Source organism: Diplotaxodon limnothrissa, linkage group LG6, assembly GCF_057381915.1.
Source record: "Diplotaxodon limnothrissa isolate DT_005_m linkage group LG6, D_limnothrissa_male_GT1.1, whole genome shotgun sequence".
Taxonomy (NCBI): Eukaryota; Metazoa; Chordata; class Actinopteri; order Cichliformes; family Cichlidae; genus Diplotaxodon; species Diplotaxodon limnothrissa.
The window spans coordinates 33,428,227-33,661,218 of NC_140601.1; the positions used below are offsets into that span (position 1 = coordinate 33,428,227).

The 232,992-nt window shown below is 39.0% G+C and overlaps 15 protein-coding genes across 17 annotated transcripts; 8 read left to right on the plus strand and 7 right to left on the minus strand.

The window, feature by feature from the left end:
* Positions 1-26,641: 26,641 nt before the first annotated feature.
* Positions 26,642-82,136, minus strand: gcgrb (glucagon receptor b). Its single transcript, XM_085356216.1, has 14 exons — positions 81,917-82,136; positions 37,777-37,920; positions 37,563-37,659; positions 37,374-37,481; positions 34,871-34,959; positions 34,483-34,589; positions 34,216-34,372; positions 32,126-32,285; positions 30,264-30,324; positions 30,003-30,072; positions 28,850-28,938; positions 28,501-28,645; positions 27,400-27,441; positions 26,642-27,106 (listed from the first exon to the last, which is right to left on the minus strand). The coding sequence occupies exons 2-14, from the start codon at positions 37,828-37,830 to the stop codon at positions 26,705-26,707; spliced, it is 1,581 nt and encodes a 526-aa protein (XP_085212342.1). The 5' UTR covers positions 37,831-37,920; positions 81,917-82,136; the 3' UTR covers positions 26,642-26,704.
* Positions 82,137-97,076: 14,940 nt separating this feature from the next.
* On the minus strand, positions 97,077-110,421 carry slc25a10b (solute carrier family 25 member 10b). The gene is made up of 11 exons (XM_085355074.1): positions 109,975-110,421; positions 106,463-106,582; positions 104,659-104,773; positions 104,320-104,368; positions 104,193-104,234; positions 104,062-104,105; positions 103,904-103,974; positions 102,601-102,693; positions 101,683-101,760; positions 101,525-101,581; positions 97,077-100,729 (listed from the first exon to the last, which is right to left on the minus strand). Exons 1-11 carry the CDS (start codon positions 110,062-110,064, stop codon positions 100,628-100,630), a joined length of 861 nt encoding a protein of 286 aa, XP_085211200.1. The 5' UTR covers positions 110,065-110,421; the 3' UTR covers positions 97,077-100,627.
* A 3,762-nt stretch (positions 110,422-114,183) lies between these two features.
* On the minus strand, positions 114,184-115,348 carry LOC146630957 (claudin-4-like). Its single transcript, XM_085356217.1, has 2 exons — positions 115,253-115,348; positions 114,184-115,105 (listed from the first exon to the last, which is right to left on the minus strand). Exon 2 carries the CDS (start codon positions 114,854-114,856, stop codon positions 114,188-114,190), a length of 669 nt encoding a protein of 222 aa, XP_085212343.1. The 5' UTR covers positions 114,857-115,105; positions 115,253-115,348; the 3' UTR covers positions 114,184-114,187.
* A 2,058-nt stretch (positions 115,349-117,406) lies between these two features.
* LOC146630958 (uncharacterized) lies at positions 117,407-120,755 on the plus strand. Its single transcript, XM_085356632.1, has 2 exons — positions 117,407-118,681; positions 119,178-120,755. Exons 1-2 carry the CDS (start codon positions 117,407-117,409, stop codon positions 120,753-120,755), a joined length of 2,853 nt encoding a protein of 950 aa, XP_085212758.1.
* A 396-nt stretch (positions 120,756-121,151) lies between these two features.
* Positions 121,152-122,414, plus strand: LOC146630959 (GTPase IMAP family member 9-like). The gene is made up of 2 exons (XM_085356218.1): positions 121,152-121,300; positions 121,404-122,414. The coding sequence occupies exons 1-2, from the start codon at positions 121,189-121,191 to the stop codon at positions 122,249-122,251; spliced, it is 960 nt and encodes a 319-aa protein (XP_085212344.1). The 5' UTR covers positions 121,152-121,188; the 3' UTR covers positions 122,252-122,414.
* Positions 122,415-125,982: 3,568 nt separating this feature from the next.
* On the minus strand, positions 125,983-127,940 carry LOC146630960 (GTPase IMAP family member 9-like). The gene is made up of 3 exons (XM_085356219.1): positions 127,649-127,940; positions 127,400-127,471; positions 125,983-127,001 (listed from the first exon to the last, which is right to left on the minus strand). Exons 1-3 carry the CDS (start codon positions 127,656-127,658, stop codon positions 126,070-126,072), a joined length of 1,014 nt encoding a protein of 337 aa, XP_085212345.1. The 5' UTR covers positions 127,659-127,940; the 3' UTR covers positions 125,983-126,069.
* A 3,509-nt stretch (positions 127,941-131,449) lies between these two features.
* LOC146630961 (GTPase IMAP family member 9-like) lies at positions 131,450-133,481 on the minus strand. The gene is made up of 3 exons (XM_085356220.1): positions 133,444-133,481; positions 133,131-133,244; positions 131,450-132,686 (listed from the first exon to the last, which is right to left on the minus strand). The coding sequence occupies exons 2-3, from the start codon at positions 133,222-133,224 to the stop codon at positions 131,848-131,850; spliced, it is 933 nt and encodes a 310-aa protein (XP_085212346.1). The 5' UTR covers positions 133,225-133,244; positions 133,444-133,481; the 3' UTR covers positions 131,450-131,847.
* A 5,753-nt stretch (positions 133,482-139,234) lies between these two features.
* On the minus strand, positions 139,235-141,146 carry LOC146630962 (GTPase IMAP family member 7-like). Its single transcript, XM_085356222.1, has 3 exons — positions 141,099-141,146; positions 140,772-140,884; positions 139,235-140,323 (listed from the first exon to the last, which is right to left on the minus strand). Exons 2-3 carry the CDS (start codon positions 140,863-140,865, stop codon positions 139,434-139,436), a joined length of 984 nt encoding a protein of 327 aa, XP_085212348.1. The 5' UTR covers positions 140,866-140,884; positions 141,099-141,146; the 3' UTR covers positions 139,235-139,433.
* Positions 141,147-149,807: 8,661 nt separating this feature from the next.
* On the minus strand, positions 149,808-151,146 carry rasd2b (RASD family member 2b). Its single transcript, XM_085356223.1, has 2 exons — positions 150,519-151,146; positions 149,808-150,352 (listed from the first exon to the last, which is right to left on the minus strand). Exons 1-2 carry the CDS (start codon positions 151,144-151,146, stop codon positions 149,808-149,810), a joined length of 1,173 nt encoding a protein of 390 aa, XP_085212349.1.
* Positions 151,147-153,110: 1,964 nt separating this feature from the next.
* mycbpap (mycbp associated protein) lies at positions 153,111-166,512 on the plus strand. The gene is made up of 17 exons (XM_085356224.1): positions 153,111-153,133; positions 153,250-153,389; positions 153,514-153,620; positions 153,715-153,892; positions 154,044-154,159; positions 154,304-154,454; positions 154,758-154,876; positions 157,161-157,255; positions 158,824-158,923; positions 159,411-159,603; positions 159,726-159,913; positions 160,037-160,186; positions 163,007-163,105; positions 163,263-163,402; positions 163,541-163,703; positions 165,885-166,067; positions 166,423-166,512. The coding sequence occupies exons 1-17, from the start codon at positions 153,111-153,113 to the stop codon at positions 166,510-166,512; spliced, it is 2,235 nt and encodes a 744-aa protein (XP_085212350.1).
* Positions 166,513-167,133: 621 nt separating this feature from the next.
* Positions 167,134-180,044, plus strand: epn3b (epsin 3b). Of its 2 annotated transcripts, XM_085356226.1 has the most exons (12): positions 167,134-167,149; positions 172,636-172,691; positions 172,863-173,021; positions 173,247-173,330; positions 173,470-173,767; positions 174,099-174,217; positions 175,490-175,576; positions 178,062-178,185; positions 178,285-178,455; positions 178,850-178,945; positions 179,369-179,662; positions 179,752-180,044. In XM_085356226.1, exons 1-12 carry the CDS (start codon positions 167,134-167,136, stop codon positions 180,042-180,044), a joined length of 1,797 nt encoding a protein of 598 aa, XP_085212352.1. The 2 variants fall into 2 exon arrangements, with proteins under 2 accessions (XP_085212352.1, XP_085212351.1); XM_085356225.1 differs by lacking the exon at positions 167,134-167,149 and having other exon boundaries at positions 172,623-172,691; positions 178,062-178,206; positions 178,276-178,455.
* Positions 180,045-185,116: 5,072 nt separating this feature from the next.
* Positions 185,117-198,634, plus strand: qtgal (queuosine-tRNA galactosyltransferase). The gene is made up of 12 exons (XM_085356227.1): positions 185,117-185,251; positions 186,288-186,404; positions 186,499-186,598; positions 187,794-187,858; positions 188,661-188,726; positions 189,559-189,654; positions 193,018-193,113; positions 194,158-194,282; positions 196,486-196,621; positions 196,745-196,813; positions 196,912-196,986; positions 198,494-198,634. Exons 1-12 carry the CDS (start codon positions 185,117-185,119, stop codon positions 198,572-198,574), a joined length of 1,161 nt encoding a protein of 386 aa, XP_085212353.1. The 3' UTR covers positions 198,575-198,634.
* A 6,928-nt stretch (positions 198,635-205,562) lies between these two features.
* Positions 205,563-210,696, plus strand: metrnlb (meteorin like, glial cell differentiation regulator b). The gene is made up of 5 exons (XM_085356228.1): positions 205,563-205,901; positions 207,162-207,345; positions 207,431-207,656; positions 208,976-209,035; positions 209,867-210,696. Exons 1-5 carry the CDS (start codon positions 205,807-205,809, stop codon positions 210,181-210,183), a joined length of 882 nt encoding a protein of 293 aa, XP_085212354.1. The 5' UTR covers positions 205,563-205,806; the 3' UTR covers positions 210,184-210,696.
* A 5,163-nt stretch (positions 210,697-215,859) lies between these two features.
* On the plus strand, positions 215,860-220,560 carry LOC146630968 (polymeric immunoglobulin receptor-like). 2 transcript variants are annotated; one of them, XM_085356229.1, is made up of 8 exons: positions 215,860-215,896; positions 216,103-216,429; positions 216,943-217,263; positions 217,391-217,690; positions 218,244-218,303; positions 218,559-218,660; positions 218,749-218,825; positions 220,396-220,560. In XM_085356229.1, the coding sequence occupies exons 1-8, from the start codon at positions 215,860-215,862 to the stop codon at positions 220,558-220,560; spliced, it is 1,389 nt and encodes a 462-aa protein (XP_085212355.1). The 2 variants fall into 2 exon arrangements, with proteins under 2 accessions (XP_085212355.1, XP_085212356.1); XM_085356230.1 differs by lacking the exons at positions 217,391-217,690; positions 218,244-218,303.
* A 2,313-nt stretch (positions 220,561-222,873) lies between these two features.
* On the plus strand, positions 222,874-227,391 carry LOC146630969 (polymeric immunoglobulin receptor-like). The gene is made up of 6 exons (XM_085356231.1): positions 222,874-222,910; positions 223,032-223,358; positions 223,648-223,968; positions 226,074-226,169; positions 226,264-226,331; positions 227,239-227,391. The coding sequence occupies exons 1-6, from the start codon at positions 222,874-222,876 to the stop codon at positions 227,389-227,391; spliced, it is 1,002 nt and encodes a 333-aa protein (XP_085212357.1).
* The last annotated feature ends 5,601 nt before the right edge of the window (positions 227,392-232,992 follow it).

Here is a 232,992-nt window from a genome sequence, read left to right on the forward strand (position 1 = left end):
CTCGCCTGCACGCTCTGTTTATCTCTTAATTAATTCATGTTGGTTTGGCTCATTGGTGTTTTTTATTTCTCTACAGATTTTTGTTCTCTTTATTAGTCGCTGCTAACCTTGGAGCTGTACACTTACAGAAATCTTAATTTTCACACTTACATCTTTCTAAAGGGCTACACAAACACAGACAAAGCATGTACAACAAATAATCAGAATAAATGATAATAAACCACTGATTTTTGGTTTGGTTTTATTCAGCTGTGAAGCGCTTTGTAACTGTGTGTTTTAAAAAAGTGGCATACAAATAAAGCTAAAAGAAAATACTAATAATTAAAGTCCAGTCAGTCTCACTGTACGGAAGTGCGGAAGAGTCCTGTGGACACTGAAGACCCCTAAAAGATTGTTTACTGCAGTAACACTGCTTAATTAGTGTTTACACATGATGAGGACCCTCATTTTTCTCTGCACATACACATGGTGAGAAGCTCCCACTCCTACACTACTGTGATTAACAACACTAAGTCCTTCTTATTGCATAGTTACAGTAATGAACTTTAAATCTTTGCCGTCTCAGGTGCAGGTGTTATACTCGGGTGGATGGGTATATATTAATTATTCATGCTTTCTCATATACCTGAGATTCGAATGGAAACTGCATTAACATTAGCATTTTGTGCAGGTGTTCAAATGCATGCCATCCACAGGCAAAGACCAAAGCACACAAATACACTATGGATCTCACTTGAATGAACAGCAAAACGTTTTGGTAAAATTCTTTTTATTTCGATGCCGAACACAGGAATACTCATATTTCAGTTGTCCAAGGTATATAGAAAATCAAGGAAAATCTGAATAGATGGATTCCAAGCATTCATTGTTGTGTCAGGATTGAGATTAACTTGTGTTATGTGTCATGCTCTGGCTCATGTTATACTAGGAACAGTGACTAAAGTTAAAATTCCATTTAGAATTATGAAAAATGCATCAACAAATACAGTCAAAGAATGTATATCACATGTATAGTAATTCAATATATGACTCAAACAGAAAGAGTAACTCTTCCTCTCTTAAATTGAGCTTTTTGGAGTCAGCAAGAACAATCCATTAACAGTTATAAAAAACAATATTAGTGTAGACCTGCAGTGCATTCACTCCCCACTACAAAGATAAATGCACATTTGAGAGCTTACTGGTGTGAAACCATAGAAACTAGTCTAAAGAGAAATAAAGAGATATGGTCAAATGAGTCATCTCCTACTTTTGGCAACTGGCCATGTGCATTTGTAGTGTACACTAGAAGAAGAGTACAGGTCTGAATGCACTGAGAGGTTCCACTGGCTCTGGATAGTTAGATACCCTTGTTTACATTGCTGCCGATCAATACAAAATGTATTGCCCTCATCCATAGGGCACAAGGGGTCACTAAGTAGTTTAATAATAATGGGAGTGATATCCTAGCAAACATTTCGGCATAGATTTACTGTTGGCTCACGGTCCATTTTAGATTTCAATATTGGATGGATAAAAAGTCCTAAAATGCAACTTGTGCTTACATCCTTGGCTTCATCTTACCCTCTCAACATTTTTATGTTTTACTTCCAAAAAGCAGTACACAGAGATGTCAGGCATAGAGCAAATGTTGCAGGTTGCAAGCAAGGGAGTATGCAAGCACAAGGCAAGTGTTGAACAATAAGCGTGCTAGTCAAAGACCCGGTGGCTGCACCTCTGGAAGGGGTCACATCCACAGACTCAGATTTAGAACGCTGACAGAAGAAGAAAGGAAGGTGGCGGGCCAATATCAAAGGCATGCAACAAACCACTTTCTCAGTTTAGTAAGTTTATGTATCACCAAATATTAACTGCACTAATTAACACATTATGCATATCTTCCAATAACAGTGTGTGTTTAAATAAAAGTCTGGTTGCAATCTAATGTTTGAGCAGGAGAAAATCTTTTGTTTATAGGCCTGTGTCACGACGAGTTGCACCCGTGTGTTTTTTGAAACAGGACCCAAAAGCAGTTGTGGACAAAGAGTTGCAGGTTTAAACAAAAGCAATCCTTTACTTGGATGATGGCAGGAGTTAAACATGTAACCCTAAGCAAACTAAAAAACACTAAACAAACGCTATGAAGCTCTATGACTGTGAGTATAACAATGACTAAGACAATGGTGGGGATAACAGACTAGACTTGTAGTCAAGACCGCCTAATCCGAGACCAAGACAAGACCGAGACCAGAGGGTATCGAGACCAAGACAAGACCAAGACCAAGTTGAGACGAGACCGAGTCGAGACGAGACCAAGACCAAGACCAAGACCAAGACCGAGACAAAAAAAGTCTTTAAACTGCAGCCAGATGCTGCTTCGTTTACGGGTGTCAGGCATATTTATGTGTTTTTGCTTTCGCACAGCCCTCCTCACCGCTGTCTACTGTCTCACTCACTTACTGAGAGTACAGACGGATGCTCCACTTGACTGTCGCGTCTCTCACCCTCTCTGTTTTTCACATAATGATATTATCCTATATCCTCGCATGTGATTGGCCACAATATAGAGTGATTGGAGCAGAACTGAGCCACTTTGTGAGAGCTGAGCAGCGAAAGGAAATTAAGTGAGGGTAGAAATGACTGAAAGATTATTATGGTCTGTTTTGAGTTTTGTTCAAAAAAGAATGACTTCATATATATACATATATATATATATATATATATATATATATATATATATATATATATATATATATATATACATATATATATATATACATATATATATATATTAGGGGTGCAACGATACACAAAATTCACGGTTCGGTTCGGTTCGATACTTTGGTGTCACGGTTCGATATTTTTTCGATACAAAAAAATGTTCATGCATTTTTAATTTGTCATTTATTAAAATTATAAATATATATTTTAACTCAAAAGTACAGTTTTTAAATTTAACCCTAACCCTTGTGCGTGTTTTTTATTGTGACAGCGAATGCGCACCTGCGGACCACTTATGTGCAGCCCTGGTTATTTAGCTCGTCATATTGCAGCCACAGAAATTCTTTTGTCCATGAAACCATAAAGCTGCACTTTCTTTTTGCCTTATAGTCTGATTTGTCATAACTTCTCCGTTTTGTGGTAAGCTTTTCTTTGGCTGTCACTTCTTCACCCTGACCTGTCTTATTTGGCTCAGCAGAACTGAAATGCTTTTACACGCTCACTCACATAAGCTCAGCGATTCTCTGCGCGATCAACCTCTCACATGTTTAAGCTTGCTGCGGGAGATTTCACTTGTCATGTTTGCATAGTAAGCTAACGATTAATAAGACGATGTCAGAGGAATTGGTGCACAAATTATCATCACTCACAGATCAGTGCTGTCGCTCTCTATACACAGTTCGCACGATTGCAAAGTGAAAGCAAAAAAACAAGCGCAAATTCAAACGCGACTTCAATATGTCACATATTGACAGTGGCTCACCGATGCCAATGACATAATTACCCAGCTACATTTCTGAAAGAATGCAAAAGCATTGACATATATTTTTCCTACAATAGCCCGACGGGCAGGGAAGAGAAAGATTTTGGTAGCCCGACTGAAAAAAATCGCTAGCTCCAGGACGTCGGGCTAGCGATATTGCGAGCCCTGTATCTGATTGAGGAATCACTCATCTTTTGAAAAGAGAGTTTATTACAGAGAAATGTCTCTTTCCAAAATAAAAGCTATACTATCCGCTTCTTCTGGGCTATATTCTCAGCAGCATAAGGAGAATCATGTGCTAACAGCTGTCTAAATGACTCGGCTAAAGTTAGTAGCATGCTTGCTTTTTTTTGTCTGCTTCCACTTGTCTTTGCACTAGGATGATGTCGGCGTAAATGTGCAGTCATATTCGTTGTGTTCCCACTAGTGCTTTCAGGTTAATCTCGTTGAAATGACCTTAACGCCACAACACGGCAAATCTCCGTTAACGAGCTACCGCCGATCGCTCCGTGCATGGGGCTAGACGGCCAACACGTTAACGAGCTAACTGCGCTAACACACTAGTTCACACCAATGTAATTGAGCATTGCATGGCACATCCAACATACTGTTTTACTTTAGTCCATGACTCGCTTACCTTCAGGGTCATACGTCACATGAAAACCAAAATAATTCCAAACGCCAGATCTGAATGAGGTTCAATTTGCCTGTTGCAAGTAGAGCTTAACTTCTGTCTCGCTAGCTTGCCCTGCGCTCTTCCTTCTGACTATGCTGTCTGTGTTGAGCGCTCAGTGGATCTGCGCTCGACAGTGCAGCCTAGGCGGAGTAGTCGAACACAGATTCACTGAGCGCTCAACACAGACAGCATCGTCAGAAGGAAAATTGATAAAATAAATTACAAATGTTGTATTGTTCGATACAGATGCGTACCGAACCGAATATCGTTGCACCCCTAATTTTATATTTTTATATATATATATATATATATATATATATATATATGTAGTTTTTTAATTAAGCAGCAAGGCAGAACAAAGTCGGGCCTGTATCAAGACACAGGGACTGAACCCCAATTCAACCAGACCCAGAACTGATCCGGAATTAAAACAGGACTACAACAGTAACCAAGAGAGAACCAGAATCAGAACTAGATGATAGTAGCACTAAAAAAATCATCATAGACCTGCACTACACTTATTTAATTCTACCAAAGTACAATATTTAGATTGAGAAAAGTTTATATAATTATTTAGCCTTGTTGTGCAAACAAGCCTGCACAACTTAATAAATATGAATTTGAAAAGTAACAAATGGTATCTAAAAAGAAACACTAGGTACGAGATACATGTTCTGATGAGTTTTGGCAAACAACCATTTACATATTTACATTATTAGTTCAGTACGAATGATTTGCTTTGGTACCTGGTCAAACTTAAGCTCTCCTCTGTCTGCAGCAAACTCGCAGGCAGCAGCTTCTCCCCCCTCGCTCACATGGGTGCTGTGCTCAGTCGCCTAGTGCCTGAGCTCGGATCATACCAAAATTAGGGGGAATTTACGACGGTGCGCTCTGTGCTTCGTGTGTTGTTTTTGTTTTATACAGTTGTCAGTCAGGCATCTAACTAACAAATTACACTCCAAAAGACCCCACACTGAAAAAAGTGATATTGTCTCCTTTTAAATATAGCATATTATATTTTGGTATATCTTTTCAATTCAAATGAGTAATTCCTGTCTACATATATAATTCGAGTAACTCCAGAATACATTCCCTGCGTTTTAATCCAATTAATTTTAGTTAATTAAATGTAGCTCAAAATGCTTAAGTATGTTTTTCATAGCCTCCTGCTGGGCCATTTTGCGCATGCGTTAGGACAGGCCACCATTTTGCGCGCGGACTGAAGAAGCGGACTCTTTGTGTGCTGCAAGCGGGCTCAAGTTAATCGCACAACTTCATATAAAGGTGGTCTAGCTTCGGTAAGTAAACCTTTTACGGTCGTTTTTGTTTTATTTTTTTACCTCAGTCAAAGCATGTTGACTCTTTAAGACGTGTGCACATGGAGAAAGAAGTCTAAGTAGTTGTACACCTCTGAACTTTGTCATGAATTTGACTTAAGCTAGCTATGTGCTCTATTAGCTACTGCTCTAGGATTGCCAGGCTTCTACCGTTCTACCTTTAAAAGCCGGAGAGCAGTCAAATGCTGGAAGTGGAAGCTAAATCATAGTCATTCATATGTATATTAGGTTGTTAAATAGGAATTCTGGAGGGAGGGGAGTGGGGGTGTGTGATTGAGGGGGTGGGGGAGTGGAGTGTTTCAGTTTGCCATCTTAGGGAGAAATCAACACACATGGGTGTCACCTAAAACGGCTTATTGGACTCACCAGTGACCTGCCACTTAAGACAAAAGAAATCCAAATAGAATTTGCAATATTCAGATTTACCTCTTGCATGATCTGCAAGTGGTGGGCAAGTTTCTGCCCAGAAACACCGCCCTTCTTCTGGAAAACTGTCATCAACTGAGGTGTAATTCTGTCTAACTGTGCCGCGAAGGTCATCTCCAGTTGAAGTGTGGTTGGTTTTTGTACTGTTTTTATCAATAAATGTCAGCAACAAAGGACCTACACCCATGTGTGTTGATTTCTCCCAAAGATGGCAAACTGAAACACTCCACTCCCCCACCCCCTCAATCACACACCCCCACTCCCCTCCCTCCTGAATTCCTATTTAACAACCTTATATACATATGAATGACTAGCCAATTTAGCTTCCACTTCCAGCATTTGACTGCTCTCCGGCTTTTAAAGGTAGAAACACAAAATGATGGCTCCGCGGGGGTTTAAGAGTAATTGTATTGATGCGTTAAAATGTCATATGTTTTTAGCTTAGTTCTTGTGGCACACTTTGTACTAACAAATTATGGAACGAGGCAATTTCTCTGTAGTTAGCTGTAAAGTTCACTGTACAGTCGCCTGCAGTTTTAAGTGGAGAAATCGTCCCTCCCGCCACAACATTGGCATTAAGGAATAGTCGGGCGGGGGAGGGGGCTTCTGAACGCACCTGCACAGTCAGGGGTGCAGTAGGAAATAAGTAGGATTGGCGTTGCACAACGTCTTTTGTGCAGAAAAAAATAATGGTTGTAAACTGTGGAGGAGAATAACTCAGTGGTTGCCAAAAATGTGAGATCAAAAGGCACTGAGAGTGATGTTTGTCAGAACTGAAATTAACTCAGAAAAGAAGTTGCTTCACTTGATAGAGCTGTTGAGTGCAAGACCTGTCAGCGGTCTGGTTTAGCATTTAAAGCCTCGCTACGTGCTTCCAAACCGCTGCATTTAATCTCAGAGAAAACTAACACAGAGAAGTAAAGCAAGTGTGTAAGTTCATCTCTTTATGTTTGCATAGTATTTCCATGTTGAGCTTAACAACCGATGTATGGAGCCACAGCTGGACTGGCTGTCGGAGTTTTGTATTGAGGGGGAAAGGAAGCGATTTGTTTTATACTTCAGCTAGAATGAAAAAAGACACAAAGCTGGAGTTATTCGGTGTCTTCATGCTGAACAGCTAAAACTTCTTCCCTCATTCTCCCCCCTCCCTCTCCTGTTGCTACTTCAATCATGAAACTGATCGATTATCAGGTGATCGGCTTTTCTGTCGCTAGTCTCTCTCATTTGTTAATCACCCAGTTTGCGCTAGAAAGAGGAAAACGGCAGATAAACAACAGCAGCACGTTTAAGCTTGATAAGCTGTTGCTAGAATTTTTTTAATATTACTTCTAGTATCCGCTTATGTTTTCTGGAGCCACAGCCGTAATAGCTGCTGGTCATGATAGTTTGGATATGTGGTGAGAAGGAAACATGAAGGTGAAACCAGGAGAAGTTTTTACTGAATCATTAGAGCTGAACAGGTAATGAAGAAACAGGTTTACATTTTAGGTCACATGAATGAGTTGAAGGGAAGTTATGAACTGTTTCTGAGAGACAAATAACTCCAGGATCCTTTTTTAGGTAGCTGACAGCTGGTAACTGTGCAGGGGCGGATCTAGCAAAGTTTTGCCAGGGGCCAGGTAGGGCATTAACAGGGAAAGGGAGACACAAAGACATAATTTCTTTCTTATTCTCATTTAAAATGTCTAGCTTTTAATAAATAATTATTCTAAATCTTACTACCAAAGTGGTGATCTGGTTAAATGTATAGAGATCCATTATTGTATGTAGTAAATATTAAGTCTAATATATGCCCTAGTAATAGTAGTACATATAGCACTTTTTCCTTTGGGAAGGTACGCTGTCTGCGCTGTCTGCAACTGTATTGAAGAAAAATGTTGAATCAAATTATTATAGAAAAATAATTGATTTCTGTGCATTAAAGTAGATTACGTCAATTAAGCATTATCAGGCGGAGGGTGCGGGGTGGTTTCCTAATATTTTTGCTGGGAGTTGGCAGTCCTATTAGTTAGTTTAATATTTCTATGTACTGTTTAGAATACCTGAATAAGGAGGATGGTGTAAGTTTTTTAGGTTGATCAGTATTGCTGAAGTATAAAATATTTTGGGTGCAGTGTATTTTTTGCATACAGGTATAACAGAATAGCTTTAATGTTTTGTTTTTAAAACTGAGTATGAACTTATACAAAATGCAGCAAAATATTTATAAAAACAGTTTTATTTATTATAAAATACACTATATCAGATTCATATCGGCATCGGCAGATAATCAAATTTATGATATCGGTATCGGACATAAAAAAGTGGTATCGTGCCATCTGTAGTTTGCACAGAGGCACAAGTAAGATTTGTTTTGTTACAAGGGAGTATCATGAAGTAATGCACTAATGGCTTGGAAACGGTAATTGTTTGTCTTTCTAAAGTTTTTTTTTTTTTTTATTTGTCTTCCTTTTCTGGCAGATTTTCTTCCCCTTATGTGTTACTGTTTATTCAAGAAGATGGTGTTATTTTGGTAAGTACATGCAAATTCCTTACATATTTATCACAACAGTATTTGTCACAGTATTGCAGGGACAAGTTTATCTATCTCATCTTAAGGGTTCTTGTGATTATTAATATTGATATTAATTAATATCAATTAATATATATGATTAAATTTCTTTTATCCAGGACAAAAGAAAAAAAAAACTTGCGAAAGTGAAATGAAAAACAGGAATTTAGTTCTTGTGAGTTAAGAGGATGCAGAGCATAGGGTTAGATGGAGGTGGATCATTCACTGTGGTGATCCCTGAAGGAAACAGCCAAGAGAAAAAGGATCAGATTGCAAAAAAAAATGTGGTTTGTTTGCATACATGAGTCTTTACGGTACCCACAGGACTCCTGAAGTATAAGTACTCTGAAGTTTGCAGAGCAATTTCAGAGATGTTTGGGGCTTACATGGCAAGCATGTTTTTAGTTGCACATCTAAATTTTCTCTGCTCTCTGGTGCTGATGGCAGAGTTCTGCCCCGCTGACCTCACAGGTGAGACACTCCCACCAGTGGACAAAGAGCACAGGAAAATGTGTTGCCAACCACCTGAAACAGACAAATATCTGCTTTTTAAAACCCTTTAAACCCGTTAAATGGACTGATGCCATTCATTTCTTCTTTGATTAACAGTAGTAACATCCTTCATGCACTGTATACTAACCCATATGATAATCATGCTTTATGAAGTGATGGCAATTGCATTGTAGCATTTAATGAAGAAATAACAAAATAATCATACCAATGATTAAGCACCAGTCTTCTTTTTTTCTGTGTGTGCGCGCGCGTGTGTGTGTGTGTGTGTGTGTGTGTGTGTGTGTGTGTGTGTGTGTGTGTGTGAGATACAGGTAAATGCTGAATTCCAGTGTATTACAACACTTCAACTGGAGATGACCTTCGCGGCACAGTTAGACAGAATTACACCTCAGTTGATGACAGTTTTCCAGAAGAAGGGCGGTGTTTCTGGGCAGAAACTTGCCCACCACTTGCAGATCATGCAAGAGGTAAATCTGAATATTGCAAATTCTATTTGGATTTCTTTTGTCTTAAGTGGCAGGTCACTGGTGAGTCCAATAAGCCGTTTTAGGTGACCAGCCAAGCAATCTAAATTTTGAAATTTCATATATAAATTTTATTTACTATGTTTGAACTGACATATGATAAAATTTACTTATTGCGAATGTCAGACATTGTTCTTTTTTCCAAATTGGTTTAATCAGCAACTCTCTTTAAACAGGCTGAAAGTGATGTTAAAGTGAAAAGGGAAGCAGTTCTCAGGGCACTTTGCCTCTACCTTGGTGAAGAGGACGGAAGCCTTATTCGGGAGTTCTTTGTAAGTCATTTAAGTCATTGTAAGCAAGTCATCTATACACACACTTTTTAGATAGATATCTGTGTGTGTGTGTATTACACACACACACACACACACACACAAACGACTAGATTGGAATTTAATTGTAGAGTTAATTGTTTTTTCTTTTACCTTTTTATTAAATGTTTAGGACATTGAAGGAGATGATATCCAGAGAGACCTGAAGAAGCACACCATGGGCATTTATGTCATCAACAGGGAGGATGGACAAAATGGACATTATGATGACTTTGGAATATTTGTTGAAGGGGAGATAGTCATGGACAACATTGGATCTCTGGCCCAAGCTTGTGCATTGATGCTTGGAGTAATCTATGCACTAAACCTAGCCTTCCCCAAGGAATTGAAGGACTATTATGAATTCATTTAGAAAGTGTTGATGGGATTCGATGGTGAAAAGCTCTCCCCCAAAGTCTTTGGGCTGAAGAACAAAATTGCTACTGGATAGGAAGATTTCTAAAATAACACATCAAGAGAATGCTGTTATGTAAATTACCAATGACTGGTGCTCTTGTGAATAGGAGTGAAACTCTTGTACAACCATCATTTGTTCTGTGTTATGTTTCGATTGAACATTTTAACTTTCAATAATGAATGTTTCACGTGTGGTACATTTGAGTAGCTTGAAGAGCAACTTTGTAATTATTCAGTTATAGCTGCTGCCCTGCGTATAATCAGTGTTAACTCAACCGGATTAAAAAAAAACAAAAAACATTCATGATTACCACACTGCAGCACACTGGTAACACTTTAAAGACTATTAATTGTTTTGAAGCGAGTATGTTAGGTCAGAAAATATGTAAAACATTCAGAATCTTCAAGGAAGGACTAGAATGGAAAGACAGTGGTCAATAAGCAGTAAGGAAAACACAAGTTTAATTTTAAGTCTAATTACCTTATTAAAATGCAATTTCTAAATATGGATCGCAGAACAGCAAGTCTGAAACTGGTTAGTTTGTGGATGCATCAGTTTCTAATTGTGATACATTATACTGCTGGTAGTGTTTTATTCTTTTATGTAAGGAGTTTTTTTTTTTTTCTTTTTTAGAGGAAGAGAAACATTGGTTAACATTTCTCTTGTCTGTTGTTTCTGTTTTGTTTGAATACAGCTTTTTAAAGCTACTAGTTCATAGGCAAAAGTTTTGTAATTTGTATTATACAAATTGCAGCAATTTCCCTTAGAGATGTGGATTCTTATTCTGTTTGCAACAAATTTTGCATTAATAAATGATGTGAAAGAATGTTGTAGTTTTCATTATTGACGTTTTTAAAAACTACAAATCAGGGTAAGCAATATTTTTTAAGTAAACTTAACTTAATTGAAATAGAGAGAAATTAACAATTTGATTGATTTGAATATAAGTTTGGGACATAAGTGTAAAGGAAACAAATTATTCTGGTACATTTAACACGACCTTAGTTGGGCTTACTAATAATATTTGACTAAGACGTATCCACAACAGTTAAGTTAAAGTAGCTTAAAAATATATGTTGGTTTTACTCGCTTAAATTAAATTCAGTGTACTTAAAAAATATTTCTGGATTCAAACAAATTTATTTCGTGCAACCACTTGTCATAAAAAAATTGAGTAAATTGAACAAAACATTTTTTTCAGTGCATGCTTCTGAAAAAATGACCCGGGCTTAAGCCCAGTAAGCCACCCCCCTGCTCCGCTGATGGTTGACTCCAAATCTCCCGAACACTATGTCGATTTGAGAACGCAAGACCGAAACAGCGAGACCAAGACCGAGACCAAGACAAGACAAAAGTCTGTCGAGACCAAGACCACTTAAAAGTGGTCTCGAGACATCCAACTCTATAACAGATGACCTGACAATGACATTCAGAAAACTGAGGACTTAAATACACACATGAGGCGATCAGGGGAAGTGGAGACACATGAGGAAACGGCTGATTTGGATATACATAATGATGCACAGGAAAGAGTAAATCACATGCAGTGAACAAAGAACAGACTCTTTCAAAATAAAACAGGAAACACAGAGACATAGACATGAAACGAACTAGACAACAAGAGCCACACAGACATGACACATAACGGGTAGGTGCACGAACCAGGGAGACCGAGTACAGGGGAAGATGACAGAAACGACAACATGAACTTGACAACATAAGACACACAGACATAAACACATGAAGGGCAAGGGAGACTTAACACAAGGGTAATATAATAACAAATGAGCTAGAATAACTTAATGAACCTAAACAAACAATAAACATCAAAATAGACTAAAACTCAAAACACTGGGTCGCACGACCCAGGACCATGACAGGCCTGAATATAAGGAGAGAAAACTACTCACTATTTAATTATCACGGGAAAAACGTTTCAGTAAGAAAAAATATTTACATTTTCTGCAAGTTATGCAGCACATATTAACTCCTTATATATTTAATAACAAAAATATATGATATTTTGTGCATATCTCCCTTTGAACTGCTACTATGCACTTCTTTTATGTATAAATATAAAAACATATATAGATTTGTTTTCTGAAAACGGTGTCACTGTCTGTTTATATGATAGACCTGTTCATGCAGGTTTCACTCCAGCAGAGATATTGCTGTTGGAGTGTTTGTAGTCCGAATGCAAACATTCAATACGTCTCAGCTGTAGGGATGGGTATTGATAAGATTTTCACGATTCCGATTCCATTTTTGATTCTGTTTAACGATTCGATTCTTTATAGATTCTCTTATCGATTCTTTTTTTTTTTTTTTTTTTTTTAAAAAGGAGAACACTAAGGTCGATTAGCTTAGAACTTGTTTTATATCTTCTCTTTGAACAAGGTAGACATTTAGGAGTAACATGGCCTTACAAACCCAACAGTGAGATCTTAAGAGATCCAGCCTACGGCTCTTCAATGGGGTTACATTTACAAAAAAAAATTGTAAATGTAAAATAATAAAATAAATATTCGTCTGTAGCAATAACAAAGTATAACATAAATTGTTCTGTGGCAATTACACAAGAATCTCCAGTAATGTCCCTGCCTACAATTAAACACATTCACTTACCGAAAATCGGGGGCAACTGCTGTGGCAAATGGGTTCAAGCCTTTGACCACAAACTCAGTCACTGCTCGGTGACATTCGTCTATCCTGGCCTGAAAGGATAGACGAATGTAGACTGCAGCGAGAACTGGCAGCATCTGAGCCAGACTCTGTCTGTCTCTCTCATCACGGTCACCTAAATGCACAGTAATGGCAGGTTTTGTAATAAGGCAGATCGCGCTAACATAATATGCACTGTTAGTTGATTATTTACCTGCCGCATTAACGGGAGAGGACGTGCAAACGTTACCGCTGCTGCTGGGTTGAGATTCACGAGTCCGGAGCAGAATTAAAAACACGACATTCATTTAAGTTCATCGCGTGTTTTGTGAGGAAATGCTTTTGCATATTCGTAGTGTTTCCTCCCTTAAACGAAGTAACTACTTTGCAAGTATTGCAAGTTGCCCTGTTGTCATCCGTTCTCGTAAAGTATAATCAAACTTTTGAGCGTTTGAGCCGCTTAGGTGCTGTTTCCTGCCAGGTAAATGACGCTCCGCAACGTGGTGACGTCATTCGGGGCGACTGGAATCGATAAGGGAATCGTTTGCAAAAATGGCAAACAACTCCAAGGAATTGAAACAGTGGGAACCGGTTCTCAACAAGAACCAGTTTTCGATACCCATCCCTACTCAGCTGGAGGCACAAAGTCAAGGGGCAGCACAAAAGCAGTTAATGCTAGAAGAAAATATAGGATATAACGGACTATAAAGCACCAACAACCGGTATGACGAACGCGGCCGTGACTCTGGCAGACGAGCTGAACACTTTCTATGCTCGCTTCGAGGCTGCAGCTAAGGTCTCCAACAATGCTAGTGTTAGCGGCGCTAACGGCTGCAGACAGGAAGATACTGCCAGCACCGGAAACGTGCTCGTCATCTCCGAGCATGAAGTAAGGAGAGCCTTCAAGAGAGTGAACACCAGGAAAGCAGCAGGACCAGACGGCATCCCAGGTCGTATCCTAAGAGACTGCGCATACCAGCTAGCTCCTGTGTTCACTGAGATATTCAACATCTCTTTATCTCAGTCGGTGATCCCCACATGCTTCAAAGAGTCCATCATTGTTCCTGTCCCGAAGAAACCCCACCCTGCTTCTCTCAATGACTATCGCCCTGTAGCCCTCACCTCAGTAGTGATGAAGTGCTTTGAACGCCTGGTCAGAGACTTCATCATTTCTTCACTACCAGACACACTGGACCCACTACAGTTCGCTTACCGTCCAAATCGTTCCACAGACGATGCCATCTCTCATCTCCTCCACACATCACTCACTCACTTGGACACTAGAAGGGGGAATTATGTTAAAATGCTCTTCATAGACTACAGCTCTGCATTTAACACCACAATTCCCTCCACACTCACCACCAAGCTGGAGCATCTGGGACTCAGCTCATCTATGTGTCAGTGGATCTCCAACTTCCTAACTGGCAGACCACAGGCAGTAAGGATGGGCGGACATGTCTCAGCCTCCACCACTCTCAGCACTGGAGCCCCCCAGGGGTGTGTTCTGAGCCCCCTGCTGTACTCTTTGTACACATATGACTGTGTGGCCACTACCAGCTCCACCACCATCATCAAGTTTGCTGACGACACCGTCGTGGTGGGCCTGATCTCTGATAACAACGAGACGGCCTACCTGAAGGAGATTAGGAATCTGGAGAACTGGTGCCAGAGGAACAACCTCCTTCTAAACGTCAGTAAGACAAAGGAGCTGATAGTGGACTTCAGCACTAAGCAGGAGAGGAACTACCAGACCCCCGTCATCAACGAGTGCCCAGTGGAGAGAGTGGACAGCTTCAAATACCTCGGAGTTCACATCACGCAGGACCTGTCATGGTCCTGTCACATCAACACTGTGGTGAAAAAGGCCCGTCAGCGTCTCTACCACCTCAGACGCTTGAGAGACTTCCAACTGCCCTCCAAGGTGCTCAGGAACTTTTACTCGTGCACCATAGAGAGCATCCTGGCGGGAAACATCTTAACCTGGTTCGGGAACAGCACCATGCAGGACAGACGAGCTCTAGAGAGGGTTGTGCGGTCAGCTGAGCGCACCATCCGCTCCGAGCTCCCTGACCTGCACTCAATCTACAGCAGGCGGTGCTGGACCAAGGCCAGGAAGATCGTGAAGGACCTCAGCCATCCCAACAACAGACTGTTCTCTCTGTTGAGGTCAGGAAAGCGATTCCGCTCCCTGAAGACCAACACAGAGAGACTGAGGAGGAGCTTCTTCCCGCAGGTGATACGGTCTCTCAATCACACCACCACACAGTACTGACCCACACATACAGTTCTTACACACACACTGGACTTTCTGGACTTTGGTTTTGCACAACACTGGTCACTATATTCTTCATTTCCGGTTAATACTTGTACAGCTGCTGTTATTGTGTATATATTTATTTATATTTAGATTTCTTCATACATTCTTATATAGTTCTATATTGTGTATTTTGTTGTACAGTTATTTTATTTTCAACTTTAATTTATATATTTTATCTTATTCTTCCCAGTTAAATTTACCCTTCATTCTAATTTGTGTTGTACAGTTATTTCATTTTTAACCTTAATTTATATTTTATTCCTTCCTAGTTAAATTTACCCTTTTTAATTTTTCATATTTATTTCCTATCTTATTCATAGCCTTTTCCTTTTTTGTTTTCTTTAGGTCACGAGCAGTTGTCCAAGCATTTCACTACATATCGTACTGTGTATGACTGTGTACGTGACAAATAAAATTTGAATTTGAATTTGAATTTAAATAACACACACACACACACACACACACACACACACACACGCATTATTTTACTTATCAAATATGTTGATAACTTGTCTTAGAAAAGCACAGGGATTTGTGCTACTTCTAAAGCTAATTTTGTACCCTCAAGGCAGAGCCAAGCTAGCTCTTTTTCCATATTTTAAACATCATACTAAGTATAGTAATTTCTGAGTACAGCATTTTGCATGTTGTTCTGCATATTGTTGAAATAATTATTAGATTTTTATATTTATTTGATCCAGCAGAATCCAGATATTTCTTCAAACTCAGTTCTGTTCATGGACTGTGATTCTGTTTCTTGCTGTTACTCTTCAAAATTCAAATCATAATTGTGCAGAATTTGACTTTGCATCACAAATTATAGAATTTGCTTAATCCACAAAATATGCTGCGATGATAAACCATGAAACAGGAAGCAAAAATTCTGAACAAACATATAAAGTTTACTAGACTTGTTGGGAGTTTCCACTGTTTACAATAAGCCCCCAAACTGAACTTTAACTACATCATGTCTTAGCTTAACCCTGACCCTTGACATGCACAGATGCACACATAAACAGACTAATGGGGTAATTGATAATAGGGCTAAACTGCTTGTCATTAATAAGACATTGAACAAACACTGCACAGTCTCTGTGGAGAGATTGTTCCTAAAATGTGCCACTGTTTATACAGACCACAGCATGAGAGAGGAGATAAGCATGCTGAGGATCTTGGCCGACATACCGACATCCGTGAACTTTAGTATGGTGTTTTCCCTACTGGAGGCAACACAGTCGTGGGTATCTACTTAGATACTTAAATTCAGAGTCTATTCAAGTACACAGTTAACAGGAAGATGTTCAGCTCTTTTACTCAGACAGTGTAACACATGAAAACAAGAGTTAGTTTGACAGAAGAGTACAGCATCAGGATGAGGAAAATTCATTTTACTGGTGAAAAGTGAAGCAATGGCTCTTTTTTGGCAGATGAGCCGACAAGTTATGAGTGGTTATCAAAGTCTGAGCCAAGAGTGGAACGAATCAGCATCTACCCTTGTCTTCTCCATTTTGCTATTATATATATTAAGAGCTGTGAGGCGGCACGGTGGTTAGCACTGTTGCCGCACAGCAAGAAGGTCCTGAGTTCAATTCCACCATTAGGCCGGGGTCTTTCTGTGTGGAGTTTGCATGTTCTCCCCGTGTTTGCGTGAGTTCCCTCCGGGTACTCCGGCTTCCTCCCACCGTCCAAAGACATGCAACTTGTGGAGATAGGTTAATTGGATAATCCAAATTGTCACTAGGTGTGAATGTGCGAGTGAATGTGAGTGTGAATGGTTGTCTGTCCCTGTGTGTTAGCCCTGCGACAGACTGGCGACCTGTCCAGGGTGTACCCTGCCTCTCGCCCTATGACAGCTGGGATAGGCTCCAGCGCCCCCCGCGACCCTGAAAAGGATAAGCGGAAGCGAATGGATGGATGGATGGAAGAGCTGTGAGGCATCGACAGAGCAGTTTATTCAAGGTCAGTCTCACTTCTTATTTAAGGGCCCTGGAAGAGGGGTAATAACCACATAGAAAACTCTCCATTTCAAAATTCAAGCTGCAAAATACTCTCTGAAATGATAAAACTGGATATATTTTCAGGAAAAAGTGTTGAGAGGGTAAAACCTCTATGAGATAAAACTATTTTTCTGCAAAAGAAACACATTTATTTGGTGTTCATGGTTGGACTGTCACATTTCTTAAACCTTTACTGCATGACTCAGTTGAAACCTATCAAACTTAAGAAATGTTCTATGAGTTGGACGTATTCAAAAAGAAAACAGCACAACATTAATTTAGAAGAGATCACAGGTTTTCTGTATTAGATACACCCACATACAATATAATACAATACAGTTTTATTTATATAGCACGTTTAAAAATCCGGAGGCACACCAAAGTGCTTCACAGTAATAAGGAGAAACAACATAAGTCAATAACAGGGTACAGATCAGCACTAGCACAGACAGAATGGAGGCACTAATAGACCAGAAGAGTTAAATAAAACAGGTATCAAACCTCAATACAGAAGGAAGGTCAGGTCATGAATACAAAACATCTAGTAAGAAGATAAAAACAGCAGTAAGATTAATAATAAAATAATACATTTAATAAAATGTTTTTATTGCACTTCTTTACATCCTCACACATCTATGCGTGGCATCTGTTTTTGAAAACTATTTGTAAGCTAAAGCTGTTTGGGTCCTTGACAAAAAGAGAAAACGATCAGATCATTTGTTTCCTATAAAACGAAAATGTCCTATCTTTAATTACACCTACATACTATATATCTGCATTTTGTATTACTGTAAAAAGTGAGAAAAGGAAGAGTGAGGTCCAATTGAGAGCAGGATAAAAAACAGAAAGGGATGCCAAGGAATACTACAACTCTGTAGTAGTTAAGAACACATTTACAATAACAACAAGCCCAGGGCCTCAAAAAATAACAAAAACTAGCAGTCCAACTGCATGGGTGTAACATTATTAAGGCAAACACTACACAAGCAGCCAGTACAGCAATCAGTCTTTTTATTGGTTGTCTCTCACTGGTAAAAGTCTTTTACTGGGTCCAAGTCCTACACATCCAATTGTCTACCAACAATTCCAATCTCAGGTCTCTTTGGCATCAACCTGTACTGCCCATGTTGTTGCTCTGCTGTTACCTGCTCTCTGACCCCCCACAATCCTTTTGTGTAGTGAGCAGGTGTTCATAATTTCTTGGATTAGAAAAACATGGGTAGGAAGTAAAAACATTTCAAAATAAAAGCATGCAAACTTCTAAAAACATGCAACTACAAAACCAAGCTAATAAAATACATGATAAAACATTAACACTGCCATTATCCTATTATTGTAATAGAGCACCATGCCAGACTACAGGTTTATGTGCGGTTCCAAGAGTGTCTAAAAATAGAGTTGGCAGGGTCTTCAGCTGTAAGGTCCCTCGCCTGTGGAACCAACTCCCAGTTTGAATTTGACCCATAGACACCCTCCATACCTTGATTAGGCTTCAAACTTGCCTTTTTGGTAAAGCTTATAGTTTAGGTTGGACAGTCAACCATCCCTTAGCTACCTTGCTGCTATAGGCTCAGACTGCTGCAGGACTTCACTGTGATCCACTTAGCACTTCTTTGCCTTTCACCTCTTTCCACTGCTCACATGCAGCATGTCATTAAATATTTTCCCCTCGCTCCCTTATTCTCTGTTTCACCTTGTCTCCCCAGGCTCTTTTTTTCTTTTTTTTGTGTCATCTTTGCTTTTTCCTCTCACCCCACATCCATTCTCAGCAGATGGCTCCCCCTCCCTCATCCTGGCTCTGCTGGAGCTTTCTTCAAAATTCTGTATAGTCCTTACAGTAAATGAGTGCCCTGAGTTGACTGTTATAATTTGACACTATAGAAATAAACCTGAATTGAACCTGAATTGAATTGTACTGGTGAGTAAGCCTGCAGTACCAACACTGTCAAACCACTTCATGCAATGACATTTCAGGATCTCAGTACTCAGGAGAACAGAAAAAATGGTGGATAAAGTAAATAAAGTTCACCTACACCAGCCAAACCTCTGTACAAACGATATAAATAAAGCCATTAAAACACAATTTTGAGCCCACAGTTTAAAACTGCTTTATGCAGCACACAACAATTACAAAAACACATTAATCTCTCTTTATCTCTGAAAGGCTTTAGCTTTGTTCAACATCTGTTGAGTCACAGGTTAACTGTAAAAATATCAGATCTTTTGTACAATAGCAGGAACAAGGATAACTCTATGGCAGTGGTTTCATTTTGCTATCATACTGTAACTGATTACAGCTACAGTATGACGCTTCCTTTAAAAACAAGGATAGCTCTCAGAAAGACCAAATCTGGCTGCGTAGCTATTAAACACAAGAAGAATGATGACAGTAATTACAGTGGGAAAACAGTTTGATCCACATGAGACCTAAATGCTTTGTGCTCAAGAGGCAGATAATTATTTTTCTGCAATATCTACACCCCTCCCATTATAGTACACACAAACATATGGTCTTTTATTCTGTACACATGTGAGCAGTGTTTTTTCCTCTTACTGCACTTTTGTGGGACTGTAACCCAGCCTGTGCCTGTTTTTGGACTCAAGTACTTTTCACAATAGATCTGTCACGGCTGATTGATTCCCGCGCCACGTAGCTCCTCAAGCTGTTTTTGTCCTGATCTCAAAATAACGTCTCATAACTTTGTGTACTGCATGTACACTACTTCTTGTCCAGTGTAAACTCGGAGACTTCAACAGCACAAAAAACAGATAAAAATTAGATTATAAAAACCAGTTTCGCAGATTCTAACACCCCCCCCACACACACAACGCAGACACACAGCACAGATATAACGAAGACTGTGATTTCAAATCTAATACCAACCACAAAAGGTCAGTGAACCCAGAGGAAAACTGATTTTAGCCTTTGGATATTTATTCCTTCAGTATTAGATATAACTTTATTTCCTATTTTATTAAATAATTACTGCAGCCTTGTCTGAGATTCTTTCTGCTTTAAGGATTTTCATAAGATTTTTATTTTGAGGGTTAAAAAATGATACTGAACTAGAACGCAGACTAACTGTAGTTAAAAAAAAGAAGGTAGATAACAGTTACTGCGCTTATTTGAATTATATCCTTTTTGAGTTGCAGCAATTTTATTAGTTCCAGAAATTGTTTTGTACCATCTACAATCCATTTGCTATCATGGGTTTGTGGTTTGGGAGTGAAATTCAGATTATTGCTGTAAGATTTTTTCACAGTCAGCTGAAATTACACACAGATGGTTTCAGCATCCTGTGGGGAAGCTTTGGGGAGGATGTATGGAAGAAGTTTGACCACAGTAATATGTTGTCACGGTCTGGGGGGCAGACCGTGGGGGATGTTGGAGAAAGGACCCAAACGCTGGACTTAATGAAATGAACAGTGGGTTTATTTACAGTGAGGTAAATGTACACCACACATTGAATCTCCAAAAGTGCTCCCTCGACTCCCGTGACGTGTCTTCTCCCAAGTGCTGGTATCCCGTGCTCTCTGCCCCTGTGCCTTCACACACCCCGTGTGTCTTGCAGTCCTGTGTTCCACTCTCCTGAGGAAAAAACACAGACACAGCCGTTATGGCACCAACTCCAGCAGGCATACACTGACCAGCACTACAAACACTGACATGGAGTCTAACTCAACGATCCTGCGCCGGAGGAAGCTCCATCGCTCTGTTAAGTAGCTCCCCCGACGATCCTGATCAGAAGCAGGTGTGTGGTAAGCTAGGCGTGACCAGCAGCTGGCAGGGCCACACCCATCAGGCCTGCAGGTGGCTGTCCTTCATCCTCCAGCCTCACACACATACACACACCAGCATTGAACACAAGAACACAGTGCAGCAAACATACATCCAATACACTAATAACAATAAAGGTCCACACTGTTCACGAACCCCGAGTCCCCGGAACCGGGTCCGTGACATATGTTTTCAGTGACCCCAAAGATATAATGTGTTTTCAGACATCCTCCCTGTAGACTCGCAACATCACAAATGCCCATCTGGGATATTATTGGGTCCCACTAGTTAAAATATTATAGGAGTTCTTAAAACAGACATTTTAAGAACTGTGGGCCGATCCGAGAAAGCGTGAGTATTTGTTCTGTTTTTGTAATACATTTGGTCTCGCTTTATTTTTGCATCAATTAACGAGATTATGGTTGCAATTTAAACACCAATTAGAGACAAAAGCTTCTTTATCAGAATTTGAAAGCACATTTTGGGCTTCAAAATCCAATTAACGAAATCAATTTTGTGATCAGTCCCTGTTTGCCCCTATTTCCTCTGTTTTTCTTATCTTTTCCCTTCACCTCCACCCAGTCATGACAGATGGGTGCCTCTCTCTGAGCCTGCTTCTGCAGAGTGTTGCTTCCTGTTAAAAGGGATTTTGTCCTTCCTTTGCCAGGTGCATGCTCTCAGGGAATTGTCTGATCATTGGGGAACATTCTCTACATTCTTCACCTTGGATTATAAAGCTCCCTGATGATGAGGGTTGTGAATCGGTGCTGCTTAGATAAAACTAATTCTATTCTATTCTACAAACTGTTTGCCAAATCCAGGCCTCAAGTGCCGGTGTCCTGCGGGTTGCAGATGTGTTGTTTATCAAGCACAGTTGATTTAAATGGCTAAATTACCTCCTCAACATGTCTCGAAGGTCTCCAGAGGCCTGGTAATGAACTAATCATTTGATTCAGGTGTGTTGACCCAGGGTGATATCTAAAACCTGCTGGACACCGGCCCTTGAGGCCTGGATTTGAACACCCCTGCTCTAAGTAGCTCTTCATTTGAGTGTGTTATGCTCCCTCCACTTCCTTTATACTTTGCAGGGTTTTCTCTTTCTGAGGCCGTATGTTGGAGAAGATGGTTAAACTGACTGGGGTTTACCTGTGTAAGGCTCACAACAGGTACAGCCTAGTAGTATATGCAAAAAAAGGGAAATAACTGTGTTATTCTCCAACAAACACATAAATAACAGTAAAACTGTGTTTTGCTTATAGATTTTGTTTGATCAGGTTCCAAGGCTGGTAGTAGCTGTGACAGCTTTTTACTAGTTGCTGCTGGTGCTACTGTTGAGAATGCAGCAGCAGCCCTGACAGCTGATATGTTGGTCATTTTCTACACTTATTTCTAGTTTCTTTTCCTCTTTTAGCTTTTCAGCTCCAACTTTTCACTTGTTTGTCCATCTTTATAGATCACTTTTTCCACACTAACCTGTTGATTGGGCAATCCAGTGTCAGCTATGAAAAAGGGCTGCTGGAAATGCTTGTAGGGCTGGTGTGCAACTGCCATTCAAGCCACCCAGTAGCCTGTATAATTATATTGACAAAGAAAAAAAAATCATATTGACCATCAGCCCACAAGTGTTTTGGCCCACTGGGCAAATGCCAAGGAATGAAACCACTGGGTTTTAGATTTTTTTTCTTGTTTTGCCGACACACTGCACTAATATGTCAGTTGTCCGTTCATGCATACCATGACTGATTCTTCATACCTCATGTTTATTATTTTGACATCGTAGTCTGTCTTGTCTCCCCTCTTTCTCAGTGGCTATGAGCTGGCTTGGGACAAATTCTGACATTCAGTTTTCAAGTAAAACTGCACAAGAAAAACAATTAAATTAAATAGACGGATTGAAATTGGATTTGTAAGCTAGCTCTAATGGCAGGGTCTCAGTGCATCCTTGTGTCTCTCACGGTGTTGACGTCACACCAGATTTTCTGCTTTAAACAAAAAGAAAAAACTGTGTTTTTTATTGGACATGTTGTAATCAGTAATTATACCTTTCCTACTAAGTGAGGTAAGAAAGTCAGTAGCCAATGTCAGATGGCTTGCACATGAACCAAAGGGTAAATTTTCCTATTATACTTGATGTAGTACAGTTTGCTTGCCAACAGTACACAATTAAATAATTCATGGTAAACTCTGCTCCAGAGTTGTGGACAAACCTTCAGTCACACACTCACTTCCTGAAGCTGATAATCCAAGTGGGACAAAATCCAGATTTTTTTCCTGGAAATGAAATGTTAGGTTGTTGTGAGCCTGTCCAACCCTGTAATTTCCCCTGTATCCCTTTTTTCTATAATCAGAATTGCACTTACAATATTCGATGCTGGAATGCAGCGTTCTGCCTTTGGTGGTTTATGTTCTCTCTTATATGTAAATGCACACACAGGCACAGCAATATTTTCAGAGAGACTTCGAGATCAATTACACACATGAGCACACATTCCCAGACATGTATAACTAACTAATACATAATTCATCAACTCATTACCTTCTGCACAACAATACACAGATATATGAGTAACCATTTCACATTGCAGTAATCTCCATTGGAAACATGGTTAACAATAAGGCCGCTAATCTGCTATGTCACATGTAATTAGCAATAACTGAGAGTGTTATTCCTGCATGTGTGCACATAGACCATTTCAGTAGCTTATTGTGTGCTTTTTTAAACTAAGGTTAGAACTTGGATATTGAACAGGAGCAGTTCTACAGAAAGTCACTGCAAAATATCAGCTAAATCCAAGTATTTCTTTTTAAATGTCACAAAACCGAGACAGGTGTATTACTTACCTTTCAGTCAGAGTTGCATCAATGACTCTGTTTGACACAACATACACTGAGACTCTTTTTGCTGACAGAATCAAATTTAATTGGATCCACAGAGGCATATGAAACACAATGATGTGGCTTTTATACAAAACCTCTTCCTTTTCTTAATGACAATGTTTGCTTTAGGGCTGTTTTGACAACTACAATACTTTAAGCAAAGAGACACAATCTGATACTTACAAACATGCTTTGTGAAAGAAAAGTCTTTTCTCATAATAATTCTTACTGCTTTCATTTTTGAGTCACCTGCACTGTAACCATTAGCATAACAATACACCCAATCACCCACCTGCTTTTGTCTATTTAGCTTTATTGATATGTATAGTTAACTCTTTAAAGAGTGTCTATTTTCTGTTCTGAATTTAAAGAGAAAAAAAAGGTCATTTAGGTATATATGCTGCTCAATAAAACAAAGGAACCTTCATCACAGTATAACACATAATCAGGTAAACTGTCAATTTGACCAGCTGACACACATAAACCGCTATGATCGCATTTCACCTGCTCTGGTGCAAATGAGAGTGACAAAACATCTGGAGATGCCAGAGTATCCAGAAGCTTTCACGCCTGTCACAGATAGATCAAGAAATTGGAGATCCATTGTTTGACCTGCCATCGCTGGTGTTCTCAGGTGAATTCCTACACAGCTGCACAATGCTGGGCTGTAAGCACAGGTCCTGCTAAAGACTGACTTCACGCCTTCCTCAGTCTCGTTCTAACATTTTAGTCAGAGACATGTACATGAGTAGCCTGTTGGAGGTAATTTTGTAGGGCTCCTATAGCTCTTTGCGTAATAGAAAACATGCTGGTTTTGCTGCTGGGTTGTTGCTCCTATATAGCCCCCTCCAGTTCTCCTTATGTAGCATCCTGCCTCCTGGTATGTCCTTCACTCTCTTATGACAGGATATGGATGTACCATCCTAGAGAAGCTGCTTTTTCAACCAGAATGGGCTGCAGTTACCATCTAATGCCAATGGTCCACGGACATCAGCTATTACTACTTCCTTTTTGAGAGGTGTCTTGGTGTTACCACTCCAGTGCAAGTGTTAGCACTGATGCACTGGAGAGAAATCAGCTGAAAATGATTCACAATGGTTTCTTCAATTCAAGTCAATTTTATTTACACCAAAACAGTCACTTCAAGGTGCTATTTCTTGTTTATATGGTTTCCTATATATCTACATATAATATATAAACGTATTAATAAAAATATCTGTAATAAATGTCCACATTTATTCTAAAAAAAAAACACAGTGTCAGGTTCTGCTTTCTTTGCACGAACTACAATGAAACAAGAATTAATTTTGGAAATACCTTTGCTACAATAGAGGTACTGATAGCTTTCAAATTCATGTGTACATCATGCCTGTTAGCAATAGTTCACACTTAGTGAACACACATTTTAGAGGAGTTTAATATTGTTTTTATTTAATAATTTTGGATAAATTAGGATGACCATCATTGCTACAGCCCTATAAAACGTATGCTTCCCAACTAGACAAATTGATATTGCACAAGTTTCACTGGTTTTGTATTATACTGTGAAGATTGTATCTTCTCTTAATTTTTTTAAGCAGTGTTTCATTGCTGGCTTCATTTATTTACGGTATCAAAAAAACCCAGCAACAAATAAATATGGTGGGTGGGGCACAATTTTTGTTCTGCGTTACTAAGTTTGACATAGAAAGCATAACAACAATCTAACTTTCATTGTCAATGTGGTGCATTAACAAAAAATCTTAGTCATACATTGTGTTTTTAAATGCAAAACCTTTTTCTTTAAAAACCGTCCTGGAATATAAAACAATCTTTGGACATCTGTACAAGCTGTAGATTTTGTGCAAAAATTATATTTCTAAAAATTAAAGTACGCCTGAAAAATTGTGCAGCTGACGGTGACTGTAACCGTGTAAGCATGAATCTTACAATGAGGCAATGAAGGCAAATGAGGAATTTGAGTTAGGTGTCAGACAAATCCAAGAGGCTCTGGATAGAGCGTGTACATCTAATTATATATATACAGTTAAATATTCAATTAAAATTCAGTTCAACCAAATTACTCCTCTGTCCATATACATTCAATCAAAATTTGTTTAAAAATGGAGTAGATGAATAAAAATATGGATTTCGTGCTTTATGCAGTCAATAACAAACCTGTGATATATTATTATTTTCTTGTTTGGCTTTGGCTTGTTAAAACCAGAATAAGTTAAACTTTGTATCATGTTCCTTCTAAAGGTGAAAGAGTCCATATTCTGTGTGCCTGCCTCAGCATAGCAAACACTGACTCCTATCACAGCATGATAAGATAGAGAGGTCTCCAGTAAATTGCAATTCCTGACCACTCAGACATTAAGAGTCTCTCATGGTGCAATTCACATTCATTTCCATCGAACCAAAAGTTTAAATAAAATCATACTTTGACACCAAGAGGTTCTTCTGTACCACAGATTAGTGCACACTGCTGCAAACACACACGACACAAGCATGTCCCACAATGGTTACACCGGATAAGATGTGAGAAGGGTTGAAATAGCTGTCCTCCATATGTGCACAGGCAGACACACGTACGCACACTGAACGCCAGTAAAGTTTTGATTTATTTGATCATTCCTAATGTCTGAAGTCAATAAGTGTTTTTTCCTCCATCTCCCAGAAGCAATAAATACTCATATGCAGCTGGGCAGGACTCAGTGGCATTTCCTGCAATGTTCTGAATCGGTGAACATCATGATCCCTGTTTGTTACTTCCTCATCCTCTTCCTGCTCAAGCTATACAACTGCCACATGATAAGCACGGATCCAAAGCAAGAAGCGCAATCAGTGAGAGTTTTTGCGATGAGGTCCCAGGGAAGTCAGACATTAGTTTCCTCTCCTTCCAGAGTATATGAGCGGTACTTCACGCGCTCTTCCAGACACACATCCTCTGTGGCAGTGCTGCTGGTGGCGCCTCTGTGCGATTGCAAAGAGAAGTGCAGGGTGTGCCTGCTTTTGGCAGGTCTGCATTTCCCTGTCCCGTTGCTAAAGGAGACAACGAGTTTGCGGTTCTCCTCAGCTGCAGTGGAGCAAACCGGGCCGCTGTTGGCTTTGTTGAAGTGAGGCCAGTCAACATTTGGGTCACCGGTGTTGGGCACATTGCCAGTGGCGATACTGCCGCTTTTAACGTGTGGCGTTTGGCTGTGTGTGTGGCGGTACTCCTCATCAATGTCCTTACCCAGTTTCCACCTCTTCCACTTTTTCAGCATCTCCGACTGCACCTGAGAGAGGAAGTGATGGGAGAGACAGGAGAGATAGTGGTGATGAAGATTGAACAAGACACAGAGGACATCAATAGATGGATGTTCTTTGCCAAAAACTGCATTTAAAAGCAGATGGATCCTGTCGTGTCTGCTGGTCTTTGCAGACAAAAGAAACAAAAGTGGAACTTGAAGATGTTTTTAGAGATACAAAAGAACAAATAAAGGAAGAGACAGAGACAATAAAAAATGTATCCTCACAAAGAAGATACATTTAAAATTAAAGTGGCTTTTGACAAATGAATCAGTCTCACCTCTTTATTGACAAAGCAGTACAGGATGGCAACCAGCAGGCCCTGAAATGGAAGAACATTTAATATGCTTATTGTACTTAAAATACATTTTTTCATTATTAGAAACAAATACCCAGAAAATCACTATTTTTGCCTCATTACTCTCATCTAGTTCCCACAATAAAAGAGTAAAAACACTTTTTTTCAACAAGAGGAAAACAAACAAACAAAAAAAAGAGTCATTTTATTGCACTGGACAGCTAAAACACTTGATCACTGAACTGCCAAAGGCAGAGGCATAGTATGAATGATGGAGAATATAATTAATGCAGCCCAATCTCATTCCTAGGGTGTCAAAATCTCTATTACTATTTTGTCAGAGCCGCTGGGATCTCACAGGTGCACCGAAACCTGTCTTATAGAAATAGAGAGACGCTCTCTCACTCCCAGCTTGTCACATATGGATGCTTGCAAACAAGCACGTGAAGCCACATTTAAATGCACCGCCATTTTTTAATGTGTAGAGTTATTGTTATGAGGGGGCGCATTGTACCACAAAGTAATTTTTCACTAAAACTAATCAGGTAAGTTTATGGTGCAAAGACCTAAATTACAAGCAACAGCACAAGAGCATTCAAAATTAATGTGCCTTCTTGTGACTTACTCCACCTTTCATCTCCACCGTAATAAATGCACTTCCTAGTCTTTCCAAAAAAAGAATTTTATCTCTCAGCCATGAATGCTGCCATATCTGGTTCATCAAGTCACGGTGCCAGGACAGCTTGTTCACATTTCCTGCAACACCAGCAGTATCTGACAGAAGGGTAGGATTTGTGTGCTGCCTGAGTAAGAAATAGTCTAAAAAAATAAAATTTGAGGATTAAGAAGGAGTTTGCTGGGCAAAAGAAATGTCGAACCCAAGCTCTTCACCTATGTTTGCCTTTATATGCAAATGTACAACATATAAAAGTGCCAATTTCTTTGTTCTCTGTGACATCTTTGAGTTATACAGATAATTTATTACTTTAGCGTGCAGTTTATGTCTTCCTGGGTATTAATCCTCTGAGGTCCCTCTGTTATATTTATGGGCACATGTGGAACAAGTGAAAGTTGAACTTATACCTGGAAGGAGTTGAACAGGAGATCACAGAAGAGGCGAACGAGGCGCAGAACAGAGCCTTTAGGAACAGATTCATCAATGACAAAGGTGAAGAGGATGGCATGAATCCCAAGCAAGGGAATGAGAGTCAGGGTAGATTTTGCCAGTCTGGAAGAACGGAGAAAGGGGAAGCAAATGGTATTAGAGATTACAAGAAAACTCTGAAAACAGGGGACTATATATAAAAATGGCTATAATACCAAAAAAGTTAATTCCCAAGCGAAAAAGCTACTAAGACTAAGTAAATGCTTCCTGTCTGCATTTTCTTTAAAAAAACAAAAAAGAAAAGAAATAAAGGAACACATTTCTCACCTGAACTTGTAGTCAGTGTATCTCATCTGGTGAGCTCTAAGTTTAGACATTAAGATTTTAATAATACGGATAAATATGAAGAAGTTAATCTGAAAGAAAGAGGATAAAGAAAGTCACTTTGAAGCAAACACAATGCAATATTTTAGCATATGGTGCTAGAGAGAAGATTACTGCCGCTTTGGAACGCGTTAGTAGTTAACACAAAGTCTGACTTTAAACGAAGTCCTCACAGTGGGACTGGGCAGACGGATTAACGTCCCCACAACACGAGCAATTCAAGTGCTTGCGCACAGAACAAGCATGTGCACGTGCGCACACACTGTGATCTAGTGCAGGACACTTACTGATGGCAGGTCATTTATTATCACAGCACTCAAGATTTTGGCGCTCCAAGTTTGGTAAAGTGCGTGTGCTGTCTCAACACAAGTATTTGTGTAAATATATATAGTGGAGTGTACACAAACGCAGTTTATTTAGGTGTGAATCAGGTTGTTTGCGCAATAGTAGAACTGCAGAACAGCTCTGGGGTTGTTGCACAATGATGAAAGACTTTACAACAACTTTACATTTTTACCAACTTTTTCTGCAACTGCATTAAAAAGTAATGCTCCCACACAGTGCAGCACTGCGCATGTTTAAGTGCACTGGTCATAAGTGTGTCCATCCATAATGCTATTTGGGAACAAGAATCAGGAAACACACAAAAGGAAAGCGTCAGCTGGTTTTGGTATGTGATGTTGTTAAGAGGGAGTGTAAACACAATGATGTTGTCCTATATGAAATTTTAAATACTGATATTTTGTGAATATTGCACATGTGGTTGTATAAAGTTATATTTTGTCATCAGACTGAGCAAAGTGAAATAGCACAGCACTGAATGTAGGAACTGATAAAATATCAACTGCAGAAAATAAAAGTCACTATTTTTACACGACTTACATTTTTCCTGCAGTCCTATTTTCAACAGCTGCCTCATCTACACACATTCAAATACAAGCAGGCAGACAAAAGCATTTGGTATCTTTATGAGCACTCCTAAGCATCTGCCAAGACATAGATTGTTTTGAATTGTCTTTAAAACATTATCCAAATGTAAACTGACAAAGTTAAACACAAAGGTGAGAGAGAGAGAAAGAGATACAGAGAGTCTTACCAGATAAGCAAAAAGTATAGGAGATCGGATAATCCACCAATATCCCATGTTAATATTCCTCTCCCAGCACCTAGATACAGAAACAAACTTATGGGCATAACACATTTTATCAACATTTCCTCTGCAATATAAATTCTTTAAAGGAAACCAGGAGAAAAAAGACCCGCACTGATCTGTCTCCTCAGGGGTCACGGATAAAAGCGGCAATAATTAAACTGTCTTCCATTTGATGTGAGAATTCCATGAATTGATTAAACTTACTCTTCATTCTCATACAGGTATTTCACTGTGATCCATGGCAACACAAATATGAGCGGAGCACCTGAGAATGACAGAAAGCAAAGAATAAGGATCCCAAATCATTTCCTCCAAAGCACACGCAGTAGTCCTAGCTAATATTTATACTTTAGTCCAGTAATCAGTATCAAGTTATATTATTATATCACTGCCCATGATACAACATTTTTTATATTTTTTTCTGTCCTTGTGAATTTAATATCTCATTACCATTTCAAATATTTCCGCTCTCGTCTTATCCTAAGCAGACTTTAAAGGTCTCTAAATATTAAAATCATCTCTGTCATGTCTGCCTTTATCTAAGCTTCAATGAGCTCAATCCCTATGTGTTTATGAATGTGGTCTCAGAATTGTATCAGGCCTGTCAGGCTATAACACATCAAGGTGAGCTGGACAGTTGTTATTTTAGACATGGATGAGTAGTTTTCTTCAGTGAGTATTTTTAAAAGCTATACAAGAACTTAACTATGGACAGCTGTATAATTAAGTTCTTATTACAGAACAGGAGGCTGAAAATCATACATTCAATATTCATTTGAAAATGTAAAAATGGTGGAATCTAGGAAGTCTGAACTGGAGAAGCACATCTGCTCTTGAATGCTTGTTGTTACGGAATCTGAGGACTTGTTAAGTAGTAGTAGCAGCTGGACTCATTACATTTTTGTGTGTTTCAAAACAATACTTGACAGAGTTCCACGCCGTTAGGTGTTTACAGTGATATGAAAAAACAAAAACAAAACATATTTTCTTTCAGTGTCTCGTGGGTATGAATTAGATATCTCACAGTCTTAAAGACTACTGGGTGTTATACATCAAAGTCAATTTGCAGGTCTTGCAGAGTGCTACTGTCTAAGGAAATGTAAAAACAAAACCTGTATAAATCTTTCTTTGTCTCCAGAGAGAGACACACTAATGCAGGCTTTAGGTTTTAAAAAAGAATGAAGAATACATTATTTGGTTAGTCAGAGAAGTTTGAATTCAGGGCTTTTTTGAAAACCTTCTATTTTCAGTCACAGCTTAGTTTTAAGGTCTAAAAAACATTTGTAACCGTCAGTGGTATCTCTCAGCCTCCTAGCAGAAACACCTGTGGTGTCAATTTGAAAATCCTATGTCACCTTGTTTTCAAGTTATTGCATTCACAAGATTTTTAGAAAACACTTTGAAGTCGAGGTCACTGAGATTCAAAGCCGCCTAAGACTCTTCGAAGGCGCACCTATTGTATCAATTTGAAAACTCTATAGTGCCTTGTTCTCAGGTTATTGCATTCACAGGATTTTCAGACTACCTGGCTTCTGACCTTTGACCTTTAGGTTAAGGTCACTGAGATTCAAACTTATCCGCCTGCCTGGTGGGGAGACGTGAACTCCCCATCAGCCTTTAACAGTTATGGTCTGGGGTAAAATACACCCTTCTGATAAGTTAGTTCTGCTGTGTGCTACACAATATTTATATATACAAGAACGTTGTTACACCTAGCAGCTGGGAGACAGACAGACAAAACATATTGGTAGCAAGAGAAAACCTCTAAGGATACATTCCCACTTCAAACATGAAAAGAAGGTAAGGTGTAGTGTTTTTAGTAGTCTCGAGTGTTTATGGGATACAATAGCTAGAGACCGCAGATTTTCTTGTACCTCCTCCTTGCTCTCAGAGCTATTAACATAACTGTTGGCTGACTTGTTGTTGCTAATTTCTGTCGTCTGACTAAATCACCCATCAAAAGACTGGCTGAAAGTCAGAGCGCTGTTCACTGTTGGACCTTTTGCATTACGTTGATAAGCACAAAGCCAAGTGTTCAGCTGCTGTTTAGCAGATTATGCTCTTACCCCAACCAATGGCCAGGTAAATGTAGAAGTACTTCCTCTCGCTGAATACAGTGATGACTAAGAGGCTATGAAGATAGATGCCTTCCACCAGAAGCCAATAGTTGTTGGCCATTACACTGTACTGCATCATCACCATGGCACCACGACACCACATCACAGCCTGACACGAGACAGATACCATGGGAACACAAACAATAAGCCAAGTTGTCCGTGCTTGCACAAATGTAGCAAATGCACAGGGTAAAAGCTGACAAATGTTTCAGTTCAGATGAATTAGTTTAACATTGTTCCAGTTCAGGGACAACAGCTACAGTACAGCACAGTGGGAGTTTTATTGTGGAATACACGGGTAGTTCCCCCTTTGCTAGACACCACAAAAATGAAAGTAAAAAAAAATGTAATATTTTTAAGTGATTTTTACTTCTTAATGATTGAGCTAAATGTGGATTATCTGACATCTTCCTCGACAAATGTGGAGTGTTTCATGTAAAAAGAAGCAAGGGGAACTTGAATATATCCATAGTTGAGTTTGCACTGTCCACTCTATACATTGAGTCACTATCTTTTTGTACTAATGTTAAATTTCTTAACTGTAGTTTTTATTCCACTTATAACGTAGTAGAAAATCATCCCAAACTGTAGTGTGTAAAAGGTATATGCTACTTTGCTCTTCAGCTGTAAAGTTAATGTTATTTTATTACCCATTAAGAGTGGCTACAGAACATCCAAACAGTGGTTCATTTAATTTATTGCCAGTGATGCAAATAAAACTAATTCATGTTACATATATTTTACTTCTATGTTGTAGAGAGATGTATAAAATGAAATGTAAAGTATTTATCCAGAAATACAAGAAATGTTGATCTGCCCATAGCCTCTAATATGGTGCAAGTATTCTGCTGTGTGTTTTAGCAACAGAGATAATTAGATGGGCAATAGCAGTATACATTTGAGTGGTATCAGATATCAACAGGTGTCTGCCCTCGCTCATCTTCTGTGTAATAAATCCTAGATAGTGATCAGTCCTTTATGTTTCTTGATATTCTCTTGCAACCGCATTTCAGAACTTTAAATTAAATTCTTATGGACCTTTATGAACTCATGACAGGTTAGAATAGCATGTGAATTTCAAACATATATAAACTATATACTATATGGACAAAAGTACTGGGCCACCCACACATTACACCTACTGGAACTGCTCGGCTATGGAAACACATGATGTTAATGCCAGAGGATGTTTGGAACTCTGCAGTTACTGAGTCAGCACTGCGTTGGCGACTTTTACGCACTATACGCCTCAGCACTTGGCGACCCCACTGTTCAACTTTACGTGGTGTGTCACTTTGTGGCTGACATGCTGTAGTTTCTTTTCCCTTCTTTTGCAGTAACACTACTTATAAAGGTTGTTGGAAGAAAGTCTATAATCTATACATCCTATAAAGTGCCATGTTAGGGCTGGTGTGCTCTTTAGAAGAACAGGTCGCATGGTCAGGTGTTTGATTTTATGCACCTTTTGCAATGCGACTGAAAACACCTCATTTTGAATATTAAGAGGTGTGACCCATTACTTTTGTCAACATGGGGTATATTCGTTTACTGAAGCTTTATTTACAGGAAATGACATGAAAAACAACACCAACAACATCAATAATGTTTTGTAGAATATGTCTTTCTTATCACAGATTTGTTGGTCTAGACATACCCAATCAATATCTAGTCAGCAGTTTATTGAAATATATGTGTGGTGGTTGTTAAAACCTACATGGAATTTATGTTCAGGACGAGCTATGCAAGTCACACTGTTGAATATAAAAATTATATCGTGGTAGAATATTCTCTGTATGTGTTTGTGGCACATACTGCACTACATTACATTTGCGATCGACCTTTAATAGCAACATCCAGTGAACACTGATGTTTAAAGTGAGGGATTAAAAGTAAGTTATCTATATGTTTGTCTCCTCCAATCACTAATCACCTTAATATTATTATTTAACAGCCTCTACACTCTATATCTACTGTAATATGGTGGCTATGGCTAAGGTTTTACAACTGCAGGTGAACTGGATGTGTGTTTGTTCGCTGACCGGTATGTTGACCCAGCTTCGTGCCTGTGAGTCACTGTTGCTTCTGGGATCCAGTGTGAGGGTCAGTAAAGCATCTTTAACCAGAATGGACACAGCTCTCAGGATGAATGAGGCAAACAGGTTCATGTGGATGTTGTTTCTCATACAGTGGAGCTTCCTAAGAGGTAAGAAGTGAGAGTAAGAAGGTAGAAGATGTAAACAAGATCCCGTAATTCAAACCAGGTCTGCTCCTTAACCCCCTTAACACGTCCTCTTTACATGATGTACCTGAAGAAGATGAGAATTCCCAGTGCCAGCAGCAAAGCCCCCAGTGAGAGAGAGTAACCCACTGTGTACATGATCCGCAACTGAGTGAGGATGCGGCCATACTGCTGCTGAAAGAGATAAAGCCATTTACAGACATGGACTACATTCAAACATAGATACAAACACACAATTTATATTCAGCTTTATTTAAACAATACAAAAAGATCCTAATAATTTACTGAACAGATGGAGGATTTTCACATGCGGCAGTAAGTTCAGATCATAATGAGTTAATGTTTTAAGTACCAGTACCGTGTAACAATCTGCCACTGCAGGCAGCTTCAAAAATGGCCACTAATTAACAAGAAAGCCACACACAAAAACAAAGTACTGCACTGTGTACACACACCTCACCAGGGTCGTCCTCACATTCACTGGTATTCTTCTGTGCCCATTTGCCATCTTCACTGCAGAATCTGTAAACCAGACCATCCTGAACTATACACACAAAGAAACAACGATTGTAAGATTTTATTTTAGAGTGGCATATGCAAACTATGCAAATAGTGCTGTCGCCTAAACACAGTGACACTTTTGGATTTAAATGGTAAATGGCCTGCATTTGTATAGCGCTTTACTAGTTCCTAAGGACCCCAAAGCACTTTACACATTCAGTCATCCACACACAGGTGATGGCAAGCTACATTGTAGCCACAGCCACCCTGGGGCGCACTGACAGAGGCGAGGCTGCCGGACACTGGCGCCACCGGGCCCTCTGACCACCACCAGTAGGCAACAGGTGAAGTGTCTTGCCCAAGGACACAATGACCGAGACTGTCCAAGCCGGGGCTCGAACCAGCAACCTTCCGATTACAAGGCGAACTCCCAAATCTTGAGCCACGTTCGCCCCATTAAATTAAATTAAAGCTTTATTTCAGTTTTACTTTAATTTTAGTTTTACCAATTCACAACACTGACTATTTTATATTGTGAGGCAACTCTTAGCAGATTCGCTTATGGTATCAATTTCAAAATCCTACGTTACCCCATGAAGCTTTTCCAGCTGAGGGTAAAAAGATCAATTTCATCCCAAGGTTTAACTGATAGCTACGATAAACATAGCCATTATTTCAGAAATGCAGATGACTGTGTCTTTCTTTTTTATTTATTATGATATTTGATTGACACTTTTTACCACTCAGCTGTAAAAAGCTGATGGGGTATTGTCATCACCCTGCTGGGCAAGCGGATGGGGAGTTTGTGAATGTGATAAATCAAGAAGGACCAATTCATTACATAGGTGCAGCTACTAACAATCTCGGCTGTGTTCAAAGCTCAGTAACCTTGACCTCAAGGTATAGGGCAGAGGTCATTTTTTGGGGGGGACTGTGCTCACACAGCCACACAACCTCCACTTCAGATACACTGACTAGTATTTAAAAAATGTATTGAAAAGCATGTTATTACCTTTCAGATATGCAAATTATGTTTTCCATGGGGTTTTATCTCAGAGTATTCCCTGAACATATATGTACGGCCCTCTTAAAAATTAGAAGGAATTCATTAAGCATTGTGGTGGGATAGTGGTGTAGTGGTTTGCATTGCTTCGTCATAGCATGAAGCTTCCAGGTTTGAATCCACTGCTTATTTTAGGACTTGGCAGAGAAGGAAAATGTGCAGTTTTTAACCAAATCTAAACATAAACAGACATCATTTTCTATGAGTCTTTTCAACAAGTCGAAAAGATGAATTTTCACATTTTTAACATACTCTCACTTTGTAGCTTTCTTGCAGCAGAATAATATATTTTCAAACAAAAGTTAGTGAAACACAGGTTGGGTCTAAAGTAGTGCTGCACATCAGATGTTTACACACACCCCTGCAAGGCTACGAGTCCTCCGGAGATAGCAAAGATAAACCCCCCTTCACACCTATTCAGAGGCCCAAAACAACCTGGAGGAAGCCTGTGCATGGAAACAAAGATAGTAGACAGACAGCTGCAGTCAAAATCCAGGCTTTTCATGCTATGAACCAAAACTGTTAAGTGTTTGAAGCAAAAGCCCGCACACCACAGGTAAATGACTGAGAAAGCTCCACAGGACAGGTGTGCTGCCACCGGTGACACAGTGTGAAGTCTTTACACCACTCATAGGTTGAGAGTAAAGTCAGGGCTGAGTAATATTTGGCCTTCACACTCATTTAAGCACTCCCTGAAACCTCAGTGCACCTCAGTACATTGTATTCAGTACATCATTCTGCCAACCGATTGCTGTACATGAAGACCAGAAACCAATCTGTCAAGTGTTTGTATACATTATATGTTTTGTTAGAAAACTGGTCGTGTTACCCTGAAATGCATGAGTAATTTTTGAAACATGTTTTCTTACAGTGGGTCATTCACACATGTAACGCAGATTGACCGCTTAATTATTAAAAACCTTGAAAACCTAGAAATATAATAGAAAATGCAGCACTAAACCCTGACACACAGATGCAGCGTCAGGCTGCTGTGGTCATAAGCTTTTATTAACTCCCTTTTTTTTCCACTGTTTCACTGTTTGTACTTATTCACATTAATAGTTAAAAAAAGCAACACAGTGAGCACATGGATGTCTTTGTTTTGGTGAGCAAGCTATCAAACACAATAATTACATATTATCACCTTATATCCTTGTTAAGTAAACCTTTCAATTAGCAGTCAAACTGTGCAGTGAGTTAGGTATAAGCATTTTATCCATGTAAATGAGAAAAAAAAACAGGTTAAAATTATGGCATATAATGAAATGCTACAGATAAGAGTGATAAGACTAGATTTAAATCGTACATTTGCAAACTGTAGCAACAGTACATTGTGACGCAGCAGTTGCTCTTTTGTTATTTTTTGTCTACCTCACACATATATTCACACTGACCTTTATGGTACCATGGCAGGAACCATGGGCAGGAGACATTTACAGTGGTTCCTGGAAGTCCATCGGGCCAGCACGCATACAAATCAAAGGTTCTGTTACACACCAGCCCTACAAGGGAAAGCAAATCTTTAGTCTGTGCTGGTGCAGATGCATTTTATGGACTTGCGTGCTGGGAGGAAAACAAATCACCTGTTGAAGGGGGCGTGGCACCGAGGTGGTCAAGGCACTGGTTCTTGTAGCTGCTCCACTGCTCCTTCACAAGCTCAAGAGAGTTAGCAGAGGAGACCTGAAGGGAGAGAGGAAATTTCTTTTGATGACTCTCAGAAGTAGACGGTGTGAATCAAGAAAAAGGAAACATATTTGAAAATTGGCATGTGAAAGTGAATAATGCTGGGAGTCATACCTTTTTGCAGCTGCAGAGCATGAGCAAGGCCAAGAGGAGACACACCTGGGACATCCCACTGATGCTGGGAGGATGGGGGTGGGGACCAAAACACAGAAGAGGCCCAACTCATGAGGCAGTCTCAGCCCTGTTTCACCACTTGGCCTGCAAACAACACGGAGAAGCTTGTTATAGGCGTGTGTTTGTGTAGATAACTTGAAATAACGAAGGGACTGTGAAACAGGTAACAGAAAAAACAGGCAATAATCAGTGACGCGCTTCTCCGTCACAATCACAACATAAATAATTTATATGCACCTGCGAGATACCTGGTTAAAAACAAACACCTAAAAGTCTTTGTTTTATTTTATTTTTTACACATCCTTTGCCATTAATGTGCTTTATTGACCTCAATATTAGGATATAAAATCTGTAACACAATCAGTAAGATGGGCTAATGAGTTGCTGACTATCACTTTGTTAGCACAATAATAATATTAATAATAAGAGGAAGAAGAAGAAGATTTGTTATTAATAAAGCAGTTTTCTGAATCTGATTCTGATTCACACTCCTGGTACGTTTGTGTATTTGTTCATGCCAACCCTCACATCTAGAATTCCACACTACAACTATATATACTTCTGAATGAAACCCATCCTTTGTCTATGTCTTAAATTCGACGAGCAGTGGCTTTCCTGTGGCATCAGTTGACGAGCTTCACCAACGCAGTTGGAGAACAAAACGAAATCTGAAACGTTTCTGCAAAAAACACCTTGAGCATGGAAACATTTTTAGCTAAAACGTTTCAAATTCCATTCTATTCCAGTCTCTTTGCTTCTGCTGAAGTGCTTCGTCGGGCTGTGGGTGTGTGTTTCTGTGTGTGGTTACCCCATGGCGCTAAAATGCTGTGACAGTGATCTAAAGTGAACTAAACTCGGCATAAATAGCCTTTCATTATCAGCGCACAAAGATTATCACCTTCATTTTAAGAGCTAAGAGCTGAGGAAAAAACAACAATACAGCAAAATACTGCTGTGCTTTGTTGCTGCAACAGATCTTTTATCTTCTGGCGCTGGAACAATATTTTTCCTTAGAACCACATGCAGTTTTTATTGACTGAGCAACAAAGTCAAGCAGACAGACAGAAGAAGGGCAGACAGTTCATAAGCTCTTATACAGGACACAATCTGAGAGATTAGACTATACTACTGCTTACGGTGAAATATCGGAATGAATCTATGAATATTAAAAATATGAGTGAGCCACTGATTTGCACTGTCACCTCACAACATGAAGGATCAGGGTTTTAACTTCCTTGTTAGAGGAGGCCTCTCTGGGTTGAAAGAAAAAAAATGGAACAGCAGCCAAGTGCCTGAGATGACCATACTGTGGATATTTACTCTAACAAACTCGGTAAAGAGCCAAGAGTATATAAAACAAGTGAAACAAAGTGTTAAGAACCAGCAATAATTGGATCCTGTGTTCAAAGCCTGATATATCTTCCTTCCATGTGCTTCACAACACAGCTGTTGTCCAAAAAGTGTACATTACCTTGAACTACACAATTGCATAAGTTTGCATTTCACTTGGAATTATCATGCGACTCATTTGAATTCACCTAATTTAAACATGTTCCTTAAATACTCCATAGAGATCTAATATCAATAACAGTGTTTTTAAGTTCTTGTTTTATTTTTTAAAGTTTGGTGGGATTATTACTAAAGATGGGTTTCAAAATAAGAAAATATTGACACAAGCTACAACATTACTGGATTTATCGATTTAATGTTCACTTGTTTTCCACTACTGAGTGAAACTAGAAAATTTTGTTAATGTTTCCAGTTCTCTAATCACATAGTATTAAATCTGAAATGCAGTTTTATGACACTTTTGGGAACCTTGGGCACAAAGCAGTAACTAAACCTTCTGTTGCAAATGCACAATGAGTCGTTCATATGCACAGTTAGATTCAATTTTTAAAGTACTCAGCACAAATTGCAAACATTGTTTTACCTTTACAGCAAATGATTTTTTTAGACTTTTCTTGCTCACACAGAATGTTTATGCTCTACAGACCTCTGAGAGCCACAACGAGTGGTCTGTTTGGATCACTCTTAATTGTAGGAGAAGCTTATTTTCAGATTCTTGGCTGAATGGAGGATATTGTGCCCAGTATTTGCTGGCAATCGCTCTATTCTGTTTTCCCTGCTTAAGTTGGTGTGTGTCAAGTGTGCATATAAGCGTATGTCTGTGCATGCAAACCCCACTGGGCTACTTGCATCTGTGTATCTCTTTTTAGATATTAGCAGTGAGGAGAGGACAATGCAAATTACAAGACTGCTTCAAACTGATAGCCTTGTCGACCACACAGGGAGATTTTACATTACACATACATAAAACACATGTGCATAAAACACTTGCACATGCATACGCCTACACAAACACATTAACATGCTGTGGACTGCTGATATTTGAATGTATTTCAGCATTTATAAAACATAGTTTCAGGCAGCACTGTAGGTATACCCTAATTTCCAACCCTGCAAACACTTTACCTGCCTTTCACTGGGTGTAGATAGAATATTTAGTGGCAGTAAATTTAATGTTGGTATCCACAGGCTACAGGATGTATTTAAAGCAGTGAGCACCACACTGTGTAATGCTGTCTAATGCTGCTTTTACTTGATTTCCTTTTATTTATATGATACATTTACTCGAAAAAACAAAACAAAAAACTTTCTATGTACTTCTATTGTATGTGAACCAATGCTTGCATTCTTTTAAGTATCCAGCTTGGGCCCATTTTACACGGTAGTTAAATGGAAAGGGCTCAGCGCTCTTGTCCAATGATGATATGATGAATACAGGAGTCTGTGTGTGTTATTAAGCAGAGAGAAAAAGCCAGAGATGGAAAGTGAAAAAGATATTTGCCCAGCTTCTAATCTGTATTACAAAAGCCTGTATGACTCAACATTTCCCATTAAATTATTCCTGAAAAATATCCTTTTCATATGAATGCGCATGTAAATCAAAACAAATGACAGACCACAAACAATGTGAATGTGCATGTGTATGGTGAGTACTACTGTTACTCCCTAGGGTTATATACTTGAAGAAACTGAGTGTCAGCCTTCACCTGCATTATGCATTTGTCTTTATCGCTCTTACACACTCTCTTCCTCTGCTTTCTAGGGAAGAAAGAGGTGTAAGTGTAACATCTCTCTAATAGTAATGACTGTGTTGTTAGCTCATAACAGAAATTATTGACAGTTGACTACAGGAACCTCCCATGTACTTCGTATGGACTTATGCCTTGCAGCAATTCTTTATAATTTTGTTTAATCTGTTAACTATAAAATGAATGAAGAAAGTCAAATGGTCAATCTGATTCTTCCATTAAAAAATTTCATCTTTCATTTTCCTCTTCTGTCAGTATCAGTGTACCAGATACAGGCTAAGGCCGTGCTTGTCACTCTCTTCCTCCCACACATCTCTATTTAACTGCACAATGTGTAAAACGCACAACAGACAAACAAAAACAACAACGACAACAAAAACATACAGAAACTGCAGGATGAGAAAGTGAGGGAAAGAAATATAGCCTTGTGATTACTGCTTCTCGGGCATCATGGACTTTAAGTTTAATTGATCAAAGTAATGACCAGTGATGAAAATTAGCTGTTAAACACATGGTTCCCCATCACCATTAATTCAAACTGTACATTTGTATTCAGGCCATAGTTTCTATGGATAAGTGCATTATCTGCTGTGAGTGCCAACCAATTATATTGTTTAAATCAATAATCATTCCCTATGTGAGGAGGAGCAGGCAATTAGTATGGAGAGTATGTAGGTGGTAGCAGAGACAGGAGTGCAGTGGCTGTAACGCAGAGCTGTAATTATGTTGTTTCTGCCTTGGTGAACCCTCCAGCCCCATATGGTGACTGACAGCCAAATGGTCTTTAACTCCAATAACATTCTTTGCAGGACTTTAAGTAGTTCTCATTTTAGTTTGTTTTGTGTTTGCTTGGTGTTTTTAATGCTTTCTATCAGTACCTCCCAAGAATGCAAAAAAACATTGCAGTCAGGATGAAACTATTAAAAAAAGATTTCTTCTGTCTGCACTGATTTATCTTTGAAGGTATGACTCTGTTCTGGGCTCTCCCCGCTTTTCCATGCGCATTTGCAAAGCCTGTGGCAGGCAGAATAAGAATCCTGCACTGAACAGGCGCCGGTGACACCGCATATGACGCTGATTCATTCAGACACAGCATGAAAAGGAGGCACTGGAGTGGTTTTGGTTTGCTAAGCTGCTTGCATTTAAATACGTGAGCCTACATAAGATTAATAAACTAGATGCATAAAAGGTTATCACTTGAGTTAAAGAAGTTGGCTTTTTAAATTAATAGTGGTCATTTCTTTTCAGTGTTTTTCAAATGTTAAGTTCTTCATTAGAATTTAATTTAACCTGCAATCAAAGAGCTACAGCACCATTTTCTGTGCTATAAAAACCTTTGAAATAAATTTAGACCATTATGCATACAGTAATTCTACATCTAGCCTTATAGTAGTTAGACTTATAGTAGGATCTGTTTATGTTTTTATAATATTTGGAGCACTTCTGTCTGCACCTCAGTATATTGGAAGTGATTGGGATTTGGGTTTGAGCTGCACAAAACGTTGTGCAATAACAGTGTTTTTCCATACAAAACGTTCCTGCTCCTCTCACAGACCTCACTATGAACATTTGGAAGTATTTTCTGGCAAATAAATAGTCCGAGTGAAAACCACTGTGCAGATTAACTTATTTAAAAGGGTGTTTATGGAAATAAGTACTAATCTTAAGTTTTCAATCAATTTTAAGCCAAAACGAGACTTTTATCTAATGTGTTGGGTTGGCATCTCAAAACCTGAGCTAATACGATTCCAGTGTCTGCATGCTGTCCATTCGACTCTTATACAGAGAAGGTGAAGTCACATAGAAGAGCTTGAATTATGGTCTTGAGGGGATCACTGTTATCTTCATCAGATTAGGTGCACTTGGCATAAGATTGTGTTTGAGTGTGTTTTGTGTGTGTGCATGTAAGGGAGTGAGCCTGTATTTTATGAGTACCTGAAGTGTGTGATGGAAGTGATCCAGAATCTGCTCCTTCAGCAGATGTTACGCTTCACAAACAGAACAAGTGCCATATTTCTTTTCATCTCTCACCTTCTCTCATATGTTCACCTTTTGCTTCCTCCATCCTTCTACTTTATGATCCTTGAACCACTTAGAGGCAAAATGGCTTGTCAGATGCAAGGAGACAAATGCCTGTGGACAAGTTTTCAGAAAATCTCCCTCTGTTCCCTGCCTTATCGTTCCTTCTGCCTCCTCGGGGGAGAATTCTTGCCCATCTTGTTTTCTGTCTGATTTGGCTTATGTGGAAAATCTTTGCAGCAGGAAACACAGAGGTGACCAACAGGCACAGGCTTGTATCTTTTGCATGGACCTCAGACATATAGTTGGCATACTATTAAAAGTAGTTAGTCATTTGCATTTTCATAACCTGCTTACCCAAGAGGACTTAGTTTCCTATTATAACTCTAGTCTCAATAGTATTCTAAACTGTTGCCCCACTCAAAACCAAATCTGTATCATTCTCTCAGTCAGCACCCTGGTTTACAGCTGAACTCAGGCTCCTGAAAGCAAAAGGACGACGACTTGAACGCCTTTATAAGAAAACTGGTCTGAATATCCACAAGGAAATGTTTAATAATCATATTATGTATTATAAGGAGTGTATTAATCAAACAAAATCTGCTTACTACTCCACCATTATCTGTTCAAAAGATGACTCAAGCAAGATACTGTTTTCACTGTTCAACTCTTCTTTCAGGCCACCAGATTCTTAACCTGCTCATCTTTACTCGTCCTCCTTTTGTGATTCTTTAATATTATTTTTCATTGAGAAAATTCACAAAATACACCAAGAACTGGTTTCCGAGGTTCCATTTAGCTCTTCCTGTGTAATTCATCTCTCATCACACTTTTTTTTTTGCTTTCCAGCGCCCCTCGGTTACTGATATTTCAGATTTCATCTGTAAGTCAAAACCTTCTACTTGTCAGCTAGACCCCATTCCTACAGTTTTGGTTAAGGCATGTCTACCTTCTTTGCTTCCCGTCATATCTGCTATCATCTGCTCTTCACTTACCACTGGAACTGTTCCTGCTTCCCTCAAAATTGCCGGCATCACCCCAATATTGAAAAAAAAACTGGTCTTCTCAAACTCAATAGTAATAAATCCGAGCTCCTCTTGGTAGGCACTAAATCAACATTATCCAGAACCAAGAGTTTCTCTATTACTATCGATAACTCACCGGTCTTCATTTCTTCCTCTGTGAAAAGTTTGGGTGTCATCCTCGACAGTACTTTATCTTTCAATTCACACATTAATAATGTTACTCGGTCTGCATATTTTCAATTGCGCAACATTAATCATCTCCGTCCTTTTCTCACCCCACTGCCATTCTTGTCCATAGCCTTGTTACTTCCTGGATTGATTATTGTAATTCACTTCTTTTTGGTCTTACTCCAAAATCCATCCACAAGCTCCAACGCGTCCAGAACTCTGCTGCCCGTATCATCACCAGGACCCCTTCTGTCCACCACATCACTCCTGCCTTGCAGCAGCTTCATTGGCTCCCGGTCAAATATCGCATCAATTTTCAAAATACTCTTGTACACATTTAAGGCTATTCATCATCTCTCTTCGCCCCATAAGATCACCGCCCCATCTCGTTGTCTCAGATCTTCTTCCTCCCTTTCACTCTCCGTCCCACGACTCTGGAATTCCCTACCTCCTAATTTAAGAAATATCTCTTCCTTCTCCCTCTTTAAGTCCAAACTCAAAATCTACTTGTACAAAATAGCTTATCCCACATAACCTCTCCACTCTGCTATTTTATTTGTTTATGTCTTATGCTTTTATGATTCTGTAAACTGCTTGCTTTTATTCTACTGTGTACAGTGACCTTGAGTGTTTTGAAAGGCGCTTTCAAATAAAATGTATTATTATTATTATTATTATTATTATGTAATTGTGAGGCTTACAGTTCTTTGCTATCCAGATTCATCAGCTACTTTCACACCGTGTGTTTACAATTTTCAGTATTGGCTTAAGAAAACTAGACAGTCAACTTTCTTTTTCCATTATTCATATATTAAAATAGTCCTGTTTTGGGATTCATGTGAAATATCAGGACTTCAACTTTGGGTTGGAAAGAAATCTGGGTACCACTGAGCCAATGGCAGATGGGCTGAGCAGCTTTTAGCTGATTGCTACATTCACAATAAGGTAGCATTTCTGTCTTATGTCATCAAATCATGGCAATACTGCGCCACAGGGCAGGTGTCCAACTAGGGGATGACGCATAACGCAGTGTCCAGATGAGCATCATAAAAGTTGTGTGAAGGAAAAGACAGAGAGAGGGAGAGAGCACATGGGGGAAAGGCTTGGCCAGTACATACCATTCTTAGTGTCCAGTGGAGCATGCCAGAACTATGCTCTCTGGGCTTCATAAAATTATTCTTTACAATACAATGCACATGTCTTCCACACTAGGACTGCTTATATAATAAAATGGAAGAATGAAATAATAAAAACATAAAAATAATAAAGTGGAAATGAAACAGCCAAAGTGACCTGGTTGAATTGTCAAATAAATCTGCTCCCAATTGCTCAATACAGTTGCTCCGTATCTTATGTCTCGTTTAGTAGATTTCTATGTCAAAGAAGGACCCACACGCTCCCCTACATCCAAAAGTATAAAGTACTAGATATAGAACTGAAGAGCTGACCTTATTGCAAAAAATAAACTGCAAAAATGACAGTTTGTGATTTTATGAGGGTTTTGTGATGAACCACTTCTTGGCTCTGAAGTCTCTGCAGACAGCCAGAAAATAATCCAGCACATAACTTAGAAGTTACCGTTAGAAACATATTTTCTTACTTTTGCACAGAGGTTGGCAAGCTACTACATATTTATCATATATTTTCCTCATTACATTAGTTTCATTGCCAGGTGTACGAAGAGTGACTTCTTATCAAAGCTGTCTTGATTTAGTGTTTGGGTTTTTACGTGAGGGTCACAGTGTTGTTTTTTGGGAGTGAAGCCAGAATGGGAGTGAAGCAACAGTCCAATAACGTGTCTTGGCTCTTATTCAGTTACACAAGCTGGTGCATTCTTTTGCTCACATATCTCTCTGGGCATATGGTCTGTTGTGTGGGTTTTCTCTAGTATTAATTTCCTTTGCACGTTACACTTCCCTGTCTAATCATTCACGCGATGAAGACATAGTAATATTAGCGATCTTTGTCTTTACTCTTTTGAACAGGGTATAACAAACTGGAGGAATATAAGTCATGTGAATCCAACAGCTTACGTGTATTATTTGGCTTCATTTTTTTTTTATGTGGCTAAAGATGGAGATGTTTTAAACTGTTCAAGAATGTTGCACAGCGCTTTAAACTCTTTAACAATCGCTGCAAAACCCGGAAGCAATTTAAATAGTTTAAATTATTATTCCTTACCCCATTAAACAATTACTGCAATTATGTTCCAGTAATGGATCCAATAATGAATTCTAGTTATTGATTACAGCTCAACTTTGTGGGCTGATACATACACATTCGAGTACAAACAGCAGGTTCATGTGCAAAAGGACAAAAACCCTGATGAAGGCCACAAGCCGAAACGCGTTGGTCAGTCAATAAAGTTGTTCATCTTCCCTTAAGTGTTGCTGGAGTTCCTGCATTGTGTATTCTTTCATCCTCTCCATGCACCTTGGAAGTAGGTGAAGTTGTGCCAGATATTTTTGCTGTGATTTATCTTCAAAAGGACAGAAAGCCAGACAAAGTGGCTTTGACTTATTGTGTTTCCCACAACATGAGGGTAACGTAAAGTGATGACATAGGATGATACACCACAGTGACCAGCAGTGACAAAGCCTTTTGTCCTGTCTTCCTCCCCCTCACCCCCAATTAGCTGCAGCAGAGCCTGGTTCTCCTGTAGATTTCTTCCTGTTAATAGGGAGTTTTTTCCTTTCCACTGTCACCAAATGCTTACTTGTTGTCTCGCTGTCTGTGCCTTGATGCGACTGTTGTTGTGACATTTTACTGTATAAGCACAACTGAACTGAACTGAATTGAAATTAAACATATTATGTTATACCAGAAATGTAGTAATTGGAACCAATATCAGTAGTATTACATGATTCTGGCTAACTAATTCAATACCAAAACAATATGCTTATCTCATGTACTTTAACGTAGACCCCTTTATTAGAAGGTTTTCAAATGACTGGTATGATTTGAATATAACTGTATATTTTTGATGACAGGACACTCTATCAAAGTAAAACATTAGTTGGGTTACATTAGCTTAGCACTTATATGATATTAGCCACTGTAAACATTTTAGTTTGTGGAACTAATGAGGTAACATGTCACGAGATCTGGACATTACTATTTTTTTTCCAAAACAACACTGTAAAAGTGCTACTGATTGGGTTGTGTTTAAGGTGTTAATCTGACACATGACATAATTGGTTAGTTTGGGCACAATAATTAATCAGAGACACAGCAGAGCCATTGCCAATGAGTTATTCTTCTCATTGAAAAGCAATGAATAATTATGTATTTTTGATTGCTATTTTGTTCTATTTAATTGTTTTGTACATACAACACTCATCTTCAATATCTTTTTATACACAGTTGTTCCTCAGAAGAGGAAAGATGTATAAAATGAAAGCCCTTTCCAGTGTTTCAGATTTTCAGGTTTTGATTGCATTGTAACTCTGCATTGTAGACCCGGTCTCTTCAGAAGTGTAGAAGATACATAAAATATGCAATAAAGATATATGATTTTAAAAAAATCATAGCAATATTAAACCTCTTAAGCCCCAAAGAGGTTTCTGAGCTTCCTGCTCGAAAATGAAATGCCCCAAACTAACTGATTATTTCTCTGCAATTACAAACTCCGTGCTTACAATTGTGGTATCAAAATAAAGCTAACACTTGTGAAATTTCATCAGAGGTATACATATTGAAGCAGATATTACTGTGTCAAAATTACTGAGACTGGAACACAGAAAAAGTAAGTAGATTTTATCCTCGCCTAATTTTTTAATTTGTTTTTAGCATATAACCCTTTTAAAAATATCCCTCAGTTCACATTTCATTCCAGAAATTCAGTAACCAACATATAAACATCATCTGTGCAAAGATTTATGTTTCTAAAGTGAAACAGTGGAAAATTACAGTTTCACTCTTAAGCCCCGGTACCGGGAGCGTGGGGCTTAAGAGGTCAAGGACTGTCAATTTAATATTTTATGTTTGCTCATTGTGCATGACTCTGCATTTGTGCACCTGCACAGATACTGTCAGTGCATTAATGTGTATTAAAATAAAGGCATATAGGACTATCATGGCACCCGCACTGTCTCCAAGGTACACTGAAACACAAAAGACGTGAGTGAAGGGTAAAAACACAGGTGTCTGATTCTTGTGACCAACACAAAAAAAGACATAGAAGCGCTGAGGAAGCACAATTGAACCAGTGTCACAACAGATAAGACTCAAGGAAAGAAAGAAAATTTTAAATTACACAATGTCATTAGACCTCTACATTACACATGTAGCACAGGACAACAATTAGAAAAAAAACCTGTCTATTGTGAACTTAACTCTCCAAATTAGCCTTAAACTAGAACTGTTTGACACTGATGTGAATTTCTTCATTATAGTTACCATGGCAGCAGTGAATCAGATCCCCTGACATAAGTGAATATCTATAAAGGATTACAACAATCAAAAACCAAACAATTACCCCCCAAAAATCTCAATGTTTCAAGATATGAGACATTTAAACATGGTATTTTGAGCTAGCTGTTAACATCAAGTTCTTTATCGAGTTATGGCTCTGATTTCTCTTATCATTTTATATCACATACTGTCATGGTCCCCGTGTCTGCCTGGCCAGCTCCAAAAGGCCACATGTGTTTGGTGTACATTCTCCTCTCTCCTCCCCGCCAGGGCGGAGCTCACTGCAGGCTTCCGCCCTTGGCACACACCTGCATCTCGTCAGGCTCTGATTACGGGTTGGACTCACTGCTGGATGATTATGCTAGACACGTTAGTGAACCTCTTCCTCGAATCCTTAAGCTTTGTAAACTTGCTGCGATCTCTGTGTAACCTTATTTTCTCCTGTGCACAGTTTTCCCCGGACCCGTGACTAACCTGTTGTTTCAACCACTGTAAAGAAGAAGAGCTAGTATGTGTGTGACTCCAATCCCGGACTTCCCTTTCGGACCTAGGACCCCCGTTCCCCTCACTGTATATATCTGCACCTGGTGATTGTGTAAATAAACGTTGTTTTCCCCTGAACTCTGCTCTGCGCCTGAGTCCTACTACACCGCATGACACATACTAATTTTGTACAGAACTTTGTTTTCCTGGCTTCATGTTTCCTTTTTTAAATTCTTTTTCTTTAAACTTGAATAGATTCCTACCTTTTTTGAAGTACAAAATAAAGAAAAGAGAGCAACAGTTTTGTGTATTGGTGGAACGAATACATAAATTATATATTTTATATATTTTTCTTTAATCTTCTTTCTTTAATTTAACTGACAATGATGCTGAGAGGGTGGGGGTCCTGTACATTATTGGACTCCGCCCTGTTGCTTCATTGCAGTCTAATTACCAAATAGTTTATAACTCAAATGCTATATTGATAAATCATGTTCAGTATCAATGATCTCTCCCTTTTAAACTGACTGTGGAAAAATGTTCAGGTTCTCTCTCCTCTGAAGCAGAGGCATCCTCTGAATAGCTCTTGATTAGGAGAAGAGATCCACTATCAGGCATAAAGACTATCTGCACACAGACTGCGACCTGGTCAATCAGAACTTGGCAGCATGCTCTTTTTCTACTTCCACTCAGTCTCATTAAGCTTTACTGTACAGACTCTTTTCAAGGCAAAGTCAAAATGTGCCCCACAGTTTTGAAGTACAGGCTGCCAGTATGCTTTCTGTGTCCTCCTGGTGAGGTTGTCTTCTGCAGAAGCTCACACCATCACCTGCTAGATGACCCCATTGGATAAATGCCTGATGATGTGTTTAAGTATTTGAGAATTTCTTTCACAGATCTGTGTTTTGTTTCTTGGTACTTCAAAACGTGCAGTATTAAAAATGTTTTCCCTAAAAGTTTCTGTTGTCGATCCCTTTTTTCGTATCAGTAGGAAACAGTCAGTATATCACTGGTTTTGAGTTGAGTTGTTGTTTCTGAGCCTAAACTCAATAAATTTTTACTTCTTCACACAAACAAGCTGTTCTACTCGCATCCAGACACAAACAAAGAGATGAGTGTCTTTCATGTTTCACTTTCCCACAAGCGTATCCCACTGAGTCTGACATCTTTAAAATTTAAATGATCACATTTTTGGTTAGGTTCAGGCAAGAACAACTTGGTCAGATTCCAAGTTTAAATTGCCACCCGACTGATGGTAAGCAACTTTGTTACCACATGGTTGTTGTTTTTTTTAAAGTAAATGGAAAAATAGAGTCTGCCCATCTTAAAATCCTTGATTTTGTTCATGGCTCCTTAAGAATGTATCCCAAATTCATCTTTTTCTTGAATACAGGTTATAATTTTGACAGATGCTCTTCAGTTTACACCAGAAAAAGAACAGAAGAGTTGTTGAAATGCTTCAGTCTCTGTTTTTCTATATTTATACAACCAAATCACAAAAATCAAAGATTTTATATTATAAAATATGTCATCCTACTTAGGAGGAATGCTCTGGTTTACACAGTGTTAGATACTGATTGTGGCAGTTTAGTAGTAAAAGTAATATAACAAAACAGGAAAATCACCACATCTGATACACAGGAGGTCCTGAAACAGTTTTCTTTTCCCCCCTCAATTAATTCAGCTGACATTTCTTTATTATATTTGTTAGTAGAAAAATAGCTTAGTCTGGTCTGGTTATCTTTAAATCCTTCAATCTTTGCTGCCAGATCCAGATCCAGGGACAGGGGACTGTTTACTGTCAGTGTTGGATGTTGCATTTTGTTGTACTGCTTCAATTATTCATTTCTCCTTCAAAGTCTATAAAATGCACTCTGCTAAGTCTAAGCTTTTACGAGTCTCATTAAATATCAAAGAGAGTTCTTTTCAATAAAATACTCACATTCACATATTGTAATATTTCTAACCGAGTTAGCATAAGACCAAGTTTTCAGTTGCTACAGAAAAAAAAACATCTTTAGATTGAGTGATTTCATGGTATAAATTCTGCTCTATAGCTGCATCAGCGACTTAAGCTGTTGAGATACAAATTACAAAGTAGCGAAGAATGATGCATACATAATGTCTTAATCCGCTCTTAGGGAAAAAAAATACTGATTTACATGCTGCATGTTGGTCCTTGAAAGTATTCATTCAGCATGCCCGTTTCTGATCACAGTAAATAAGACTGTCCTTCAATTAAATATGTTTAAAGTATTACTATAATTAATGGTAAACCCACGAAAAAAACATCACTAAATGTTCTCAGTGCTCTCTGATGGGCTCAACCAGTAACTGTGAAAAGTAAGCGAAGTAAGTGGCTCCATTCATCTCTGTCAGATTAGATACATTTTGGATTTAACGAGGAAACATAATTATGCTAAAATTAAACAGACCCATAAGCGCCCCATGCATCACAAGACACAAAATGCAGTTTAACTGTTGACGTGCAAGCCAGAAAGATACAAAGAGTGTGTTTATACTGTATGTGCATGAATTTGCATCCTGAGGGGCCAGCCCATAACTCAACCTAGTTTGTTTGGAGCAGTCCCATTCCTCTTAAATTACATTACAGGGAATCTGATTCAATGAACTGGCTTGAGAAAAGCTCAAAGGGGTAAAAAAAAAAATAAAGTGCATTAAAAACTCAGCGACAAATTCTGCTAAATTAAAGATAATAAAGGCACAAATCAGTTTTCTGCAAAGGAATTTTATTTGAGAAAAGAGATCAATCTGTGTCAGCCATGTAATTTTTACCGCTGCACATTTATCTAAATGAATGAACTATGCCATCAAATTCTAATGATAAATACATCTTCTCCTGGCAACTCTACATGAATATAGTAATCTTTTCTTCATCCATCCATCCATTCGCTTCCGCTTATCCTTTTCAGGGTAGCGGGGGGCGCTGGAGCCTATCCCAGCTGTCATAGGGCGAGAGGCGGGGTACACCCTGGACAGGTCGCCAGTCTGTCGCAGGGCCAACACACAGAGACAGACAACCATTCGCACTCACATTCACACCTAGTGGCAATTTTGGATTTATCAATTAACCTATCCCCACAAGCTGCATGTCTTTGGACGGTGGGAGGAAGCCGGAGTACCCGGAGGGAACCCACGCAAACACGGGGAGAACATGCAAACTCCACACAGAAAGACCCCGGCCTGATGTTGGAATTGAACTCAGGACCTTCTTGCTGTGCGGCAACAGTGCTAACCACCGTGCCACCGTGCTGCCTAGTAATCTTTTCTTTTCCTTTCCAGTATATTTTCAAAACTACATTATTGCTTCAATTAAATTATGTGTTTCCTAAATAAGAGTGTGGGGTACTTACAGAAGCAACACCTTAACCAGACTCCCTTCAAAAATGAGTATTAATGTGACAAAAAACACCAGCTTTGACTTTTTCTTTTACAAGTAGCAGCAAAAAGCGGCAATACTGATAACACAAGGTGAAACAGTTGAAACATGTTGGCTGTAAGAAAGCAACAAGTGTACCTGACTTAAAGTTTGTTACCTATAGCTTTAAAGCAGTTGCCTTATCCAGAGCTCCTCCCAAACTTGGAATGCTACTTAGTAGTCCCATTGTCTCAGTGCTTGAAGCACCACGTGCATCACATGATGCTTCACTGGAAGCTTCACGGTGTCAAATGTATTTTTACAAAGAGTGCAAAATGAATAATGATGATTTTGTTAGTGCAGCCAAAAACAAGCATGTTTTCAACGTGTGATAAAGGGGTGCATTGACACAACAAAATCTCAACAGGTCATTTGTTAATGCTCTCCCTCAAACGCCCTACAACAAAAACTTGGTGCAAAACTTGGTGAACATTGAAGAAATCTCCGAGCCTTCCTGTAATGACACAAGTGACTTGCACCCTTCTTTGGGCTATTCTACTGCCAAGGACTGTGTGACGTCCTAACTCTTGTCACCAAGGATGATAGCCAAATGAGTCAGCGCTGTGTCAGTGCTGACACAATGAGATATTTTGTGGTGCTGTTTTGTGATGCAAATCACAAATAAAAATCTGCAGAAAATCACAAAAACAAGTTTAACAGGTCCTGATTTTGTTCAAACAAGAACATCCTGGCTCAGAAAATTACCTCTAGCACGTGTTTGACAACCATGACTGTGCTATCCTCAAATCTGAATGCAGTAGGAACAGTCTCTGATCTAGCTGATCATCCTCATCCTTTAAGGCATTTAAATAATTTAGATTTGTGTATGATAACACATAATGCAATAGAAAAGTACTATTATTTCAAATGCAGTTAAATGTTCCATTGAAGGCCATTATGCTATGCATAATCATGCAGAATCTAGGGAAGGCATAAAAAAAAGTTTCGGTCAACCAGATAGCTCTTCTGAATCTGATAATTGCCTTTCAAATATAGAAATTAAATCTAAAAACAATTAAAGACAGCACATGGTGATATCAAAGCTGACACATACTGGCTATAAGAAAGCAACAAGTGTATCTATACAGTTGTTGGTCTGATTAGAGCTAAGGATAGGGATGGGTATTGATAAGATTTTCACGATTCCGATTCCATTTCCGATTCTGTTTAACGATTCGATTCTTTATCGATTCTCTTTAAAAAAGGAGAACACTAAGGTCGATTAGCTTAGAACTTTGTTTTATATCTTCTCTTTGAACAAGATAGAAATTTAGGAGTAACATGGCCTTACAAACCCAACAGTGAGATCTTAAGAGATCCACAGCCTACGGCTCTTCAATGGGGTGTCACAGGGTCCCCAGGAAAAAAAATTGTAAATGTAAAATAATAAAATAAATATTCTTCTGTAGCAATAACAAAGTATAACATAAATTGTTCTGTGGCAATTACACAAGAATATCCAGTAATGTCCCTGCCTACAATTAAACACATTCACTTACTGAAAATCATCTGCTGTGGCAAATGGGTGCAAGCCTTTTACCACAAACTTAGTCACTGCTTGGTGTCATTCATCTATCCTGCCTGAAAGGAGACGCTACCGGTAGACTGCAGCGAGAGCTGGCAGCATCTGAGCCAGACTCTGTCTGTCTCTCTCATCATGGTCACCTAAACGCACAGTAATGGCAGGTTTTGTAATAAAGCAGATCGCGCTAACATAATATGCACTGTTAGTTGATTATTTACCTGCCGCATTAACGGGAGAGGACGTGCAAACGTTACCGCTGCTGCTGGGTTGAGATTCACGAGTCCGGAGCGGAATTAAAAACACGACATTCATTTAAGGTCATTGCGTGTTTTGTGAGCAAATGCTTTTGCATATTCGTAGTGTTTCCTCCCTTAAATTAAATATCTACTTTGCAAGTATTGCAAGTTGCCCTGTTGTCATCCGTTCTCGTAAAGTATAACCAAACTTTTGAGCGTTTGAGCCGCTTACTTAGGTTATCTCTGGAAGGAAAAAGTCTCCATGGAGAAACTCCACACTGGTGAAAAATGAAAAAAGAGAGTGTAGGAAAGCTGAGCGCAGATGGAGAAAAACAAACCTCCAGGTTCATTATGACATTTATAAAGAGAAACTTCACAATTATAATTTACAACTGAGGAATGCAAGGAGGTCCTACTTCTCTGACATCATCACTAAAAACAGCCATAATGCTCGGGTCTTATTTTCTACAGTTGACAGGCTAACAAACCCTCCTGTGTCAGTGGCAGCTGAACTTCATTCGACCATGGCCTGCAATGACTTTGCCAAATTCTTCACTGAAAAAATCCAAAAAATTAGACAAGCAATTGGTACATCAACAGCAGATCCAGGATATGTACTGTGTCCACCAAAAAACTGTTTAAACACCATGAAACAGTTTCAACCTATTAACAGCAAAGACCTGGAGGACATCTTAGGTCAACTGAACTCCTCCTCCTGCTGTTTAGATGTCCTGCCAACAAGTTTTTTCAAAAAGGTCTCAAAGACTTTAGAGTCAGACCTGTTACAGATCGTCAACTTTTCTTTATTATCAGGTGTGTTTCCAGAATCACTAAAAACTGCTGTAATCAAACCTATACTGAAAAAGGACAATCTTGACAAGACACAAATGAACAACTACAGGCCGATCTCAAATCTCCCGTTTTTAAGTAAGATCATTGAAAAAGCAGTTTCTCAACAGCTCAGTTACTTCTTAAAACAGAATAATTGCTACGATGCCTTCCAGTCAGGTTTTAGACAGAACCACAGCACTGAAACCGCTCTGACCAAAGTGTTTAATGACATATGTCTGAATACAGACAGTGGAAAAATGTCAGTCCTAGTTTTACTGGATCTCAGTGCAGCATTTGATACAGTTGACCACAACATATTACTCAAACGACTGGAGAACTGGACAGGTCTTTCAGGAACTGTACTAAACTGGTTCAAAACATACTTAGAAAACAGGAAATACTTTGTATCAATAGGTAACTTCACATCTGAGCAGACAAGTATCACGTGTGGAGTTCCCCAAGGTTCCATCTTGGGACCCCTTCTGTTTAACATCTACATGCTCCCACTGGCACAGATTATAAACAACAACAAAATAAACTATCACAGCTATGCAGATGACACACAAATATATATCACAATGTCACCAGGAGACCGAGGCCCTGTACAGGCTCTTGGTAAATGCATTGAGGAAATCAATGACTGGTTGTGCCACAATTTTCTCCAGCTAAACAAAAACAAAACTGAGGTAATAGTCTTTGGCGCCAAAGAAAAACGATTACAGGTCACCAGAGAACTTCAATCTATACATCTAAAAACCACAAACCAGGCGAGAAATTTGGGTGTAGTGATGGATGCAGACCTAAACTTAGAAAAACACATTAAGACAATAACAAAGTCAGCTTACTATCACCTCAAGAATATATCAAGGATAAAAGATCTGATGTCTCAACAGGACCTGGAAAAACTAGTCCATGCATTCATCTTTAGTAGGCTTGATTACTGTAACAGCATCTTTACAGGTCTACCTAAAAAATCAGTCAGACAACTACAGCTCATTCAGAACTCTGCTGCTCGAGTCCTCACTAAGACCAAAAAAGTGGACCACATCAGTCCAGCTCTGAGGTCCTTACACTGGCTGCCTGTCCGTCAGAGGATAGACTTTAAAGTTCTGATGCTGGCCTATAAAGCTCTGAATGGTTTAGGACCAAAATACATCAATGACCTCCTGACCCAGTATGAACCTTCCAGATCCCTCAGGTCATCTGGATCCGGTCTTTTATCAGTTCCCAGAGTCAGAACCAGACACGGAGAAGCTGCATTCAGCTTTTATGCTCCTTATATCTGGAACAAACTCCCAGAAAGCCTCAGATCAGCTGAAACACTCAGTTTATTTAAATCCAGGTTGAAGACTCACCTGTTCTCAGCTGCATTTGAATAAAGCACCAAATCCACACTTTAAGCTTAAATTTCAAAACTTACATTTAACTACTGATTTTATCTACTGTTCTGATTTTATCTGTTTTGATTTTATATACTGTTTTGTTTGTTTGTTTGTTAATTAGTTAGTTAGTTTATTTGCTTGTTTTAATCAATTTTAAATCATGCTTTTTATTTGTTCTTGTTTCTAATGTCTCTGTAAAGCACTTTGAATCACCTTGTTGTTGAATTGTGCTATACAAATAAACTTGCCTTGCCTTGCCTTGCCTTACGCGCCGTGTTTCCTGCCAGGTAAATGACGCTCCGCAACGTGATGACGTCATTCGGGGCGACTGGAATCGATAAGGGAATCGTTTGCAAAAATGGCAAACAATTCCAAGGAATTGAAACAGTGGGAACTGGTTCTCAACAAGAACCAGTTTTCGATACCCATCGCTAGCTAAGGATGAAGCTGGCTCATTTTTTCACAGTTTACATGTCAGGTGATCGCATTTCAAGAGCTCAGGTGTCCTAGTCCACACCATTAGCAATACCAGGACCTTGCCGCTGGCACAACTAAATGGAATGCAGTTATAATTAATGTCATCATCTACAGTTAAAATGCCTTCAGCGAAGACAAGGTCTGTAAGGTATTAAGTTATTATCACATTTCACCCGCACCCTGGAAGTATTTGCTTCATCTGCAGTTCACTTAACATGAAGCTTCTAACTGACTGCAGTTACAAAGCACAAGCTAAAAATCTTTGTCAGACTCTCACATGAATGTTTGGATTTACAAATATGAGAAGTATACGAGACAGATATGAGCACAGACTGACAGTAAAATGAAAGCTAAAAATAATGTTGTACATATCCAGGTTTATTGCTTAAAATCTGTTCTGTGTTTGGAGCACACTGTAAAAAAAATTGTAATATAAAAGTATTTTTACTGTGTATTTTACAGTTTTTTTTCTGCTTTTTTAGAATATCATAAAATTTACATAAATAGACTGATTTTACATGTCAAATGTAAAATAACATAAAATCCCTGTAAATGTTTGCTTTGAAGCAGTAAAGCAGCAGAACCCACAAAGAAACGGGCATATTTTCAATGTCAAGAAAGCTGTAATTAATATGTAAAATAAGGTATTTTATAATGTCATTCTAAGAGCTTAACTAACCAATTCTTTGTGGTACTTGAGAGCACATCACAGCACATAACATACACAATTGTGTATTTTAGAGTTATGGGTGGTTTTCAGCTGCATGCCACACAACACTGTTTAATAATGACACAGTAAAAAGAAAACGATCCTGTACAACCTGAGAATGACAGCTGTTATTATGGCCAAAACAAGGAAACAGGAGTGGAACTCCAGCCATGATTAGTAGGTATTTTCACGCACCAGAGCGGACGTCACGTTACAAAGTGAGTTGACATGCTGCAAAGTCATAAAAAATGCCAAATAATAACCAAATACTGAAATTTTGTGACTGCAGTTGGAATTAGAGGACACTGAACTTGGCTCTTGGAGAAAAGTATTAAAAAGCAGTATATAAATTGCATCTAAAACTTTAAAACTGTATGTACTTCTATTTTAACCTTTGATCCATGTCTCTACATTGCCATTTTTTCATTTATCAACAGTGTTTCAACCGCTGTTGGTTTTCTATTTGCATTTAAATAGTGACCTTAAGTAAATATGATCTGCTTTCTTCTGCTAATATTCTCATTTTCATTTTGAACATGGCAGCTCATCAGACTAACACGCACAGTAACAGATGCACACATGCCTTCTGCAGTATTACCAACTGTTATTTCTTTCTGAGTTCTATAAAAGTGAAAACAACTGAATAAATTAGAAAATCAAACTAGCAGCTTTCCAAACACTGGCCACATTAGCCAACGTATGTTGGGCTCTCGAAGCTGGTAACATGAGGTGTTTGGTGATACAGTGTCAAAGAGAGGAGGTTCAGCTGTTGTAGATAACTGTTCACATTTGCTCATGTAATATTCAGTTTTACTCCTCGTCAACTTTAATAAAGTGTAAACCCACAGAGTTTGGCCACATACATGAAAAACCCTTATATTTACTATTGATATAATTTTTATATTATTAATATTTATTGTTGTAGGGTCTTTACCTTACAATAGAAAGCATCTTGTGGCGACTGTTCTTGTGATTTGGTGCTATATAAATAAAACTGATTTGAAATTAACTGAATTGAATATTTGGCACACACCAGTCTTTTCTGCCCATTTCCCTTCCTTAAGAATGTGTTCTTAACAGCTACTTTTCTGCTGTGACCTGATGAAGCTTTAGGGAACCGTAGATTAACCAGCTGAAGGGCCAGATGTGACTTTCAGTTCCTGTGTCAGGTCTTTATTAGATTTTTTCTTATTTCTTAAGGTCATAACTTTCAGGTACTGTTTATCTGCCTTGTAGGCCTGCCCCTACCTTCTTTGGTCCATCTTTTGTCCTGAGATATGGCAAGTTTTCTTGTGGAATTAACTTGTTGTCGCAAAATGCTACTGCTAATGTACCCATATATTTTGTGGCAAGCTGCTAGTAACAGGAGATAAAATTTTAAATTGGGTGTTAAGCTGTCTGTTATGTGCCGACACAACACAGGTTCATACCTTGAGTTGGCTGCCTTTATATGCAGGTCAGTGTTAAGTGACTCCACGAGATGAGGGATTATCAAGATAAATAAAACAACGACAAGAATAAAAAACAGGAAGTAACTACGACAAAGACCAGGGGCCCGTTCTTCGTACGTCGCTTACTACATCCAAGATCAAATGAAACATCCAAGATCAAATCATCGCGCTAACTCTGAGCTCGCTATTCCGGTTCCCCGAACACACCTGTTGTTGACGATTAGTATAGCTGGATGAAGTAATGTGAGATCACTGGGTGGCCCAACAGGGGCTACGCATCGATAGTAGAAACATTGATCGGCAACCCTTTGATTGGTCGGCGAAAATGTCGAAGGAGCGCGCTCGGTATTTTTCGGCAGCAGAGCAAGAACTCTTGAGTGAGGGATTTCAGGAGTTTCAGAGTTTAATTAAAACGCAAGGGAACACTGCAAAGGCTGCAGAAGCAAGGAGAGAGGGCTGGCAGAAAGTTGCTGACAAATCAAACTCGTAAGTAATTCAATAATAATAATAATAATGGAGTGGATTGATATAGCGCTCTTCAAGGCACCCAAAGCGTTTTACAATGCCACTATTCATTCACTCCCACATTCACACACTGGTAGCTGTCACAGCTGCCCTGGGACAGAAGCCAGGCTGCCATATCGCGCCATCGGCCCCTCTGGCCAACACCAGTAGGTGGTAGGGTAGATTTATCATATCACACCATATTATCCAATATTATATTACATTATATTATATTATAATATGTTATATTATATCCCCTTTCACATTAGAGCCACAACAGGACCCACTAGAACATGGGAACAAGTAAAAGTGAAATATAAGAATGTTCTACAGAATGGTAATATCTATCACTTATATTGCTTTTCGTCTCTTGGACAGAGACCCTGAAATAATCTGTTTGTTTGTTCATAACAGCAACCAAGAAAAGGGGCAGAGCAAAAAAAAAGACAGGTGGTGGTCCTGCACCCCCTCGTCAACAAGTTGGTTAAGTAAATAATACCCTCATGGGAAAATCGATATCTCTCTATGAGCACACTGTCGCGCTGAGCTAAAGGATCCTGTCTGTCCCGCAATATACGCTGAATTCTGAGGACTCTCCTTATCAATCTTGCACCTTCCGCAATGGGTGGCTCGCGTATACGGACAGGACATGGCTGCAACAGGCTTCCCAAATCCACCTTCGCTTTTATAGCCGTGGTCTCCCACCTTGATTACACGAAGTAAATTGCAATTACTACTCTGAAATCTGAATTACATCTGTAATAATCACATACATGTAATAGAATGTTAATAGTACATTTCCCTTTTTTAGGAAATGACCTGTATGTATCTGTGTGAAATCAATAAAAGGATCAAGTGCTGCATTATCTTTAGTTACATTGATGTTATTTATTTATGGTACAACAGTGGTAAAATATCGCTGTTGCTTTCGTATACATGAAGCGGAAATACCTGAGTGGCCGCGATCTAATCCTGTTTACATAAAGTAAACCTGCTCCCGAGCAGGTTTACGCTTACGGCTCTGTTGCTATGACAGCAAGTCCCGGATGGGCTTCGAAGAACCGAACGATCCAGGATCACGCGAAATCGTCAACAGTCAAATCCGGCTAACTTACTTAGCGAGGTACGAAGAACAGGCCCCAGGACTACAATGCACACGTCTGACCCAGACAAAAAGGTAAACAAGCATGAAGACATGACTAACTGGCACAAAGAGAAAAGACAGTTATCTGAACAGTGAATGGAGGTAATTCAGCATAGAGGAGAACAAGATGACTAGACAGGGGAACATGGGAAGATAAAAGGACAAGAGCAGATGAGACTGGGACACGAAGGAACACAGAATGAAACAAATTAAGAATGATAAGACAACAGGCTTTAAATTATATACAAACACAGCAGAAAATAACCACTAACATGAAGTAACTAAACCTGGAATCACATGCAGACAATTACAAGTTAAAGACAAAACACAGGGGAAACATGATAATGAAAACTATGAATGGAGCACAACCTAACAACCCAGAATAGAACCCAAATGAGTGAAACTAGAAACACTAAACACTGAGAAATTACCAATAAACTGACACAAAATGGTAAATGGCCTGCATTTGTATAGCGCTTTACACTACATTCAGTCATTCACACACACTGGTGATACAAGCTACATTGTAGCCACAGCTGCCCTGGGGCACACTGACAGAGGCGGGCCCTCTGACCACCACCAGTAGGCAAACATGGGGTTAGTATCTTGCCCAAGGATATTTGGCATGCAGCCAGGAGGCAGCCTGGGATCGAACCACCGACCTCCTGATTAGTGGCTGACCTGCTCTGCCACCTGAACTACAGCCACCCCAAAAGGACAAGAGACAAAATTCAGAGATGGGACTAAACCTGACACAGGAACACAAAGGAGGCAGAAATACATAAAAGACTCAAGGGATACAATATAAACATAAAACCCAGAACAAAACTTCATGAGAAACAAAAGTTTTGAATATCAAAATGCAGTAAAGCCAGCAAATATACAAGGTAGATAAAAACTCAAAACACTGGGATCCTAAAAAGAGCGAAAAAGCAGCCAATGTTCAAAGGACATTTTTTGAAAGACATTCAGAAAGCCTGGAGAACTACTGCTCAAAACTCCAGGCGGGGGTTTAAGTGACTTAAACCCCCGCGGAGCCATCATTTTGCGTTTCTACCTTTAAAAGCCGGAGAGCAGTCAAATGCTGGAAGTGGAAGCTAAATTGGCTAGTCATTCATATGTATATTAGGTTGTTACCTAGGAATTCTGGAGGGAGGGGAGTGGGGGTGTGTGAGCTAAAAGCTGTGAACTTCCCTTTTGTGTTTCATCTTGATGCATTCTCAATCATCCAGGGAAATAAATCTCCAAAAGTCACCAACTTGGAGTGTTACAGTTTGCCATCTTAGGGAGAAATCAACACACATGGGTGTATGTCCTTTGTTGCTGAGATTTATTGATAAAAACAGTACAAAAAACCAACCATTTGTACACATATTTACAAATAATAATAAAAAGCACAGCGTGGTTCAGACTGATAACACTACCAAAAGGAAGCCAAACACTGTCACCCTTTACAACAAAACAAAGTGTGGCGTGGATGTGATGGATGCCAGGATTGTGAGTGATTGCTGAAAATGTTGTAATGTACTCACTCGCTTTTTATTATTTAAATTACAAGTCTGACTCTTTGGAAACGAAACATAGAGAAATGAGGGGTGAATCAAAACCTTTGTCCAATACAAAAGTCCCATTAAATATACAACTTGGCTCCCTGTGTTTTTATATTGCATATATTCTACTATCTGATTTAATGCAGGGAAAACTATAGGGGAAAATAAATAAACCTCAACCCAGCTCTTACAGAGCTGTTGGTGTTCTCCATCATTGGGATTTTATAAATTACTGTTGCCCTATTAACTAACAAAATGGCCCAAAATCCAGTATCCACTATTTTTGCAATATGTGAGAAACAGTCTTGTACATGATTACCATCACACTAGTGTAAAAATAGGATGGCAACCTCCAACTGGTCACCTAGAGGTTGAGCATGCAGCACTCTCACCCTCTTGGAAACCACTTTTGGTCACAAGACAATTGCACAGGTCACTTGGTGGGAGGAATCCTACCTCAGACTGACTGCACTCGCCCTCCAACAGATTGCTAACACGTTATAATCAGTCAGAATTTGTGCTGCTGAGCAACTCATCTGCTCCTTCATTTATTTCTCCAAGTAAGGATACAATGTAATGAATCACACAAACCTGAGTAACTAAGATTTGTGGCAAGCAGTTTATTGTAAATTGCACTCTAAATTTAACACAGAAAAGCGTGTCTTATTTTGCATCTGATATGTGTGTGATTGTTGCCACTAGGAGTGTTTAATTATTTGGAACAAGAAGGGAAAATGTTATCAGAATCAGTGTATTCTGATAAAATCTCTCCCTGGATGCCTCAAAGCTGTGAGCACAATGACAAAACCTTGGCTCTGTCCTATTGCTCTCTACTAAGTTCTCAGTGTTTTGATGCGAGTCCCACAGTTTCCTGCACTGCAAAAACACTGAGATTGATTCAAATAGAACTGAACTGAACTTCATGCAATGTCAAAGTGACAGAAAAGGAAATCCTGATGCAAGATGCATACAAGGATACACTTTATGCTTAATCTGTTGTCATCCTCCATAATCACTCTGCATGGATTACTTTCTCTTATCCAGGGTTCATCATACTGTCCATTATCAAAAGGCACTAAAAGTGCTCTGCAGAGAATTAACCACACACGAATATTTACACACAACAGCCTTAAGGATGTACCTGCTGGAGTTCATAGTGTGTTCTGTGTATCAGAGTAAAGAAAGCTGTGTGAATTACCAACACAGACCTGCCTCAAACACATGAGGTGAAAACAGCAAGACTTTGTGAGAGTGTTGTTCGTGTATATGTTTGTGTGTGCAGGGCACTGATACCTGTAGACTAACTCAGCAGGAGTTTTGCTTTGACAACAAAACCAATCATCTGATGTCTTTCTGCTTCAGATGAAAAATAACAGATAAGAAAGTAAGTAAAAAAAAACAAAGTGGAGAGCTCCTGTGACTGTGATGGTTGTCATTCATAACATTAGACCATCAGTGTCAAAACAGAGGAGCTTAGATGAGTGGCTTCATTAAGATATCAACATGATGCCTCACCCATTTTTTTCAACCAGCCTCTTGGTCTTTTCATTGCCAGATTAAGAAGAAAGAATAAGAAGGAAATCCGCACAGACACAAAAAGAAATATAAAACAGGAGATGGTAAAGTTCTGTGCTTACATGCTTTTTTGCTCTTTTTACCTTAAAAAAATATTTAATTTTGGTTTAAAACCACTGCTGTTTTTTTTTTTAAAAAGGTAGATTATGACATCTGAAAATTAATTCTTAAATTAAATTAAATATTTTTTCTAAATCAGCGGCCTTCTAAGTTAAGGACTTTTTGAGCTGTGGCTGACAACCAATTTTCAGATGTAAGGTCGTTAATTCTCTGACATAAATATATATATATAAAAAAATATATATATATATATTTTTATATATATATATATATATATATTTTTATTTTTTATTTTTTTTTTTAAACAAAAAAAAAACCTTTTACCACTGAATTGAACAATGGTCATCAATTTAATAGACACTGTTAGATCGTAAAAAGCAGAAGCATCACTGAAAGTAAGTCCTTCATCATTTCTATGGGCTCAACAGACAACCTTGTGCATACTACAAACAAGCATACTTGGCTTCAAGGAAACTTCAAATAAGAAGTCAATGCAGACAACCGATCCGAAGTCATATTTTTCACCCATCCACATACTGGTAAGAAGTTTCCGGTCCAACATTTCATAAATTGAAGTACAACATCAGCACTCTAGGTATGTTGCACAGCCAAACACTTTCATGAAGCTAAACATGGCTCTCTTGCCAATCTGGATTTCTTTGAACTTGAACATGAAGCTCACCCAGCCAGAGGCAGCAGTCTATCAAAGTTCCTGTCCCAGAGATCAGTTAGATGCTTCAAATATCTTTACTGAACAAGTTCTATAATGGAGATATATGCTCCAATGAAGCCCAAAAGACAGAAATTAATAAACAAGTGAAACTGAAATTTCTTGACTTTTTCCTTAAGTTTTTCCTTCAAGTGTTACCTGTTTACCTTTGGGTACTCAGCACAGAAAAAACATGAATATCAGAGTTTCATTGTAGTAAATGAAGGATAACGTCCTTCAAAAAAAATGCAGACGGCAAGCGTGTGTTTGTTCATCAAATGTATTTTTAAGAGTTAAAGACTCACATGATTGTATGAGTAAATATCACACTGACATCATGTTTCCATTGTAGTAAAAACTCTGTTCTTGTGATACAGTAACCATGTCCACAATTCATTCAGACAACCCAAAATTATTTATTACAGGAGCAAAATACAGAAATGCAAAGAAAGCCTACTTCTATTTGTCTAGGGCCAGAGCTCATCAGCTTCCCCAAAAGCTAACCCAAATATGTTCAATTGAGAAATTGGGACATGATGAGTAAATAGCTCACCAGGGGCTGAAGCGGCTGAAATGACATCCAGTCATGCATGTTAGAAGGAGAGATGGGAAACTCTGAGCTCAAATAGAGTGCCAAAATGTGAGAGTGAGCTTCCTATAGCTTGAAAGTGTATATGAAGCAGTACAAGTTGGATTTCCAATATTAATTCTGCTTTCTTATGACACAAAAGATGTACAGAAGTAGGAATTGCTTTTCCTGCAAACTGTGGCAAATACCAGAATTAATGCCATCACTGCTGGAATTGAGTAAACTTTGGTACTGTTTAGGCTGACAATGCACCCTGCAATGTAATTTTTGCGACCTGGCGTCTAACACGGCTACAGAAAATCAGTCTCTTTATTTTCTTCTTTCACCTGCTCCCTTTAGGGGTGACCACAGTGGATCATCTTGCTCAAAACATTACAACATCAGTCTCTCTGATGGATAAAATGAAAGTATGGGCAAGACAGCATAGTGGGTGGTGGCTACAGACGTCTGGGAGAAAACCATGGAAAAACCTTTGTGACTTTATGAATTTGTTTTCTGTTTTAACATCTTCTATTCCTATTCTGACTGTGAAGTAATTTTTCATTTATTTATCTTGTGCAGCAACATCTGTAGTTTAGAACAGCTCGGTGAGTCAAGTGTGCCTCAGGAGTGGGCACAAATGGTTATGGCACTCTCCTGACGTCATAGTTTGTGAAAGCACCGTGACAGCCGCTTTAAAAGAAGCATCAGTCAAGTGACATGCTTCTTACAGACAACTCACACTATCTTTTGGGTGCATTCAATATTGCTTTCTCGTTTTGTTTGAGGCTCGTCAGAAACTATTGCATGTTTCTTGGACAGTGATATCCTGAAAGTATTTGGTTAAAAGCTCGGTTCAGACGGCAGAACAGCTTGTTTTTGACATTTTTCTAGTTTATTTTCTCAATCGTTTTCTTAATTGGGTGATTTTAGCAGTAATCTGGACTGAATGTCATGGAACATTGTGTACTCATTTTACTGAGTGTCTCTTTGTTCGCTGTGGTTGCAGTGACAGGAGGTGGCTGTACACCAGTGTGAATCAGCCTCTTAAACTGGCATGCTTCAGCTCCGCAGCATAATGACATGAGCTGGACAGGTGTTCCACACAGTGATTGAGAAGATAGTCAGTTGTGAACGTGTCGGCTGATTACATGTTTGGAATTGGGAGAAATTGTGTTTTAAGAGCGCAATAAAGTGAAATATCAGTGATTCACAAAAGACCTCAAGTGTGATTCAAGGTTGGAATTAGAGGACTTGTTGTTATTCAAGATCAATGCAGTTGCTGCTCTGTGTGTTGCTGTCCTTGAATACTTATTCAAGCATCTGTGAGTTTAGTCATACATAAAGACAGCCAAACCTGCGCACACAGCAGCTATTGTGGGAATGAAAGCTTAATCTTACCATTTCTGTCAGACTTTTTGTAGAAAGGACATTAAATTGAAATTTTAAATATTCACTTTAACACTAGCACTTCTAAAATGGGTACTTAATGTTTAAGAGCCTCTTTGGTTTAATTCAGAAAGATTTAGATAAATCTTTTCAATTTTTGTCAGATAGTGTTCCACTCCATCATTCACGCCTCAATGCGCTGCTCTAATCCCCAGATACAACAGATGCTAAATATAATCCAGTTCCTTTAACTATTATTGTAACTTCCTTTTTCCATTTTACAGTTCTGGTGTGGATACAGTTTAATCAGGAAAGCCATAAGCATCCTGTTAGATAACTTGAAGCTAGGGATTGTGTGTACAGTGTCTCTCTATGTCTGTCTCCACGTTGGTTGAGTGTTGAGTAATTGCGTATGAGAGCATGAGGGTGGGAATGGATGTTTGTATCTGTGTGTGCCTGTTTGTCTGTGTCTATATGTCAGGTTGGGTATCAGACGCCACCTCTCTGGGGACATCTCGGGCCCTCCAAGGTATGGAGGCCTATCTCCCTGCCCTTTTAAAAACAAGCGCGTTCATGCTGACAGGTGTACACACGGGTGCTCACACACACAAACGACACCCTTTTTGGCTCCTACCTCAAAGTACACTGTGCGCTGTCGATCTTACGTGCTGCACAATAATGTTTAATATTTAGTATTTACTGTTATATTCAGTCAAACAGATGTTCAAACCTCTCAAGTCTGATACTGAGATATCATTCATAAATTTCTATTGACCTGACAGCGTTCTCCCTGCCACTACTCTGTCTTCCCTCCTAGATGAATCACAAACAGGCTGCGTGAAATAACGCCCATTTTGTTTAACCGAATTATCAGAAAAAATTTTTGTTGAAATGATTCCGCTTATCTGACAGTATGATTGCATCTGATCAAGTACCCACATCAGCCAAAATGACACAGAATACAAAAAGCTGTAATTATTTCATCAAAAGATTTGAGCTTGGTGAAAATTGTCATGACAAATGATCATTTGTATAACAAAACTGTAATATTTTCTCTTACTTTCATAAATTTTACCAAAAGAAAACGATTTTTCTGAACTACTGCGAAAAAAGTTACATCTCTAAGTTAAGCTCTCAAACTATACAACAAGAGGGATTGTGGGAATTCAATCAAAGGGAATGCAGAAACACACTGTGCAGTCCTTCAACAAGGCAACAAAATACGTGGTCAATTATGGCTTGTTGACTGACTGTGAATACATACACTTTATTAGCCAAAGTATTCACTCGTCTTCTTCACATGCATGTGAACTTGATTGATATCCCATTTTTGATCCAAAGGTTTAATATGATGTTGGCCCAACTTTTGCAGTTATAACAGCTTCAACTGTTCTGGGAAGACTTTCCAAGAGGCTTTTTAATTCCTTTTCACAGTCTCTGCTCTTATTCATCCCAAAGGTGATGCCACATTGAGCTCAGGACTCTCTGCAGGGCAGTCAAGTTCTTCTGCCTAAACTTGCTCATTCAGGATTTTAGGCCCTTGCTTTGTGCACTGGTGGGCAGCCATGTTGGAACACGAAGGGACCTTCCACCACTGTTCCATCAAAGGTGGGAGTATGAAATTGTCCAAAATGTCTTGGTATGCTGAGAACACCAGACCAAGCCAACTCTTGAAAAATAGCTCCAGACCATAATCCACCAAACTTTACACTTGGCACAATGCAGTCAAACATGTACCGTTTGCCTCACAACCACCAAATCCAGATTTGACCTTTGATTACCACATGGTGAAGAGTGATTTGTCACTTTAGAGAACGCTGCTGTAGAGTCCAGTGGTGTATTTTACACCACTGCATCCAATGCCTTGCATTGTGCTTGGATATGACTGATTGATCATGGAAACCCATTGCATGAAACTCTCTACACACTCTTTTTGAGCTAATCTGAAGGCCACACAAACTTTTCCACTCTGCAAACTGACGTCAAAGTGACGTCTTTGACATGTCAGTTATGTATGTTCAATTTTGGTACACTGGCGACGTCTTTTTGTTTAACATCTACCGAACGTTTAGTGTTGTCGTACAGCCTCCGTGTACACGCTAAAATGTGCTTATTGTGGACATCTTTTCAATGTCAAACTCATTATAGACACTGTTTTTATATTGCTTCTGCAGTGCCATGTTTATAGAGGGTAGAGGGCATGTTTTCTGTACAGAAACAGTTATGTGTAAAGGAATGCAGGGTCAGAGGACATTTCCAAGATGGTGCGGACTCTTTAGCTAAAACAGAAAGCTAACTTTCATGTTACAGAGTAACATGAAAGTTCTGTAACAAGTTGGATAACAAATTACTTTCCTCTGGAAGTAACTGGGTAATCCACTAAAATGTGCAATAATATAGTACATATTCATTACATTCATGCATGTAATGTCTTTGATATGCTGCTCCTCCTATTAGACATGAATGTAGTTTTAGAGATGGGAATTTAGGTCATATTATTGTTGTGGTTTCTATATGTATCTATAATTATCAGTTTATTCTTACAAAAAAGAACTTGCAACTTAATATTGTTGGCTGTTCATCAGCATTAAAGTAATTTAGCAATTTATTTAACCTAACATCACTTTCCATGTACCAGAGTAGATGGCTTAAACTTTAGCTGCCCTGTGTGTCCTGTAGAGAGCTGGAATATTGGTTGTCCCAACAACAGGAGTCATGACGACAGACATGGAGCATGACTAAAACATTAGGTGTCTGTGAAAGACGCGGAGGGGTAAGTGATATCCTGGAGGATAAATGGTCGCCCATCTGAGTCTAAATACTGTTTCCACGAGCACTACTATCTTTTACATAACTGCGCAGAGACAATGCAGAGAATGCACGGGTGAGTGCACGAGCCAAATAAAACCTCATTCAGTAAAGCTCAGAGGGACAGAACCAGAACACCTGCGCGATCTCAGCACCGATAAACCTGGACGCATCACAGTTCATTTTTTGACTTGCAGGCATGTGTGCATATCTTAGAGATAGAGTTACATAAAAATGTTTATGTGCCCACACTGGTTTGGAAAAGCATCTGGCAGTGAATTAATTCATCAGCCTTTGTTTACTGCCTATTTATATACAGTAATTAATGAGTAAGTGGCACTGGGGGATTGTCTATTGGGATTCATTCCTGACAGGAAACAGCAGTGACAGCAGATCTGTGTTGATTGTGTCAAAATGTCCGACTTGACTCAGCCAAGTGCCGGAGAGCACAGGCAAACCTCATCGATTTTTCTCTACAATTTCCTGTCTATCTTTCTCTTCCCCATCTTCTTCTGTCTTTCCCCCTTAGCTATGTATGATAGATCACATTATGATGTATATTAGCGCTTCATGTAAAATGGATAAGTTCTGAAGCGATGAATTCTCTATATCTTTATTCCACTTTTTCTCCAGCATATTTCTGGTCCAGTTGCTGCACAACTAAAAAACTACAGAGTGATACATCGCTGCAGGAAAAACTGTCTGCACTGAGGATTTAGTTAACACAGACTTAGAATAAGAAACTCTTTCCTCTATATTTCTGCTCAAAGGATATCTTAATGGTTTCTTGACAAAGATAAGTAAACAGACTCTGCTACACTGAAACGTTTGACAATGAGTATCAATGAAAACATACAGTAAACAATACAGTAAACATACAATAAACATTAAAATATGCCAATCTTTTGATAATGTTTGGCTGTAGCTTTGACTCTCTCTCAGTTTAAACATGGTTTCCTATTTATATCTAAGATATAAGATAAAACAAGTCATAAAATAGGCTTTTTCAAACTAGAAGACTAAATTCAGTTACGGCAGGATGTGGTACATTTGTTCCAATACAGCAGTGTAACTCCATTCTATCCTTCCTTCCAATTACTTCCATTTCATCCTGTCCCTAGCATGCCCCTTGGTCACACCAAACCTCTGCATGTCCTCCTTCACTACATCCATGAATTTTCTCTGTGGTTTTCCTCTTTTCCTCCTGCCTAGCAACTCCATCGTCACCATCCTATCACTATACTACATTAGTAAGTGAATCATATACACCAGCGGTCTCCAACCTTTTTTGCGCCATGGACCGTTTTATGCCCGACAATATTTTCACAGACCGGCCTTTAAAGTGTCATGGATAAATACAACAAAATAAAACTAGTACCGGTACCGAAAAAAAGAATATTTATTCATAACACACTTGAAAAGACCCAGGAAAACCGAGTTAACAATAAAAACGATAACAAAATAACGCTAAAAACCGATAAAAACCCTGAAAACCATACATTTCACACCCGAGCCTCAACTCTCGCGGCCTGGTACCATGGCCCGGGGGTTGGGGACCGCTGATATACACAGTGTACCTGATAAAAGTGTACTAACAAGTATCTAACAGAGACATAATGGAAGAGGAACTTGTGTATTATATTATATTATCCACCAGCTGATAGGCTTCCTGTGTGGCTTCTGGATTTGAAGCAATATTAAAAACAATATTGTAACAAATAATTGCAACCAAATAAATGTAGCATTAAAATCTGCAGTGAAATCCAAAAATGCATCTTTTTTGAACACTAACATGAGTTATTACTACATAAAAAACAAATACAATGTAGTTTTTAGAAACAAACACATTTACATTTTAAGTTTTAAAAGCTGATTTTCTTGCTCATTTCTCTTTATGAAGTTGTTGTTGATAATTACTTCTGTCAATCAGCTTAGACACGAGAGAGAGAACGCTATATATAATTTTTACAGTCATGTAGAAAAGAAGATTTCCACAGAATGCTATGCAATCCTGTGAAAGATTAAGTGCACATTTACAAATCCACTTGATTAAGAGATCATCAACAAACTCTGGTATAGTTTGGCTGTTTGCTGGTCTGGTTTACTCAGGTCTGTGTTAATGCAGTCTCACAATCCTGGAGTGGATGTTCCAGCAAATTCACTGCATGCAAAGCTCAGAAAAAAACAAGACTAGAACTCACACTCAGTTTGTTAAACATTAAAGTTCATTTAAATAGACTGAACAACAATGGTTTGTTTGGAAGGATTGTCAGAAGAAAGCTTCATCTCTCTACAAAGTTTAACAAGCTATTAAATCATGAGGCATACTGAGTTTTTCACAAGGCTGAATAGAGTCTTGTGAAAATGTTCTTGTGCTCTGTATGATTGTATACACATTCTCCCACTGCAAAACTTCCAGTTGTGGGGTCAAATGAAAGTCAAGGGCAAGGATTTAGGTACCACCCACTCACATACAATTCCGTTTGTGGGATGGCTAGAGACAGAAGAAGTTCAATTTTACGCACCAAGAAAGTGAATGAAAAAAAATATTGGAAGAATACTAGTGGTGTAATTTGAAAGCAAGACTTGCGGGAGGTGTGGGAGAGCATAATGGAGGCTACAGAGATGGTTATTGTAGAGTGTGAAGAGATAACGGAAATAGGGGGAAACTGAAAAAGGAAGAAATCCAGCCGAACAACAACGGGAGTGTGTTTAACCCAATCCTTTAGATTTAAAAAGGGAGGGTTATTACCACCGATGGGTGAACAGGGTAATAGATGCAGTCCAGAAACAGTAAGAGTAAGATTGACACAATAGAGCAGGGGATGACGCAGGTAGTGATAAATGTGAAGGTCCTATTCTTTTCAATTTTGCTGCCAGTTAGAAAAACTTCCAGAATGGACAGAGAGTCATTAATGAATGCAGCCACAGTGGCATCACAGGCACATGCATGAATGTCACAGTTAGCTGCACAGAATAAAATAAATAAAGAAATAAAACTAAATATAGCTAATAGCCGCCATCAAAAATTACTGTTGTTAATTGCTGTGAGTTAACAAGCTGTTAGCTATATTTATAATGAGTGTAACAAGCATGAAATGATGACCCTGTCTTAATTTTATCATGTATGTGCTATATTAAGCACCACATTTCTAAAAATGACATTCATAGAGAAAAGGGAGTGTAATGTACTGTTGATGACAATACTGTATATACACATCTCTCTTTTTTGACATGTGTTTATAACATTGTACAGTGGTGGAAACATGAGGTTTTACAGAGTTTTTAACGTTTCCACTTTTGTCATTATGAATTCACTGCAAAGATAAAACCTTTATGAATGAATGAATGAATCAAGGCTTTATTGGCCACATGCAGGTTGCCCCGCAGTTGCCCCCCCCCGACTTACACGCACAACATAGACATCACATGGGAATACAAGTCGGAGATCGGCAGCGTTACAGAAAAACACTGAAAAAGTACACAACAATGGGAAAGTAGAAGAGGAAAAAGAGACCTCCACTCATACTGGGCTCCTAGGAGGACAGCATGAGAACAGGAAACAAAAAAACTCCTCTGCATGGAGAGCTCATAAATGTCCACAGTACAACATTATGGAGCACGTGACAAGCCACAGGGTTGGGTAGGGGGTGAGGAGTAATCCGAAGGAAACACAGCAGTCATCCTGCCCTGCGCTATTATTCTAGCGTGGGCCCAGACCCGCCGTGGTCTCCAGGAGGGGATATAATGAGGATATGCAAATAGGTTGGAAATGGAAAATCCTTTACTGTTCTTTGTTGTGTTTAAGCTATAGTAATGTTAAAGTCTGGGTCTGTGCCCACATATTAGACTAGTCAGATAATTGTTTGTTCAGCATGTGCAGCACAGTGGCGCAGTAGTTAGTACTGTTGCCTCACAGCAGACTAAATAGGTGAAACAGCTAAGAAAATTCAGAAAGGAATTTCTTTAGTGTACATTTTCAATTCAGTGCTTTTCAATTTGGAAAAAATACTGTTGCAACAACTTTACATTTTCAGCCTATTCACATAACATTACTTCTTCAGAGATATTCTGCTGTTTCTGACTTGTTATCGCAGGGATCATTTTAGATGTGACTCTAGTCCAAATCACAGCACATCCATGATCTTTAACTCATATGTGGCAATTTTCTTAGAAAATGACACAATTTCAAAATTAGATATGAGGCCATCTGCCAAGTTTGATGTAATTACAGGCTGAGCGTTTATTATTATTGTCATTTCAGCTTGTCTGCCTGACATCCCTCTCACTCACAGAAATGATAGCCATGCTTCATTACACATAACACAAACTTTGTAGCAAGAGTTAGTAACTTTTCATAATTCTTTAATGGCTTTTTTTTTTTTAAATAAAAAAAATGCACTAAACACTCCCAAACATCCCATGGGTACTCTTGCACACTTCCCTCTGTACCATTCAGCAATTAGCAACTCAGAGACAGCGTTCACACACCGTGTGTTACTTAGAATAGAGTAGAATAGCCTTTTATTGTCATTGCATATGTTCAACAAAATTGTATCAATTCCATTTTTTTTCTTTTATACCCCCATTCCCAACACATTCCCATTAATTTATTTTTGACAGTCACAAGGACGTATATCCCTGTAAGCAAACTGTGTTTGTGAAACACACTAAAAGTTCAGCAATTTAAGACATCTGTAAGGCCTCATGCCGCATTGCCCTGCAGCCAGTTAAATAGCCACAAGGGTGTCTCATGATGATGACATCAGATTGAGGAGTTAAATTATTGTGATTTTAGCTGACGTACACCAACTTTGTTTCAGCAAGCTGGGGCAATCTGCGCTTATAGTGTGTGTGTGTGTGTGCGTGTGTGTGTGTGTGTGTACAGAATGCGTCACGAGCCACTCTAGGTCAGTGTTGATGAATTAAACAACTGTGTTTATATAGCAGGCCTTCTTTCAACACGCATGCATAAAAAGAATACCCGCAGATCAACAAAGTTTCACCCTTCAGCATGTTCTGCTATCCTGTCTTTATTTCATAACTAATGAAAACAAAGCAAATGTTCCCTCTTAAAACAGAATAAATGTTAATGGGTATCAGCTTAGTACAATTTTCCACTCAGAAATAAATGGAAATTCACAAGAATCTCAGATTAGTACATTTCTTTCAAGCTCATTGCTGAAATTGACATTTTGCACGGTTCATACTGAGTTCTACCATAACAGAGGGAAGAAAACAAAAAGGCAGGACCCTTGATGTAATGAGAAAACTCAAGGAGGGAAAGCAATGCCTGTAACACCATTGTCACCCTGTAAACTGTGCCAGAGTCTTGCTGGTGTTTTTGTTTTTTGTGCACCTCTCACTTTTTTGTAACCTGCCATGTGCAGTGCTGAGAGCAGCGGGGAGGCTGGCGTGGGCAACTTAAAGACATAATTGTACTTCTGTGTCCGTCATTGTCACCAGTTTAATGGAGCCCAGAGATTTTTAGATTTCACAGAGGGAGATGCTGGAACAGTCTGAAAAGATGAAAGGTTCTGGAGACAACTGTGAAAAAAGTTGTTTGCTTTTTGAATTGATTTCTTCTACTGAGTGGTGACACCTTTCATTCAGCCGAGTACTGCATCAGGTTTGGAGCTCCAGTATTAACGGTGACAGGATTGTGGTGACACAGCTGGCACACAAAGTATCAGTATTAGTTCAGGCAAGTCACAAAGTCCAAGTCAGCCAGCAACCCCAGTACATTAGCTGACACAACCCATCTCAGTGCCAGCCTGTATCTCCTGATGGCTCAACTAACTACCCTTCACAAATCCAATTGGCAAATATTATAGTGGGCACACCATTTAAGTTTGTTGAACAATGTACCACCAGGTTCGGTAATCCAACTTCACCTTAGCGTATCCATTTCATGCTGTCTAACGTAATCGATGTCCTGGATGAGGGTTCTGTGCTCTTATTTCCAAGAACAGAGTCATGCCGCCAAATATAAATTACTGCAGAAGGAACTGGAACAGTCTTCTCTTGACCAAACTGCTCCTGACTGAAATGTACATGTGCACATTTGTATGCAGGAGAGAATGACTAATAAGAGATTCTGAGTGTAATCACTCTCTCTGTTCTTTAACTCATTGTAATGAAATAATAACAAATGCAGGATCAAATACAGGACTCTACAAAAGAAAAGAAAAATGAAATACGCAAGGCTGGCTTTAACATAAACCTTCTCTTTCTCAGCATGTTAACAACAGTCAGGGACTTTGAAGTTCGACACAAGAAAAACAAACCATCCAATCAGCATTAAGCAGTTGGTTATTTTGTTTTGAACGTGTAATGTAATGCAGAAAATAATGCACTCCTGTGCATGTGTGTATTTATGCTTTCTGATGTGAGGTAACCTATGATGTTTAATTTAATCTTGGTAATTAGGTCTCGTGGAGTTCAGAAAAGAGTGCAAGTCTAGCCTGTGGTTTAATTGCATCATTGAATATGTTGTAATTTGGGCTTCCATTCACTTCTTATAATGCTATCGTGAGCCTCTGTTTTTCTTGCGTGATGCCACAGATAAAAAAGACAGTGAGAATAATAACTGGCTGTTCAACTAAGCGGCAAATGTCAGTGTGTGTTTATATCATCCTTTCTGCTTAAACCAGAAGTCAAACACAGCTCCTTGTAGTTTACCTGCTAGACTTTACAGTTGCTGAAAAGACTGGAGTTCATCCTTGCACAAGCAAACAGGAGAACATCTTATCGCCTTCAGTGGAGCTACTATTTATTTATTTATAGCTGTTTCTAGAGTGGAGTAATTTAAGTACTAATTAAGCCTTCCAGTTCATCAACAGCCATAACACATCTCAGCTGTTCCTCGTGGACTTTGGTGTTTTATGCATTTAATAAATATTCTCTGTGCATAATGTCAGCAATCCCATAACAGATATTTTTTTAAATCTATACATTAAAAAAAACCTTAAATGCAGTTTGTTTGTTTTGCCTCAGCTGTAAATTCATGGAAAACCAAGTGGCAGGTTTTGAACTTTACGGCCCCCATGCTTTTGTGTGCACCAAGTAATGCAAGTATTGCATTACTTTCATCAAATTACATTTTTCAGTAACAGAGTAATGTAATGTCCTACTGTGTTAAATTCAGTAATCACAACACAACTGCAATTATGTCGTTACTTGCATTACAGAGGTTCTGAATTTACTGTATCTGCATGGCAAGTGGATAGAAAAAAAAAACTTCAAACATGGCCTTTATCTTGCGCTACAGTAATCTTATTTTAGTTCAAGAGCAGGAGAAGGAAAATAATGGAGCAGTCTACACCTTTTGAGGAGTGAAAAACTTGTAGACTGCTCCCCCTACATGTTTTGAGGAGTGGAGTGAACAGTCGAATGAACAGGAGCACAATGGTAAAGTGAAAACTGGATCCAGGACAGAAATAAGTGGATTTTACTGCAAAAACAACTCCGGCTTTTTGCAAGAATCTGCACAGAAAGCTAGTAAAGAACCCAGAGTAAACATTTCAGATCACCATATGAAGTAATGTGAAAGCAATGTAAAGAGTAGTGTAATATTATGTCTCCAGGTCCATATTCAATTCAAAATCTTAGTATAATGGCAAATAAAGCATGGTCATAAAAAGCAATTGCTATTAGTACGGCTGGGCCATATCATACCGTTCACGGTAATACCGGTATAATGTTAGGCAATGAAAATGAGAAAAAATTAGAAAATGAGATATCGCGATAGAATATGGGTAAAACGCACGCGCAGTGCCTTTGTGTTCATACGCACATGGCGGAAAAAGCACGGCAGCGACAGAGAATGAGAAGGGCGAAAGCGTATCGTTGAATGAAACAGATGAACCATGTTTACAATTGGTTTGTAAACATGATGTAACTTCAGTGGTGTGGAACTGGTTTGGCTTTTGTCTGGCAGATGCACACCAAAGCACATTTTTGGTAGAGCATGGAAGCGGGCCGTCGTTATTACGAACCAATTTTATGTGGTACGCGGCGCTAAAAAATCGCTCAAAAAATGTTTTAGTACGACTTTGCTAAGCTACGAAGCCGTACCGCACGATGGATTGTTGGAGCATTACTGCTACTGTAGTCAGGAGCCTCGCAGAGTGATACGTACTGTGCTTTAACATAATATTACCGCATTGTGTGTATATAACCAACTTTTAAGTTTTGTGGGTATTATGCATGGTTACGCTCAGAATATGTCGGCCAATTTCCACTGGAAATGCCTTTTTGTTAAACTGTCAGCAAGGAATTTGCATTTGCACTGTTACATTTTTATATAGCTTTAATGCACATAAAAAACAGCTGCTTGTTTAAGTGAAAATACATTGATGGGTTTTTTTCCACAAATAAAGTTAATGAGTTATTAAGTATTTTGTCTCGCATCAATTATATTGTCAGTAATATCGTTATCGCAAATTTTCAAATATATATCATGATAAATATTTCTGGCCATATTGCCCTGCCCTAGCTATTAGTTTCAGCTGCATTTTATATTTAGCCAACAAAAGCTAACTAATATCTTGTGAACGCTTTCATGACAGCATGAAAATGTTAGCATTCAGCTTAAGTACAACTATAATAGCATACAGTGTCATAGAGGACAGTAACATTCAGGGTCCTTCCACAGTCTTTTGCTTTACTCTAATACAGCAGTTTAAAACCTTTTTACACCTGACATGCCTCATTTTCAAAAGTCCAACAAGAAAAGTTCAAGCTTCACACTCCATCATTTTTTATCAAATTTTAACAATAAAACACTGCATCCCACAACCGCACAAAGTAAACCGATGCATGTCTAAATCTGTTAAGAAGACGCAGACTGTCCCACCTGTATGCATATGGATCACACCTCCCAAACCAATAAGATTTGAAAAGAAAGCAAAATCACACAAGTAGGAGCTGAATGTATGTCTGGGCAGGTAACATGGCCAGTATGTGCAGGTGGTGGTGTGATTATACTGAAAGTGAACGAACCTTAAGTCTTATTTAGCTCCATTGATACTGACTCAGAGTTGCATGTTTAGAATGGCTAAAAACCTTAATCGGCTTTGTATGTAGCCCTAGCTTCATTCTTGGAGTACTTCCCGGGAAAATATCAAGTATCATATCAGCCATCACTCACTGGATGCAGTCCCTAAGCATGAAATCACTTGAGTTGCAACACTGACACCCACACACTGTTCCTGCCACGCAGACAGAAAAAGCAATCAAGGTATGACGGTTAGGATATGACATTCCAGGGAGTAAGCGCTGATTTTCTACACAATTGGCATGCTGTGACATGGGGTGATAGTGGCAAATCCTAACAAGTCACTCTGTCAAACCACAACTGCACAATTTACATCTGTGGTTTACAACCTTCACAGCCTTTATATCTTGGGGTAGTTAGTTGGGTTTGGGAGTAAAGTGGTCTCTGTCACTTAGTATGGATATCATACTAAAGAGAAACAGAGCACAGGGTTGCATAGTTTAAGAAGAAGGAAGAATAGAGGAACAAATGTTAAGCCTGTTAAAAGTCCAGGAATCCATAGAAATCTCCAAGCATGGAAAAAAACATAAATATAATTGACTTGTAGATACAAGTAAATGCCTAACATATGTCATTATCTGAAAGAATTGTGAGACTACTTGAGTATCATAGGTGTAGTTTGTGAAGAGTTTTTATAACAATCATTTCACAGCCTCACAGTCACATTCACTGTTTTCATAGTAAAAATGTCCTTGAGATGTGTTGTTTTGTACAAGAGAGTGTGTTTGTACAACTTCAGGGCTAGACCTCTAAATATCACACACCGAAAATATGTTTAACTTGACTTCCACTGAGAAAGATGAAGAGGTCCATACACTGACAAGATTTGGACAACTGTGCAGTGGATTTTAAACTAAGCATTTAAGATGTGACTGTAGGGCAGCCTTTCAGAGTTTAGCAAACATAATGTATTAACAAACGCCAATGCTGCCAGTGGAAACAATGAACTAGTGTTTTTTGATGATGTACAGAGCTGCTGTCTCTGGTCTGATTCCGACAAATGCTGTGAAAATGAATAATGAACCAAAGCATACTGTGGAAGCAAACCACACCCAGACTTGCTCAAGGCAAAGAAAAGGAATGGGATAGATGATCAGGTGACCATCTATAGCTAAACTAGTCACCTGATCGCAACCCAAAAAAACATACTTTTCAGATATTGAAGAGAAAACTGAAGGTAGATACCCACAAACATAAATTATTAATGCAATGCTTTTTAAAAAAAACAACAACTTTGATCTGAAGCTGAAAGACTGCACTTCGATCACATCTTGATTGTCTGAATTAAAATCCACTGCTGTGTTGTACAGAGGCATAATTACACAAAGTTTGCCATGCTTATGGACCTAACTGTACCTTCTAGCAGTACAGAAGGGTTTATTAAATAAAATAAAATCAGTCTTATATCATAAATGACTCGAAAGGTTCCATGTAAAATCCAACTGATGAGATTTCCCCGGTCTTGGGTTGCAAACCCTTTCTGTCTTTGACTATTGATTGAAAACGTTCTGCCAGTGAAGCCCTAAGACTTTAACATCGATGATTGCCGCAGGTGGAAATGGTTAATGGATAAATATCCTTAGCTTACTTCACCTGCTTTCATGTTTGTAGATCAGTGTCTGTGAATCAATATCTGTCCTTTATAAATCTTCCCTGCATACAGTTGGCCCATCCTGACCAGGCAAATCAAATCTCTGGCCATCATACCATTACAAAAGAGTGGTCTGATGTCTGGGTGAAAGCACCGAGCCCTCAGCCAAGACATTTCTTTTTTATTGAAAAGAGAAAAAAAACATATAAGAGGGCAAGAAGACACAAGAGGAGAGAAAAGGTTCCATTTTTAAGAAATTGGATGCAAGCATCAGAACAAACATGGGGTATTTTGTGTTCAGAAGACTACAATTCAGAGCAGGTCTATCTGTGCATAGTATATATGGTGTTAAGGATGGATGAAATGAATACAGTGTTCTTGTGACTGAAAGTAGCCAGTCATAACCTAATCTAAAATGCCCCCGGGACAAGAGTCCAAGTTGGCTTCTCTAAGGGCAAACCAATCGGTGTGCAGAGCGTTCAGGCGCAAACACAAATAAAAAATACATCAAATACAATAACCATGAAAAGCATCTATGTAACTATTTTCTTTTCTTTCTTTCTTTCTATTTTCTTTCTAAATAGGATCAGACAATTACAATACATAACCATACTAAAATGTATCCTATTACAGCTATAAAAAGCTTTGACTGTTTTGTGAGGTCATTATATAATTTAAATTGCAGTCACAGTTTTCTATTTAGTTGTAATGCTCTTCTTTTTTTAATATCACAGTCAAGGAAATGATCACAAAAAGCACAACATTAGACCCTTACAGAACTACAACACTGACTGGTTTATCTGTATAGGGGCACTCTTAGCCTCCACTGACATATTGCACTATGAGCTCTGTCTGAAGCTGCATTAGACAGCTGCGATGAAAGCTGTAAATTACCTGGCAGATATTGGCTAAGGTCTGACGATTTTTACTGTCACTTTTTTCTTTTTTAATCAAGTGATTACATAAGAACAATAAATTTACAGTTAAAGAGAAGACACCTTACTTGTTGATGTTACATGGTCCTTAGCTGCAGATGAAAAATGTTAGGAAACTGGAACTTTTTAGGCACATACAGCAATAACATTGCCGTAAAGCAAAAGGAAATATAAATACGTCTCATATACAACTTACATCTTTGCAGTTTTGTGTTAATGCAAAACACTAAAACTTGCTTTGCTGGAAGAGCTTGTCTACTTCATGGCTTTGCTAGAGATATTTATCACAACTCAACTTTTCCACAATCCGATTTAAGTGATCACGGACCTTTCGTTCCACATTAACAAACCACACGAGATAAACTAACACTGGCATTTCATATTATTTAGTTATCTGATGTCCCATCCCTTTAGAACAGCCCAAATTAACTGGTCCGAATTTATATTAAAGGCTATCTGTGCTTCCGATGATAACTGACGGAAGAAGAGGCACATTTAACAAGGTTTGCCAGTCCCTTCATGTGCCCGGCGCACTCACATATCCTTGAGAATCAGTCATACAAGAGCACAGAGGCGTGGAAGACAAGAAGGACTTTGTGAATGACAAGAAGGATTGCAACTGTGTAAATGCATTCAATAAGAACAGTCCTAACACTTTAAAAGCAAAAAGGAAACAATCACCTAAAGCCTCAGCTTGTAGAACACTTCTAAAAGCTGAGCTTCACATTTCAGTCAATGATGCCGGAGAAAAATTATGCCGGCTCCAAAAAAATAAATGAATAACACTTAAACAATGTCCCTCAACAGAGAAACTCGCATGTGACAACCAGAATTTTCAGTCATCACTTTTTGTGATGACAGAAACCAGAAAATCAGATAAACAGTGCGAACTCCAACCAGTTTGTTTTCTTTTCTTTTTTTCTTTTTTTTTACCTATGCTTCCAGACCTCCTCTTGCGCTCTTGGCACCCCCACACTGCCCGCTGTTCATCCGGCCCATCACAGCAGGTAGGTCCACAGCAGACAGACTATGTATTACAGTGTCCAGAGGCAGATTTATAAAGTAAGAACGAAAAAACAACCTGTGAGTTCTCAAATTAGCTCTAGTCCAGTTAAGCAGCACTGGGTCTTTTTGTTTGTTTCACTCTTGATGTCTGTAAATCACTTTTTAAAGTAAATGTCGCTCTCTTTGCAGTGCGGTCCGCTGTGCGCCGTACTCAACGCTGCGCTCTTAATGGCGCTCCGCGCTCCTGTATTTCACAGAAAGCGATGTAGAACAAGGACTCCAACTTCCGGTGTCAAGTTTCAAAATACAACTCCACATGATGAACGGCAGGAACAATGTATGTGTGTTTCTATACCTGAGTCAGTCTGTATAAGCACAAGCACTATCAGAATTGTAATAATTTCGGTGGTGACATTTATTTACCCATATAAATAAAAATGATTAGACTTTAACAAATGAATGTGGCAATAGAAGGTGATTTAACATTAGGTGCACGAATAAAATGAGCAGGAAAAAAGATGCTGGAGAAAAAAAGGCCTGCGGGGAAACTATAATGAATCAAAGTTATTAAGTAACAGGTCAAAATGCTACACTAATATATCACAACTCCAAAAAGTTAAATATGCTCCTTCCTTATGTGAGAGGTTTACTTGAGTTATCATGTAGGACTGTGTATGTTGTGTCTAAGCAGACTTCACAAAATCAGGGCACATCTATTGTATATTAAGTTTGATTTCAGCTTTAATTTATAGATAGATAGATAGATAGATAGATAGATAGATAGATAGATAGATAGATAGATATGATATGATAAAATGAATAAAAATGCAAAATATATTATATATATTATAAAATATTATAAAATATTGTTCAAGTAAAGTTAGAAAAAACAATTAGGAAAAAAATAACAGGTATAACAAATAAAATGACTGGACAAAACCAGGAAATAACTGTCCATCAATCCATTTCTTACCAGTTATTCAGTTCATGGTCGGTGGGAACGTAGCCTATCCCAGCTACTATAGGCCAGTCTGTGCAGGGCTAACACAGAGAGACACAAAATATTCACAACTATGGATAATTCAGAATCACCAGTTGCTGGAGAACCCAGAGAAAGTCACGCAGATAAATGGAGAACATGCAAAATGCGTACAGAAAGCCTTCACCGAACAGTGGATTTGAACCCACTGCTTGTTATGAGGCAGCATTGCTAACTACACCGTGCCATCGTGCTGTTCTCCAAAAAAAAAAGAAAAAGAAAAAAAGGTCAGAAATATAAAACCCAGTGACACCCAGGGTCTAGGTAAAGCCGACGATATAACGTGTCATACATTTATTTCAAAGGTGTTTAATTTTCCTCATTTTTCTTTTTCCAAATGTCGCAACATGTTGTGATACCTGTAAAACTGGTATTCGCTTCGATTGCAGATACTTTCTTAGTACAACTGTATGATGGATATTTTATTTAGGCTATAAATTTTACACCTTTCCCTCGTAAATCCATATACAAAAGTTAATTTGGCATGATTTGATTTATTATGAAACGAAATTCGCTTAACTTCCGGGAGGCTTATTCCTAAACATGGTTAGCTTTATGTAGGTCCGTTCCCACCGGTACTTTTAACTGAATGTGATTGAATGTTTTTCCTTTCTAACTCAAGTGTTGGCCCTGAAGAGGCGATCACAGCAGAGTTTTCCATCTGGAATATATATAATAAAAATAAAATACTAAATAAGTAATCACTTGATGGTTACCAGTGACACACAGTGATTGGAGTGGGGAGTGGGTGGGAAGAAGTGAAAATAGACATCATTAAATAAATGCAATACATAAATAAATAAATAAAATAAAATAAAACTATCCAGCAGACTCAAGAGGTAACACGAATAAATGACTCCAAAGTCAGCACATCTTAAGAGATTCGTTGTGTGCACTTTTTAATGTTTGGTAACATTGAAGCTCCAGTGGTTTGCTGGCAGTAAGGAATCCATCACGATTCCGCCCCCAGTATCCTAAAAGGGAAACAAAAAACAGAAAACGTCAGTAAGAGGCGGCATTTAGCTGATAAATAAATAAATAAATAATTAAGTAAGTAAATCTTGTCCACTCTTAGCCATGGATGCAATTAAAAACATGATTACATGCAACATTGCAATAAAAAATACACTGCAAAATGAGGAAGTCATTTTCATAGTCATACTGGTCAGAAAATAACCGAGTTTTATTGTTTTAAAGTGTGTTTGTGTGAGGTATACTACCTCCCTCTAATCCTAGATGTTTGTAGGCAACTCAACTCAGAAATACCTGCACAGAAATACTTTGAATGGGACAAAGCATAATTTACCCATCAACACGGATCAAAGAGAACAAAAAAGAAAAGAAAAAGAAAATAGCAAGTATATGGTATATAGAATACCACAGGAAGCCCTTTCCAATGGGTGCCAGCAGGAATAGGATATTAAGAAATTAGGGGTGTGAATTCAAAAGATTTCTGATAGCTCATCTGATTTCTCTATTAAGAACAATGCATTCATAAGAGCAGCTGAGAAACTGCTCAGACTTTTCTACTCCCAGGAGTTGATCACAGCTTGAGGAAGTAAAAAAGAGTGGAAAAAAGTCAAATATCAAAAGCAACCAAAATGACATTTGATTTGTGTTTTGTTGCATGATATATGAAAGAGTAAATGAACTTAGACAACAACCTAAACATCTGCACTACATTAGAATTCTGACAGAAGTTTATATGTAAGAAATATTAAATGTCAGTTTGCATTTTGAATTAAGCATTTACTTTTACGTGGCATTTACCAATCAAAGGACAGCGCTGTCCTGCTTGGTTCTGTGGCAAACAATGGCACGTGTGATATGAGCAAGGTTTTCGTTTCTCTTTTTGACCTTTGTTTCTTTACACAGAAGACGTTACATGGGGTTTTTTTTTTTGTGTACAATAAAACAAGACTTCAAAGACTTTGTTCATGATATTGAGCTCATCATTGATAACTATAGCAAACAAAAGTAATCTATTTAGGTATTCCAGAGCCTAATATAATAATGAACATGTTTTCTTATTATTTTATTACAGACAGTATGTCTGCAGCTATTCCTTTGACTTCCCTGCCTTCCTGAATGTCCATGAGGCAGTTTTGGTTTGGCAGTGTAGAGAATAGGTAATGACACAATATCAGTTTTCATATTTTATATCATACAGAAGTTTTTTAAATAAGCTGTTTCAAAAAACAATTTCACCATGTGGTAATACAGAAACAAGTTAGATAACATGCTTGTAGGCGACTGAGACCGCTGAAGCATGAAAGTGGGGGTCATGTAGAAAACCCACATGCTGATAAAGCAACAAGATTCATGAGGGAAATGATACTGGAAACCATGTTTATTATCCCGTCTCTTCAATTTCAGCTCTGTAAACTGGCTATACGCCTGCAGTAACACAGGGTCCTCAACCATCAGGAAAATGAAAATATGGTTAAATGGAAGTTCAGTTCATTTTAAAAGAAAATTTGCCTCTTCTGTGTCAAAAAGGACATACAGTTTCAACTGCTGACATTTTTGTCACAGACGATGCTCATAAAAATGACAAATTAGCATTAAATTTTACTCATTTCTCTTGAACATTTGCAGCCTTTATTTTTTTTTACAGACAGTGATAAACAGAAAGTAAAGAGAGGAGGTGAGTGCTGTACGTTGGCATCGGTGATGCTGGTCAGGAGAGAGCCGCCATGTGAATTTTAAACTGATAACACGATGATTCAGGGGGAAAATGAATGGGCCATGAGGCACGGATAGACTGGAGTAATGAATGAAGCAATATGGTACAGAGAATGAAGCAGTAAGAAGTAAAATGTGCCAAAACTTAGCTGACCAGCGAGGGGTCTGCTGTAGAAGGCTTGAGCGCTACCAATCAATTTTCAAGAGAAACAGACAAACAGCAGCGAAAACATTGCTTGGCAGAGTAATAAGTACGTCAGAAGGAAGACATATCGAACCGAAATGTTGTTGTGCATACAAAAGCATTTACAGTGCACTGAAGCGCATTTATTCTTCCAAATGAGTGGTTTAAACACAGAGATTTTAAAAATGTCTGACTATCTGCCAGTTTAATTTACTCCCTGAATTTTCTTTTCCACATTATGCCATTAAAATCGTTTGTTTTCTGATGATTGTCACTTTAATTCCTCGTGGTAATTAATTAACCATGATAAGAGTTGAGGAATGAAATCCAGCCCAGTCACATCACGATTCATCATTCTGGAATGGATTTGAGCGATGAGGCTTATTTTTTAAATCACATGGCAGGACCTTGAGCTGAGAAGCCTGCCGTCAGCTGCCACAGCCTTTGCATGAAAGTCACAAAAAAGCTTCATAAATCTGTCAGATATGTCTGAATATTTTTTTTTTCTGAGTTAGCCTCTTATTTCATGTTAGACATTATTGTCTTTCTCCTCTTCCTCAGTCTGCCTCCTCTTTCCTCGTATTGTAGGTGGTGCAAATCAGTAAGTGTTGCCTCTGACCTTGAGCTGCTAAAGCTTCATCTTAAAGCACGATTCTCAAACGTATGCTGGGCAAGGACGAATACTAGCAACAGTGTTTTACGTTTTATTTTTTGCAATACGAATGATAAAAAAAACTGTTATTCAAGCTGTGAAATTGAATTGAATGTTTAGGTTCACAGAGTTGGAAGCTGAATGATTAACGTTTCCAGTCAGCTGAGAGCAGTTTAATCAATGAACAAAGAATCATTTATTTATGACATCGGTCCCTCTCTGCCCCCCCCCCCCCCCCCCCTTCCAGACATGCTCTGTTTTGAATCAAAATTTGTCTCATACATTTTTTCCACAAAAAAAGGTGTTATGTATTTAGTAAAATCAGTTTATAGTTTTGTGGTACTACTTTCTGTGTAAAGTAGAGAACACCAAGTGTGGTGCATGTGCGCATTGATATGCCTGTGCGTTCCCACAACATGGTTATTAAAGTAAGTTACTAACAACCAAAACGGTGTTGTTACTTTACCAGTTAAGTTATAAGAGAGAACATAACAAAAGGATAACTCCCCCCCCCCCCCCCCCCCCCCCCCCCCCCCTTCCTTATTCAGTTACTAGACAAATATTGTGACTTTCAAAAGTTTAACCAATTCGTGGAAACCACTATTTGAGGTCACTTAGATGATCCATTCTCCATGTATGTGGTGCGGAAAAGTCAAATTTCCACTTGACTATTAGTAACTAATTGGCTTCCAAACCAGTGTTAGGACCACAAGGCGCTGAAAAACTCTGAAAGCGCTTGGATTAAGGATGACAGAAAATTTAATTGCAATTTAATTGCAATACTTAAAAAGTGTGAAAATATATATTTTATTGGAGAGACCTTAAAAGTTTGGGCCTTTGCAGAAAATGAAGACCACTTTACTCCAAACTCACTTGTAACTATTATCCTGCTCACATCAGGCTATACTGCATCAGTATATGACCTGTGGGCTGTTATGGAATAGTGATGGAGCATGAGACTGCTGTTTGACTCGGCATTGGTTTTCAAATAAAAGCTACAAAGCGGTGTGATGGACCGAGCAGTGAAGGAAACTTAGGCACAGGTTAAAGTCCAAAAAATGATTTTTTATTTAACCCAAAAAACATAATTGGTTAACTCATGCAAAAAGAATCAAAATCTTGGGCCCATAAAAGAGGTCAAACTAACAAAACTCTACTCAAAGTTAACAACACAACTGATAACTCAGACAAACTGACCCAACTGAACGAGACAAAGGGGAAACTTAAATAGTGGCTGATCAGCCCACAAAAACAGGAAAAGGGGTAAAACACACAAAACCTAACTAAACCAAACATAATGAACTCCAATTCCCCACCCAGCTGCCTTAGGTAAGAGGCAGGGTACACCCTGAAGAGGTCTCCAGGCTGTCACAGGGCTCAACACAGAGAAACTGACAATCATTCATACTTAATTTCACACCTATGGTCAATTTAAAATCACAGATTAACCACACTAACTGCTTGTCTTTGGACTGTGGGAGGAAGCCAGAGCACCCTGAGAGAACCCACACAAACACTAACTCCACACAGAAAAGCCAAGGAAGATGGTGGAGTTGAACCCAGGTTCGTCTTACTGTAAGGGAGTTACACTACCTACCAGACCATCATGCTGCCCCTTAAGTCTATGTGTTTGTAGCAATGAAAACATTTTCTTCTGAAAAGATAAAGAAGATATAAATTAATAATGTCTGTGATATATTACAGCTTATCTAATAGCATCCTACTAAAACACATCCTCAGTATGGGATTGCTGTTATGGATTATGGATTATGGGTTTGTGCTTTTTATGAGCACCTAATGTCAAATTTAAAAAAGAAAAGAAAAGAAAGACTTTGGGTCTTCATGACTTTAATGTCATACAGTACTACATCAATTAACATAAACTGGGACAGCCAGAGGTGTCGAGTCAGCTGGTTTTTGCTGTATTTTGAGGTGTTGATAAAACTTTCCTTCAGTCGTAGGCAGTGAGGATCTTGTGACTGGCACAGTTATTTTCTTGTGTTTGGCACATGACTTTAAGTTGTATTCTGCCCTTCTACGCTTTGCCCCATTTGTAATGTCTGTAGCTACTGCAGTTGATGCAGTGACTCTCTAGCATCTTTGTGTTAACACTTTATCATGCTCTATTTTCACCTCTGCAAGTAATCAATACTTACTTGCAGATGAAAAGATGTATGTGGTAAAACCTGCATTAAATCATTTTAAGGCACTTTGAGGTTATAGCACATTTTCCTTTTGTATTTGGTGTGTAAGTGTAAGTGGTTTATCAAAGAAATTATACTGATGAAATATATCAAAGTGTTAAAGCCAATATAAGCATATAAAATGCTCCATATATCTTTTGCATTTTCATTTTAAGTGATTCTATTCAATTTTGTTTCAAACTTCCAAGGCATCAATGAACCATATTTCCCACCAAGATGGCTGCTTGATTTCATGTTTTTAAAGTCCTGCAACTAATTTTTTTTTGGGCTTCAACCCTCCTGCAAGTTGAGCCCAACTTCCAGCTCTCCTGGAAGTTTCTTGAAATACATTAAAAACTAATTGAGTTGCTAAAGGTATTATTATTACTATGGAGTTCCAATTAAATTTGCTTGTGATGAATATAACCCAAACAAACTCATCATATGCATATATGGAAATTGTCTGTGCTCTCTTTTCTTGCCTGTGCATATTTTTCTGCATGAATGAGGAATCCGGTTTATTGAATTAATGCCCTAGAATGTTATGATATTCCGCAAGCCCACATTTCCTTTACCACAGCTCACTTTACAGCCACACTGACTACATGAAAGTAAAATCCTGAACTCTGAGTAGGAAATGTAGAGATAAAGGAAATGTGCTGTGGAAGAAGCAAAGCACAGATCCAAAATCAAAAAGTTAACGATTGACTTTTGACAGATACAAATTGTTTCAGCTACCTTTAATTCTAATAGCATAGTCAGAAATATGCATCGATGAATCCTCAGTATTCTTTTAAACAACCAGCAGACATGCACATATATAGCACACCCACAAGAGATGGATTCCCTTTTTGTCTTTTCTCACAATCCCTCTAATCCTTCCTGAGGCTCTCACTCACCCCCACCACCACCAATATGATTCACCACCAGTTCCTCCTTATGCACACACACAGTCAGAGTTAAATGTGTCACGTAAGAGAAGACGAATAGTAACACCAAACTCAGACAATTTGTCTTGAAACCCTTGACGCTGTTTTTGATCTGTGGCAGGAATGCAGAGTGAGTCTGGGTCAACATTACAGAGGAGGTGTGGTGGAGAGCGACTCTGTGCAGCATGATCATGTTTTTTCAATTCAGGCAGAACCATGAAAGATGTCATTTTCCAAATGAACCCGTGGAGCTGGATAGCTAGGTAAAAAAAATCATCTGGATCCAAACAAATGAATAGCTGCATAGATATACCTGATGATTATACACTAAGTTGTGTTACTGAATGTTATTTCTCTTTTAGCTCAGTTGATGTCTAATAAGACCTGGGGAAGTATCTGTTCAGTGCTTAAATTCTGTTTAGCAGTGCAGATATTGCATACTGGGTTTTTTGAGCTTTTCATTTAAAAGCAGGTGTCTGCTACAACTGCTGAAAACCAAGTTATAGGACAGAGAGAGAAAATAAACCTAGTAAACTGCTAAAAGCCAGGAGAAGGTCACATTCATCATTCAAAAAAACTGTCAACCTGCATGATCAACTATGTACATTTAACATCATGTGATACATAACATACTAAATGAACCTTAAAGAATGAGTGTTTGGCCATCTGCCTTCACCAAGGTCAGTAGCATCATTTTCAATCACAGAGAGGTTTTAAGTACGTGTCATCCAAGATTTGTGTTCTTCACAGGAATATTCTGTATTTCTAATGATTTAATATTATTTCTTTTTACTATATGATGAAGTACTTTACACGTCCTAAGGCATTAAAATAGAGCTGAAGTAATGTAAGACCTTTTACTTACTGATGTTACAGTTAATACATGCTATCTCCTTGACTGGAGAGCATGAGTTTTAGCATGCAGTTTAAAGTGTAGGAAGCTCTTGGGGTAGTGCTGTTTCCTTCTCTAAAAATATTACTAACGCAATAGCGTGTGCTATCTATTTTAATTGGTGTGTGATCTTAGCTGCTGCTGAGCTGCAAGGACCTCATTGTATCCAACGGCCAGTGGCAGAAGTCTTGAGATGAATGTTGTTAGAGCCTGACGGCTCGTATGTGCAAAGCACCTCATTCCATCTTGCTAATGTAAAAGGAAATATGACCAAAGAACTGAAACATCTGTCATCCAATCTATTGATCAGGTCCTACAGAGTGTTTGTGGTGAAGATGTTATGGCCTTGCAACTTAAATAATGTGAACTGAGTGGATATATTTTCAAATGGCAAACGGCCATTAAAAATGGTAGACATTTGGAGCTGTGCTAAACCACTGAACTTCAGAAATAAAGCAATAAAGTTATGCTTTGCGTAATTCATTATAATTTCAAACCTGAAATGGAAGAATAAATAAAACAGAGTAAGAAAAAAATTAACAAGAAAAATAAAATGAACACAATTCTTACTGTAAGCAGAACAGCACTGTGCTTTGAAGACAACTTTAATCTGCTTTTCACCATTGGTTTTTGGCTTGCCTTTCTCTTTAGTAACAAAATCTAAAAAGCCTTTTGTGGATGTGCTCACAAAAAGACAAATCCACTGTATCTACAGCTAAACAGACTGGACTTACTGAACGCTAATCCTGATGTTGGTATGTCTAATCAGAACATCTTAAAGCAACACATCACTGACTGTGACTGAGGGAAAAAAAAGGTTCATTATTATCTCAGAGTTATTATACAGTCGGCATCACTGGTTTATGGATTTCTTGTTCATACGAGTAGTCTTAAATGACTTAAATGAACTTTCTTGATTGCGATGGGAATTAAAGTTATTACATAACTATGGGGAGGGTCACAGTGTGTTAGTGAAAGGACTTGTGAGGATGAAAGTTATCAGGAGGGACATATCCCTTACTGCCATTTATTTAGCTGTGACCTGTAATTATTAATCTATAGTTACTGCCTCTTGTTTCTGCTTATTTATTTAATTATTTGTTTTGTTATCTTTCAATAAAGCAAAAACTTGGGCATTAAAGACCTATTGGGTATCTGTACCTGATGCTGAATGTAAGCATTCATGTTTCCTTGTGAATGACACTGAGGGAAAAAGAAAAAAAAATCATTAATGCAATGCAGATGAATGAAAGGTTACATGAAGGCCAAGGTGTTGAAAATAACAAAAACCAGAGAGAAAGCAGTAGAGTTGTGGAACAAAGTCCTGTGGATTGAACCAAAATTGTAAATCTCTATCAAAATGACAGAAAGAAGAAAGAGTAAGAAAAAAGGATCAACTCATGACCCGAAGCAACACCTCATCTGTCAAATATGGTGGTGCTTCTGTTACTGAGTGTGTATGGTTTGCTGGTGGAACCAGTACGCTGACAGTTATTGATGATTTCAGTGCCGGTGGAAGAAACACGAATGCAGTGGTGCAGGAGACTTCTGTGTGCTCAGACTGAACCAAATGCAACAAAACTCAGTGCATGATATCATCAGTAATGGCTGCAAATATAAGCCCAGTGTAACCAAAGAGGTTTTTTTAGGATGAAGACAAGCAATATCATCAAGTGATCTAGTCAGAAAACATGATTAAATTTATAACAATCAGTAGATAACCATCATTTTACAATCTACTTTTACTGAACCGCTAACCCTGTAGAGCCACAAAGGTTGAGGGATGAATATTTGTGGTGTGGACTGTGTTACCAGATGAGTTACCGAGTGCCAAGTAACATGGAAGAAAAACTTTAATTCTTAGATCGCTTTCATTGTCGCCAGAGTTTCACCGTGACCTTTGAGTTAATATCATTTCCTGCTGTTCCTCCATCTAGACTCAGCCCAGAACCCGCAATCACTTTTCACTGAGCTCTTGACCATGCTGAGATCAAACTGAACCGCAGCTGGCCTTTAAAGCAACATAGTGGTCAGCAAAGTGGGTAATTGTTGTCTCATCCATCCTCAGAGTTCTAAAACTATCATAACGGTCTATAAGCCAAATCACTGCTGAATGAAATCAGGTGATGCATGTGATAAACAGAGGCGAGTAAATAAAAGCAGCACTGGATTTTTATTCCTTTGACAGTTGCATTTAACTTTGTATTAGCTAAAGTTAAAATTTTGCTATGTGTGTTGCCCTCGTTTGTTAGTGAAGTCTCGTTAAGACTCAAGCTTTGCTTTTTAATCTCATGGAGAAAACCAGCGGGTGCTTCATAATGATATGGAGGAAACTTCTCAGTCACAAGGTAGGCCTGCTCAAAAACATCCCCTATTTTATCCTCTTTTGTTTACTCTAATGTTGGACACAACAAAATTAAAATGACTTCTACGGCGTATTCAATAAAATTTCAAATTATGAAATCATATCAGGAAAGTATTTACTGAGGTCATACAGCAAAAGATTCTATATAGATTGACCTCTATTTGAACCAGAGGAGTCAACCTCTCCAGGCCATTAGAAAGAATGCAAGTTTAAGGCAGTCCTGCATTGGCTTCATTTTTCAGTCCCAGAAGCTATGTCCATCTTTTTTCATACTGCCTATGGTTGAATGGAATGTATTTAATGTGTTTGTTGAAAACTGCTGTTCACTAAGTTTCTGCAGCTCTTAAATTAGTGACAATCCTCTGTAGCTTTGTCACCTCTTTCAAAGTCTTTTGCATATGAATAATTTTACTTACTGGTCCAAAGTGAATTGAAATCTTATGAAAACAAAATTCAAAACTGTTCTTCAAATTTTCATTTTTAAAAAAGTGATGCGTTTACTGTCACAGAATCTAAATCAGTCCTTTATCCTTAGCTTATTTTCTTTTATGGAAATGAAAGGGAATAGTTACTTTATTCAAGAGCTTTCAGAGCATTTATCTTGGATGATTTCTCACTCAGTCTTTTAATTTTAGTGGATTTTAATATTTGCTAATACTGTGGTTCACAGTATGTTTAGTAGATCTGTCCCATCTATCAGCAGAGCCACACAGCAGATCTTGTTTTATTGGCATTTCTGTTAACTTTGAAACTGTTGATATCTGTATCTCAGGCTATTGCATGTGAGTCTACGCTTCGTGCCACATTCCAGCCACAATCCCTTTCTTGTTTCATTATTCCAGCTGCTTTTACTCTTAAGTTTCTGTGCCTTCAAAAATCTAGCATAGATGCCTCTTACACAATCAGGCAGTATCTCATGACTCTCTTTAACATGTCTTGCTCCATTATAATCAACAACATAGCTCCACTTAAATTCCAGAAAACCAACCCTCCTAGCTGAATGAATCTATCTGTGCACTGTTGATTCTGACTCTTGTACTGTTGATGGATACGCTCGACACCAATTTCCAACTTAGCTTAAAGATAGAACCTTTATTGTCCAAATAGGAAACTGCTCATCATCCTCAGCTTCCAATAACTGTGGCGACCCTCAAGGATCCATTTTAGATGCTTTTTTAATTTTCATTTTATATGCTCCATCTATGTACTCCAGCTTCCTCTTCCTCCCACAGTGCAAAGACATGTAGTTACTGAGATTTGGGTTAATTGGTGGTTCTAAAATGCCCGTAGTTGTGAATGTGAGTGTAAATGTCAGCCTGTTTCTCTGTTAATTCAATTCAATTTTATTTATATAGCGCCAAATCACAACAAAAGTCGCCTCAAGGCGCTTCATAGATACAGAGAAAAACCCAACAATCATATGACCCCCTATGAGCAAGCACTTTGGCGACAGTGGGAAGGAAAAACTCCCTTTTAACAGGAAGAAACCTCCGGCAGAACCAGGCTCAGGGAGGGGCGGCCATCTGCTGCGACCGGTTGGGGTGAGAGAAGGAAGACAGGATAAAGACATGCTGTGGAAGAGAGACAGAGGTTAATAACAGATATGATTCAATGCAGAGAGGTCTGTTAATACATAGTGAGTGAGAAAGGTGACTGGAAAGGAAAAACTCAATGCATCATGGGAATCCCCCGGCAGCCTACATCTATTGCAGCATAACTAAGGGAGGATTCAGGGTCACCTGGTCCAGCCCTAACTATATGCTTTAGCAAAAAGGAAAGTTTTAAGCCTAATCTTAAAAGTAGAGATAGTGTCTGTCTCCCGAATCCAAACTGGAAGCTGGTTCCACAGAAGAGGGGCCTGAAAACTGAAGGCTCTCCCTCCCATTCTACTTTTAAATACTCTAGGAACAACAAGTAGGCCTGCAGAGCGAGAGCGAAGCGCTCTAATAGGGTGATATGGTACTACAAGGTCATTAAGATAAGATGGGGCCTGATTATTTAAGACCTTGTATGTGAGGAGCAGGATTTTGAATTCAATTCTGGATTTAACAGGAAGCCAATGAAGGGAAGCCAAAACAGGAGAAATAGGCTCTCTCTTTCTAGTCCCTGTCAGGACTCTTGCTGCAGCATTTTGGATTAGTTGAAGGCTTTTCAGCGAGTTTTTTGGACATCCTGATAATAATGAATTACAGTAGTCCAGCCTGGAAGTAATAAATGCATGAACTAGTTTTTCAGCGTCACTCTGAGACAGGATATTTCTAATTTTAGAGATGTTGCGCAAATGGAAGAAAGCAGTCTTACATATTTGTTTAATATGTGCGTTGAAGGACATGTCCTGGTCAAAAATGACTCCAAGGTTCCTCACCGCGTTACTGGAGGCCAAGGTAATGCCATCCAGAGTAAGAATCTGGTTAGATACCATATTTCTAAGATTTTCAGGGCCGAGTACAATAACCTCAGTTTTATCTGAATTAAGAAGCAGAAAGTTAGCGGCCATCCAGGTCTTTATGTCTTTAAGACATTCCTGCAGTTTAACTAATTGGTGTGTGTCATCTGGCTTCATGGACAGAGCTGGGTGTCATCAGCATAGCAGTGAAAATGTATGCTATGTCTTCTAATGATACTGCCTAAGGGAAGCATGTATAATGTAAACAGAATTGGTCCTAGCACTGAACCCTGTGGAACTCCATAATTAACCTCAGTGTGTGAAGAGGACTCTCCATTTACATGCACAAACTGGAGTCTATTAGATAGATATGATACAAACCACTGCAGCGCAGTACCTGTAATACCTGCAGCATGTTCTAATTGCTCTAATAGGATATTATGGTCGACAGTATCGAATGCTGCACTAAGGTCTAGCAGGACAAGCACAGAGATGAGTCCACTGTCAGAGGCCATAAGAAGATCATTTGTAACCTTCACTAAAGCTGTTTCTGTGCTGTGCTGAGCTCTGAAACCTGACTGAAACTCTTCAAATAAACCATTCCTCTGCAGATGATCTGTTAGCTGTTTGACAACTACTCTTTCAAGGATTTTTGATATGAAAGGAAGGTTGGAGATTGGCCTATAATTAGCTAAGACTGCTGGGTCTAGAGATGGCTTTTTGAGTAAAGGTTTAACTACAGCCAGCTTGTTAGTCCCGTGTCAGGTTGACGACCTGTTCACGGTGTACCCTGCCTCTCGCCCTGTGTAGCTTCCATCAAGTTTCATTGTTGCTAGAAAAATAGATGCTGTACTTTATGTCCTCCAATTGGGGAAATGTTCCTAGAAGGTACATAACACAACAGTATAATAAATTGGACACGAATGAAAAGCCAGAAATACAGAATACAAATGAGTGAATTGCTAAAAAAATATAAATTGACTGTTTAGAAAGACTCATTTATCATAAGTACCTGCTGTTCCCCAAAGAGAAAAATAAATAATATGACAACAGTTGGACACAGAACAAACCTCGAATCCCTGGATGATGCTGGAAGTACTGAATGCCCTGTACAAAATGTACTTTAGTCAAAATGTTGAATCTTTTTTTTGAACAAATACATTTGTGAGGAACAGTGTTTATTGACTGAGAGCTAATGAAGTGATGGGCCTCCTGAAAATAAATAAGGATTTTTGTCACCACTGTACACACAGATGGCTTACATAGCTATGGAAAAGTAACACTCTTGAATATGTACGTGAGCAGGTTAAAGATCATAATCACTACTGTGAAGGATGGTATTATTAATGTAAAGGGCACCTAGATTAATTCGTTCGTTAATGATTATGTCCGAATATAATAACTTAACCACATAATTGTGCAAAGGAAGTAGTGATCTAAAGCCTCGGGGTGGGGGTGTTGAGAGGCATTAAACTATGTCCTTGTTCTATTGAGGCCAAATCCCTGAAGATGAAGTTATTTCACAATCACAGCCACTGTTATTTCACAGTGTGAGCCTATGGCACAAGAAAAAGCATCAACACAAAGACTACCCTGTTTGTTTTATGACATAGACTTAATATAGCCCAGTGGGTCTGCAGCTAATTTATTAAATGTCAAAAATAATCATCACAAAAAATACAGCATGACTAACAGCACCTTAATTTTGTTCCAAAATAAAGCTTTACTATAATGTAATAAATACAAAACACCAATTTTAAATTAGTACTTTAATTCCAAAAAACATTTGTTAAAATCTAAATCAGAACTCATCACACTGATCCTCCAGTTTCATTTTTTCACAGTTCATCCTAGGATGAAGATGCAGGGTTACTTGGATGCACACTTGGATGACGCTTCACACGTTTCTATGCTGCCCTCTGCAGGACAGACACTTTAAGGCAACATGACTTTACAAGTTCTGTTAACAGAGCAGGCAAAGCACTTCAGATGCATCATTTCTCTGAACCGAAGTGAAAGTTGTCACAGAACAGTAACTGGGATAAGACATTAACGTTGCTAACCAGAACTTTACTTTTAGAACATGCTTTAACATACAGCATGTGTTTCTAAGCAGCAGGTCAATCATAATGATTTCAAGGGTCATCTCATAAAACAGAGAAGCATCCTGAGACAAACTCTGACATGCATCTAATTAGAGAAAACACTAGGATTAAAGAATGCTACAGCAGTTCTTCACAGGCATCTTTATAGATTTAAAAAGAATTGTAAGATATCAAGTGGTTATTGAAAATTTTACTACAGAAGCTCTGAGAAGCCAGTCAGACAGAAATAAAGAAAAAATCCAGTGATTTTTAAAAGGGTGGTCTATTTCTTTTTTGTCACTCCTGTGTTAAAGCAACTCATTCTCCTTCCCAAGGCTTCAAATGCAGTCATTTTACACAATACGCACAAAGTGTCCGTTGGCATTGATGTACTGACACACTGATTATGGCATTAGTTGGTGGCTGTCGTTCCCAGCTTGTCACATAAGGATGAACAAACTACTCCTTTCACATCTGAATGTACGTGGTAAGTTTTATTCTTGAATGTAGAGTGTTAATGATGTGAAGGGTCATCTTGTAAAAAGTGTGATCATTCCATAGCAAGTAGTTTTTGATGGTTAGATGTAACCAGTGGGTGATAGCATTTAGAAAAAAAGCAAAAGCTTAGAAATGTATTTTCTTTTGAAATGTGAAGAAGGAAGTGGAAGACACCGAGCTCTGAAATGTGGCGCGAACTGCAGTCTCCTGGGTGACAAACTCGTGACTTCTTTCACATCCCCTTTAACCTCAGAAAGCGTATTTTGTCGCCCTTTAAAAGAGGACCCATTATGTCTCAGCACCTAATATTGCCTCAGCCAGTGCATCAAGGGACAGATGCCAAAAGGACACTTTATGGGTATCTCTGCAGCACTAGCAGTAGTGCTTTATCTGACACCTGTGAATGAGAATGTATTGATTTATGACTTAAGAACAGGCAGGAAAAAGAAAAAAAAATGATATTCTATATTTAATATTATTCATATGGGAGAAGAGATGAAAGAAAACAGACTGTGTTAGAAGGTAAAACTGTTTTGGGGTTTTTGGGTTGTTTTTTTTGTTTTTTTTTTTAATCTGCCCCAAATTCACAATGTGTTTGTACAGTACGATTTTTGGTCAAGAGGTTGTCCCTGTGTTTTGAATGGAATATAAACTCTTATGTGAGAATGAGTGCAAAGAACAGTAACACTGATGACTGTATCAGATAAGAAAAGGTGGTGATTTAGACCCATTTTACTTCAAGTTAAACCCAACACACCCCCTAACGAGCTATGATCCATTTCTATCCAAAGGAAATTCATAAAAGTAATGTTAGAAATGTGCCAACACACAATGTAAGTGCCTCGTGTTTATACTAAATGCTGAAATTAACATGAGGGCCTTTAGTTTTATTTATAACATGGAATAGAGATACCTCTAGTGGCCAAAATTAGTACTGCAAAACACTTTTCCCCCAGTAAAATAACAAATTAAGAAAGATTACTCTGGCAAAAGAAATTCCAATTAGTCAAATACAGGAGAGTTAAGACTTTAGATAATGTGCAAAGCCCTCAATTTGCCACGAGGGCTTCTGCACAAAACAGCCTCTATCTTCATTAGGATTTTAACAGCCTCCTCCTCTGGTTCACACTTTCTCCACTAATTTCCTTCTCACTTAGAAAATGCAGCATTAGCAAGACTGGTCCTTATCTTCTCTTGATCTGAGAGTGAAATGCTAACAGAGGAACCAAGTAAAATACAAAATATCTGGTAAACGATAATGTAACTGAGTGATTGAGGGGGTGGGGGAGCTGCTAAAAGCGGTGAGCTTCCTTTTGTGTTTCATCTTGATGCATTCTCAATCATCCAGGGAAACAAATCTCCAAAAGTCACCAACTTGGAGTGTTTCAGTTTGCCATCTTAGGGAGAAATCAACACATGTCCTTTGTATGTCCTTTGTTGCTGACATTTATTGATAAAAACAGTACAAAAAACCAACCATTTGTACACATATTTACAAATGGCCTGCTGAGTGGTGCATGGAGCAAGTTTTGGGTGGCTTGCGACCTAAAATCCAAGTACACAGATGCAAAAAAAATCAGGCCACTGTGCGATGTGTTCACTGCTACAGGTACACATGTGGTAAATGCAGACGACAGATACCGTGGCAGTGCCAGGATTGTGAGTGATTGCTGAAAATGTTGAAATGTACTCACTCACTTTTTATCATTATTTGTAAATATGTGTACAAATGGTTGGTTTTTTGTACTGTTTTCATCAATAAATGTCAGCAACAAAGGACATACAAAGGACATGTGTTGATTTCTCCCTAAGATGGCAAACTGAAACACTCCACTCCCAAACCCCCTCAATCACTCACCCCCACTCCCCTCCCTCCAGAATTCCTAGGTAACGACCTAATATACATATGAACGACTCCAGCATTTGACTGACTGCTCTCCGGCTTTTAAAGGTAGAAACGCAAAATGATGACTCCGCAGGGGTCTAAGGTAGAAAACCAAAATGACTGCTCTCCGGGGGTCTAAGTGTTAACCTGCGAAAAGTCGATTTCCAGTTCTAAAATATAAATTAATCAACAAGGAAGATAACAAATAAATCAGTACCAAGAGTACAGCCCACATGGTTAACGTTGGTTGGAATGGTTATTATGGAATTACGTAACAGCTTGTTTAGTCATGCTTCAGTAATGGCTTTGGTATTTACTGTTACTGTCTATCAGAGTCACACTGAGGACAAGGCCGTGCTGGGTTTGTTTTTAAGCTTCATAAGTAGATTTTACAATTCTATAAATCCTAAACATGTCTTGGTATAATATGATAACAATCAACGGTTAGAAAAGGACTTATTTAAGCAACAATTCTTAATTCAATTATTACAATCACGTACCCATCTGTAGCTAAAATGATCATGGATATCCATTAATTTTATTATCTGTCATTCTAATAACCCATTACAGACCTTTTTGATTAAATCATTTCTAACTAATATCATATCATTAGTATTTATGGATAATCAGAAGAGGATTAGCTCCTTACTGGAAGTTGGTGCTCCAAATAAAAAAAACAATTTAACTACTAGCTGTAATGTAGAGGTAGAACTAAAGGAGAGGGAAAGCATACACAAGCCATAACAAACTGTGTGTGTCTTCCTTCCTTCCCTTCTTTCCTTTGATGAACAGCAGAGTGACTGTGGGTGTAGTGATAGGCAGTAAGGGTGGCTTAAGAGCGGCTGGTCAGAGGGCAATCAGGAGATGATACGAATGCCAAAGTGTTTCTTGAGCTGCTCAAGGAAGATGAAGGTGAGCACTGTGTGGGGAATCAAGCGGATTCCTGCAGGAACAAGTCCCTGTAAACAAAAGTTACCAAGAGATTACTATTTGCAAGTTTCCTCTAACAAATCTATTCAATTAGAGCTCCTACATGAGATTAGGCAATAAACTAAACAATGCTTTTAATATTTTATTTATTATTTTTGTAAGGGTATTTCTTTTTTCTTATTTTAATTTCATGGAGGTCACAGGTACAGATGAGGCTGTAGATGAAAAATAGCTTCTTGGTGATCTCAGTCATTTGCAGCAATCTTTATTCATCTTTGCTGCCCTGTTGAATAAACTAATACATAAAAATGTTGCAGTTTGTGTTTATGCACAATGCCAACGTCATCAACAATTATCTCCAGCAACAACAAGAATAAGCAGTACTGTAAAAGATTATCTGCCCCCGCATCCACCAGATCTCAGCAACATAATCAATACAAGGCCCTGAAATGATGAAATCCATGGAAGTACAGCAAGTAGAAACCTGAAAGTCTGTCATGTCTCTATATCCTCTGGTAGCAGCCATTGTTAACCTCAGCTGCTGTAGGTCAGTGGTTCCCAAACTGTGGCATGCGTACCACCGGTTGTACATGGGCTCCCTCTAGTGGTACGCGGGAAGTATCCCCCCAAAAAATAAGATTAAATAATATGCCATGTTCTGGCTGAGGGATTTCTGAAAAATTTAAAACGTAGACATTTCTGAGGTTGATAAAGTTTATTTCAGGTCATACAACCACCTCTAAAATGTTTGTTTTAAAAGAGAGTAAAATAACTGAAGTGATACATTTAGGTTTTAAATGTATTTTGTTTTGTGTGTCTTTTACCTTGTAAAATGCGAGTGGACCCAGTTTGGCTGTTTCTCGTAAGCAATGCATCACCCCCTGAAGACAGAGACATTAATTAAAACTGAACACCAGCAAATACCAGGATTAAGGGATGAAAGTATGAGAAATGAAAAAGTGATAATGAATGATCCACTCACTGTATACTCTCCTTTTGAATTCATCAGCCTCGTCTTCAGTACGTCTAGAGGCTGACACAGGAATGTAGCACAGCCTCCCTGCAAATGATGTAGATGCAGTTCATATGAGTGAAGATCAATCAACAAAAATGTGAGTGCAAAATGTCTGTGTGATCAGTTATCAAGATCGTGGTAGTCTTGAGAGCTTGGAAAAGGAAGCCACTGAACTCTAACTTGGTGAAGACACTTCACTTCTTGGATGAAGACATTTTGCATCTTAAGATAAAGGTTCGTTCAGTTTTAAAAACTGACAAAGTCCACTTACTTATTAAAGCTCTCAAGACTTTATACCAGGGGTGCTCACACTTTTTCCGCATGTGAGCTACTTATAAAATGACCAAGTCAAAATGATCTACCCACTACAAAAATCCAAAACATATACTTATTTATAAATATATTGAGGATTCTTTATATCTACAATGTATATACATGCATAACCGCAATATCCAATATTTCACAACACAATTAACTATGTAAATTTTTTGTCATTACCTGAGTTTACTCTGATGACTTGCACTGAATTGAATCAGCCAGGGATGCATAGTCCGGACAGTAGCTGCTGACGGCCAGGTTTAAGAGAAAAAACCGAGAGCTAAAAATTGGAGTTAACTCGCTGACTAGCTTGTCAGTTTTACTACACTTCGCGCCGCTGTTTGCGCATGCGCAGCGACCTAAGCGTCAGAAAAAATCTGCTGTCATCTGACTGGCTTCCCTGTATCAATCAAGTGACGGGATGGATGATAGGCTGGCATCTATTTTTTTAATGCCATGCGATCTACCAATACTACCTTTGCGATCGACTGGTCGATCGCGATCGACGTATTGAGCACCCCTGCTTTATACCAACTGAATTAGATTAAAATAAAACCAGATACTTACCGCAATGAAGCTGGAAAGAAAGTGTGTGAATATGTTATCTCCCATCATGCCTGTTCCTAACACCAGCTGCTTGGCTTGGTCATAACATGCCAACTACAGAAGAAGAAAATAAGAGGAAGAAAATGAGTGTTAGTGTAAAAAGAAATAATGTGCCCTTTCTGAATTTCCTACCACTTTCGAATTAAATAGTTGGCTGCAATTTGGATTATTTAAAACACTGTTTGCCCAAAAGATAGTGACATCCTAGAATTTAGTTTTACAAAAAACAAACAAACAAGTCCAAAATACAGTCAAAAATGTACATTTTGAGTTTGGCTCCTCCTAGTGGTAGTACAAGAAAAAAAGACGATGTCAACAGGTGGGAGTGTTGAGTAAAAATATTAAGACAGCTGGCTGTAACAGTTACACAGCGATCAGTCATGCTTGGAGAATGCAATGTAACAAGCACTGCATGTTGTCAAAATATTCTTGCTTTCTTCTTACACTCTATACAACAGAAATGCTGCTTGATGTTTTGCTGCTGCAGACCTTCAATGATCTGTCTCGAACATAAAATGTACTTTATACTCATTTTCTGACTTACAGTTTACATTTTTCTGATTACACTTTTAGAATAATTAGACGTGAGCAGTTAGAACAGCGCTACATTGCTTTTTGAATGTTATTTAAGTGAGAGTTACAAACCTTTTCAGCCAGAAAAGAACAAATGGGGTCCACTGTATGACGAAATATCCTTTTTACCTTGTTACTTTTAATTAAAATCATTCAGAAATGTTTATGGTTGTGCTACTCTGACATTAGAATGCATGCAAATTGCTGGACAAAATTATTTCAAGTATCTAAACAACTATCAAACTTTTCATAGTTACCGATTTTGATTATTCCAACAATTTAAGTCATGTCTGAATAATTCATTTAAAATTTTTGATCAATTAAGCACCAATCTTAACAGTTTTTTTAGTCCCTTGACTGTGAAAGAATATTAATTAAATGCAGTGAAAATACATTTAAACTGAATTTTACATAATAGACTCTTCAGATCACGAATTGACTGAATGATTTTAAATACAAATAATGTCCTCTATCAGGAAATAAGAATATCACATCAATAACCCAACAATATTAAAATAAAAAATAAAATAGATGCAAATCGCCCATCATTGACCTGAGAACTATTAAGGTCTCTAACATTTTCAGACATTGTGATAATTGTTTAAAATTGGTATTGTTAAAAAAAAATACAGACAATGTTTCCTGATAGGAAATTGTAGCCTGCGAGCACATTTGTACTACCGTAACTTGCCTGTCCCACAGTAACCATTGCTCCTCTGCTGGAGGCCATGGAGGCTCCTGAAAAGAGTTTCCTGATGCCCTCTGCATGACAGGATAGAAATCAGAAGTCACACGTGATACCCGTGAGAGCTAAACATGAAGCTATAGTATATCCTATTTGGTATTTACCTTCTCTGAAGACTCTAAAAAGTCCATCAATGGCATGTTTGTAGCTGGAGGAAAAAAAAAAAAAAAAGCATTAAATTAATAAAAAAAAACATTCAAGCCGAACTTTTTAGACTATGAATTACAACACTCACTTTCTCCTCAGTTCTGGTGGTAGTTTCATGTCATTCTGCATCCTAGGGACAAGCACATTTCATATATTCTGATTTCAATAACTAGTGATTGCAGTAATTTGGATACAGAACTGTAACTGTATGTTACCTGACATTCACCATGTCTGCAGGGGTCCCAACAAACCCACCAGTGAAACCTGTTGGCAGAGAAACCTTGTTGGAATGCGTGTTTGTGAAAGCCCGAGTTATAGAAAAAAAGTAACAAAATATTTATGTGTGTGTGTGTGTGTGTGTGTGTGTGTGTGTGTGTGTGTGTGTGTGTGTGTGTGTGTGTGTGTGTGTGTGTGTGTGTGTTTTAACTCCATTAAACTTATAAACAGTTGGGTCCTTAGGTAACTGACCACTGACCCAAACTGTAAAAGCAGTTTTCTTCTGTTTCTCAGCGATTTCAAACAATAAAAGCTTTTCTCCTAATACATGTTCCAACCTCCAAAGGCTCCCAGCAGGACCTTCTGGTAAAAAGGCATGGGGCCCTGGTTCGTGCTGCCCATCATGTCCCTCACTGTTTCATAGATGGCAAATCTGGTGAGGGAATATGACATCTGACAAGAGAAAGAAAACAAAGAAAAAGACAAGAAGAGAAAGAATTCTTTATTTAATTATTGAAAATTTTGTATTCTGGTTCTTTCCCCCCTTTTTCTTTTCTGTTTTCTTTTGTAAATCGACTAGTACGTACGGACGGACGGACAGACCTACCTACCTAAAGCAAAGCAGTTTTAAAAGCAGCCTTTACATTAGTGAACTTTCATAAATTCTTCATTTATTATGTCCCAAGTAAAATAGTTCAAACCTTTAGTTTGTTTTGTTTTTTTCATTTTCAGGATTCACATAGGACTGATATCAGGCGAGTCAATCAGTAATCACATGGTCAGACCACCATTTAAGAGTTTTGACAGTACAGAGAGGTGCTAAGACCTGTGGGAAAATGATACTGACATCTCCATGAAGTTTGGCAACAGAAGGAAGCATGAAGTCCTCTAAAGTCCTTCTGCTGATAAAACCACGAGCAACACCAGCAGATGACATGGCACCCCAAACCACCACAGACTGCAGAAACTACACACTGGACTTCAAACACTTTAGATTCTGTCCCTCTGCACTTTCTCCAGACTGTATGACCTTGACATAAAACAAGGAAATAAAATGAAAATCACTTTCATCTAAAGAGGACTTTGGACCGTTAAACCGAAATCCAGCTCTTTTTTCTTTATCCCAAGTAAGATGTTTTTGACACTGTCTCTGGTTCAGGATGAACTGTAGCTCCATTCCTGAAGATGTTTGTTCGTGGTGGCCCTTGATGCATTGACACCAGACTCAGTCCACTCCTTCTGAAGCTTTTCCAAGTTCCTGAAATTACTTTTCCTGGCAATCCTCTCACGGTTGTGGTCATTCAGGCTGCTTGTTGACGTTTTGATACCACACTTTCCCCTTCTAGTCAACTTTCTATTGATCAATGCATCGACACAGCATTCTGCAGCCAGGCTTTGTCACCTTTGTCAACTGAACAACTCTCAAGTCAGCAGGTTTCCCATGACTGTGGCTGAATGTGATAGAGTGCACAGTACTACTACTGTTTAAATTTACACAAACTCTAAATAAAATACGCTAATAATTTGAGATAATTTGGATTTCTGATTTTTATGAGCCTCTAGCCATAATAATTAAAGTTAAAACAAAAATATTTGAAATATTTCTCTTTATTTGTAATGGATACAGATATTATAGTTTATTTTACTTACATAAAACATTTTCAAAATTGTCTTGAACTTCATAATTACTAATTCATTTAAACATTTGGGTGTATTTGGTATGGCTTAGGTGCGTGCGCCTTTAATTACAGGGTGGTTGAGAGGAGAGTTTAGTTCACTTACGGTCTGACAGGATCAAACTTGAACAACCCTTTATTGACAACTCTTCGTTCTCACCGCGGTCACACCTCTGCAACATTTATAGACTTGCAATTCACCAGTGACGTATTTGATCATATCCTGCTGCAATAAACCAGTTATTTTATTCATCAACCACAGTTAACTTCACATAATAGTCAGCACTACAGTGTAGTAAGTTCAAATAGTAACATTTTTAATCTCAGTACTATGCATGTGCTACAGGTACCAAATTACATGCTTAAAGTAAATGTCTCACTCTGTTTTAGTGAGAGAAACAACCAATGAAGAAAACAACACACACAAACACACAGAATCCTATGGTATGCACACAGGCACCCATACCTGTCTACATAGTGAAGCAGATAGACCACTGTATAGAGCCAGGACTCCGTCGTTCTTCACCACATGAACAGCCATTCCAATCATCCTCTTCTTTACCTCCTGCTGCGTCTGTAAGTGTACCTGGACAGACAGTCATGAAGATCACACAGTAAATACACAGCAAATAATGAAGAAACTGATATAATGTGTGTCTATTGTGGCTGATACAGCAACCTCACGAACTTTTAGTTTTACAGAACAACTTGTACCACAAGGGGTGACTGTATAATCTGAATTCTCTGGTATTAGTAAAGCTCTAAAACACTCACCAAGCTCTGATGAGACAGTCGTAAGAGGAGGATAAGTCATGATAATACGTGCAATTTAGGCAATCATAAAGAAGTTTTCCAAATGTGTTACCAAGATATACTTGTTTTATTTTTCTTATCAGAGAAGGTCAATGGTCCAAAATGTGGCTTTAATCCTATGTTATTACCAAGATTACACCATGAAGGTCACTGAGCCTTCAAATGAAACTGTTGTCAGTGTCTACTGCAGTAAAATAGATGTATAAATAGTTATGATTCCTTGAGTCGCTTTTTTGTTTAATCACCATCCTGACTAGGTGCTTGATTTTATACACCTGTGACCATGGAAGTGATTGGAACACCTGAATTCAATGACTTGTAAGTGAAAACTTTTGGTGTAGTATTGGGGTGTTAACTGCACAAGCACTACCCCGGCTTAAGCTGAGTTAAACTGGACTCGACAACATTTTGCATGTTTCTGGAATCTTATTTTTATTATTTTAAGCATGGCTGCACTTGAGGAACTTTTCCATTCTGTTCCTTGTTTATGCCAACACTGCTGTACGTGCTTTGTCCTCAGTGGTTACTATACTTAAGCTATCAGTGAACCAACACGCATTCACAAGCCAAGAAACACTTGTGCACACTCATCGTGTTGAAATATTACACCAGGATGAGGTGATAAGAGTCTGGCTAAATTATTGTCTTTTTAGGTGAGGTCAGAAAAATCTTGTTTAGCAACTCTCCAGTACAGGTTCAGAAAACAAAAAACAGTTTATCTGATGGTGTAATAGATCTCCTGATTAACACACATACAAAAAAAGTATGCTGATAGGGCATGACCAGGCAGTTTTCTTATTTGACGTGGGTTTGGTGATACACGTCATTCCTAAATGCAGATGTCCTGCTGTTAACGTTTATGGAAATGTGGTTTGTTGGTATGCGTTGGCTTTGTAAGTTGCAAAGTCGCAAACTGCCTTAATGTTGGGTTACAAACTACAGAATAAACCCCCAGTTCTTTTGTGTATGATATGCACTAATTATAAGCGTATCCTTTCTTTTCTTTATCCAATGACAGCTCCCTACAAAACCTATAAAGTTGTTATTATGGTATTTAACTCGTGGGGGAATGAAGGTTATTACAGAGGAGTAAAGATGACATATTTAGGCTGCAGTGGAACACCGCTCAATGCTCTGAACAACAGACTGAATACTTTAAATCTGTTTTTATGCTAAAAGATAGCAAGACAAGCAGTGACAAGCAAACATGGAATGCGACTCACTTCAACCGTATATCAAAAGTAAACAGATTCAGTGAAATTCACTTTTGTTAAGTAAACAAACAATTCTCCCACATGGGATCCAATTCACTCTGACACAAAGAATAACAATGGAGCAAAACAGCATCACCATTAGCTTTCAGAACACACCCTTTCATTTCCACAACAAGGAAATAAGCTGCAATTACGTGCCCTCAGTTTATGGAAATAACCACAGTACTGTATACAACACAATAAAAACTTGCACAGTCACTCTATTGTCTCACAGTGAAATCACTTTGTTGTTCACTAATGTAGACTATCATGTTAGACAAGAATAGCTTGTCAGTAATAAATCTCAAAATCACCTTAAACTAACTAAAATCAGGTTACTAACAAAAACCCCACGGGGGACAAATGTTGACTACTTTTTTATCATTTCCCGAAAACTAGTCCTTGAGGCAACTTTTGTTTTGGTTTAGCACTATATAAATACAATTGAACTGAACTGAACAGAAGCATCTATAATTTATGTTTTAAATAATACTTTTAGAGGTCAAAGGTTCATCACTGTCATGAAAGGTGCCTTGATTTTTCCTCTGCCATAAACTTGTATTTTAATCTTTCCCATAATTTGTGTGCCAACTACGAAGATGAAGCTACACTTCAAAAACATCTCCAACCAGTTCACAAGCTAACACACATAGAGCACTTCATGGCATTTTTTGCAGTGGGGTAATTGCAAGCCTTAACTACATAATTACACACCACAGGACTTCCTGAGGACCAGTTGGCCTTATTAGGCTCACATGCTGCTTTTTTCTGTGCAATCAAAAGGGAGTAACATAAGAAAGAATTTGAGTAATCTGTTAGAGATGTACAAATTTACTTCTCCATGCAGCAATGTGACGAAATCAACAAGAGTGAACAAGCATGTCCCTGCAAACACTCACAGATCTGCATTCTCCACCAAGGAGAGTATGTGGCAAAAGTTTTTTTATTTTTTTATTTCTCAGTGTGATTTAAATTGCACTTAATCTATTGATATCCGAACATACATTCTCTTCCATTTATCCATTTCACACTTGGGGCAGCTGGAGCCTAACTCAGCTACCATAAAGCGAGAGGCGGGAGTATCCCCTGGACTTAATGCCACCCTGTCGTAACACCACTTTTTTATATTTTTACTCAAGTAATCAACATGTTTTGCTAATTAGACCTGTATATCCTAGACTGGAAGTCTAGTCCCAACTTATCTTAATTCATAAGTCATATATGTGTCATGAGTGGGCCTGAACAATAACGCCACTCTTCTAAAATTTGTCATAAAAATAAAAAGTATAATTTATCCATTTACAAAACAATTAGCAGCCTGAGATAAATACAATTTCCAAAATATATTTCAGTTTTCCACATTTAATGAGACTACTGTCACTGCACAATGCTTACAGTTTACAGATGACAGGAACAAAAATCTTCACATGTAGTTTTTGTAGCTAATCAATAGTACGTTTTTATTTTATTTTAATCAAGCTTTTTAAATATTGTAATACTTGAATTTTCATCCCATTTTTACTCCTGTAATTAAGCCCAACATCTCCGCCGAAGGGTTAGCAGTACATTTAAATGAAACATTGGGGTAATCGATGCCTTCACTGCAGGTTTCACACTTTAAAGACTCGTTCGATGGGGCAAGCAATCCGACGGCCCAGTTCGGGCTCCCAGACCGGATGTTTAACACATCTGTCTTCGACCATGGTACCTCGAAGTCTGTCTGTCTTTAATAAAGGCTGAAGGTGTGCAGCTTTTGAAAGCACAGAATGATATCTGAAAACCACTCTGTGATGAGCTATTCGCGAATAGCTAATATGTCATGTTCCCCAGTACTGCCTCTGGGAACAGCTGTACCCATGTGTCAAGGCCTGCACACGCGGCGGAAGGTTACTGTGCCCCTTACGCCGCTCACCTTAAGGAGATCCAGAGGATGCGTGCAGCAGGCGGCTCCACATGATGCCAGCCCACCGAAATACCACCGCGACATTCGTTTTTCAGTCATGCTACCAGGCTCTGCTTGTCCCGTGCAGATACAGCGGTTACTTCCTTCCTGTCAGTCCGACTCGACACGCTGTCCGGCTGCTAGGGTGGCTTCGTGGCCTGCTGGGAACAGCTGCTGTATCTCTGGTGGTCTAGAGGACACGGATAACCTCGTTAATCTTCAAACATTGCGATAAGGGCCTGCGCTAAGGACCGGGGACTTTGGCAGCATCGCGCACACTCGCGCCACATCTCTTCTGTGTTTTGGTCTCGAGCTGAAGCGTAATAGGAATCAGTAGTTCTCAAGAGAAGAGGAGCACAGCCAATTGTCAGTGAGGACGGCGGATCTGCCTACTGTCCCCGAGGATCGAGATCCAAAGGTCGACAGCGGTATGAGAACGCTACAGCCCCCGACACAGCAAAAACTCACATAGCCCACTTTTGCATCTATGAACTGTCACGCTTTTTAAAGCGACAGGCGTCCTCTGCGCAGCTGCAAACAAGACGAAGTGTCGCACTGTCCCTTTAAGAAGACAACTGTCGACATTCTCACTCAAGCGGTAACGAGCCATGAAAAAAAAAAGAGTTTGGTGATGGATACTGTTCATATAAGACAACGTTTTATCACGCGAGACCACTTCAGGTGATTAAAAAGTGTAATTTAGTCATGCAGGAGGGGGTAGCATGTCCAAACACGTGTCTCTGAATGGTTGTTTGGTGTTTGTTTGTTTTTCAGACAATTAAATATTAATATTTAGAGAAAGAATACGCTTAAAGGACTGTAAAATAAACGAAATATAAGTGAGGCGTAGTGTGGGTAATAGCAGGCCTTAACATAAATATTTAATCCCTAGACAGATAAATATTACCTTTGGTTACTTCACCCGTTGCCTACTGATGGTGGTCAGAGGGCTCGGTGGCGCCAGTGTCCGGCAGCCTCACCTCTGTCAGTGCGCCCCAGGGTGGCTGTGGCTACAATGTAGCTGCCATCACCAGTGTGTGAATGTGTGTGTGAATGGGTGGATGACTGGATATGTAAAGCGCTTTGGGGTCCTTAGGGACTAGTAAAGCGCTATATAAATACAGGCCATTTGGTTTTGTTAATTATTCCCATATATTCATATATTGAACATGAACATGATTTTTTAAAACATAATCTCCATTTCAGAATATATTTGTTTGTACAGGCACAGGAAAGAGCTTTGACAGTATGACAGTGACAGGGGATTTCTTTAAATCACCCTGTAATTCTTCAGCTAAGACACCTGAGTTAGAAAACACAGAGACTGCAGTCATTTTTACACGCGTGGGCAGCAGCAAACGCACCCTGCAACTGCACACTGCTGCCTGCGTTCCTTTATTTTATACATGTCTGTGTGTGTGTGTGTGTGTGTGTGTGTGTGTGTGTGTGTGTGTGTGTGTGTGTGTACAAAAATAACAACGTCACTCAGAATCAGCACACACTTAAGATTATAGTTTCACTTCTATAAAAAACATGCTCTGCAGACCTGTAGTTTCCTGTCTACACTTACCTACACTGTACAGAGTGTACTAAAAGCAACGGGTTATTTCCCTTTTCTACATCTGTTCTCAAAAAGAGGAAATGGTTCAGTAACTGAAAGAGTTCATCAAAAATTATTAGGTGAAAAAGTCACATAGACATTTAGATTGCTTAAACAACAGAAAAACACATTTCATGAAGCTGATCAAATTATATAAAAACAAAAATCTCTTGACAGACAGGGTTGTACATGCTTTGAGTCCATAACAGTCCATAACATAGAAAGACAACCACACATGCTACATGCTATTTAATGACTAATTGTAAAGATTTCCTTGCATTTAGCGTGTTGTTGTCAAATTCACTGGTGAGAACACTCTTAATGAATTACCTGTGGAGAGGTAATCATGACTGAGGCCACTCTAGCTTTGCAGCTTGATGTTTAACTTTTTATGCTGAGGCTCCAGAGCTGACCCCGAGTTCAGCAGAGAACTTATTCTTCTAGTCTCAAGAGAAAAGACGCTTAAGAAAGGTGTGAAAAAAGTTGACTAGAATTCAGGTAGTTTTCAGTTTTAAAATGACATTTTTTATGTTTACATTTCACCTTAACTGAATTTGACATGTAGATTGCTTAGTGATCAATAAAAAGAGCACATCTCATGAAGCTGATCACATTATATACAATTTTTCCTCTGACAAATTGTACCATATTGCAGCTGAGGGTGCTTGGAAATAATTAGACTGTGAATTATGTTGTGTCAAAACAAAAGCGATAAGGGTGACTGAAAATAAACTCACTGTTTGTTCCATTCCAAAAAGAAGAACTCCTCATCAATATATTGCCCAATTGCACAAAAGAGGCCTACCTTTAAAAAAAACTTTTTAACAAAAGTTCAATATGTTGCTGTGAGGGCAGCATAAAGGAAACACTACATAGAGACACATCTTCTCAGGTGATGTGTGCTTTGTTTCTTTCTGATGTAAAACTAAACAATGATCACATAACACATAATGACACCTGAACCGGTCCCAAAAGTAATATATAAAGGTTGTTGTTGGAATAGTGCATTGTTTCCTTACAGTTTACTTGTGCCCCCTTGTGTTTTCTGGGTGCTATTACTACTCAAAGTGCTTTAAGATCCAGCAGCATTTCATTCTTCTCTTACTCATACTCTGTATGGTTAAAACACACACACACACACACACACACACACGGTAGAACAAACATGCAGTAAATGGGAAATGGTTAACAAGAACAATGTGAGCCGAATGCTTAAATGATAATCTAGATTCTGCATAACGTTCAAGTTCAGACTGAAAAGACCTCAAAGGACAAATTTTGTTCTGTGTTCATAATCGGTGACATGTGAGGTAATCATTAACATATCATTGCAGCTGTCCTTCAGCGAGAATGTGTGTTGCTCTTGAGGCCATTTTTTTAAAGCAAACCCAGCTTGGATTTTTTTTTTATTAGATTAGGAAATGTTCAATGTGTGGTAAAGTCTTGACAATAAAGAGCACTGGGAATAGAATTTTGTGAACATCTTTTTCTGGGATGGTTACATTCAATACATGTTTACTCAGTTTCATTAGACATCAAATATGAACAGGACAACCAGCTGTTGTGATGGCAAACACATTTATTGTTGTGCATAGGTCATTACAATCCAAATAAAATAATTAATTAAAAACAATAGGAATAAAACAATTCTTAGTAAAGTATATTGTATTATATTCATTGCATTTGCTGACTTGACAGAAAAAAAATGCAGTATTAAAACACAATCAGAAAAAACACAAGTAAAAATGTATTTGTTTTATTACACTAAAATAGAAAAACTGTGTTTACTGGAAATAACATTTAGATCAATAATTATTACTAGTGGAAAAAGTCCCAACTGTCATCAAGCTATAAAATGTATATCTAATAATAGCAGACTAAAATGAAATTTAACAATTTCTTTGTGTGTGTTAAAAGTAAATGGCATTGCTCCAACTGCCCACACATATTTTCAGTGCAAACACCAGCTCACACAGCTACAATATGCACACTGGTCTTCTGTACACAGACAGCCCCCACACACACGCACAAACACAAGCAGAGGCTGATTGGAATCTGACAAATGTAAGTCACATGCATTAGTAAACATCTGCAATCCACCCACAACTCATTTCACTTTCTACTCTTTTAAAAAGCCCTTCTATCCATTTCCTTAGCAGCTTGTTCAAATTAGGATTAATTAGTTCTTTAAAACCTGAATCATGAAATAACTGCCAGAAATCTTTTTTTTTTTTTTGATAATGGAGTGTTTGTTGAACTTTTAGACAAAATATATATAACATTATTTCAAATTTTAATCTGCATATATGAGTTTTAATTTGTATCACATTTGTTACATAAGCCATATTTTTGCAATTTAGTCATTAAATATTTGTCATGCAATTTATATCATTTTTGAGAGTAAAAAAGTCATAAGCCTTCCACCTTATTAAATAAACTTAATTTAACAAACCAAACTTAACTTTATAATACTATGAAACCTATTATGTTCTGAATATCCCCTTGTAGATAATGACCTTGCAGTTTCCAGAAACTTAAATAATGAAGTTGTGACCTCTGTATCTGTTCAAATACCCACTGGTTTCATACAAAGGATTTCTCTTGTTGCTTTACCTCTCCTGTTGCTACTGTTTGTTGGTCGTCTTTTGCTGGTCTTCCGATAATGGGCAGAGCTCTTGCTCCTGGTGGAGGAGAGCCGATGTGCAGCAGAGCTCCCCCCACCAGGAGCAGTATGCTGGCCCCCCAACCCAGGTACAATGCCGGCCCCAGTTCTCTTTTCAAAGGCGCAGCAACATTTGGATCATAGAAGTCCCTGATGATTGCATAGGCAGTTCCACAGATGGGTATCAAGTAGGCAAGCCCAGCCACAATGAAGAGCACCCCTGCTATCCTTTCCAGTCTTGCCTTGGAGTCCTGGTTATTGTCTCCCATGCAGTGAGTACACTTGGCTCCTGACACCCCGAGGATGATGGCCAGAAGACAGAGAAGTAAAGACAGAACTGCGAGGCTCCGGGCTGCTTGGGTAAACATAGGCAGTGCCAGGGTGGAGTCATAGGTCTTGCACTGGATCTGTCCTGTGGTCTGAGACAGACAGTTCATCCACAGTCCTTCCCACAACACCTGGGCAATGACTATCTCTCCACCTACGAATGCAGATACACGCCACAGAGGAGCAGCACACACCAGCGCCCCACAAACCCAACCCAGCAGAGCCAGCACCAAACCCATCAGCTGAAGACCTGTTGATGCCATTGTTGCTTATGAAACTTTAAAAAAAATACCCAAAAGTGATCTTTTCTTTGAAATACCCTGGTTCAGTTTTTTTCTTTTCTTCTCCACTATATTCCAGTCATTTAAAGGGATTTTAAGCTGTTTGTATGGGTCCCTTCAATTCAGTTCAGTTCAACTGAATTTTATTTATATAGCTCCAAATCACAACAGCAGTTGCCTCAAAGGCACTTCTTCTCCTCAGTGTGCTTTCTTTTTCTTCCAATAGGTATGCTGCAAAGATGAAATCAACTTCAGGAAATTAATTTCATAGAGACACATTTCAAATTTGCTAAGACATAAAGTAGTATCAGAAAATTTACACAGCAGTCAAAATGTAGTCCTTTCAATAACATATCTTACACAAATTTCAACACTTACTTTAATCTGTTATCCACAGACGATGTGATGGTTTGTTAATCATTTGTGTGTTTCTAGTGATGGAGAGTAGCCATATGATGCAAGTAGTTGATGTCTTTCTTCTGTTGTGACTGACCAGTTTGTCTCACACACAGAGATGTAGGAGGGCAGCAGTGTAATAGTGCATACTAAATACACACCACATACACAGAGCTGGTTATGCAAAAAATGAAATAACAGCACAAGGACACTAGGACACTTTGTTACAGACATTGTTGCTTGCTACTATGTTCTCATCTCTTTGAGCTTGAGTGGGCAGAATGAGGCGGAGGATGAAGTCAGGGAGTAGTTTGAAGCTCATTAGCATATGCCAAACTGACTATAGTGGGATACTACAGAATTGGAAAAACTCTAATAAGAACTAAAAGTAACATATTAAATTATATATAATATATAATAAATTATATAATATATTGCTTTATATATTATATAATGTTTTAAGTTTTAAGCTGACAAAAAATTTGTTTGGTTTTTGTAAGTTGTTCTGTGATCAGACAGCCACTAGATGACATTAGAGACACTGCTAACACTACCACACTGGCATAAGGTCCATTTGAGGCCTATGTTTTCATTATTTCCGTGCTACACAGGCTTTCCTGATGGTGATATCCTGTTAACATAGCATCCACTTATACTTTTGAATAGCATCCACTTATACTCCTTCTGACACAGCTGGTTTCATTGTTTCAACATGAGGTCCCTTGTTTGTTGTCACTGCTTCTCCAGCTCAAAATAAACCTACTAAATAACGCCAGACTTTCTGAGAGTAAAAACACTGTCTCTGAATAAATTACCTAAAAGTCGAGTCGGCTTCTAAACCTTTGGTCCATTTATAACTCTACATAAATTAGTGTGAAAGTGACAAAATGAACGATAATGAAGGCAATTTAATAATCCATATAACAGGTAATTTAATGGAGTTGTATTTGTTTAATTTTAATTTTAGTATGCACTTTTAAGAGTAATGCTGTGTCTGGTAATGTGTTGTTTGTTTATGAGCTGACGATGTGCAGTGGGAGTTATGAGGGTAAAAACTAAGCAAAATCCATATTTGACATGTCTCACAGCATTAAAGAAACATACAAATAAAACGTGTTAACAGAGAAATGTTTGCTAACACTGTTGAAAAAGACCATTTAAGATGTGAAAATCTGACTCCATATTCAGAATGGATTTCCACCTTACAATATACAGAAATTACTTATAAGAATTACCCATTCCCGCAGTTAATAATCACTGTTGGTGTAAAGGTTTTACAGGACACAATTATCTTTTTTTATTATTTGAGCTATTATTTACTTATGAAAGTGGCCCTTTTGCATTTGGTTGGTTCATACTTAATTCCCACAATATCAGAAAAATGGTAAAAGGGGCCACATTTAAGAGCAAATTGTTGACACCTAGACATAAAAGTCCGAGTTTTTATAGCATTTACTTTGTTATGCTTCTTGTGTTTAGTACAGAACTGAAAGCCTTTGTGATCACTGCATTCAGAATACAATGGGATTAGGTGTGTTCCTCCTGCTTGTTGCAGTTGTAAAGATATAACATTAAATTATAATTCAAATATACTAAGAACACCATAAAACCACTTGCACACATTAAAAAAGAAGTAGCTTTACCATGATGTGAAATGTAATGAAATAGCATAAAATTTAATATGTAAAGTCTATTTTTAAGCAAATTAAAATGCTATTTTGAGCCTACTTATCAACATCTTACCTAAAGTGTGTTTGCCAATTCAGGGTGAGACCCTGTTCTATGGGGGGGAAGTGTGACGGCCAGTGGGCTGGCCTTGTGTTTTGCTTTTTCTTTTACCTGTTTCTTGCAGGTAGGTGGAGCTGACCCAATTACTGATGCAGCACACCTGAGGGGCCAGTCCCAGTGTATATAAAGACACCTTGACTGAACCAGGGTGGCTGGCTTTTGGCTTCCTCTGACGTGTTATGTTTATTTGGAAGTTTCAGTTATGGCTGTTATGTCCTTTAACTTGTGTTTAAGTTGCTTTACCTTATTTTCATTAAATATGTCTTACAGTCTTTAAAAGCCTGTGTGTGGTCTCCCATTTGTTTGTCACTTCCTATGAGCCGGGTTGTGACAGTGTTGCCTTGCAAGATGGCACCGGTGTACGTGGCTTGCCGTCCTCGGCTACATCTGCTTCGCTGCTTCTTACCCTCTCTACGCTCTTTATGGACCTTGGCATTGTATTTTTTTATCCTTTTAGTTGTATGCGCATCTAATGGCTGTGCACTGATTACATACGACAGGCAAACACTTTTAAATCTAAGACTCTCTCATTCCTCTCGGCCTGATCCTTGCTGGAACCTGAGTGACGCCACCGCGCCCCGACCGGACCCTCCGACCGGCTTCCTCCACCTACCTATTCCGAATCTACACAAGAAACGCTATAGGAAACGCGGTAGAAGGAGCAGCCATCGCGTTCGCTTCAGGCTCTACTTTAAAGCCAGAGCCACAGGCTACCCACATGCCAGCCTGGATATTTTATCTTCTTTCCCTCCTTCCCAGGAGCGCTCTGATGCTAAGTTGCTCACCCACCGTTGGATCTGCTTGGCTGACCACGAAGTCTACCCTGCGATTCCAGTGGCATGTTCTCCTGCTTGGGTTTGGATAACATCGCTCCGACGTGGCGTTTGCCGAAGCAACCTAAGTGTCCTACGACGCACCACCCGTGGCGACTTAGCCCCTAGGATACGGATGGCATTGCTTAATGTCAGGTCGCTGGTCAATAAGACCTTTCTTTTAAATGACTTCATCTCCACTAATGGGATTGATGCCTTATTCCTGACTGAAACCTGGATTCGTCCTGGTGAGTTCATCCCTTTTACTGAACTTCTTCCGTCGGACTGTGTTGCTTTTAGCTCACCAAGGCTTACTGGTAGGGGTGGCGGCGTAGCCTCGGTTTTTAAGAATTTGTATGCAGTTCGGCAGCTACCCTCACCTACCTACTCTAGCTTTGAAGTCCAATTATTGGAGATGACTGCATCCACGACCACACTCTGCGTGGTGGTTTATCGACCGCCTAAATATAGCAAATATTTTATCACGGACTTTGCTGATCTCCTAGGCTCCGTTCTTTTTAAGTATGGTTGTGTTTTCATTGTCGGTGATTTTAACATACACACTTGCTGTAAGGATGACTCATTTGCTAAAGACTTCCTTGCCTTAACGGACTCTTTTAACCTGGCTCAGTGGGTTAATGACCCAACGCATGTTAAAGGACATACTTTGGACTTGTTTTTCTCATATGGTCTGGACATTTGTATCAAGGATATAAGTGACGCTGGGATCTCGGATCATTTCCCAGTTATATTTGATACTGGCTTATGCACTAATGAACTACATCCTGCGGCTCCCCTTCGCCCGCTACGTGTAATTAATGCTGAAGCGATGTCAAACTTCTCTATGTCTTTCTTGGATTCTGCATCTGTCACTCTCGACTGTTGTTCTTTTCACTCGGTTGATGACTGTGCTAATTCCTTCCTATCGCTGATTTCTTCAATCCTTGATACTGTTGCCCCCATTAAGATGAAGCGCCCTAGAACCTACTCTCAGTGTTGGCTTAATGACACTACGCGCGCCTTACGTCGCGAGTGTCGGCGCGCTGAGAGAAGGTGGAAAAAAGATAAACTTCAGGTTTCCCATGACATGCTACGGACTAGCCGCTTAAAATTCCAAAGTGCTGCTAAAACGGCCAAAGCGTCCTTCTTGTCCAAAATCATCCTGGCCAATGACCATAACCCCCATACCTTATTTAAAATTTTTAAACTCTGTGGTTAACCCTTCCCCGGACATGCCTTTAATTCATTCTCAGGGTCTTTGTGAGCGATTTCAAACTCACTTTTTAAAAAAGGTCTCATCTCTTTAGTCCTCCCTTCCCCCTGCTTTATATCCTCTCCCCATTCCTGAGTGCATTTCAACTTTCCACCAGTTTGAGCCTGTGTCACTTTTGACTCTTAAGCGGCTAGTTGCTCAAATGAATAACACCAATACTGTGCTTGACATTCTTCCATCTCGTTTAGCTAAGGACTGTTTTGATGTAATCGGACCTAGTATCCTATTTCTTATGAACTTTTCCTTGCTCTCAGGCTGTGTTCCTTTGTCCTTTAAGCATGCTGTAGTCCACCCGATTCTTAAAAAAAGAAATTCTGACTGTTATGACCTTTCAAACTATAGACCGATCTCTAAGCTTTCGTTCTTGTCCAAGATCCTGGAGAGACTAGTTCTCTCCCAGCTCCAGGCGTACTTGGACACGAACAATATTGCTGAGAAATTTCAATCTGCCTTTAAGCCATTGCATAGCACTGAAACAGCGTTGGTTAGAGTTCTTAATGATATTCTTGTAATCACTGATACTGGACGCTCTATGGTCCTAGTTTTACTGGACCTCTCTTCGGCCTTTGATATGGTAGACCATAACATTTTATTACTAAGACTTGAGCACACTGTGGGTATTAGAGGCACTGCCCTCGACTGGTTTAAATCATACCTCGCTGATAGATCCTTATCAGTTCACTTAGGCACCTTCTCCTCTTCCTCCGCTCCGGTCTGTTGTGGTGTGCCTCAAGGATCAGTTTTAGGCCCTATTCTCTTCTCATTGTATTTGCTCCCTCTAGGCGCAATCTTTGAAAAATACAATATCGCCTTCCACTGTTATGCCGATGACATACAAATCTATTTTGAACTTACTGACGACCTTGCTGTGTCCCTGCACTACTTTCAAGAATGCATGCGGGAGGTCAAAGAATGGTTCCTGAGTAATTCCCTCGTTTTAAATGATAAGAAGACTGAGATTGTGGTGTTCAACAGTAAAATCCCTCGTGCCCAACTCTGTGCTGCCCTGGGTTCCTTTGCTAGTTTTTCTTGTGACTATGTCAGTAACTTGGGTGTACTGCTGGATAGCTCGCTCAAACTCGATAAGCAAGTGTCTGCTGTAGTGAGATCTAGCTTCCACCAACTGAGCCTTATCTCTAAGGCTAGGCATTATATTCCGCATGAGGACCTGGAGAAGCTTATTCACGCTTTTGTGACCTCCAGGTTGGATTATTGTAACTCCTTGTATTACGGTCTTCCCTCTTCTCTTCTTCTTAGACTGCAAACAGTCCAAAATGCAGCAGTCCAATGCCTGCATTGGCTGCCCATAAAGTACCGTATTCAATTTAAAATATTACTCCTTACTTTCAAAACTATTAATAAATTAGCGCCAAGTTATCTTAGTGAACTTCTCAAACCACATACTCCTGCTAGAACACTCAGATCTGCCACTCAACTACTTCTGACCCAACCCAGATCTCGACTGAAGTCCCGGGGTGACCGTGCGTTTGCTCTGGCTGCCCCGGTACTGTGGAATACCCTTCCTCTCGACCTCCGCGCATCTGATTCCATTGCACTGTTCAAATCACGATTAAAAACCCACTTATTCAATCTTGCCTTTCCCTCTAGTTAATATTTCTTTTATGATTTTATATCATGCACTTTTATGCTCATTTAAATTCTTGTTTGCTCTGTACCTGTTGCTTTCCTATGTATTAGTGACAGTTATCTGCTTGCATATTTAGTACTTGCTTTGGTCCTATTTCTATTATCCTCCTCCTATACTCTATTTTACTTGTTAAGCACCTTGGCATACCCTTGGTTTTTAAGTGTGCTTTATAAATAAAGTTTATTATTATTATTATTATTATTATTAAAGTTTTAGTTTCATTTTTGAAACCTCTGTGTTGTGAATAGTTTCATTTCACTGAAACCCACTGTGGTGAGCAAGAGTTTCATTTCACTGGAAAACACTGTGGTGAGCAAGAGTTTCATTTCACTGGAAAACACTGTGTTGGAGAGAGCCAGAGACAAAGAACGATAGAGGGTGACTGGCACGCCTCAGTATGAACATACCTGCTGTAGAAGAAAACATTACACGGAATAACAGACAGGTTTTGTGGTTTTTTTCTGTTCCTTTTTTTCCCTACAGCAAGATGGGTTTAACCACGACTGAAGGTTGGTATTTTTACTTTTGTGCATGCACGCATTTTCTAACATGCTTATGTAATCTGATACAGAACCCATGAGTTGTTTTGATTTTTAAAATCGATCCCCACAGACTCCTTTTCCCCAGTGATCGGTGACTTAAGGATTGTTCTGCTGGGGAAAACTGGCTCAGGAAAGAGTGCAACAGGGAATACTATCCTGGATTCCAAAGCTTTTGACGAAGAAATATCTCCATCTTCTGTAACAAAGATGTGTAAGAAAGTGACTGGACATTTTGATGAAAGAACTGTCAGTGTTGTTGACACCCCTGGAATCTTTGACACATCAATTAAAGAAGAGGAACTGAAAAAGGAAATAGAAAAATGCATAATGCTGTCTGTCCCAGGACCCCATATGTTTCTGCTAGTGATCAGATTGGATGTGCGCTTCACAAAAGAAGAGAAGAGTTCTGTTAAATGGATCAAAGAAAACTTTGGGGATGAAGCCTTAAAGTATACAGCAGTGCTTTTCACAAGGGGTGATCAGTTCAAAGAAACATCCATTGAAAACTACTTAGAGCAAAGTCCTTATCTGAAGGAGCTCATCGCTGAGTGTAAAGCTGGGTATGTTGTATTTGACAACACATGCAAGAAAAATCGCACTCAGGTAGCTGATCTGTTTGAAAAGATAGACCAGACAGTGCAATTAAACGGGAACCATTACAGCAAATACGAAGAGGCCCAGAAACAGATGAATTGGAACAAATGGCGGCGCAAATGTGGAGACACATTGAACTCTGCAGGTAATTATTTGCTTGTGGCAGGAGCGGCAGGAGCAGCAGCTGCTGCACCTGCAGTTGGTGCTGCTGTAATGGCAGAGGAAGCAGCAGTCGCATCCGTTCGGCCTCTATTAATGTTTGTAGGAGCAGGGATTGTTAAAGGCATTGGGGGCTGGATCAGACCTAAAACAGAGAACAGCTAAGTATTACCAAGCCACAACCTTTATGAAGTCTCTTTATGAAGAAGAGGCTTTTTGTATACAAGGACAAATTCACGCTTGATATTATACCTGCTGTTTTAAACTTTATGAAGATCATCAGGTTTGGTGTACGGTTTATTTCATAATGCTTTTTTTTTATTTTTATCATGCAATAGTTTGTTTCCATAGATAATCAAAAAAAGAGAATATTTATTGAAAACATATAGTTATGTAGAGGTGAAGCAAAAAGAAAATGATTCAACATCTCTTAATCATATTTTAATCTGCATTGTCACTACTCTCTCATCTTTGTATTGTATTACAACATTTACAGCACTTTTTAAGTAGTATTTCTTTTTTTTAAATTTGTTTTTCTTGTACAATGGTGCGACTTATTCAAATCATCTGTTGTGTAATGATAGACAAGCTGGACTATGTACCTGAAGTTATCTGATACTTACGGTTCATTATAGATATTTACTGTAAATTCTTGTCAGGATTGGGTTTTTTGTTTTTAAATTTAATGTATGATCTGATTTACAGTTTTATATTTAATTTTACTATAAAAGGGCATTCGAAAGTACATTTTCCACTAAAATCAATGCCATTTCTTGTGCTAATGCCGTCTTTCATTGTTTTAAATACAGTCATCCACTCTGTACCAGAATGTCATTAGTTCTTTTTTGCTCATGCCCCACCACCAAGATTGTTCAAAACCCCCATGCTGAAATTCATCAGTCTTGCTGATATACAACACTAATCATACACTGGCTGACAGCTAAATTACCATGTTATGATATCACATTCAAACTGCATTAAAATAATTAGATTTTACACTTGGTCTGGTTTAGGCTATATGAAAGGTCATAAGGTTTTCTTGGCATAAATGGATGGAAATAAACACAAAATGCATAAGAAATAAACCGCACTTATGACAAATGAAACTGAAACAAGAAATGATTCTTGGTACACGTTTTCTTGTAAGATTCATTAGCAAATAATACATAACACTCATTCCATTGCAGGTCAAACAGATGAAAATAGACCAGTCTAACCTGTAATACAGGTTGTAGGTGTAGTTGGCATTTAAAATATAACCTGTACATTTGAAGCACCACAACTCAGTTTACAACCTTTTCACATCTGAACACACCCGTTATTTGATACTGAGCCTCCTTTCATTTGTAATTTTAAACAACAAAGAGGAGGTGAGGAAGGTCCAGGTGTTACTAAAGGACAAGATCAGAGAGGCTAAGGACAATTACAGGAGGAAGCTGGAGTGGAAACTCCAGCAGAACAGCATGAGAGAGGTGTGGAGGGGCATGAAGACCATCACTGGATTCAGGCCAACCAACAGCAGGGGAGCTGAGGGAGGTGAGAATAGAGCTGACGAGTTGAATCTGTTTTTCAATAGATTCGACACCACAGTGTCTGCTCCCACCCCCACAACCTCACCTGCAGTCAGCCTGGAATCCAGAGCCACACCACTGTGCCAGCCTCTCTCTTCACATGTTGCCTCCTGTGAGATTCCTGACACCCCTCCCCCACCCATCACCTTCACTCAATACCAGGTTGAGATGCAAATGAGGAGACTTCACTCAGGCAAGTCTGCTGGACCAGACGGAGTGAGTCCCCTTGTCCTCAAGGCCTGTGCCCCCCAGCTGTGTGGAGTCTTTCATAAACTGTTTATGCTGAGTCTGAGTCTACAGAGGGTCCCGGTGATGTGGAAGACATCATGCCTCGTCCCTGTACCAAAGACACCTCGTCCCAGTGGCCCCCAGGATTACAGGCCCGTGGCACTGACCTCCCACATCATGAAGACCCTGGAAAGGCTCATCCTGGACCAGCTGCGACCCATAGTAAGACCACATCTGGATCCCCTTCAGTTCGCTTATCAGCCTCGTCTCGGAACAGAGGACGCCATCATCTACCTGCTCAATCGTGTCTACACCCATCTGGACCAGCCGGCGAGCACTGTGAGGGTCATGTTTTTTGACTTTTCCAGTGCTTTCAACACCATCAGGCCGACCCTCCTGGGTGATAAGTTAGCAGCGATGCAGGTGGATGCTTCTCTGGTGTCCTGGATTGTTGATTACCTGACAGGAAGACCACAATATGTACGTCTCCCACAGTGTGTGTCTGACAAGGTGATTAGCAACACAGGGGCACCACAGGGGACTGTCCTCTCCCCCTTCCTCTTCACCCTCTACACCACAGACTTCAGCCACTGCACAGAGACCTGCCATCTTCAGAAGTTTTCTGATGACTCTGCGGTGGTTGGATGCATCAGCAGGGATGATGAGACAGAGTACCGGGCTGTGGTCGACTCCTTTGTCACGTGGTGTGAGCAGAATCATCTGCAGCTCAACGTGGCAAAGACCAAGGAACTGATCGTGGACTTCAGGAAGACCAGGAAACACTTGACCCCTGTTTCAATCCAGGGGGTCAGTGTTGACATTGTGGAGGACTATAAATACCTTGGAGTACACATTGACAATAAACTGGACTGGGCTAAAAACACCACAGCACTTTACAGGAAGGGCCAGAGTCGTCTCTATTTTTTGAGGCGACTGAGGTCCTTCAACATCTGCCAGAAAATGCTGAGGATTTTCTATGAGTCTGTGGTGGCCAGTGCGATCCTCTATGCTGCTGCATGCTGGGGGAGCAGGCTGAGGGTCGCAGATGCCAACAGACTTAATAAACTGATCCGTAAGGCCAGCAATGTTGTGGGGATGGAGCTGGACTCCCTCAAGGTGGTGTCGGAGAGGCGGATGCTGTCCAAGATAAAGACAATGTTGGATAACACCTCCCACCCACTCCATGACATGTTGGTCAGTCACAGGAGCTCGTTCAGTGAGAGACTGAGATTACCGAAAAGCACCACTGAACGACACAGGAAATCATTCCTGCCTGTGGCCATCTCCCTGTACAACGCATCCACTTAACACACTGTTTGCTGCTACAGCTACACATGTTTCTTTTCCAAATATTTATTTATAAGTGACTTATGTATGTATGTATGTATATATATGTATATATTGTACTATTCTTAGTTAGCGTATTGTCTGTCTTGTCTTAATGTTGGTTTAAAATGGAGCACTGTAACAAAAAATAATTTCCCCCAGGGATCAATAAAGTATTCTGATTCTGATTCTGATTCTGAAATAAATAATGTTCAGCTTCAGTGTGTTTTGTTCTTAATTGCAGAACAAGTAGCAGTGTCCTTACTTTGATCCTTTTGTGGCTGACAGAAACTGACTACCATTCATTTTAACATCTGTGCTGGTCATGTTTGTACTGATGGTATGCACTGACATTGTTGTAGTGGCAGGACAATGAGGACTTGCTCTGTTTCCGCAGACGTGATGGGTCAATGGACGTCTACCATTGTTTCTCATTTCCTTTGGGGAAATGAGCTCAGAATGCTACTAATAAAAAGTAAAGGAAGCAGTGTGTCAGTTTCTGCGCATTTTAACAGTTATAAGTTACCAAGGTATAATCTATAGGTGAAAAATCTTTTTACATTTGGGTTTTAATATTAATTATTTTGAATCCTACTAAAGAGCCAAAAGAAGTGATACTCACATTCATATATAAGATGTAAACGATAAAAAAGACAAACAAGTACATTTCATACCATTTGTTTACTATTAGCTTTAAATTCACATACTCGTTTTGAAACAGAACCTAAACAAGTCACTTACGTATAGTTCCAAACCATAATGTGTGGGATACTAATACTGTATATGGAATATTTCTGTTTTTTATTCAGTGACACAAACTGTAGCCGAACAATATCCTTGCCACTACCCTCCATCTTGTTATACAGGCACGTTTGCTTTAGCCTTGCATTTTATGCCTTTCCAAATGAAAATGGCAGATAAACCGCATAAGATTCCCAGGACAAGTGCAGGGGCGCCTAGAGCCAGGGCCACTGTGGTGTTAGCTCCCACTGCAATGACCACCCCAGCAAACACCAAGACAACAGCAGAAGCTGCGGCCACGCGTATATTCTTTCTTTGAACCTTTTTCTTCCTGATTTTCTTTTCCTCCTGCTTCTGTCTCTCTGCATCCCATATTTTCCTTTCCTCCTCTTTCTTCTGTTCCTCCTCTTGCTTCCTCCGCTCCTCCTCCTCTCTCAGCTTCCTCTGGGCTTTCTCATACATTTCATTTGTGTAGTGCTTACCACCGTTATCCTGTACCATTTCCTTGATCATGTTGATCAGCTCTTTTACCTGTATGCGGTCATCCACGTCAGTGTTGTTGAAAGCATGATATCTGCGTCCAAATGTGATCGAGAGTCTCCGCAGCTCCTTGCACTCCTTCAGAGCATTGTCAGCTTTAGCTTGATCTTTACACGTAAACAGCATGATTGTGTACATGGAAGCATCGTCTCCAAAGTTATCTTGGATCCACTTAACAGCATTTCTTTCCTCTTCCGTGAACCTTACTCCAAGCCGGATTACCAGTAGGAAAGCATGAGGGCCAGGAACTGACATTTTGACACACTCCTCTATTCTGACTTTTAATTCTTCCTCTGAGATGCCTGTATCAAACAGACCCGGAGTGTCAATAACCTGCACCAAGGTCCCATCCACTTCCCCACTATGCATCTCACAGTGTTTGGTCACAGACACAGGGCTGGGATCCTCTTTGAAGGCAATTCTTCCAAGGATAGTGTTTCCTGTTGCACTCTTCCCTGATCCAGTCTTTCCCACTAAGACTATCCTCAAACCTCCAGACAAATCCAGACCTGTGGTAAAAACAACAGACACAGAATTACTGGCATTTACAAAAAAAAAAGTGAATCCTTTCTTTTCTGCCTTGTTAGTCTTAAGTTAGTGTGTTTTTTTGTTGTTGTTTTTTAATTTAATCTCTGGACTGTCTGGAGAAAAAAAAGCCTTTAGCATATTTTCCTTGAAATATACTATTCATTCATTTGTTGTTATTTAAAAAAAATAGTAAATAAAACAACATTTATATATTGTTGTTAGTTACTGTTCTTACTGTCTTGGAGCTCCTGTGATCTGTGACCAAATAATTTCCCCTGGGATTAGTAAAGTATTCTGATTCTGATACATAATTACTGAAATTAGAGTAGAACAGCTACTAGTAGAGTCGAGTGACCAGAGAGAAAATGAAGGAGCATACCATCAAAGTTTTTCAGACCACACCCATCAGACCGAGGTAGAGTTTTCTGCTTCTTTTCTCTGAGTTGTATTTCTGTCACAAGTTACACCATTGAGAGAAAAAAAAGGTAAGATTAGTCACTGACATCTTTAAGAAGGTCTGTATCTTTTTGACTTTGCCTCTTTTGCCCTTTTCAGTGTATCAATATCACATCCTAGAGTAATTAAATAATTAGTGCATTTTTAAACTAGTTCAGAGAGATGATCTTACCTTTAGCCATTACTTCAGATCTTGCTTTATATGTCCCAGGTGGCCAAGTCAGTTTTTTCAGACCTGAGTTCTGAACTTAGACAAGACAAACGTAGACTGTGTCTCGACACATTTCACATTAAGTTTGTGGGAAACTTCTGGAAGCCTAGGCACCGGGGGCTTCCCATTTCCTTGTATTGTCTTCAGTTTGAAATGTGAAAACTGTCTGTGTAGGCTGTCCGCAGCCCTCTAAATATGGTTAACAGGTTTGTGTTTGGACATTGCTGAGAAGTTTTCATAGCAAACCAACAAAAATATTAAGGTTTCTCATTTAATCGCATAAGAATATTTTATTATTTACATAAAATGTATATATTTTACAATAACTCTATAATGACTTTGCTCTCTTTTTAAAGGAGAGATATTCTTGACCCCCTCATGCTCAAGTTCATCTTATTCTTTTTTTAAAAAATGTAAAGAAATTTAAAATAAAAGAAAAGGATCTGTCTGAGCCTAGAGTTGTAGGTCAGTACAGATGAAAATGGTTTTACTTTGGTAGATGTTTGGTATTTGAAGTAATAATAATGACAGATTGCATTTATATAGCGCTTTTTGAGACCCTCAAAGCACTTTACAATTCCACTATTCATTCACACATTGGTGGAGGCAGCTACAGTTGTAGCCACAGCTACCTGGGGTAGACTGACAGAAGCGAGGCTGCCATATCGTGCCATCGGCCCCTCTGGCCATCACCAGTAGGCAGTAGGTGAAGTGTCTTGCCCAAGGACACAACGACCGACACTGTGCGAGCCAGGGCTCGAACCGGCAACCTTCCGATTATAAGATGAACTGCCAACTCTTGAGCCACGATCACCCATAAGCAAAGTCTCTTGTTTGTTTCCCATTTTAATTGACAAAAAAAGTGAAACTATAAACAAACAGTCAATAGGTAAATAAGAATGGAAGATAAGTGTATTCAAAAATTCATTTCATGCGGATGAATGGAATGCACAAACATTTTAAAAGTACATGTTATTGAAAGTTATTGTTCGCCACATTCTTAGCCATTATTTTCACTTTTTCCATCATAGAACTCACACCTATAGAAAAAGGTCCATTGTGCCATTTAATTGAATGTGTCCAAGTGCTCCAACTAATGTCACCAGAACATATGAGGGGCAACATGCTTCTACACCAAAAGGTCCCTGGCAAGTCTTCGCTCTAGTCTTTGCTTCCCCCCGCACATTTACTCTAGGTTTCCTTTCTTATTGATGTAGTAATACCATCCATTGAATATTACTATGTTCTCTGTTTAACCTAGAATTTCCCTGACTTGGAATCGATTCTAACTCGGGTCATTAAAGAGAGAATATCTTCTCTGAGTCACATATTAGTTTCTTTAAATTTTTTGTTCTCTTTCACATAACCATCAAAGGATTTACCCTCAAGCAAAACAGCATCTGTAAGCAGGACTATGGTTTATGTGGAAGCATCTGCAACAACAGTATCCTGAATCCGCTTCACAGTGTCCTGCTACTCTTGTCTGAACCTCAGTTCAGACTGATCACTAAAAGGAAAGTGTGATGTCCAAGAACTGATTGCTCAATACACTCCTCAGTGTTTACGGTCACTTCATCTTTGCCACTGAATGGTGTGCTACAGAATAATTCAGAAAGTCTGCAACTCTACTGTTGAACTGATACACTTAAAAAACCAACCAAATATAATCTAGAATTAAATAGATATCATCACTTACAAGGAGTGTAAGCTTATGAATCATCTTAATAAAAAGTAGCTCAGTGTGCCCTAACTAGTACAAATGAGTGGCGGAGACATTAGAGGTCTTTCTGAAAGTGCTATAATTAAGTTCAAGGATATAATTCCTCCACTGTTATCCTCTTTACTCCAACTCCCAACCACCACTGTTTGTTTCACACAGCAAAAATGTACAGTAAAGCTAAAGACATTTTGTAGCATTATGTTTCAGATTTAATGTAAGATAATATACAATAATATTATTTAATATCTATTCCTATTTCAAAATATACAAATAAAAGCTTATTTTTTCAAATCAAGCCAATTTCACTATGCCTGATGTGCAGAGAAAAATTACATATTTGTTTGGTGGTGTGCCGTGTGATTTTTCTAATGTGAAATATGTGCAGTGGCTCCAAATGGTTGGGAAACACTGTCTTAGAATATACACCACCTGGAGGAAAATGTGGTTTTGAATTTGCACTATATACATAAATTTGAACTGAACTAAATGAGGATGGTTCTACTGTGGTACATTGTTACAGTGCGATGAATTTAAAATATTAATATATCTACAAATCTGTTTCACAGTTGTTTCACATATTCTTGAATTGTGATTTGACAAAAAATACTCTATTAAAAAACAGTCACATTAGATTAGAAATGAATGCAACATAAAGTAAATATAAAGTGAATTGAAACGCAATTTAAAACCACCTAATTCCAAATGACAAAGATTTGATGCCCAGTGTGTTAGCCATTATATATTGGCCTTTTTGTTTTGTAAAGGTGTAAGGCCCAAGTAAGCATACTTATTATGCAATTAAAGCCAAGTCCTGAAGCTACTGCCATGAGAAAAGGTGAGGTATAAAACAGCCCTGCACCCAAAAGTGCTGCAGATGTATATAATATCATTTTACACCACTCGTTTAATTTGATCCTCTCCTCTTCTTCCCTTTTTCTTTGCTCTTCCTCCCTCCTCCTCGTTTCCCTTTCTTCTTCAAGCCTCTTCTGGGCTGTCTCATACATCTCATTGGTGTAGTGACTTCCTCCATTCAATTCCACCATTTTCCTCTATTTTATCTACATACACAAATATGAAGCAATTTCACAATACGTAAAATTATTCAACAAATGCTTCCCTCCGAACCTAAATTAATAGTGACTATTTACGCAAAATTTATTAAGGTGAGCTTCACGGATCGGATAAATGTTTGAAAAAAACAAGTAACGCCCCCTTCGCTCACTTACAGAACTTTAAATGCGCGTGCACCAATCGCCCAATGTACAAAGCTGGCAGTCTGAACTGTTGTTCAATTGATATTCTACAAATACTATTACTGCTATCAGTTGACAAAACATTAAACACCTTGTTCCTCCCCTAATGGAGATTGTGCACAGGGCACACAAGCTGATGAACTAAGTAGAGCTAAGTGATCCGGACTAAATGCTACGCCAAGGTTAACGGTGTTACCACTAAAGACGACGTACATCTATTTCTAAGAGCTGTGCAACACAGCCAGGAGCCTTACGAACATAACACCAGACACTTTTAACTCACTAATGGTGAAGAGACGTTATAAAACAAGTGTTTCGGCAGGTTGCCACATACCTCTGTTAATTTGCACCACGTTTGCAAAAGTTCCTAACGAGTTCTGTCCGCACTTCACAAAAAAGCCTCCAGCTTGTTTGGCGCTGTGAAGCTTTTAATATGAAGCAGCAGCAGCAGGAAGGTGATAGGTTTGTATCAGCGGTAGCTTCACCAGTTTTGAATCAACTGTTGAATTCCGTTGCAGTGCAGGAATCGTTCATCTATCAAAAATATTTAAATGTTTTATTTTGAAAGTACCCGTCCAAGTGCTTCCTCTGGTGTGCAGTAGCTGTTAGGTCAGCAGCTTCTTTCACGAAACACATTAATTTCACTGAAAAACACTACTTAAACCAAGAGGAATGACTGACTGAGGAGGCTAAGTATGAAAATGAAAACCAGCCATTATAATTTAAACATTTATTTTATTGTTGCAAAATTATACACTGAGAAACCTTTGAATAAACAAACCCCTGCCCCTAACAGAGAAAGCATGCACATTTTCATCTTATTTTAAAATTAACAAAGTAGTAGTTCAAGTAGTGATTGCTGAAAACTATTTCTAAACTCACTCCTGGATCTTTTTTTTTATTTCCAAGTTCCTCTGTCTATATGACAGAGGATGATAGAAGTTGAGTCATACTGAGGATCATATAAATGACTCAGTAGAGTAAAATAAATATGCTATATGAACAGACTACAAAGTATTTGTTTTTTTAAGTAGTCAGTGTTATGTAACAGAAAACCCTGTCAAGTGATTGGTCAGAAATCGCACCACAGTATTATATAATAAAAAGTACAACCATCACTGGATGCATGACTTATTTTTTTCTTTGCTGGAGGAGTGGTGTAGGTTTAGTGGTCCTATCTCTCACACTTAAGTAAACATTCCCATTGTGCAATTTAACTGAGAATATCCAAGTGCTCCCCCTATTGCCATGAGAGCATATGATGAAAAGTATGCTCCTGCACCCAATAATCCCACGGAAGCGATACCAAGCATTTTACACCACTCGTGTAATTTGATCCTCTCCTCTTCTTCCCTTTTTCTTTGCTCTTCCTCTCTCCTACTCTTTTCCCTTTTTTCTTCAAGCCTCTTCTGGGCTGCCTCATACATCTCATTGGTGTAGTGACTTCCTCCATTCAATTCCACCATTTGCTCTATTTTATCTAGAAGATTTTTGACCTGTTTTCTGCTTTCTTTCTGATTATTGATGAGTGAATGATACCTTCCTCCACAATGGTTTATCAGTCTTTGTAGATGTTTACTTTCTTTTACATAGTCTTTCACTGATTTATCCTGCAGCAGGTCACCATGTGTAAACAGAACTATGGTGTATATGGAAGCATCTGAACCAAAGTTTTCTTCAATCCACGTGACAGCATCCTGTTCCTCTTGTGTGAACCTTGACTTCAGGCTGATGACTAAAAGGAAAGCATGCGGTCCAGGAACTGACTGTTCAATGCACTCCTCAATTTTTGCTTTCACTTCATCTTGTGTTTTGCTTGTGTCAAACAGCCCTGGAGTGTCAATCACAACAATTTTTCTTCCACTTTTGTCTACCTCTTTTCTGAGACAGCCGTCAGTAACAGACTCAGGTGAAATGTCCTCTTTGAAAGCAGTTGAATCCCCCAGAATGGTGTTTCCAGATGCACTCTTTCCTGATCCTGTTTTACCAACCAGGATGATTCTCAGTTCTTCATGATTTGCAGAGCCTGTGGAAAATTAATGATAACATTTGAATTATTTGAAGGAGTGTGCATGACTAACATGACTTTTTAAAACCATGTTTTAGGGTAAAGTGAGAAAAGGTTCCGATACAGCTGAAGCAGGTGAATTTTCAGGTAGTTTCACTGACACTGTAGTCTCATACTTGCAGCTTTTATATGCTGGTGACCACTTAAATTAAAGTTGTTGTAGATGTTCACTGAAAAAAAAACCCGACTCCAAAAACAGATATGTTGGATGAACAAGGCAAAGTCCAACACTAGGTTAGTTGTTCATATGTGTTGATTAAAAATATATTTAAATAGACACGATGAAATATATTAGAAACAAATCTTCTTCAAATTAAGTCATTTATACTACAGCATAGGTGAACACTTGTTATGTTTATGTATTCATGACAAACCGGCTGTACAAGTTCTTATTCTGCTTACCTCTGTATTGACTTTGGCAGTCAGCAGTTTGTCCACATAATGTCAGTAACATCAGCAGGATGCATCCTTGGATCCAGGCTTTTGCTGCCAACATTTTAGTAAACTAGCAAAAAACTTTACATAGAAACGAAAAAAGGAAAAAGCATTAAAGGAAAGTCTTTCTAATCAGATCGCAAGTAAATATTGAACTACACTGAGAATATATGTTGAATAAATCATGCCCCAAATTGGGGGCATGTAGACTTTTTATAGAAACTCTATCAATAAAATTCGTCTTCTATCGAAAGATTTAAAGGTTCTATTTTGAACGTACCTGTGCAAGGACTTTCTCTTGTGTACAGTAAACTGCTGGGTCACTAGAATCTTTCAAAGCAGACAGGACACGCCCACTTTGCATTTCCAAGGAAAACAATACTTAAACCAATGCGGAATGGTCGGCTGAACAGCACCAGCCAGTGATGACAAGATGAACAGCATCATGTTCAAGTGAAAAATGTGTGACGGTAGGTCTGCTTTCTCCAGAAAATGAATGCATTGAAACAAAAATAGTTTTGCATATGAAATAAAAAAATTATACAGTCATTTAAAGAAAAAAATACGTTGACCTCTATAACTTGATTAATACAGATGTGAAGAGCAGGTTTGTGGGTAATTACATTTTTTTTTCACAAATACCCTTTTATAACCTAGTTTGTCTCACATAATTGATAGTGACTATAGAACACCAGCAAAATAGGCAAGCATTCAGTAGGTAAGTAAATATATAAATTATATTAGAACAAGAAGTCATCAGAAATAAAATGAAAATCAGCCTTTTTTATTTAAACAATGATTTTATTTTTTCCACAAGTATACAGAGAAACTGTTGAATCAAATAAACCCCTGCACCAACAGAGAAAACACCCGCATTTTTATTTTATTTGAATATTAACACACTAGTAATTCAAGTAGTGATTACTGAAAACTTTTTCTTAATTTATTCTTAGATCTTTTTTGAACGTTTAAACTTGTTTCAACCTTAAGAAACAACGTTTCATTTCATTTATTTATTTATTTCACACTTGGTCAACAGTTTCCACAGTTAGTTCTTTCAAACAAACCAACTACACTTTCTGTCAGTAAAGCACTGCAACCACGTGTGAAGAATACGAAAGAAAAGAAAACGTTCAACTTTTTTTTTTTGAAAACTAGGTCACATTAAAATCCAACATCAGTTCCTCGAATTCAGTGAAGTCATGCTACAAACATGGTTCTACAACTACAGGAAAAAAGTTTAAAATTACATACAAGTATGATTTCAAATTCAGAACCATTAGCCTGACTCCGGAAAACAGATTTGCTGGATGAACGAGGAAAAGTACAACACTAAGCTATTTTTAATGTCTTTTCATGTTCAAGTATTCATGACAAACCAGTTGCACAAGTTTCTGTGCCACTTACCTTTGTATTTATTTTGACAGTGAGCAGTGTGTCCACAGAGTGTGAGTAGGACAAGTAAAATGCATGCTTGGATAAATGTTTGTGCTGCTGTCATTTCAGCAAACTCTCAAAGACAAGAAAAGATATGAAAAGTATCAATAAAATACATTTTCAGGTAAAATATTGAACCTGTGCAAGTACTTTCTCGGGCATGCAATAAGTTGTTAGGTCAACAGATTCTTTTCTAAAAGGCAGAACACATCCACTGTTACTCTGAAAACAATAACCAATGAGGAATCACCAGCTGAGCAGCCTAAGTAATGAAGAAGCCAGCCAGTGATGAGAATAATAATAATGTTTAAGTGAACACTGTTTTAGTGTGTTTGTATGTGTGATTTATCCAGAAAACATCAGAAATTCATTAAAACAAAATCATTTTGCTTAGTAAATTTAATAAAACAATAATTTAAAGAAAAAATAGGTTGACCTTTTTTACCCTGACTCCTATGGATGTGACAAGCTGGTTGGTGAGTATCTACAAGTTGCTTTTAAACATAACAGCTGGTCTTATTTTCTTTCTGCAGGATTTACAAAAAGATAATAGGGAAATAACAACTTTTAGACACAATAATTCACATATATTCTTATATATAATATAATGTACAAGAAAATCTGAGAAAGCAAAACTCTCTTTCCCAGAATGCCCTGGGCTCTTCTTTTTTTTCCAAGGCGGCAAACTGGGAAAGTGGAATGTAGGAGGACAGAACTCAGCCCATGCAGATCAGATGCACCTGTGTCTCCCTCATCAAACAAAGAAAGAGGTTGGCTGTGGGTGAGTGCTTGTACTGTGCCCCTGGGCCATTTTATTAACACTTGCCCCATGTGGCCAAAAGAGACTGCTCGTCAGTAACGGTGGAGATACTGACAGGAAATGAAAAAGATCCTCTCTAAACTGATCCCCTCTACACTTGATTCCCTTCACCCTCCAACTACTTATTGATTATAGTTCTGAGTAAAACTTCTTTTATTAAACCCCGGCACAATCGCGGATATCACACACAAAGCTCAAACCAGTCTCACTCGCACTCTCACGAAACACACTGAAAAAATATGATTTGTGTTTAAGCCCCAATTACTCCAGTTATACTCCGTCACCCCGGCTACAAACTCACACCCTATACCTCGATTGGTAAAAGAATTGTGTGCCAGGGTGAAGTTGGTTTTGTCATGAAAACTGTTTACGATCCGCGGCCCCCAACTTACCTTCCTGTACCTTCACTGTACAAGCACCACCCACCTAATGTCTCATCCACGCCCCCTGTGTACCAGGATTTAGCAGAAGTTTTTCATAAGGATCTTGTCTTGTCTTTCCTTCCACACCGACCCTATGACTGTGCTATTGACCTGTTACCCAGCGCACCACTTCCCACATGTAAGCTGTAGAGTTTGTCAAAGCCCAAACGTGAGATGATGAAAAAATACATAACAGACTCTCTGGCTGAAGGTTTCTTTTAGCCATCTTCCTCTCATCTCTGTGCTGTTTTTTTCTTTGTGGAAAAGAAAGATAAGTCCCTTCAGCACTGCATAGATTTTTGAGGATTAAACATGATTACATGAAATAAGTACCCTTTGCCACATCTTTCCTATGCTTGAGAGTCGTTACAGGGCGCAACCATTTTCAGCAAATTGGATCTCTGCAATGCCTACCACCTGGTAAGGATTAGAGAGGGGGACGAGTGAAAGATAGCCTTCAACCCTCACCTTGGACACTTTGAGTATCTGGTAATGCCCTTTGGACTAACTAATGCACCCGCTGTTTTTCAGGTCCTGGTAACAAAGTCCTGCGAGATTTCAGAAATCATTTTGTGGTTGTGTATCTGGATGACATCCTGATCCTCCCCCAGTTCCTTAGTCATCATGAAGATCATGTAAGGTTGGTTTTGCAAAGATTACTAGAGAACAAGCTGCTCGTGAAGGTTGATGGATGTGAGTTTCATGCAGAGAAGGTCTCCTTTCTTGGCGAAAAGGGACATTTCCATTCCAACTAGTCTTAAGTACAAGCAGTAATGAACTGGCCTATTCCAGAAAACTGCAAACACTTGTAATGGTTCCTTGGCTTTGTTATCTTTTAACACAGATTTATCTGTGACTTCAGTAGAATTTCTTGCTCCTAACCCAACTTATCTCACCTGGTTTCAGTTCCAGTGCACCACCATGGCACAAGATGCCTATGATAATCTCAAACACCGCTTCTCTCAGCTCCCATTTTGTCTTTACCGGAACTCTCCAAACAATTCTTCATGGAGATGGATGCAACGAAGGTTAAATGCACCCTTGGACTTTCTTTTCTCATCGTCTCTCATCCACAGAACAGAACAATGATGTTGGGTATCGACCAAGTCCATGCACAAAAATCTTATGAGCTTAAACTATCTAAAAATTGCATGGATTACAGTGAGACACTTCAGGTTTAAGCAGATGTCACATTAAACTCACTACATGTCACATGTTTTTTTTACACCAACTACATCTCTTCTTCTTCTGATCATCATCAGCCTTTGTGATCTCATCTTCAATTTTCTTCTGATCTCTTGTAGTCTATTGTCATGCAGCACTTTTCTTTGCAGTCTTCTTTCATTACTTTCTCTCTGGACCATTGGAAATGTATTTTGGCCTCTTGTTATAAAACATAACAAAAGGTAGCTCATCTGTGTGTTCTTGGCTGGTTAAAAAGCTAGGTATTTCTCCTGATTTTGATTCCATTAAAAATTGACCTTTAAATATTTATATTTATAACAAGGTGCAATAATAATTAATGTGCAATAATAACAGTGTGCAATACACATACACTTATTCTTCTTTTTTATACTAAGTTAATATACTGTTGTGTTGTTTGTTACGTTGTGATGTGTCATATCGTGTCGTGTTGTGTTATATGTAGTGCCGACGTAGGACAGTTTTTCCAATTTCATTGTACTACTGTACTATGTATGACTGTGCAATGACAATAAAGAGTTATCTTATCTTATCTTATCTTATCTTATCTTATCTTAAAAAAGAATGCAACTATGTGCACAGGCCTCCCTCTAGTGAGCATTAGAAAGCATTGCAACATATATAGTACCAGGGGTCTAGGTGTCATTTGAAAACTGAATTGGAGACAAAGCATGGGGGTGGAGATCCCCCATCCAGATTTTTTTTTATTGTTCTACATTATTACATCTGTGTGTGTGTGTGTGTGTGTGTGTGTGTGTGTGTGTGTGTGTGTGTGTGTGTGTGTGTGTGTGTGTGTGTGTCCTGAAAGACCAAGAGAGTGAGGGAGAGAGATTTTGTTGGCAACAGCTGCTGAATAACTTTCAGAGCACAAAAATCTGAGAAGCTAAACCAGAAGAACTGAACAGAGAAGAGAGGCAATGAGTGTCTGTGTGAATGTTTTCGCTTGTTTCAGTGTTAACATTATGTTTCTCTTCCATGTAATTGCGTGACAAGCTGCCAACTGTCTCCATCCTTATCTCTATGACATGATCTTGCTTTAGCTGCTGTGAATTAACAGCTGATTAGACTGTTGATAAACACAGTCCCCCATGCATAAGGTGTAGACAGCCTTACATTTCCACCTCATGTCTGATAATAGTGGTTCTTAAGGTCCGAACCTATATAGTTCGTTGTAAATGTAAAATACAATAAAGGACTATTCTATTCTATTCTATTCTATTCTATTCTATTCTATTCTAAGGAGAGCAGAAATCATACTATAAGAGAAAGTACCTTTAACAACTAAATTACACAAATATATATGTGAGCTACAAAAGCATAGATGGGCTTTGCAGCCTGCATATTTTTTATTCCTATTCAGGGTTTAGGTGTTGAAGTGCTCAGCTCAGTGTTACCACTAAAGACGACGTACAACTATTTCTAAGAGCTGTGCAACACAGCCAGGAGCCTTACAAACATAACACCAGGCACTTTTAACTCAATGGTGTAGAGACGTTATAAAACAAGTGTTTCGGCAGTTTGCCACATACCTCCGTTAATTTCCACCACGTTTGCAAAAGTTCCTAACGAGTTCTGTCCGCACTTCACAAAAAAGCCTCCAGCTTGTTTGGCGCTGTGAAGCTTTTAATATGAAGCAGCAGCAGCAGGAAGGTGATAGGTTTGTATCAGCGGTAGCTTCATCAGTTTTGAATCAACTGTTGAATTCCGTTGCAGTGCAGGAATCGTCTATCAAAATATTTAAATGTTTTATTTGGAAAGTACCCGTCCAAGTGCTTCCTCAGGTGTGCAGTAGCTGTTAGGTCAGCAGCTTCTTTCACGACACACATTAATTTCACTGACAAACACTACTTAAACCAAGAGGAATGACTGACTGAGGAGGCTAAGTATGAAAATGAAAACCAGCCATTATAATTTAAACATTTATTTTATTGTTGCAAAATTATACACTGAGAAACCTTTGAATAAACAAACCCCTGCCCCTAACAGAGAAAGCATGCACATTTTCATCTTATTTTAAAATTAACAAAGTAGTAGTTCAAGTAGTGATTGCTGAAAACTATTTCTAAACTCACTCCTGGATCTTTTTTTTAATTTTCAATTTCCTCTGTCTATATGACAGAAGATGATAGAAGTTGAGTCATACTAAGGATCATATAAATGACTCAGTAGAGTAAAATAAATATGCTATATGAACAGACTACAAAGTATTTGTTTTTTTAAGTAGTCAGTGTTATGTAACAGAAAACCCTGTCAAGTGATTGGTCAGAAATCGCACCACAGTATTATATAATAAAAAGTACAACCATCACTGGATGCATGACTTATTTTTTTCTTTGTTTTTTCTTTGCTGGAGGATTGGTGTAGGTTTAGTGGTCCTACCTCATATACTTAAGTAAACATTTCCATTGTGCAATTTAACTGAGAATATCCAAGTGCTCCCCCTATTCCCATGAGAACAGATGATGAAAAGTATGCTCCTGCACCAAATAATCCCATGGAAGCGATACCAAGCATTTTACACCACTCTTTTAATTTGATCCTCTCCTTTTCTTCCCTTTTTCTTTGCTTTTTCTCTTCCCTTTTTCTTTGCTTTTCCTCTTCCTCTTCCTTTTTTCTTTGCTCTTCCTCTCTCCTCCTCTTTTCCCTTTCTTCAAGCCTCTTCTGGGCTGTCTCATACATATCATTGGTGTAGTGACTTCCTCCATTCAATTCCACCATTTCCTCTATTTTATCTAGAAGATTTTTGACCTGTTTTCTGCTTTCTTTCTGATTATTGATGAGTGAATGGTACCTTCCTCCACACTTGTTTATCAGTGTTCTAAGATGTATGCTTTCTTTATAATAGTCTTTCACTGATTTATCCTGCAGCAGGTCACCATGTGTAAACAGAACTATGATGTATAGGGAAGCTTCGGAACCAAAGTTTTCTTCAATCCACTTCACAGCATCCTGTTCCTCTTGTGTGAACCTTGACTTCAGGCTGATGACTAAAAGGAAAGCATGCGGTCCAGGAACTGACTGTTCAATGCACTCCTCAATATTTGCTTTCACTTCATCTTGTGTTTTGCTTGTGTCAAACAGCCCTGGAGTGTCAATCACAACAATTTTTCTTCCACCTTTTTCTACCTCTTTTCTGAGACAGCCGTCAGTAACAGACTCAGGTGACATGCCCTCTTTGAAAGCAGTTGAATCCCCCAGAATGGTGTTTCCAGATGCACTCTTTCCTGATCCTGTTTTACCAACCAGGATGATTCTCAGTTCTTCATGATTTGTAGAGTCTGTGGAAAATAATGGTAACATCTGAAATATTTGAAGGAGTGTGCATGACTGACGTGACTTTTTAAAAACTTGTCTTAAGGTAAAGTGAGAAAAGTCTCTGATACAGTTGAAGCTTTCCAGGTAGTTTCACTGAGACTAGTGATTCTGTAGTCGCATACTTGCAGCTTTTATATGCTGGTGACCACTTAAATAAAGGTATTGTAGATGTTCACTGAAAAAAAACCCGACTCCAAAAACAGATATGTTGTCTGAACAAGGCAAAGTCCGGCACTAGGTTAGTTATTCATATGCGTTGATTAAAAATATATTTAAATGAACACAATGAAATATATTATAAAGAAATCTTCTTTAAATTAAGTCATTTATACTACAACACAGGTGAACACTTGTTATGTTTATGTAGCCTATTCATGACAAACCGGCTGTACAAGTTCTTATTCAGCTTACCTTTGTATTGATTTTGGCAGTGAGCAGTTTGTCCACATAATGTCAGTAACACCAGCAGGATGCATCCTTGGATCCAGGCTTTTGCTGCCAACATTTTAGTAAACTCTCAAAAACTTTACATAGAAAAGAAAAAAAAAGGGAAATCATTCAAGGAAAATGTTTCTAATCAGATCACAAGTAAATGTTGAACTACACTGAAAATATATGTTGAATAAATCATGCCCCAAATTGGTTGTTTATACAATTAAGCACTGTAGACTTTTTACAGAAACTATCAATAAAATCCGTCTTCTATTGAAATATTTAAAGGTTCTATTTTGAACGTACCTGTGCAAGGACTTTCTCTTGTGTACAGTAAACTGCTGGATCACTACAATCTTTCAAAGCAGACAGGACACGCCCACTTTGCATTTCCAAGGAAAACAATACTTAAACCAATGCGGAATGGTCGGCTGAACAGCACCAGCCAGTGGTGACAAGAGGAACAGCATCATGTTCAAGTGAAAAATGTGTTACGGTAGGTCTGCTTTCTCCAGAAAATGAAAGCATTGAAACAAAAATAGTTTTGCATATGAAATAAAAAAAAGGTTTGTGGGTAATTATATTTTTTTTTTCACAAATACCCTTTTATAACCTAGTTTGTCTCACATAATTGATAGTGACTATAGAACACCAACAAAATAGGCAAGCATTCAGTAGGTAAGTAAATATATAAATTATATTAGAACAAGAAGTCATTAGAAGTAAAATGAAAATCAGCCTTTTTTATTTAAACAATGATTTTATTTTTTGCACAATTATACACAGAGAAACTGTTGAATCAAATAAACCCCTGCACCAACAGAGAAAACACCCGCATTTTTATTTTATTTGAATATTAACACACTAGTAATTCAAGTAGTGATTACTGAAAACTTTTTCTTAATTTATTCTTAGATCTTTTTTGAACATTTAAACTTGTTTCAACCTTAAGAAACAACGTTCAACTTTTTTTTTTTGAAAACTAGGTCACATTAAAATCCAACACCAGTTCCTTGAATTCAGTGAAGTCATGCTACAAACATGGTTCTATAACTACAGGAAAAAAGTTTAAAATTACATACAAGTATGATTTCAAATTCAGAACCATTAGCCTGACTCCGGAAAACAGATTTGCTGGATGAACGAGGAAAAGTACAACACTAAGCTATTTTTAATGTCTTTTCATGATCAAGTATTCATGACAAACCAGTTGCACAAGTTTCTGTGCCACTTACCTTTGTATTTATTTTGACAGTGAGCAGTGTGTCCACAGAGTGTGAGTAGGACAAGTAAAATGCATGCTTGGATAAATGTTTGTGCTGCTGTCATTTCAGCCAACTCTCAAAGACAAGACAAGATACGAAAAGTATCAATAAAATACATTTTCTGGTAAAATATTTAACCTGTGCAAGTACTTTCTCGGCCATGCAATAAGTTGTTAGGTCAACAGATTCTTTTATAAAAGGAAGAACACATCCACTGGTACACTGAAAACAATAACCAATGAGGAATCACCAGCTGAGCAGCCTAAGTAATGAAGAAGCCAGCCAGTGATGAGAATAATAATAATGTTTAAGTGAACACTGTTTTAGTGTGTTTGTATGTGTGATTTATCCAGAAAACATCAGAAATTCATTAAAACAAAATCATTTTGCTTATTAAATTTAATAAAACAATAATTTAAAGAAAAAATAGGTTGACCTTTTTTACCCTGACTCCTATGGATGTGACAAGCTGGTTGGTGAGTATCTACAAGTTGCTTTTAAACATAACAGCTGGTCTTATTTTCTTTCTGCAGGATTTACAAAAAGATAATAGGGAAATAACAACTTTTAGACACAATAATTCATATATATTCTTATATATAATATAATGTACAAGAAAATCTAAGAAAGCAAAACACTCTTTGCCAGAAATCCCTGGGCTCTTCTTCTTTTCCAAGGTGGCCAACCGGGAAAGTGGAATGTGGGAGGACAGAACTTTGCCCATGCAGATCAGATGCACCTGTGTCTCCCTCATCAAACAAAGAAAGAGGTTGGCTGTGGGTGAGTGCTTGTACTGTGCCCCTGGGCCATTTTATTAACGCTTGCCCCATGTGGCCAAAAGAGACTGCTCGTCAGTAACGGTGGGGATACTTACAGGAAATGAAAAAGATCCTCTCTAAACTGATCCCCTCTACACTTGATTCCCTTCACCCTCCAACTACTTATTGATTATAGTTCTGAGTAAAACTTCTTTTATTAAACCCCGACACAATCGCGGATATCACACACAAAGCTCAAACCAGTCTCACTCGCACTCTCACGAAACACACTGAAAAAATATGATTTGTGTTTAAGCCCCAATTACTCCAGTTATACTCCGTCACCCCGGCTACAAACTCACACCCTATACCTCGATTGGTAAAAGAATTGTGTGCCAGGGTGAAGTTGGTTTTGTCATGAAAACTGTTTACGATCCGCGGCCCCCAACTTACCTTCCTGTACCTTCACTGTACGCACCACCCACCTAATGTCTCATCCGAGCCCCCTGTGTACCAGGATTTAGCAGAAGTTTTTCATAAGGATCTTGTCTTGTTTTTCCTTCCACACCGACCCTATGACTGTGCTATTGACCTGTTACCCAGCGCACCACTTCCCACATGTAAGCTGTAGAGTTTGTCAAAGCCCAAACGTGAGATGATGAAAAAATACATAACAGACTCTCTGGCCGAAGGTTTCTTTTAGCCATCTTCCTCTCATCTCTGTGCTGTTTTTTTCTTTGTGGAAAAGAAAGTTAAGTCCCTTCAGCACTGCATAGATTTTTAAGGATTAAACATGTTTACTCTGAAAAATAAGTACCCTTTGCCACGTCTTTCCTATGCTTGAAAGTCGTTACAGGGCGCAACCATTTTCAGCAAATTGGATCTCTGCAATGCCTACCACCTGGTAAGGATTAGAGAGGGGGACGAGTGAAAGATAGCCTTCAACCCTCACCTTGGACACTTTGAGTATCTGGTAATGCCCTTTGGACTAACTAATGCACCCGCTGTTTTTCAGCTCCTGGTAACAAATTCCTGCGAGATTTCAGAAATCATTTTGTGGTCGTGTATCTGGATGACATCCTGATCCTCCCCCAGTTCCTTAGTCATCATGAAGATCATGTAAGGTTGGTTTTGCAAAGATTACTAGAGAACAAGCTGCTCGTGAAGGTTGATGAATGTGAGTTTCATGCAGAGAAGGTCTCCTTTCTTGGCGAAAAGGGACATTTCCGTTCCAACTAGTCTTAAGTACAAGCAGTAATGAACTGACCTATTCCAGAAAACCGCAAACACTTGTAATGGTTCCTTGGCTTTATTATCTTTTAACACAGATTTATCTGTGACTTCAGTAGAATTGCTTGCTCCTAACCCAACTTATCTCACCCTGGTTTCAGTTCCAGTGCACCACCATGGCACAAGATGCCTATGATAATCTCAAACACTGCTTCTCTCAGCTCCCATTTTGTCTTTACCGGAACTCTCCAAACAATTCTTCATGGAGATGGATGCAACAATCTGAAGGTTAAATGCACCCTTGGACTTTCTTTTCTCATCGTCTCTCATCCACAGAACAGAACAATGATGTTGGGTATCGACCAAGTCCATGCACAAAAATCTTATGAGCTTAAACTATCTAAAAATTGCATGGATTACAGTGAGACACTTCAGGTTTAAGCAGATGTCACTTTAAACTCACTACATGTCACGTGTTTTTTACACCAACTACATCTCTTCTTCTTCTGATCATCATCAGCCTTTGTGATCTCATCTTCAATTTTCTTCTGATCTCTTGTAGTCTATTGTCATGCAGCACTTTTCTTTGCAGTCTTCTTTCATTACTTTCTCTCTGGACCATTGAAAATGTATTTTGGCCCCTTGTTATAAAACATAACAAAAGGTAGCTCATCTGTGTGTTCTTGGCTGGTTAAAAAGCTAGGTATTTCTCCTGATTTTGATTCCATTAAAAATTGACCTTTAAAAAAAGAATGCAACTATGTGCACAGGCCTCCCTCTAGTGAGCATTAGAAAGCATTGCAACATATATAGTACCAGGGGTCTAGGTGTCATTTGAAAACTGAATTGGAGACAAAGCATGGGGGTGGAGATCCCCCATCCAGATTTTTTTTTATTGTTCTACATTATTACATCTGTGTGTGTGTGTGTGTGTGTGTGTGTGTGTGTGTGTGTGTGTGTGTGTGTGTGTGTGTGTGTGTGTGTGTGTGTGTGTCCTGAAAGACCAAGAGAGAGATTTTGTTGGCAACAGCTGCTGAATAACTTTCAGAGCACAATAATCTGAGAAGCTAAACCAGAAGAACTGAACAGAGAAGAGAGGCAATGAGTGTCTGTGTGAATGTTTTCGCTTGTTTCAGTGTTAACATTATGTTTCTCTTCCATGTAATTGCGTGACAAGCTGCCAGGCTGTTTCCATCCTTATCTCCATGACATGATGTTGCTTTAGCTGCTGTGAATTAACAGCTGATTAGACTGTTGACAAACACAGTCCCCCATGCATAAGGTGTAGACAGCCTTACATTTCCACCTCATGTCTGATAATAGTGGTTCTTAAGGTCCGAACCTATATAGCTCGTTGTAAATGTAAAATACAATAAAGGACTATTCTATTCTATTCTATTCTATTCTATTCTATTCTAAGGAGAGCAGAAATCATACATTACACCAATATATATGTAAGCTACAAAAGCATAGATGGGCTTTGCAGCCTGCATATTTTCTATTCCTATTCAGGGTTTAGGTGTTGAAGCGCTCAGCAAAACATCTTAAAACATCAGTGAAAGAAAAAGATGATTAAAAATACATTTATATGTTGTGCTGCGAAGCTGAACAAAAAGGAGTATCAGCCCATTTTCCCCATGAGCTACTAACTCAAAGCTTCTCACTTCCAGTTTTAAATTAACCTTAAATTGGCTCTATGCTAATAAAACAACACCTCTCCTTTACTGAGTTACATTCAGTTCTGTTTTTTCAATTTCAGTTCAATTCAATTTTATTTATACAGCACCAAATCAACACAACGGTCACATCAAGGCAGTTTATATTGCAAGGTAGACCCTAAAATAATTCACACAATAATAATACATTTCCTGTAAAGCTTTTTGGGGGGAATGTAAAAATGTGAGAATAACAAAATGGATCCACATTGTAGAAATGGGGACTTGTGATTGTGAGCTGCCCTGAGTAGAATAAGAAATGTGGAGGACAAGGCTGAGTAGAAAAACAGCATCACGTTTCAGCAGTCCATGCACTTAAGCAAGCAGTTAACTTATGTGTGTGTGTGCCCATTTGTATGTCTATGTGTGTGTCAGAGAACAGAGAGAACAACAGGAACATATGTCAATGCTCCTCACGTGTAGGGACAGGAGCATCTGTTCAGATAAGTGTTTGTGTGTGTGCATGTCTTTATGTGTGTAATGATGGCTATACAACAACAAAAAAGTATCACTCCACGTGCAGTAAAGTCACTGGGACCCAAGCAGGAGTGGAAATTGCCAGAGTTTCTTGCAATATGAAGTTCACAGCACGTGACTGCTTCACTGCAAAAACACAACCTGACATTAGAAGCAATCAATCAATGTTAATGAAAGATTATTTTAAAGATTTCTATATAATGTATTTCTTTTCACAAAATGTTTATTTCACTGATTCACTGGTGTTACATGCTCTCAAAGATATTCTTGCAAAAGTAAAAGATAAGATTTTTATTATCAGTATATCAGTCTATCTTTGAAATGCCCATGTGGTTTAGCATATGCAGAGAAACTGAGATTTAAAATTTCTGAACATAAAAGTAATTTCATTTGAGTTGATCATGATGTTGGTTGTCTTTCAAGGCATATACATTTTACCAACTCCTAACAACAGACAAGAGTGTTTCCCCTATTATATATATATGATGTAATTTTATGTAAACATTAGGCTTACGGTATTTTCTGTCATATACCTTGTGCAGAAATACTAGTGATATTTTGAATTGTGTGTTGAATAGTGTAATGTTGAGTTTGTGATCAATGTATTTTTTCACTGATGATTCACTTTTTTGTTAGCTTCTTGATGTTGATGTTGTCATCTCCTGTAGTGTAGTATATTGTGTGTGTGTGTGTGTGTGTGTGTGTGTGTGTGTGTGTGTGTGTGTGTGTGTGTGTGTGTGTGTGTGTGTGTGGATAGATAACCATGGCCTACTCCAGGTGAATTAACACGTGGAGCTATTGGATTATCTTGTCCTGCAGTCATAATACATAATCTACATTGACTACTTATCAGTTTAGCAGTAAAGGAGTGTAGGGGCAATGATGGCTACTTAGATCAGAAGTCAGAGAAACGTCATTGAAAAATATAATGAGAATTTCAGGTAGTAAATGGTTACCTCTGTACAAAATAAATAAAATGAAAGGTGGACTGCAGGTTTAGACTACAACCTGCATCCACCCAGTCACACAGCACTTTATCCTACGCTTTTTACCTGTCATCCCAAGGACACTTTGACACGTGGGTTGGAAAAGCAGGGGCTCCAACCGTTCAGTGCAATACAACCAGCTTTATCTCCTGAGCCACAGCCTCACAACTGCAAAATAAAAGAACAAACAAAAATAAATAAAAACAGGAGTCAGGTTTTAAGCAAACAGTCATTTGTAAATATACATATATATTTTTTTAAATATAGGTGATGAAAATGATACACTATTCTCTGGTGGTAGTACCTTTCAACAAGCAGTTAAAGAATTTAACTTGCAGCTTCGTAAGCTGTGAAAATGACGACATGCATGTCTCATAAACCTACATTTTACTCACAGTAAAACATATTAAATGATTAAACTGAGACATTTTATTATTGCCTGGAAATATTAGCTCATTTTGGACATTTTAGACAAAAAATTGGGAGGGTCAAGAAAAGGTTGGAGACTGAAGAGGCAGTTTTACAGAAGTAAAGATGAGTAGTGGTTCATCAATTTGTGTTTATAAATTGTGAAACAATTTCCTTAATGTAACATTGTGAAGTCTTTTAATATCTTTCTTTCAGTATTTAATCATCTACAATACATGATGTCATCAAATTCTCAGAAATAGATTCTCAGAATCTGGAGAAATCTCTGTGCGCTGAGGACAAGACCATAAATCACTGTTGGATACCTGTGATCTTCACTCCCTCGGTTAAAACTGTAGTAAAAACAGGCATGATTCTGTCATGGTAATCGCTGTATGGTCACAGCATCATCTGTGAAGACAGTTTGACGTGCCATCCACAAATACAGGGTAAAGCTTTAATTGTGAAAAGGAGAAGCAACATGTGAATCTGATTCAGAATGCCGCAGTCTCTCACGGCCAAAGCTAATTTTAAATGGACTGAGGCAAAGTGGAAGATGAGGCAAACTGGTCATATGCATCAAAATTTGAAATCCATCTCTAAATTTATGGGGGGGGGGGCATTAATGTCTATAAGATTGGTCATTCATACATCTAGAATGAAAGGTGCTGAAAGGTATTTGCAGGTTTTAGAGCAACATATGCTCACATCTAGATGACATCTTTTTTAGGAAAAGCCATTTATATTTTAGCAAGACCGCTAAACCATACTGCCTCTGTTACAACAGTATGGGTTTGTATTAGAAGAGTCCGGGTTCTGAACTGGCCTACCTGCAGACCATAACATTCACCAGCTGGAAACATTTGATCTGTTTTCTATGCACTGTTGTGAATAAAATGTGGATGGGGGGAACGCAATATGCTTGAATACATTGCAATAAAAAATTTTGTCACTTGATTATGCATTTCATTAACCCACTGAATCAACATTTTAGCCCATAATATCCTGATTCTCTTTATCTGTTCTGTATGTGTTTCTCCCAGATGTGTCTAACCGTCTGTCTCTCTTTGGTTCAGACATTGTTCTGAGGCTTTCAGGCATCATGACTCACACACTCACACACTCACAACACGAATTTTAGAATGGAGCCCAATTTTCTTTTTCTTTTTTTTTTTCTTTTTTTTTTTTGAGAAAACCGCATACAGAACATTAGTGTGATTATCAAGATTAAAAGAAGTTTGAGAGTTCACATTTCAATCACTATTTTTACATGATGTTGTTGGAAGGGTGTTATTAATGCTTTTATCAATGGACATGAAAAGCAGTATTTTATTTTTCTTGTTACAAATGAGCACACAGGAAAATAAACCCCTGCAAGGTTAGGATCACCTGAATGTAAAACCTGAGTCATCTGTTAGTTGCAGCTCAATAAACTCAAAAGCAGTGCCCATGGAAACACATATTTCCGGCATGAGAAGTGAAAAGCCTTCTCCGAGTGCACACATAAAGCACCCAGAGATAAATCTTTGCAAGGTTGCTTTCTTATTGGCATCAAGCTAGCAAAATGTGTCATGTATTGCTTCTTTAAAACAACACTTGGAATCTGTGACTCAAAGCCTGTTGTTTGAAGGGAGACTTCTTCAGCTTCAAAATATAAAAAATGAAGAACAACCATGCAAGTGAAAGCTAAATAGTTGAGTTCATAGAAGCCCTTGAGTGGTAGGCTTATATTAGGAATAATTTATAGGGTATGATGTAGGATGAGGAAAGTGTATGCCAACTGGAAACCTTTAAGCTGGTTGTTTGGGATGTGTGGGATTCAGATTGTGGACTGCTGGCAATCACAAATCCAGTATTACACACACAGAGACTCACAGGAAGCGAAAACAAGCGTGGGTGAGGAAAAAGAGTTGCCATCTAATAGATTTCTGAATATAGGTTATGCAATAGTCATACAATAATCAAATAGTCAAGGTACTGACTCAACCTCCTCCTACTTTGTCCATACTCAGAAAGAAAAAAAGAACACACTATAATATTAAAAATATTTTATTTCAAAAACATTTCAAGTACATGTAAACGCACAATAAGGCATTATTATTATTTTTAAATAAATATCGGTGCTTTATGAACTGTGTTATTCGCTCTGTGTTTCTTCTCATAGTTTGTGTGTCTCTCACTGAATATAACATTTCTCCAGTCCTTTGCCGGGCTTCCTTGTCGTATGTGGTCCAATAACCTGACGAAGGTCAGTGGTAAAACTCGGTCGCCGGGCCAGTGGGTACAGTGTGCCGCAGGGAACATCTCTATCAGAGACCTGCTTCCCCCTCCCCGCTACACGGCCGCTCCGCATTGCCTGATATGAGCGGAGAGAGACTTTGCGGTGTTGCGACGGGCCAGTTTCGGTCGGAAGCCCACCTCGCTTTGCCAAAGTCTCGAATACTTGTTCGAGATTAGTGCTCTCCTTAGCGGACGTTTCAAAATAGGCGCAGTCATCCCCGAGGGCTTGGAGAACCTCTGCCTTAGTTATTTCTCTCTCGGATTCCTGGAGATCCACCTTGTTGGCGCAGACCACCAGAGGAACCTGTGGCTGTGCGCAATGATCTGGCACAGTGGATCTGATGAGCTTGGATTTAGCAGCCAGAATTTCCTTTCGCAGTGCGCACACCTCTTCGAAAGAGCTCCGATCATCTAAACTGAATACTAGAAGAAAAATGTCCCCTATAGAAGAAAAACAAAACACAAGTTTTTTTTAAGACAGAGTTTTACACATTGCGCATACAGTTTCACATCCAAAATCTTTATTCTTATTCAACAAACACATACAGGCATTTTTTTAATTGTTTATTTTTAGCAGAACAGAGATTATAACCGAGAAAATACATACCAGTGAGGATAGACAGCCGCCGCTTGGCTGGGAAGTCCCGTTCCCGGGATGCATCCAGGATGTCAATTTGGTAGGTCTCCCCACGGATACGAAACAGTTTCCTTAGGAAATCCTCGGAAGTGGGCTTGTACTCCTCCACAAACCCGTCTATCATGTATCTTCTTAGGATTGAGGTCTTTCCGACCCGTGGAGCACCAAGAACTACGATGCGCTTAGAGTTCTGTGGCTTGGTGAAGTAAAGAGGATCTTGTGGGTGCCCCTGACTAATCTGGCGATGCCGGGTTTGACCATGGAGAACCAGAGCTGCCAGCTGATCAAGTGGGGATCTCTTGCAAGGGTGGCTGTTGTTGGCAGCGGACATTTGCCTTACTGCTGCTCCTGAAAGCGTCTTTTTTTCCTGTTTCCATTGGGAGGTAGCGACTTTAAGTATGCCCAAGCCCGCTTTGATTCCAGACGAATTCAAGTGCTGCGATGCGTTTTTGTAAGCCAGTAAAACTTTTGATGAACCAGCGCACTGCCCTTCCATATTACCACGAAACGGAGAGTTTTCTCTTGTAGAGCGTTTGATCTGGTGGGAAACTGTGACGGGGGTGGGTGATGTGCCGGTAGAGATGCTACCCATTTCCATCTTTTTAGGATGGTTCCGGACGCTGACTCCGCGCTGTTGCAGCTAGATAGAATCAACGATCTGCCGTTTTATGGAGCTGCTCAAGCGTGTGTTTGGTTGGGCGGCTGATGTCACTTGTCTTTATATAGATATCACAGCCCCGTGGTTTGATGACGTCATGCTGATTGACAGGAACGCTCGTTGTGTTCTCCAAGAGAACACCTTGTTTAGAAAGAAGAAGATGAAATAGGATGTGCAACCAAGCAGAGAAAACTCGACCTACTTAATGCATTAGTCTTTTCTACATGATATGGGAGACTACCAAAGAGAAAGAAAAGAAAAGAAAAGAAAAGAAAAGAAAAGAAAAAAGAAAAGAAAAGAAAAAAAAGTGCAGCAACAATATGACAGAGTTAATTAGCAGCTAATTTGTGTTGTTTGCTGCTAATAGAGCAGTGCAGTGATTTGATTTTAATTAATTACATTTTCAATTAAATCAATTAATATTTTAATTAATTAAAACACAAAATATAGTTAAATAAAAATAAGGAATGGGAATACAATAAAGGGTGTAGAGGAAATTAAAATCAATACGTAGGTTAAACATTTTTTTTTTTAATCTGAATAGATCAGTAAATAATATAGTAAGATAAAGGGAAAAAAACTTTTATTCCCTCCACTAATATTAAATATAACTCTAATAGTTTGCTTTCTCGTGTCTGTGTAGCGACTCGTTGCGCAACGTAAGTTAGGGCGTCTGTTGCCATGGTTACTGTACAGCAAACTGGAGCTTTAGCTTTGTTAATGCTACATTGCCTCTCTAGCGCTACTGTATAAAAGGGGAAATGAGCTGCGGTAAGTTACCGAAGAAAGAGTTAAGAACTTGAAGTTATTCGGGTGACCTACAACCCCTCTGTATCAGTCATTCACCTCTGTCTGCTTCTTCCTCTTTTCTATTATGTCAAGCTAAATTTGTGTCGCTGTTTGACTTCTCCACCTGTCAGTGGTTTCACTGGTGATTGTGGATAGTTTATCATATGTATGTAGCTACATGTACCTTTCTGTACTGTGGCGGAGGAAATACGTAGACGTTTTACTTTTGTAAAAATAATACAGATAAACAAAGTCAATGAAATAGTTTACTGTTGTTCTCGCACACGTCTCCCCTGCATTCCTGTGCAGTTCTGTAAAATCAAAAAAACCTAGCTTCGACACATAGAGAGCAGATCCAAACTAAACTAGGATTACAATTAAATACACATAAATAATTCTCAACTTCGGTCTGTTAACTTTTTTCGACCTGTTTTTTCCCCTTTTGTTGGTAAAGTTGTGATTTACCAGTGAGATTTCAGCCAGGATAAACATAAACCATAGTATTTCTTTATTATGTCTTATATTTGTGTACTTGATTTTAATCGGATCTAGACTAATACAAAGGAGCAATATAAAGACATGTAAAGCTTTAAATTAGAGAGATAAAAACACAAAATCTCAGTCAGAATATGTGTCAGCATCAGTAACTTTTGGTTTCCAAACATGTGTAAAAGCACTGCAGCAGATTCTTTCCTCAAAGGACAAGGCCATCTTTTGGTTCTCATCAAAACCAGTTTGAAAACTGTATTGAACCTGTGATCAGAAGAATTGAAAAAAAGGAAGAAAACGCTTAGAAAAGCCAGAAACTAATTATTGTTGTGGCCATGGAAACTATAACAAGGAACTGTTGGATAAGGACAAATTAGCAGTATTGCATAACCATGTCAGTGTTCCAAGGCACTCTTTGTATCAGCATGTGTACATGTGAGCATTGGACTTTATGTACGGTGAAGTACAATCTGTTTTTACATTTTAAAGCCTTCAGTTGTGGAATCACAACAAAACATGGCACATTTTAATTTGCCTGTTAAATTAGCCAGAAAACACAGTGTCATAACACCTCGTTTCTAATTTCCTCTTCTCAGGGACCAAGAAGCTGCAACGGGACTCTTACCATGTATCCACAGAAGCTCAATAAAGTAAATTTACTTCATCAATATAGACAGTATTAACAGTTCATTAGCAAAACTTTTGTTTTAATCTAAATTCTCCTTGATGCCACTTAAATGTTTAACTTGGTATATTATGACTACTGCTTTGTATGCTGAAGATACCAAAGAGCCATCAGAAACAAGAGCTTATGGCACGTGTAAGTAAAACATCAGCAGATGATGAAATGAGAGCTAGGAAGCAAGAGAATTTGGATTCTGACTGCCAGCTTCTCGACTTCAGAGGTCAGTTGTTTTCTTTTGCTCTCATGGACAAATGGATTATTATGTTGGATATTAGATTAAGTTAAATATATCCTGTTTGTGATATGCAACTTTTCTTTTTTTTGTCCCTGTCCTTTCCACTCAGGATCAATGGGGGTTCGGTTTGATGAGCACGGGATGATTCTTCCACACACCATCCTGGGTAGCTTAGAAGATTACAGAAGTTATCTAGAGGCTAAAGGGGAGGCAGAGGTATTTTTTAAATGTTCCAGTTTCTGTAGATGAACAAATACAACTGTAATTCTTTGACTTCACTGTGTTACTAACCTTTCCCATTGCCAACCAGCTGGTGAAGCGAATACCAAATTCCCTAGGAGATCCTCTATGTGAGGCCAAAGAAAGGAGTCCCTCGGATGCTGTAGAAACAGAAACTCTTTCAAGCCAAAGAAACATCCAGGGTAATGCCTTACAGAATTGGAACAAACATGTGAGACATCGAAGACAACAGCAGGACTTCTTATCTGGTGAGCTGATTAGAGACTACAACAGCCTGCACCAAAAAGAGATAAACTGTGCATCATTATTAGAGCCTTTACCCACAAATCTCTCATTAGAAGCAAATGCAAATTTCCTAAGTCTGCGTTAATGTCTTGTCTCTCTTTCAATGGTGTCAAGATTTGCTCCATAGGCCAGTCGAAAAACTTCTGATGAATCAAGCCAACCATTATAGAGAAACTCAGGAGCAGAGGGAATTTCTAAACCGAGTCATGCCACTCATCCACTCAGGATATGTATGACACATATTTGCTTTTGCCGGTCTACTCTGTCCTTAGTCATCCATCAGACTGTTGGGTTTGTTTGGTTTTTTTTTGTTGGTTTTTTTTGGTAGTTCTCCAGTGACTAAAATCTCTAAAGCTGTTCTTTAACTTCTCTAGGGTTATCGTGTGGGCAGTGAGTTTTGGAGTCTCCCACAGCGTTATGGAAACGAAATGAGCGGTATTACAGCCACTCTGACTCAGACCGAGTGGGGCAGACAAAAAACTATCACACAGATGGGACAACCACGGAGGATATGCCAGGAATCAGGTGATCACAGACACCTATGCTATATTCCAATTTTTACCCCTTAGCCCCTGTTTTGATGCAGTTTTTCTCATTGCATTTTCCCAAGTCAAAAAAAGATTTATGAAAGGACAGTTTTCTTGTAATAATTACGATTGGGATAAGAGAAAGAAAGCCCTCACGTCATAAAATGTATGTTAAGTGGTTGCATACAAACAAACAAAACAAGCATATAAATGCAGAATGATCGTTCAGTTGGGAGAGCAGGAAACTCCTACACATGAGCAAATTCAGTCTGTAAAACTGAAATTCATTTTTTTGTTCCAGGAATCATTTGTGCTGAGACTCTACGGCCAGCTTCACGAACTTGGAGCCAGAGCACGTACTTGCAGCATCAGCGCCAGCTAATTAAGGAGGTTTTACAGGACATGGACATAAACAAGCCAGTAATGAAAAATATCGATTAAATCTTTTAACCAATAAGACAAAACACTCCATAGGATGGGGTGGAAGAGGACTTCCCCAACTATGGGGAAAAAGCTATTTCTCTCTCATTTAGTGTATGTTCTGATGATCCTGTATCTTTTACCTGATGGGAGGAGGACGATCTGTGTCCAGGGTGCACTGAGTCTTTGATAATGTTGCTAACAGTGCAGCAGTGCTGTCTCTGCAGTGCAGCTGCTGTACCACACTGCGACACGGTAGTGCAGAGTGCTCTCTGTTGTGTACCTGTAGAAATTCACTAATATATGAGATGGGAGTTCAGTTTTTTAAGCTTTAAGCTTTCTTGATAAGAAAAGCCTATGCTTAGCTTTCTTTGCTAGAAGGGAGGTGTTAATGGTCCCTGCCAAATCCTTAGTGATGTTGTGACCCAGGTATTTGATGTCACTGAAACTTTCTACCCCCTCACCATTTATATAGTGTGGAGAGAAGTCACTTTCCTAGTTCTCCTGAAGGCAGCAACTATCTCATTCACTTTAGGTGGATTTAGGACTAGTTACTCTACAAACACAACCCAACTGGTTGTTGAACTCTTTTCTCTATAAATATTTCCTCAAAATTCCAGTAGTCTTAATTAGATATACCACATTTCCACATTAAAATGTTTTATGACAAATCACTCTGTCATCATCTTATAGCTTTCTTTATCAAATCAAACAGTTCCTCATGATAGTAGTATAGTGTATAGTATATGTAGTATATAGGATCTTGTGCAGCACCCTTATTTGCCTCCAACATATTTTCCAGTATAATATTGTGCACCAATACTGATGTTGTAGAACCCACTCCTGAAAACCTCTGATTATATCTCAAATCTAAACCACAATCCAAGTCACAGTAAACACTGTGCAAGAAAAAGCTGAAAAGTTGGACTTGGACAGTAATATCACTATGCGCTGTGTAGGAAACTAATTTGATATGCATAGTACAGTTTATCATTGCATTTAGTTTTTTGGTTTTTTTTGTAAGAAAGCTTCATTATTGAACAACTCTATCCTCAGAAAAGCTGCTCACTCCCTCAGGACACTCTGTCTCAAGCAGGTGCTGCTAGCTCATCATAATCAGTCTCTATCTTCACAAACAGCTTGTGATCATCCAGCATTGGGCACACTGTCCTTGGTTTTCTGAACAAGGAACAAACTGCAGTATGTGGACGAGGCTCACAAGCACATGTACTCATACATCCACTCAAATCCACATAAGCCTGCAGCTTCGAGGGCATAAGCACACCTACACGCAAAAACTGTTCTCATATTGCAAATATACAGTGAAACATTTTATTGAAGTATATATTCAGTGCACTCGTGTAATAAGATTAATTAAGCTGGGTGGCCCTTCCATAAACCCTAACAGTTGTTCACATATATGCAAACACAGAAATGGTACGATTATGAAATCTGAAGCGTGTCCTGTCATAGGGTAGAACTATTGAGACCTGTGAACTAACAGAACCCAAGAAAAGGGACTGAACATGCCTTACCTCTCTCTCTGCATTATAATTACTTCATCAGTGCAGGCTGGAGGTTCTGGGGTAAACACCTAAATAAAAATGTGCTTCTCTTCACAGCCAGTTCCCATTTAATCTTATTAGCTTAAAGTAGCAGGTGCTCAATATTGGAAGGTTTATTCAAATGACATCTTTTTAATTATTTATTTATTTATTGATGGTCTCAGCTGGTACATTCCCCCTATGTTTTATTGTCCTCCCCCATCTTTCGCACGCACACCAATTGTGCAACGATACAATTAGAGAAAATGGTTGCACTGTGTTCTGTCAGGCTGGTGGCTAATGTGATGCTCAGGTGATTTAGGGTCTGGAGTACCTTGTGGCAAACAGAAACGGCTTGTTCTGATAGCATGAAAAAAATCGAGATGTGGGTAAGAGAGTGAAAGAAATGCCAAGCCTATGGAAAAAAATTAACCAGGATGAAATTTTTGTTTGTCCTCTGCCCTTTCTGTGTGGGTCAGAAAGACCAATAGCAAAATAATTATATATCCTCTAGTATGGTCAATGACAACATACATTGTGCTCCACAAAACCTGATATTCTAAAGCTGAAGGGTTTGTCACCACCTGACTGTCACCTCTCTGCCTGACATGACATAATTGGCCATATCTGTTGGAGTGAAACGAACTTAGGGTGTCAGTAACAAGAACCAGAACGTTAGTTATCGTACATAATTAACCCCTACCTTCCAAACCACTCTGTTGTCTATCTGTCTATTACAGGACATCAGTGAACTGGTAGTGATTGGCTCTGGCAAACCATCCTACAGTCCTTCAATAGAGAACAAAGAAGAAGAGATGGAGAGCAAGCAGAACCTGTAAGAAATAACTGCTTTTTGCTGCTTGATGATTAATTAAATGTTTTCCATACTTAGAAAAAGGCCAGATTTTTCTACTGTTAATATCAAAATTAGGCAAAATGCTATCCCTATTTGCAGAGTGCTAAGAGTTCATTGTGTCTAAAATGTAATTGAGTCACTGTTAAATGAAGTGTTAACCCTTGATGTAAATAATGGAACCACTTCATTATTAGAACCTTCATTACAACCATGGTTGGTTCTTGGATAGTTGATATCAGCCTGGGTATTGTTATTGTCACAGTGTTGCAGAAAAGCAATAATACAGTATTGTAACATGACTCATTTGTCCAGAGTGTATTGAAGTTACATAACATGTATTACAAACACACATTGTGTAATTGGCTTTTCAATACTGTATGTTGTCAGATTTGTTTTGCTGCAAAGCATTTCATGATTGAGAAGAAGAGTATGAATGTGGCTTCTTAGGGAATGACCCCTATAGTTTACACGGGGAACGACTCAAGCACTGAGAGTATATCCTTTCATAAGCTGCCCACTGAAGGTCAGGGCTGTGTTGGTGAAGGTGCATCACATTATTTGAAGTTATTAAGAAACCCAACTCAGTTGGTGTCAGCCACACTACATTTACACAGAACAGTTGTCAGAAATATGTAATTATGTTGTATATTGTTTTCAGTTTTTGGTTGTGATGCAATTTCCTGTTTGCTAGCTGGACAAAAAAGAAAAGGTCATGTTCTTTAGATCCTTGGCTGTTGATCCACAGCTCTCCACTCACTAGAACCTAGGACCAGGTGACATATCGTGCACAGATATGCACAAAAATGAAGTAAAGTGTTTATGAAATGAGAATCTGTTGTGAGAGTATGCATAGCTAATTCATACATCAGACTATGTATCCACACAGTTTTTAGTCAGTCTTCATAATGTGAAGTGAGGTGACTATTAAGGCAAGACAGAACTGAACATAAAACAGTATTTCACAAAGGTTGTATTTTGTATCATCTCTATTTTATATTCTCTATTTTATATTTACGAGTTCACAAATATTAAGAAGTAAATTGTATAATTTAAAAAAACTGCCCTCTAAATAATTTAGTGTACTAAATTTTATGAGGCCTTTATGATTGATTATAATTATGTAATTATTGCTGGATTAAATAGCTCCCCCATGCCTCCTTTCATTATGTGAACAGAAGAGCCTTTTTTGCATCTCGCTTCTGATCCAACCATTCTTTTCTTTTCTTTTCTTTTTTTAATCTCTGCCAGCGTCTTTTACAAAATTACAGTGTTTATAACATCTGCTACAGTTCCCATTTTGTCAAAGTGTAATTCTTTTTTGCTCTGTCTAAAAATAATTCAAACAGAGATTTTACAGTATAGCCAAACAATGTAAGGAGGAAATATCTTCACCTTTTAATGGCTAATGGTGGGACTGAATATCAAGTGTATATGCACATACATGCTGGTCTGGAATTAAGTTGTCGTCAAACAAAATATTTTTTAGCAATAACTGACTTACATTAAATGTAGTCTTAGTTATTCTGCTTTGTGATTGTCTCCTACAGTGATCCACTGGCACAGCATGAAGATGTTCACTTAGATGTGCCTACCTTGAGATTCTGTGGTCAGGTTGCTACCTGGACTGGAAACTCTCTCTCAAAGCAGGTACAGAATGAATTCCTTACCTTAGAGAGAGCAAGAGAGAGGAACAGGTGCTTATTCAGTTTTTTCTGAAAAGTCTGTATATTGTATTGATAAATTCACCAGAATAGGCCACTTTTCTTGCTTTTCCAAATACTGATAGGATGGAAACAGTTTATGTAGAGTACTTGCGTTAAGGGTCTTGTAGTCCTCCCTATACAGTTAGACTTTAATGAGAAAAACAGCAGTTTTGTTGACAATTGTCCCTTAATAACCACTTTTTTATATAGGTTGTTACATGAGTTTTGACTTTTAAAAACCATGTTTAATTAATAATGCAGTTTGTATGATAATGCATGGGCTGCAGGCGACTTTGGTCTGATTGTATCTTCAGCACACAAATAACACATGCACAGGTATATAAAAACACGCAATGTAATGACATATTCTGTTTGGTACCTTTGACAATTAACACTTAATTGCTTTTCTTTCTCCAATGCTCACTTATCAGGGAGAAGTAGGAATTAGTGCTACAATATTCTTTGAAGCCCTGACTGGAGAAATAGTCACATCCCACCTGGACCTACATAATGAGGGCAGCACCGTCATCTTCTACAGCTGGCAGCAGCTTCCCAAGCCATACAATTTTCCTAATCTCCGTTTGCAAACACAGAAAGTGCACTTCTACTTTAATGCCTCCTCTGGTAACCACACAAACATGATCCGAACACCTGCCGCCAACATTTGTACGTCATACACCGCTTGTCTATTGACCCATCACTCAACCGAGCTTTCTGTTTTCCCTGTTGCTTTCTGTTCCCTGTAGGTGTCATTCTTCCAGGTGAGACCCAGCGAGTGGAGTTTCTATTTAAGTCAGAGAAGCCAGTCATCAAAACAGAAATTTGGCAGCTCAGCACCCATCCTGTGCTGCTGCAAGGAGCCTCCATGCAAGTTGTCTTAAGGGGAATATCTCTGTACCAAGACAGAACTGCAGATGAGAGGCTTTTCATAGAGGTAGTTTTACTATTCAGCTGAGTCCACGAGAGTGAGATAAAAACACAAATAAAGAGATAGCACTGGTATTTCTTTTAACACAAATAATCTTTCCTCTTTTTTCTGTTTTTGTTTGTGGACAAGCAGACAAAATTGGAAAAGGTAGTTCGGGAAAAGATCTGCCGATCGATTGTCTATGAGGTGCTCTACCAGGTCCACAGTCCAGAAAGACCAAGCTCACCCGCAGAGCTCTACATCACCACAGAGCAACTATTTCTGAGCAGAAACCCAAAGGTGGAACATATGCACAGAAAGAAGCTATATTTTTAGTGTATCTCAGTTAAACTTTTTTTAATTACCGGTATATATATATTTTTAGTTCAAATCAATATTAGGACCTCAGCATAGGCCATAGAGAGTAGATGACTTTGACATTTTTAACTCTTTCCTTTTTTTGATAAGTAGTGTGAAACACATTGCTCATTGTGCAGCAGGGTGTAGCACTAATGCATGACACATTTTTCTTTTAGAGTGTTTTTGTTCATATTGATTTCAGTCTCAATCTTAGTCACGCCACCTGATTCAGTGTGAGCTGACCCGCTAATGTGTTCTTCTATTTGAAAATTCACTGTGTGTGCAACAGTATGATTAGCTTGTTATGACTTCCCCTCCTCATCCTATATTCTGTCTTTGTCCCTATTCATTCAGCACCAAGTAATTACATTATTTATGGAAGGTCATTAACTAATAATATATCATAACCACTAATATATAGAACCAGCCACTGTTGCCTCTGTACTATGCAATATGGTTTGTCTTCCCCGAGCACTACAATAGAAACCAAGCTTTAACTGGGCTAATTAGGAGGCTGATTAGACTACTTTCCAGCAAATATAGAGCATGATGGCCTCCTAAAATAATTATCAATGGACATGGGACATTATGTTTAATAACAGACAGTAAGTTGTAAGCAGTCATTTGGATAAAAATGTTTACTTTTAAAGATTATTCTAATTTGAAATATTAGAAGACTTTTCTCATTAAGTCATGTCAGTTATTACCAGATGGTGATTGTTCTTCTTAGGGCCTTTCACATGGCCATGTTTTATATTGATCTCTTTCCTTTGCCATAAGAATAAATAAAAATGATGACATCCATCATTTTTAAGGGTGACTGTTGATGGTGATAACCTTCAGGTTTTGTGGCAGTAATTTCTTTTGTGTGCACAGGCGCATACACCTCACATTTGATTTGATTTGATTTTATTGATTAGCATTCAAATATCTCAGTGAAGACAGAACAAAGATCTACCACAAAGCAAGAAAGCATGAGACAAGGCTAATCAAAAGGTATTGGCTGAAGCATTTGCTTATTACGCCAACCCTTTTAACAAAAGATCTTTTTGCATGCAGCTCCTGTACACAGGGCTCGAAGCAAATAATAAAACAAAGCAAAAACAAAACAAACAAACAAACAAAAAAACAAAAAAAAACTTTCCACCTTAGATAAGTAACTACATCAAAGCAAAAGAATCAAGAGTTTTTTGGGGTTTTTTTTTTTTTTTTTGCTCTTTTCATTCTTGATTTATATATTTTTCTAATACTCTATTTTTAAACATATTTTTAAACAAGGAAAATGAACTACACCTTTTTAAATCACTGTCATAACTATTCCACAGGTTAACTCCTCTAAAAGAAACACATCTCTGCTTTATATTTGTCCTTATCTTGTTTTTTTTAAAGAAATCTGTTCCCCTTAAGTCATATTGACTCTCTCTGACTTTGAACAGCTTCTGAGTACTGGGGCAAAGCAAGTTATTTTGTGCTTTATACATTATCTGTGCCATTTTATATTCAACTAAATCATAAAATTTCAGGGTATTCAGATTAATAAACAAAATGTTAGTTGGTTCTATATAGTTTGATTGGTTTATAATTCTTATAGCTCTTTTTTGTAACTTGAAAATAGGAAGAGTGTTCGTTTTATATGCATTACCCCATATCTCCAGACAGTAAGTCATATGGAACAGAGTACAATAAAGTGTGTATGAGGATTTTTTGTTCAGGACATGCTTTGTTTTATAGAGAATAGCAATGGTTTTTGACATTTTTGTTTTCACATGGTTTATATGAGACTTCCAACTCAGCTTATCATCAATTATCACTCCAAGAAATTTATTTTCGTACACTCTTTCAATTTCAATTCCATTAACCCTTATTTTAGATACATTTTTAATTTGTCTAGTGCCAAAAATAATCAATTTTGTTTTCTTTATATTTAATGATAACTTATTTACATCAAACCAGTTTTCTAATATATTTAACTCCTTTTCCGCTGTAGTCAGAAGCTGTTCTAGGTTTTTACCTGAGCAGTACAGAGTGGTATCGTCAGCAAACAATACACATTTTAACAGTTTGGAAATGCTACATATGTCATTTATATATAATATAAATAATTTAGGGCCCAGCAGAGAGCCCTGAGGAACACCACAAGTTACCTTCAACTGCTTAGATTTTACATTATTGAATTCGACATATTGATATCTTTCATCCAGGTAACCTTTCATCCACTTGTATGCTAACCCTCTTATGCCATATCTCTCTAGTTTATTCATTAATATAGAATGATCAATTGTATCAAACGCCTTTTTTAAGTCTATAAAAACACCAACAGTATATTCCTTATTATCTATAGCATTAGATATCCCTTCAACAAGTTCCATCACTGCCATCGAAGTGGACCTTTTCACTCTAAAGCCATATCGGTTATCACTTAGGAGATTATGCTTCTCAATATATTTATCAAGTCTATTAACAAATAACTTTTCTAAAATTTTTGAGAACTGTGGGAGTAGTGATATTGGCCTATAATTGGTAAACTGACATCTCTCTCCGTTTTTATGGATTGGAATAACTTTTGCTATTTTCATTTGTGAGGGAAACACACCAGTTCGAAAGGACAGATTACAAATGTATGCAAAAGGTTGCACTATATATTCTATAATACTTTTAACTAATATCATGTCAATACCAAAACAGTCAGTGGACTTTTTATTTTTAAATGTCTTCACACATAAACTGCTTCAGACTGGTGAACACGTTCTATGGTTTTAGTTGCAGTACCGGGATGAGCCAGTGGAGGGCCTGAAGGCACTGTGGCAAAAATTGGATCAAGGAAGCACCTGGGACTACTCTGTTGATACTCTCCGACAGGTATACACATTTATCTAGTAGTGACATGAAACCTGACACTACAATGAAAAGCAGAAAATTTAGTCTTTTTTATAATATATATAGGTGAGATTTCATATGGTGTTGATGATAAAGGACATCATATTAGTGTGTTTGTTTTTCTTACCACATATTTAAGGCTGTGTTGTCTCTACCTGATGAAGAGTCATCCCAGGACTCCCTCACAAGAGAAGAGGGCCTGGCCCAACTCAACTCTCTGTATTTGCAGCTTTCTGAACCTTCTGGACTGAAACATCCCCTAACAGCTGGCACCTTAGGGTGAATTCCTTAACTTCTGAGTAGTAATGTAGGACTAGTTTCTTAATGTGTTTCTCTGTTGTACACATACCAATGTTCTGTACTCTGCCTCTGTGCAACAACCCTTCAGCTTATATTGGTGTGTGGTGCCACCTGCAGGCGGCAGCTGTGGAGAAAACTGCTGGACAGAATGACTGCTGAGGCCATGTGGCTGCAGAACCTGCTGGGCCTTCCAGAGAAAGAAGCATGGACTGATAAAGAGGATAAACTTATAATCACTGATGCTGGGGAAATACAAGCACTTTGGCAGGACCACAGACATGTATATATTTCTTTTGGTTTTGCATACTAGTGTGCCATTAAGCATAGATTTCACAAACTTTTATATCAAGAGTGATATAAAGGTCAGTGAAGCTGCTATTGAGGAAACTAATGGAGCGAGATCCAAATTTTAAAAAGACAAGATACCAACAACTAACAAAAAAGTAGAGGTGAGAAAAAATTGTATTTCAGCAGGAGAATGCAAAAGTTAGAGGTATCGTGCAGGAGTGCGTGTGTGTGTGTGTGTGTGTGTGTGTGTGTGTGTGTGTGTGTGTGTGTGTGTGTGTGTGTGTGTGTGTGTGTGTGGCTGAATGACCTTCATTCAAAGGTTTTTGTTTGGGATCATGAATAAAGTGTCATTTTGTAAGATATGACACATTACTTGAGCTGATACAAACATGAGTCACCTTCACCACTTCAGGCGAGCTGTCAGCTCTTCATTCATTCATCAGTCATTCAACAGATGCCTGTTTTGTTGTTACTACTGACTGCTTGTTGTCAGTAATACAGACACCTGCAGTTTTCTGTTCTATAGGGTAATTTCCTAAAATACTTTTTTATATGTGTCATAGTATGTGTGTTTGGTTTACAGTGCTTAATTTTAAGTAAGGAAAACATTTTAACCATTTCTATAGTTGCCTGCTGGAAGCATCTTTATGGTACATTCATTTGGTCTCCATCCACATTCTGTCTTACCACTAAAAAACTAGTAATACAGAATGTGAAATGGCTCTATTTAGTGTTTTGCTCCCTAGAGAGATTATTATAATGGATAAGCAAAACATGGTACTGGCCATTCGTGCTTTGGCAGATCGGTTAAGATATTCAGCAAAACTTTTATTCAGTACTAATTCTAATGCATTTGATAGTTTTTGTTGTTGTTGTTGTTATTTTTGCATCTATCCACAATGCATCCTACCTCATTATAATCAGTCTTATTCACAAATTATGAGCTTGAGTGATTGAGAAACTTGAATTGACTGTGTTGTTCAAGGATGATGAACTGCTGTGTCAGTTCTGGACTTGAACCTGTCACAGCTCTCCTCTAATGGTTCACCCCTCCATTTTCCTGCTTCAAAGATTTTCAAGTATTAGATTAGAAGCACGGCTTTGTCTGTGTGACTACATATTTTGCTGAGTGATTTTCTGCTCTGTATGACGGTTGAGTCATAGGTAAGGTGCAGCCTATTACTCGCAGGGTACCATGGTAACAGAACACTGTGTGAAAATGTGCACCTGCTCACCAACTGTGTGCCCAGGGTGTGAGTCCAAGCCATCTGTGGCAGCTATACATTAACTCAAAAAGCACAGGGCATCCAGTGTACAACATGACATGAAATAGGTGGTCGTTCTGAACTGGACAAGCCGTTTCAACTCATTGCATGGCCTCATTTCCACAGGTCTGCAAAACAGAACACAGTGACTCTCGAGCCGTTTAAATCCTCTGTTAAAAGTACTTCAAAGACAACATGTCAGATTCTGCAATTCAGCAATTTGACTTAAATATATATATGAAAATGTACTGTCTTTTATTATGTCACTTTTTAATATATATGTACAATTCATAAAAGTAGGGCGTGGCTGTTTTTACTGCAGCATTCAGAAACAAAATAGATAAGTCACTGTGTTTGTCAAGTGTTTTCCCATTGTTGCTTCTTGTTTCATGTTGTCCTAGCATCCAGAATCTTCTACTGTCTGGTTTTGCCTTGCAGCACTTTCCATGACAAAGACTCCTGAATAAAATATGCATTTTCAGTTCAGCATAAGTGGAGCCTGCACGAACATCCCAATATATAGTGGATTGTATTTTTTAATTGTGTGCCACATGTATGTTTGTGGATGTAGAAACAGGATGAAGAGTATTCACTGACAATAGTTTGATGTCCCCAAACCCATCCAGAGATTTTCACGATAGAATTGTATTTGCTTTTAATACAGTGCTTCCTTGAAGAACATGCCCATGCAGTGCTGGTTTTAAGCCTTGTGCCTTGCGTGTAAAGAATTATTTTGATAGCTGCCTAGAGATATTATGATGCTTAGATAGGAAAATTCCTCGTAAGTTTATGTCCAGAAACATTACAGAAACAATTTTTAAATTCTTAAATTATTTGCTAACAATATTATTTCTCTGTAAGCAATACTGATATCTTTCACTCATTAATTTTAACTCTATCTTCCACAGGACACACAAAAGAAGGGGGAAAGAGAAAAGGAAACAGGAAAAGGGCATCAGGGAAAAACAACAAAGATAAAGGGAACTTTGGAAAACCAAGAAAATGAGTCAGGGAGCATCCTTCAACCGCCTCCTAAACAAACAAATGTAGTGAAGATGATGCCTGTTTACACGAGGCTTCTGCACAGCAAGGCACGTAATTTAATTGACTTCAAATACTCCACACTGATGTTTAAATTCAGTACTTGACAAGAGTTTCCATAGTTTGAGAAAATTACCATGATGACATCATCATATATCTGAGGCCAGGCTGGAACACTTTGGGAGTTTTAGACGGCATTACAAACTGCCTGTGTTTCTGAATAGTGGGGATTTCGATAGGTAGAGTCTGCTGAAAAGACTAAACTGTTGTGTGATTAAAAATTGTGTGAGTCTGCATTTTTAAGCACTCTTGAGTCATACCCAGGAAATGTAGTTAGAATTATGCCATTGCTTTAATCTGTATGGTCTTCCTCATACCAAATATGTGTCTCTACCTATCTGACAGGTTTATGCTCTGATGGAGGATCTAGTGGACAACCTGTGTGACCTGATGGATGAGCTTAATATGGAAGATGTGAAAGACACGCATTATTAATAAGAAGTGAGAGGGGAGTCACAGCATTTTGGAGAATATTTGCAAGCATATATAATAAAACCTGTTACAGGATGTATGCTATATTTTGTTGTGGAATTAATAAACTTTATTCCTCTGACACAGTGGATTTGGAGCATTTTTATGTATGTATTGTATGTATTTACCTGCCTCATTCACTCTTTGTAACTCCCATCAGTGGATGATAGTAAGGTAACCTACCACTGAGTATGCAAACGAGGCGCCCCCGTCCCCGCCTCTTTTTTTACGCTCACCCACGTGACCGCTGTGTGTGCTATGCGTCCCTGGCCTTGCCGGTGCTGTATGAGTGTTTGGACGGGGCTGCCTGAAGTGAGAGAGACTGTGAGAGAGCCGTGTGCTGTGGCTTATCCTTGTCCTATGCGGATTTTACCACTGACTGTCAGGCCGAGCGGCTCGCATCATCTAGGGCAGGCCCCCCGTTCAGACACCCCCTTTCAAAGATTCCTCAAAACGCGCACCGCTGGAGGATAATTGTGGTTGCCCTGCTTAGTCAGTTTTATTTCGGGGGAATATTATCGACGCTGAGGACTTGGGAGAGGAGAAAAGCGGAGAGGCGAGGATGCTCAGTGGGCAAGGCGAGAGATGAGCAGTGGGCATGGTAAGCTGCATGCTGTAGGGTTGATGATGGAGAGGGATATAGTTTCCCGAGGTTCTTGGAAAATTACTTTCCTCTTAAGTGAGTCCAAAAATTAATGCTATATGTAGTGCTATATATAATGTTGCGTTTCTGATGGAAGACAACTCCAGCAGCAGTTGGCTTTCCTCAGGAAGCTGCCTCACATGGCAGCCCGCACAGGGTTTCCACCGCAAGAGGGGGTGTGTTTGAGAGAGTGTGTGTGTGTTTGAGAGTGTGTGTGTGTGTGTGGGTGGGGGGGGGGCATCATGCAGACCAACCACGGGCCCCTTGTCCCCTCTCCTTTGCCCCCTGAAAAAAAATGTTGATTGCAGTGCTCGGGACTTTTCTGGGGGAAATGATGCCCGTTTCCGCTTACATTAATCTGAAGCTGTCTTTATCCCTAATCCACGCGATCATGCTTAATCTGACCTCCAATCTCAGCCTTGCTTTAAGGAGTTTTCGCCGTTTATTCCCAAACCTTGGACTCTAATATTCAGCTAGAAAAACACAGACGTTTTCACCTGTTTCAACAGCACGCATGCGCATCTACAGACGTGGCCGACGGAGTGACGTTCGTGTCTGAGCAATTTGACGCGTCAGATGGTCAAAGTTAATCACCCTAACTTGATTTTCTTTCTCCACGGGATAATTGTTCATTTTAATTGACATTTTAAAAATCGCTGATACATGCAGCTCTCACCTCCAGGAGCTGAACATCACAAATTCACTTTATGATGTAATCAAGTGAATACTCTGGGTACTGGTTCCAATTAAATGACTGAGAGGCTCAGGGAACTTTTGTTTGAGTTGTACCTGCAGATGAGCCATTTGGATATCGTGTATACTCTATGGATATGGATCTAATAATGGACCAATAGCCAAACCTCCAAAGTGCTCTTATTCATAGATTGCCCCTGTGCTGAGACTTAATCAGATATGTGCATTAGAAGTGAGCTGTACAGACTTATCTGGGAAATACTAAACTATACAAACCCCCTGCTCTTTGAAAATTGGGATTCATATATAAATCAAATGGTGTATGTTATAGCAGAGTTAGAAATGGGTAAATGTATTTGTTAGACTCATGAAACCTCCTCTCACCCGGCTCATCCTTTTGTCCAGGATTCCTTCCACTTACATGCTCTGAGAATACACACAGAGATATAATATTACTTCCACAATGTGAAGTTTCTGCTCTCAAATCTCCAGATAAGTTGATTTAAAGAACTGTGGTCTAAAACATCTCATGTAAGTAGAAAGCACCAGACTGCAATAACCTGTGCTTGTTGGTGCATATGTGTGTTTGTGGATCTGAGCTGAAGATGATTGTGCAGAAAGATGATACTGGTAAAGTTGCTGAGCATCACTTTCTTCTTTGTGCCCTTCGTTCTCACTCACTCCCTCTCTTCCTCTTGCACGTCCCTCTCAGACTCATCATCCTCTCAGAGTTTTGCTCTCTGTGTCCCTGCTGTGTGCATCTCATGTCCTCTGTGCTTCTGCTGATGTTGGCGTTTCAGCAGGAAAAGGCGTCCTGTGACTTGTTTCAGTCTTTGTGTACTGCTGTGCTACAGCAAAAGTTCAAATTAAACACAGCAGATTTGTGGATGGATTACTGAATGGTACTTACAGGTGCATGTCCAGCTGCCCAGTAGGTCAGTGTCCATATCAGAGTCCTTGTACTGGGAGTTCCAACTTACTATGTAAAATTGTTTTTTTATTTAATACAATTATTAAATATAAGAATATGTTGGATCAAAGTACATTTCTACGTAGGGAAGACATCATTTGAATGATATAATCTTGTTTTATTTTCAAATTATGTGTCACCATATTTTTGAAATATTTTTAAGCAGCAAAATGATACAGAAAGAGATACTAGAAATATTTTACTAAAAATATTTAATGCCACCCGACTATTATTAAAAAATGTTTCAGTATCTATATATGTTGTTTGGTGTTCATTTTAATACCCTAACATACCAAATATTTATATGTAAAGGATATAGGAAATTATATTATAAATTGGTATTAAAATAGACGTCCCTAAAAGTCTAATTGCAAGCAGGGCGACGGCTTTATGGCTTTAAGGAAACTCTTTTGTTTCATAACATAACTATAGCATAAATTAATTAATAACTAACCTATCTCAGAAGATATAAAAGCTTTGATTTGGCAGAGTTATACAGTTTTGCTCTGGATACCCTTACTGTCGCAACCCCAAAGGGGATTTGTGTCTTCACTTGGAAGCAATCCAAATATCTTTGGCGTGCCAAGCAAATGTGTTAACCACTACATCATTATCCTCGTGTGCTATTGCTCACTATCATTACCTCGGAATCAAATAATAAAACGTCCAGCTGTGTATATATTTATTTAAACAGTGTTTTACTTATATAACACCTTGTTATTGCATTGCTCAGCAATCTGTTATAAAAATAGTTTTCCATCATAGTATTAGAAGAAAATTTGTGTGCTTTGTCTAGTATATATTACATTATAGTCACCCAAGGACACTGTACAGAGCAAATAAGACAGGCATAAAAACAGGAAATAAACACAATAATAAAAGAAAGTTTAAGAGCATGGAGAAGTTATATAGCGTATGCTATCTTGAACAGGTGGGTTTTGAGGGTGGACTTAAAAAGAGGAATTGAAGTGATGTTTCAGAGGTCAGAGGGTAGGGAATTCCAAAGTCGAGGGGCAAAGCGACTAAAAGCCCTGCCCCCCGTGGTAATAAGACGAGAGTAAGGAACAGAAAGGAAAAGAGAAGAGAAGGATCTGAGGCACCGGGATGGGATGGAGATCTGTACCAAATCAGAAAGGTATGTAGGGAAAGAGAATTGATAGCCTTAAATGTATAAAGGAGTATTTTAAAATTAATGTGAATTGTTTTTCTGAATTGCTTATTACCAGTGTTTATGGTAATATGGTTCTGGTAAGTTTTTATGTAACTTTTATGTCAGAAGATGCATTTCGGTTAAATCTATAACCTCTTTTATGAGAGTGACCAGGCCAAAATATAGATAGCAGCACAATTAACAGGGTTGATGACATTGCAGTCATAGATAGAATAATTTATATAATATTCTAAATAAATTACAAAATTATGAAGCCTGAATATTAGTTATTAAATATTTGCCACAAGGGGGATAATAAACTTGGAGGCACGCACATCTGGCTATGTGTTCTGTGTTTTTTTGGCTGCTTTTATAAGACATTGTAAGGTGAAGACCCCGCTGTATTCAGGAGAAAACCCCAACAATCAGATGACCTCCTATGAGCAAGCAGTTTGCAACAGTGGGAAGGAAAAAGTCCCTTTTCAGCAGAACCAGGCTCAGACAGGGGCAGTCCTCTGCTGTGACTGGTAGGAGGATGACGGCAAAGAAAAAAGTAAAAGTGAGCATAGTGAGACAGAACAAAATACAGAAAATACAGTAGAGACAAACATTTAATGACATGCCTCAGTAGTATGTAAACATAATAAAAGTGGTGAGTGTAGAAAAAGAGCTCAGTGCATCCACTGAAGTCCTACGGTAGTCAAAACCCATGGTTCCTGGTCACCTGATCAAGCCCTAGCTATAATCTTGGTCCAAAATGGTAAATGGCCTGTATTTGTATAGCGCTTTATAGTCCCTAAAGCGCTTTACACAACTAGTCATCCACCCATTCACACACTGGTGATGGCAAGCTACATTGTAGCCACAGCCACCATGGGGCACACTGACAGAGGCGAGGCTGCCAGACACTGGCACCACCAGGCCCTCTGACCACCACCAGTAGGCAACAGGTGAAGTGTCTTGCCCAAGGACACAACGACTGAGACTGTCCGAGCCGGGGCTCGAACCGCCAACCTTCTGATTACAAGGCGACCTCCCAACTCTTGAGCCACAAGCACCACTAATCAAAGTTTTAATTCTACTCTTAAAAACAGAGAGAGGCCTGAAACCTGAAGGTTCTGCCTCCTATCCTACTTTTAGAAACTGTAGGAACTACAAGTAGCCTACAGTCTGAAAGCATTGAGATAACATGATACTATGAGGTCTTTAAAATATGATGGGCTCTGATTTTTCAAGACTATAAAGGTTTCAAACCTTTAAAGTCTTGAATTTAAAAGAAGAAAATTATTGTGATGTATTTCAGACGTGCACTATTGTAGTTTAGTCATCTGGCCTCATAGATACATATAGTTGGGTATCAACTACATAGGAATAAAAATGTATGTAGTGTTTGTCATTAGAGGGATTTTTTTAAAAGTATATTTTCTGTCATCTGACAATTTAGTGAGTTGAAGACAGATGAAAAGAGATTTAATTTAGGGGGGGTCACCCTAGCTCAGCTTTGGTTTAGTAGGTTAATTACGTTCTGTGTCAGTGGAAGCTTATAGTCGCTGGCAGAGGGAAATGTATCACAGGAACCCTTAATGATCAATTCCCCCATGTCCTTTGTGAAATACGAATTTGGAAGAGCAAATTGGGTTGCAAGTGTGTGTCTACGCGCACACAGACTGTGCACGGTGGCCTGAATAATATAAGCTACCAAGTAGCTTCATCAAACACCTGAGTGCCAGAGTTTTAGTATGACCTACTTCTCCATAACGGGGCACAAACTAGAAACCGCTCTGTCAGTCATTGTTTACATTGTCATTTCACTGTTCTCTAATTGACACAGACAACAAAGAAATTGCTTTTAAGTTAGCTTGTTGATTTAGTGGTGATGGTCAAGTTAGAGGGCAGCGTCAGTCTGTTGATGGTTTTCTTGATACATTATTGGTGATTTCTGATTGAGTCAGCACATATGAAACGGTGAAATCAATGACTATGGAAGTACACAAATGCAACAATAGCAGCAACTGCTCCACTAGCTTTACAAATGTCCAGCCACTGTGTACAACATATAAAACTGGATCTGGTCTGGAAATCACTCAAAGTCCTCATCTATCATCATGAAAGGTCCACTGAAGGTGTGGAGAGAAGCACACCACCAGGAGAGTGGGTAGCGCCACTATACACACAATACAGCAGGCATCAGTGACAACAAACAGAGCATTACGTAAATTAGAGACAGCATCAAGGGAGGAGCTTGGCGGGTTGCAAAGCAGCTTGCATATGTGGAAAGGCAGCTAAAATAACAACATATTTGAGATTTGATGATTGGATGTGTACAAGCCCAAGACGAGGGCTGCATTATGTTTCTGCATCAACCAGGGCAGATCGAGAAAGACGTAAAAGTACTTCATAAAAGTCATACTGTTCATACTTTTTATATATCATCTTCATTTCTTTCTTACAGGGGCATCTTACAATTCCCGACAGAAAAGAGGAGCCTTCACTGGCATAGCTACCTCCCCACTCTTCCCCTCCTCCCATCCACATTTCCCTCTTCTCCCCCATTCTTAAACCGTTGACCGTTTGTTTATCGCCTTCTCTCCCTCCATATTTCCCCATCATCTGTCACCATGACAACCTCAGCCCTGCGCAGGCAGGTGAAGAATATTGTACACAACTATTCAGAAGCAGAGATCAAGGTATTGTATTAAATGTGCTATCTTCTTCGAGTGTCACTGTTTATTAGTCATATTAGATTAAAAACAAAAAGTCTGTGCTTCTTTCACTGCTGACCATCATACAGATAAGCACTTGAGATCTCTCAGACGTAAAACATAAATGGATGTTATTCCTGTGCTGCCAACGTGCAGGTTCGTGAGGCCACCTCAAACGATCCATGGGGGCCATCCTCGTCTCTCATGTCAGAGATTGCTGACTTAACCTTCAATGTGGTGGCGTTTGCTGAGGTCATGGGTATGGTGTGGAAGCGCCTCAATGACAGCGGCAAGAACTGGAGACATGTCTACAAGGTGATTTCATGAAAAGACATGAGTGTTGTTGTTTAATCTGACTTTGTAAACTGTAGCTTCTCTGTACTTGTTGGCCATCCACCGACACTCACTAGCTCCACTGAATAACAGTCATGCATCTTTAAATTTTGTTCTTCTGGATGAAAATGTCAGTTGTAATGTGCACAATATGTTGACTACAAAAAGTATTTGGGAATAAATGTGCTAATCGTGATTTGACTCCAGGCCCTGACACTGTTGGATTACTTGCTGAAGACAGGATCAGAAAGGGTGGCCCAGCAGTGCCGTGAGAATGCGTTCACTATTCAGGTATTGGAGTGCAACAAAAAGAGCTGATTGATCATTGTTTATTGATCACATCATGTTAACCACAACCCTGCGTCTGTTCAGCTAGCTAAATTTTATACTTAAAAAAAACTCACTGTGATGTCTTTTGTGTGTGGTTCAGACCCTGCGCGACTTTCAGTATGTGGATCGTGATGGCAGAGACCAGGGGGCCAACGTAAGGGAAAAAGCACGCCAACTGGTCTGCCTCCTTCGGGACGAGGAGCGGCTGCGCCAGGAGAGGAGTCAAGCCCTTAAGACCAAGGAGCGAATGGCTGGTGGAGGCAGTGGAGGGGGTGGAGGTGTTTATGGAGGTATACCCCCAGCGTATCACCCAGGCAGACGCACAAGTCAGCCCAGCATGGCTGTGCTATACGGGGAGGAATTCAGTCGCTCCAGAGGCTCTCCATCTTCCTTTAACTGTGAGTATTGTGAGTAAACTGTGAGTAAACTTATCTGGAACACTAACCGCCTTCTATTGTATGATAGCAAGTTGCGTAGAAAATGGATCAAGAGTTAAAAATACACATTTAAATTCAGGATCATTGCCGCATCCCTAATTAAATGTTTTTTGCGCTGTCACCCAGCACTTTGGACAACCACATGGATTATCAATACTGCAGCGTAGGCCTGAAAATATTCAAATGAGCCCCATACTTTGTGTGCTTCTTGTCTTTCTGGAACATCATCATCCCCACATCAATCGTTTCTCCTAACTCGGTCTTATTCCATTCTCCCAAAATCCCTCTGCAGCCTCGTCCTCGTCTCCTCGAGCCGCTTCAGACCTGGAGCAGGCTCGACCTCAGACCAGTGGGGAAGAGGAGTTACAGCTCCAGCTGGCTTTAGCCATGAGCAGGGAGGAGAGTCAGAAGGTAAAACAACACACAACAATACACATACACACACACACGCACGGTATGATAATGTGGATGTCCTCAGGTGTAGCTCCTGTCCACATATACACACAAATAAGTCCTCTGTATTCAGTGCCTCTTGATGATTCCAGTAATGAAAATGAAAATGTTGCAAACATTTTGAACATTCGCCCACCTTCAGCTAGCCCTTCCTTCCCCTGTTACCATAGAGACAGATGGAGACACAGAACTACAGACTGCTCAAAGCCTTAGCCTAACGGAGCATGTGCAGGTACACACAGAAACACACCTCAGAGCTTAAAGTAAGCAATTATTAAATATTGTGTGTCTTTTTGTGTATTTGACGACATGGCTCATATGCTTTTACTGAGATTTTCCTGGTATTTTTAAAATGTAACATTAATTTGATATTTCTTTTGTCATTTGCATTTTTTTAGTTATTCGTCTTTGTTCTAATGTATACATTTTCTTGGCCATTAAAGGTACAAACTGAGAGCATGATTTTCAGCTACATTAGCTAAGCACCTCCAGTCTCTTTGACTAGAGGCTGTCATTTGTGCTGTGCACCTGGTGCCAGTGAACCAACAGGCACAAACTTTACATTTTACATGACAGCTCCCTCATTTGGAGAATAAAGAAGAAGCACATTATCCAAAAATAAAACACTGAAAATTAAGTGGAACGTAATTGACTTGACAAGATGCGGGGAATGAAATTAATAAATGGCAAATTTAAAGGGAAAATAGAGTTAGGACGCATTACTGTGATGTAAATAAATATGGAAGCAAATTTAAACAGAAATACAATTAAGTTGCATTTTATAAATTGATTAACGCTTACATTTATTTTTTAACACTGTTTTTGCACATTTAGTGTATTTTGAGTCATTCATTCGTGCGTTTCTTTATTTTGAATTTTTGGCAGTTACAGTCCTGAATAATGGCGATCTCACTAACCCTCTTCTTCCTTTTCTCCAGCTTTTACCACCTGTCTCCTTATCAGGAGATATCATCTCATATGATTTTTCATACAAGTACTGCTTCAACTCTCATGTGTAATTTTGGAAGATTTTCTCTCTGCTTTGCGCTTACCCAGCTTCTGCTCTTTGTAAACTAAATATTTCAACAGTACAAAACAGCCACCAGTGCCGCGTTCGGTCTGCTGGGCCAAGCAGCAGAAAAGTGTTTAACCAATGCCAGTTTTTGTGTGCGGGTCTGCACTCATTGCCACGATGGTAATGCTGATGATGTCACAATACCGCCCCTGCAGGAGCAGCGCTGTCGCCAAGGAGACGAGTCACTGTTACAGAAGGCCCTGGATGAGAGCCGGAGAGAGAGCCAGTCAGAGACGCACGAGGTGAGTTCAAAAATGTGTCTGTATACAATGGATGCCATGTGTGTGGGTACATGCATGGAACATGAGTGTGAATTTGTATGAAAAGGTGGGCGGATGCATTTGTAGGTGGTTGCTGGCAGGCATTTGGAGAAAGAAGTTGAATATAGGCTGCAGACTACGAGGCAGGGATGGACAACAAGCCTAAAAATAAAATAAAATAAACAACAAAACAGCCTTATGATCGAGTGTTGAGAGAGAGACAATTGAAAGCTGAGAGAAGAGAAAGAGGTGCTTGCTGAATGATAATGACTCTGTCGTGTCTAACCTTGAGCTCAGCATGACATTTCCCTGAAAGCATACTTCTTATCTTGTAGCACATCAGCTCCTTTACTCATTGGCCTGTCAACAAGCCAATCAGAGTCAGCTGCAGTCTTATGTAAAGGTTCCCAAGCCTTGTAACTGGTCTAAAAGTAGGATAGGAGGCAGAACCTTCAGGTTTCAGGCCTCTCTCTGTTTTTAAGATTAGAATTAAAACTTTGATTAGGGGTGATCGTGGCTCAAGAGTTGGGAGTTCGCCTTGTAATCAGAAGGTTGGCGGTTCGAGCCCCGGCTTGGACAGTCTCAGTCGTTGTGTCCTTGGGCAAGACACTTCACCCGTTACCTACTGGTGGTGGTCAGAGGGCCCGGTGGCACCAGTGTCCGGCAGCCTCACCTCTGTCAGTGCGCCCCAGGGTGGCTGTGGCTACAATGTAGCTTGCCATCACCAGTGTGTGTGTGTGAATGGGTGGATGACTGGTTGTGTAAAGCGCTTTAGGGACTAGTAAATGATCGAAATCACTGTTATGCCATCACATGAAAAATAGAGGGAAAAGGGGAAAAGTTAACCTCTAAATGGCTCTTTCACTGACAAAATCTTAAGATTTTGTGTTTAGCATAAAAGATACTAAATATAAGTATACTTTATTAGAAAAGTCAGTTTGTTTTAACTACCTCCTTAAAAAAATTAAAACTTACATAAGTTTTCTCTTAAGCTTGTTTTCAGTGTGATTGCACTGGGGCCCTGTCTGCACTTTGTGACCGATTATGTTGAACATTGAACTCTATTGAACAGATTCTCGTGAAAGCGGCCCTCTAGTGTCAAATTGGAATTTACAAAAAGCAAAACCCTTCTTTGTGTGGAGCAGAAATGTAAACACATAAACCTGACATTTCTTTCTGCTACCTTTCAATTTTCACATGCAACAATCTGATATGAACATATTTGAAATAATTAAAACTGAAAACTGGTAAAGCAAAACTAAGAGCAGTGAGAAAATAAGCTTGACTGACTTACAAAGTCAGGAATCATAGTTCAAGCAGTAGATCATATGTCGCCATATTTGTGTGAAATGGCAGTGATGACTTGTGTTTTTTATGCCATTTCAGTTTTTTAAATTAAAAACAAAGTAGGTGTTTGTTTCCATGTTCTAACTCACATTTCCTCTTAACATGGCATTACAATGCAGGTTCAGCCCAGTATGATATAGTTTTACCACATGGGCAGGGTCTGAAAGATAACATAGAAGCTTCATTTGATGCTTTTCTGTGAGCAGAAATAGAAATTTCTCTGTAGGTAGATATCTTCCTGTTTACTGTCCTGTAGGATTCTCTTCTGCAACTGCTGTGCTGCAGAGTGGTCTCTAAACAGTACAACCTGAGAAATTTATGAAACGATGACACCGTTTCTGAATGACCTCAAGCAATTTTCATTTCATTATATAATGTACGCTCATTACAACATACATAAAGCACAAACACCAGATGCAAGATGCAGATGCTGTGGTGGATCTTATTAATAAATTATACTCTACAGTAATAGAGCAATGGACTGTGTAACGCAGAAGGGCGTCAGAAATTATCATAGCAATTGTAAATGTGTGTTTTCAGCAGCAGCAGCAGTGAAACATAACTGCAAAGAAACATTTTCAAGTGAGCTACAGTAAGCTCTTTATTGGTAAGGGAATAAACAGAGCAGCAGATTCAGTCTGACTTTAGGAAGTTGCCATTGTTCTGTGAATACCATGGATCTTTTCTTTTCATGAGTTAATACCAAAAAGCAGATCTGTGTTTGTCTTTTTTTGGAACACTGAATAGATTTCTCTTCCCAGAAAAAAACATTATATTTCAGTAGAGCTGAAAATTGCAACAGATCAATAACTCTTAACTGGAACACCAGCAAGTGCACATTTCTGTACTTTCAGTGTACAATAGTTTCTTACTCAGTTTGACTCTCAGATATTTACATAACACATTTTTACTCAGACAATTCATTTAACTTCATTTGAATACAAAGTGAAATCATTAGTGTTAATACAGTTGTCAGTGGATTTTACAGTCACACTGACTCTGTGAGTTCTCCGGCTGTCCTCAGTAGGATTGGGTGCTTTGAATGTTTCTCATTAACTTACACAAACCTGGAAACAAATAAGACAATGTTTGATCCTGAGATGTTTTCCTTTGCTTGTAGTCTGCCATGTTGGATCTAGTGGACATATTTGGATCCTCATCTGAGCCCCCTCTGCCACCTAGTGACCCTTGGAACTCTGCTAAGCCCACCAGTAACGTCTCTTCTGACCCGTGGGACTCTGTAGGTAGGTGGATCATCACAGACAAATCACATGAACATCAGTGTGATGCAAGAGTGCATTCAAAACAGCAGCTTCAAAGTGAATCTTTTCTCTCCCTAACAGCAGTCCACTCAAGCACTCCTGTGATTGGTAGCCCCTGGACAGCCCCTCCCTCCTCCAACAACACATCCAATCCTTGGGCTCCTTGTACCAACTCACGCACAGACCCATGGGAAGCAGCACCTGCTTCCTGCAGTCCTGTCAATCATGCGTGGGACAGCCCAACAGATGGAGGTGCTTTCATTAGGACACACACACACACAGTCGTGTTTTCATATCTTTGTGGGGACATCTAATTGACATAATGCTTTCCCTAGCCGCTTACCCTAACCATCAAAAATGAACCCTAACCATAACCTAATTGTAACCCTGACACTAAAACCACATTTTCACTCTCACAAATGCCTTCAAACTCGTGGGGATGGGTTTTTGTCCCCATAAGGGCTGTTGGTCCCCACAAGTATAGTAATGTTCCAAGTTTTGGTCCCCACAAAGATATGTAAACCTAGTACACACACACACACACACACACACACACACACACACACACACATATATATATTGATTGTTTTAATCCAAAAACATAAGCACTTCTGCTGTTTTCATTGATTCTCATTTTTCCGTGCAGATGCTGATGGGACGGATCCATTCGCTGCACATGAAGAAGAGAAACCTAAACAGGAGATTCCCGCAGTGTCCTCACCTCAACCTGCAAGTCCCACAGGTACTATTGTACATAAAAGAGAGAACTGTGGGCTTTACTGTAAGATGAAATCATGACAGAAGCGACTTATATGGTGTACCACGGGTGGTTGTAGTAAGAATAACATCATGCAATATGATCTTTGTTATACCTGTGATACCTGTGATATTTTGTACTTTTAGAGGTACTATGGCTTGTCACTGGGGTGGTACCGTTCAAAGTAATGCCATGGCACTTTTTTCTGCTCTTGTAGTTTATTACCTACAAGAGATGGGTTTTGAACTTTTCGTGACAATTTTGTAGCTCTGAAAGTTTAAATCTCACAGAAACTCTTTGTTTTGTTTTTTTTTGTTGTTTTTTTTTCATTTGTACAACATTTAACATTATGTAATATTATCGTTCATCAAAATCTAATTTTAAAATCCTTTTTTCTGCCTTGTGAAGATGCAGAGTTGTTTGGGACAAAACCAGAGTCTGACCCATTTTCTGGTCTAGACTCCAAGCAGGACCCATTTGGAACGGAGCCACCAGTGAAACCCCAGGTAAACGGACGAGATTCAGCCAGCCCGGAGATGTTTGACCTGTCACGGCTAGCACCCCCGCTCAGTGCCCCGGCTACACGTGTGTGTCGGACTCCAGAGGCTTTTCTGGGACCTACGGGGGCCTCGCTGGTGAATTTAGACACTCTGATACCCCCCAACCCCCCTACAAAGACGCACAATAACCCTTTCCTCTCAGGTAAAACACCATTTTAAATTTACATACAGAAATATTACTGTGATATTGTTAGTTTTAAGTTTTTCAGTGGCACAATTTTGTCTTCACAGGTCTGAGCGCACCATCTCCTAACAACCCATTTCACTGCGACCAGCCTCGCCTCACCCTCAACCAAATGCGACCGTCCTCCACGTCCCCACTGCCCCCCCACATGCTGTCCTACAGCCCGTCGCTGCCCCTTCCACTGCTCCACCAGCCTCCCATCCTCCCCTCTTCTTTCACACAACCTCCTGCTGGACTCCTGGACCTTCCCTCTAACCTCCCACAGCCCCTGCTTCCCCTTTCTCCACGACCAGCACCCCGCACTCAGTCACAAACACACAGTCACAACCCTTTCCTCTGAGACTCTAACATCTTGCAAGCTCTGGTCTGCAGAGAGAGACAGAACTGACTCTTTTTGGGTTAATCTATGCTAACTGCAATGAGACTAGTTTAAGCGAGCCTGAACTGGGTCCTGGTCTGATGTCATTGTGCACACTTGAAGTAGACTCGGATGGGATGTATTTGTGTCTGTGTAAGGACACAACAGCTGCTACTTAACCTGAACTCTTGAAGAAAAGCTCGCTCACGCACACACACACCTATACATGCACTCAGGCGCACTTTAGGGTGCACAGACACAACAAACATGTACACTGCACCAAACTAACAGGGTGTATCTCAACAGTCCCTCTAATGCCTTTTCCCCATCAAAAGAGACAACTCCAAGTATCTTTTCAATCCTGAACTTTTCCTTTAAAAGCCTGGGATGAAGCCACACTCTTTGATTGTCTACGAAGCTTCACCAGGATCCTTACCGCTGCTGCTTCACCGACAAAAGCATGAATGCCTTCCCCACCCAGGATTCCAAACTACGCTACTCTCTTGAGCACCTGAGATGAGCTCTTCAAATAGATCCTATTTTTTCAACAAGTTGACATCTAGAGCTTTCTGTCACTTGAGAAAGTCCAAAAGTGTGGTACTGTAAGATTTAAGAAAGCATAGACAAGAACTAATCAATTCCCTCCCACCTTTACATTATAATATATATTTTGCATTGCCTTGCTGCCTTGCAATCTCAATAGCATCTGATCCTAAGTTAGCTTGGTTATTTATCTTTCAAGATAAGAAGCCTCAACATGATCCTGATGGATTCAAAACTGGACTAGCCTAGCCTAAGTTCAATTGTACAATCTGGCACTAAAGTGATCACTTCTTTAACCCCCCCCCGTGCCTGTCTCTACATCTTACCCACCATGCATTCTTAACCAGTGCATGCTAGCACTAGTTAGGGGAGGGGTGTACAACTAATTTCCCCCACAGGCAACATGAGAAACTGAGACTGTTTGGAGGAATGTACCGATAAGCCAAACTCAGTTCTGCTGGGAAATAATGTCAACTCTGTATATGCTTATGGGGCGCAGCCCTTCACAACAGTCCCGATTACTCATGTGGCCCTTTGGGAAAATGAATTGGCCACCCTGAATTAGGAGGACCTCAGGGAGACTGCCCCTCTTTCAATGCGATTCAACCTCACTAAATAGAAAAGTATTTGACTTTAAACAGGAGAATAGGTGATTTTATTTTTTTCTGATTAAAAAACGATGGGAGGATGAGAATATATACAAGGAAGCAAGGAGATGTGGCGGAACAGATCTAAATGAAGTTATTACAGATTATAGAACAATTCATTGAGCTGTAGCTCCTCTTCTCCTCTGCTCCTTGTTCATGTCAGTGTTAGGAACAAGAGAATCTGAGATGAATAAGAGATGTTTGGTCATTACTGCACTGAACCTGGACTTGAATGTGAAATGCCTGCCTATAAATACACACAGGCTTAGTACATATGTATTTAACAGAATGATAATGCTGTATTATTAACTATTATACCAATAAATTGATGGTGTTTGCATTATAATTTCTGAAGTATTGTCTTTTTTTTTGTATAACCCCTTTTTTGAACTATGACCACTAGATGGCAGTGCTGTGTAAGACGGTTTTAATGCCCTGCATGTTTTGCAGCAATGCAGTCTGGGCAACATCACCCCTGGGATATAAGACAGATAGGGTTACTTGTCTGGTAGTCAGCACACTTGAAGTTCCAAGAAGCAGTTCAAACATTTCACGGTAATCACCGTGTTGATTGTTGCACCATAGCAGCTGATCTCTAGCCATGTGCAAACAAGCTTTTAATCCAACCAAACATCTTACTTGTTGCACATAAATTTATGTAAGGAACTGATTAACTCTATTAATCATCTAGCTTTCAGAAGATGTTTGCAAAGATCTTTTCATATGTACAATTTAATCTACACATGCATCAAGAAGAAACTGTAAAGAAATCGATTCCTCACACTGTAGTTTGTTAACATTTTTAAAACAAGACATCAGAACCCTGAAAATTAGACTTTTAGTGTCACAGGCAGGTCTTTGGACTGCCTTTGCTCGGAGAAAAATCTGAGGGGTGTTATGAAATGAGAGGGAAAGTTATATTTCCATATTAAGGTTCTGCTATCATTAGATATTTTCCATTTATTACCCATTCATAATGGTATTTGTCAGCTTCCTATCTGCATGGCTCCAAGATCAATTAAAACAACTAAAAGGGCTTTCTTGCAAACTCTCAATAGGTCAAATATCTGGGTTTCCAAAAGTGAAACTAAATGAATCGAGAAAATCCAATCATGCCTGTACACCCAGAAACACTCGCACACTTCCCTTTCTCTTTAATGTCTGGCATTTCTGTCCAAACAAAATCAAGTGCAGTCTGATCACAGATCTAAACAGCTGCAGTCTCAACCTTCTGATACAGTAAATCAACTGGTGTGCACATTTGATATACAACATTGCCATGTGGTGTTGATTTGGTGAAGGCAGGGGTGGGGGGTAAACAGGCAGCAGTGAGTGATTGTGGGAACAGTTGCAAGTGTGAGTGAAGACTGTGCTCTAATGCAAAAGTACCGATTAGGTTCTTAGAGACCTTGTGGGCCTGCATTGCAAGGAAATAGATAAACTTCACTTCCAGCCAGTACATAACCTCTGCTTGAACCTCTAATTGTGTTTTAGTTAATCTTGCATGACTCACTACGACTATCTATCTCTATCAGTCAGAAATTAATATCTGCCTTGCTTCATAACCTCCAGCGCAACAGTCTAGTGAAGATAAATAAGACTGCCGTTTGCAGACAGAAATAAGAGACTGATTACACATACAGGCACGCATCCATAAGAGCAAACGGTCATTGTCGCAGGTGTGGGCCTACTGGTGTTGGCCAGAGGGGCGGATGGCGCGATATGGCAGCCTCGCTTCTGTCAGTCTGCTCCAGGGCAGCTGTGGCTACAACCATAGCTGCCTCCACCAATGTGTGAATGCGAGAGTGAATGAATAGTGGCATTGTAAAGCGCTTTGGGTGCCTTGAAAAGCGCTATATAAATCCAATCCATTATTATTATTATTATTATCTGTGCATTGAGTCTAAATGTTATCTAAATTCCACTTATCATACATTAAAAAAATAATTCCTGGTTTGGACCTCATCTGATGACACTAGCTGTTGTTCCTGGCCTGCAGTGAAGCAGCTGTCCAATTTAAAGGATCATTCAGAGTTATAGATTAAGCTAAGCCTGACTGAGATGTTACAGTAACATGGGAACAATTAGTCTCAGCACGTGCACATAAACACAGTGTGTATTCACTTAAAACAGTTTTTTAAACGACATCCTGTCCATGCAATGCCCTGATTAAGAAGGACCGTGTGTGTGCAATAAAATTCAGAACTTCATTAAAAATTATCTCAGGACATTAACCAGAAGAGGAAGGCAGTTTATGTCTTCATAAAGTGGATAATATACAAGTTAAGCAGCTTGGTTCCTCTAGGCTTTTCTCTTTTTATTGCTCATGAATGGTTTTATCAGTGCACAAAAAGAACAAATGAGGATTATTTTGAGAATAACAAGGGGGTTTAGCAATCTATACAGTGGAAGTGAAGCTAATGTGTAACAGAGTTTAGATATTATGACTTCAGCATCACTAATTCCTATACACACAGACAATCTTCCCTCGTGATTCTGTTACTTTTGAAAATAAAAACTATGATATAAAACAATGGCCCATCCTGTTTTTCTGTCTGCTCACCAAGACAAACATCCCATGCTATGGCTGCCAACATTAACATGAAAAACACACTGATCTGGTCCCTATTCAACATGAGAGCTAAGAGCTGCACAGTTGTATGTCATCAGTGCTGAGTCTGACCAAACAGAACAAAGAAGCCAGAACGACACACCCAGCTGTTTACTTTAGTGAGTTATAGGGATAAATCTTCTTCCATTTACTTGAAAATAAAATTTTAAGATACTAAGATACTACAAACAACGCATCGGTGACATTAGCAGAGTGTATGACTTAGTCTTTTATTGTGCCAAGAACAAATCAAGCATGAGGCACGGTTGTGCTTTAAATTAAAACGATGATGAAATTTGTTTTATAAACATTTAAAGTCATTTTAATTACCTGATAATGTATGTATTATTAGTTGATTTAAAGGATTGGGTCCTGATAGATAGATAGAATTTTTTTTAATTTATTACTTTACTACTTTTTCACATCACTGTAGATAGATAGGTCGATCGATTAAAATAAGTAAATAAGACAATAACCATAGATAACTATAATAACTATAAATAAACTTATTGTACGAGTCACTTATTTATTTATCCATTGTGATATATTTTACTGTAGAATTTTAAGTAAGAGATTAGGCTTCTGTTTTGTAATTTTGCGCAATGGATTAATAACAATAATAAATATTAATGAAAAGGGGAAATATATATATATATATATATATATATATATATATATATATATATATATATATATATATATATATATATATATATAACAAGCACAGCAAAATATATCCCAATAATATCCCAATAGCTTGAATTAGACAGTTTGTTTAATAATTAAGCCTCATCCTACACTTTACCGGTGCCATGTTTTCAGACACGCGGTATCTTCAAACAAACAGCAATACATACGCTTCGTCTACGTCACCGCTTTAGATGATTGACAGTGAACCGCAGCGAATCCGGTGTCTGTCCGTGTTTTGCATGAGCCAATGAGCGTCCGGGAGTCATTATTTGCGGAAGTTATTAAACTGCTAGCAACACTGTGGGTTTGAGCTACATCTTTAGGATAAATTGTCACGATGTCCGCTGTTAAAATTCACAGGAGACCTTTTAGGTGATGTTTGTAGTAGAAATGGGTCCACTTCATGTTGAGAAGTGTCCTAAAATGGCTTTGCTTTAATCCACGTGGATTTCGCGTGTCTGCCTGCCTTTCTGTACATGTACACACATTTGTAACCATTTCTTATAGCTTATATTCTATACCCTCGACTTAGCGGTCGCTTGGCTACTTTTTATATTGGCCCCATGAGACGTAGCGAGGACACGGAGCAGCAGGTCAGGGAGTCAGAGGTCGACATGAACCCGCCGAAGCGGCTACGCACCACGGAAACACTGACAGGAGGCAAAGAGCGGGAGGTGGAGAAGAGCACTGTGGATGTGGTGGGTGATGATGACTCAATTTAATGTCGATATCGACATTAAGGAGAGTAAAAGTTATAAAAAGTGATATGGCCAGTATTACCACCCTAAATAGTTTGTTTACTGAGTATACAGGTTTATCCTCGTCTCTATTTCGGTGGTGTGGCATTTACTTGCGGTTTTAATTTGTTAAGAGCAAACTAATAGAGCAACAGGCTTGTCTTCTAGAGATACAGGGCTTGAAACGTAAATATTTGCTATAGTTATTTTAGGGAAACCATTACAGATCCTAATAATGAAAGTGGCATCTGTTGGGCTACACCAGTCAGCCACAGTATTTAAACAGTAGATGGACAGATGAATAAAATAACCACATATTACAGTGTAATGCACTCGGAAACATTGAGTGCTGGTATTTATGTGACTCTCACTTTGACACCCACACAAATGTTGTTGCAAACCAAGCACTCCCCAACATCAACGGCCTCCAATTCAGCACAGGGCACCTAATGACAAGATGGAAAAAGCAAAACAAAACTGTTCCATTAAAAATGAAAAAGTCCCTAAATTATTTGCCCAGTTTCTTACCCCATGAAGGATTGACATGAAGTCTGTAAAACAAGCCAGATTGATGGAGATCCCACCCCAGAAATCCAGGACCCACTGCCAAATTATCAGCACCAAGTACCACTGAATACCCCCACATGTCCCAAGTCTATACCTTAGTTGTGTCAGTTATTTTGGCAGCTGTAACAGGTTCAGTATAATATTAGAAAGCTGCTTGATTGGTCTGAACCAAGTTGTGCCTAATATACTGGAAACGTTGTACATATAGACACTGGCAATTTCAACTTACTTACTATATAGGAGTTTGACTTTTGTTATTTCCATGCCCTTTTGATTAAAGAAGTGCTACAGTTGCAATTTTACTCATTTTCAAGATCACTTCCCTCCTGCACTTCCAGTTTATACCATCCTGCTTGATTGTTGTTTTTGTGGTTGCCAAAGCAGCAGTTGAACTGAGTGTAAACTTTCTATTTGTGTCTTCTTTACTCAGAGTATTGTCATGCCAGTGTATAATGCATCATGCTGGCTGGATGAATGTCTGCAGGCCATATTGGTCCAAGATTTCTCTGGATCCATGGAGCTGTCGGTGTTTGATGACGCAAGCACCGTAGGTTTTGTAGGCATATTTACACAAGTGAAAGAATACATTGTCTCATAGTTTGAGACATCACTTAACTCTTATGCATGTGCGTGTCTTTTAGGATGACTCGAAAAAAGTGGTGGAAGGTTGGAGGGAGAGGCTAGAGGCAAAGGGCATCTCAGTGGTGATCTCTGGTCACAACTCTGAACAACCTAAAGGAGGTCAGTAACTTTTGGGATATGATCAGCAGTCAGTCCACGCTCCCAATCAAATTATGTGACCTTTATTTTGTAGTTGAACATGAAGGCCTTAATGCTAGTAGATGCTCATAATTCCCGTAACATCTTCCCAGTTGTTCCTATCACCATTTGTGGCAGCTAATGATATCAAATGAAAGCCATTGTTACATTCCCCAGAATAAACCACGTCTGAGGTGAGTACTGACAAGTTTCTGGGGAGAAATGGAAAGTATGTGAAAGAAGGGGGATTTATTTACATGTAAAATCAGTTTATATGAACATGGTTGACATAAAGACCAGCCATGCAGCAGCCCTTATGCTGAAACAACCAAAAACAAAGGCAAAAGTTCAACCAAACACAATCTCCAAAGAACGGTGAAAGCTACTGAGCTCATTAACAAGAAGGCAGCTTGAATGCTGCCAAATTGGCCTACTGGCAGTAAATGAGCCATTTCTAACAGTCTTTATACTCTGGGCCCTGCTGATCAGTAGTGGGATCAGCTGCACTGAATCTGCACGTTCAGCATTTCACGAGGGTTACTGGGTTGAACAAAATGTTTCATTGAAATTGTGTCCAACAGGCTTTGAAGTACTTTTACTTTGTTTGGTGACTGTCAGAAGCGTTACACAGTTGGTAGCGAGGTCTGTATACAGCCCACTGTATTAAAATAAGCAGTTCAGACAATAAGTCAGTTTCCATTGGTGCAACAGCTTATCAGGGGCCGTTTAAGATCTGGTCCTTAAAATCTTCCACTCTGTGATGAGTGTTGGACTTACTCTTGTGAATGCTTAATTAAGGAGAAGTGCAGAAATACAGTGCAACCTTTAAGAGACTTTTTTTTCCGTGACTGAAACAGGAACTGGTACTCTGCAGCAATTTATACTGATTTCAGATGGTTGTGTTAAGTTCATGTCTCTTACTTATTTGTAGAATGTGCATTGTAACGTAGTGCAACACATTTCAATGCGCTACAATTTGCAGTACATTTGAAAGCCCTCAAGCTAGCAGAAATGTAATAAATGAGCCTTTACTTAAGCGCTTACACACCGGCAGCGCTTTTTCATGTTGTCTGGTTTGACAGTTCATTAAGAATCCAAGCACACATTTAACTGTCTCACAAAGACATACTTAAAACCGTAAGAACAAATAAGCATGAAATGTTCTTTTGTCTTTCAGTGGGATATGCAAAGAATAAGGCCATATGTCAGAGTCGTGGGCAATACTTGTGCTTTCAGGATGCGGTGGGTGTGACCAAGTGTGCTTCATATCTTTCATAACACATACAATAGTATGTCCAAAATAATGAAATCATACCGGGGTGTTCAGTTATCCAGAAAATACATGCAAACACAGATCTCAGCAGTCAAGTTACCGACTGATGGGCTAAACATGAACATGAAAGAGAAGTTTAAGTTAGATTAGGATAGCTCTGTTTTTGACACAGTGCTTTGTAGCTGCTTATCTGAAACACTCATCTGACACACTCATCTGACACAGCCAAAAATGAAAGCTCCAAACATCTGACAATCTTCCAACCTCTGATCGCCTCTGGCTATATTTGTTCTTATCTTTCGGAGTCGCATCATATCAACTTGGCTGTTTTCTGCTAACTTTTCACAGAAAACACTCAGTGCCTATGAGATTGGTTTATCTGAAAGCAGTCAACTAGTTCTGTTTATTCTTGTGACTCTTTTTCTGGTAATGCTGATATACTGATATATTTTACCCTCTTAAACTTTAAATACAGCCTTTATCTCAACCACGCTATGAAGATAAACTCTTGTTCTGTGTACATCAAGTTTTTTGCCTATTTTCTATCTATCATTGCAGTTAGACAGACCCTCCGAGATTATTAAAAAATTGTTTTTTATGTTAAAATGCTAAAATTGTCAAAACTAACAATAGAAAATTCAACCTAAACCATTTTGACCAAGCTCTAATATAGTTCATTAAGTGCAAATGAAAAAGAATTGTGTGTATTGTCCATTTGTTGTCACATGTTATTGGCATAGACATTTAAAATAATTATTTTCTTAACTTTAGGATGACATTATGTTGCCCCAAAGAATTCGTCTGCAGTATGAGGCGTCCGTCTTGCACAAAAACACTGTAAGTTCTCTCTTAAGCGTTTGCTTAATCACTTCCTTCCCTATCTTTTCTTCTCACTTCTCTTCCTCCTCCTCTCTACCTTTCCCTCTGACTATCAGTGTTAAAATGAAAACAACAACAACAAAAAAGATATTGTTTGTAAGAGTGAGCATGTGCATGCGTGCGCGTGCTGCTGTACAGTTGGCATGTAGAACAGAGTGAGTATCCGGTGTTGATGCTTTCTTTGACCTGGCAGGTCAGGGGTTATAGGTCATGTGTGTGTGGAAAATAAGGGCGACAGCATAGAGACAGCAGGCTTGCTGTCCTCCATAAACAGCCTGCCTGGTTCTGTTCCAACTGTAATTTTTTTATAGTTGTAGGTGAAAAAATGGGACCCGTATTTTGTTTTTCAGTTTTCTATAATCTCTCTTTATGTATCCTCTGATTCTGATGTAATTCTTTCTTTCCTTTTTTTGCTTGAATATGTCTCATAGGAAACACGATATGAAGCAGTAGTTTGCATTATTTGGGTGAAATGTATTAGAACTTTTAGATGACTTATTAGTTATTCTGCCAATAATATCTTAGTTTTTTTATTATCTGAAATAAAAAAATATGTTAAACAATTCTATTAAACTTCAAAATCAAGTTAATATTTCAAACTCAGCCTTCAATCTGAAGCATAATTACTCAAATCGTTGGAAATTTGTGCAGCTCGATTTACAAAAAAAACAAACACAGAAGCTCTCTGATACAGAATTTTGTCTAAAATGATTGAAAATGTTTTGGGTGGTTCTTGGAGTGAAATTTTTTATTTTACTCACAAAGTTGTGTATGTGTGTTTCCATGATAGCTGATTGGCTGCAGAGTCCAGCGAGTACCGGAAGGATCTACAGAGCGTTACACTCGCTGGATCAACACACTCAGTCAGGACCAGCTCATCACACAGGTAAATGAATGCAGCTTAGCGGAGCATGTTTTGATTGCCGACTAATGTGTTTTCGCATGCATATGTGAATGCGTGAGGTCACGTGACAGGCAGCTACTAGGTCAGTTTGAAACAGGATACATACCTGCTGTACGCAGTTTCCACGGAAATGTGTTTGTGGAGTGGAGAGAGGATGCTGCATCACTCCTGACCTCTCTGTCTATCACAATCCCAGCAGAGGAAACAGACCCCAGTGTCAGCTGTCTGCTGAGGGCAGCCTGTAGTGGAAGCTGGTAAAAGTTTTGAGCTTTGTGTAGAAAGCCTTGTGCAGCTACCAAATCATCATACACAAGCACTTTAGTTTTATTATACTGTAAAGCTGTCTGAAAAATTGAGTACATCATTTAAAAAAAATAAGAAAAAATAAGAAAACAGGTAGCTCACTACTCAATAAACCTACAAGCTTCAAACTGTTTCTGTGCTCCTTGTTATATTTCATACATTGACGGCATCTGCAGTCATGCCAAAGGACTCGTTATATATATGAACCCTGTGATTCAGTAGCTTGTAGAGCCACCTTTTTAAGCAATATCTTGAAGTAATTGGTTTCTGTATGACTTCATCGTTTTCTCACATCATTCTGGAGGAGTTTTGGTCCACTTGTCATTACAGCGTTGCTTCAGTTCATTGAGGTTTGTGGGCATTTGCTTATGCACGGCTCTCTTGAGGTCTTGCCACAGCCTTTCAATCAAGCTGAGGTTGGGACTTTGACTGCGCCATTGCAGCACGTTGCTTCTTCTTGGCTGCTGTGTTTGGGATCATTGTCCTGTTGCGTGACCCAATTTGGGCCAAGCTTTAGCTGTTGGATGGATAGTCTTACATTTAGCTCTAGAATACTTTGGTATACAAAGACTTTATGGTCTACTCAAGGTGCCCGCGCCCTGTGGTTGCAAAACAAGCCCAGGTCATCATCCCTCCACCAGGGTGCATGTCAGTAGGTATGAGATGTTTGTGCAGATAAACTATATTAGGTTTTCATCAAATCTGACACTGTGCATTATGAATAAAATCTCCATTATTCTATTAGTATTGTGGACTCTTCTACCGTGCTCTTTTTAGAGGGATATAAGCCAAATAAGCCATGTTTGTTCAGTCTTTTTCTAATTGTCCTATGATGACAGTAACATGTAAGTTCCAAATTCATTGGTAAAGGGCTCCATAAAGACATAAAAGGTAATGGTGTTAAACATTCTTGACCTAAGTGCTGACTACATTAATGAAATTATGATTTCTGTCATAGATGGGAAGCCATAAGGTAACCAGTGAATACACCCTGATAGATGCATAACAGATGCACAAGCTGTTGGCCCTGGCAAGAGGAACTATGAACTAATCATGAGCCTTACTAATCACTCAAAGCCATGAAAGCATTTGGTCACTTGACCAGCTTGGCTACGTTTTTGCTGTAATTTATGACTTTATGCTTGTACTCATAATCAAATATAGTGGGCAAGATTTGAGAGTTGTGTCCACTTGTGTTTGCCATACAAGCGCTCTAAATAGGCAAATTCCAATACTTATTCACACTATAAGTATTGGAACATTTTTTTAGAATTTCTTTGACGATGTGATCAAGTGAAAATATTTACCCAGTGCGTTTTTAAAAAGTTACATTATTCACGAAGTAATAAAAAAAAACAGTGATATAAAAGTAAAACCCCTGGAAGTATGTCTGTTTTTGAAGAGATGGAAGTCTGCTGTTTCTGACTTAACAAAACACGCTGTCACTAAGGATACAAGACAACCTGGACTGGCTCACTCTCCCTAACACACACACACACACACACACACACACACACACACACACACACACACACACACACACACACACACACACACACACACACACACACAAGGTCTGCATAACTCCTTAGCAGACATTCCAGGATATTTATATGATATTAAGTTTCATGGAGCATGAGAATGAGATCATACATTGATTCTGCAGTCTTAAAAGCCGCTCCTTTTCCTTTTCCTTCCCCTTCTCTTTCTTGACTCTATCTGCCTTTGCTTTTACTTTCTTGACAAAGAAACTGGACTTAACCGAGTTAAACTTTAAAATTTACATTGAGCACTGCTTCTTTTACTCTAACATTCATCTGTAGGGCATTAGATAAGGTTGTCTAAAATGTTCTCTACCCCTCTGATTACTCACGTTCACCCTAATGCTCTCAGTCTTTCCCAGAACTTGGTCTCTTATTCATGCTTTTGGCCACAGCTTACATCTGCAAAATGTTGCAATATTACTACAGAAAGGCAAAGAGATGCACGTAGGCGGACACACACACATGCACACACACTCATACACTCCAGATTCTGTCCAGCTGTTCAACTGCCTGGATCCAGATGTTTTGCACAATTATTTTCATCTGTGATGCATTTCTGTTACGCAGTAGTATTTCCACTTCAACCATGAACAATCACACAAATACAAATGCATATGCACACAGTGTGTAAGACAGAGTGATGTAGTGGGAGAGGGAAGTAGGACCACCTGAAATGACCTTTAGATTCAATATGCAAAAATATTACTGTTACAAAATGCACACAGAGATGAGGAACAAGCAGGGGTGGGGAACTGAGAGGGGGCTGGGTGCTGGTGTAACAAATGAGTTGGGGGCCTGCATCTGTAAAAAGAGAAAGAAATATAGTGGACATAATCCGATCCTGATGTATTAAAAGAGTTTTGCGGTCAGAGAAACGAGGAGAAGCCAAAACAAACTCATTAGTCAAAGAATCATATGCGAGAGGATGGAAATGTGTATCCTTCCCCTGCACACTTCAGGAAGCACACACACTGCTTTAAGAAAGCACATGTGGCTGCACTCTAACCTATTTTGTTTTCAGGAATAGAACTAAACTTCTCCTGAGTGCAGCTTGTTGCTTAAATACTATTGCGAAATTTTTCAGAGCCAGTAGCTTCAAAATCCATCCAGTAAAGTTCGCACAATGTGAAATAACAGAAATAGTATAAGAAAATAAAAACATAGTAATTAATAACCTTTATTTACTGAAAGTGGCACAAGAAAAAACTTTTTTAAAAATGTGTTGACGTTGCCTGTGCTCCTCCTGGCACCCTGTGAGCTAAAGGTAAGAACGTGTAAAACCAGATGCATTAGATACATTCTTGAATAAAAATGTGCATGAAAACTTTTTCAAATGAATCTCAAGCACAGCAACACAAACAATTAATTTAAGTTGGACGGTGTGTAGCTAATATGACACTGTATATTGTCTCTTTATTAGGTTATTGACCAGAATATACTCCTACAGATCTGCCACAAACTGAAAATTTATGAAATTCTAACAGTTTGTCGGTTTCAGGTGTACACCTCCCATGGGCCCAGTGTTGTCATGCCAACATGGTTCTGCTCACGGGAATGGTATCAGAAAGTTGGGCCGTTTGATGAGGGAGGCAAGGTAAGCATTCCTATTACTCAAACTGACTCTCTGAGGTGTTCACAAACCCACTTTGTTGCTCTTGTCGACTCACCAAATGTCAGAAATAATAGTGATCGGTCACCTCTATACACCTGACCAGTCACTTCTTGAATGTATGAATTGGTTGTGGATGTCAGAAAGAATTACCCAGATGGAAAGGTGTGGAAACGGAGGAGTTTTCAGACACTGTTCGAGCAGCTGATAAGAACATCCTTTAAAGCATTCGACTTCTCACCCCTACTCATATCAGCTGTTTTCACACATGAAAACTAGGAAATTCTGTGAAAATCCAACTGAAACCTTGCCTGACGTTTTCCTTTCTCACATCTAGCACACTGCTAAAAACACAATTGTTAAATGTTCTCACTATCAAAAATACATTTGATATCTGATATATAAGCCCAAATCCAAGAAAGCTGGGACGCTGTGGAAAATGCTAATAAAAACAGAAGGGAATGATTTGCAAATCCCGTAAATCCATATTTTATTCATTATAGAACACTGAAAATATATCATGTCATTTTACTGTTCCATGAAAAAGTGAGCATAACAACACAAAAGGTTAGGACAGGGTTTACGAAAGGCTTGAAAAGTAAGTGTTGCTAAAAATCATGAAACTACAAACAGGACAGACAACACCCAGGACTGTTAACCAGCTGGAGTCTTATATCAGATAAGAGTGCAACACGTTAATCTCCCAAACATCCAGCAACTGGTCTACTCCTTATTTGTGGACTGTTGTTAAAAGAAGAAAGGAACCCTTAATGTTAGCATTTAAATGTTGCTATATTGGATTTTTGGAATCAGAATTTACAAGATTCAGACTAGAAGGTAGTGTGGCAAGTTATCAGCTAGCACTTCCAACATGGACTAGATGGTCTTTATTTAGCCGCATACCAAGTCATCTTATTTGTCAGACAATTCAGTTTAGTGACTCGGATTAGTGGAGGTAAGGCCTAGCTGCAGCTCTCTGTGTTTGGGCATATGTCATATCATACCATAATTCTTCTTCTCTGTCTCCAGGGAGTCCCAGAGGATCTTCTCTTTTTTTACCAGAGTCTTCGTCATGGTGGGGGTCTGTTCCGGGTTGACCAGTGCCTGCTGATATATCGTTATCATGAGAAAGCAGCCACTCACTCTGTAACTGAGTCAGTCCAACCATCATTCCTCTTCAGCTGCATTCACACACACATACTTGGACATGGTGTTGATCCTCCACCTACTCACAGCTGCCCACTGGCATCCCAGATTTTCTCAGAGCTCACACACAGATATACTCACACACATACACAGACACGTGTTTTAGTAAGCTTGAGTTTGTGGAATTTCAGTCACTTTCCCAGCGTATGAATCAGGAATTTCTATGCGTTTTCTTCTCTCTGTGGAATGCTCAGTATCTGTCCAGTGGTGCTGGGAGGGAATCGGATTGCGTTGTGAACAGAAATGTTTGACATATTGCGTAGCGTTGTGTGTGCGCGCGTGCACGCGTGTGTGTGAGCACGTGTGCATTCCTGCTGTTGCCTGTGCATCAGCATGCAGTCTCTGCAGGTGTGTGGGTCTGTCTCTAAATCTAAAACACACCAAAGAAAAAGATCTTTCCTGCCTTCTCTCCACTCACACTGCCTAACCTTTCATCCCTTCTTTCCTGTTATCCCACCTTCCTTCCCTCTTTCCTTCCTTTCTCCCTTGCGTCTAACCAGTGCTCGTATATCTGCCCGTGTTGACGCACTCCTTCACCAATCATCCTCCTCTGTCTTCATCTATCATCTATTTTTGGAGATCTATTTCAAGCTAGCTGCCTTCCACTCTCCCCTACTTCTTATAACCCCTTCCCATGTACTGCCTACTTACTTCCTCTCTTTAGTGAAATGAAACCATTATCTTATTTTTGTCTATTTACGTCGATCTTGCTCATGCATGTAATTGTAGATGTGCTAAATGTGAGGTGTCAAGTCTTTTAAAAGATACTGCCAAAAAGTAACTGAGTTGGGAGGCTTACTTACACAGAAATGCACTGTTTGTAAATGAGATGAAAAGGTTTGTGTGTAGTTAATCTCTACCATATTGCTGCCCTGCCTTAGAATCAAAGCCTGTATAGAGAATGCATAATAACCAAGGAATCTGGAGACCACCCGAGCTCCACGATGATGGTGGAATCGGGTTTGCTTGCCATATGAGGCCCAGTGCTTAAAAAAGTAAGAAGTTCGCATCAAGAGATGAGAGTGAAGCACTTTCTGAGAATGTCTGCTTGATTTCTCATTATTAGTGCCTTTGTTTTAAAATGTGAGTAGAAGGGGGTTAAGCTTGTAAACATAGACAGATTTAATCTTGAGGGTGTGTGTGTGAGAGAGAGAGAGAACCCTGTACACAGTTGTGCAGAGGTTACAGGAAGTCAAACTAATTTACATGCATACAATTTTCCATCTACTTAAAGCAACAGATCACAACTTAATAAATGTAGTACTTGCCGCTTTGTAAAGGTATGACACCGAAAGGATGGTTTAAATTTGTAGCTTTAGCTTTCATTTGTATTCACTGATCATTTACAATAGAGCACAACTAAGTTAGGCTGTCTCAATCAGACCGGTTGTAAACAAACTGACCAACATTTCATCAGCTGCTTTTTTTTCGATCGGTCATTGGAAGCTCTGTTTTGTACCCTTACACTTGCTCCTCCTCTAATCCCAGAGCTTTTGCAGTCAGTGTAAATGACGACTGCTCAACTTAAATCTAATTTTTGGGGAAGTGGATGAAGGGATTCAGATCTGGCGAGAAGGGTAGGTAATAAGAGAAGAGGGAAACAAGTGGTTTTGATGTATTTTGACTACAGCACATGTTACAGTTCACCAATGGTAAATATTCTTCCTCAGCCACTTTAAGGAGTTACAGTAGAAGTCTTTGTTTTTTTTTGTGGGAGATTAATTGAATCTAGGAAAGTCAAATACACAACAAACATACTCGTAGAGTCTTTTACTGAAAGCTGTTGTTTAGTCCTTAGCTCATAGCCTAAGAGCCAGCTCATGTCACTAGTAGTGACTCATAATGTGAAAGTTTGCTCATTTTGACTCAGTAGGTGATACTTGCTCTTTGAGCCTCAGTGTGAAATCGCAAGTACAAGTGGTCAGAGTGGGACTTCCAGAGAGAAATCTCTAAAAAACAAACAAAAAAACCCCAGAAACTGTTAAACGGGTTCAGAGGGGAGCTTCTCCCAAGACCTTCAGCTTCCTTGAAAGTGTTCAACCTGCTGCTTAGATTCAACTGCTTCTTTCCCCACACTAAATAAAAAGAATCTCGGAGTTGTACCAGTGACAGTCTGATTAATTTAGACTTCTCTGGCCACTCTGTTCACAGAGAGACTATTTGGAAGCTGCGAGTAGACTTCCTGCAGGAGAGAGTTCTCAGCCAATGGGAGAGCTTCACCATATGGAACGCTGGTAAACAAGGCCGAAAGCTGTACCGATCGCTTAGCCCAGCCAATCAGAAGAAAGTATGTTGCCTTCAGATGGAAATAACCAGCCAAATCAACCTGCTTCCTGTGTCTCAGTAGATACAGATAATGAAAAAAGTTGTGAAATGCGTGTTTGAAATTAGTGTCATTCTGTTATTTTAGGTCAAGGCTTTCTGTGATGTGGATGAGAACAAGATCCAGAAAGGCTTCTATACATACGAGGAGTCCAAGGTGAGATCATATTTGTTACATTAAACAGGTCTCCAAGATGGCTTTATTCCAGTGATTTATTTTTTATTAACCTCTCTCGTGTTCCCGTATCTTTCTAGGAAAGGCCTAAGCCAAAGATTCAAGTTCTGCATTACAAAAACGCCTCCGCTCCTTTCATCATCTGTGTCAAACTGGTGAGCAAAAAGCATGTTTGTGTGTTGTATGTTTGCTGTTTCTGACCATCTGTTCCTCAGGTCTGTAATCTATGTTAACAACATAATGATGAAGGGCGTGTGCCCACTGCACGACATAACACACACAAACACAGGAGAGGCTGTCAGGAAATGGGTAGAGACAGCAGCCTGATCTTTGATCACACGATGCTTGTACAAACATTACATGTTTTTGCCACTATTGTGTTTGCATATAACACATCATGGTTTGCATTTTATGCTCCAGATCGTGGCAGTACACATAGGCTTTACCTAGAACAATGGCAGTTTCTTTTTATTCATTGGTTTTCAGTATGTAATGACACACACATCCATTGTGGCAGTTAAATCACGTAATATCTATTTATCACACAGCCAAATTCAGATTCAAATCTATGGTGACCCCCACCCCACCCCACCTCAGGGGTCTACTAATTGCTCAATTATGGGAATTGGGAGAAGTAATCAGAGTCGGAGGAGATGGAGACCTGGACCCAATCATTCTCTCTCTTGTTCTCTATGACATCCACATAAACAAACACCTGGACTCAATCACACTGGGTTTACACCCAGGTGTCAAATATTTATTATCAGCAAATATATTGATTTCAACTTTTCTCAAAGACTCTGGTTCAACCTAAATTCCTTTAGTTTAGTCAAACATTTATTGTTGTATTTCTTTTGGCTTAAAGCCGAGGGAGTCTATCATGTTTTTCTATCATTGGTCAAATTCCATAAGGACCTTTTAGCATTTTGTAATTCAAGTAGCCTCAAAAACAAGACTTCTGCAACTCCTCTTGGATCTGTTCAGGATTTTGAAAATTTGGCCCTTGATAGGAGAGTTTGGTATTCACAAGAGACGGGATGTTCCAAAAAACTGTTGTTCAAATCAGGCATTCCTTCATATAAAGGAATGCCTGATTGAGTGGCAGAAAATCCTGCAGGAAAATTTGATATTCCAACATTAGCAACAGCTGCCTGCACTGGAAAACAAAAGAAAAAAAAGGAGTAAATCTATCAAAACAAGAGTGTCAAAGATGGTCTGATAAGTGCAATAAATGTGCTAATATCAGCATTTCAGAAACATTTCTACTGTATCAGCTTCAAAATGCACATCGAGCATGTCATTCTTTTCTTGCATAGTTAGTCTGTTAACCTTACTTTCACATGCAATCAAAGGTAACAGCTAGCTATGTAAAAAGCTCAATGACACAGTGACACTCCCCCCCTCCCCCCAGTTTAAAGACAAAGCTGCAGGAAAAGGTTGTTTTCTCACTATTTATTTCCTTTTCCTTCTTGCTTGCTGCTGCTTTAAGTAAGAAATACCAAGTCAAAAGAATTCTGAAGTCCACAAACCCTGATGGCTGATTAGTCCACACTTGAAAGAAAATGATGATGTTTGTGAATGAAAGTTGTGTTGTAGAAACTGTGGCCTGCCATGATGTTTTCTGTTAATGTTCTTTCTCTCGTGGCATCTTTTCATTCGTAGGACATGACTGGAGGCAACCTGGAGGAAAATCTAAATTCTTTGCAGCTGAAGGAAGGAATAGATTATTACCACTTCAACTGACTGTTCAGGGAGATGGGGAAGACTGGAGGAGGCTTGCAGGTTAACAGGCAGTGGAATGCAGAGGAATACGTCACTTTCACATATATGCAAACTGAGAAGTAGGCAGGTAATAACAGGAAAAGAGTGAACACTGGAAATAAGTGCACATTTACAAAGATGAGGGTAGGAGATGGCTGTCGTGTATTTTAAGTCTTAAAATGGGTTAAATGCCATTTTTTGTAGTTTCACTTTGATATATCGGCTAATAAAGTCACAACAGGATATCCCAGCTCTGACTTTTTCTGACCCTCTCCTTAAGCATAGCACAAAGGTTTGTAAGGCTAATTCCACATTTCTTGCTGAGTGATGAGTAATGGTTGATACCAGACTCATATATTACAAAAAAGAAAATATAAAACCAAGTGAAATTTAACATAGCTTAATTTAACAACAATTACAGCCTAACACCTTTGAGTCTCCTCATCTTTAATACATACAAAAATGTACATAACAGGTCAAATGGAAACAAAACAATTTAGTGTCTTACAAAGGTGGGGACAGATTTACTAAACAGGCCAAGGTGTGGTTATTTTATTGATTTACAAAAAAGGCACTAAGTTCATTTCAATATCAAGCGCAAAAAATAAGACCTGATTTTTTTCAGAATTAAATAGCTGCGCAAGCAGTTACTGACATGTCGTAAACATTACTAAAATAGTTTGGATGCTTGATTTAAATATTCTCCTCCCTTTATTTTGTGCCTTGAGAAAGGAACTCCCTGAAATACGCATGCAACAGGTTTAGCTGTGATAATACACTAAGCTAAGCTGACTGACTGCTGACACGTTTATTATTATTTTAAATTAAAAAGCGTGTATATTTCCCAAAATGTTAAACTGACACTTTTAAAAGCAAAAAGTAACGATGAACTGAACCAGAGCTGAAAGAGGCAGCACAAGGGAAGATATGAAATGATAGAAACAAATGTGAAGATCTGAAACCCTTGTACTTTACAGATGACTGTTCTATATCATGCAAGAGGACATTGCCAGTGTTCATTACTGAAGGAATAAAATATCACACAGTCTGTGTGAAGCCAGTTCGATAATTGCCAACCTGTATTCTTGAACTTGTAACTGAAGTTAAAGGGAAGTGCAGTCATGACAGAAAGTACAATTTATAAAGGGTGGGATGTTTTATGACTACATTTCTTAACAATTGTTCCCTGATGCAACTGTGTAAAATCAGATGCACGCACACATCTGCAAAGAATGTGCAAACACAGATTCAACTCACATTTGTTTCTCTTTCCCTGGGTCTCTTATGAAATCTAAAGAACAATAACCTCTTTAAGAGGGCACAATTTTGATACGTAAACACATAAAAAAAACATTTATGTTACCTCACAGAGTGAGGAGTTTTTCTGCCCAAAGGTAAACAGACCTATCCACACAAAATATCCCCCAATGTTTGCTGGTTTGGCGTCGTGGTTTGCATTACTGTAAATTTGGCCACAACAGTTTAAAGGGCAGCGATGGTTAAAAAAACGGTCGTCATCCCTACCAAAGTTTTATTTTCGCTACCTTTGTTATCATAGGCACAAAGTGACACATAATCACTGCACCACATTAGTAGGTAGGATTGGATTTAGTGTTGGATAAATAGCAGGAGTGAGTCAGGTTTGAGGTGAAAGCCCCTTGCCTCTGCCACCCACACCGCACAGTGCTTTGTTTGGGCAGAGAAAAAAAGATTCACATCCACTTAGCCACTAGCTTCTATCTACACCCCCTCTTCCCTCTCTCCTTTAAACTCAAAAACTTAAAGGAACAGTACAACCAAAATCAGATTTACCCATTTTCCACCTCCACCCTGGAGTGCGTTTTATCCATCCAGATTGTTGTTTTCATGTCAGTTGCCCCGGCTGTAAAAATGTCTGTCTTTGATATAATAGAGCTAAATTAATGGAGTTAAATGGCACATTTTAGTGTGCTGGGCAGATTGTTGTGTCCACACCAATGACCTAGGTGATAAAAAAATCCCGTAACACAGAATGATTTTTTGTAGGAATTATTTTCTTTCTACTGTCCATGTCCACCGAAAAAGGAGAGTGCAGCTAGCTGATATTACATCTCAGCTGAGTGTGGGACACCATTAATGCTTATGTCCTGCCGAGCTGTCGCCTACTTTTTGTAACAGGTGGATGTATGCTTTGTTCTGCAGATCGATAAACACAGCTGGTATAGTTTTTACAGTTTTGATCTCCATAAAAAAAAGTGCCATTTAGTTCTTTTATATTCAAGAGAGGGGTTAATGCGTCTGTAGCTGATTTCTCCAAACAGAGTGACTCACACCAAAGTAATGTAAAAAACCCAAAACAACAACAACAATGATTTGGAGGTGAATTTTCCCTTTAATCAACAAGGCTTTTCCAGAGAGAAACTTTGCATGTGATTTGGGGTTTTTTACATAAATGATTTGCCGTTTTGTTTAAGGTGGGGCATATTTGAAACGTAACATTTATCTGCTTCCGAATGCAACCCGTCATTCAAAGTATGTGCAGTCATAAAACTGTAATATTCTTTGGATGAATGAACACAAAATATTTGAGAACAAGCTGTTTAAGTAAGACCGCATCCTGTCTAAATAACGCACTTTTTAGCCAGTCTGCCCTCATGATGAAGCACTTGGTGGATGATCAGAGTGAGCTCTAATGGAGGATCTATGAAAGAGAGTAAACAGAGCTTTACTCAGTGTATACACTCTGGTGCTCTGCAGACATCAGACCTCATAATGCACACACACAAGCGGACCGAATGACCCCGACCCTGGAGCCTGCTTGCCCTCACTGGTCAAATAAATCTACGCGTGTGTAGAAGAAATACACACACGCATTCTTACACAGCTGCATGAGCTCTGGCAGTGCAGCTGATAAGAAAAAGAGATAAGAGAGTGGAGTGTTTGAATGAAGGGGGGTCACGGGTCAGAGACTGAGGGCTTTTTCATTCACCTGGAATGATACAGCATTCCTTTGTTTCGACATCTCCCTCCAGAAGAGGTTTTTGTGTCTGAAAAGGAGATGCACATGCATGCTGTGTAAAATGCTGCACTATAAAGAGAAAGCACACTGACTATTTGCAATAATTACCATCTGTTTTACCTTTGGAAGTGTTATGCAATAGCAGCGTATAATCAAATTAAAAGCAACTAACTGGGCGGTTCGATTTTTAATCGAATCTCTACGGAGCCACAAAAGGTCTTTGAACCTTATGATGAAGGCAAAGCAGCCTGTTTAACTATAAATACTTTGGCTCTTCATTTTCATTATTACAATGTCATGTTTTATGGCAATTATAGGCCTAAAATAACAAAAACTGATAGCTTTGTTAATTTTATCACCAAATAGGTCCTTTTCTACGATTCTTGAGCACCTACAGCACTTTATACAACATGCTTCATTCACCAGTGCACCTTTTTTTCTATGTCTAAAGTCTCTCTAACTCAAATGAAGACTTCAGAGAGCAGCGTGGGGTTCAGTATCTTGCCCACGGATAGTTTGGCATGCAGACTGGAGCAGTCACAGATAAAACCACCATCCATCTGATCACTAAAAAACATGCTGTAACTCCTGAGCTACAACCACCAGCAAAACAGAACTACTGTGAAGTGGAAGGAAAAATATCTATTTGCATGTACATTCCTACTTTGAAATAGTAACTACAAAGCTGGTTGGGCTGGTCTGATTGGCCACACAGAAGCCCTTCCTTATGAGGTTTGCATGTTCTCGCTGTAGGTGTGTGGTGTTACATCAGGTACTCCAGCTTCCTCCCAGAGTTAAAAGACATGTTAGGTTAACTGGTTATTCTAATTTGGCCACTGATGTGAGGTATATGAAATGTTTCAAGTGTACAGAGTAAACCCCTTAACAAATGTATGGTCAAATGATCACCAAGGCCAGAAAATTGCTAGACATTTACAAGTCCTTAAAGCTAATACCCTTCCTCTCGACCTCCACACATCTGATTCCATTGCACTGTTCAAATCACGATTAAAAACCCACTTATTCAATCTTGCCTTTCCCTCTAGTTAATATTTATTTTATGATTTTATATCATGCACTTTTATGCTCATTTAAATTCTTGTTTGCTCTGTACCCGTTGCTTTCCTATGTATCAGTGACAGTTATCTGCTTGCATACTTAGTACTTGCTTTGGTCCTATTTCTATTATCCTCCTCCTATTCTCTATCTTACTTGTTAAGCACCTTGGCATACCCTTGGTTTTTAAGTGTGCTTTATAAATAAAGTTTATTATTATTATAATAGCTGAAATTTAATTTTTACTCTGACATGTACCATTAAGACCTCAGCATCATTAGCAGTGAAAGAAATCAGGCCACAAAATGTCAAATACTGATTTCCTCCATGATGTCTTTGGGATATGAAATCTATAGTCATGCAGTCTTGGACATGACTATCCAGAAATGGATAATCTTGTGCAAGACTATGCTGGCATTTCTGTGTATACATCCACAGTAGCTACTGCCATTAAGACACTGCAAAATTAATTGGATCGGGCACCAGGTGATAGGTGTAAACCAAGACAATTATGAAACATTTAAAAAATTTCAGAGTACCTCAGGTTACTGGCTGGTAATTAAACATTTACACTGCATTGAATGACTCGAGAAAGAAGAAAATTGTGTTTGTAGAAATTGTGTTTATTTATTTTTGATCAGTTGTAGTGATGACAATTCTGCTCAGCATATATGGTAAATGGCCTGCATTTGTATAGCGCTTTTCTAGTCCATAGGACCCCAAAGCGCTTTACACTACATTCAGTCATTCACCCATTCACACACACATTCACACACTGGCGATAGCAAGCTACATTGTAGCCACAGCTGCCCTGGGGCGCACTGACAGAGGCGAGGCTGCCGGACACAGGCGCCACCGGGCCCTCTGACCACCACCAGTAGGCAAACACGGGGTATAAACAGTATAAGAAAACAAATCATTACAGTCTACAGCGAAGTAGATGCTCAGCCCAAAAATCATATTCCTCACTTTCACTGTCTCACTGTCTTCCTTTGTAGGGAAGCATGAAGTGGTGTTTCATTGGCGTGGGCTCAGTGTTCCTTCCTTTTATTCAACAGCTACTGTCAAGCTGCCATGCGTAAATTAGGATTTCTTAATAACAAAAACAAACCAAAAAAGACTGAGAGAAAGGAAGTAAAGGCCACAAAGGTTGTAATGGGAGATAGAGCAATTGTGTGTTTGGCTCAGTGAGGAAGAAAAGTGTAGACAGACATGGCGTTCCTCCTGTCAGTCTGCTTGAGAAGAGCCAGGTGACTGCAGGGGAGAAGGTCAGAGGTTCTGCTGCTCTGTAAATACTTCACATGGTGCAGGAGCATCTGAGGTCAAACAGCACATCAGAAAGAGTCCTCTGTGGTGGTGACAGGATTAAACTCGAGAGTCCCTGTGTAGGCAGTGTCTACCCCTATTTCAAACCTAAGGAGAGATGCATTTTAAGGATAAGCACTTGTTTACTGATTCATTAACAATGATAATTATATTGTAATACTTTGTATAAGCCCTTTCTGAGAGCGTTTATTCACACAGTTGTTCACAAATCAATTCAAATACGAGTGCAAACATAATATGTGAGAGAAATATTTGTAAAGGCTTATAAGCAAACATCATACATATATAAATCCGCAAATACATTACCACGGTTACCTAAATCATTAAAGATCCCAACATTACCCTGGGAATCCCAACATAGAAATAACAGTAAACACTGCATCTAGACAGTGGCGCATGGAAATGATATGAACCTCTTGTGTATATAAGCTTATTCTAAATTTGTGGTTTAGAATTGTCCAAATAATTTTTTTTCACAGCCTTGTATTCCAAAATATTCATATTACAAAGGAGGGTTATTCTTTACTGTATTTTTTTTTTAATTTAATTTAATGTCAGAAATCCAAGGAAAAGGGCATTTTTATTTATCAGTTTCACAGGGAGGCATTATGGAATGTGTGTGTAGGGTGGGAGGGGGAGGGGGGGTAGAGGAGTTTGTTACAGCATTTCTCGAAATGCGTCAGATTGCTCTGGCTGTCCGGGGGAATGTGACGAGTCAGTAACATGCTTGCCTTCTGACTGTTTTCTCACGGGAAAAACACCAAAGACGCTTATGTGACCGTTTTTTTCATGTCATTTTTTTTCTACAGGTTTGTATTTAGAGGAAACCAAGCAGCAGGACTGTAATAGCAGCGGCGCAGGGACATTAGCCGCAGCTACTGCAAAAAGGGTTACAAAGAATAAAGTAACTCACGTGCGTCCTTGAATCGGGTTAAACGTCCTAAAACATGACAATAGAGGAAAAGCGCTAAAAGGCAAAGCATTGACTATTTCACACGTTTTAAGGGGGACGTTTGAGGGAGCTGCAAAAATCAGGCTGCTGCTCCAGACCTGCATGCTGATCTAATTTTCACGCTGATAATATGATCCATGTGTTTATAAAGCCGGCATGCACATAACCACTCACATAAGCAGTTTGAAGAAGAATAAGGGACCTGTTGGACTTCAAGGAAGCGCAAAGGTGCTTACCATGGTAGAAATGACACATTAAACTTGTGTTTGCATATATATGAAAACACATGCAAACACAGGTTTAATGTGCCTCGTATTCAACTTTTAATTCTGCTGCTCCACTGTCAGTGTCTGCTGTATTTTATCTATCAATTCTTCCGTGTCATACAAACTAACACGAGCGTTTATTCCCAGTTAGTGGGTTCAGTTTTATCTGTGCATAGCTGGCCAGTACGTTCGGTGTTCAGCTTGGAGCTCTGTCTCATACACATATCTTTCCGGTGTATCTGTGGGAGTGGTTTGGAGTCAGCGCTCGCGTGTCACTCAAGCGGAGTCAGCTGCTGGCACGCGCCCCCGCTGCCGTGAAGTGGTGCTCGCAGAGCGAAAGTTTTTTTTTTTTTTTTTTTGAATAGGCTCTGTTGTCTTGCTGTGGGCGCACTACTCCTTTTACAGACTTCTTGTCCTGATGCTTTCCAACCTCAGTCGCAACTTTTACCTCGGTTGATCCAGCAATGTAGCCCGCAGGCGTGCAGAAGAGTATTTTTGTGTGATATTTTAACTGGATACTTTTGTTTCGGGTGCTACAGAGCGCGCAGCTAGTTGGGCTGGTCTGGTGTTGTGTGGTTGTGCGGGATCTGGTGACCGCTGGGGCAGACAGGCCACCATGCTCCGGCCGTGGGCTGCGCACTGGGTCGCAGCTGTGCTGCTGTGTCGGGCGGTGGCGCAGTACTCCAGCGATCAGTGTAGCTGGCGAGGAAGGTGAGGATGGAGACGAACAAAGGATTTGTGGTCATATCAGTTCAGGAGCAGATATCTTTTCATTTGTGAATGTCAGGCTGATAATCTTGAAGCATTGCGCCGTTTTAAGTGATGGCACGGACAACACATGGTTCATTCATATAGGCGTAGATTATTAAGGTTTGGTTAAAACAATCTTGTGACTTAATGTGCTGTTTACTTACCCCGTGTTTTTCACAAGTGATGAAAGAAAGAAAATTCAACCGTGTGTTAAAAGGATAAGTGTTTCTTTGAGCCAGTTCTGTTGTTACGCATGGTTTTGGCGTTAGATGAGTAGTTTTAGTAAGATTTAACTTTATGTTCAAGAGGAGCCCTCATGGCTCAGAGTAAAATAAGTGGAAGAAATGTCAGTGAAAACAGGAGATGTTTTGGAAGTGCTTGTGGTTATTGCTGAGAAATGTAATGACGTCACATTTCATTATTAATCCTTAATTCGTTTACTGGATTTTCTTTTTTTTTTCTTTTTCTTTTTTTAGCTCAGTCAATACTCTCGAAAAGGAAAGTGTCAATATGACAAACAGATCACAAGAGTGATTTTCGTTGGTTTATTTTGACAGTGTTCCTCTCTGTAGTTTCTCTAAAAATGCTTCCTTTAAGATTTTATGTATGCATGATCACAGGAATGTCTCTAATCTAGCTCCTATCTTAAGTAAATACAGCCACATGGCGCCTTTGATCACTCCTCCAAGTCCCCAAGTCATAAAAAATGAAAGCCTGTTCTTTACACTCTGTGTTGTAAAGTTAATCAGCCTTAAACTTCTAACAACTTAATTAGTCCCTGATGCTGAGGTGGCTTATCAGCACAAGAGACAAGTGAGAGATTTGCTGGCAGACAGCTGCAGGAGTTCTCCTCATTGGTCTTAATCTCTTCTATATGTTTCTTTAACTTTGTTTGTCCAGCACGTTCCCACTCCCTTTCAACATGTAAATGAATCAGAACGGTAGCAATATTGAAATGTATTGAATTTGGTATAGTATTTTTTTCTCTCTCTTATTTTCTTTATTAAATGTACCTGTATATTGTTTACATGTTTGAAATACATTAACAAACAAACATGTTACAGAAATTTCTACATCCACAAAAATGTTGTCTGGATTCTGTAGCCTAGGAGTACAATCTCTGTAGTACTGGTTAAAGGTTGATTTGATGATATTATATTATAGTCCTTTTATACAGCCATATGTGATAAAAAAAAAAAATCATCGTCTTTTTCTCTACAGCGGTTTGAGCCATGAGTCCCATCGCAGAGATGTGGAGCAGGTCTACCTTCGCTGCTCTCAGGGATCTCTAGAGTGGCTTTACCCCACAGGGGCCATAATTGTCAACCTGAGATCAAACATAGAGTCTTCACCAGGTCATATGTCAGGTCTCCATGTGTGCATTAAACCTCAAGTTTACTCCCAGGTAGAGTATGAGACCAATGTTGAGAAACAAGCCTTAGTGTATAATCAGGAGTTCTGAATGTGTTTGCTTGGCCCACCTTGTTCAGGGTTCTCATGTGTACCTGGAGCATGCAGGGGATCTGAGGCTGCTGCTGGCAGAAAAGGACCAGGCTCAGGGAACAGTGCATTGTTTCAGCCTGGCAGAGGGGGTGCTATTTGTGGAGGCTATCCCACAGGCAGACATCAGCCGGAGGATCACAGCTTTCCAGTATGAGCTGGTGCCCAGTCAGGGGCCAGCGATGCACATGTTCCCATACCTGCAACCTGGTTTAGGTAACAGCCTGCATTTTTTTCTTTTTCATTATTTTGTGTTTTGCTCTTGTGTGACTGGTGAAATTCATTTTCTGGTAACTTGATGTAATGCTGAGTCATTTCCTCTTGATGCATGCTACTTTTCTTAGCTCTCGGTATTCAGTACTCAGTCCCAGTATTCAGTGTTACTGTTCATAACACTCATTAAAGATTAAATAATGAAACCTATTTCTCTATTTGCACAAATATCAAGCCATAAAATCCAGAATATTTTAGATTGATTTCACATAACATTAAAAATTAATTGACTTTGTTGTAAGCAGGGACTATATAAAGAACAGTTCATTAATGATGCAATAATAACCTGATATGTCAACATGGATTCTGGTAAGCTCAGAATCCATGTTGAGCATTCTTGTGAGAAATGATATCTAAAATTTAAATAATGAGCAGAAAGCGGTGACAATTTCCTAATTTTAAATGATACTTAAACACTGAAAAAGGACAAATATTCATTGTATTATGTAAACTCAAATAAATTCCCAGTGATTGCAGCTCAATTTTCACATGGTTTTGCAAATTGTCCACAATCTTTTGGTAACTTGGTAAAATGTTACTTATAGCTGGCAGTTTAGTAACGTGAAATGAGGCTGACAGACCAGAGCTGGAAAAGCAAAAAGGTTTGGTAAGCATGAGGCCTCATTACTGTTTCACCCTTGTTTCTTCATCCCACCTTGAAGTAGCCCCTTTTCTGACACCCCACCCCCCTCACACACTTCCTCACTCCCACTCTTCCCTGTATCAGCCAGACATATAAAAACAAGCAAGCCAATCGAAAGGTCTCACTAGGGTCAAGCACAAGGGTCAGCCAATCGTCTCCCAGCTGTCAATCAAGAGCAGATCTTCGCCACCCCCATTAGAACAGGAAAATTTGAGTAGCCCACCCATATGAGGGAAGTGGTGTTGAGAGGAACTGTGGTGGGTGGAGAGTCGCACTGGACTATCTTTATGAGAGCGAAGAAAGCCTTCCCAGTGAAACTTCCTGTCTGAGTGTGTCAGTGTGCCTTGGTGTTTTATAGCTGTTTTTATAGCTGGCAGGGTCAAGGGGTAATTCTCCAGCTATATCTCTTCCCTCACCTGCTGTCTTCATTCACATGCTCTCTATACCTCTTTTGATGTCTGATATCTAAGAAAAACCCACCAAGACTTTGAGAGTGAAATAGATTAATGGGAAACTAGATTAGATAAAAATACACAAACTAAGGAAAAATGTTTGTCTTTTTTATAGTAGCTCTTTATTAAAGTGTTGTTGTTGTTTTTTGTCATATTTTCAATTTCAGTCGCCTGCAAGCCTTGTTCAGATGAAGAGGTCCTCATGGCTGTGTGTACTAGTGACTTTGGTAAGTAAATATCCACATGCATACAGATTAAATAATTGATTTCACATTTTGCAAAATATACTTTGCTTATTACCTTTGAAAGGTTTGGAATTTAAGCCTTGGATTAGATTATTGCCATTCAAGAAACTAGAAAGAAAATGTCACACCAAAACTAAATTGGAATTATGTAGTGCACTGTTCTTATGTTAAATTTATAGTACTGTGTTAAAATGACTCCATAGCTATAGCATAAACTACACACACATATATATGTATATATATATATATATATATGTATATATATATATATATATATATATATATATGCATAAAACCAACACGGCAAGCTGATCCGTACTTTCCCAGAAATGTAGGCACATGCAGCCCAGACTGCGACAGCTTTGATCAGTTTCCTAATCACATTGATTTGCTGCGTAAACAAATCATATCAATTAGCACAAATGTACTCAGACATTAAACAAAATGTAATGGGATATAATTGTATCTCGCTTGCTCACAGTGTTCATTAATGCATTAGCCTGTGTTCTGCTAAGTAGTCTTGAGGCATTTTCTTGCTTTTATGAATCTGACAATCATGTAGATTTAGTCTAAATGTTCTCTTCATTCTTCATCTTTTCATTTGAACATTTATAGTTAACAGTCAACAGAAAGACTCAGACTTGCACAGTAATATAACTCTGATATTAGCAGTACACCAGGGTAGGGAGGTTATGACAGCAGTTTTTTTGGGGGGTTTTAAAAAAAAAAAAAGCTTTCATTGCTTTCTGAAGTTTATTTAATTTTAACCTGTTGATTTAATTTTCTTTTATTAAAACTGTTCCTTCTCTGTAGCTGGCAGTGGTGTCTTCCAAGGCGTTGCACCAGGTACTAACAAGCACTCCATGGCGACAGTGACTCTGAGACGACTGTTTCACCAAAAGAGCAGGGTGTTTGCTTGGGGTGGAGCCAGAGGACGGAGTTGGAGTGGTCGTATCAATGTTCCTGCACAGTGCAGTGTGCGTCCTGGAGGGGACGAGTATCTTTTGACTGGCTCTGTCCATTTTGGAGAAGCCTGGCTTGGCTGTGCACCACGCTACAAAGACTTTCTAAAGCTGTACATCCAAGTACAAAATGCAGGAACAAACCCATGTCAAGTAGACACAAACTGAGAGATCTGTTCTCGGCTCTGATTTTAAACAAGGAGTGCTTCAGTCAGCGAAGAAAACGTGCAAAGGTTACAATTTGGAAGATGGGTCAATAAGGGACTGGAAGGAATCTTACAGATTTATTGTTTTCGTTACAGGCTACGTCTTCAGAATCGTATCAGTTTTATGACATTTTAATAGCCAACGTGCTACTTAAACCGAAATGTCCCTTTGGCTTTATTTTGCTACTGCATATGTAAATATGTTTGTAAATCTGTGCATGAGTGACTGTGAGTGAAAGAAGGAACGAGAGGCTTAAATTTAAACTCGTGCCTACCTGGTTAACATTTTTATTCTCTTGACGATACTGCTCATTCTTGAAATGAAAGTTTGCTTTGTAAAAAGCTTTCTGTAAAATTTAGGAGTCTTCTGACAGAAGTGTATAGTACGCAGCTCTGTGAGTCTTTGTGTGTGTGTGCTGCTAATGAGTTCAAAGGGACTGTACATATTTACAGAAATTAAAGATATGTGTTGTTATCTCACCAAAAAGGTACACACTTGGCGTGTTTTTCAGGTTGTGAATGTGTTAGTATGACCTCTATGTCCTGATAGAGGGGCCCTGTTTATAATTTATTAACAAATCTGCCACTATTTGTCAGATACTGCACGGCACAAAGGGGCTTAGTGTGGCTGGCATGCGGATAATTGAAAACAACTGACAAGTGAAGTTTGTAGTAGGAACAGAAAGTGAAGGACCAAAAATTACCAGGCTTTCTGTCCACCCACATGGATGCAAACAAAGACTTATTATCCACCTAACTAACCAAAAGAAAAAACTATTATGAGTGCTCAGTGACCATTAGCTGGCAGGAGAGCAGCAGTGCGTCAGTGCTGGCGTTGCTGCCCCTGTGGAGCTTTGATGAGCCACTGTTCTGTTTGGCATCTGCTTTCCCTGCACATGTATATGTGTGTGTGTGTTTGTGTGTGTGTTCACTACTGAGTGAGAGAAGTGGAAGCAATTATATTTTCCACCATAATAATCCGGGTAGCTCAGATACTAATATGCTAATGTTTTTCTCTCAAATTTTCAAGTTTATACTAAACAAAACCTTTACAGTGTACAGCCCTAAAGGTACAGGATATTCATTGTATACTTAATGTAGGAGTAGTTTTGAATTGTAGCCTAATGGCAGGAGAAGCATGTCTGCCAAAATAAAAAGGGACTGCCAGATGGATTGATGGCTGAAACTACTAAGGCTTGATGGGCGGAGAGCTGAAAGACGAGGCGGATGTGTGAATGACCTTAGAGGCGTGTATGTGCACCTTTCCTGCTGCCTGCTGTCAACAGTCTGTGTGTGTGTGTCAGTTTGTGTGTGTGATGTTTTTGCTCTTTCCTCAGGAAGACCAAGAATGGATGGAATGTTCCCCTTTCACACACACACGTTTGGTTAACTATTGTTGTGAGGACACTTGTTAAGATAATGATTCCCCAGGCCCTTACCTCAGCTCATCACAACAGACTGCCTAAACATATTTATTACCTTTATTATTAAACTGCGTCTGCACCTTCAAACATCTCTTTGAAGATGTGTCTTAAAGTGATTACAGTCCAAAATGTCCTCAGTCTGAAATTTTCACTCAGCTCATAAAAATGGTTAGCCAAGCAAACAAATACCTCAGTCAATCCAAACATAAGGTTGGATTATTCTACTTTATTTTTTTTTAAATTGCGATGGTGCCTGGCTCGGGTTTCTTTTTCTTTATTGGTGTCTTGTGAGCCTACATGCTGGGCATATTGCTTAATGCATGACACAGTAATAGAAGTAATTCATCCTCATTATCTTGGCCATTATACTGAAATACTATATACTGAAATCAACAAAGCTTTTAAGCCTGTTGCTGAGCACTTCCACAAACACTTCAGCAACTTTATACTGCAGTTTTAGAAAGTTGGATGATTCACAAGAGCTACATGAAACAAAGAATGTTCAACACTGAAGGCTGAGATAATCTGACCTTTGATGGTGTGTACAGATAGTAAATTTTAAAGACTGGATTATTCAGGTTTAATGGAAACAATTGTGGGTTAAAATTTGTACAGCGTGACCTTTAAATATTCCAGTCTTTATCAGAATCAGAATCAGAATGGGTTTATTGCCAGATGTTGAGGTTTACAACATTAGGAAATTGCTGCGGTGCTTCAGTGCAAACAATAAGAATTAAAGTGCTATGTAGAAAGAAAGATATGTGCATGAGATATACATGAGATATATACATGAGAATAAGAATTAAGAGTGCTACGTAGAAAGATATATACATGAGTGCAGGTGGTGATCAGTGCCAGACATGAAATGATGCAGTGACACAGCGTAGGGTCATGAGTTAGTGGTGGGAACAGTCATACGGTTATTGTTCATGTGTCCAACAGCAGAGGGGAAGAAACTGTTCTTGTGGCGAGAGGTTCTGGTGCGAATGGACCGGAGCCTCCTGCCTGAGGGGAGCAGGTCAAACAGACTGTGTCCAGGGTGAGAAGGGTCAGCTGAGATCCGGGCTGCACGCCGCAGTGTCCTGGAGGTGTACAGGTCCTGCAGAGATGGGAGTCTGCAGCCAATCACCTTCTCAGCAGAGCGCACAACACGCTGCAGTCTCTGTTTGTCCCTGATAGTGGCTCCAGCGTACCACACGGTGATGGAGGAGGTGAGGATGGACTCAATGATTGCAGTGTAGAACTGCATCATCGTCCGTGTTGGCAGGTTGAATTTCTTCAGCTGCCTCAGGAAGTACATCCTCTGCTGGGCTTTCTTGATGACGGAGGTGATGGTGGGCTCCCACTTCAGGTCCTGGGTGATGGTGGTACCCAGGAAGCGGAATGAGTCCACAGAGGTGATGGGGGTGTCAGTCAGGATGATGGGGGGGAGTGGGGCTGTATGCTTCCTGAAGTCCACAATAATCTCCACTGTCTTCTGGGCATTCAGCACCAGGTTGTTGTGGCTGCACCAGGACACCAGACGTTCAACCTCCCTCCTGTAGGCAGACTCATCCCCGTCAGAGATGAGCCCAATGACGGTGGTGTCATCTGCGAACTTGATTAGCTTGACAGACTGGTGGGTGGAGGTGCAGCAGTTGGTGTACAGGGAGAAGAGCAGAGGAGAAAGAACACAGCCCTGAGGGGAGCCGGTGCTGATGGTCCGGGAGTCCGAGACATTCTTCCCCAGCCTCACGTGCTGCTTCCTGTCCGTCAGGAAGTCAGTGATCCACCGGCAGATGGGATCAGGCACATTCATCTGGGAAAGCTTGCCTCGGAGATGGTCTGGAAGGATGGTGTTGAAGGCAGAGCTGAAGTCCACAAACAGGATCCTGGCGTAGGTTCCTGGGGAGTCCAGATGCTGCAGGATGAAGTGTAGGGCCATGTTGATGGCGTCGTCTACAGACCTGTTGGCTCTATATGCAAACTGCAGGGGGTCCAGGAGGGGGGCCGTGAGGGTCTTGAGATGGGAGAGAACTAGGCGCTCAAATGACTTCATGACCACAGATGTCAGAGCCACGGGTCTGTAGTCATTTAGTCCAGTGATCCTAGGTTTCTTGGGGACAGGGATTATGGTAGAGGACTTGAAGCAGGCAGGCACATGACATGCCTGCAGTGAGGAGTTGAAGATGCCAGAAACTAGAAGAAAAACACGACCAGAACTGGACTTCTTAACTGATCAAAAACTAAGTACAAGGACACAGAGTTGAAGTTGTCATCGATGGCTAGCTTAACATGCAGCTAATATACGATGTGTGCTGTAAGTGCTATTTGTCATAAGTGAGGATGGATCTGAGTGAAAAACTATGAGGAACTGAATACTAATATCATTTTTAAAATAATGGGATTATTTCATAAGATGTACATTCCATCTGCAAAGTACTCACAGCGTTTCACTTGTTCCACATTCTGTCATGTTACAGCAAAATCATTTTACCTCAGAAATTGTAACAACAGTTAACTTAAGGCACTTTATATTGTAAGGTAAAGACAAGTTATTTCATTATTATTTATTACTGGGCAAGGTTTCCGAACTTTTTCCTCTGTACGAATGCTAATTTTTCTCATCTTTTTGTTTAATCTATAAAACAAGGTTAATTTCTGTTATTTACTTTCAGTTAACATGTAGAGACATATAGAGAGGCATCAACACATACCATTAAAGCTAAAGATAGAGACCTGAGAGGGTCAGCTCTATATAACAGTGCAGAACATCTTAACATACTAAGGTTCTGTGTGTGTTGCATAGGTGTGCTTGTCTTGGGTTGTAGTTTGAGAAGACCACAACACACGCGCCCTGCGCACTGCCAACATGCACACAGGCTACACTGCAGAAACCCAACCCACAATAGCAAACACTCAATACCCCCTGGCAACCCATCTTGGCAATGGTCCAGCTTGCCTTGGCATCCTCGCTAATTCGGGACACACTTATCCTTCTGCATGGGGGTCTTAATGCTAACCTTTAACTGTGAGAGTGTGTGAGATATGGAAACAGTTTGTGCTACAGTATGCAAGGGGCACAGCTGAGCGGTCAGCTGGAGTCCAGGGAATGGCTGAGCTCAGGGAAAATACACATGTATGCTTCCACCCACATACTGTATACTACCAGTGGCATTTTATAATGCACTGGTCAGGGTGGGGTCAGTGCTTTTTACATGGTGGCGCAATATTTTAGGTTGTAAGTGTGTGTGTGTGTGTGTGTGTGTGTGTGTGTGTGTGTGTGTGTGTGTGTGTGTGTGTCTTTAGAGACTGATGCACTTAATCTTTAAATATAGAATGGGAAAAAAACATCTTTAGTAGTAAACAAAAGTAGATGCAGCGTGACATTTACTGAAATTCTTTTTTTGTGTTTCTGCGACTGTGTTCCGCAGTGATCTTGACAAAATTTTTGAGAAAAGGATGATCTAATTATTAACTTCTAACTATTACTATTATTAACTATTAACATTTTGGATGATATTTGTTAAAAGAAAGACAAAAACGAAATGAAAAAGGAAAGAAGGAATACTTCTGGAAAAAGAAGTAAATGTTTTTGATGCATATCAGTTAAAAATGACCTTTTATCATCAAATTATCAAGATGTTTGAGAATGATAATAAATAATAAATAAATATTCTAATACCATATGGTTAGAGTGTTAATGATGATGACCCAAATTGATTTGCACTGGAAATCACAAAAATGAAAAACTATTCAAAGTCTTGTAAACAAATCCTGCAAACAATATAAATCCGGAGCTATTTTAACACAATGTAAAATTATTAATCAGTATTAATCAGGGAATATTAATCAGTCATGGTCCTGTTGTACATGAACCTTCTTATTATGATATTAGGTTGTACTGCCCCTCAGTGGCAGGAAAATAAAATTCTATTCTAAGTGTTAAATTTGTCAGCTGAACTGTTTTAGTTCAAAGGCACAATGTTCCCGCAATTCATCAGACAGAAGTCATTTTCTAGTACCAGTCTAATCACTTTGAATTACATTAAAGAATGTCGAAAAATTTCTACATTAAAAAAAAATGCAAATGAGCACGAGTTGAAAAACATTTGTATCTCAATGCAGAAGTGAAAGCTTCAGTACTGCCAATGACATGTAGTAGCTCAAACTGTGGGTGTCCCATTTTCAGTACGTTTCCTGTCAGCTTTTTGTTTCTACGAAACAAAGCAAAGATGTGGATCCTTCGTAACCTGCTGTTCACCATCTGCAGTAAGTTGTCTAAATAGCTACAAAAGTAAACAGATGAAGAGTACAAATTTAAGATTTAGATTTAAATGCATTAAATCTTTTTTCTTTTGTAGTTAAGGTCAGAAAAACAGCTTTCATTAGGCTCGGGAATGTTATACATGACTCTTGCTCTGACAAAATAAATAATTATATGTATTTTTTTTAACTATATTTTCATGATTTTACAGTTGCTCTGAGGTGTGTGATCAGTGCAGTAGGGGTGATCCATGTGCCTGGATATGTGGGGAGTATGGTTAACATTTCCTGTTCCTATGATAAGGGTTACGAGTCTTATGAGAAGTACCTGTGTAAGAATGACTGTGGTGACAGTGATGTTCTTGTTACAACATCGGAATCAAGGAAAAACAAATACAGGATCCATGAAGACAAAACAGCACGAATCTTCACAACGACCATCTCTGATCTTCATTCTGCCGATGCTGGAAAATACTGGTGTGGAGTGACCAGAACTGGAAAAGATATCTACACTGAAGTCAAGCTTAAATTAGTACCAGGTAAATAATCACTCAGCTAATTTTAATCTGTCTGTCCGTCCTTGTCTGTCTGATCTTGTCTAATCTAATGTATAAGGACCTAATCCTTTTAATCAACAAATAATACATTAACATGTATTAACACATGTTAAAACACATTAACATAATACGTTAATGATACATTAACATTAAAATGATTTTAAATTTTATTAATTATATATGTATATATATATGTGTATATATATATATATATTTTATTATATTTATATTATATATTATTTGTAATAATTTTATATGTCACCTAACCACATGATGGTGAAAAAAAAGAGCAGCCTTGATCATTTATTTCCGCTGAAAATTATTGTGGTAATCTCAAGCTTGTGGGCGGTGAACTCTCAATAGACATCAATGCCTATCTGAAAGCACAAATGCATGTGAAGCAAGAAAAAACCCACAAGAACCTGAATATAAAAATGTCATGCTGCTCTTCTGCGACTCTAACATGTCATTTGACACTGTTTATATTTTTGACAGACAGCTGCTGTGACACTGTGACCAAAGTTCAAAGTTATGAGGGATACTCTGAGTCTGTCAGTTGTCCGTATGAGTCTCAGTACCAGAACAGCTTGAAGTACATCTGCAGAGGAAACCAGCCCTCCACATGTCTGCAGCAGGCACTGATCACCTCTGACACCAAACAAAATGCACGATTCACACTTGATGATGACAAAGTGTCAGGAACATTCACAGTGACCATTAACAGCTTGGTCAAAAGTGATTCAGGGTCATACCTCTGTGGTGTCCAAAGAAACTCGGACCTGGATGTTTTCTCTGCTGTTGAGCTGGAAGTCAAAGGTGAGAGGTCATAGTAATATCACTTTACACCAACTGAAAGACAGCCTACAGTACAGTTTTCTGCAAAACACTTTTTAGGAAAGCTGAATAGTTTGTGATTTCACAATTTTGTCTTTCCATCTGACAGAGTGGTGCTGTGTCAAGTCAACTCAAATAAATGGTACTGTAGGACATCCACTAATTTTTCAGTGTCCCTATCCTCCACAACATCGGGATAACAGGAAGTTTCTCTGTAAGGGAGACCATCGCAACAAATGCACAGACATGGTGACAAGTCAAAGTAGATTTGCAATAGAAGATAATGGTTCTTCCAGCTCTTTCTCAGTGATGATCACTAAGATACAAGCAGATGATACTGGGACATACTGGTGTGGGTCAGACTCTCAGTGGAGCCATGGAAACTACACCAGGATTCAGCTTTCAGTCGGTGAGACGAATACTTGTGCATGAAATAACATGGTTAGAGCTGTAAGTTACACCCTATTCTCAGACCATTGTGTTAGTGTGTCATGTCATTGTGTCATTTGTAGCGTGATGACTGAGGATACTCGTGTAAAACTAGGACTACGGAAAATCTCATTTACCGCTGCTTACTTACACTTTTTTGGTGGCTTAAATATAGACACAGCCTCTTCCAGCCTCGCAGAAGTACCTCTGATTGTGTACTTAGTTCTCCAAGCTAAAAGCTAAAACATTATTATTATACATAAACATAATATTATTCTAACTAATTATTCTATTTTCTAATGAAATATTACCGAAAATGAAAATATATATATGATGATTCAATGATGATTCAATTCATTCAATTCTCGAATGAGAAAAACATGCACCTATAACAGGGTGTTTTACTGTTTAAATTAGTTAAAGTCTAACTTTAGCTCAGTGAATACTTTCAGAAAGACTTAACTGACTGCTAGAGTTCTACTCCTTCCTTTATTTTTTAAAAAAAGTTGCTAAGAGCCTTGTTTCTCCAACAGTCTTTCAGCAGCACACTGGCAATGGAGCTTCCACAGTGGAAACACCAGCACAAATTTCAGGTAAACTTATGAAGGGTACGGTATATACAGTATGCATCTTTTAGTCTATAGTGCTGTTGATCAGTGTTGTGAGATCAAATATTTTACCTCTCCATAAGCTATGGATACTTTTTGGAACTAGTTATAGTTTCATGGCAAAACAGAGTGTGTGCACCCGTGGCCAACAGCAAATATCAATAAAAAGAAACATTATCACAAAGGATAATGTTTGAGGATGTTTTTTTTACTGTTTCTGTTTTGGTTTCTGTTTTTCAGATGCAGGACAATATGTGGTTTACGCTGTGCCCGCCCTGCTGCTGGTACTTATATGTGTCCTTGTGCTTATAGTTTATAAGTGCAAACGTCAGAAAATAAAAGGTATATTCTGGATTCATAGACATGCACAAATTTCATGAAATGCACATGCGAAAAGAGCATAACCACGTTTTATGCTGTGTGTGTTCAGGTAATGAAGCTGTCGTGAACAGAAATACATCAAAGACAGGAGGTTTAGAGGAAGTAATGGGTGCAGCAGAAAATGGCGTAAGACAACAGCAGACAACAAGTCTCACTATACCACAACTAACTGATTTTATTCTTAGCTGTGTTCAATACAGTACTTTGCAAAAGACTTTCATGTAATTTTTAAAAAGTTCTCAAGGCTTTCTGAAGGTCATTCAAAGTTTTTCTTTGGACATTGGTTCACACTCTCATTTTTGTTTGTTTTTTTCCAATAAAAATAAAAGTAATGTTCGAATCTCCACTTCTCCAAAGCTGTACAGCCCTACTATATCCTCCTCCTCCTGCATATGAACTGAAATCAGCTGATTGTAGCACGAGTGAGCAGGAAGAGCATATAACTGAAGAACCTTTGTAATGCAAGTAACAACATAACTGTAACTGTAAGGGAATTACAAGGCGTCCCACATCATAAACATTTCATCGTTTATGAGTTTTTATAATTTAACAGAGCAGAATTATGTCAAACATCAGTTTGACACTAGATGAAAGCACTGCTACTGCTATGCACAGCTTCATGGAGCCTATAGCACGGCTTCAGTCTTGTCATGTGACAGTGTTGGCGTTTAGTAAAGGTCACAGATCACCAAAATTGCAATTCAAATTCTTTTAAGCAATTTCACTTGGAGAGCAAGAGGTTTGCAGGCATTGATAACTATGCCTTATAACCCTTACTGTTCTGAGCATGATATCACTGAGATCCCTGGAGAAAGATTCTACAAAACAGGAGTTTGAACTTAAGGATGAACATAAGCAATAATTTAGGATTTGATCAAAATATTAAACTTAAATGTCTGTGTGACCACAAAAAACATGTTTACATTTAACTCAAGAATTCAAACACTAATAATGTTCAACACTAATATAGGATCAAATAATTAAGTAATCACATTTAAAATCACCATAATTGCAACAGGTGTGACAGTGATTTGATGACAAAACTTGATGCTCATCTTGAAATTGTGGGGATTACAACTGATTTGAATTAGTTATCACAACAACAAGCACGGTTTAAGGAAGAAATAATCAGTTAAGATTTGAAAACATAAGAGAAAAAAGAGAAGTAGTCCCTTTGCTGGTTCTGCAGTTCGACAGTGTGAAATTAACCGCCGACTAAAAAAATTTATAGTAGTGGATTGTCTCATTGAGGTATTTGGGGGTAGCATGAAATGTTTTTGATGCAGACTCTGGTCCACAGGCTACACTTAAGAGAGCTGCAGCTTTATACTTTCTATGATGTTGAGCTGAGAACATGTGGGAAGCATCCAGTTTTAGACTTTTTAACTTCTTTTCACCCTAAAACTTCAGTAAACTATGGAATTTATCTGCAGCAATATTTGAAACATTATTTGCCTTTAGTGTTCTATCAGATTGTAATTGTTGGTCAAACATAATGTATTTTATACACATCTCTTATTATAATTCTTCATATTGTGAGTCTGGATAGATGTGGTTTTACTCATTAGTGGTGAAATCAGATCATAAGACAATCTTAGTTTGAAAGTGGTGCCAGAAAAAAATGTTGTTTTTTAATGTTTGCTTTATAAAATGTTTCCATAACACCATCATGTGTTTTCCATTGGTTTCTGAATAGATTTATGGAAACGATGAAGTTGTGAGGTATTCAGAGAAGCAGACCTCCAAGAGTGCCTGTAACGACTATCATGATGCAGGTGAAGATGAACCAGACTATGAAAACTGCACACAATCTGAAGAAATCTACTGTAATGAAGATTTCCATAAAGCCAATAGAAGATGAGACTAATTACATCTGTGCGTACATTCAAAAACAGATTCAAAGTGTTTTGTTCACCAGGGCTTGCACTTAATAAATGTTCCTTTGTTTTTCATTCTTTTGCTGTTTTCACTGCCTTAGCACACTAAACCTGTTCAGGTTAAGGTATTGCTTGCTGTTGACAGCATGATGTGGACTGTGCTTCTGAAACTGTGAGAAACCAACCAAAAATTAAATGTAATCATTGCTTTTTTCATTTTATGATACTTTTTCCCCCCCCATTGGTTTCAATTGAAGATTTCTGACACAAGCAGTTACTGGATTCAATTTTGCAGACAAAAGTAAACATTATTCATCAACATGTGTCACGTAACCATCTAATAGCAGCACAAATGTGGCAGGTTTCCCCCGTGGAGTGCTTCTATTAACCGACGTATATTTTTGGTAATGCTTGGTTTAAATTTGGTAGTACAACCACAGTACTAAGTGAGATAACCGCAGTATTGTATTGCTTAAATTTATGATGATGTATTTATATATTTTTTGTTTTTCTTATTCTTCTATGTAGGAAACTTTTTTTCTCACTTCTAGAGAGTTTGGTGCCACTTGAATGAAACCTTCAACTTTAATTTTCTTCTGAGGAGATTTAAAAAAACTCAACTTCCATCAAAAAGTCTCACTTTCATTGTCACTGGTTAGTGTGTCACAGTGACCCTGTGGTTACAGCACCAGTAATTTTACTGCAGTATTTTACAAGAGTGCAGTTTGCATCACTTGTTAATAGGTATAAAGATTGGATACAGGTATGTTTCTTGCAAAACTTTAATTCTTGCCTTTCATTTTATTGTAATTTTTAAAAATAAGTGCTATATTTAATATTATAACTTCTTTTTACTTTTCACTAATGATGTGGCACCAAATAATTGGTTATGGGCATAAAGTGAACAATTATGACGGTATTTGAAATGATTAGATTTGCTTTTCCAGGGGACCATTTTGGACTTTCCAGACAGACAGAAATAAAGACGACAGAAAAACATGACTGTTGTTCCTCTTTTGTGATGAATCTTTCTGTGAAAATTGGAAGTGACTGTAGTGGTAAGCATATTGCAAAGGAAACTTTTAAATATAAAAATAACAACACACTTCTCACGCTGGATCTGGATATGTCACCCAGTTGCTTAAAGAGAAAATCAGCTAAAGGTTTTCTATGAACAAATCTGTTTTAATTTGTGCTCATTGCATCACAATAGAAGGAAAATACAATTCCAAAGCACAATATGACAAGAGAACAGGGAACATTTAAGAAAATGTTGGCATACATGGGTGTTATCAGCTGCACTACCAAGCTTAAACCAAGAAGGATGATAGTTGCTCCATTAGCATTATCTGACAGAACTAGTTAGCTGCTTTACCAAATATATGGGGAGTTTTTAGAACTGTGACTGTAGAAATTCTTGGTTTACTGACCAAATTTAACTAAAAAACTTTTTTTGATAATTGTTCTAATAATTGACATTTCTTGTGAAATTAGACCAACTTTTCAAGGACCCAGCTTTTTAACCTCCTGAGACCCGAACTCTTTCATGCCATGCATTTTAAATTTTTCTTTGCTATTTGGGCTGATTGGGACCTGATGAAAGTAAAAACAAAGAATTACCTGATTTTTGGGGGGGGATTTTTGTTTCTGAGAAAAATGAGATCCACATATGAGGACATTCGTTTTAAATTTCAATAGAACAGTGGTAGTATACTCTCCTCGTAAGTGGATATCATGCCCTTGTAGAGGTTAATTTGTATTTTGGTCTAGATAATCCAAAACGTGATGTCCGCATATGTGGACACCAGGTCCCAGGAGGCCCTTGGGCAAATTCAGCAGTTTTAGTTTTCTGGTTTGGCTACTGGTTGGATAAAGTAGCATTGTGGTGGTGTTAGTTTAAGTTCTAAGACTGTTGCTTCTGAACCATTAACATAATTAACAGAGAATAAAATGCATGTTTGCTGTGCTTCTTTTATGTGAATGCAACATTGATAGTAAGATATAAAACTCAAGGGGCCTGTTTATCGAGTGATTTTAGTTTCAGTTCTTTAAGCACAGTTTCCTAAATACACTTACAGTTAACAATTTCAGTGCAAAACCTAACTTTTACAGTGTTCTTTGTGTGAAGTCTGTGAATATTTCTTTCAACACTAGGAGGCATACGTCAGTTACAAATCTTAAAATGCCTCTAGAAGATGTCCAGTCACCTCTGTACTGATAGTCTGGCTCCACCCTGGCTTCCTTGTTGTGTGCGAGTCATTCCTGTCAAGTTTCTGTTTTGATTAACCAAAGCAAAGATGTGGATCCTTCAAAACTTGCTGTTCACCCTTTGTAGTAAGTCATTTAAATAGCTACAGAAGAATAACAAATCTGTTATTGGGAATGTTATTATACATGATTTTCGACATGACAAAACAAATAATTATTACATTTTTATACTGTCTTTACTTTACAGTTGCTCTGAGGTGTGTGATCAGTGCAGTAGGGGTGATCCATGTGACTGGATATATGGGGAGTGAGGTTAAAGTTTCCTGCTTCTATGGCCAGGGTTATGAGTCTTATGAGAAGTATCTGTGTAAGAGCAACTGTGGTAACGGTGATGTTCTTATTAAAACATCAGAATCAAGGAAAAACAAATATGTTATCCATGATGACAAAACAGCACGAATCTTCACAACGACCATCTTTGATCTTCGTTCTGTGGATGCTGGCAAATACTGGTGTGGGGTGAGCAAATTTGGAAAAGATATCTACACTGAAGTCGAGCTGAAATTAATGCCAGGTAAATACATTCTTCTCAAAATGTATTTTATAATGAAGTAAAATAATTAAGATGATGTTAAAGACAATCAAGTTTGTGTTTCCAGTGATTACAAGGTGACATAAAATGTAAATATAAGGTGTAAAGGATTATTTCCTTTATCTTTTTGACAGACAGCTGCTGTGACACTGATTAAATCACACAAACTCTGGGTCTCAGGCAATCTTGTTGCAGCAAGCTAAATATAAAACATCCTCTCTCTATTCTGTGGCTGTACAACATTTTCTGATTCTATTTATAATTTTGACAGACAGCTGCTGTGACAATATGACCAAGCTTGAAAGCTATGAGGGATATTCTGAGTCTATCAGTTGTCCGTACGAATCTCAGTACCAGAACAATTTGAAGTACATGTGCAGAGGAAATCAGCGCTCCACATGTCGTCGGCAGGCACTAATCACCTCTCATAGCAGACAACATGGACGATTCAGACTCGATGATGACAAAATCTCAGGAAAATTCACAGTGACCATTAACAGTTTGACCAAAAGTGATTCAGGATCATACCTCTGTGGTGTCCAAAGAAACTCGGACCTGGATGTTTTCTCTGCTGTTGAGCTGGAAGTCAAAGGTGAGAGGTCATAGTTATATGTCATTAATTCAGCCAAAATGAAACACTGTTTTCTGTAAAAGTCTCTTTAATAAAGTTGAATGTGATTCTTAAATACTTGGAGGAAAGTACACAAAGATTCAGCTGTCAGTAGTTAAGTTGAACAGTTGTGTATATGACAGCAAAATTAATGTCTTTGTTTGCACCCAACTTGTTAACCATGGACTGCAGTTTTTAATTCAATTGTCTGACGTGATGAAATAGTACAGCAGCCAACTGGTTTCACACTAAATGCAAGAAATCTGCCAAAAATGGAACTGCTGAGAACACTGCGTACTAAGGCAGACACATCACTTCCCACAGTATGCATCCATGTTGATAGGGCCTCTTCTAGACTCTCAGTGATTGCATTTTTTTCACAGATTATAAAGTAGTTTTTGACTTTCTTTCATATAAAACTGATGATCAAAGTACTATTGACCTGCAAGTTCTTTAACAGCTTTTATACCTGTCTATCCACCCACCCATCTATAAATCGATCTTTATATAAGCATAACTAAGCATATCTTGCTTTATCCAACACAGCCCCTAACACATTTTTTAATAGTGTATTTAGTGCTAAAAGCTAACCCCAGGTGTTTATATAGGGGGTTATCATTTATACAATAGAAGACAAAAAGATATGCACTACCTTTTTTATACTTTCTATGTTATATATGTCATTTTTTCTCTTTATGCCAGTGAAATACTTTGAAATTTACATAGGCTATATGAGGCTTTATGAGTAACAGAAAGAGTGAGTGTCGGAGCCACAATCCACAATGAAACACAGAGCATCCGGGAAATCTTGAGACAAGCTGCTCCAAGAATGCCTCAGGAAGCCGAATACAGATGATGATGAGCCACAGAAAGAGGAACTGTCATGGATAACCAAACCACATGGGATGCACCATCAACAGATAGAGGAAGTGGCTGATATCAGGACATCCTACCAAAAAGGCTGGCTTAAAGGAAAACACAAGAGACTCTGAACAAGGAGCAGAAGACCACAACTAAGATAAATCAGAATCCCACCAGAGCACGACATCAAGAAGAAGGAGGACAAGATAACTGTGAAGTACCAGGGGCAGAAGGAACAAGTAGACCAGTGAAAGTAAAATCCAAAGTGATCCAGTGGTAATTGTACAACAGCTTCAAGCACAGCTTAATAAAGGTCGCAGCAAGTCTCAGTTTCATCTGTGAAAGGAAGACTTTGAGCTACAGGTTTGACAGGATGAGTTGCAACAAGAAAGCCATTGCTAAGAGTAAGACAAAGAGGCTTGTCTGGGCCATGAAACACCGCCATTGGACTACTGAATACTGGAAGGAGGTATTATGGACTGAGGAATCTAAATTAGAAATCTTCAGTTCATCGCGCAGGATTTTTGTATGCCGTCAAGAAGGCGAAAGGATGGTTCCACAATGTGAGAGGCACCCTGAACCAAAACTGCTAGCACAGCATTCTGCAGCACCATGCAATACCCTCTGGTATGCATCTATTTCAGAGTGCAATCAGACATTAAAGTGCATAATTATTTTATAAAAAACTGGAAAAATTGGGGTGTTCTAAAACTTCTAAAACTGAGCCGTAGTGTATATATAACATTTGTAATTTTTTTTCAGATGTTTTGGATGGGTTTGGAGCAGAGATAAGTGTCTGGTTTGAACAAATATGTGAATGAATTCGTCCCAACTTAAAGTTTTCTGTGATTATCTCTTTTTCAGACCATTCTCTATAAACTCTAGAGGTAGTGTTTTCCGACTGACCCGTCAGGCTCCAACAGTCATAAAATGTTCAACTGAGCACTGAGTTTCTGACATGTGATTGGCTTATTAGACTTATATCTTCATGAGCAGTTGAACAAGTGTGCCTTACAGAGAGGCTGACAAGTGCATATTGGTCTGTTGATGTGGTTCATGGTTACAATGTGGGTAATTCCCCTGGGATTAAACACAAGTAAAGTCAATGTGCTCGTAAGTGTCAAAACAGCTGTGTAAGCGTGCACCTGTGATCAACAGTTGTGCTGAAATGCCAGTAACTGAAAATGAACTTTCTATTCTGTTTTTAATTGGTTTCTATTTTTCAGAAGCGGTGCTCTACGCAGCCTACGCTGTTGTCCCTGTGGTTTTACTAATATGTGTCCTGGTTATTATTTATAAGTACAAATGTTACAATGTGAGAGGTATGCTATAGTTTATATTTACACACATATTCAGACTCTACACTCAAATGTGCATGCAGAAAGAGCTGAAAAATTTCTTAAACTGTATTTTCAGCAACTAAAGCTGTCATGAGCAGAAATACACCCAAAGCAGATGATGTGATAGATGCAGAAGAAGGTGGAGTAAGTCCAAAGCCTATATGTGTATAATACACACACACACACACACACACACACACACACACACACACACACACACACACACACACACGATTATTGATTAAACTGAGACATTGACCAGCTAACTGGTTATCAGTCTGCTTTGGTTTGGATTTAAACTTGTTATCTCAGGGACGCTTGTGGACAGAAGGAGTTTTTAAAACTAAAAATGATTTAGTGATGAAAAGAAATGTTATAGAGTGGTGTCGACTACTGTGATGTTTAGAACAGAAAAGTGAAAAATTTAAGAGAAGAGCTCACTCAGCTGGTTTTATGCTTCTTTAGTATAATGTGACATTAATTGGAAATTAATGGATTTTATAGTCGTGCTATGATGTGTGGAAGTCATCCAGTTTTAGAACTTGTAGCTACTTTAACCTCTTAAGACCCAAACTCTTCCACGGCATGCATTTTTAATTTCTCCTTGATATTTGGGCATGTTGAGGCCCAATTAATGTAAAAACAAAGAATTACTACATTTTTTTAACCTTTTTTTTTTTAAAGAAAAATAAGAGCCACATATGAGGATATTTTTTTTTAAAATTTTGATAGAACAGTAGCAGTATAATGTCCTCGTAAGTAGAAATCAGGCCCATGTTGAGCAAAATTGAGTATTCTGGTCTAAATAACCCAAAATGTGATGTCCACATATGTGGACGCCAGGTCCTAGGAGGTTAAATCAGCTTCTGTGGTTCGGTCAGTATCTGTCATATGTAAAACATCTGCATTTAAAACATTTTTATTATATTTCTTGTAATAAAAGTTGTCACTACATATATTATATGAGCCTATGTATACTCATATACTGCAACCAGGGTCTCTGCAGCATATGTGGTTCCCTAGCCTCTAACTATCTTTGTTGATTCTTTAGATTTATGGAAATCAAGAATTTGTGGTGACCTTCAAACAGCAAAGCGCCTTGAACCACTTTGATGATCCAGGCGGAGATGAACCAGATTACGAAAACGTTACAACTGAAGAACGCTACTGCAATGAAAATTACCATAAAGCTCACAGAAGATAAATATGTACATATGTGCTTAAACTGTGGGTCTCAATTGTATGCAGATCCTGTTTGATTCATCCTTAACACGAGGTGCTCACCAAAGTACCGCTGTTGTTCAACATTGTCACTGTCTTACAAAGTCAAAGTCAAAGTCAAAGTCAACTTTATTTGTCAATTCTGCCACATGTACAGGACATACGGAGAATAGAAATTTCGTTACTCTCAAACCCTAGATGAAATAGCAAATGAACATTTAAATAAGAGAGTGATTAAAAAATGCAAATAAAATAATTAAAAAGTAAAAATTTAAATAAATAAATACAATACAAATTAACAAGAAAGCTATGCAATATACAATATACAATATTCAGGTAAGGGTAAATGACATTGAGTGTAAACCAGGCAGAGTAGTGCAAATAGGCAAATAGTGCAAATGGAGATTTAGTAATGTACGGTATGAGATAGTGTAACAACAAAGTCTTATGAGGTAATGGCAGTCCAATGCTCCACAAAGTGACTGGTAACTGGTGCAGGCCAGTGAGTGAGTCAGAGAGTGTGTGTGTGTGTGTGTGTGTGTGTGTGTGTGTGTGTGTGTGTGTGTGTGTGTGTGTGTGTGTGTGTGTGTATGTGACAGAGTTCAGTGAGACCATAGAGGAGAAGAGGCAGAATCGGGAGGGAGTTAAGCTTCCTGACAGCCTGATGGATGAAGCTGTCCTTCAGTCTGCTGGTCCTGGCCTGGAGACTCCGCAGTCTCCTCCCTGACGGCAGCAGCTTGAAGAAGCTTTGCATTGGGTGCGTGGGATCAGCCGCTATGCAAAGGGCTTTTTTAGTGAGACGGGTGCTGTAAATGTCCTGGAGGGAGGGGAGAGAGACACCAATGATCCTCTCTGCAGCTCTCACTATGCGTTGGAGGGTTCTATGACAGGACGCATTGCAGGCTCCAAACCACACAGTGATGCAGCTCGACAGGATGCTCTCGATGGTGCCTCTGTAGAAAGTGTACATGATGGGGGCTGGTGCTCCTGCTCTTCTTAGTTTGCGGAGAAAAAGGAGACGCTGCTGTGATTTCTTGGCCAGTGCTGTGGTGTTGTACGTCCAGGAGAGATCCTCTGTGATGTGCACACCCAAGAACTTGGTGCTGCTCACTCTCTCCACAGACGCTCCGTCAATGGTCAGAGGAGCATGTTGGGTGTGCATTCTCCTGAAGTCCACAACAATCTCCTTCGTCTTCTCCACATTCAGAGAGAGATTGTTGTCAGCACACCACGTGGCCAGGCGTCTCACCTCACTTCTGTAGTCGGTCTCATCCCTGTTGCTAATGAGACCCACCACCGTTGTGTCGTCCGCAAACTTGATGAAGAGCAAAGAAAGTATTCAGCTCGTTCAGCAGGGGGATAGTGCTATCACAGGTCTGTGGTGGGGGCTTGTAATCTGTGATGGTCTGAATGCCCCGCCACAGGCTCCGTGAGTCTCTGCTGTCTTTGAAGTGATGAGATATTTTCCTGGAGTACTGTCTCTTAGCCTCTCTGATGCCACGGGAAAGGTTGGCCCTAGCTGTCCTCAGGCTCGCCTCGTCTCCATCTCTGAAGGCAACATCCGATCCCTACTTCATTAATATCATGAAAAACATCCTGTGAATATTTATAGATTAAATTACAGATAAAAGCAAATGGGCTGTGTCAGTCAGAGGGAACATGTTTTGCAGGTGGGTTTTACTGCTTCTCCTTAAAGTATAATGTACTGATAAGACTTCTGTATTTTAACTAAAATAGTGAATGAATACTTTTTTTTCAACCAAGCAAGTGTGAATATTTTTTTCACTGATGGACATCATGTCACGGTCCATGGTCCGCCTTTTTTATTTTGGGCTTCCTCATGGTTTTTACACTGTAGTGTGTTTTTCTCACTGTGTCTAGCTCCCTAGCCCTTTTGTATTTTCTGAGTCCAGTTTTAGGTTTTGTAATGTGGCTTCCCTGTGTTCTGTATTTCCTGTTTTACTTTGATAGTCCCTGTTCTGTGTGTAGTGTGTCTGGTTTTGCTCTCCCTTGTCTTGTCAGCCCTGATTTGACCCAGCTGTGTTTCCCTCCTGTCTCTTATCCCCTGATTGCTCCCTCTGTGTATTTTAGGACGGTGTTTCTCTGTGTCAGTGTTGCATCGTTAATGTCTGCTCACCCTCATTCCCCTCTCTGTTTTCCGTCTGCCAATTTAGTTTAGTCACTTTACCAGTTTTGCTAGTTTTCAAAATTTGTTGAAGAAAACCGTCCATTGAGCAGTTTAAGAGTTTTCACTAAACCCATTTTCTGAAACTGGTCTCTGGGGAGGCATTTAAGCCGTACAACCATTTATGACTTTTAGTAAACTGAAAGTGAAATAAAAAAAAAGGAAAAAGCAAAACTCTTTCAGTATTGCTGCTTAGTGTGTCACACTGAGCCCTCTGCTGGCACTGTTTCAGTGTAACACTGAATACAGTAATTATGCTGCAGTATTCGAAATAAGCATCACTCATTCATATTGAATGCGTAAAAAATATAAATGACTGTAGTGGTAAGTATTTCAGGGTATCCAGATATTAAAATTGAAATAAAATTATATCACAGTGTCTTTGCATAAATTCTGGATGGTTCAACATGCTGTTTAAAGGCTACAGGAACAGTTTCCTAAGAACAAACCTACTGTGGTCTGTCTTTGTGATTGTTATTTTGATAGACAGGGTCATGCAATCACTCATGAAATGATCTCATCCAATTTTTTTTCTTCTTTTTTAAAGTTTTTTTTTTTAACATATGCAATATTTGATATCTAACTCCTCACAGCATCCTCCATAATAATCAGCTAGCTCACGCCCTTCACAATGAATCCAACTCCTATTCTTCAGCTCCACACTCTGAGAGAAAAGCTCTCACTCCTTGCAGTTGCACAACTCCATGTTTTTCTTTAGCTGCTGAGTATCTTGTTCTTGTGTCTGAGTCATAATTTTCTGAGGCTGAGTCAATGCTGGTTCCTCAGACACAGGGTGGTTAAACACAGAAGTTCATGTAATGTTTTGACAGCAAAGCCTAGCAATACTTCTTTCACCACTAGATGGCATATATCAACAATTTTATAAATTTTTAAATTCTTTTATGAGAAGGGCCACCCAAGAATGCTCCATCCCTGCTGTTCTGACAGTCTGTCTTTGCATTTGGCTTTAACGTTTGCATGACATAAAATACCTCTAATGTGAGTGGGCGTTAAGGTGTCTGGGAAGGGATCTCAAAACTGGATGGCAGACAGTTGGTGTCGTAAACCACCGCCTCTGTTCAAAGATGGTCGCTCACAGTGGACATAAATTGCTTCTTTTACTCCTCTTTCAAACCATCTGTCTTCTCTGTCCAAAATGTGAACACTGGCATCCTCAAAAGAGTGACCTTTGTCCTTTAGATGCAGATGGACCTTGTCTTGTCCCGTGGAGGTGGCTCTTCTATGTTGTGCCATATGTTTATGAAGTGGCTGTTTGGTCTCTTCAATGTAGAGGTCTGGGCATTCCTCGCTATATTATACAGCATACACCACATTATTAAGTTTGTGTTTAGGAGTTTTGTCTTTGGGCTGAACCAGTTTCTGTCTGAGTGTGTTGCTGGGTCTGAAGTAAACTGGGATGTCGTGCTTGGAGAAGACTCTCGTGAGTTTTTCTGATACACAGGCCACATAGGGGATGACAATGTTGTTGTGTTTGTCTTTCTTATCCTCCCTAGATGGTGTCTGATCTTCTTTCCCGTGCATCTTTGCTGACTTGATGAAAGCCAATTAGCATAACTGCATGTTTTGAGAGCTTCTTTTACATGTGTGTGTTCTTTCTCTTTCTCTTCAGGCTTTCCAAGCTCCTTAGACTGTTGTTTATAATACAACAACAGTATACAGGGAGTGCAGAATTATTAGGCAAGTTGTATTTTTGAGGAATAAATTTATTATTGAACAACAACCATGTTCTCAATGAACCCAAAAAAACTCATTAATATCAAAGCTGAATGTTTTTGGAAGTAGTTTTTAGTTTGTTTTTAGTTTTAGCTATTTTAGGGGGATATCTGTGTGTGCAGGTGACTATTACTGTGGATAATTATTAGGCAACTTAACAAAAATCAAATATATACCCATTTCAATTATTTATTTTTACCAGTGACACCAATATAACATCTCCACATTCACAAATATACATTTCTGACATTCAAAAACAAAACAAAAACAAATCAGCGACCAATATAGCCACCTTTCTTTGCAAGGACACTCAAAAGCCTGCCATCCATGGATTCTGTCAGTGTTTTGATCTGTTCACCATCAACATTGCGTGCAGCAGCAACCACAGCCTCCCAGACACTGTTCAGAGAGGTGTACTGTTTTCCCTCCTTGTAAATCTCACATTTGATGATGGACCACAGGTTCTCAATGGAGTTCAGATCAGGTGAACAAGGTGGCCATGTCATTAGTTTTTCTTCTTTTATACCCTTTCTTGCCAGCCACGCTGTGGAGTACTTGGACGCGTGTGATGGAGCATTGTCCTGCATGAAAATCATGTTTTTCTTGAAGGATGCAGACTTCTTCCTGTACCACTGCTTGAAGAAGGTGTCTTCCAGAAACTGGCAGTAGGACTGGGAGTTGAGCTTGACTCCATCCTCAACCCGAAAAGGCCCCACAAGCTCATCCTTGATGATACCAGCCCAAACCAGTACTCCACCTCCACCTTTCTGGCGTCTGAGTCGGACTGGAGCTCTCTGCCCTTTACCAATCCAGCCACGGGCCCATCCATCTGGCCCATCAAGACTCACTCTCATTTCATCAGTCCATAAAACCTTAGAAAAATCAGTCTTGAGATATTTCTTGGCCCAGTCTTGACGTTTCAGCTTGTGTGTCTTGTTCAGTGGTGGTCGTCTTTCAGCCTTTCTTACCTTGGCCATGTCTCTGAGTATTGCACACCTTGTGCTTTTGGGCACTCCAGTGATGTTGCAGCTCTGAAATATGGCCAAACTGGTGGCAAGTGGCATCTTGGCAGCTGCACGCTTGACTTTTCTCAGTTCATGGGCAGTTATTTTGCGCCTTGGTTTTTCCACACGCTTCTTGCGACCCTGTTGACTATTTTGAATGAAACGCTTGATTGTTCGATGATCACGCTTCAGAAGCTTTGCAATTTTGAGACTGCTGCATCCCTCTGCAAGATATCTCACTATTTTTGACTTTTCTGAGCCTGTCAAGTCCTTCTTTTGACCCATTTTGCCAAAGGAAAGGACGTTGTCTAATAATTATGCACACCTGATATAGGGTGTTGATGTCATTAGACCAAACCCCTTCTCATTACAGAGATGCACATCACCTAATATGCTTAATTGGTAGTAGGCTTTCGAGCCTATACAGCTTGGAGTAAGACAACATGCATGAAGAGGATGATGTGGACAAAATACTCATTTGCCTAATAATTCTGCACTCCCTGTAATCTTACATGTCAGTAGACAGAGCTGGCTGTCATCCCAGAAGTTAAAGTCTAAGTGTCGAAGCAAACTCTCGCACTGTCATGTTTTGGCAAAAAGCAGACCCAAAGAGCAGATTCAAATAATGTCTGGCAGGTTTAAAGTGTTTCTGTTTGACTTG

Excerpts from the sequence above, each read along its gene's own strand:
- metrnlb (XM_085356228.1), top strand. The coding sequence starts at position 205,807 with ATGCTCCGGCCGTGGGCTGCGCACTGGGTCGCAGCTGTGCTGCTGTGT. Across the intron at positions 205,902-207,161 it reads CAGTGTAGCTGGCGAGGAAG|CGGTTTGAGCCATGAGTCCC; the intron begins GTGAGGATGGAG and ends TTTTCTCTACAG. Across the intron at positions 209,036-209,866 it reads TGTGTGTACTAGTGACTTTG|CTGGCAGTGGTGTCTTCCAA; the intron begins GTAAGTAAATAT and ends CCTTCTCTGTAG.
- LOC146630962 (XM_085356222.1), bottom strand. The coding sequence starts at position 140,865 with ATGTTGGCAGCAAAAGCCTGGATCCAAGGATGCATCCTGCTGGTGTTA. Across the intron at positions 140,324-140,771 it reads CTGCCAAAATCAATACAAAG|ACTCTACAAATCATGAAGAA; the intron begins GTAAGCTGAATA and ends TATTTTCCACAG.
- gcgrb (XM_085356216.1), bottom strand. The coding sequence starts at position 37,830 with ATGTCCCAGGTGTGTCTCCTCTTGGCCTTGCTCATGCTCTGCAGCTGC. Across the intron at positions 37,482-37,562 it reads TGCCACGCCCCCTTCAACAG|GGCTGGTGTGTAACAGAACC; the intron begins GTGATTTGTTTT and ends TTTCCCTTGTAG. Across the intron at positions 34,960-37,373 it reads CCTGCCATGGTACCATAAAG|TTCAGGATGGTCTGGTTTAC; the intron begins GTCAGTGTGAAT and ends TTGTGTGTATAG.
- LOC146630959 (XM_085356218.1), top strand. The coding sequence starts at position 121,189 with ATGAACATACCTGCTGTAGAAGAAAACATTACACGGAATAACAGACAG. Across the intron at positions 121,301-121,403 it reads GGGTTTAACCACGACTGAAG|ACTCCTTTTCCCCAGTGATC; the intron begins GTTGGTATTTTT and ends CGATCCCCACAG.
- LOC146630969 (XM_085356231.1), top strand. The coding sequence starts at position 222,874 with ATGTGGATCCTTCAAAACTTGCTGTTCACCCTTTGTA. Across the intron at positions 223,359-223,647 it reads CGAGCTGAAATTAATGCCAG|ACAGCTGCTGTGACAATATG; the intron begins GTAAATACATTC and ends TAATTTTGACAG. Across the intron at positions 223,969-226,073 it reads TGTTGAGCTGGAAGTCAAAG|AAGCGGTGCTCTACGCAGCC; the intron begins GTGAGAGGTCAT and ends TCTATTTTTCAG.
- LOC146630957 (XM_085356217.1), bottom strand. The coding sequence starts at position 114,856 with ATGGCATCAACAGGTCTTCAGCTGATGGGTTTGGTGCTGGCTCTGCTG.
- mycbpap (XM_085356224.1), top strand. The coding sequence starts at position 153,111 with ATGTATCCACAGAAGCTCAATAA. Across the intron at positions 153,621-153,714 it reads AGGCTAAAGGGGAGGCAGAG|CTGGTGAAGCGAATACCAAA; the intron begins GTATTTTTTAAA and ends ATTGCCAACCAG. Across the intron at positions 154,160-154,303 it reads CACTCATCCACTCAGGATAT|GGTTATCGTGTGGGCAGTGA; the intron begins GTATGACACATA and ends TAACTTCTCTAG.
- LOC146630958 (XM_085356632.1), top strand. The coding sequence starts at position 117,407 with ATGGCACCGGTGTACGTGGCTTGCCGTCCTCGGCTACATCTGCTTCGC. Across the intron at positions 118,682-119,177 it reads CTCCCCTTCGCCCGCTACGT|TCCTCCCTTCCCCCTGCTTT; the intron begins GTAATTAATGCT and ends TCATCTCTTTAG.
- LOC146630960 (XM_085356219.1), bottom strand. Across the intron at positions 127,002-127,399 it reads TGGTCTGAAAAACTTTGATG|GTCTGGATTTGTCTGGAGGT; the intron begins GTATGCTCCTTC and ends TTTTTACCACAG.
- slc25a10b (XM_085355074.1), bottom strand. The coding sequence starts at position 110,064 with ATGACTGAAAAACGAATGTCGCGGTGGTATTTCGGTGGGCTGGCATCA. Across the intron at positions 104,106-104,192 it reads CCACCAGAACTGAGGAGAAA|CTACAAACATGCCATTGATG; the intron begins GTGAGTGTTGTA and ends TTTTTCCTCCAG. Across the intron at positions 101,582-101,682 it reads ATTCAAAAGGAGAGTATACA|GGGGTGATGCATTGCTTACG; the intron begins GTGAGTGGATCA and ends CTCTGTCTTCAG.
- rasd2b (XM_085356223.1), bottom strand. The coding sequence starts at position 151,146 with ATGGAAATGGGTAGCATCTCTACCGGCACATCACCCACCCCCGTCACA. Across the intron at positions 150,353-150,518 it reads GCGGCTGTCTATCCTCACTG|GGGACATTTTTCTTCTAGTA; the intron begins GTATGTATTTTC and ends TTTCTTCTATAG.
- LOC146630961 (XM_085356220.1), bottom strand. The coding sequence starts at position 133,224 with ATGTTGGCAGCAAAAGCCTGGATCCAAGGATGCATCCTGCTGATGTTA. Across the intron at positions 132,687-133,130 it reads CTGCCAAAGTCAATACAGAG|GCTCTGCAAATCATGAAGAA; the intron begins GTAAGCAGAATA and ends AATTTTCCACAG.
- qtgal (XM_085356227.1), top strand. The coding sequence starts at position 185,117 with ATGAGACGTAGCGAGGACACGGAGCAGCAGGTCAGGGAGTCAGAGGTC. Across the intron at positions 193,114-194,157 it reads CGTTTGATGAGGGAGGCAAG|GGAGTCCCAGAGGATCTTCT; the intron begins GTAAGCATTCCT and ends CTCTGTCTCCAG. Across the intron at positions 196,987-198,493 it reads TCATCATCTGTGTCAAACTG|GACATGACTGGAGGCAACCT; the intron begins GTGAGCAAAAAG and ends TTTCATTCGTAG.
- epn3b (XM_085356225.1), top strand. The coding sequence starts at position 172,623 with ATGACAACCTCAGCCCTGCGCAGGCAGGTGAAGAATATTGTACACAAC. Across the intron at positions 173,331-173,469 it reads AGAATGCGTTCACTATTCAG|ACCCTGCGCGACTTTCAGTA; the intron begins GTATTGGAGTGC and ends TGTGTGGTTCAG. Across the intron at positions 173,768-174,098 it reads CTCTCCATCTTCCTTTAACT|CCTCGTCCTCGTCTCCTCGA; the intron begins GTGAGTATTGTG and ends ATCCCTCTGCAG.
- LOC146630968 (XM_085356229.1), top strand. The coding sequence starts at position 215,860 with ATGTGGATCCTTCGTAACCTGCTGTTCACCATCTGCA. Across the intron at positions 218,304-218,558 it reads AACACCAGCACAAATTTCAG|ATGCAGGACAATATGTGGTT; the intron begins GTAAACTTATGA and ends TCTGTTTTTCAG. Across the intron at positions 218,826-220,395 it reads TGGGTGCAGCAGAAAATGGC|ATTTATGGAAACGATGAAGT; the intron begins GTAAGACAACAG and ends GTTTCTGAATAG.